General features: G+C 37.7%; 13 protein-coding genes and 1 long non-coding RNA gene across 18 annotated transcripts; 8 read left to right on the top strand and 6 right to left on the bottom strand.

Moving 5' to 3' along the window:
• Nucleotides 1-3,777: 3,777 nt before the first annotated feature.
• On the top strand, nt 3,778-10,432 carry LOC306845956 (suppressor of cytokine signaling 6-like). The gene is made up of 2 exons (XM_079378978.1): nt 3,778-4,106; nt 6,515-10,432. The coding sequence occupies exon 2, from the start codon at nt 6,632-6,634 to the stop codon at nt 8,228-8,230; it is 1,599 nt and encodes a 532-aa protein (XP_079235104.1). The 5' UTR covers nt 3,778-4,106; nt 6,515-6,631; the 3' UTR covers nt 8,231-10,432.
• A 9,177-nt stretch (nt 10,433-19,609) lies between these two features.
• On the bottom strand, nt 19,610-22,303 carry LOC306845972 (cerebellin-2-like). Its single transcript, XM_079379001.1, has 3 exons — nt 21,862-22,303; nt 21,618-21,737; nt 19,610-20,715 (listed from the first exon to the last, which is right to left on the bottom strand). The coding sequence occupies exons 1-3, from the start codon at nt 22,147-22,149 to the stop codon at nt 20,518-20,520; spliced, it is 606 nt and encodes a 201-aa protein (XP_079235127.1). The 5' UTR covers nt 22,150-22,303; the 3' UTR covers nt 19,610-20,517.
• A 2,092-nt stretch (nt 22,304-24,395) lies between these two features.
• LOC306845553 (neuropilin and tolloid-like protein 1) lies at nt 24,396-31,649 on the top strand. The gene is made up of 9 exons (XM_079378425.1): nt 24,396-24,677; nt 25,467-25,532; nt 25,620-25,754; nt 25,832-26,080; nt 28,704-28,745; nt 28,834-28,961; nt 29,112-29,340; nt 29,564-29,677; nt 30,438-31,649. Exons 1-9 carry the CDS (start codon nt 24,650-24,652, stop codon nt 31,010-31,012), a joined length of 1,566 nt encoding a protein of 521 aa, XP_079234551.1. The 5' UTR covers nt 24,396-24,649; the 3' UTR covers nt 31,013-31,649.
• A 295-nt stretch (nt 31,650-31,944) lies between these two features.
• On the top strand, nt 31,945-36,142 carry LOC306845551 (ATP synthase subunit C lysine N-methyltransferase-like). The gene is made up of 4 exons (XM_079378421.1): nt 31,945-32,661; nt 33,008-33,145; nt 33,286-33,336; nt 35,011-36,142. The coding sequence occupies exons 1-4, from the start codon at nt 32,377-32,379 to the stop codon at nt 35,212-35,214; spliced, it is 678 nt and encodes a 225-aa protein (XP_079234547.1). The 5' UTR covers nt 31,945-32,376; the 3' UTR covers nt 35,215-36,142.
• Nucleotides 36,143-36,446: 304 nt separating this feature from the next.
• Nucleotides 36,447-58,016, top strand: LOC306846681 (E3 ubiquitin-protein ligase MARCHF6). The gene is made up of 26 exons (XM_079380228.1): nt 36,447-36,750; nt 37,582-37,681; nt 39,042-39,115; nt 40,547-40,690; nt 40,797-40,869; nt 41,074-41,242; nt 42,260-42,452; nt 42,546-42,607; nt 42,695-42,727; nt 42,799-42,850; nt 43,601-43,659; nt 43,763-43,843; nt 44,137-44,205; nt 44,521-44,595; nt 44,863-44,997; nt 45,080-45,199; nt 45,622-45,722; nt 46,996-47,133; nt 48,029-48,236; nt 48,354-48,423; nt 49,229-49,410; nt 49,587-49,721; nt 51,687-51,776; nt 51,891-52,023; nt 53,826-53,961; nt 54,823-58,016. Exons 1-26 carry the CDS (start codon nt 36,732-36,734, stop codon nt 54,908-54,910), a joined length of 2,739 nt encoding a protein of 912 aa, XP_079236354.1. The 5' UTR covers nt 36,447-36,731; the 3' UTR covers nt 54,911-58,016.
• Nucleotides 58,017-59,347: 1,331 nt separating this feature from the next.
• On the top strand, nt 59,348-69,805 carry LOC306845535 (ankyrin repeat domain-containing protein 33B-like). Its single transcript, XM_079378405.1, has 4 exons — nt 59,348-60,187; nt 67,369-67,498; nt 68,373-68,513; nt 68,646-69,805. Exons 1-4 carry the CDS (start codon nt 59,744-59,746, stop codon nt 69,464-69,466), a joined length of 1,536 nt encoding a protein of 511 aa, XP_079234531.1. The 5' UTR covers nt 59,348-59,743; the 3' UTR covers nt 69,467-69,805.
• Nucleotides 69,806-71,169: 1,364 nt separating this feature from the next.
• LOC306845504 (catenin delta-2-like) lies at nt 71,170-151,023 on the bottom strand (the record flags this gene model as incomplete). Its single annotated transcript, XM_079378355.1, has 21 exons — nt 71,170-73,511; nt 74,605-74,681; nt 74,995-75,126; nt 76,918-77,044; nt 77,335-77,419; nt 79,484-79,706; nt 80,565-80,715; nt 81,259-81,432; nt 82,652-82,837; nt 87,835-87,952; nt 94,953-95,136; nt 98,042-98,255; nt 98,755-98,887; nt 116,623-116,872; nt 119,262-119,405; nt 119,598-120,138; nt 120,994-121,157; nt 124,187-124,303; nt 125,462-125,496; nt 138,755-138,867; nt 150,895-151,023. 21 exons carry the CDS (start codon nt 151,021-151,023, stop codon nt 73,266-73,268), a joined length of 3,543 nt encoding a protein of 1,180 aa, XP_079234481.1. The 3' UTR covers nt 71,170-73,265.
• Nucleotides 151,024-165,506: 14,483 nt separating this feature from the next.
• LOC306845813 (putative G-protein coupled receptor 141) lies at nt 165,507-181,520 on the bottom strand (the record flags this gene model as incomplete). The annotated part of the gene is made up of 2 exons (XM_079378792.1): nt 165,507-165,689; nt 180,750-181,520. The coding sequence occupies 2 exons, from the start codon at nt 181,518-181,520 to the stop codon at nt 165,507-165,509; spliced, it is 954 nt and encodes a 317-aa protein (XP_079234918.1).
• A 169-nt stretch (nt 181,521-181,689) lies between these two features.
• LOC306845548 lies at nt 181,690-182,324 on the bottom strand. The gene is made up of 3 exons (XR_013781994.1): nt 182,230-182,324; nt 182,041-182,076; nt 181,690-181,729 (listed from the first exon to the last, which is right to left on the bottom strand). It is a non-coding gene; the product is annotated as an uncharacterized lncRNA (long non-coding RNA).
• A 970-nt stretch (nt 182,325-183,294) lies between these two features.
• On the top strand, nt 183,295-188,375 carry LOC306845622 (retinol dehydrogenase 12-like). Its single transcript, XM_079378528.1, has 7 exons — nt 183,295-183,385; nt 184,733-184,848; nt 185,002-185,157; nt 185,300-185,404; nt 186,870-187,079; nt 187,183-187,375; nt 187,494-188,375. The coding sequence occupies exons 1-7, from the start codon at nt 183,363-183,365 to the stop codon at nt 187,594-187,596; spliced, it is 906 nt and encodes a 301-aa protein (XP_079234654.1). The 5' UTR covers nt 183,295-183,362; the 3' UTR covers nt 187,597-188,375.
• A 1,628-nt stretch (nt 188,376-190,003) lies between these two features.
• On the bottom strand, nt 190,004-198,476 carry LOC306846729 (uncharacterized protein; the record flags this gene model as incomplete). Its single annotated transcript, XM_079380312.1, has 4 exons — nt 198,081-198,476; nt 196,320-196,999; nt 195,639-195,795; nt 190,004-195,489 (listed from the first exon to the last, which is right to left on the bottom strand). Exons 2-4 carry the CDS (start codon nt 196,986-196,988, stop codon nt 190,004-190,006), a joined length of 6,312 nt encoding a protein of 2,103 aa, XP_079236438.1. The 5' UTR covers nt 196,989-196,999; nt 198,081-198,476.
• Nucleotides 198,477-201,709: 3,233 nt separating this feature from the next.
• Nucleotides 201,710-206,217, top strand: LOC306845841 (transcription elongation factor A protein 1-like). The gene is made up of 10 exons (XM_079378821.1): nt 201,710-202,188; nt 202,699-202,761; nt 202,861-202,966; nt 203,539-203,638; nt 203,773-203,918; nt 204,321-204,377; nt 204,496-204,650; nt 204,730-204,876; nt 204,958-205,029; nt 205,121-206,217. The coding sequence occupies exons 1-10, from the start codon at nt 202,114-202,116 to the stop codon at nt 205,127-205,129; spliced, it is 930 nt and encodes a 309-aa protein (XP_079234947.1). The 5' UTR covers nt 201,710-202,113; the 3' UTR covers nt 205,130-206,217.
• A 3,464-nt stretch (nt 206,218-209,681) lies between these two features.
• Nucleotides 209,682-218,817, bottom strand: LOC306845850 (regulator of G-protein signaling 20-like; the record flags this gene model as incomplete). 2 transcript variants are annotated; one of them, XM_079378835.1, is made up of 5 exons in its annotated part: nt 209,682-209,870; nt 209,966-210,200; nt 211,464-211,589; nt 211,962-212,125; nt 218,605-218,817. In XM_079378835.1, the coding sequence occupies 5 exons, from the start codon at nt 218,815-218,817 to the stop codon at nt 209,682-209,684; spliced, it is 927 nt and encodes a 308-aa protein (XP_079234961.1). The 2 variants fall into 2 exon arrangements, with proteins under 2 accessions (XP_079234961.1, XP_079234962.1); XM_079378836.1 differs by having other exon boundaries at nt 211,464-211,553.
• A 1,350-nt stretch (nt 218,818-220,167) lies between these two features.
• On the top strand, nt 220,168-256,761 carry LOC306845714 (V-type proton ATPase subunit H). Of its 4 annotated transcripts, none has more exons than XM_079378665.1 (14): nt 220,168-220,231; nt 220,792-220,925; nt 223,801-223,900; nt 224,151-224,240; nt 225,197-225,310; nt 226,909-227,013; nt 234,008-234,061; nt 235,117-235,214; nt 236,500-236,692; nt 241,830-242,008; nt 242,092-242,217; nt 247,747-247,848; nt 249,427-249,540; nt 256,321-256,761. In XM_079378665.1, the coding sequence occupies exons 2-14, from the start codon at nt 220,822-220,824 to the stop codon at nt 256,385-256,387; spliced, it is 1,446 nt and encodes a 481-aa protein (XP_079234791.1). In that variant the 5' UTR covers nt 220,168-220,231; nt 220,792-220,821; the 3' UTR covers nt 256,388-256,761. The 4 variants fall into 4 exon arrangements, with proteins under 4 accessions (XP_079234791.1, XP_079234793.1, XP_079234792.1 ...); XM_079378666.1 differs by having other exon boundaries at nt 220,189-220,231; nt 220,759-220,925; nt 256,321-256,686; XM_079378667.1 differs by lacking the exon at nt 234,008-234,061.
• The last annotated feature ends 3,045 nt before the right edge of the window (nt 256,762-259,806 follow it).

Raw genomic sequence — 259,806 nt, 5'->3', positions numbered from 1 at the left:
AAAAGGACAGATCACTCAAAAATTTAAATTCATGTACTCACCCTCAAGTTATTTCTTTATTCTGCTGAACACAAAAGAAGATATTAAGATTTGATTTCTTCTCTATAATATGGAAGTCAGTAGGAATCATCAACTGTTTGGTGACGCACAATCCAAACATTGCCCTAACATGTTCCCTAAATCAATGTGTGTACTCCATAAAATTAAACCTGATTTCCTTATTTAAAAATAAATTCAGTGACAGCTCAGGAAACATACTAGTCAGTTTGTCATTGTGACATTACAGTGGTTATATCTGAAAGGTACCGACTGTGCGAAAGGCCTACAGATGGTTGACTTTTTTTTTTACACAATTTTGTACATTCAGTTCAGTTTGCATTAGCACAAACGTTGCACATTCTTTGCATAAAACTGTGCAGTTTGCAAAAGCTTTTCGGTCTCGCAGCAGTGCATAACACCATATTCCTATACAGCTTAAATATTTAATTCCTCCACGGAGATGCTATCACACCTCTTGATGGCAGCATCCCCCTTTCCCTAGATATTTTAATATCATGAACAGACAGGCCCCAGGGTAACAGTGCCAGTCAGGAGGAAACAGATACACAAGGGAGGCAAAACAACAAACAAACCCTGGAACCGGTACAGGAAGCTATGAAAATGAAGCTTGTCCATTCCTGCTGATGTTAGTTAATTTCAACTGTAGCCTAAAGCGTTGTGTTGGTATGAATAAAATAAGCAGTAGGAGGCGATTGAGATACTATTGGCGTCTGGTGGAGATAATGAGAGGGACCAGTGAAATCTTAATTTAAGCGTTATTTCCACTTGCAGACGAAGTAGAAAGCAAGAAATCAATCAGAAAAGCCAACAATGGAGAGATTAAACAGTGATTTTGATTGTAAATTTAATGCTTCACCACATTTCTCACAAAAAATGTGTTGATATTTTACAATGTGACTTTATGTCTCAAGATTGTGACTTTATATTTCATACCTCACAATTATGATATATGTGAAATCTTAATTGCAGCATTATTTTCACTTGCAGGCCAAGTGGGAAACAAGGAATCAATCAAAGCTATAACACCAGAGAGACATATCAAAGAATGACTTGCATGCTGCTGCTAAAATAAACCAGCCGAGAGCACTTTCCATGTGCTTACAATTTATAATGCTTTGTTTGATAGAAAAGCCTTATTGTATTTTATTTTTTATTTATTTTTAGTCGATATGACAATAGTTGTGACACACATTAACAACTCTCAGTCCTATTATTTAAATTGTGCTTCAGCTCTTCAAAGTACTGTTACAGCAACAATGTTAAACCACTTGAAGAGAACCAATCGACCAAATAGGCTATTTGGGCACCAAAATATTATCTAAAGTAGGCAGTTTATTACATTAAGCAATTAGTTTGTTCTGACTTTTACAGGCACATCAGTTTATTGATTCCAGTGTATTTTTATGAGCACTAGTCTCATTTACGATTTATCATTAACATTTCCCTTTATCATTAATATTTTCATCAATCCACAGGCATTTTTATCTCCAAACGACGTAAAGGAATCTAATAATTTAGTGCCTCAAAGTGGAGACAAATCTCTTTTCCTCCGATGTTAACAGATTGAGCTGTAAAGGAGACTCAGGTCAGCTCTCTCCGTTGAAGGACGAAATAAAGCCTTATGTCGACAATCAGCCCTGATTTGTGATCCATCATTCACATCACTCCATCACACGGGAAGACTTCTGCAGTGAATGAGAACAGCCTGTTGGTTGAGTCATCACACGTACCCTCACACTGGGCTCCATCGCCCCCAATCAAACTCATTGTCCTGCTGCTCACCAGCCCTCTGTGTGCACCTGTTACACGTCTCCGCTAAAGGATGGCCCATCATGACTGCTTAATATGACCTCCGACCCTCGTGAGCATGTCAATCACTCTTGCTCATGTTTTCCATCTGGCCTCGCCGCCAATCGAGGCATGAAAACATGTCAGATGACATTGAGTCTCAAGGCAGTTTATGCTATCAAGGGAAAGTAATGTGAGCTGTCATGGCGGGTTTTGTCACGTCACTGTTCAAAACCACTGGAGAGATTTGTTTGACATACAGACAACATAATGTAGGTCTAATACTCATGCCCAAACTGTGTTTGTTTACAGATTACATCACTTTATTTAATTAGGGAAAATTAAACTTCACTGAGTAGATGTTAAAAATCCGGAAGTGTTTGTCATTTGTATTCAAACCTAATTTTGCATTTGAAAATTCTGGGGGTAAAAGAGTAGAAGGATTTATTAGATAAATAATAATATAAAATAAAATTTTACTGAAGCTAATAAAGCTTACTGTCCTAAGTATTTGCTGTAAAATGCATTACAGTGAAAGCAGAATATATTGTGTTGTCTGTGAAAGAGGTGCTTGCTTGGCTAACCCTTGTTGCTGAAGGTAATTATCCCTCTGCAGAGTATCTGTCTCCTTGTTGTAGCTTTCAGCACACCTGACCACAACAGCCCACAGCTCTGTCAGTTAAACGGGGCGGAAAAAACAACACAGAGAAAGAGTATGACATCAATTAGCCTGGCCTTGGCATGCATAGGCGCCCTCTTTAAAATATTACTGACACTAATTAGACCACACTTTAATCAACTAAAAGTCTGATGTGCAAAAGCACAACAAAAGTGCAGGAGGGTTTGCATTTTTCTTGTGAGCAGCCTGGTTTGCTTTTCCAAGGTCTCTTCAAAGAAGTATATTGAGGAGAATACATAAAAATCCTCAAAAACATTATCTTGGAAACAGAGTTTAACTTAAATGTACGTTAATAAAATAAAAGTAAACCTGAATATACATTTTGCACTGTTTAAAATTAGTGCAAATAATAAATATTTAACAAACAATTAAATACACACATACATTACAGCACTTGAACCTCTACAGCACCACACACCAAAAAGAAGACCAGAAACTGTAATTAACAATAGACAATTAAACAATTAACAATAGACAGCTCTCCAGTTATGATTATAATAGTACCACACAAGTAGCCTACAAGTAATGCATATTATTAAATCTATTTTTTATTAAATATGTAAAAGCAATAAACTTAAATATTTAAATTAATATGACTGTTGCTTTTACTTCATAGATTTGTTTTTATTATCATTATTATTTCAAAGCGCACAAACTAATACAAAGTCATTTGTTATATTAGGAAATATGAAGTAAAAAAAATATTCATCCCAACAATTAAAAATATTTACTAGTTGCCCTCTTCTATAATCACGACTGTTGTCCCATTATATGCCAGTGAATTTTTTTTTTTTTTTTATATACATATATGTATAGTCATTAAGTCTCATTTAAAGAAAAAAATATTACCACCATTATTGCCCAGGAAAAAAAGACACTTCAGTGACCTTTTGTGCATGTTACATGTAACAAAAGTGTCAGAGGAACTAGGCTAAAGGTTGGTATTTAAGTGCTATTTAAACTTTCTAGAGAGACTTAATCAGTATAACAGTACTAAACCACTAAAGTACAAGATGACATTACAAGAATATGATTGTGTTGGCCAACAGAAACTGGAATTATAGGAACCGGAAGTATATAAAATTACAAAAAAATGAAAAGACAAAATAGGCTATAAAACACGTGATAACGGACCTGACATGAATATAATATAAAGTAAATAAAAGCCTATTATGTCAATAATATGCGGTTTCTGGTGCTAAAGCAGACAGTCAGTGGTGCTCAATGATCTCCTCCCCTCCTTCACATTCACTCCCATGATGCAACAGCAAACAAAGAGGGCAGAGAAAAGAGACAGGACAGGGAAAAACGGCAGCTAGCTAGAGAAAAGTTTCAAACGCCGAAAATAGGCACAATTCAAAACGTCCACACCGTACGGTGTCACTTTATCGCAAAACGCGGCCATAAAGTGCCCATTATTCCTCGTCTCTGTAGAAATTGAGCTCGTTTCTGCGCTGTTTTTGTAAGTGCAGGTATCAGCTAGCTGTGAAGTAATAATGTCTGCTAATGTGATTTCATAGCTCTGCGGACACTGATATGAAAACTGCTGTTAGTTGACAGTGTATTCAAGCCACGGCAGGTAATGTATAGTTAATATTTGTATGTGAATATTGATGGTTAGCATTGTAGCATTAGACAGAAGTGATGTTTAATATACAAGGCCTTTGCAGGTTAGCATGAGTGCTAACTGCTCTTAAAGCGTTAGCACGCTCATTTTTATGAATTCTTTGAACTGTATAACTTGTTTATAGGATAGCAGATTCATATTGTATGTCTGTTATTATCTGATGAATTCATAATGCGCACTAGACATGACAGACAACAATCAGACATAAATATTTAACCTACTGCAATATAATAATATCATTATTTTGAAATGTAGCACATGTGAATGCCAGCCTTGATAACCCAATACATTTTCCTAGAAAAGTGGTATTTGGTACCATGTGTTTATGTTAAATATGCAATATGGTTTTTAAGTCTACTGTTTATTGAACAAATAGCTTTTAAAATCAACACATTCATATCTATTAAAACCCTGTTTACTTTATTGGTTCATGTTGCTGGTCCTATTGTGTGTGATTTATTTGTGCATGTTTTTTCCTACAACAAAAAAAGCTTAATGTTTGTCTTTATTGTTCAGAAGTTAAAGGTTGATAAGATTTTATAATATTTTTTTTGCGCTCTTCTGCACGCCAAGTCTGATTTATTTAAAAATCAGTAATGCAGCAATATGGTGAAATAATAAAAACAGATTTTTTTTTTTTTCACAGTGTAATATTCAGCAGTAATTACTTTAAGTCTTCATTGCCACATGGTCCTTGAAAAATCATTCTTATATGCAGATTTGGTGCTCATGAAACATTTATTCTTATTAGTGAAGTCAAGTCTGCTTTATTGTCAATTCTTCCACATGTACGGCACATACATACAGAGAATTGAAATTGCTTTACTCTCAGACCCTTGGTGCATACAGTTAACATTTAAGACACTGACAGTAGACATTCAAATACAGATAAATACAGTTTAAACATATGTACATACAACTATACAGATATACAATGAGGACATTGTAGAAAAATAAAAAGAGATAGATAAAGTGGCATAAGGCAGTTGGCAGATAGAGTGCAAACCAGTTAAATAAAACAAAACTGTGCAGATATACGTGTAGTGCAAGAAGAGCTTATCAGTCTGTTAAAGTGACAAAAGAATAGTCTTTTTATCAGACTATCCGAAGAGGTAGTTTGCAGTCAATGCTGGATGAGGTAGTGATCAGTCCAATGCTGCACAAGTGACAGGTGCTGGTCACAGTTTTTAAGTTGGGGGGGTGGTGTTGTAGTATCAAAGTTCAGTGTTGCATGGGGTAAAAGAGGGGAGGGGGGGCAGGGACGGGAGGGTGTTCAGCTTCCTGACAGCCTGATGTATGAAGCTATCCTTCAGTCTGCTGGTCCTCGCCTGGAGACTCCGCAGTCTCCTCCCTGATGGCAGCAGACTGAAGAAGCTGTGTGACGGGTGGGTGGGATCACCTGCAATGCGGAGGGCTTTGCGGGTGAGACGGGTGCTGTAGATGTCCTGGAGGGAGGGGAGAGAGACACCAACGATCTTCTCAGCTGCTCTCACTATGCGTTGAAGTGACTTGCGGCAGGATGCGTTGCAAGCGCCATACCACACAGTGATGCAGCTGGTTAGGATGCTCTCGATGGTGCCTCTGTAGAAAGTGCACATGATGGGGGCCGGGGCTCTGGCTCTTCTCAGTTTGCGGAGGAAGTAGAGACGCTGCTGTGCTTTCTTGGCCAGTGCTACAGTGTTGTTAGTCCAGGAGAGGTCCTCTGTGATGTGCACACCCAGGAACTTGGTGCTGCTCACTCTCTCCACAGTCCCACCGTTGATGGTCAGAGAGGCATGCTGAGTGTGCTGATTATTATTATCTGTTGAAAAATATTTTTTACAGTTTTTTTTTTTTTTTACCCAGGATTCTTTGAATAGAAAGTTCAAAACAATGCATGTATTTAAAATTAAACTATTTTGTAACATTAACATTTGTCTTCACTGTCCCTTTTGATTGAATTAATGCTTCCTTGCTATTCATTTCCTTAAAAAAAAAAACTTTTTGAATAGTAATGTAATAATCAGACATAACCCAAAACAAGGACTAATACATTGGACCATTTAGACCAATCATTGAATGCAGCCTAATAATCATTTAATTATTACCTTGTCAAGAATTGGTCTTAAAAGGGGGATATTTTCAGTCTCTAGCTTTTATGACAAATTGAGACACTTCCCAGAATATTTGTCACACCACTCATGATGAGATAGTCAAGGTGAAAAGGTGTATAAAATGGTGAAAACCTTAAAAATCTCACAGAATTTTCTTAAATTGTGAAAGTAACATGAGATGCGATTGTTGTTTTATCCTGAATGTAATGAAGTTATATATGTAATTACTTTTTTTTTAGTCTATTAATGTCTTTTTCTGTTTTGTAGGTATGGCAGTCGTGGGTCGTATGTGATCAGCTATGTGTAAGTGTTCACAATCATCTCCCTTATCCCAAGATCATCACGCATAATCCCCCTTCAAATCATTAAGGGGGATCTTTCAGAATGAAGAAGATCAGTCTGAAAACAATAAGAAAGTCATTTAACATAAAAGGCAAAGAAGAGAATGAATTTGCCATATCACAGCCGGACCTGTCAGCCAGTTTCTCCGCTGAAGACTCTCTGTTTGGAGGATGCTACAGCAAAGATCTCGTCAGTAGCGACCTGGATAACGAGGATGAAAAAAGACCCAAAGTCCGATCTAAGAGCGAGGGTCTCATGGGCACCTTGAAAAGGAGACTCTCAGCGAAACAGAAACCAAAGGTCAAGGGGGGTTCTCCATCTGTATGCTCTATAGATGATGACACTTTCTCTTCTTCTTCGGCACCCATTACTCTAAGTGACATAAAATCCCAGCATTCCTCCCGCTCCACATCCATCCATAGTCATCATTACAGTCCCACCCCGTGGCCTCTCAGACCAGTGAACTCGGAGGAGACGTGCATCAAAATGGACGTTAAGGCATTAATGAACTCCTCAGATCCAAGTCCGGCTCTCAACGGTGTGCGCCAAGACTTCCTAGACCTCCAGAGAGAGTTCAACGAATCTAGCGATTCGTTGAAACTCACCAGACGTGTGCCAGACCACCATTCTGGCGCTCAGAATGGCGATTTGCACCTTGAAATGGATGAACACATGCCTGTAGTCATTGGTCTTGCAGCTCAGGATTATATTCAATACACAATGCCTTTAGATGATGGACTCTTTCCTGACAACGAAGGTTTGCGCTCTTTTTGTTTAGATGGCACCACACCCATGGACGTCGTTCCGCAGTCAGAGGAATGCAGATCTCTTCATGCAGAGGAGGAACCTATTGACCAGGACCTCCTGTCACCAGACATCTTCATGGAGTCATCATCGGTGAACCAGCTCTTTTTAAATACTGCAAATGTCTTGCTGCAGGGCTCCAGACTGGAAGCCCCACTTTCCCCCTTGCTACCTCCGTTGCCTGATAGTTATCTCCAGAGAAGCTTCTCTGGGTTTGGTGGTACACATGCTCAGGTTGCAGAGAGAGTCATGCACCATCTCAACTTTGACCCCAACTCGGCTCCAGGGGTGCAGCGGATCTACGATGCTGTGCAGAACAGCGGACCCATGGTGGTTACTAGTCTCACGGCTGAACTGAAGAAACTAGCCAAGCAGGGTTGGTACTGGGGTCCCATTACAAGATGGGAGGCCGAAGAAAAGCTGACGAATCTTCCAGACGGTTCTTTTTTAGTCCGCGACAGCTCCGATGATCGATATCTTCTAAGCTTGAGCTTTCGCTCACAAGGTAAAACTCTGCACACACGAATCGAGCACTCGAACGGCAGTTTCAGCTTCTACGAGCAACCTGACATCGAAGGCCACGTGTCAATCGTGGATCTCATTGATAATTCGGTCAAGGATTCAGAGAACGGAGCGTTCTGCTATTCCAGATCTCGCTTGCCGGGCTCCGTCACTTACCCCGTTAGACTGACCAATCCCGTTTCGAGGTTTATGCAAGTGCGCTCACTGCAGTATTTGTGCCGCTTTGTTATCCGCCAGTACACGCGGATAGATCTGATCCAGAAATTGCCTTTACCGAACAAAATGAAAGATTACCTGCAGGAGAAGCACTACTGAATGCAGTAAATCCTGACTCGGTTGCTACTTGCACTTTTTAGAAAGACATATTGAAGCAGGTTTTGCAAACATTTCAACAGTTTTGTTACCATTCAATTACACATATTTCTGAAAGAAATAATGATGATGTTTGTCATTCTGGTAGAGTAGATAATTAAGTGGTTTGTGAAGAGATGCAGTGCCAGAATGTCGTTCGAGTGTTTGGATCTCAATGTTGGAGCATTTTACGCATGTTCTCGTAGTACTGTAGCATTTCGTTTTTGTTACAGTCAAAGACTGTCCAGTATTTTTCTTCATATCATCCCACACTATGAAATATCAGCACCCAATTCCAGCTTATTTTTGGGCATTTTGAGGTTCTTGGCAAAAATGCGCAGAGTATAGAAGCCTTGATAATGGCCGCACGTTTGTGAATGCGTAGATGCATTCCTCCTTGCCCCTTTTTTTGAACGCATAACTTTTGTCGTACCAGCCATTGTTATGTCATCATCTTATTCAAAGGGAAAATGTATTGTACAATATGCCAAATGATGTCCTCTCGCCATACACATGATCTTACCCTTCTGTGGAGATAATCTAATAAGCTATATTAGCTGCTCATATTTGTCAGATCATATTCTCACCCCTTTTATGTTTGCATTCTTTAGCACGTAATGCCAAGTTTAGGTGCCTCACTGAAACTCATCTTTGCTGTAGTTAATTGATTTTGGACTGTATGATTTGTTCTTTATAACTGTCATCTTTTAACAGGCATGCAGTTACATTATAAATACATCTGGTGTTTTCCCCCTTGCTTTGTTTAAGTGTTCATTAGTATTGTATATCATTGTTTAAAAACTGAAAGGTTTCCTGTTATGGACTATGTCAATGGTACAGTTTAAAATCATCTCTTTTTGGGAACAGAATTTGCCCACTGATATGTTGTAACTTGAACTTGTTCTCCAGTTCAAAATAAAAGTTTTATATGATTAATCTCTCTCAGTTCATTCTACTGTAAAACTCTTATTCGATCTGTAAAGTAAAATCCCATTTATGGTAGTAAAAACGTTTTAACAGATGCAGTGACATCATTTTTGTTTTATTTTTACATTCATTAATGGATTTTTTTTCTCCTTTGTCAGTGTTTTATTTATATGCTTATGTTGTATTTGATCTTTTACCTGGAGAATTGCACACTTTCATTAATGAATTGCAAAGTAGCAAACAAACATCAGGCAAATTAGTTTTCTCTTTCTTTTGTGCCATTGTTGAACTGAAGTTTCTTGGCTTAAATATAATTCTTAATATAACTAAAATACTGTATAAGTAACTACTGTATATAATGTTTTTAAGTAGTGGCTAAATTACCTTTTATAATGACTAAATGTATACGTATAGCTGTTTTCTACTATAGGTCCTAGTAATGAGTTTCTACAATGTACCTAGTAATGAGTTGCATAAAATATCATTACAGACTTTTTTTATGGTTTCAGTGCTCAATCCAGTGTGCCGTTAATATTTTTATGATTCACCTGAAGATCGTGATTTGGCTTATTTGGTGTAGAACGATCATCCCTCTTGCACATATGTGGTGGGTTTACATTGATGATCAATTGTGATGTTCCCTGTTTTTCAGCTGAGGACTGTCTTGATGGCACGCTCGGCACAGCAGTGCTGTTATTTTAATGTTTCTGCGCTTGAATTAATCGTTTTGGAAATAACAATACAAGTGGGCAGAGTGTAGGCTTTAATATTTGTTGCCAAAGAGACTTTGCACTGTTTTCTCCATTCAGCACACATGCATGTTTTTAAGACTTTTCAACCTTTTCCTTATTTTCTTTAAATCATTTTTATTACCAAGCAATTTGAGACAGGGTGATTTAAATTTTTATATTTTGAGTTTTTGTTTGTAACTGCTGAGTAAATGAAAGACAGCACAGGGCCAACAACTTTCTGGCTGAATTGAAACATGTTTTTTGCAAATGCATCGTCACATTCCATCAAAAACATACTGAACACAAATAAATTACTTAAGCAGTTCTGCAAGTCTCCAGTGACAAATACATTTTTAGTATGGTTTTTGTTGTTTTAAACCATTTTCAGACCAGCTCAGTGTTAATAAAGATTAATTTGATGTTGCTGTGGGAGAATCAAAGTGTTTTTACTAATGCCTGATTTTCTTGTCTGTTATTAAAACATTAAAATCTTTTAATTTTGTAATGCAGTGATTGTACGTAGACCATATGTTTTGTTACATCTCACTGCCATTTAAAGACATCAATAGACCAACAGCTGCTCTGGTGGAGGTGAGTGTTTTTCACTGGAAGTGACATTTACATGCTCTGGACTTGAGAAGGCATCTAAGATCTTCAGTAAACTGCCTCAATTATCTTCTGAACAAGACAGATATGAATCCTTCTTAACCAGTGTACATTTTGCTTGTATTGTGCTTTAACCCACCCAACGGACTCCAAAAGTAAGCATTCTCTTAGAAAGCTGCATTTTATTTCACTTCATCACATGTTGCCTATTACGTTGTCAATGCATGATTTGTCAATCCCCTACATCACTGTGACCCTTCCTGTAATCCATCCTGTTAAGGCTCTGGAGGACACTTTATATACAGGTGGTGAAGGATTTCTGGCTCTGTTTATTACTCCCTCCCTTCTTTTTTAATTGGTTTCTTTGGAATTTCATATCAGACTCCTTTGAGAGCTCTCTACACTCCACTTGAATGTGAATGCCTTCTATGTTTTAATCAAAATTACCTCTTTGCATCTGTTTGTCTATTGTATCTGAGGTAATTGAGAAGTTTTGACAGAACATAGATTTCATTAATCCACTTGTCGTTCAAGTAATCGGAGAATCAAATCTAACTACAACATTTAAATGTACAAATATATAAAATAATGGCGACATAGCTCAAAATTATCCTATTTGATGGCATTTTAATGCATTGTCATGCTATTGTTCCTCAGCCTCTTTTATTACTAACTTGCCTGACAATCAGTACTGCTGCTGGATGTTTTTTTTTCATAGTAGCCCACCACTCGCATTTCAACCTTTGACTCTGCTGTGCATGAAAAGCCCTGCAGGATTGTGGTTTCTGACATGCATCCACCAACGCTTATAACATTACCATTATGCATTTTCAAAGTCATTTAATTCTTTCATCTTGCTCAATCTTCCTTGAATTTCAAACAAGTAATTCTCAGTTATCTCATTTCCTGATGTAAATAATACGGCCTGTGTACACCTATCTGGTTACTGACAATTTCATCTATTCCACAGTCTGTTTTGTTCTTTCATCTAATGGCAACTACTCAGCACACGATGAAATGCTTCTGTAGACCATGTTGATTTGGTTAATATCGGGATACATTCTGTAAACTTAAATCTTACATCAGAGATTAAGCATTAAATTAGGTTTTATTCGGTCCTCTCTGGAAAACTCGTGTGAGTTTGACTGGCAAGGCCAAGTGCCTTTTGAAGCATATGAGAACATTTGAATATTTCACAGGAGCAAAATGTCACAGATGAAAAATCACATTCCTATAGCCTGAGGTACAGTTTCTGTCCTGGATAGCTGATGTTAAGAGATGTGTTTTAACGATAAAAACCTGACAAATGTCTTGAAATACATTGTGATAAATGCAGAATAATTCACTATTATTACTGAATAATAATGCTCTCCCGAGGTGTAACAGCCAACATTGCTGGACTGCATTATTTTTCAATAATTCAACGGTCCGTTGTCAATTCGTCCTTACTTATTAGGCCCTTTGGGCCTTTTAATGGTAGTTCAGCCTGCTGAGCATCATATCAGCATCATTTTGATGTATTAATACACTTCAACACCTCTGATTCAGTCTCATTAAGTGCATAAAGAGCAAGAATCGAGCCTGTAAGAATTCACAATAGCATATGCAGCCTTACAGTGGGTCTCTACTAGAGACCTGCAGAGTTGAGCTTTTTGTCACACTGACGCTGTCTTTATCTGTGAGCCATGCCATCTGTCAGAAACCCCAGAAGACCTCTTTCTGAGCACACCATGTGTCTCCACATAAAAGGGTGGCTTAAGCAAAGAGTACTGCGCAGCACCATACCTCACTCGCTTGAAGATTCATTATTCTATGAGATTACCCTAAAGGCATTTCCAGATGTGGCTTTATATATCCTAGACTTCACCTGTTGTTCTTGGTACTATACATGATAGCATAGTCGATATGACACTTTAAATCATTAGCATTAAGTTAAGCTTAAAAAAATGTGAGAAGATCAGAAGGGCTGTGAATTTTAAGATGTGGTTTTCCAGCTGTGTTCTGGTTTCAGGTGAGCTGTTTCGGTAGCATATTGGTGGGATAGCATCCAGTCGTGTCTCATGAGGATTCTTGCTCAGTTTGATTGCATTTACACAACACACTGCTTTGCTTGCTGCTAATTTACTTGAAATTTACAGCAAGGGATATTTCATGATCACATAAAAATGATGCCTGAGCCGATTAAACACATGCTGATTATCTATCTATCTATATCGTTCGTTATACCTATCTATCCATTGCTCTATCCTTCTATCTCTTACTCCCTTTCATTTTGTTGTAAAGAAACTAGTTTTAAAAGAACCGTTCCCAGATATATCATTCAAAATCTATAGCAACAATCAATATTTAGTTATATTATTTTCAAACTTCTGAAAGAGGTGATGGTCTTGATTTCTCTTATTTGAAAAGACTATCTGCTTATTTAACCAGCTAGAGAAAGTCCTTCGTTTAATTCTTTAATTTTCTGCAACCCTACTCTGAATTCTTTTGTTGCTTGTGATTTTGATGAAATAAGAATGTGCACCATCCATAATGCACTATATACAATAAAGAATGTCCTTTGTGGCTGGTGCAGCAGGTAGCCTTGCTTTTTGATTTCAAAAATTTATATTTTTTTCAAAAACTGAGATGTGATCTCTCAATAAATAACATATAAATGTGTAATCTCTCAGAAAACTTAATAATGAATCTCAATGACAAATATCAAGCTAATATATGTTTTTTTTTGTTTTTTTGTTATAGCACTCCTGTACTGTAGTATGACACAATGACAAGGTCATGGACTCTATTACCTCAAAATAAAACAAATGAATGAATGAATGCCCGGAATCCAGTGTAAGTCATTTTTAATAAAAGTGACTTCAAATGCATCCATTTAAATTTAATAAAATAGTATTTACAAGGGATAATAAAAATGGCTGTAGTCTAAGTGTGATTAAATGAGGTGGTCTGAAATTATCAATCATGACAAAGTTGTGAAGGCATCCTTCTTTATAAAAATCCACTTTTGAAGGTGTTTGAGATTCACACCTCTAGGCAAGAATAAATGTGTGGTCTCATTAATTTAATGTATCCCCTGCTGAGTTTCATCCATAGGAGATCTTTCCTTTGCCTTAAGTTTGACAGAATCAAGTAGACGGTATCCTAAGGGCATCTAAAACACGTAAAAACACTATCAAATACTTACCTGCAATTTTGCATTTATTTAACACAATAATATAGCACAACAAAACTTAGACTTAGACATGCATCATTGGTGCCTAAAACAATCCACAGGGTGATGGTGAGTTAACACAGTATTGTCAATCATTTCTTTATTTGAGCATTAGACTGAACTTATAATGAACAATTGAAATTGTTGTTCATTGAAAGTGTTTATTATTTCATAAATATCATGTTTGTTGTTAGTTCATTATGCATGTACATATACAACTTGTAAAATGTATAGATCTACGCTTTTAAAAAAATGATTTTTGTAAATAAAACCAAGATTATCGGAATATGTTTTACAAGAAAATATTTTAGTCTTTCTACTTCAAAAATTATTTGTTTTTTAAATGCTTTACTTGCCAATTCTTTGTATTTACACTAGGCTATTTGTCAAATTTATTAGCAATTTAGTAAAAATAGTTTAAAATATATAATAATAATAATAATAAATTATGTACAAATCAGCCTATTACTTATTTTTAGTGTTTGTATGAAATGGAGCACAAGTACGCGGTGTGATATGAGCTGTGAAAGTAGTGCCAGTTTCTGTTACCCGGGTGAGCGGACTGATATCATTTTGCAGTGGATGAAGGGGAATGCTAGGAAATGTCTGACCGCTGAATGACACGATTGACCAATTAGAGTATTCCAGAGATCTGTGTAATAATAATTTGACCGTATTAAACCTTAATATTTCCATTAATATGAAAACCAAGCTAAACTGAAAGAATGGGATTATTCAAGCATCGTCAGCGCACCATGTGCACCTCAGTGCGACAATAACTAGAAGTGAGGAGCGCGCTCTTCGCTCAGGCTTACTGACTTAATGAGAAGTAAGTAAAGGGTACATAACAGGAACCAGCAGATGCTCTTATTTATTATTTACATACAGCCACTGACATCCTTTAGAGACAGCTTCTCATAAGAGTTGGCATCAAGGTCTACAGCTTACAAGACAATTGGAAGCTCTAGGAACAGAGGACAAATGCTCAAACTGCTCTCTGGTGCAGTCAGTTGTGAGGTTATTAAAGATTCTCTGAACTGAAGCATTTGACAAAATAACTAAATTACTGCAATATTTACTTTATTTGAACACCTGACACTCTGTCCTAGACGTGATTTTGTTTGTATTGTACTACGTTCAAAACTGCTCCTCTGAGGACTATTTTTAAAAATCTAATATTACAACTGATTGTTGGACATTACTCTCCCAGAGTTGCTGTCTGACACATTTTAAACCGGGGCAAATTTATGACCAACTTTTTCAACAGATTGGACATAAATTTTATGATGGGCCATACTCTGTTACGCAGTCTGAAAATCACAGCAGATGGGCTACGAAAAACCACTTTAGATGCAGAAAAGTAAATGCTGTAATGTCAATATCCCCTGGCCAAGTTTGACAGAATAAACCACTGTCTGCGATGGAGCCAGCATCCAAAGTGAACTATTGCATTCAAACAACCTGTTCAGAGGCCATAAAATGAGAATCTGTTTGGGGACGGAGCAAAGGGACAAAGGATACACACTGATATATCCATACACTATACCTGAACAACATTTAATATTGAGGGGCTTGAGGATTTAAAGATAAAAATTATAGTTAGTATTGGCTCAGTTTGGTCTACAATATGCTTTCAACAAAACTATACTGAAAACATTATTGCCCGGTTTCACAGACATTGTTCACACTAAGCCAGGATTAGGCCATAGTTCAATTAGGACATTGAAGTGAATTTTATAAACATGCCTTAGAAAAACACATTACTGGTGTCTATCTTGAGACAATACAAAGGCACTGATATATTTTAAGATCAGTCAGTGCAAGTTTCTTTCAGTTGAAACAGCTCATACTTACATTTTAGTCTGGGACTAGGCTTAAGCCTTGTCTATGAAACCGGGGGATGGTGTTTTAAATATAAATACATTATCTTTTTTAATTATAAACAAATATCAGATATAATAAAATAAAAGAGTCAATCTTTTTATTTAAAAATCCTACATGTAATTCTTATTTATTACTATTATTAATAAATATAAATGTAAAACATTTAAATTATTCTTATTGAAAATCCCATTTGAAGATAATTAGTTATTTACATTTGTATTGTAAGGTTATTTACAAATGTTAATTCTCTCTTTCTCTGTGTTATTAATAAATTATATAAAATTAAAAATACATGTAAATATAATAATATACATATACACATAAAAATATAATAATGTATATGTGAAAAATACATTCTTTTTATTTAAAAAAATCCCATATGAAGATATTTAATTATTTACATTTTTATTGTACAATTATTAACAAATGCTAATTATGTATCTAACATTTCATTAAAAAATCACTTTAAATAAATGTATATTTAAAATTTTACATTATTTAAATCTATTTAAAAATGCATGAAAATGTAATTAAATGAATGATTATCCACGCTAGCATAAAAACAAATGTTGCATGAGAAACACTGTAAAATCAGTCCTGTGCTTATTCAGTCAGCTAATACAGTATTATGTTAGGCTGTAATGAAGATTGATGGTAGTGTTCCAGGTGTAATGGAGGCACAGAGGAGCCAAGCAACTAATTATGCTTTAATTACAATATCTGTAAGCATCGTGCCATCAGCAAAATATGTGCCTCTTACAAGCATTTTCATTTTGTCATCGTCTTTACAGTAAACCCATACTGATTGAAGACAATATCTAGTTTCTCATACTAATTTGTTCCCCTCCAGTTTTGTCTCATATCTCACTTAAACTGTGTGCCCCAGCACAGGAGGCAGCAGGCTGAGAGTTGAGGGCAGCCTGTAAAGGGCAGCTTGGCGTGAGTCTGCAGCGCTTGGGCTGATTACGGAGCCGTGTATGCCATGTGTCAGTGGATCACAGATTGGACTGGTGCTTTGCCACTCGGGCTCTCCCAGCATGCATCCCACAAGGGGTACGGACATCAAAAGGCCTTGTGTTGCACTCATGCTGGAGAGACGAGGAGGCTGAATGGGGACACACGTTACAGCCCAAAGATAGATGCAGTGACATGAAATCTGCTCCTGTTGATGGCAAAGGATGAGACAAAAGGAGAGCTGGAAAACTGATTTGCATTTGCTTAGGAGGTCGTTTAGGTTTTCTCACAGACAAGAGAAGTAACACGTTTAATTGAGATAACAAATGAGATTGTGTTTGTCAATGGGGTGTTAAGCGTAGAATCCGCTCCTTAAATCATTCCTGACCGTGCGAAAATACACAAAGAAACAACATTTTCTCCATAGGATGATTCGTCTTCAATGCATAATGCTTGCTGCCAAAGATCTGAAGCATTCCAGGATGAGCCCATGCATGAATTTTGTTATTAAAGCTATTTCGGTATTGGAGAAAATAAGTAAAAAAACATGTTCCAGACTATAGGAGCCCAGCAGCTCTCATTATCCCATCAGGCTTTTCCTCTAGTTGTGACCTTTCATGTCTAAACTTACGCAACTCAGTCTCATTTTCTTGCTCTGCTGGATTCTGTTATTCACTATGTGTTCGAGTCTATTTTAGTAGATCAACGTAGAGAAACCAGGAAACAAAATTAGTCAATTCATCCTGATTCATCATGCTTATGCTGTGCAAATGTACACCACTGAAAAATCTTTGGGGTTCATAATATATATTTTTAAAGAAATTCTAACTTTTATTCAATAAGGATGCATTAAATCGATCAAAAGTAACAGTGAAGACATTTATAATTTTAAAGATTTCTATTTCAGAAAAATACTGTTCTTTTGAACTTTCTATTCATCAAATAATCCTGAAAATAATGCATCACAGTTTCCACAAAAAAATATGAAACTGTTTTTAACATTGATAATAATTAAAAATGTTTCTTGAGCACCAAATCAGCATGTTTATTTCTGTATGATCATGTGACAAGACTTAATGATGCTGAAAATTCTGCTTTGTCATCACAGGTATAAATGGTATTTTAAAATATATTAAAACAGAAAACAATTCTTTTGAATTGTAATAGTATTTCACAATATTACTGTTTTAGTGTATTTAGTGTACAAATGCAGCCTTGGTGAGCATAAGAGGCTTCTTTCAAAAACACAATAAAAGTTATGTATTCAGAGAGCTTTACAGTCAAAAGTTTGGACACGCTTGGACTGGATTTCTATTTTATGATCTTAAACATTTTATTTCAAGGATTTATAATTGAATGCTTAGTAGATGAATTGCTTCAGAAGAAAAATTCAGCCCACATGCATTTTTTTTTTTTTTACAAAATTAAAAAAATAAAACTAAAATAATTCAAATGGAGTTGGACAGGATCGTGATGAAGCAACAGCCAACAAGTGTCTAGCTTACCAGGCCAAATGCTTAAAAAGCATCCCAGGATGCACCTTAGGGAAATGGATGATAGAAGGCCAGAGCTGTAATCTAGACAAAGGGTGGCTGCTTTGAATAAACTAAAATAGTTTTGATTTACTGAACATTTTAAAGTCACAGCATAATTCCCATTATTCCATTAGTTTAATTTCTCAGCTCTGGTTCACGTAATTGGGCATATGTGTAGTATGATAATGACAGCATAAACAATTTAATGATTAAGTAGACTGACCTTGCCTCACGTTTGCATATGAATGAGATATAAAAGACTGCCAGTGGGCAGATTCTTTATAAGCCAGTTTAATTCACCAGCACCCAATAGTACAAGCCACGAGTCAAGCAAGAACCAAGTCTATGAAATCATGACACTTCAGCACAGTAATTACAATAATTAAATCATGAGTGTTGGGGGTGAGACCTCATAGTATGACATGTTTATACACATGAGCAGGATAAATATTGCTAATGATGAAAGAATGTGTGTAGCACTCACCTTTATATTTATATTAAAAGTAAGAGTTTGACAAATGAAAGAATTATGCAAAGAAACATTTTCTGCATTTTGTTCCCCAAAACCAAAGTCATGTTTAGTGACCTAGCAGCGACATGTGCTATTGAGTCATGTTTTCATTCTTAATCATCTTTATGAAAAAGAAAGGTCAGATACAGGCAAGAGACAGCTTTTAGCCTTTGGGCGATGTTTACTTCTATGCCAACTCAAATGACAGGAAGATGATGCAGTGGCGAGACAAGAGATTTTTTTTAAAATACATTTTTAAAAATTTACTGTCTGAACATGTGGTCAAACATCAAATAAAATTGCACTATATTATCTAACATAATGACCCCCTGAAATAACTCACACTATGATATAACAATGTGACATGGTCCTGACGAGTGAAAATATGTGCTAGCGTCTTTTTAAGCTCTACTCTTGGAAGCAATATTTCACTGTTTAACACTTAACACCCACATAATATTCTCATGCCTCGTCACATTTGCATTTCACCTCCAAATAATGCTGTCTTCACAGTTTTTAATTGTGCCCATGGTAATAAATTACCTAATTTCCATCCCGTTTCCCAGCCATGCTTTGAAAAATATATAAAGCTATAAATGTTAAATCTGTAGAGTTCAGTGTTGTGTAAGACATCATCTTGAAACACACTGCCCTGCCCTAAATGGAGAGACAACAAATCTGCATGGTGTCTATATCTTTTCAGTTTTTGCACATATTGAACTCTGTAGGCAGGTGTTACTTTCATCCTTCCTAAAACTGCTCCCGCTGAGAGACTTAATCAGAGAAACTTAATATTTGAATATTATATAGGCTATGTTTACACTGTTGTTACACAATTACTCTCAAATACTCAACTTTTAAGATTATAAAATCCCCATGTGAATCTGTAGATGTAGTCCAACTGAGGTCTAGGCTGTACTCAATTGTGTGACATATGTATCCAAAACAAATGTGACTGATAAATGTTGCACTGCTTGTTTTGATGTAAGCATTTAATAATCATTCATATGTGTGCTCAAAAAGATTGCCATTTTTGATGGACAACTGTTGTTCAGCACCACGGACAGCGTTGAGTTCTTCTCTTCTTCCACTATTTTGGGACAGATCACCCAGAAATGAAATGGTTGCTGGTAGCCTTTGACTTCCATAGTATTTTTTCTCATACTTTGTACATCAGTGGCTACCAGCAACTGTTTGGTTGCCAACATTCTTCAAAATATTTTCTTTTGTGTTTAACAGAAGAAAGAAATTCATACAGGTTTGCAACAACACAAGGGTGAATAAATAATGAAATGTTCCTTTCCCCCATGCCTTTAAGACTTTATATACCCTTCTTACAAAATAAAACTTTTGAGTCCAAAAAGAGTTTTTAAATACATTCCTTGTGTTTATGACATAAGTATATTTACATTCAAGTAATATAAAAATGCAAGATATCATTGCTTGTCTATGCTTTAAGCCAAATGACAACGATTAAAGAGAAATTACTGTTTTTGTACTTACTACACTCATACTGAACATCAAATTTATAAGGGCTATACAAAACAAGAAAATGACAAGCACAGAACAAAACACATTTCGTGCAAAATACGCGGCTAAATGCAAAAATATCATTGACAATAACAAACCAATCTTTCCCAAAGCAATATGCAGACATCAATTAGTCCAAATTTTGTCACTGTCCTACTTTCTTTTGAATCTCACAAATACTTAAATGCATACATACACATACGCATACACACATACATACATACATTTCTTCAGACCCTAACAATAAATAAAATAAACTAACGCATTCCATGTTCTCGCTGCTACCTTTATTTTTGAAAGCAGATATGGAAATGTCCCTTGGTCTTCAGTCTGGGCCATTTAAAATAGGCAATATTCAATTAGAGAGGGAAAACAAGAAAGCCAGAGAATGTGGAGTACTTCCACCCGCCCATGAGGTTCCCTCTCTCCAGTTTGAGATAGAGTCTGTCTTCACGCTCCAGGTGAAGCAGAACACCGTTACTTGCTGCCTCTCGGGTCACATCTTGATCACCGGCAAATGCAGATATTATTGGGTATTCATTATGCATCAGATTGACCTAATGACATGGAAACACAAGATTTGATCACATGCATAACAACAAGCCAGATCTAAACTAAACTACACTAAATAGTATCTGTTTTTAACATATATTTTTAATTGCTATTAAGTAATAGTGACAAGTATCATTTCCATTTCACTTTTAAATGCTAACACTTATTAGATAGTCCTTATTCTGATATGGTGACTAGCATCAATTCAAATAGTAGCTAGTATTGTACATACTAGAGTATAATATTGCGGTACTACTCACTGTTCTAATAGTGAAAACTAACTATTCTGTTTTACTGGTAAGAAGGTAATCATTTTATACACGGGGATCTGTGGTTAACATATTCATATTCTCTTGTGACTAGCTAATTAATTCCAGTTGTTATTGATACCTATTCCAATTTGATTATTTCTTAGTTATCACAATTGCCATCTATTTCAGCTTTGAAAGTTGCCATTTAATGTATACAGTAAACATCTATCCTGAATGGTATGGGAAACATATATCATCTCAATTTCTTTTTTATTTGTCATATGAAATTACAAGCCAGAATTATACTATTCATTTTAATTAAAATCTTACTGATAATATTACAGTTGGAATAAAAAGAAATGTCTAATAGCCTAAATAAATATTAATATATATTCAGTTAGTACTAAGAAACCTGTAACATATTGTAACTATTAAGATAAAGAATGAGTGGTACTGTTAAATTAATTGTTAGCCTATTAGTAAAACTAAAGGTAGCAGCAGAAATTTCAATACATAGGCTAGACAGATATGAGTAGTTTTAATATATGCACTTATCAATTTTTTTATTGTTTTGTAGTTTAGTGGCAAACCGTTCAATTTAAGTTTCAGTTGTTTATAATTTGTTTAAAACCCTGAATGTTAACAAATAGACTCACCTGAATTGTCTGTCTGTTGTAGACCTTCACAACGTGAAAGCTGAAGCTGTAAATGCCTCGCCGAGGAGCTTGAAATACACTCGCCTTAAGATCGAAATGATTTCCAATGTTCACTAGTACCTGCAAAAAGGTGTTTGTTCACTTAAGTTAACGTATGATTTTGGAAACGTTTTCAAGGGAAAAAATGTTAAAGCCTACTTAACACACAGATACGCGTTGCCTAAATGTGAAAGCAGGGTCTGACCTGATCGAAGTAGATTGTCATGGACTTGTTACTCATTTCTGATGGTTCATGGTTAGTCCCTCTGACCGCAGAAAAAGCCACTTTAGCACCAGCAGCTCGGACAGATATCCCAAACGACGAGGTCACTCCTCCCTCGGCGGACGGGTTCGAGTCACACACAACTAAACATTTTCCTTCCAAAACTACCGGTTCTGTGTCATTCTGTCCGAGGGAAAACGCAACGCCGAATCCCAGAAGAAGGGTGGAGGCCAGTACGGCCAAAGATCCCGGTTCCCTGGCTCTCAACATGACTGTGGAAGACCTCTAAGCAAAAAATACTAACGAGCACTCATAGATCAGTGAATACGAAAGCACCTCTCCCTCTCTCTCCCCCTCTCCTTCTCTCACACACACCCTCTCTCTCATCCACACACACCGCGCGCACGCCTTATTTGAAAACGCCCTGAATTTTTACCATGTGCTTATTAAGTTCCCATTGCGCAATAGTCTACAATCAGTTTCAAAGGCAAAATTTCTGCATCACAGCTAAACAATAAATAAATAGACTAATAATTAGAATCAGTTTATCACTAATCGATGCTTTGACAACCACAATAGCCTTCTTACGAAATCTAAACTGAAGACTGATAAACTGTCACTTGAAGGGTTTATGCGTTCAATCCCCATTGAACAGTTAAAAGCACTGCTGTAAAGGTCTTATTATACTCTTATAAACTTCTGCATTTATTGATGGCAAATTGATTTGAATGTAAATTGATGTTCTGTAAGAGGTCAATGGTTGTCCACTGGTGGTGACATCCTATTGTTTGATGTTGACGTGTTTCAAAAACTAATATGATGTGCTATTGCACCATCCAGTGGTTGTGAAAATATATTAAAGCATAACTTTATATAAAATACTTAAAACTAGCGAAGTATTTAGCACTTTAAAATTTAATTCACACATGCAAAATTTGTTAATTTAATGCAATATGCACAAAACGTAAGCGAATGACAAAAATCATAACATAAATATGTCCAAAAGACTGGGACGTTGATATATAACAAGTCGTTTTGCTTTTTCTTTCAGCAACATCAAGATTTTAGGTTAAAAGTTATGAATGTATATAGAATGTGCACAGCTGGCACAAAATGTCAACATATTTCATGCCTTTATGTTTCAGAATTCAGATTTGTTCACACATAACCCTGTAAAACTAAAATACGTTTGAGCTGTAAGTAACTTTTTATGTGACAGATTTTTTTAACTTTAAGTCTGTTGTGGTAATATGCACCAGCTTTTGCATGCTGTTCAAGTGTGATTATAGCCCATTCTTTAATAGACATTTGCTGCAGATTTTTTAGATTAATGAAATGACACTCGAGTCGACAACCACAAATTTATAGTACCATACCTTTTCAATTAATAATTTTGTTCTTGTGACACAGTGTGCTAATTGGATCACTGTCTTGGCTGAAAGATGAGAGATTTACCCGACTGAAGCAGGTTCTCTTGCAGTATTTCCCTGTGTTATGCAGCATCCATTCTTTCTTCTGTTTTAACAAGATGCTGATGAAAAGCAGCGCCACAGAGAACGCCAGTTTAGAAGGAGGCATTTGGGACCATATTAGTGTCTTATTTTTCATTTTTTCCTCCACATTTCTGTGCTTCCAGTTTCTTGTTTAAACACAGTCTTGTTGTTAGGTGCATCTAATATGCAGCAATACAGTGGAAAGTGAAGCATAAAAGAAAAGGGGATATTTTTGAAGGTTACCTTTTGTTCAGATGCTACAGGACATAATGTCTCTTCATATCTGTCTCTTTTCTTAATAAACATAAACAATGATCAGGTAAAATACAGACAAAATCAGTCTAATTTGAATGATCTTAGCTTTGACTGGCTGAACAAGGTGGGTGAGAATGCACAAGCGGCAAGCCCACTGTTCATGTTAATATCAAACTTTTATAGGCCTACTTTTATTGATATTATTGTTATCAGACCATATACATCTACTGCCAAAACACTAGTAGTAAATAATAAGTAATGTTGGAGTTGGAAATTGTCACAAATTGTCACAAATCACAAATTTCGTAGTAAAGAAGGCCTTAGAAGCCACTTTATTACGAATGAAAACGAGGCTGTGTAGTCAGTCAGTAGGCTATACTGTTCCCAAGGTCACAAGAAAAAACTCTGGAAAAACTGTACAACTGACTGATATCCGTTACAGCCTTGTTTTAATAAAAAAGGCGTCTATCCTTACTGAGTGTAATCAATGTACTCATATTCTTTGACAAAGCAGCCTGCTACTAAAAAAATAAATAAATTGATCGTTATACTTGGAACTCAGCACACAACTCACATTTTGCACAATGTTTTCATTTATTCCCATAGCTATTTCCAAGTAGGCTAGTTTAATCACACTCAGTTAGCAAACCATGGGTTAACATCACCTTGACAAACTTCATCTGAGGCAGGGTATCGCATATACAATATTCTGGCCAAATATGAATGAAGGGATCATGTTAATCCACATCGCGTCCGCAGGTCTTCAATGCACTGAGGCGGATTACGCAGAAGTGTTCAACCTGTGCCATCAAACAGGTCTTCAACTACACCCTGAGTTCGGGGAATAGCGGCAACAATTTATGCGATGAATCTCACACAATTTGGATCGCGTTCTTTAAGCAGCTTCTTCTAAAGACGGACTGCTTTACATCTTAGTTATATTTTATCTCAGTTTCATCCTTCGCTTCGCCACTTCCATTAGCATTTCATGGAATTCAAAGTTGAAACCCTAGGGGAGAATCATGGTGCCGCGGGTGAAACTGCTTGTTGGTGAGTAAATATAACAATGCACGAGTTTATGGAAACGAACATAAATATAATGTTTCATTTTATTGTCATCGACCGAGTAACCTCTTGAGAACAATACATTCATGGTTTCCTTGAAGCCATATTCCGAGTTAACGTGTTATTCTGTTCGCATGTTCACACGAAAACAAGTAACCTATAGCACTATAATGTGGCATAGAATATGTAATAGTGGTGATAAAGTTGAAAAAAGCGTAGATAGATAGATAGATTATAAACGCAATATACAGAGTAGGCTGTAGGCTACATTGGAGTTATATTTGAACATTTGTGACCCTGGACCACAAACCAATCATAAGGGTCAATTTTACGACATACAGATTTATACATAATCAGGAAGCTGAATAAATAAGCTTTCCATTGATGTATGATTTGTTAGGACAATATTTGGCCCATGTACAACTATCTGAAAATCTGGAAAATGTAAAAAAAAATATATATAGCTATATTGAGAAAATCACCTTTAAAGTTGTCCAAATTAAGTCCTTAGCAATGCATATTACTAATCAAAAATTAAGTTTTGATATATTCACGGTAGGAAATTTATAAAATATCTTCATGGAACATGATCTTTTACTTAATATCCTAATCATTTTTGGCATAAAAACAAAATCAATAATTTTGACCCATACAATGTATAATTGTTGGCTAATGCTACAACCGTGCTACTTATGACTGGTTTTGTGGTTCAGGGGCACATTTAAGAACTGTATAAACACTATTCTTGTCTCAGATCATGATTCATTTTTTCAGTTGTTGCAAGTCTTGTCAATCTTGGATTTTCTGGAGCACCAACAGCACCACCAAAGAAAGCTATAGGTAATTATCTCTCATGAACGTATGGATTTGATTGTAGTAGATTGTTTTTTATATATCTTTTAAGAAATAAATGCTTTGTCTCTTCAGTTAAAAACAACTCAGGTGTGACGCCAGCAGGGTTGTGTGGTACTTGGGTCAAAGAACCTGATGGAGGGCTTTTCACATCTCCTAACTATCCTGAAAAATATCCTCCTGACAGAGAATGCATATACATAATTGAAGGTTAGCGAGCTACCATTTTGACCATTTTTAATCAGTAACATCTGCATAACTAACTAGAGGTTTTAATTATGTCATAGCTTCCCCAAGGCAATGCATTGACCTGTATTTCGATGAAAAGTATGCTATTGAGCCATCGTGGGAGTGTAAGTTTGACCACATTGAAGTCAGGGATGGCCCCTTCAGCTTTTCTCCTATTATTGGCCGCTACTGTGGACAAGAGAGCCCGACCTATGTTAGGTCCAGCGGACGATACCTTTGGATAAAATTTGTGGCAGATGGTGAACTAGAATCCACTGGATTTTCAGCTCGGTACAATTTCACCCAAGGTAAGAGTTGTGTTTTTGTCATCAGTATATGCATTTTTTTTTTTTGTATGCACCAAGTATTTATCAGTTTAAAGAAAAGTTTATGCATAAGTTTATGCAAAACCTGATGATCATGTCCAGCATGATTTGAGGGTCTTGTGCTTCAATGGAAGAGCATCTGATTGTCCAGATGATCAGTGTCACAAATTTTATTGAATAAGTGACCTGGATGCAGAATCTAAAATGTGTCTTATTCACCTTACATCTTGAAGTTTCTTGGCTTTAAAATGTTTAACATGTTACAGGTTTAAAAAGCAGATTTTGTGGTCTCAAACTTTTAGACTCCACTGTATTTATTTGGAAACAAAATGTATAGTTGTAATATTGGTTTAGTACAGTTGGTTTATTCTTAGCAAGATCCTCCGTGTTTTGGTAAATGCTGTGTTCTGTGCTCAGGTCAGATGGCCCTGCATTTGTAGTGCAGGCACACATGCAGCAGCTGAGTGGGGGAGGTTTGTGATGTCTCTGATCCCAGTTAATGAAAGCTTGTCTTCAGAGGAGCACACTCAGTCTGCTCCATGTCCTGAACTCTTTCCTCCTATACTTCAGCTTTGCTAAATCCTATTGCAAATCTATGGGATGGCCAAAATAATTTGCTTTATGCATTATTGGGTTGCAAAGTGTCATGTGTCTTTTGTCAAGTTATTTTTTAATCCATATTTCACATCACTCACTGAATAGCCAAAGTGTAAATGTAAATGAGTGTTTTTTTGACTAATCGACTGTGTTTTAAGACAGATGCAACGTGTGTCTTTTCTAAAGTTGGCTGGTGCTCCTGATTATGTGTTGTTACTTAAATTCTGATTACACCAGTGTTCATTACAGCTGCCTAATAAACACTGAACAGCAGTGCTAATCTCCTCTCAAAGCTAAATCCAGTCTTCAGATTTTGGTAATGAAGCAGGATCATAGGAGGGAAGGGCCAGCAATCACATATCTATCCTGTGAATTGACAACCCTGTAATGAAGGAAGCACACAAAATACATACATCACCGATATAATGTCTACACCCTATGAAAACCCAAACAAAATATTTATTTATTTTATTTTATTTAAACAAAAACTAAAAATGTTCACATCTTAAAAAAAATAATGAATGTAATAAATGATTGTATTACAAAAAATGATTTTATTTTAGGCTGCACGAGGCATTCCAATCAATGTTTTTTTTTTCTGTTATGTATATAAAATACTATAAAATATAATTCTGCACATCATAAATCAGAGATTTATTAGAGACCTACATCCACGCGTCCTGTTACATCAGCATAAAGAATAATCTTAGCCAAGCTGAACCAGAGGTAAGAAAACACGAGAGGATTACTGCGAATCCCTGAATGATTTTAGATTGAAACCCTAAAGAAATATTGTGGTGAATTTATTTTTTGGAAATGATCAATTAGAATCTAGATAGACATGATAAACTGGTCAGATCCTATTACCTGTTTAAGCCTGAAATACTGTGCATAAATAAAATAAATTCAAACAGGCTCCTGTAAACACACCTACATTTTATTACTTTGATTCCTGTCACACTGGGCAGCTTAATCTGTGTGAGGCTGGTGCAGGGATTATTAATCCACGTACAATCATGACTCAAGCCTCAGGACATCATTCTCATTCCTTAATCCTGTGTTTCAGTTATTATGGTTAAAGAAAATAAATGATTGTGCTGGGACAGAAGTTCCTCAAGGTCAGGGAGAAAAGTCAACCATGTGATTTATTTGTCTGTGTTTGTCTTTGACACCATCAGTCAAATACATATCCATCTGTTTTTATTTCCTATGTTCTTAGGAAGAAATAATGCATACACTACTGTTAAGAGGTTTGGGGTCAGTAATACTTTTAATGTTTTGAAAAAGTCTCTTTTTTATTTATAAATATTGAAATATTTCTATAATTTAAAATTGTTTTCTATTTCAATATGTTTTAAAATGTAATATATTCCTGTGATGGAAAAGCAGAATTTTTAGCATCATTACTCCAGTCTTCAGTGCCACACAATCCTTCAGAAATCATTCTAATATGCTGATTCGTTGCTCAAGAAACATTTCTAATTATTATCAATACTGAAATTATTTCTGCTGCTGAATATGAAACCATGATCCATTTTTTCAGGATTATTCGATGAATAGAAAGTTCAAAAGAATATATATATATATATATATATATATATATATATATATTTTAACATTACAAATATCTTTGCTGTCATGTTTGATCAGCTTAATGTGTCCTTCCTTAATAAAAGTCTCACTGACTCCAAACATTTGGACAGTAGTGTACTGTATATACACTTGTATGCTGGTGTCCTCACTGGCATGACTTACTTCTGCAGAAAGCTAATTTTGGATAACCAGTGCTTTTTGATGGTAAACAGCATGGCACATACCAGCCTTTAAATTCACACTGACTGTCTTTTCAACAGCAGGAAGCCACCCCTTATATTTAGTACAATATTTTATGTCGCTTATGTGAATATGAAATCATTAATGTGTTTGTGGGTTATATGACCTTGTAAACTAAACAGATTCAAGCCTTATAAAATCCTTAATAACTCACTCTCCACTGCCTGTTTTGCAGATCCTGATTTCAAAGACCTTGGAGTTCAACCACCTCTTCCTAGTGAGTGAAGTGTTTTTTTATGTAATTGATCTCCTCTGCAAAATAAAACCACTTCACAATGATACATTACTGTGCTTTCATGTTGTAGTTTGTGAATTTGAGATGAGTGGGCCAGAGGGGATTGTGGAGTCAGTAATGGTTACGAAAGAGGGCAAAGCGTTGCAGACAGAGGCTGTAGACTGCAGATGGTTCATAAGAGCTCCTCCTGGCTCGAAGGTAAAACTCCATTGACAACTGAAATTAAAGCCCAGCACGGTGGCCTAGGGCTGATCTTGTTACTTTCCACTATGTATGGACCTAAAAAATATGAATAAGTAAAAAAGATTTCCTAAGAACACTGATATAAACGTGTCTCTTCTTGTAAAGATCTATTTGCGCTTCCTGGATTATGAGATGCAGAACTCAAACGAGTGCAAGCGTAACTTTGTGGCATTGTATGATGGGAGCAGCTCAGTGGAACACCTGAAGAATAAATTCTGCAGCACGGTGGCCAATGACGTGATGCTGCTGACTTCACTAGGTGTGATTCGCATGTGGGCCGATGAGACCAGCCGCAGGAGCCGGTTTCGTATCCTCTTCACCACCTTCCACGAGCGTGAGTCATTCCATCGTTTTTTTTTATCTTAACACATTTCAGTAGCACATATAGATTTCTTTTCTAGCTGTAAAGTCGTGATTTACCTCTTATTTTAACTGCATATTTGGACTAACACATTATTAGTACTGTACTGAGTCATTTCAGCAGTTTTAGCTGCATGATATGGTAGTGTCTCATGTGGTTTCTTCTTTAATTATTGTCGTTTTGGTCTGCTTTTCAGCTCCATGTGAAGGAGACTCTTTCTTCTGCCATAGCAACATGTGTATTAACCACACACTGGTGTGCAATGGTATCCAAAACTGTGTCTATCCTTGGGATGAGAATGGTTGCAAAGGTAAATAGTCACATATTCAGATAAAATATATATTTTAAAAAAATAGTATTATTTATGCTGTCATCATTTACTCACCTCAAGTCATAACAAACCTGTCTGATTTTCTTTCTTATGTGGAACACTTTGAAGAACTTTGAAAAAAGTATCCGTGTTTTTGTCCATCCAGTTGACCCCATTTGGATTGAATTGCATGGACACAGACAGATACATTTTTCAAATTATCCTTTTTGTGCGTTCCACAGAAGAAAAGAAAGTTCTATAGGTAAATGATAAGAGAATTATCATTTTTGAATAAACACTTCATGTGCATGTAAACTACTGTTCTTATTACTACTCTTATTAAGTTTGTACTTTTGTATAATCGATTGTATCCTTATTTTTCAGCAAGGATACATTCATTTGATCAAGATAAAGATTTATAAGGATACAAAAGATTTCTATTTTGAACGTATCATATGTTACTTGATATATGTTTCTAGCATATCAGAATGATTTCTGAAGGATCATGTGACACTGAAGACTGGAATAATGGCTGCTGAAAATTCAGCTTTGCCATCACAGAAATGAATTACATTTTAAAATGCATTAAAATAGAAAACAGTTATTGTAAGTTCTAATAATATTTCATACTATTTACTGTATTTTTGATCAAATAAATGCAGTATTGGCAAGCATATTTCAAAACTTTTAAACAGTGTTTTTTTTTTTTCTTATTTTAAAACAATGTGCCACATACAATATTTATGCTCCTTTCACACAGAGAAAAGAAAAGCCACTATCCTGGACAGTCTCGACAACACTAATGTGACCATTATTGGCGTGACCTGCGGAGTGGTGATCATCCTGCTCACCGTGTCAATAATCATTCAAATAAAACAGCCACGGAAGAAGTACATAATCCGCAGAGATGAATTCGACCCCACATTGCTGCACGAGGCCTTTGAACCCCCACACTACGAGCTGTGCACGTTACGGCAAGCTGATGTTGATGTTTTACCTGAAGACTTCCCCAAACTGCAGCGCACCTCCTCTAAATGCATCCACGGCCACCACTGTGGCTCCCAGGTGTCCAGCACTCGAGGCAGCCGCACCGATCTCAGCCTGCGAGATGCTGCAGCTATTCTCTCAGAGATGGAGCCAACTATACAACCTCCATTTCCTCTGCAAGCCACCCCTACTGGCCGCAGGAATATCCTAGTGATGAAGCACAGCTACTCGCACGATGGGGCTGAAGAGTGCGACCTGGATGATGAACTTTACGATGGGCCCACCACCAGCTGTGGGCGAGCTGCAATGGACAGAACTGTGCATCGGTCAGTATCCAATGACTTTTGATGGTTTTCCATGCACGTCAGCTCAGCTTTTTGGATAGATTACTTTCTTTATTGTCCTTTTTCTCTCTGTTTTATTTGTAATAGTCATGCACTTGTTTATTATGTTTGTTGACAGACAAAATTTCCTTGTCTAGTCACTCCATTTTCACCGTTTTGTATCCATAAAGGATTATGGATCAAAAACATGGGTGCATTAAATGGAAATGTGAACCATAAAACTGTATTCCTGTCAGTTTTCTTTTCCTGTTTTGTATATGACTAGTCCTAGGATGTCTAGTCCATATAATTTGATGACTGTTGTGCACTTTTGTTTTAATCCTAATATTGAGAATTGATATTAGGACACTCAATCATTGCATATGTTTGATGTACATATTTAGATTCATGCTGTTTGGTGTGGGTATTATTTAAAACATTCAATTGCACCTTTGTGTTTTGTATTGTGGGACAGGCTTCTCTCTTTCCTTGAACTGTGTGGTTTAATTTAATTTTGTTTTACTTGTGACTTAATTTATTTGTATTTTCATTGCTTTTATGCCTATGTGAAAAAATTTGTGCTCCTTTTATATTTTTTTGTTACCCCTCATGTTCCACTTTTCATTCTCATATCACATTACTGATAAAATTACAAACAAGTTGTTATGTTGTCTCATTTTATTACATTTTTATTATAAAATGCCATGTAGGACAAAAACTATCTTTAAAAAAGTGCCTTTTTGCATTGCCTCCTCTTTCCTTGCTTATTGGTAGCATTTTAGAGTGGTTATAGGCATATGGACATTTCTAATATTGCCAACCTCGTCATAATAACATTTAAATACAATAAAAGTACTGAAAAACAGCAGCAGTCAGAGATGCGTAATGAGCGCACACATTGGGTTTGTGAGTACATCCGCAAAATAGTGCCTCCCTCTGGTACATTAAAGTAATTGCAGTGGATAAACTTTCACCACTGTTTAAAACGACAGTTAATTAACAGGCTATAAATCTCGAACCCACAATTCGTTAGGTTTCTTCGAGTCATTTTTATGATCTCATGAAATAGTAATATTTGAATGTCAGTCTCTAGGAAGTGAAAGAGAGCGGAACCAATAACGCTTCAGTCTGTCGTCGGACAAATAAGGAGATGCACCGATTCTCATGTCTCTCGTCTCGTGAAATAATGCAAACGTTCTGTGGTTGTTTTGTAATATATCTATAGAATATATAGAGAGTATATTTGTCTGTATGTTGACATGATTATGCCGTTGATTTATTTAAATGTCTGTCTGATTTCTTGCATACCTGATCTATTTTGCAAATCTGTCAAAACGTGCTGTCATTAGGCAGGAGGTCAGTTAATGAGTCCCTCTAAATTCATTTAGGATGTCTGACTTTGGCATAGAATCAAATCCCTCCACAGAGACTTATAAGCAGGAATCAGCTGGTGTCGGTGCTTTTAAAAAACGACTCGGTATTATTGCAACTTGTGTGGTCGGAGGGTCATTGGTCGCTCTGTATGCAGTGACCGGACCGTTTGTTGCACCAGCACTGAGGAAAGTTTGTCTCCCATTTGTACCTGCAACAAGGACTCAAATCGAAAACGTTCTTAAGGTTTTGAAAACTAGATCAGGGTCTCTGGTGGATATCGGCAGCGGAGATGGACGGATAGTGAGTTTCCTTATTTTGACCTATTTTTTTTATATCCATTTGTTTTGGAAAAGAAAATAAGAATGTGTGTTTGTTTATTTATTTATTTGCATTTTTATTATATGACGAAAAAAAGGCTTTTATTAATTTTCTCAGAGCTATAAGTGATCATATTTTCATAAGAATATTTTATGTAAAACTTCCTCTTTTGTGCTAACAAACAGTACCATGTAAATACCATAGTATATGAATAAAAATCAATCAACACTGTGGTATATATCAGCATTACAATACAACTGTATAACATTATTGATGTTAGATGAATCTGTTAATAGTCCTGTTCCTCTGTGTTTCTGGTTTTATCTAGGTTATCGCTGCAGCAAAAAGTGGTTTCAAGGCAGTTGGCTTTGAGCTGAACCCATGGTTGGTCTGGTACTCCCGTTACAAAGCCTGGAGGGAAGGTGTTCATCACAAAACATCTTTTTATATTTCTGACCTGTGGAAGGTGAGGACAGGTCAATCATCATCTAAATGCGGACCTTCCATTATATTTGTACCTAAATTATTAAGTATTTACAGATCAATACAATCTGTATGCAATCTTGCTACATGTGTTAGAAATATAATTTGTCCTTTCTTTCATAGGTCAGTTTTTCAGAGTACTCCAATGTGGTCATCTTTGGCGTTCCTCAAATGGTAAGATCTTCTGACTAATTTTATATATACAGTGCTGCTTGAAAGATTGTGAACCCTTTAGAATTTTCTATATTTCTGCATAAATATGACCCAAAACATCGTCAGATTTTCATATAAGTCCTGAAAGTAGACAAATAGAACCCAATCAAACAAGCGAGAGAAAATATTTTCTTTGTCATTTATTTATTGAGAAAAATTATCCGGTGTTACATATATGTGCGTTGTAAAAGTATGTGAATCTTTGCTTTCACTTTCTGGTGTCACCCCCCTATTGCTGCAGTAACTGAAGGTAAAGTTTCTTGTAAATGCTGATCAGTCCTGCACAATAACATCTAGGAGTTTTAGCCCATTCCTTAGTGCAGAACCACTTAAACTCTGTGATGTTGGTGGGTTTCCTCCTATGAACTGCTTGTCTAGGTCCTTCCACAACATTTTAATTGGATTAAGGTCTGGACTTTGACTTTTGCCATTCCAAAACATTTATTCTTCTTTAACCATTCTTTGGTAGAATGACTTGTGTGCTTGGGGTTGTTGTCTTGCTGCATGACCCACGTTCTCTCGAGACCCTGTTCCTAAACAGATGTCCTGACGTTTTCCTTTAGAATTTGTTGGTATAATTCAGAATTCATTGTTCCATCAATGATGGCAGGCTGTCCTAGCCAAGATGCAGCAAAACAGGCCCAAGCCATGATACTACCACCACCATGTTTCACAGATGGGATAAGATTCTTAAGCTGGAATGCAGTGTGTTCTTGTCTCCAAACATAATAGCTTCTCATTTAAACCAATGAGTTCTATTTTGGTTTCATCCATCCATTAAACCTTTCTCCAATAGTCCTCTGGCTTGTCCACATGATCATTAGAAAGCAATTTTCTCTTTGGAGAACAGTGGCTTCCTTCTTGCAACTCTGCCATGCACACCATGGTTGCTCAGTGATGTTCTGATGGTGGGCTCATGAACATTAACATTAGCCAATGTGAGAAAGGCCTTTAGTTGCTTAGACGTTACCCTGGGACCTTTGCAACCTCGCAGATTATTAAACGTTCTGCTTTGGAGTGATCTTTGTTGGTCAACCACTTTTTGGGAAGGTAACAGTGGTCTTGAATTTCCTCCATTTGTACACAATCTGTCTGACTGTGGATTTGTGGAGTCCAAACTCTTTAGAGATTGTTCTGTAACCTTTTTTTAAAACATCAACTCTTTTTCTGAGGTCCTCAGTAATCTCCTTTGTCCGTGACATGATTCACTTCCACAAACATGATCAGACTTTGATAGATCCCTCTTCTTTGAATAAAACCGGTCACGTTCTGACATTTGATAGTCATTGCACTGACTGAAAACACCTCTGCACAGATGGACTCTGATTTCACCTTTAAATGAACTGCTAACTCCAAGAGATTCACATACTTTTGCCACTCAGATAAATGCAATACTGGATAATTTTTGTGAATAAATAAATGACAAAGAAAATATTTTTGTCTCATTTGTTTGATTGGGTTCTCTTTGTCCACTTTTAGGACTTGTGTGAAAATCTGATGATGTTTTGGATCATATTTATCCAAAAATATAGAAAATTCTAAAGGGTTCACAAACTTTCAAGCAGCACTGTACATACATGTGTACATACAATATTTTTTACAATCTGACAGACATTATTGTTGTTTTCTCCACAGATGGAGCAGCTTGAAGTCAAGCTCCAAACAGAGCTCCAGAGATCAGCCAAAGTAGTAGCTTGTCGCTTTCCATTTCCCACTTGGACTCCCGATGATGTTGCTGGAGAGGGAATTGATACTGTTTGGGTTTATAATGCCAAGACATTCAAACCTCCCATCAGAAATGATAAAGACAGTGAAAGACAAGAACTAATTACAAACTAAGTTTCTTTAAAGAAACATTTCTTTCTTTATAATATTGACAAGCATTTTGTCTCTCATTTAAGCCTGAAAAACAGCCTAATTTGGCTGCCTTCTGCTCCTAATGAAATATCCCTGTGTTTTAGTAAAGAAAAAAAGAATGAGTTTTTTTTCTGCATTTCTATTATATGACAAAGAAAACGGTTTTATGTATATTTTCTCAGAGATGTGGAGTGATCATATCCTGATTAAAAATATTTTATGTTCTTGTTTAAAGACCTGTTCACACCAAGAACAATAACTAAAAAGATAACTAAATTAGCATCCATACCAGTGTACGATATTATCCTTTTATTCTAAGTGCACTCTCGTCTGCCACTTTAAAATATCGAGCTTGTTATAGCAGGATTGACTCTGATTGTGTGTCCATATTTTTTTATTGTTCATTAGCTGGAAAAAATCATTCTGAAAGTTATTCTAATGATATCGTTTCTCTGAGCCTTTATCGTTACAGATGATAAATATTTTTAGACCTATCGTTATCTTTATAGTTTTCATCCTTGGTGTGAACCTTAAAGCCTTAAAGATTCTTCAATACATTTATTTAAGTAAAGGTACATCTTTAGTACTCATAGGGAAGAATATATATGTTATGTAAATAATCCAACATTTTTCCTGGAATAAGTTGATTGACTAAGTATTAATATGTCACATTTTTTTATAAAAATTATATCTCATGCTGATAAAAGATGCATGCATATTTAAACCTTAAAACCACATTAAAACCTTAACGCATCTAATTTCCATTACAAAAAAATAAATAAAATTCCCATTCACCGCAAAGCCTTTCAGAGCCTTACACACCACCAAATCAACTTATTTGCATTGTGGGGACCATATCCTCATACAAAATGTTACCTACAAAACATGTGGCCAATAAAAAGTCAATTGGAAAAGGTGTGTATGTGTATATTTGCACATGCCATGATGCCCAGGTGTAACAAGATTCCCAATACATGCACACCACAAAAACTACCTCTAGTATTTAATGCTGGCATTGTGCCTTTCATAGTAAATTAAATTAATACCATGATGCATTGTTGTTATTCTATTCTTGATTTTAAAAAATAATGATTAGATCTTTAAAAACAAATTTGCTAACATGATGCATCGAGCTGTAGTCACGTAAATTCAACTACAATCCAGCGCAGTCACCGCCGGAAAACGCCAGAAAGTGTCGCGTCCTCTGCGCATGCGCGCTGTCCTGCCGTAAATCGAAACCGTAGCAGCACACTCGGATCCAGAGGCCACAAACATGATCAGCCGAGCAGGAATATAGTCGACTAACAACAACAAGCTTGATCAGCGCTATCTGTGAGCACTACACGGAAAAGGGGTCGGGTCTGGGGTTATGCGGCCTTCATGCTTGGATCGATTTTCCTCATGATATATTTTAGCGTAGTTGTGAGCTGATATTGTGTTTTGTTGCGCGGTGTGTGTTATGTGTTGACTGTAAAGAGGACAGTGCGTCACCGTACAAGATGGACACTGCCGAAGAAGGTAAGCTGTCTAGACACGGAGGCATTGCGGCTGCTGTCTGTTTTCATGTTGTTGCTTTTTATATGCGCTTTGACAAAAGTATGTTCAGCATTATATGATAATTTAGCCGGAGCGCGCAACTAAATATGCATCTGTTGCTGATGTGGCCTTTGCAAGCTAACTAGCTAAAGGTTTCCCTGCCAGCTTGGTCTTCAGTACAGCTGTCATCCTCCAAACACGTCCAAATAATATGAATTTGAACTTGATTTTGACTTTAAAGGACGTTATGGAAATTGTTAAAAGCACATTAACTTAGTCATGTTAAAGTAGTTTTATCCATTATCATAACGTGTAACTCACGTAGAATGGTTTAGTTGTGTATTTTGGCCAGGTGTAAACGCACCTGACATGTGATTAAATAAATGAAACGTAGTATATCAGTCATATCACGTATGCCATATTTCAAACACTGCCTGAAATGAGATCCGATTGATGTGTGCTGGAATGGTAGTTGTCTCTCATGTTATTCATCATTATCTAGTTAAGGTTTATACTGTTGTTATAGCAAGAGGGCAAAGATGACCAGGAAATTGACTGCCACGAACGATAGCAAGCAATAATCTTGCATGTATTTACCCTTTTATTTTTCATCAGTATAAATTGAAAAACATAAAACGTAATTTAATATAATAGTTATAATATAATAATATAATTTCATAACTCATATTCTTAAATTTTTTGGCAGGTACAGTATGCCTGTTGCAACACTCATATCCAGTTTATTCTCATGTAATTTAATGTGTTTTGCACATATCGGTTATAAATGTTTATTTTGCCCATCTTTTCTGGCAGCTGATATATGTAGGGTGTGTCGATCTGAGGGAACTCAGGATAAACCCCTCTACCATCCCTGCGTGTGTACTGGAAGTATTAAGTTCATCCACCAAGAATGGTAAGAGCTTTGTTCATTTGTTCAGCGACAAATTCCCTGTAAGATAAAGTTTTTGTACTGTTTTGTAAGATTTTTTTTTTTTGGTCATACAATGTTTATGTACATGTCAGATTTCTCAAGTGCATTGTTTTTAGACTTTGAAATGGGACATTAGAAGTAACATTCAATGATGACAGCTGGCTCATGTCTAAAGGCACTTTATTATTAGTTTATTGTGCCTGCTATAAAATTCAGAGGATGTAATTTAAGCAGGTAACTACACCGAGCCTGGTGTCCTGCAGTAATAATTCTAGGTGTCCTACTCAAGATGAGTCAGTAATGGCAAAACATGGGACAGCGTGAAATGGAAAACCACTTGCAATGTAAGAAGAAGTTCTAAGCTCTGACAAACAAGAATATGATCTGATCTGACAAAGGCCTTGCTGTTCATTAGTAAGCTCACAAGTTAACAAGTGCAGGCGTTAAGCATAGTTAAGATGATTTAGTGGAAGTCTGGTTGATGCAATACTGTTCAAAAGTTTGGGGTCGATAATATTCCTAAAAAGTTTTTGAAAGAAGTCTTTTATGATCACCAAGGCTGCATTTATTTGATCGGAAACAAAGTGAAAACTTTGTTATACTGTGAAATATTATTATTCTTTAAATAAACTGTTTAATATTTTAAAATGCTTAAAGTTGTAATGTAGTCCTAAGATTTGAATTTTCAGAAATTTCTTTTATTCCAGTCTTTAGAGTTGCATGATGCATGATATCAATGTTGAAAACGGTTGTGGATGCGGTTTTTTTCAGGGTGCTTTGATGAAAAGAAGGTTAATAAGAATAACATTTATTTGAAAAAGTTATATTATGTGTCTTTACTATTAGTTTTCAACCAGACAGTTGAATGCATCTTTGCTGAATAAAAATATAAATTTATTTAAACAAAGGTAACTGACCACAACTTTTTTTAATTGGTAGTGTGTATTGCTTTGGCAAAAGAAGATAGTAAATAAAAAAAGAAAATAGTGTTTTAGTTGTATTGCACATTTCTGTAATACCCTAAATTGGCTAATTTGTCATTTTCTAGAACTTAATGTCTGTCAGTAGATCTAGGTTAACTGTTCCTTTGGTCCAGTTATTTTTGTAAGGCTTTGTTCAGGTTTTTTTTTTGTTCTTTTCGGTTACTGAATGGAAAGCATCATTTGACTAACCGACTAGCTGTAACTTATGAGCTCAGTGGTCCTCCTCAGTGTAATAGTTCCAGCTGTTGATTTTCTTCCCTTCTGGAAATGGGAAACGAAACAGGATTTTCTGTGCTTTTTCACACAAGTCAGATCATCATCCTCACACCCGCTTCCTGCCCCCTCTTATGTTTTCACAGCTTGGTGCAGTGGCTTAAACACAGCAGAAAAGAGTACTGCGAATTATGCAAGCACAGATTTGCTTTCACGCCAAGTAAGTAACCCACTCTCATTACATTCTTCAGGGGAGGTAAAGCCACGAACGGCTCTATAGAGTCACAACAGCCTCGAATGGCCTGTTCAATAGCAGCGATTGTGTGCTTCAGAGCGATAGGGTTCTATGGGTTGATCATGTGACGTAAAAGTACTGCACTCATGTTGTGTGACGTAGCTGCTCTTTGCTGAAGTGGAAAAAGGTTTTTACACCCAGAGTAAGTTGTTGCTTGGCTTTACTACAATGAAAGTGTTTTTAGTTTTGGCTTTTGCTTTTCAAAAGCTTTGGGAGGAATGTAAACACAAGCCCTTTGGAAAGCATTACTTCCAGTTTTCTGTGGGAACTTAATGTATTACTTATCATAGAATGACACGTTTAAATAAAATGGCACCAAAATCGTAAAATGGCTTAGTGAGATTATTAAATCATGAAGCCTGTGATTTAATTAAATAACTATATGCGACACGTTTTTTGGAGTGAAGTGCGGCACTGTGCTCTTGTACACACGAGCAGCTCATGATCCTGTGTTTTCAGTGTGTCAAAACGGCTCGGTGCTCACTTCTCAGTTAATGCTACTCCAGACGAAATCCCCTCTGCATGTGCTTTGAGTCATTATAACATACATTTGGGTATGGAACACGCACCAACCATCTTCTCAAACTTATTAGAAGCACTTATATACCAGCTGTTGTCAACAAAAGAGAATATTAAAGGGCTCCCTGTGGTTTTCTACCAAAATAAAAACTTGGTAGTTTAATGAGAATGAAGGAATTATGACAGCCACAAATATTAATATTGTAATTTACTGCTGTAATATTTTACATTGGAATGCTACAGTAGTAATATTTCTTATTTTTTTGTAATATTTTTTATTTTGCTATAGTAATCTTAAAATAATAGTAAAAAAACTATTATATTTTTAAATAATTATTTTAAGATCACAATGTTTAAAAAAAATTAAAATCCCTAATATTCTTAAGTGATGCATTTAGACAATTAGATACATGTGATTAGATACAAGCACTGCATCCTTGTTAATATTTAGTTTGCTCTTAAATATTGCCATCTGTGTTTATGTGGACAATAATTATTGTTTTGATTCTCAAGTTTGGAAGAGATGCTTTAGAGACGCCTCTTCCATAATTCTGTTTGTAGAGTTATGCTTTTGAATGCTTTTCAGAGTCATGATCTTTATTGAAGAGTAAGATATTTATTGAAAATCTTTGAAAAAAAACCACACTAATCTTATTAATTTGTTTAAATGGTTTGCAAAGGATTATGAGCATCTTAAATTTGAACTAAATTAAATTTCTAATCTAAATTTCAAATTTTCAGTACTGAATGATACACTTCCAATTGGGAAGAGCACAAAATGTTTATCTACAATTGTAAAATAAAATGCATTAAAATCCTAATCTCTTTTTCTTTCAGTTTACTCTCCAGACATGCCTTCACGGCTCCCAGTGCAGGACATTTTTGCAGGACTGGTCACCAGTATAGGCACGGCTATCCGATACTGGTTTCATTACACACTTGTTGCATTCGCTTGGCTGGGGGTTGTACCTCTAACAGCATGTAAGTGATGCCCAGAGGTCACAGTCTGGTATGCTGTGGGTTTTTTTATCCCCATGTTGTGCATTTTATGCTATGTTACTCATAAATTGTTCTCCTTTTCCTGTAGGTCGCATCTATAAGTGTCTGTTTACTGGATCTGTAAGCTCTCTTCTGACTCTGCCATTAGACATGCTCTCCACGTACGTACCAGACAGGAAAGCTCTCAAGTTTTCTCCTTAAAATATTAATTTACATTGCAGATCGGCTCATTATGAACTCTGAGCATGATGGGTTTTTTCAATCCTCGCTGCGGTCTCGAGTTTAGCCGTGGACATGATTGTGTGTTGAATAGTAATGGATGGATATTTCAGAAGTGATAACCAGTGAATGTTCATCCTCTGCAGGGAGAACTTGCTGGCTGACTGCCTGCAGGGCTGCTTTGTGGTGACCTGCACCCTTTGTGCCTTCATCAGTCTGGTGTGGCTGCGGGAGCAGATTGTTCATGGTGGAGCCCCATTATGGTTGGAGCAGAATCAGCAGCAACCTGCTAATGCAGCAGGACCAGCTAATGAGGTATAATATTTATGTGACATGACATCACTTTTCATCTGATTGAATGCATATCATGCTCAAATTGAATGGATTTAGAATAAACAATAGTGATTCACTAATAAAATTGTATAACTAAAATTAAATGATTAGATTAATATTACAACACCCTTTCTTTTTAATTTAGTCATTACATTGGCAAGTACATGTTTGGGGTCGGTAGGAACTTTTAAAAATGTTTTTGAAAGAAGACTCTTCACCAAGGCTGCATTTCTCTGATCAAAAATATAGTAAAACAGTAATATTGTGAAATATTTTTACAATTTTCTTTTTGAATATATTTTAAAATGTAATTCATGTCTGTGATGGTAAAGCTGAACTTTCAACAACCATTATTCCAGTCTGTAGTGTCACATGATCCTTCAGAATTCATTCTAATATGCTGATTTGGTGCTCAGGAAATATTGTGTATTATCAGTGTTTTGTGGAATCTATGATGCATATGGAAACTGTGATGCATGTAGACTTTAAGCATTTCTATTCCAAATTCCATATTACCTTTTTTGACACTATTGTATTTGCAAATAAAAAAGTTTATCTAAATTTTTTTATTTTTTAAATATATGTTTAGCCAAAAAAAAAAGCATATTTTCAGCACAAAAACTTCTGTTTATTCCCAATAAACGTTCTATTTTCATTTTTATTTTTCCACAATTTTCCACACCAGCAACTTCTGTACAGCAAAAATGACATTCCTAATGCAGCTTAAGTCAGCGAAACTTTCTGAAAGCTTGACATTCTTCAGAGACCAATTAAACAGGTTGCGCCATGACCCTCTTTGTTTACTTTGCTTCCTGCTTACTGTAATTATCATTTTGATTTGAGCACAACACAGTAGCCTGCCTGACCTTCTGTCATTTTGAAATCCCTCATTATCCCCTGAACCAGATGCAGTTTACTACTTCCTCACAAACCCTCTTATGTACAGACTCCACCATAGTTGATTCCAATTTTCTTCATTATTAATATGCTATCCATTAGGCTGCTGGCCAGGGTAATGGAGGTGCTGAAAACCAGCCCATGCCCGCACCGGCTGAACCTCCAGCAGAAAACGCTGCAGCGGCTGAAGCTCCTGACCTCCCCGCTGACCCCGCAGAAGAAATGGAGCTGGATAATGAAGATGAGGAGGATGGAGGAGCCGAAGATGTGGCGGATGCCAACAATGGAGCACAGGGTATGACGGCTTTAATTTAAAAAATGAGAGTTTTTCAAATGCAAACTGGTGCAAAAAGCTGTTGGACTACAACATTATTTTTGTTCTGTGCAGATGATATGAACTGGAATGCTCTGGAATGGGATCGTGCAGCTGAAGAGCTCACTTGGGAAAGGGTGAGACTATGTGCTGTGTCATTGTATCGAACATCATACCAAAATCTTTCAGAGAAACATTAAACCTGTTTTTCCCTCTTTCTTCAGATGCTTGGGCTTGATGGGTCCCTGGTTTTTCTGGTAAGTCACACACATTCTTCACACACATCCCATTCAAAAGAACTAAAAATTAATACTTTTTTATGCTTTAGGAACATGTGTTCTGGGTGGTCTCACTCAACACACTCTTCATCCTGGTGTTTGGTAAGCATCGCTGTAGATTTATTTAAAACAAATTATTGCATGAATGCATTAATATTCAGTAACCCAAAATTAGCTATGTTTCCATCTAAAGTTTCTAATTAAACTTATGTGCAGAATTGGAATATCACATAAAATATTTGCGAATAAAGCATCGTTTCAATCTAGTGAGTTGAAGAGAACAAAATCGTCAACTTCCTGCAGTGAGAGAAGGCATTGTAGGCCTATATAATAATATTTGTATACAATAAATTACGAGCTTCAAAGCGCGCAGACGAAACAGTCATGTTATTTTATTTTCGGAGCTTGCTGTTTGGGAACACAAGTTCTGGGAGTTAATTATAATGGATCTCTAGACTTTGCTCAAGCATTTTAGAATGACAAAACTAGCATTTCAGATGCTGCGCAAAGAGATCGTCCATTGGTTGGTCCAGTTATGCTGTCCCATCGCAAAGTCCCATGTCTTTTTTGTTGCGCTTTAAGGAATTCATTCGGTAAACGTTTGTTTCCATCATAGTTTATGCGCATGTTTTCTTACCGTATAAGAAATTTATCCTACTTAGTTGAGTTTTTGTATGTGTTTTTAGAATTTATGCACATCTTGGCGTTTTTCCATCCAGTTTTTTTTTTGTTTGTTTTTGTTTTTTTAATGTGATTTTCCCAAAATGCGCATATAAATAAGTGGATGGAAACATAGCTATTCACTATGTTTTTCAATTACAAACTTCAACTCTTAAAATCATCCCTTGTCAGCTTTCTGTCCCTACCATATTGGGCACTTCTCAGTGGTTGGACTTGGTTTTGAAGAATATGTAAGTATCAAATTAGTTTTAGACCTTTTTATCCAGGTTTGATTAAAAAAAAATTATATAAATACAGTTTCTACATTGACAACTGTCTCTCATCTGTTTTCAGGTTCGTGCCTCACACTTTGAGGGACTCATCACTACTATAGTTGGATATGTCCTTTTAGCCATCACACTCATCGTGTGTCATGTATCCTTAAACATTCAATAACACCTGAAATAATCACAATCTTAGTAACTACTTTCTCTCGTTTACAAAGTCCTCCAGGAAATTACACACGATATATGATTATCATCTTTTTTTTTTTTTGTGAAATTGGCACACATCTACCTCCAAGTCATCCATTTTCAGTTTATGTTGTCATCTAAGGCAGTATTACAGAAATACTCCTGCTCCTATGTTAACTCATATATGTTATCTTAAAATGGGGGAAGTTTCTGTAATACGGCCCCTGATGTTCCTTTCCTTAATTCCGATCTCAGGGATTAGCAGCACTGGTGAGATTTCAAAGATCACGCCGCTTGTTAGGAGTTTGCTACATTGTCGTAAAGGTCAGTTACATCAGCATTTTATATGCAGTGTAAAGCCATGTTTGCTAAACTTGTCGAGTAATTAGAAAGGGCGAAAACAGTGACTTAATAACATTGGTTGCAACAACTGGTTTTGCCAAAGATCTTGGGGATTTACTGTAATTCTATGTTCTCAGTCACATTAATGCTGTATAATTAGGTTACGTTATCTAAGCTTAGGTTACAGGTCTGGGCCTAATACACTTATTTATGCTGCTATGTATGTTTTATATTTGCTATTCATTTAGTATCAGTCATGTACTTCTTTTATTGAGGCTCATGTTTTGTTTCTTCCAGGTGTCTCTTCTAGTAGTTGTAGAGATTGGCGTGTTCCCCCTCATCTGCGGCTGGTGGCTTGATATCTGCTCTCTGGTATTTAGTTTCATTTTATCAAACTAATTTAAGGTATGCATTTCTGTTCATGTTGACCTGAAAATGTCTAATAATTGGAGAAAGTTATTGGATAGCATTTCCATTCATCTCAATGACAGCTGCTCTACTTCGTTTTTTTTCAGTTTTTTTTAATGAGGAAAAAATTAATGAGTGCACCTTTTAAAGCCTTAGTTCAGGAACCTTAAACTTAGTATTTGTTATTTGTGTATTAGAAGAGGTTAACATTTGTTTATCTTTGTTTTATAGGAAATGTTTGATGCTTCTTTGAAAGACAGGGAGTTGAGTTTTGAGTCAGCTCCAGGGACCACCATGTTCCTTCACTGGCTGGTGGGGATGGTCTATGTCTTCTATTTTGCCTCTTTCATTCTTCTACTCAGAGAGGTGGGCATTTCTATATCAGTTTAATCATGCAGAAGATTTTTCAGATGTTGAGGGATATAAGCGCTGTCCTTGTATTTCTTAGGTTCTGAGGCCTGGAGTCTTGTGGTTTCTCAGAAATCTGAATGATCCAGATTTCAACCCAGTGCAGGAAATGATACATCTACCAATATATAGACACTTGAGACGATTCATATTATCAGTGGTGAGTAAATGTTCAACTATTTTTGAGACCCTATTCAACAGATCCCCTTAAATATCATGGTGATGGTAAAAAAAAAAAAATGGAAGAATTATTCAGTTGTTTTGCATTCTCTTGCAAAAGTATAGTTTTCCTCCGGGAAACATTTGCAAAACTTTTGTGATGAAAGTAATACAAGGTGGGAAGAAAACTGTTTCAATGTTCAGGTTTCTCTTAAGGTGCTTTTGTGAGAGAATGCAAATCTTTTGTGAGCAAATGGAGAGTTTCTCAGCAGAAAGCGATACTTTTGTGAGAGAGTGCAAAAGCATTGATTTTTGTTTTTTCTTCCATCTCTTATTTTTTCCCATCACCAGGTCCTCCCTTAAGTGTTCCGTACTTTTCTGTTTTCCATGTTCTTAAATCAAAAGGTTTTTCTCTCTTTTCAGGTTGTGTTTGGCTCAATCGTTCTTCTCATGTTGTGGCTTCCTATCCGGATAATCAAACACATCTTCCCTTCATTTCTTCCATACAATGTGATGCTTTACAGGTAAATAAAATGTATTCCCATCTCATTATCATAAAGTCTTAAAGCTTAATATTCCTTGTGATAACTGCCTAAACTTTGTGTAAAGATTTAGAGCTTGAGGACAAGGTGCTTTTGCTTGTAAATCCAGTCTGATATTACAACCACAGGAAACAAAGTTCTTTCTCTGTGTGACTTCATGGTTAAAAGGGCCATAAATGTGAAGTGCTAAGTACTGCTGTCATGGCAGACCTTTGCTTTGTTACCTAATGAGTGTCAGGACTCTCTGTATTGTCAGGTGGGCCTGTTGCATCATTTGGCAGGTGTGTTACACCTTATGTCATCATTCCCAGCAGAGTATTACTACAGTCTGATCTTGCAGAGAGCTGTTAATATAATGTCCACAACAATAATGCCATAGAAAGTCCTCCTCACTCTGTGTTTGTGTAGGGTATTTTTCCTTCTGTAACTCTGCTGTCCTCTCAGCAGTGTTGAGCTTTACAATCGTCACTAGGAGAGTACTTTGAACGGCTCTAGTGTTTGTTAGGGCACTGACTCTTAACTTCTGCGGAAAGAGGCCATATTTCACATGTTGGGGGGTTTAAATATTGTTTGAATGACTGAGAAACCAGTGTTTGAACTTCCAAACCCATATGAAGGTTGCAGCTATTTTGTCCAAACGATGAAAGCCATTGGCGTCCAACATCAGTGTGTGCTTAAAGTAAATAGAATATTCGTTAATTCTTCATTGATGTGGCGCTATTAGTTATTATGAACAGGCCGTAAAAGTCTGTGGTTAAGCATTATTTGAAGAAACTTCCACATTTGGTTCTAAAACATAGATGACATGGTTATTTTGAAATCGTTATGCTTGAAAAGCATATTGTTGACAAGTTGCTACAAAACAACTACAACGGTACTTAAAATAAATTACACAACAGCAAGCTCATGCACACACTGAAGGGGCAGTAGTGTTGGCTCTATTTAAAATGTTTCTAATAGTATTCAAGAGTTGAAAGGATGAAATAAAATGAGCTTGTCTGGGAGTCATGGTGTGAAATTGTTATTTAAAGAGGAGCAAAAGGGTGGTGTAACGCCTGGAAAAATGCTACAGATCTGGTAAGATGACTCCCAGGCTATTTTATTCTAAAAACCAATTAGATGTTCCATAGGGAACCCGTGGAGGTTTAACATTATGGGTGACCTACAAATTGATGTCATGCTCTATTGCTAAGTGAGAAGAGTGATACCAGTCGTTTATACACAAATGTAATGACTTCCTCTCCCTCTCTTTCAGTGACGCTCCAGTGAGTGAGCTGTCTCTGGAGTTGCTATTGTTGCAGGTTGTTCTTCCTGCTCTTTTGGAACAGGGACATACACGGCAGTGGCTCAAAGGTCTGGTGCGAGCGTGGACCGTGACCGCTGGCTACTTGCTGTGAGTCTCACTCACATTTGCCCTACTGCTCATTACGTCCGTTAACCTCATGGACTGAAATGACTTTTCCTGGTTTTCTCTGTGTTGTCCTAAATAAAATCTGTCATCGGAATTGTACTTTGTGTTAGGGTAGCACGATCATGACGAATCATAATTGTAGAATATTTCCGTTGATGTTATAATTGCAATTATTTATTTTGTTGGTCACACTTTATATTAGGTGGCCTTAACTACTATGTACTTACATCAAAAAATAAGTACAATGTACTTATTGTGGTCATACTGTATTGCAAAACACTATTTCTGCTATTGAGGTGGGATATGGGTAAGATTAGGGGCAGGTTTGGTGGTATGGGTAGGTTTAAGGGTGGGTTAAGGTGTAAGGGATGGGTCAACAGTGTAATTATAAAGGTAATTACAGAAATTAATTACAGATGTAATTACACATAATAAAAATAAAACATGTTTGTACACAATAAGTGCATTGTACCAAATGATTAATTTAAATGTAAGTACATAGTACTTAAGGCCACCTAATATAAAGTGGGACCATTTTGTTTAAATGGATCTTAGGTTGAAATTGATTTTATGTGGTATTTGTATGCTCTCACTCCATTATAATCAATGAATGCTGTCACTTCAGTTTATGCAACTGTTTGAGCTGTGCAGTTCAGCTTGAGTTCACGTGTGCAGAGTTCTGCACTTTCACAAATGGTCCTGTTAAAATCAGTAAAGCTGTCCACATTGTGAAATAAATCTCTAATTTACATTATGACTACACCTTGATTTTAATAACAGGGTTTAGTTAAACTTTTTTTAATCTTTCTTGAATTTCTTGAATCTTGAAGCTGTAATGATAATCTCAATCAACGCTACGTTGTGCCACACCTTTCAGAGACTTGCACTCTTACTTGCTGGGAGACCAGGAAGACAATGAGAACAATGCCAACCAGCAAGCCAACAACAACAACAACCAGCAGGCCCGAAACAATGCCATTCCTGTGGTGGGCGAAGGACTGCACGCTGCCCACCAGGCCATACTGCAGCAGGGGGGCCCAGTGGGCTTTCAGCCCTATCACCGGCCCATGAAATTCCCTCTAAGGGTACTCCAACGCTGTCCGATTGACTTTTATATTTCAGTAAATGTCTTGAGTTTGTGAATCTGATTTTCAGATTGATGGTCTTTAATGTTTATTTTTCTCTTTTGGCCTCCTTTGTAGATTGTGTTGCTGATACTGTTCATGTGTGTGACGCTGCTTTTGGCCAGTTTGGTGTGTCTCACATTACCAGGTGAGAGACCAACAAATTGGGATCTTATCATTTGCTCACCCTCAAATTGCTTTTTAGAACATAAATGAAATGAAGATTCAAAGAATTGTGCTGGTTGCTTTTTTTCATTTAATTACAATGATGAGCTTTCAATATTCAAAAAGGATTCAAAAGCAGTTTAAGTGATCAGTTAATTACATTTCAAAGCTTGTGTTAATCAAAGCTATCATGCAACTTTGCAAGACTTAAAGCACAAGTCTTATGGACCATTTTAATGGTGTTTTAAAGCTGTTTTTGAAGTTTGAATATTCAATCCCTGTTCCTTGTAATTGCATGTAAAACAGTGACCCACACAGTCTTGGAAATTTAGGTTACACTTTATTTTAAAGGGTCTTTGTTACAGTATAATTACATTTAAGTACTGAGTAATAAGAATTAACAACATATACTTGCTGTAGGGTTAGGATTATGTTTTGTGGCTAGTTGCATGTAATTATCCATAATTTTCTAGTATTACTATAGTAAATACATGTAGTATGTAACAAGGACACTGTAAAATAAAGTGTAACTGAAATTTCACCTTTTGTGCTCCATGAAATAGTAATTCATATTACTGTTTATTTTTGTTAAAAGAAAGTGCAGCCTTGATGAGCATAATAGACTATTAATTTAATGTTTAAAAATATTAAAATGCTGTTAAATAATATTTTCCTTAACCTTTATTTCCATACTGATATTTCTGCTTTCAAAGAGAGAGAGAGTATAGAAATGCTTATCTCTCAGATTTTCAGAAGTGCTCTGAATTCTCTGTCTGTGTTTGTCACAGTGTTCACTGGACGCTGGCTGATGTCCTTCTGGACAGGCAGTGCTAAGATCCATGAGCTGTACACTGCAGCGTGTGGGCTGTATGTGTGCTGGCTCTCCATCAGAGCCATCACAGTGCTGCTGGCCTGGATGCCTCAGGGGCGGAGAGTCATCCTGCTCAAGGTCCAGGAGTGGACCCTCATGGTACTGAATGCAGTGGTTTCATTGTGGCTTAAAAGGAATGGAAAAAGAGAAATAAATTAGGATTTGGGGGTTATTTTACTGCAACATGCATGACTTAAAAACTATTGATTACATACAAAGGAACCAAAGACATATGATTCCATAATGAGCTGTGTCACTGATTTGTGTGAACTCAGATTTTGAAGACACTGATTGTGGCTGTGCTGTTGGCTGGAGTGATCCCTCTGCTCTTGGGACTGCTGTTTGAGCTGGTGATTGTAGCTCCTCTCAGAGTCCCACTGGATCAGACGCCGCTGTTCTACCCCTGGCAGGTAAAGCACCAATAGGAGTCCTGCTCTTAAAGGCACAGTTCACCCAGAATAGAACAGATGTATGATTTACTCACCTTTATGTTGTTCTAGACCCATATGGCTTTCTTCCGTGGTACACAAAATAATGCTAATTATAAAGAAGATTCTTTTTTCCATGTAATGAAAGTAAATGAGGACTGGGGCTATCAAGTGATCTTGATCGTGATCTGCAGTTTATTTAAAAAAATTGTGATTCTCAATTTATCCAGAATCGTGCAGCTCTAGTTTACGTTGTTTATTACTGCATATAATTAATTAAAATAGAAGTTTAAAATCATAAAGTACAAGTTGATTTCAAAATGCACCTACATCTGCATTTTGTGTTTTTCAGTTGAATAAAAGACTATTTTCCCCAATATATTTAATTATTGAGGATTTAAAAAAATAAAATCTAAAAGTGTCGTTCTCGTGAACCCAGTCTCGTGTCTCGTCTCATGGGATAAGTCTCGTCACACCCCTAGTGTACTGTGTATATTTATTATGTATATATAAATACACACACATGCATGTATATATTTAAGAAAAATGTTATGTTTGTTAAATATATTTATATATAATATAAATATATGCATGTAAATATTTTCAAAATATATGCTGTATGTGTGTGTCTTTACATATACATAACAAATAGACACAGTACACACACACACACATACACATACACACATATAACAAAAACTTTTATGGTAACACTTTATTTTAAGGACCTATTCTAGCTATTAACTAGTTGTTTATTAGCATGCATATTACTAGCATATTGGCTGTTTATTAGTCATTATAAATCACATACACTACGTTGCCAAAAGTATTGGGTCACCCCCTTCTAATGAACATGTTTGACTACTTTAGTAATTTCTATGAGTACAAATCTTAATATTAAAGCATATAATGATATTCTAGGGAATTGTGTGCTTCTAATTTTATAGCAACAGTTTGGACAGGACCCTTTTCTATTCTAACATGACAGTGCCTCTGTGTATAAGACAAGGTTCAAAAAGAAATGATTGATTCAGTCAGTGTGGAAGAACTTGACTGGTCTGCAGAAAGCCAAGTCCTGATCCCAGCTGAACTCCTCTGGTGTGACTTTAAATGCAGACCTTGAGCCAAAACCTCATCCCCAAACACCAATGACTTGTGTTCAGCTGGGATCAGGACTTGGCTTTCTGCAGACCAGTCAAGTTCTTCCACACTGACTGAATCAATCATTTCTTTTTGAACCTTGTCTTATACACAGAGGCACTGTCATGTTAGAATAGAAAAGGGTCCTGTCCAAACTGTTGCTATAAAATTAGAAGCACACAATTCCCTAGAATATCATTATATGCTTTAATATTAAGATTTGTACTCATAGAAATTGCTAAAGTAGTCAAACATGTTCATTAGAAGGGGGTGACCCAATACTTTTGGCAATATAGTGTATTAATGCCTCATTTGGCATGACCATGTTTTAGATCCCTAAATCCTACCACATACGTGAACTTAACAACTGCCTTGCTAACTATTAATAAGCAGCAATCTGAAGAAATATACATCTGTGATGGCATGAGGGTGAGTACATGATGAGAGAATTTTCTTTTCTTTAGTGATGCAAGTTCTTTGTACACACGGTTTAAAAATAACATTGACTTAGCAACTGTATTCTCATCTGACATGTCCACTGTGTGTCAGTATTTATCTGACCCAGCTTTTGTTTTTGTGCCTTGCACTGTTCTCTGTTTGAGCTAATGAGCTGTGTCACTGATGTACCGGAAAACAGATTTTGGTTGGATTTACTCCAGTAGCAGGCAGTTTTTCAACAGACTCCTTTTGCCCTACTAATCTAATCCATCCTGTTTGGAGAACTTAATTTCTACAGGCACTAAGTGGGGCACAGAGGTATGGCCGTGTCAGTGGGGTTGACTCTTTATTTTTCTCTATATCGTTAAGGACTGGGCTTTAGGAGTGCTGCATGCCAAAATCATTGCTGCCATCACCCTCATGGGTCCCCAGTGGTGGTTGAAGACCGTTATTGAGCAGGTTGGTAGCTGCAGTGACTATAGCTCGTTCATGATCTCTGTGGTGCTGTTAAGGGTATAGATGCTTGACTATAGATGGATACACTCACTAACTCAATGATTTACTGCTTTTCAGGTGTATGCCAATGGAATCAGGAACATTGACCTTCATTTCATCATCAGGAAGCTGGCAGCCCCCGTCATTGCTGTACTGCTGCTTTCTCTCTGCATCCCTTATGTGATTGCTGTAGGCATCGTCCCCCTTCTAGGTGAGTAGAAACAATGCTGGTGTTTGAATTAGTCTTAGTTGTATTTGTATTATTTTGTATTTGTATTATTTGTATTATCTGTTATAGTTTTCAAAAGTTTGATGCTGTAATTGTTCAGTCAATCAAAAACCTTACTGTTTTTATGCCAGAAAAATGTGGCTCTGGTTTAATTCTAAAATATAAAATAAATTTTAATCCAGTCCAAAAAACTGAATTTACTGTATAACATGGAATGTCACAAAATTTGCAAAATTTTGGATGGATAAATCAAAAGTAGGTCGGTCAGTACACTTAAATCAATATGCAATATTGTCTAATGTCTATGAATATTAAGCTGAATACTAAAAAATATTATGCAAAAATGTCATTTAAATATGAAATTAAGACCGGTTTTGCCTGTCTCTGTGTAAATGAATAGCGCAGACAGTGTTTTCAGCCTTTGCTGTCTCAATATATGAGTACATGAACACAAACATAATCACCAGAAGTGCTCAGAGAGTCACTTCATGCGCATTTTTGAGAAAAACTATCGTCATATCATATACAAACAGAAACTTAAAGGTCTTCACAGCAACCGATCAAAATAAGAATTTGGTTTAACTTGAAGAAAATGTGACAGAAACATATTACTTAATGTAATGATAGTATTACTACTACTATTCAAATTTAAACGTTATTTTTAAGGAATATTTACAAGAAAAATTATTTACCAGAATTTATTTAGCAGAAAATGTAAATACACAACACCGTATTTCTGAAAAACACAGAATTTGGTGAAAAATAAAACATTAAAAAAGTAATTTTTGTTAAACTTGTAATAAATTGCTGTTATATTGGGTCAGTTTCATGATTACAATTATTTAGACATGATTTTTGATTAATACAATTTAATTTAACCATTAAAACAGAGTCCAGAGAAATGAAAATGTGAAAAAAAATCACTCCAGAACAATTTGTGAAATAAAATGGAATTTATGAAAAAATAAAACTGATTTCATAGGCCCTTATAGGAGAACTTACTAATATATATATATATATATATATATATATATATATATATATATATATATATATATATATACACACACACACATATATATGTGTATATATGTATATATGTTCTCCGTTTCATCACAGAATAAGCGACACTGTCATTGCAATTGGACTTTGTTTGATTCTCATCTTTTAAAAGAGGTTTTAGCACTCATTCGAGTGGCTTCGTGATGTGGGGCTTCGAGTAGTCTTCAATCAAAGAGGAAAAAGTCCAGTTGTAACAGCTGCATTGTAAATGACTACTTGAGCTTTTTAAGTGCAAAAATTCAAATGATATCTGAACAGTTGGGCGCCCTTCATACTGCATATGGGAGTTGTATAGTGACATTAGGATTCCAATAAATACCTATTTGTTCGTGTCGGGACACTTCCAACTCTCTTTGTGGCTCAATAAAAAGCAGATCACCATCGTTCTGCATATGTTCACATATATGGACTCATTTCGGTTACTGCACCACTGAAAGCGTTCTGGCTGTGTCAGTGGTTGTTGTGGGAGTAGTGTGGTAAAATTAGCTCATCACTGGATGTGCTACTGAACATTATGTATATCTTACAAGCCTTAAGAAGGCCAGGTGTGTTCTCAAGGACCTCAGTCACCCAAAATAGAACTCTCTTTCTGCCTGAAGTCGTAATTAAACAGCCAAAAACCATCATGTATCTTAAGACATGTTTTTCTTGCAGAGGTTTTCTCTTGTTACAATACTTTAAAACAGTTATCCATTCTAACCATCTCTTGTCTCTCCAAATAGGGGTCACTATGGAGATGCAGAATCTGGTGCAGAGGAGAATCTACCCCTTCCTTCTGATGGTAGTGGTGCTGATGGCTATCCTCTTTTTCCAAATCCGACAATTCAAGCGCCTTTATGAGCACATCAAGAATGACAAGTGAGTCTTGATCAGTGTCTGAAATTAACTACTTTCTTAAAAGCCAGTACTTGCCAATACAAATGCCTAGTGGATTTGATTTTCAGAGATGTTTTTGTACCTTGAGAGAATTTAATAATGTGCCACTACCACATTGCTCTACCATTCAAAGATTTGGGGACAGTTAGGTTTTTATAAAAATAAATTATTTTACTCTGCAAGGATGCAATAAATTTATCAAAATTGATAGCAAAGACATTTATAATGTTATAAAAGATTTATTTCAAAAAAACATTATTTAGAACTTTTTATTGATCAAAGAATCCTGGAAAAAACTTTAAGTAACAAATCAGCACTTTAAATTGGATTTCTGAAGGTTCATGTGACACTAAATACTAGAATAATGGCTGCTGAAAATTCAGCTTTGCATTGCAGTAATAAATTGCATTTTAAAGTATAATAAAGTAGAATATGGTTATAATATTTTACAATAAATGAATGCAGTTAGGACTGAGCATAAGGGACTACTTTAAAAAACATTAAAAAAAAATTACCAACCACAAACTTTTGAAACATGTCAAATATTTCAGTTAAATTATTTAAATGGCTATTATCAGAATCTGCTTTATTACCTAAAAATCATACCTAGTAAATATTATTAAATTTTAATATAATATAAATACTATAATATTTGCATGATACATAAAAAAAAATGCGTTTTAGATATTTGGGGCATTTGTGATCATTTTTTATGAATTTATCCCCCACTTTTGAATAAGAATAAAGTCTGTCACTTCACACCTTACTGACACATTTTACTGATAAGCTTGTTTATCTGGGCTTTGTGTTGATTTTTTTTATTTATTTTTTTCATCCATGCAGGTACCTTGTTGGACAAAGACTTGTGAACTATGAACGAAAAACTGGCAAGCCCAGCACTACCACACACAGCAGTTCAGTGCAGGAGTAAAGAGCTTGGGATTGCTTTGGAGTCGCTGTTTTTGTGAGCGAGCATGTGTGAGCATGCGTGAATGACTGAACAACCTTCCTCTCCTGCTCCCTCTCTGTGCGTCCATACATCCAGCACGTCCACTAAGACTCAAAAAACTGACCTCTGGCCTCTCTGACCCTGCCAGCAAAAAGGGGCGAAAGAGTCATGTACATAAAAGGGGCGAAAGAGTCATGTACTTAAAAGGGGCGAAAGAGTGAATCCCTACAGCCAGCCAACCGAGGATTTAAAAGAATGTCTCACTCCTAAAAAGAAAAAACTGAAAAAAAGATTAAGTATGTGTATTAATTTATTAAATCTAGTTGTTACCTTGTTTGTTCGTGGCAAGACTCGACCCACATGGTTTCTTTCATCCCCTCGTGGAGAGGCCAGTCAGACTCCAGGGATGAAAAGTCTCTCTCAACGTCTGGATCGTAATGGAGCTGGACTGTCACATTAGTACCTTTTTATTTATTAGGTTTGAATTTTCAATGAAATGTGATCTTGAAGTTTTTGAATGAGACGGTCTTGTTTGATTTGATGCTTTCGGTAGGGTGTCTTGCCTTCATTTCTCAATGCTTTAACCTCCCTAATTTTATGTGCAGAGCAGAAGCGGATGGAGGCGAATTTACCGGTTATGCCACACCCATCTGCTTCCTGTCATGTGGAAAAGAGGGAATTTCGTTTCACCAACAGTTCGCGTGCGATTGTTGTTGACCAATTCATAGAAGCACAGAGTCAGTATCTAGCAGCCGAAGCATAGTTTGACAGTAGAGTTTATGGCTCACAGTGAGCCGCGAAGCCAATCTCTGCCTGCTAGCTCTGCGTTCAACTCTGAAAAATCATTTTGAGTAGCTTAGAAGATCGTTTAGAGTGCTAATTGCATCAGTGGTTGAGCTAGCATATTTGTTTGCTGTTTAAGTTGATATCGACCGCCGTATGTCCGTCTCGTGCTCAGCATGGCCTAGCAACACTTTCTCTCAGATGTAACTCTGGCACGTACACAGGTTGTTGCACTTTTTTAATTTAAGAAAGCGTCTTTTAAGAGCAGCAATAGTTCGGAAACCCTTTAGACCAAATTTTAAGTCCTTGCGCGTATGGGAGCTCACTAAAATTCGTAAAACTGATCAAATTTTCAGCCAAAATGTGGTTTATGATTCTTGCATCGGTTCGGTAGAGTTTGTGTCTGTAGGTAAGGAGGAGATCCTCAACACGTTTGTAAATAATGTAACTTTTCGATTGTTCGTAGCAGAGTATGTTTTTCTCCATTTCAAATTTGCTGCGTCTGTTACAGGTTCACGATTCCTGAAGAATTTGTCTCAGACGGCTTTAGAGATAATGTTAATCAGCGCTGAGATTCTATAAGTGACCTTGTAGTATCTTATTACACTGAAACTGGATACTGTATGCTTCTTGATAGCTTGCGCTCCTCTGAAAGGCAAATGTTCTATTTTTATATGTGCAACTAGTGACACCGTTTTCATGTTTGATCAGCCATTGATTTGATTTCCTCTGAAGTTTTCTGAGGTCAGCTAGAATCCAGGTAAAGGTAGTGGTCCAGCACTAAACACCTTCGTGTGTCTGGTTTACTAAGCCTTTTCCTTTTCATCGCATGTTTCTGTGAGAAGTATTCAGTATTCTGAATGTTTTCGAACCTCCTCCTAGGAGGTTTACGCTGTAACAATTACATCCTCATAATGGAAGACAATTGTTTTTTTTTTTGAAAACTTTTATTACAAATATTAAATCACAAAGTGTAGTACTTACGGTGCTTTGTGTCTTTAATCAAACTTATCATTTGTGTTTATTGTCATGCAATTCACTGACCAAGTGAATTAGAAATGTAATAATACAAAATATTGCCGTCAGTAAAATAATAAGGATGTTTAGTATACAAATGACTTTTAAAACATGTTTGATGTATCACAATAATACGTTTTGGAACATCTGACTTTATAAGACTGATTATTCACACAAAGCCAATAAACCTGTTGGATGTTTGTGGTACAAAAACAACAAAATGCTGAAAAAGCTACTAATTCCACAATTCATTCAGAACGCATACATTTAGAACAGGACAATTCCTGAAATCATGTAGAATAATGGCATCAACCTTGCCAAGGTTTCCACCTCTTTTAGCAATATTTTCTAAGCCAAACTGCTTTCTATCTATATATGCTTTAATCCTGTTAAATGTTTAAAAGAATAGTTCACCCAAAAAATGAAAAATTGCTGATTTTGTTAGATAAGTTTTCATCAGAACAGATTTGGAGAAATTGTGAAGCATAACATCACTTGCTCACCAATGGATCCTCTGCAGTGAATGGGTGCCGTCAGAATGAGAGTCCAAACAGCTGATAAGCATCACAATTGTCCACAAGTAATGCGCATGTCTCCAGTCTTAAATTAACATCTTGAGAAACATAAAGCTATCGTATTTGAAAAGAAAACAAAACATTTAACTTTATACCATTGCTTCCAGCCAAAATAATCCATAACAATGCTTCCATTGCTTCCTCCAGTGAAAAAGTTGTCTACTGTCAGTTTTTGCTTGTACGCGGTGCTTCATCTGTGCATATTTCTCTCTTTATTTGGACAAAATTAATTTTTCACTTGGGAAAGCAATATTTTGGAGGTCTGTAGGCTTGTATTTTAGCTGTAAGCAATCGTTTAATATTAAAACTAATGATGGACAAACAGCTTTTCACTTCACAAGATGTTAATTGAGGACTGGAGACTGGATTAATTGTGGATTATTGTGATGTTGGCACTCATTCACAGCAGATAGTGAACAAGTGATGTAATGCTAAAGTTCTCAAAATCTGATCTGACAAAGAAACAAACATCTTGGATGGCCTGAGGATTCATGAAAAAACTACTTTAAGCTGAAAACCTACTGGGACTCTTCTTGCTTGCTTTTCTTTTTGCTTGCCATGGTTTCTCATTATTAGGCTATATCACACTAATTTGTTTTGCACATTTTGTTAGCTGAATTTCTTGTCATATATGTTGTTGACGAGATGTACAGTTCATTTGTATTCCTACCAAATTTCTTTTTACACCGTGAAATAAAAGTAAATGTTTTTGTAAACACAAGCATTTGAGTGACCAGTGTACAATCAGGATGCTCAAAGTTCATGACCTTTAGCCTTAATGTTTATTGTGTGGGTTAGTCACATAATCTCTCACAGTGTACAGTTGTGTAATAGATGTGTCATGTCTGAGCTACACCGTGACCTGCCTTTAGTAAGCCACAATGTTAAGTTGTACAAGTCTTATGAATCAGTGTTGCTAACTAAAACTATTAAAATGGTTTTTGTTAATTAAAATATAAATGTTGAAGAATGCAATTAGAAATTTTGCTTTGGCAACTAACAAAAATAACATGTTTAAGTACTAAAATTACTAAGACTAAAACTGAAATGAAAAAAAGCACAAAATTCCCAAAGCAAACTAAAATTAAAAACTAGAAATAAAAGTTAATATTAATTAATACTATAATAATATAATGTAGAAATAATCCTAACATAATGATTCAACTCACCTCTTGATGAGTCCATTTATCCCTAATGTAGAGCAAGTTGTCACCATGCTGCTTGTTTGGAGAAGTCACATTTGTTGATACTTTCAGCATAAATTTAGTTGATAGCAGATATCCTGAAATATAATTGGCTGTATTAATTGCCATATTACATTTATATCATTTCTCATATTTATTAGAAAATGTGAGATCTTGTGGCCTTTTGTGAAGATATTAAAGTGGCCATGGGCATAGTGAATCATAGTTTTTCTTGACTAATTTACCCAAAACGGCCTCTAGGATGTGCTGTTTCTGATGTTCTGTGTCCAGAAATATCAGTACAAAACATGCCTTTATGCATCATCCCAAAACCACATAATCCATGGATTGCAGTTAGAAAGCAGCAGTCTTAGTGCGGCCAAAAACATTGAAAGTGACGATCTGTGTAGGTATGTGTGTTATCATTTTTAGGAACACAAACGAGAGAACAGCTTATCCACAGCAGCATGTAATTTCTGCTGCATCCAATTAACCTTCCACTAATCCAGTGGCTTGTGGATCATGGTCAAATACAGGCTATCAAATTGTGGAAAGTCACTCTAGATGTGCATGTGAGTTTCAAAGTCGGCTAAAAATAGAAGCGATAAGAGTAATAGTGGTACACAACAGTATAACTCGGATACAAAAGTCCTCAGTGGACAAACAGGCATCAGTTGTGTTGAGTGTTGCTATGCTCATTCTTGGATGCAAATTTGTGTTGCATCAGTTGGGAAATATACTGCATTGATTCCTCGGACAGTAAGATTACTGTTTAGCACATGTAACTGTGAAAGGGGAGGGATGAGTAGAGAGAGAGAGACAGAAAGAGACTAAGGGGATTAGGAGCCTTCTCTCGAAACAGTGCCCATGCCAGTCACAGCATTTTCCGACTGAAGGCCTTCATCTTCACTTTGAACTATTGGTGAATTCTCTAACAAGAGACAGATTAGATCACAGAGCAAGTCAAGTGAATAAAAAATGGGATAGTTTATATTTAAAAAACGATGGTTCGGTATGTATATGATCATCAGAAACCAACGCTGGACTTAAGTACAACTGGTTCTTGAAGAGCAGAAGATATGATATCTAAAAGGTGCCTCTAAGAGATCTTTAACTTCTGGTTCCAGTGTTTTTCTTTGCTTCATACCATTACTTGCATCGAGAACTATTTTTTAGGATTACCATTCACTATGTGACAGTCTCATTCTGGATCCGACACGATTTTTGCTTTTGTGTTCCACCTGTTGGATAATTAAATGGTGCTAATAACTGAGAATGGTGTTGCAGGAGGTGTACCTCTGGTCAAAGATTACCAACACAGCCCCGACCACAACCGAGCGAGAGGCTGGAACAATGAGGAGTCCTCCATACAGAGCTCCACTTTTGTGGAGCCGACAGAGCACTCTTATTATGCAGATGATGAAGACCACCATTCTTATGATGATGAAGACGATGACATCTACCAAGAATTTGAGGAGTTGGACTTTTCAGAACTACCAGATACCAAGACCATTGCATCAGAAGATTCCTTCTACCCACCTGATGATTTGCTCAACTTTGAAAAATGTCAGGATCCTGAGAGCCCCGAGCCAATCAGCTTCTTTAAAGCGTGCTGCTCTAACAATGCCATCATTGTCAAAATCATGATAAGACAAGGTGTGACGGAGGAGGAGGTGCAACAGATGGACAAAAATAACAGAGTAAGTTTTGCTATGGTTGTGAAATGGTTATTTTCTGTGGCACCAAACTTAACTGTAAAATTTTTTACTTTCAAACAGGTTTCCCAACCCTGCCATAAGTCAGACAAACAGAAAGTCCCACCCCCAAACTCACACCATTGGTTGAATCAATGCTGTTAGGATTCTCAAAAACAGAGCAATGTTTTAAAAGCGCTTCAGTGTTGAAAGTCAAGCTCTACAGCTACAAATGGCTTACTTTAAGTTCTCTGCATATTAGGCTGAGATAAGAGTATTTTAACAAAATAAGCTTTAAATATTGTATTGATATTTAATTTTGTATTATCTTTTATTTCAAAGAGGATAGACAGGTTCCAACACCAGTTGTCACTGAATATCAAGGCTCACATTTGGCTCAAAGACAGCTCTGAATATATTTAAGTGGTCTTAAAAGATAAAAATATCTCGTGAGTTGGTTTGGTTTGGCACCACAGCTTGAAACATTATCAGTCATAAGAATTCAAATGCAGGAATGTACTCATGCAGTGTGGGAAAATCTCTGTCATTACCATTGCTTTGAGTTTTCTGAATATTGGAACAACGGACATATTAATTTCCAGAATCCATTCAATCAAATCTTGTGTTTAAAGAGTACATTCTTGACTGGCAAAAAGCCTTTCACTCCCCTTAGTTCTGAGAAGCTTACAATTATGACAATGTGGGTGATAACAGTGTCATGTTTATGCAAGGATATTATCATATCAAAGAGTCTTTAAGCATGCATGATCCACGCAGTGCTCCTTAGGGAATGAGCTCATGCGCTGAGGCTGTCTCCTTCCTCCATAAATATCGACATTGCGCTGAAGTGAGGCTTAGACTTTTATCCGTACATAAATATGACATTAAAAGCATAGTCTATAAGGAAAGAAATCTGGCTTGGATGGCAGCTCTAAGCAAAACATGTGCCTTCTTGACACATGGTGGAATTGTGTTGAGTCTATAAATATTAGATTGTAGTAACGTCGTTTTCATTGACATGACACCCACCACATAGTCAATATATGCAAATGGAATGGTCATTAAGGCCAGGAGTTTACAAACTGCTGTCCAGGGTCGTGTAAGGAAAAGTTCAATTCCAAATATTAATAGAAAATAAAGTGTGTTTTCTAAATAATGTAATCATGAGATTTAACACAATTCAATTTAAAAACTTCATAGAAAGTAAATTAGGCTATATGTTAATACACATATTTATATTTTATTTTTTACCCAGTATAAATGTGCCTTTATACATTAAAATGTAGAGTGGCCTTTATATTTTAGGAAGAGGGTCCCTAAGGGAATCATCACATTCTGTGGCATCAAAAAGTTTGAAACCCCTATAAAAATAAAGTAATATAAAATGAAAATATAACAATAAAAGCTAATTCAAGATATAAATAAATACTATAAAATAGAGCTAAAATAACACTGATCTAGGGCTAAATGGGATTATATATATATATATATTCACAAAAGATTCAATAGATTTCTAAGTCAAATCTTTGTCTTGACTTGATGTCCAGTTGTGTTGATCTCCAGCTGACATCTCTTGGGTCTGCACCCAGCTAGCTAAGCCCTGGAACAGATGGGAGTTTGGACTGCAGTCTGAGATGCAGCCCAAGCAGATCGTAATCATGCCTGAGCTTTTAAAAGGCTCCCGAAGATGTCAAAATACTGCCTAGACAGGGATTTTTTCTGCATATCATATGAGGAGAGAAACCCTAATTTGTCCATTAAGCGCAGAACTTATAATGTAAGCGTAATTCCACTCAAAGGAGTCTGGCTGTAGGCCATAAAAGCCTAAATTTGAATCCGCCACCCATTGTCATGCTAAATTATATGCGAGAATTGAGATGACTTCCTTCCTCAATGAATCATTTGAACTGAAATTGCATTGACTACTGCTAAACGGGTCTGTCTTGCTGAAAATAGAGCAATAATAAATGAAGCATCACCTATTGCCCCCCTCCTTTGTGCCTCCGCAGTCACTGAGACCATGTCGGTATTGAAAAAGATAGTTTGACGTGCTTTGCCGCCTGGTACAACCATTGAATTTGTTAATAAACATCTCATTTAACTATTCATCGTTGTTGAATGATGCTCTATCTAGGACTGTACGCTTGGTCTGTGACTCAATCTGAACTCAGACGGTGCAGTTTGAAAACTCAGTGTTCTGAACACAAACAGAAACAACACATGAACGGAAACAAACGGTTACTCACACAGGGACAGAAAAACACTTGTTTTCCCCAAAGCAGAAGACTGTGGCAGTAAAAGCCATAGTCATCCTTTAAGAGTCTACGACCCATTTGCATGTAAATGTCTCCTAACTAACACAAGCCCTGATCATTTGTTTAATACAAATCTTATTCTACAGGCATTAGCACAGGGGAAATTATATGTGCTGCACAGTTAAACAGCACCATTAAGCGCTAATATTTAATGATCCTGTTTATCAGTCTCGGGAATGATCAACCTGTTTGCAGCGCTGGTAATTAAAACAGAAAAACTGAAGGTTTTTGGTTGAGGAATCCTGCTGTCTGTGGGGATGCACATCCAGTAGCTTAAAGTTTTAGATTTCCCCTTGAAGTTTGTATTCAGCTTCACTGTTGAACTCCTGTTGATCTCGGGAGGGGGAGCTTTAGGAGGTTAGAGAGGCTTTCCTTTACAATCATCTTACGACAGCGTGACATTTCCCTTCCCTGTAAGACTGTGTTGTGTAATCTGATATGATCCCTATGAAGTGTCACTGGGATCCACCACTAGGTAGAAATTGCTACATCTCATATTTTACTGGCTATTGGCCTGCAATGACCTTTAAAACTGATCTATATATATAAAAAACAAAACAAAAAGAATGGGAGCCTTGGTGACTAATAGAGACAGACAATACGTCCTTTTTTAATTTTTTTTGCCTCACATCGATTGCATTATAGCTATAATCATATTCAGTTTCTTGATATTCTGGAGTTAAGAACCATAAATGCCAGCAGACAAGCGCTTTGAGCCCAGAGGGAACTCCATACTAAATCTTAGCTAATAGTCTTTATGGGGCTTACCATCTGCCTGTTGTGCTCTATAATCACTCACAATCTGGAGACACACAAGAAAACCGAACTGCTTTGTACTACGCAAGTAATGCCTTTGACCTCATACATTTGTTTTTATTTCCTCGTAACCCTCACTCATCTGTGCTTTTTAGATTTGCTGAATTGTTTTGTGATTTTTCATATGGTACTACACTCAGAGAGCAGGCCTCTCCGTGTTTGCACTTCATTTGTCTATGAGTCTTCAGCTGTACAGTTTGTTACGCTTGATTGTTAGACATTGCAAATAATATTTTTTATCTTTCATTTTACTGTATTTAGATATAGTAACTTGTTTAGAGTCTAAATACTAGAAGTAAAAATCCCCTTCATTTTCTCCAAAGGGGGATTGACTTAACAATAACATAAAAAAACTTTAAAGACGGACGTACTGGGAGCTACAAGGTTGTTTAATTGAAGTTATATGCTTTTGTTGAAGCCATCAGCCCACAATATTTGAACATATATATATATATATATATATATATATATATATATATATATATATATATATATATATTTAATTATTGTGTTCAACAGTGGAATTCAAGTTCAAGTTTATTTGTATAGCGCTTTTTACTATACAAATCGTTGCAAAGCAACTCTACGGGAAATTAAGTTTCCACAATATATTTATATATTGCAGAACCTTAATATATTTAACTTATGGCAAAATTTGGTAATTCTGTATGTTGTCTGAGCATTGGCATCCTCTGAGGTCTTCTGAGGGGTTGGCATTATCTTTCCTCAGGTGTTCGGTCATCTCAGATCTTTTAAGGGTTGGATCCAGACTGAAGCTTCTGTAATTCCTAGTTACCACGGGATGTTAATCAACAGAGAAACAAATAGAGACATAATTAGCGTAGCTGCTGTTCCATCTAAGCAAAAAAGATTTGTTCAACCCAAGCTAAAGAATAATAATAATGTATATTTGATCAGATATAACTGCAGTACAAGATTATAAGATGCATTATGTGTATGCTTGGCTAAAGAGATGTGTCTTTAATCTAGATTTAAACAGAGAGAGTGTGTCTGAACCCTGAACGTTATCAGGAAGGCTATTCCAGAGTTTGGGAGCCAAATGTGAAAAAGCTCTACCTCCTTTAGTGGACTTTGCTATCCTAGGTACTACCAAAAGACCAGAGCTTTGCAACCTTAGGGAGCGGGTTGGATTGTAGCGTGGGAGAAGACGAATTAGGTCCGCAGGAGCTAAACCATTTAGGGCCGTATAGGCAAGTAATAATATTTTGTAAATGATACGGAACTGAATAGGTAGCCAGTGCAGAGACCGTAAAATTGGGGTAATATGATCATATTTTCTTGACCTGGTAAGAACTCTAGCCGCTGCATTTTGGACTATCTGTAGCTTGTTTATTGAAGATGCAGGACAACCACCTAGCAGTGCATTACAATAGTCCAGTCTAGAGGTCATGAATGCATGAACTAGCTTTTCTGCATCAGAAACAGGTAGCATGTTTCAAAGCTTGGCAATGTTTCTAAGATGGAAGAATGCTGTTTTTGTAACATGGGAAATATGATTTTCAAAGGACAAGTTGCTGTCTAATGTAACACCCAGATTTTTGACTTTAGAGGACCTAACAGTACATCCGTCTAGTTGCAAATTGTAATCCAAGAGATTCTCTGTACTGTTTTTTTGGTCCAATAAGTAATATCTCTGTCTTATCTGAATTTAATAGGAGGAAATGATTGGTCATCCAATCTTTTAAATTTTTTACACAATCTATTAGCTTAGTTGAGAAGTTTCATCTGGCCTTGTTGAGATATATAGTTGAGTATCATCAGCATAACAATGAAAACTAATCCCGTATTTTCTAATCCCAGTGTGACGGGGCTCATGTTTATAACAGTAGCTTAGTGGAGTAGACTCATTTAGACCAAAATATTCATTTGGTTTAAACCAGGTTTCAGTCAGGCAGAGTACATCAAAATTATTATCTGTGATCATTTCATTTACAATAACTGCTTTGGGTGTGAGTGATCTAATGTTTAGGAGCCCAAGCTTTAAAAATGGTTTTTGTTCATTTATTTTGCGTTTTTCTGGTTTAATCACAATCAGATTTTTTCTAGATCCTGCATTAAATTTTGACCTTGCTATTCGGGGAACAGACACCGTCTGTATAGATTGGACAACGCAAGTACTTCTATCCTTTAAGTGGGTAGAACAAAAGTCATCATAGCAGTTATTTGAGAATTGGCTTACTAGTCAGATGGAGCGTAGCGTCCTGGAGATGTCTCCGCCTCTGCTGGAGTGCAGGTCATCAGCACGAAAAAGCCTAGGACGCTCCCAGAAAAGATTCCAATTATTAACAAAGAGCAGTTTCTGTTCTTTACACTATGACAATAACCATTCGTTTAAAGCAAACAGTCTACTGAACCTTTCGTGTCCTCGTCGATACGTGGGAAGCGGTCCTGACACGATGATCGTCGTCGCGGGCGATGTGCTGCGTACCGTCTCGGTTAGGCTCCTGAAGTCCCTCTTCAGTGTCTCCATCTGCCGCAGCTTGGTGTCGTTAACCCCCGCGTGCAGCACGACAGCACCGACGCTCTCGTCGCCCTTCAGGATCGCGAGTATCTGCGCAGAAACATTGAGAACACGAGCACCGGGGAAACAGTGAGTGTGCACTTTACCTTCAGCTAACGTAGCACGGACGTGCCGGACGATGGAGTCTCCGACGATCACAGCGTCGCGTTCCATCTCGCGGAGGGGAGCGAAGCGTTTCCGGGTGGAGATCTTGAAGACAGGAGGCGGCGGAGGGGGAGAGGTCGTCACCCGGGGCCTGGCTCGCGTCTTCCGCTGCTGGTGCACCCAGGGTCCGTGGCGTCCCGGCGCCGGAGTGAAGGACATCTGGGAAGATCGCGTCCTGGGTGCACAGGGTCTGTGCAGAGAAACACGGTGTAGAGATGGTGGGAGTGGTAGCAGCGTGCTGTATACTTACCCCAGACTTGTGAGCGTCAGCCCGGGATGTTTCCAGCGCGGCTCTCCGCTCTCTCAGCTGGGCCTGCTTCTCTACCAGGTCACTGATCTGCTTCTCCACGGCCTCCAGCTCTAGCTGCACCGAATGCAGCTCGAATGTGTCCTCACCTGCACTCAAAGGTAGACACAAATCCGCCATTTAAGCAAGTAACAGTGAAACAATGGTAATGTGTGTGAATAGAGTATTAGCAATCTAAGCAAGATTAGCGGCAGCCACGCTGCCGATGCTAACGGGCTATAAGCTAATAGCAGACTCGAGAAATCAAAATAAAACTAGTGATAAGGCGCTCTGATTGGTTTTGTTTTAGAATGCTACCTTTTAAAACCCCTATGGGAAAATGGAAACCAATTGTCACTATTAACTAACTATTAACTATGACTTTTGCCTCAAACCCCTTATTATTAATAGTTAGTAAGGTAGTTGTTAAATTTAGGTTTTGGGCAGGATTCAGAAATCTAAAATATGGTCATGCAGAAGGCAGCATTAATATGTGCTTTATAAGCACTAAAAAACAGCGAATATGCTAGTAACAGGCATGCTAATAAGCAACTAGTTAATAGTGAGAATTTGTCCCTGCAGTGTTACCAAAAATACTTTCAGAACCAAACACTACTGAAAACATGGGGAGGCACTGTTGCACACGATGCTTTTTGCATGCTAGCCTATAGAGTTTTATTTGAAAATGTATTTTTTTTTAATGGAAATGTTTTATTTAGAATTTCTCACTTCATCTGTAATACCCATAGAAATACAGTAGTGACTTTGCAGTAATGTTGACTTATCTAACTATAGGCTCCACTTACCAGTCTAAATATGCTTCTGCATTTACTCTGAAGATTATGAGCTCATCGACCTCATAAATAAGACCACTCAACCTCTCCTACCCTCAGAGTCCCTCCAGAGATGGATGTGGAAACTCATCCTCCAACAATCCCTGCCCTTAAATGAACTGCTATATAGTAGGGTTGAACCGCTCAGTGTCTGCAGTTTGCACGTTAAACACTTTCTTCAGTAGTAATGATGGACATTCAGGAAAATGACGGTTGAGATGACTCATATTTGTCCTCTCCACCACTTACAGACGGGTCTGATAGTGGCGTGTTACCAGGGCTACGTGGATGTGGTCATTGCACTCTCGCAGTGTCCATATGTGGACGTGAATTGGCAGGATAACGAAGGGAATACGGCTCTCATGACAGCTGCACAAGCAGGTAAGGGAAATGAAGGAATACAATTACAATCAGCAACTCCCAGTAGATCCCCCTGGGCCTTCATTTGGCTATTCTATGAAAGAAGAGCCAATATATTATCCTTTATCATACTTGGGGTTAAAGTCGCGATGAAACAAAAGTAGCAACAAAATTTCTCTTCGGTATTGGGGCATATATCCAAGTGAAAAGGATTATTGAAAAGGAAGAAAAATTAGGACGAGGTCTTGGTTCAGACGGGAGGCAGATATGAATGCAAGCTTGCAGTCATTTGTAAGAAAGGGACTAAATGATTGGAGAAGCCCAGCAGCGGAAGATCCAGTTATGACATTTTGATGAAAAATAATGAGGTATAAAAAGAAAAGAAACATATGCATAGATTAACCATTCCCAAAAAAAGAAAAAAGAAAAGCTTCATAAAAATGCCCTGACAACCCTTAGCATTGTGGCATTAACTTTTGCATGTTTGCACACTGTTTATATTGTGTCTGTATTTCGGAAAGAGTGGAGCATGGAGATCATGATTTGATTCGCAAGGAATGCTTGAACTCATAGGCCTCGTTTACAATGCAGGTTTTGATGCCCAATTCTGATTTGTTGCCTATATCAGATTTTTAGACCGTCTATTTACACATTCTTTAAATTGTAACCCATATCTGATTCATGTGTTTACACTTGCTATACCATCTGAAATATCACGCATGCTCAAAGAATAATATGAGATCATTAAACTTCAGAGAAGTACCAAATTATCGCATTAAAATTTTTTTAATTGGGTCACATTTAACTGACTGTGTAAACGTAGCCAAGATGTTGCTTTGTATAAGTGTCTGCCAAATGCATTATTGTAAATGTATTCTGTCTTTTTGAATTATAGGTCACAGTATGATTACCAACTACCTGCTGAACTACTTTCCCGGGCTTGACACTGAGCGCAGGAACTGCCATGGTTTCACTGCGATGATGAAAGCAGCCATGCAGGGTCGAGCCGAATGCGTACGGTCTTTCATGATGACAGGTACAGTATCTATCATCAGCTGAAAAATTTATATGGGTTCCTAATTTAGTTCATGCATACGTAATAATCCATTTTGTTCCTTCATGGGGGCATTCATTTTCCCCTCATTGTCTGATGTTTTTCACTATGCAGGAGGAGACATTGAAGCAAGGGACTTTGGCCGTAAGCTGACTCCACGGGAATGGGCCCTGTTCACGGGCCGCTATGAGACCGCAAGAGTGATGGCCCGACTGATGGAGCAGCCGTGTGCCGAACAGTTCTGTGACTCTTACCACATGGAGTGGCCTATGCTAAGCGAACTGGTAGCTCGTTCAAAGGAGCCCAAGTCCTGCTGGAAGAAGTTTTCCGAGTCCGTCTGTAACTTGTTTACCATCAGCACAAAGACCAACCCTGTGGACGAAGGTGCCATGGACTACATGGTGCGCATGACCACAGGGCTGGCCAGCCCGTTCATAGCCACCGCCTGCCACACTGTGTGTCCGGGAAGCCCTCCATGTGTGGGCAAACGTCGCCCTGCTGTCCAGGACATCCTCCGTAAACAGCGCTTGGCTGAGCTGAAGAACCTCGGGCCCGAGCGCCTCATCAACTACAAGCGGCTCTTCCAGAACTCCAGGTTGCTGCTGGTACCGAAGAAGCAGGAGCGGCGTGCCAGTCTGCAGCTGCAGTTACTGCAAAGCGTCGCGATGGCCTCCACCATGGCCCTGAGGAGAAGCAGCCTCCTGCCGCTTCACATGATGCGTAGGAGCAGCATGCGTCCTGGGATGGTGGTTCCTAAAGTCATGCTGTGTAAAGCACCAACTGCCACATACATCCCGGAGCGGCTGCCGCGCAGGACTTCAAAAGACGTATCGCACCTACAGATCCCTAAATGGAAGTACAAAGCTCTGAAGGAGGAGAAGAAGAAAGCTGAATGCATGGATAGGTTGAAACTGCCTGTTGGGAGGAAAACGTGATGTGGCTTTTGATGCCTTAGTGTTTTTAAGGTTCCACTGTGAAGGCGTGTGAGGGTCAGGAATACTCACCGTACACTACTATTTTAGACTGGTATGGACTAAATTTGATAATATTTGCTCTTACTGATCAATTAATGCCTAATGATTCTAATTTATAACATATTTCGCTAATGTGTAGCTTTTTTGGTTCATTATCTTGAAGTCATACTTGAAAGTTTGCATATACTAATTTCAATTTTTTTATATCTTGCTCTCAAAGACTTAATTTTTGAAAGGGAGTGTTATATAAAAAAGCTGCTAAAACATTAAACACAACAATGAAGGACTTTCACAACAATGAAATACAATTTGGCCTGGACATTTTCTCTTCTCTATTCATCTCTTTGAAGGTTATTAATCCAGGTCTGCATTACAAAACATCACTTTTTTGTTGACTTTCAAAGATATTCACAAAGAAGCTATTTCCTGTAAACTTGACTTCCGATTCATTGCTGCCATATGTAAATAACTAGAATAAAAATATGCGGTAATATTTGCGATTTAAACCGGTTATGAAAGCGATAAAGTAAAAACAATGCGAAAAAATCACCTGTTTGCCGTATCAAGTATCATAACAGACTGTTTTGTACAGCTTTAATAACTGGAATGCACAAGTCTTCCGTTGTCAGACGGTGGCAGTTCCCGCTCTTACGATTTTTTACGCGTTTCAAACAAATGTGGCGCGCATGTGCAAAAAGGCGCCCTGAGTCTGAACCAACCAGTTTACTCATGTTCAAAGTGGGTGATGAATTAGGTGACCTAATGAAACTAGTGTATTGCTAAAAAGTATACAGGCAACTAGACGTCTGAGATACATCGTCTAAAATAGTTGATTTGAAATCTACTGCTCGTTGGGTAATTAAGACAAATGTCAATCATAAAGATGTCAAATGATAGTGTTGAACTTGTTTGTAAGGGGTGCACCTGCACCAACAATGCAGTGAAATTGGTAAACTTCCAGTAGGGGTCAGTGTTACATCTAGTCACTTACGATAAGGCTCATGTTCTCAAAACACAATCCAGACATGTGGCCATTTCCGCTCTCAAAATACATCTTTCAGTATCCGTATCTAACGACACACTTACATTAGCAATACAAATCAACATTCACATCACACCATCACCACATGTATAGGGATTAATACTCTCTTATATTAGCATTGATGAGATTGAAATGAATGTATGCGAAGGGCCTGGTGTTTCAGAGGCATGGGTTGTCGTTTAGTGCATGCCTCACTTTTTTATTTTGCAGACTGGTTCTCAGGACCAAGAGAGAAGCACATAGCCTGTCAATGTCAAAATATCTCTCTGTGGGGAAAATGGTAATGAAACAGTTGTGATGAAATCCTAATAGGAGCTCGTAGCTTGCCTGCCTGGCCTCTATCTAGAATTCTATCAAAAATACAATGAATTGAAAACTCACATCAGTACAAGGTAACAAAAAATCTTTTAGTGTGTTTGTGCTGATGTCTGGAACACAATAAATGCAGTTGACTAAATAGAAAATACATCAGTGCTGTTAAAGTGTTTAAAAAAACTTTTTTTTAATCTATGTATATATAATGTGGATTGGCTATCCTATATCTGAAACCAAATCTGGCATTAAAATGTCTGATTCACCCAAAGAAAACCCCAATAAGGAAGAAATGACAAAGACACGGGACAAAATAAATCACAAAACAGTGATTCTCCATTAGTTTATATAGCAGTTGCAACCTGGCATTAAAAAGGTTCACAATTCTCTCAAACACTTTGTCTAGCAACAGAAAAAAAAGTTTTACTTACATCTTCAATACAGGTTTTCTGATATGTCTACTTTTTCACAGATATTTTGCTTGTTCTCAGACGTTCACTATCAATGGTGCTGAAGATATGTGAGTTTGGGATCATCCTGAATCCTTGCATCTGACAATTACCTCTAAGTGTAAAATGACATGAAGGGAAGACCAGGGCTTGCTTCATCTGACAATCTGACAGACTTGATGCTTAAGGTTTGAAAATTACAAAAATGATAGGGTATTGTCATTATGTGTTCTCTGTTCAATCAATAGAGGAATGTTCACCCATCTTCTACTGCAATAAGATGACCTGAGATAAGGTATAGACAATTACCTAAGAGAAAAAAAATGAAAATCAAGAGGTGCATCTATATGCACAGCTCTCCTTCTAGAGCATAGGTTGTGTAGGTATCAAAGCTATTCATTTTAGTGGCATCCATTTTACTAAGGACATAAAACGCATTCAAAAGGCATTAATAAAAGGTAGCAATATAGGCCAAAAGGTGTTCGAGGATCGTTTTAGCACCTTTTCAAGTCAATATTAGAAGCTTCATCACATCAGCCTTCATTGAGCCCTGGTCTCGCCTGTTTTACACAGCAAACAACATGACAATAGGAGGTCAACATCTGGATTAGAAATTAAGGTGAATAAAACCCTATGCTTTTTTTAACTAGCATTTTTTCCCTTGCAATGTTTTTGCGTTAGGTGACATCCACATCTGCACATAAAAAGTATATATTTTGTATTTATATAATATATATCCATACTCTATTGACAGATCTGTCTACGATGAGCTTAAGAACCACTGATTTTCTGGAAGAAAAAAGCAGATTTTGCAAATGTCTATTTTACAACACAGCGTCAACTAATTGTACATCTTTGGAGGGGAAGTAGCTGTCAAAGACCATGTCCCTCCTTTTCTCGTTACGGTGTGAATGCTGTCGAAACGCATTGTTTTAAAAAAAAGAGCATTTACAAACGGGCATTGACAGAACCAATGACTTGTCGTTAAACGTAACTTCAACTGCAGCTCTATAGCACTTCTTGGGTCAGGGATTACTACATTTGGCACATAACTAAGCACAGATCTCTCAATGACCAGTCTTCATGTCAGTACAGTTGGGAAAAAAAGAGAGAAAAAAAAACTGACAGATATGCCTGAAAATGTTCTTATTATTGGTGTTAAACTCTGTCCAGGCAGTGATGCTTTGTCGTCAGTTAAAAGTAGTTTCTTCCTCGCATAGAAACATGGGGGGGAGGGCACATTAGAGCAAACAACACTTCTGAATTATATGCTTTCTGCTGCATTTCTTACCCATCGAACAGGATGCTGGAGTTCAGTGAGTGTATTTTCCTCTTTTTTTTTAAATACAGGAAAATAAAATGATATATTGAGCCACATGGGAGGACACAGTAGTCTTTGCGTAATATACACAATGCACCTTGTATCTACATCTGTAATATACAACAAGTACTTTACACCAGACTTAAGAAGTTAAAAAGGAGGTACAAAAACAGGCAAATAATAAAAAGAAACCAAAAAAGATAGAAAGGCTAAGAGTGCAACGGAACACTCCATAAAAAGCACGGTTTAACATAAAGAAATGTCAAAAAATGTGTGAAAACTACTTCCTTAGCTTGTGTTGAATGTCGTTTTCTTGTGCTTCACGTAACTGTCCCATCTCTGCGCCACATATCTTCCGCTGTCCCGTTTACATATCGATTGCCTCCACCGCTTTGCAAAAACACCAAAGTTCAAGTGGTCCTTTCTATAAAACGCATGAGCTTCCTTCCTAAATCCTCTCTCTTCCAGCACTTTCCTAACCTCGCTCATCGGCCGAGTGGCAGCCCACTGTGGTGCGAGCAGTGAACCGAACTGAAGGTTTACGTGTGTGAGATGTCTACTAGTGTTCATGCACATGCTGGGCTGGTCTCTGTGTAATGGTGTCCGTAGGCCAGCCTCCAGCCTGCCTCTGTGCCTCTACACCCAGGAGTCCGGCGAGGCAGGGTAGTGGCTCGTCTCATAGTTGAGTTCACTGTACGGGCGGGATGCCGAGTAAAAGTCCACGTAGTTCCCCGTGGACTTCAGTCCCAGGTGCATGGTGCCGTCAGCGGCAGGTGGGGGGCGTTTATGCGCTTGGTCCTCGTAGTACGGCTCCTCAAAGTTGGCTCCTGGGGGAGTCTGGAAGGGAGGGTAGGCCTCTGGAGGGTTGCCTTGAACGGAGACCTGACGAAAACAATGAGAGCGTAAGGGCTGCTTTGGGAAGTGACAAAATGTGTTATGTGGTAGTTCAGAAACTAAGAATCTAATTTACAATTAAAATCAAGAGCTTTCCGTGTAATAAAGTTAAAAGGCAATGAATGTATGTTATATAAAAGGTACTTCATCTAAACCAGTGTTTCCCAACGTTTTTCGGCTTAGGTTCCCCTGCAGACAGAGCCATCAAAAAGACTCAAGTACTTCATCCACACCAAACCAGGAATCTGGTTTTAATTTGAACTCATAATATACTGGATTATTTCATACTATGATTAATATAATTCACTAATTTAATATAACATCTACTTGGTGTAAAAATGATACTTAATAAATAGCAAATATATATTTCTACAAGTATTATCCAGACAATTGTAGTTTTCTTTGTAAAAAGAAACTGAGATTAATTGGCTTAATTGTCATTTTTGTTATTTAACCCTCGATAACCTTGTATTTTAAACTTAAAATATCTGGGGGAAAAAAAAACAAAGCAAAACCAGAATATTTCCAAATACCCCAATAACCTGCTTAACTGTGCACAACCTTCATGTACAACAACTGGCAAAACAAAAACAGCTAATCTGAAATCTTTCTAAATACCCAGGAACCTGCTTAAATGTACGTATCCTTTATAACAACTGACAATCAAAATACAACAAGTTATAAATAATATTAAACAAATATATAACAATGATATACAGATATATTTGGTTACACTTTATTTCAAGGTGTCCTTGTTACAGTGTAAATATACATTTAGGTACTGAGTAATATTAATTAACTACATGTACTTATATATGGTTACGGTTAGGATTAGGGTTACTTGCATGTAATTATGCATAATTTATAGTTATTATAATTGTAAGTACATGTAACGTGTAACAACGACACCTTAAAATAAAGTGTTACCATATATTTTATATTAGTATTATTATATTAATATTTTAATTATAACAGTTGCCTTTAACATTTAATAAATGTTAAAGCATTTCCCCCTTTTTTGACACATGAAAATATCAAGATAAGATACACGTTACAACTCTGTGTGACATTGTGAACTCACCTGGTTATGCTTGATGTCATCACCAGGAGACATGTAAGCACCTCTGAAGAGTGTAGATGTTCCACTGGAGATTTGAGCTGCACAGACAGTAAATTATAAAGATTCTCAGAGGACTGGAAGGCACTTTGACTTTGTCTATAGCTACAGAAAATGTTGACATGAAACAGGTGTGCGCTGTGCGGGTATATGAATTGCAGTTCATGACTTTTGTTGAGGTAAAAGACTTCACACCAAGAAGCAAAGGTGAGATATCAGACACTTTTCCGTGGAATAAACCTGTTACACTGTTATTTTCACTAATTACAACTCTCTCGTGTAATTCACTGCCTTTATTTGATGGTTTGTCTGTCAGTCATATATGGAAGCTTTAACCTTCCGCTGCGGCCTTACCTGCCATGGCGTCTTTTCTGGAGGTGTGCTCGCCCTTGCTTCCATGGTAACCAGAGTTGGTTCCAGTTGACTCATAGTCTGTCTTCCTCTCCTTCAAGCTCATCATTTCTCGAGGGGAGGTGGGGGCACTTGCTAAAAAACACAGCAAGTCAACCAATAATGAGTGAGAGGGGAAAAACAGCCTGTTTGTTTAGGCGAAAGTATCTTGACACATTTGAAAGTACAATAAGATCTCATTCCATCAAGGGATCTTTTATTTTACATAAAAAACTCATTTACTGTAATGAAGCAATTCTCTGGTTGCCTTTTGAGGCAAACAAGTGTCAGTGCTCTCCTCCTAATTGCTAAATGGAATTGGTCAGGTAATTGATTGGTTTTGTCTGGGCTTCTTACTCATTCCTTTAGCAATAATTTATTTCACCTTTCTTGTCAGCTTTGTGTTTGGCAAAGCTTTCGTTAGTTTAAATAAAGCTGTTTATACACTTTCTGTCAGAAAGTGAGATCCAAGTATTTCTACAAGGTTACACTTAAAAAAACCTTTATAAAGGTGATTAACCAAATATTATATTAACAGATTACTGCGTAGTTCATGCACATTCAAATTGAAAACATTAAAGTTGAACAAAATATATTATGTTTTATATTATAAATATATACATTTGTTGGAGAAGAAGTTTGAAAACACAAAATATAACATAACTGTCGTAATTTGAGCAAGGGTAAAACAATAACATTTATAAACAGAAGGCTACTGAAAAGTGTCAAAACATAATAATAATCAAAAAGTTTACAGAGTTTTAATGTGACCTTCATATAACAAAAAGCAAAATGAAATCTGTTAATGAAACCCCTGGGACATACAAGTGAAGTACAGAGTTGAAGAAACACCCAATAACATCCTCAGTAAATCAAAAAAAGATTATTTTACAACAAAACATTTCATTATACCAGAAAGAGATACTTAACGTCTCATCATTGAATTATTTGGATGTTAATGAATCAGCTCTTGATGAAAGATTCTGGGTTTTTACTATTTTTAAGCCTGACTTTGTTGGCTGGTACACAGTCGACGCGAGATGGCCATCTTAATTGCAAATGCATTCATTTTTATTTCCCTGAGAAATTACAAATTGAACAATTTAAAAGGTGTGAGATTCTCATTTGGGATAGTTCCCTACCACATTCTCCCAAGCAGCAGGTAGAATAAATATTCTCTCTTTGTTAATCCCATGATATGTGAGGACATTATGAGCATTTAATATTCAGGTTGTCCCAAGCCTACATTCGAATAAACATAATGAGAATTCTGAATAAAGATTTATTACAGACTGGAGATAATGTAGCACTATTAATGCAAGCATAAAATGAGTTCAAAAGCAGAATCTACTAAAATAAACTTTGATATCTGAAACACAACTAGAGAACAGACAGTGCCTGCTAAACAAAGCGTGTTAATTAAGCAGAACAGACTCTTCTCCTGTAGCACTGTGTAATTAGGATATACGCATGGCGCCCTGACTGACAGTACTGTACTGTATTCTCCGACCCGCCATCAGTTGGAAATGGACAAATATCAGGATGTACCCTGATCTTGACAGCTGTGTTCCTTTTATGGTCACATATCGGCATAAGCCACACTTTTTTTTATCTCCTATTAATGTACTATTTTGGGATTAGTCATTATGAACGACAAGTTGACAAATTCTCCAAAAACCCACTAGCTGATAAATGAGGTCAACTTGTTTTAGATACGTTAATTTATGCACTCTCTGACAAATTTCTGACTACTCATTTCAAGTACTATTTCATTTATTCCTCTAATCTACTCCTGACAATGAGATAAAGATGTTGATGATAGAGTGCAAAGGAAATGTCAATGATATTGCTTGTTGTCAAAATGGAGGAAAGTGGAGCGACTCTCACCTGATCGATTATTGGGCGAGGTCCGCACAGGAGAGATAGATGGAGTGCGAGAGGAGGAATAAGGTCGTTGTCTGTCTCTCTCAATTGTAGATGAAGAGCCAACAAAGTGATACTGAGAATAGCCGTCCTGTCATCAAAATTAGAGGAGCATGATCATCTGTTCATCCAGAAACTTCACTCACTAAAACCTTTTGGTTACAAGGATATGACAGACATAGAAAGATTTTCATGCATTTAAAACTGAATTATTTTAAAACAAACTTGGATCAGATAAACCAAAGGGTCAGAATGGTCAGTTAGCACCTGCTGGTAGATGCTGTAGCTGCACCACTTGGCAGCAAAAAGCCTCTACCTCCATTTAAAAGTATGTGCAAATGTAACCGATATGAGAACAGCGAGGTCTTCTGAATTTATTACCTTTTTATAGAGGCTTCGCAAATCTCTGTACTGCCACATGCTGTTGAGGACTTGAGATGCTGCCTTCACTACCTTCGGTGAGTGTCTGTAGGGAAACATAGAAGAGGAAATGAATACAACACATAGGCCTATCTGCAATAATATAAGCAATATAAGTGAATTTTCAGTTTCTATTCCATTTCTGGGGCTTCTAATATAATGGATTGCTTCATAATTTTTTGCAAACAGTGCAAACTAAATAAAACCCTGTGTTATAATACAGAAACTGTATAGAACGTACTCTCTCAGCTATATAAACAAGCTGTTGGTAGAGGTGGACTATACATATCTCAGTAAAATTTATTTTAATTCAGCTCAATTTGTTCATGGATTTCTCTAATGTGATAAATTCTAACATACAAAATAAGCTCAAACTGGAACCATAAATATTATAACATCTATAGTAAATGCTGCGGCAATGAGTTTACTTACACTACCATTAAAAAGTTCCAAAATTCCACAAAACTGTAATATTGTGAAGTATTACTATAATTTTAAATAACTGTTTTCTAGTTTAATATATTTAGTCATTTGTTCCTGTGGTGGCAAAGCTGAATCTTCAGTAGCCATTACTCCAGTCTCCAATGTCACATGATCCTTCAGAAATCAGTCTAATATTTCTGTGGAAATCATATTACATGTTTTCAGTATTCTTGAAGAACAGACCGTTCAAAAGAACAGCATTCATTTGAAATCTTCTGTAACATAACAAAATACTTCACTTTCTCTTTTTGATCACTTTAATGCATCCTTGCTTTAAAAAAGTGTTAACACTTTAGAATACTGTTATAATATAATTGTTAACTGAATATAATTGTTCAATCATTAAGGAATAACTACACAAGAACACATGAGTAACGCAATATTAGAACTCTAGCAACTAACAAGAAACTCTGATTAATGAATTAGTAAGTAATAGTGCTTAGTCAAATGTGGTAGTTCATTATTAGCTAATCATTAATTATTATTTTTTCATACCTCCCTAAGAACTACTGAGAACTACTGTATACAGGTTCATAATTAATATGAATAATACATAATGTATAATTAATTCTAAAGTAAAGGTCATGGTATCCCACTAGTAATGACTCAAGTATTACCAAATTCTTCAGAAGGAATTGCTAATTATTTGGATCAGTATTCTAAAGTGAAGATCGTGATAACTCTCTAGTAATTACTGAAGTCATTGTAAACTTTTAAGGTTTTTGTAAGGTTTTGGTTAGTAATTCATTTTGCTAGATTTGGTAACACTTAAATCATTACTAGTGGGTTACAGTGATCTTCACTTTAGAATACTGATCCAAATAATTAGTAGTTTCTTCAGAAGGATGTAGTAACACTTGAGTCATTACTATCCAAAACCTTACATATAACTCAAAAGCTTAAAATGACGTCAGTCAATATTAGGGAGTTATGATACTTTTCACTTTAGAATACTGATGCAAGTAGTTAGTAGTTCCTTTAAAATAATTTTATCATTCTTGAGTCATTACTAGTGGGTTACCATGATCTTCATTTTAGAATTAATTATACACCATGCACTACCAGTTTCAACTGAGCGCTATTACTTACTAAATCAATAATCATAGTTTCTTGTTAGGTAATAGTAGTTACTACAATGTTAATAGTGCATTAATCACTTGTTCCTGTGTAGTTATTCATTAACAAAGGATCAGTATTCTAAGGTGTTACCAAAAAAGCTACATCTTACCCCAAACTACTCGAACAGTAGTGCGTCACCATTATCACCACCTAAAAATAACCATTATCTTGCAATGCACTTTCAGAGTTAACTAATCCAGTACAATAGCTCACAAATCCCAGTGGAGCTACTGGAGATTTGACTTTAAGGTAAATGCTGTTTTTCTTTCTAAAAACGGTCTTGCAATACAACTGCTAAAAGTGAATTGCTTAAGTAGTTTTTCATTTTTCATAATACAGAATAGGAGATGTAATGAATGGAGGAATCCAGCAGGTCCTCTTCCATTACAAACTAATTTCCTTTCCGTTTAAATGTGCCTAATTCTACGGGACATAACAGGGTAAAATGGGGTTTTGTCTACACACTCTAATTGGTTGTGATCATGTTACAGAATACTAAGATACTAACTTGTCTCCTTTGCTGCGGGCAATGCCGATGAGTTTTTCAATGCCGCCGGCATCACGAAGAGCCTTGGTGTTCTCCATGTTCTTGGTGATGACTTCATGCAGAGCGCAGCAGATCGCCGTGATGGTATCATCAGACATGCTCTTGCTCACGCCGCCGGTGCCAGTACTGTTGTTATTGTTGCCCCCCGGTAGACGATGGACCAGATCCCTCATGGCATACTTGCCTATGGGTTGTGTGAATGAGATGAACAGAAAAGAAAAGTCAGAGAGGATGTGTGACAACCTTTTCAGAGATGCAGATTTTGGATTCAGATTCTACCGTCGGCATGCATAGCTCTTTAAATGCGCTGAACCTCAAGGCCTCAACTGAAAATGCCAAAGCATCTGATACACACACATCTCTACCCAGCAGCTCAATTACACTTAATGTGACCGCAAAAGACCCATTCCCACTAGGGAGCTAATTCTCTCTGCAATGACCTGTGCTACAAAACTGCTTTCAACCGGTATGCATTGAAGTTACATGAAAGAAAGGTTCCCATGAGCACTTTGCAGCTTTGCCCGCTTCATCGCTGATTTCTTTAAAAAATAAAGGACATTTGAACAGCTCTAGCTGAAATGAGCCCGCAGGATCAGTATTCCAAGGGCGCTGCCGTCTCGACATTTGTACAGTTTTATGCCGTTCCTTTTGCCCTATATTCCAAAAGAAATTCACATGCCTTCGAACTCACGCAGGGCCAAGACCAGACTGAAAGAGTGCGAGCGGTTGCCAGGGAGACAAGTGGGCCCATCAGAATACACAAAATATTAAAAATATCAATAGTCTGTTAGCGTCGTGAGCAGCCTTTCAAACAATGGCACCTCGCCTCACTGCAATACCTGACTAGAAATGCTACACAGATGCCCTCGCTGATACACACATCACAAATACACACGCTCACACACAAAAGGAAATAGATCTTGAAAGGCCTCTACCTTGCAAGTAATTTAAGGGTACACGTACCTCTGCGGCATTCGGCTCTGCTGGAGTCAAAGAGAAAATGTTAGCTCGAGGCAAACACACTTCCGTGTCCCAAACCTACCTATGAGCTCCTTGTTCCTGACATCAAGGGCCATGTTTCGAAGAGCTGTGGCCACAGCGCAAACCACCCGGTCATTGTCTATTCTCAGCAACTCCACCAGAATGGGCAGTCCTTTCTCTTTCCGAACCGCAGCACGGATGTACACCGACCACTGCAGGCACAGGAAACGGACAAAAGGGTCCCGAAAAATGATTATCAATACATCAACTGAGCAGCAACAGAGGCGCTGGAATGAGATTTTGGTGTTGACATTGCATGAAAGGTGAATTTAGTTCATTGCACTGTTGTTTGTTTCAGTTTTCTGAGCAGAAAATGAGGACAACAGAAGATTCTGAAGTGTAAAATTGCCAAATTTGACAGAATATCTAAGTCACAGTTTACACTTTCAAGACTGAATGAAAATTCAACTCTACATTGTATCCATTTGAAGATGCGAGTTTGAAGCCATCAGCTATCTTACACTGGTTGCGTACACTCCAAAGAGACTTTGTTCTCAATGTAAAGTTCACTGTGTTCTCCAAGTTTGTGTTAGACATTTTTTGCTGTTTGTAGAACTCCATGACCTTGACAGACAAAACTGAGGTGTGAATGTGTATTTGTGTCAGTCATAATGGTGATGGGTGTCAGAGCCAGTTTGTTTGGTTCATGGCTATTTGGGTGCAGGGTTACTCACAGGTTTTAAGGTGGGGCCTACCTTCCAGCTACCTGCTGCCAGGTTCTGTAGAGCCCCAGCCGCTCCCTCCAGCGTGTCCGGGTTCGAGCACTCAGACAGTAGAGTGAGGTATGGTTTTACTATGGATGGGTGCCACAGCATCTGCAGTCCCTTCGGAGGGTCGCTAGAGTCTGGGAAAGGCCCAACACCATCCCACTGAAAGCAGAGAAAGAGTGAGTGTTATTACAGAGTGTTACTATTAAGAAAAATAATCTTACACAGATACATTCCACAAGGTTACAAAATAGGACCTGAAACTAAACAGAATAGACAAAGAAAGGAGGTGCGCAACCTTTATTAAATATAGATCATCAGCCTCGTTTTAGTTCAGTTTTTATTCATTTTCTATTCATTCACCCTGATTTCTGTGATTTTGTTTTGCCTAGAACAACTTTAATGAATAGTTCAAAAGAACAGCAGTTATTTGAAATGGAAATCTTTTGTGACATTATAAATGTCTTTGTCACTTTTGATCAATTTCATGCATCTTTGCCAAATAAATTTCTTTTGGAAAAAAAACAGAGAGATGGTCATGGTTTTTACAACAATGAACTAAATATTAGCAAAAATGATGACACTGTTGTATGGCTTAAATTCATAGATACAGGGGCATTGGGACAGGCCAAATATCACAATTTAACCAGGATGGAGGGGGTTTCACAACAAAAAACATGGGATTTGTGCCAATGTGTAATTGGACACCAAATTGTACCCTATTCATGGAAAGTGCCAGATGCTATTTTATTTTTGGCCATTTTATTAATAAGCACAGTACAGAGCCATCAGGAAATGATGGTGAGAAGAGGGGGAAACAGGACTGGGCCAGTCACGAGCCAGACTAGCTGAGCACAACAGCTCAATATGGCTTGTGCACTGATAATCATACCATAGTACAAAATCATTATTCATATACTACAGTATTTACTATGGCACTCTGAGCTAATTTGAAGAATCCCATAGTATTTATTGGAAATTAAATTTTTTTTTGCTGCGTATTGAAATATTTAAATATAAAGCTCACTGGTTGTTTAGGATACAGAGTAATTGAATAGACATGGAAAACTCAACCGTCGCACAACCAGATGTGCATTTGCATCGCTGTTAAAGAAACAGATGACTCACAATTTAGTTATTTAAAAGCCACAATGCAAAGTAATGCCACCTTTTACCTCGCTATTCATGCCATGCAAATTCTGAACAAACACTCCCGATGCCCTTATCTTCATTTGTTTTCAGAAACTAAATGAAATCAGCCTGGAAAATACGTAATTATCCACTGGAGGAGGACGAGTGTCGACGCAGGCGACCCGCACACGAATGCTGCTAAGTGATGCTAATTGCCAGCAGCTGCAGGGATAAAAAACCCCCGGCCCACCTGATCGTGGCTCTTCTTTTTCTTTTTCTTCTTGCCCCAGCAGCCGGAGCTCTCTGCATCCTTCCCGCTGGCATCGGTGCACAGAACCCCGTCCAGCTCCTCCGATCCCATCTGCTGCCCCTGAGACGTCTCTGCCGCCAACCTGTACGACAGGTTCCGCAGGATGCACACGCAGTTCTCAATGGTCTAGAAGGGTGCGCATTTGATGCACAGAGATTGGGGGAAAACAAGTTTTCAGATTACAAAAATTGCAAAACATGGAAACACCTGTAAATGGGAGACTTATCTGTAGGAATTCACCATAACACACCTCCAGAAGTTTGACTTTATTTGACAAAGTAAATATCAAAATGTCTTTTTGTATTTACGAGACAATCTGTCCTCTTTGGGAAGGCTGTGCATTATTGTGCTCTGAACTCTTAATAGTCTCTTGTTAGATTAGTCCTCTGGACGGACTCCAGTGGAGAGCTGGAGAACTAATCCTATTGTGATGAGCAGTGAGGCAGGAAAAACAAAGAGGACGACTTTGATCTTGTAAATGCTTTCAGAGGGATTAAAGTGTGACGCTCTTTTTCAAACTTGTTCTCACAATGTATTGTGCCAGTAACAGAGACCCCTCCAAAATCAAACAAAAACTATATAGAGAGATGTGTCACTGCATGACTTTATCAGCGTAATTATCATAAAGCTCTCTTAAAAGCAATCACAGTAATGAAGATCAGTTGTTTTTTACAACATTGTTGGTGGTAAAGCAATTAGAGGAGCCAAAACAAAACCTAAACTGTCTGTCTAATAGAACCCAAATTCCGATTATTGTTGGGACGTTTTTTTTTTTATTTGAATAAAATGAAAACTATAAGACTTTCAAATCACATGAGCCAATATTTTTGTTCACAGAGAAAATAAATGTTTAAACGGAGAAATGTTACACACTTATCCACTAAATGAGCTCATTTCAAATTTGATGCCTGCTACAGGTCTCAAAAAAGTTGGCACAAGTTGGCAAGTGGGCAACAAAGGGCTGAAAAAGCAAGAAATTTAGAAAAGATTCAGTTGGCAGAACATCTAGCAACTAATTAAGTTAATTGTCATCAGGTCTGTAACATAAAAGGGATGTCTTAGAGGGGCAGAGTCTCTCAGAAGTAAATATGGGCAGAGGGTCTCCGATCTGTTAAAAAGTGCGTGAAAAGATTGTGGAATACCTTAAAAACAACGTTCCTCAAAGTCAAATTGCTTTGTAAATCTCATCATCTACAGTGCATAACATCATCAAACGTTTCGGAGAAACTGGAGAAATCTCTGTGCGTAAGGGACAAGGCCGAAGACATTTGTTGGATGCCTGTGGTCTTCGGGCCCTCAGATGACACTGTATCACTCATCGGCATGATTCTGTCATTGACATTACTAAATGGGCCCAGGAATACTTCCAGAAACCACTGTCGTAAACGCCATTAACGATGCCATTAAAGCTCTATCATGCAAAAAGGAAGCCATATGTGAACATATGTGTCCTGTGGGCCAAGTCTCATTTAAAATGGACTGTTTAAAATTGGAAAAGTTTTCTATGGTCAGACGAGTCCAAATTTGACATTCTTATTTGAAATCATGGACGCCGTGTCCTCCGGGATAAAGAGAAGGGAGACCTTCCAGCATGTCATCGGCGTTCAGTTCAAAAGCCAGCATCTCTGATGGTATGGGGGTGCACGGGGGAAGTCATGGCCTAATGGTTAGAGAGTCGGATCTGTAACCCAAAGGTTGCGAGTTCCAGTCTCAGGTCCGGCAGGGATTGTAGGTGGGGGAAGTGAATGTACAGCACTCTCTTCCACCTTCAATACCATGACTGAGGTGCCCTTGAGCAAAGCACTGAACCCCCAACTGCTCCCTGGGTGCCGTAGCATAAATGGCTGCCCACTGCTCTGGGTGTGTGTTCACAGAGTGTATGTGTTCACTGCTGTGTGTGTGCACTTAGGATGGGTTAAATGCAGAGCACAAATTCCGAGTATGGGTAACCATTCTTGGCCACATGTCACGTCACTTTCACTTTCATAGGTATGGGCATATATGGGTATATAAAGGTTTTAGAGCAACATATGCTCCCCTCCAGATGACGTGTATTTCAGCAGGACAATGCAAAACCACATACTGCAGCTATTACAACAGCATCGTTTCGTAGTAGAAGAGTCCGCGTGCTGAATTGGCCTGCCTGCAGTCCAGATCTTTCACCTATAGAGAACATTTGATGCATCATTTAACGAAAAATACGTCAAAGACGACCACGAACTCTTCTGCAGCTGGAAACCTATATCAGGCAAGAATGGGACCAAATTCCAACACCAAAACTCCAGAAACTCATAAGCTCTATGCCCAGACGTCTTCAAACTGTTTTGAAAAGAAGAGGAGATACTACACCATGGTAAACATGCCCCCGTCCCAACTGTTTTGAGACCTGTAGAATGGCAAAACATTTGAAATGAGCATAAAAAAAAAAATGCAATTTTGTGCATAAAATTGTAAAATTTCTTAGTTTAAACATTTGTTATGTTATCTATGTATTGTGAATAAAATATTGGCTCATGTGATTTGAAATTCTTTTAGTTTTCATTTTATTCAAATTTAAAAAATATCCCAACATTTCAGGAATTCGGGTTGTACAACGCCTATTGTCCCTGCTGGAAAAATAAAATAAACTACTGGTTTGGACCAGTTTGAAAGCATGCAAGATGGTTTTATCAAGATTTAGATAAGAAATGCTAGGGACAACACAAATGAAGATAATTTGAAGAATGCTGGTAACCACACATTTGACTATGGAAGTCAATAGCTACCAACATTTTCAAAATATCTTCTTTTGTGTTCAGCTGAAAACAGTTATTTCTGCATGTAAACCTGCTTGACCAGTGAAACTCAAATTAGCATGAAATACACACTGATCAATGTGTACTGTTTAGAATGTAGTTTGTTTTAATTTATTTAGTTCAAACCATGTTGGTTTAACAATATAGAACTGTTGTTAAAGATGCTGGCGCACCGGTGCTGGAGTAATGATTTCTTGCTGTTTAATTGGTTTGATATTTAATTAATGTCAGATTATTACTGTAAATAGAGTGGGGGATCTATGACGTCACTTTGTATGCAGATCGGCTGTTAGCATCGCACTGGTTCCCTCGACAAAAAGCCAATGGGATTTTTCCATAGGCTTTTGGATTATAGCAAAAAATAAGATCTGTGTTTAATCATAGTTCATGAAATTTACACATTTTGTCCATCAAGATAATCTTCACAAAAATATACAAGTTTTATGAATTTTGAATCCTAAATAAAAGCACCAGAACTTAGGCTATAAACGAACTCCACCACCACGGTCACTTGCCTTCAGCGTCACCACCACCGCACTCCCGACAACTTTTTCAAACTTATTTTTAACTGTTCAGTGAAAAGGATTTACTCTGTATATGAATTTTAATCCACGCTACATGAAACTTTTCATATAAACTGGAATAAATACAAAACTAAAACTGAAATGAGACATTAGTAATAAATAGAATAGTGAATAAAAGAAATAATCATAACTGGACATATGGAAGCACGCATTTCTGTGCATTTTGAAATAAGGTGCATTAAAAGTCAATAAATCCTTGATTAATATGAATATTTTCATAAAACATTCTAGTGCATCTATTAAAAAACAGCAGAGTGAGCAAATTTTTGGATATGTTAAGAATAAATTTATTTTAGTGAATAAAGTGCCACATTTCAGCTATTGTTTCGTTAGGATTGGTACACAAAATGTTATTTTATCCTTGCTTCTAGAAAATCCTCAATCTAAATGCTTTCTAACAGCTTCTTGTGGCCGTAAACATTTCATTGTAATGTAGCTTTAAGCACTATGCATCATTAAAGTTTCACTTTCACCGTTACTAAGCCGGTAAATGTGGTGTTTACATGGAATAATCGTATGAGTTTACCTTATGGTACGAGAGTCTCTGTATCAGTAAGCGATAAAACGAGCATCTTCCATCCGAAGATTTGTGTTGCATTTCGGGGCAAAGCAAAACAAAACATTGTCGAACAACAACTTAAAATGCAGTAAACTATTAATTGGTTATTCTACAATTAACAGTACTATAAATTATACTACAATTGGAAAATACTGTAAATTGATAAACTGTTCACGTGATGATGTTGAATGTCTCCGACAATGCCTGTAGTCCCATTTAGCAACTTGTTAGCAACCATCTTTGTTAAGAAGCGTAATAGTTTAAAAAAATCATGAGTGGGGTGTAACTGGTGTGTTTTATGTCGTAGAATAAAACATGAAAGTATCTCGAGCTTGTGTGAACCTGAACCACGGACATTATTTTAGGGGATTTAACCAAACTCCCATTCAAAAAACCCATTGACTCTGGGACAATGGAACTGGAAGTGCTAAAATGCTAACTCGCTTCCGGGTTTTTGCCTACAAAGTGACATCATAGTTCAACCACTCTATAACAAACACGGTATCTGAAGAGAAGACTAGTTCACTACCTTCGCTCTCCATTGTTTCACTTTATTTACAGATGTATCACAAGTTCCCTCTTACGTCATACTCCTCCGGAGTACCAGAGCACATTCACATGTACACTCTTCAAAAACAGCGCAGTCGTTCTCAAACTAAAAGATGTATAATGAAATTCATTTATATATAAAATTAAAAATATAGATGGAACTGCCTGTTAGCTTGTTTAGAGCATGCCGTATTAATGCCATACTAACAAGAAACTAACCACAGGTAGTTCCAACCACACAACTATATGATGTTGTGTGCAAATGTTTATTGGAACTATGGTTCTGAGAAACACTGAATCACTTAACTATGTTGGTAACTTGTAGGCTAACAATACACACCAGATCACGAGTGATTTTTAGTGTTATGTGCAATATTCATCAGACTGTGAGCGAACGGACTGTGGGTGGTTGGGGGGCGTGCGGTCTGAGACTAAGCTGGTCTAGACTGGGTTTTTTGCCCATTTTGCATTGTGTCTTCAGTCTCATCTAACATATTGCAGTGGAAAAGTGCTCCAGTGCTGTACTGAAAATGGTTGGGGAGTAAAAACTGCACAACTAAACCTGCTAGAATTCTCAGAGGCGCTCCGCTGAATGCATATACTTTGGTAGAAAGGCAGAGGAGGGAAAGGTCAAACCTTGCTGTCGATCTCACTGGTGCCCAGGGCTGTCTGGATGACATAGAGCAGCGCATCAGTCAGTCCCTCACACTCTCTCATCCTGCGGCGGGCCTCTTCTCCGGCTGAGCTCACATTCCTGTAGAGAGCACATTCGCACACACATTCACACAATGTCACGCATGTTGTATTATTGACTTGATTGATTACGTTTTGGCAGTTCTGAGCTTCTAAATCAATACTCAACCAACCAAAGGGCAGATGGTCTTCAACATCAATAAGCTTTTCATGGAAATGAGTAGTAACTCACTTTTCCCCCCAAGTTCTTTTCAAACAGAGCAATGTTTGGACAGCAGTGTTTTTATACTTTTCAAGAAGTCAACTCTGCGACGCGAGAAAAGTTTTAACGTAGAAAAATTCCAAACATCAGCTTTATGAATCACCAGCAACATGCCTCAAAGCAACAAGCTTAGCATCCCAAGAGCTGGAGCCTTGGGAGATCTGAATTGGGAAGTCTGATCTGAGCAGGGCCTTATTCGAAGGTGCCTGTGAGAAATCAAAGACCACATCCTGTCGTCTCTCTCTCTCACGCTCTCCAAGAAGCTTCTAAGAGATCTGTGTGTCTCAGGCAGCTGCAGGTGGTGTGGCAACTGTGTCCAACCATTAAATATTCAATCAGACTTCTAGTTCCTCAGCCATCCATGAAGAGGATTAATTATCACGCTGGGCATAGGGAGCTTAGTCCAGCCATCCAAGAGTGACTCAGCACTTTCTACAATCCTGCTGCTTCAAACCTGAAAGCTGATGTGCAGGGAGAGAGAGGTTGGTATGTGCATATAGTATGTGCTATAAATGTAAAGTGCTGTTAATATCAAAATGAGTTTTAAAGCAAAAAGTTTCTGAGCTCTGAAAGTGCCTGCAGATTTTTTGATGTTTTGAGTGAGCTTGTAATAGCTCCAAAATACACCTTCCCATCTAGTCAGCAAAACCTAGAAACTGGAAAAGATTATATAAAAATTCACAATATCAAAGCATTATGATGAAAAGGATTGTATTGTGCAAATAATGTGATCATCACTTATGCATGATGCATCAACATTCATCACATAGATAAAAATGAAAAAAAAAAACACAACACACAGCAGTCAAATGTATCAAGTGAGGCTTTTAGACCGCAAATAGTGGACAACCCAGATATATAAACATTTTACACTATGCCAAAGCTTCTCCCATGCCTGTGTCGTGCCAAATCCAACCCCATTCAAACTTTGGACTCTACAGAGTAGCTGTTTTAATGCCTCATCAAAAAGTCGGTCACATCACAGCCATATTTTGTTGTGTAGAATATGTGCAAGTTAATCGTTTAGCATTAAGATTAGCTATCAAGCCATACACTTAGCTTGCTAACCAAAAGCAAATGGAAACGTTTAGATCTGTAATAAGTCATTATTTAACATTTTTATGTTTTAGACAAATTTTAGGACAACATATATTGAAATATATTAAAAATATTATAACATAAAAGTATGTTACACTCACTAAGACTGCATTTATTTGATAAAAAAATACAGTAAAAATGGTACTATTCTGAAATATTATTATTACAATTTAAAATAATTTTTCTATTTCAATATATTTTGAAATGTAATTTATTCATGTGATGGGAAAGCTGTATTTTTCAGCAGCCATTACTCCAGTCTTCAGTGTCACATGATCTTTTCAGAAAGCATCAGAAAACATGATTTTTTGGTTTTGTTTAGGATTCTGTTACAGAAGCAGACGTCACACTTGAGATATAAAAGAGGTAAGGTTTATTTGGCAGATGAGCAAAGGCAGGAGAATGTAGCAGTGAGTATCAGATGCAGAGACCTTGAATGATTAGATGAGAATATCACTGAACTGTGGTGTTTCCGACAGGAGCTCGTGGATGAACGGGAACTACACACCTCGACGCTTCGTCGCGAAGCTCCAGGGAGGACAAACAGGGATCCAGGACACGGATGGACACAACACTCGGAGAAAACACAAGAGGTAAGTTCACAGGCAGGTAAGTAACAGGTAGGTCGCTGAGATAACATTCAGGAGTCCACTTCTAAGAACGAGACCGGACGTTTGACTGTGGTGAGGTGTGTGGTTATATGGTGTGTCTTGATGAGGTGATGATGATGTGCAGGTGTGCTCATTAGAACTCGGGTGAGGGTGCTCGCTGTGATTGGCTGGAGTGAGAGCCTGGTCAATCTGTGACATTAGCCCCCTCTCCACGGTCTGCTCCAGAGGGCCGAAAGCCCCGACGTCGTGGTGGCCTACCCCTTCCTCTGGGAGCTGGACGGTCAGGATGGGTCGCATGGAATTCCTCCAGTAATGTTGGATCCGGTTGGTATTGCGGGGCTTCGGACCTGCGAAGGTCCACTGTCGTTTTGCACCTGCGTACTGCTCGCTGGAGCTGATGGTGAGCATCGTCCCAGACCCTCTCACTCTCCCGGAACCAGTAATCCACTGCAGGCACTTCCGAAGTTTCCTCTGACCAAGGGAATAAGGGTGGCTGGTAGCCGAGCACGCACTGGAAGGGAGTGAGTCCAGTAGCAGCTTGACGTAATGAATTCCAATGAACTGGTTCCAGGAGTCCTGGTGGCTATGGCAGAAGGTTCACAGGAAGCGGCCGATCTCCTGGATCTTCCTCTCCGCCTGCCCGTTAGTTTGGGGATGGTAACCTGATGACAGACTCACGGTCACATCTAGAAGTTTGAAAAAGCCCTTCCATACTCTGGAGACTAATTGTGGACCACGATGGACATGGCACACTCCGTGCATCCCTGAACGAACCTTCTCACATCCCTGGCAATGCTGGGCCACCAGTATCGATCTTTCAAAAGCGAGAGGGTACTGTTGGTCCCTGGGTGGCCAGTGCCCAGAGAATCGTGAGCAGAGCGGATGATGGAAGTGCGTTGTAGTCTGGGAATATATTGTTTACCAGGGGGGCAGCCCGGCGGAGTGGCTGTGGAGGCATTGGCAGGTGTAGCCGGTTCTGAGCTCCACTGAATGGGACAGGTGATGATTTTATCTGGGATGATTAACTCAGGGATTTTGTTGATTTCTTCAGTAGCATGGATACGGGACAGGGCATCTGCTTTGGTATTCCTGGATCCTGGACGGTGCGAGATAGAAAAATTGAACAGGGTGAAGAAGAGGGCAAAACGTGCCTGACGGGGATTGAGACGTTTGGTGTCTCTTAGGTATTGTAAATTCTTATGGTCTGTAAGGACGGTGAAGGGATGTTGTGCACCTTCTAGCCAATGCCTCCATTCCTCAAAGGTGAGCTTGATTGCCAAGAGTTCTTGGTTGCCGATGTCATAATTCTTCTCCACCGGGCTGAACTTTTTGGAGAAGAAGGCACATGGATGGAGTTTGGCCGGGTTCCCCTGCTGCTGAGAAAGCACGGCTCCTATTCCTGAAGTGGAGGCATCGACCTCCACAACGAAGGGTTTCTGGGGGTCAGGGTGCACGAGGATAGGAGCGTGGGTAAAGACTTCCTTCAGCTTCTCGAATCCTCCGTGGCAGTTGGAGTCCAGGACAGAGACTTGGACCTATTTCTTAGTAGGTTGGTGAGGGGACTGGTAATGCTGCTGTAATCCTGGATAAATCTTCTATAAAAGTTGGCAAAGCCTAAGAATCTCTGGAGTTCTTTGATAGTGGAGGGTACCAGACAGGTTCGGATTGCCTCCACCTTCCCCTCGTCCATTCGGATGCCACCACTATCAATGATGTAACCCAGGAAATGTACTGAGGGTTGATGGAATGAGCTTTGCTCGGCTTTGAGGAATAGATGAAATTTCCTGAGTTGTTGTAAGACCTCCGCAATGTGGTGGCGATGTTCAGCCAAACTCTGGGAGTAAATGAGGATATCATCGATGTAAACTAAGACGAACCCGTGTAGATACTCCCGGAGCACCTCGTGCATAAAATCCTGGAATACGGAGGGGGCATTGACAAGACCATACGTCATTACTGGGTACTCGTAGTGACCGGTGGGTGTAACGAAGGCTGTCTTCCACTCGTCAACCTCGCGTATCCAGATGAGGTTGTACGCGCTGCGGAGGTCTAGCTTCGTGAATATGGTGGCACCACGAAGATGTTTCAGGGCCGCTGGGACGAGAGGAAGGGGGTAAAGAAACTTCACAGTGATATTGTTAAGAGCCCGGTAGTCAATGCAAGGCCACAAGCCTCCGTCCTTCTTGGCCACGAAGAAAAAACTTGAAGCAGAAGGGGAGGTGGACGGACGGATGTAACCTTCCTTTAAAGCCTCGTCGATATACTCCTCCATGGCCTTCTGCTCTGGAAGTGACAGTGGGTAAATCCTACCCTTGGACACTGGCTCACCTGGCAAGAGATCGATCGCACAGTCCCATGGCCAATGAGGAGGTAGTTTCGAGGCCTTCTTCAGGCTGAACACGTCACTGAAGGGGGCATAACAGGCTGGGATGTCAACAGATTGTTTCTCGACTGGACTTTCAATGGTTGTGGAATTCACAGGGATCTTTGAAATAACTTGGTTGAGTGGTTGCGGGATTCTTGGGAAGCAGTCTGGAAAACATTGAGTGCCCAACTTCAGGACCTCCCCGGTGCGCCAGTAGATGTGGGGTTCATGCTGTACGAACCAGGGGCGCCCGAGGACGATGTCAGTGTGCGCTCCCTCCAGAACCAATAGGGTGATGTTTTCCTCATGCAGTTGACCAAACCTTATATGAACCGGACCAGCACTATATCGAACGGTGATTCGTCCAATGGGTTTCCTGGTTATCGAATGGATCTGGTAGATGGTTTGGTTGGCAACGGTCGGGAGATTGAGTTGGCGGCAGAGGCTCCCGGAGATGAAGTTACCGGCGGAACCGGAATCAAGAAGGGCTTGCACTGGAATGGAGACGTTAGAGGCAGTAAGCAAGACTTCAGCCATGAATGGCTTCATATTCTGAGAGATAGGTTGAATGGCACTCACCAAGAGCTGCGGTGGACGAACGGGGCATGTCGATCTGATATGCCCACCTTTTCCACACAGCCCTTCTTTCAGTTGCCTCTGCCGCTCGTGATCGGTAAGGTGAGTTTGATCAGTTTGCATAGGTTCTGGGTTGGGTTCTGGAGGGAGGCTTGCCTCTGGATGGCGAATGGGAGGAGAACGGGCTAGTGATGGTTGTTCGGCGAAACAGGATTGCATGCGTGTGGAAACGTGGATAGATTGCTGAATGAACTTCTCCAATCCACAGGAATCATCCAAATTAGCTAGGTGCAACCGCAATCGGGGCTCTAAATCTTGAAGGTAGGTGGTGAGTAGGGCTCTCTCGTTCCACCCACTGGCCGCCGCCAGGGTCCTAAACTACAGGGTATAATCATGGATGGAACTGGCACCCTGGCGGAGGTGATATAGCCAATCGCTAATGGATGGATCCCCATCTACTCGTCCGAACACTTCATGAAAGTGGGTGGTGAAACTCTGATAAGATTGAGTTACTGGACCTGACTGAGTGAAAATAGTTTCAACCCACTGTAGTGCCTTGCCGGAGAGAAGTGATACTATAAAGGCCATCTTAGATCTTTCTGAAGGGTACAGATGCGGTTGCATGTCGATATTTAATGAGCATTGCAGAAGGAACCCGTTGCACTCCTCCGCCACACCAGAGAAGGGGTGCTGGCCTGGCCATGGGACTGTGGATCATGGGCGAAGAAGAAGCCGTGGTTCCGGTGACTGGGGTGATCGGAGGTGCCGGTAGTGATGGGGCAAGAACTCGTCGGAGGTGATTCACGAGCTCCTGAAACGGATCCGGATTGCTCATCTGTACCTGCAGTGTTGATCCAGTCTTCTGTTACAGAAGCAGACTTCACACTCGAGATATAAAAGAGGTAAGGTTTATTTGGTAGATGAGCAAAGGCAAGAGAATGTAGTATCAGATGCAGAGACGTTGAATGATTAGATGAGAATATTACTGAACTGTGGTGTTTCCGACAGGAGCTCGTGGATGAACGGGAACCACACACCTCGACGCTTCGTCGCAAAGCTCCAGGGAGGACAAACAGGGATCCAGGACACGGATGGACACAACACTCGGAGAGAACACAAGAGGTAAGTTCACAGGCAGGTAAGTAACAGGTAGGCCGCTGAGATAACATTCAGGAGTCCACTTCATAAGAATGAGACCGGACATTTGACTGTTGTGAGGTGTGTGGTTATATGGTGTGTCTTGATGAGGTGATGATGATGTGCAGGTGTGCTCATTAGAACTCGGGTGAGGGTGCTTGCTGTGATTGGCTGGAGTGAGAGCCTGGTCGATCTGTGACAGATTATTTGATGAATATTAATTTCACAAGAACAGCATTTATTTGAAATGGAAATCTTTTGTAAGAATATAAATGCCTTTACTGTCACTTTCAGTAAAGACATCAGTTTAATGCATCCTTGCCTTAGTATTAATTTCTTTAATATATGATCATGAATGGAGCAGCTACAGGAACAGGCAACATAATTGCTTTGGGGTCCAAAGGAGATTTGGGCAAGGAGAAGGATTTGGCATGCCACCAGGTCCACAATCACAGTGCCTAACACTATTCCAGAGCTACAGAATCCTATTGTTGAATCCGACCATTACTGGGCAGAATATAATCCTACTAAATTGGCAGAGCGAGCTCCATCACAAAATGGTCTTAGACCAGCCAAATTCATCAAATGCAACGGAATCTATTTATTCAAATCAATTAACTTAAGTTATCAGAGAAGGGTTCCTGGAAAAGCCTCAAAGCTAATTCATAAATGTGTTTGGTTGACACATAGAAGCAGAGAGCCATTATACAGCGGTGTACTTTTGCCTGCTGAGACCCCAATATACGGTGACATTTCTGAAGGCACACAAATTCATCATATCATGTCGTTTTGAAAGACGGAACCTCTCAGGCATTAACATAATATTTGCATAATTCTTACTTGAATAATCACCTAATAAAACAATGAATTGCTTCTAGGTGAAAAATAAGCCTCTTCAGAGCAACAACAGGTCCTTCAAAGTGATGTTTTGCCTGTACATAAATATGAATGAACAATGAAAGACAATAGATGTTGAATAAAAAATAGGATTGACATTAATTAGAAACTGTACCTGAGGCACCCGGTAGCATTGCGGAGCACCTGTGAGGAATGCATGTGCAGCTTGCGGTCGTCCTGGTGGGGCGAGGTGTCCCAGCCCGAGTGAGGAATAATGACTGTGTTGGTTAGCACTGCCAGAGCATCCTGAATTATGGGCATCTTCAGAGCATCACATGAGGACAAGTTCCACAGCACACCTGTACACAAGAGCATCATCTATGAACCAAAAAATGTCTGATCCAGTGAAGAATACACACACTGTATTTATACAGACTTCAATTTCCCTTCTTCACCTTGAGTTTTTGTTGTGCAGAAAAATATATATTTAAAAACACTGATTGCAGCAAGCTACAAACATGCTTTTGAATATTGCATGAGGTCTTGGTCAAGAGCCCTCAAATGAAACACTTTCAAAAGTTTCACTAGTGTGTCCTCATCAGCTCTTAGTATGAACATTAGAGGGTGTGATCCAAGCCACATCACAATCAAGAATGAACTATGAACTGCTAGAAAGTTGCATGCCACTGAACTGAGGCTCATTTTGCATACTATTAAAAGTAGTACGTTATAAATATTTAATCTCTTTCATGAGACCCCTACAGCTCTGATTCAGTGAACAAGGGAGTGCTTTTGCATGTTCCTCCTCCCTGCTGCTAGCAGAGTATAAAGCTCTGTCCCAGCTAATTGCATCTTATCTTGTTTGTAAAATATCACAGACATACAGTCATAAACAGTATGGTGCACCCCATATTAAACAGTAGTATGTTTACAATAGTATTTCATTCAGCAATAATAGACTTTTATGATGTTACACAATTATAAAAATGTAACAACATTTTAAATAATTGCTGCTCTTTTGAACTTCTCCTGAAAAAAGAATATACACACACACCATATCATCCACAAAAATATTATGCAGAACAGCTGCTTTCAATATTGATTCTAATAAGAAATGTTCTTGGATGCTCAAATCACCAAATCAGCATATTAGAATGATTTCTGAAGCATCATGTGATATTATTTCATAATATTAAATTTCTTACTGTATTTTGATCAAACAAGAGCCTTTCAAAAACTGACCCTAAATTTCTGGTAGTGTATGTTTGTTGTAAAATGTTCACTCCTGTGTTATAACAAACAGCTTCCCAAAATAGTGCACAAAATTTAGACCAGTGAAACCAAAATCCTAAAAATAGTATCCTAAATGGCAGAGCACATCAATACTTGATTTTTTGTCCAAAAAAGGAGGAGTTTGTTTCATAACGGGTATTTTTCAGTTACAGAAAAATGTCAAGGAAAAAGCTGCCGCAGTACTAACAATTTTTTTAATATGTTTGCATTAACAGTGAAGTACATACTTTTTATTACACGGTAGAAGTATACAAACTGGAAAATAGTCTATGGATGCTTGCCTGTCATTTGTTTGGTACCCTCTACTGATGCGAGTTTGCCGTGTGGCAACACCTACAACGTTCATGAGGGACACTATAATCGCCTTTTTTTACGAGTCAGAAATGGCAAGAAACATCTTCCTTACAAGTGTTTCTCAATTCAGCTCCTGGGGGCTATTCCTTTGGATATCTCACTGCCATTTAGGTCATGGAGGACCTTATTAATGAGAAGATGTGCTAAATCCAAGGGCTCTAGGTTTGGCTGGTTAGCATTGCCCTGTTAGCCCCTACTGGTAGATGCTATAACTACACCGTCTGGTTCTAAAAATCATCTTTCGCCATTGACAGCCATTCAAAATTGGCAATGCATAGCCAAGCATCACATATATTGCAAACATTTTCATTACATTTAATTTCATGGACTCACTGCAGTGTACAAGGGAGCACTTTCGTAGGTCCTTCCTCTGTGCTGTTAGCAGGGTGTACAGCTCTGTGCTCCAGCCAATTTAATCGTATCTTATCTTATCCTATCCTATCCTATCCTATCCTATCCAATCTTGTTTGTGAAACATCAAAGACTTCCTGTTTTTATGCAACCACCTGCAGAACGAAGAGTTCTGAGCTCAAATTCAGGCCCCAGCAGGCAATACAGGCCCGTGTCTGGCTTCAGCAATCGGCCGGCAACTGGGGTCTACGGAAATTTTGCATGAGGAGGGTTTGTTATGGACTGACAAGAGGACTCTTTGTCTCCTAATTTAAACCACTCTCAAATTTACATGTTAATTGTCTTTGAAAAAGCATAAATGGCTTCTCGCCTCTTTCCAAATGTTGCAGCTAAAGTGAGTACAAGTACAGAGACATGAAGCTGTAATAAGCACATGCCACTCAGCTTCACTTCAATTTGAAACATTTTCGATGTTTCTCCGAGCTCTGGATTCAGGAGGATGGTGATTTTTCAATTGATGGACATTTAGATTGCTCACTAGGCTGAAACACAAGGGAGCTGCAGCATCCTATTGAAGCGTCTCCCAACAATTCAGCATCTGACATTTATGAAATGCCTCAAAAAGCAAATTGCCGCCCATTTTTTCCGACATCTCTCAGGAACCGTCTCAGTACCAGAAATATTTCTATAGGGGATTGAGAAGAGTCTTTGTCTGTTGTCAAACCGTCAAGACTCATTATACACAAGTCCCTAAAGAGGCTATGCCAAGCACTGGTATTATCCTTAATTATTATAGCCCTAACCAATTAGGAGATCATTAACAAATCATTTAATGGGTAGTGGGGTCTACAGTAACAAGCAGATGATTCTAGGAGAGCTGATTAACAAATTGGGCCCAATTATATAGAAGCCAGAGGTAGTGACAGAAAGGTCACATACAATGTATTTGTATGCTAAACTTGCAAAAAAGTGGTGAGAGAGGAAATAAATATACAGCACATTCAAAAATGGGGAGTAGATCAGTCGCGGCACGTTTGGTTCACATTTGGTTTTGTTCATTTGTACTGTGAAATCTCACTGGTCCAACATCCAAATATTTCCATATAACTACTTACTATAAGTGAAATATTGTGCCCTTCACGTGAAGTCGGAAATATCATAATTACAAGATAAATTACTTCTCACCAGTAACCCATCATGCCAGAGAACAAAGGGGAAGGACCGAAACTGAATTAGAAATAAATGTGCTTAATGTGTCCTGAGCACCTGTTAGCAGTTCTCTGATCTCCACATCTGTCGTCTTGCGCAGGAGCCGCACAAGTGCAGGGATCCCACCGCAGTTCTTCAGGGTGATCTTGTTGTCGTCGTTGGCCTTGCCATAAACCAGGTTCCTGAGTGCACCACAGGCACTCCTGTGCACATCTGTCATACGGTGATCCAGCAAGTCCACCAGCAGCTGGATCCCACCCTGCCTCCGTATCTGATATTTATAAGGAATAAATTACATTTTAAAATGTTAAACTAAAAAAAAAAAAAAAAGTTATTTAAATTTGTAATAATATTTCACAGTATTACAGTTCTTTTCTGCATTTCGGATTAAATAAATGTAGCCTTGGTAAGCATAAGAGATTCTTTCAAAAACATTTAAAAATCTTGCTGTTGGCTTCTGACTAGAAGGAAACTTGGCTCGTTTCCACAAAGTGACAGATAAAGTGTTAAAGCATTTCCTCCTTTTTATTAAAAGTTAATAAGCCTATATATTATGTTATCCTAATTATGTGTGATTATATGGTTAGCTCCACTTTATTTTATTTTATTCGAAAAAAACACAGAGCTAGAATAATGCCATACCAGCACTAACTAGCCTGTATCAGCAGGGAAATTCAACTTAGCCTGAAATAATGATCCTCACTGCAAGGCCTTATTAGTGCATAGTCTATATATGCAGAATGTATGTGATGTTGGCATGCAGGAGTTACCTCTGATTTGATCTTGTTGTCCCCAAAGCACAAGTGCTGGAGGTAGGCGGCAGCGTTGGACTGTACTGATGGAAACTGGTGCTGCAGCATTTGGATGACCTCCGGCAGTTCAGGATCCCTCCAGCCAAATTCCCTGAAGAGGGACATATACACACAAAAGTGAGCGTGGAGAAGCTTTGATCTAAAGAAACACTGTAGCAGTAAAAGAGCATGTTTGTGAAGGTGTCTATAATAACAGAATACACCAGTCAAAAGCTTTTGAACAGTAATATTTTAATGTTTTTTAAAGAAGTCTCTTTTGCTCACCAAGCCTGCATTTATTTGGTCCAAAGTACAGCAAAAACAGTAAAATTTTGAAATAATTTTACTATTTAAAATAACTGTTTTCTTTTTGAATATATTTTAAAATGTAATTTATTCCTGTGATTTCAAAGCTGAATTTTTAGCATCATTACTCCAGTCACACGATCCTTCAGAAATCATTCTAATATTCTGATTTTCTGCTCAAAAACATTTATTATTATTTTGTTGAAAACAGCTGTGGAATTGTTTCTTTGATGAATAGAAAGTTCAGAAGAACAGCATTTATCTGAAATAGAAATCTTTTGTAACATTATAAATGTCTTTATCATCTATTATCATTTATATAATTTCTTTCCCCAAAAAAATTTATAAACAATTATACTGACTTCAAGCTTTTGAATTGTATAGTGTATAATGTTACAAAAGCTTTTTATTGCAGATAAATGCTGATCTTTGGATCTCTCTATTCATCAAAGAATCCTGAAAAAAAAAATACTCAACTGTTTTAAATATTGATAATATTAATAAGAAATGTTTCTTGAACAGCAAATCAGCATATCAGAATGCCTTCTGAAGGATCATGCGACACTGAAGACTGGATTAATGATGCTGAAAATTTAGCTTTGATCACAGGAATAAATTACATTTGAAAATATATTCAAATAGAAAGCAGTTATTTTAAATAGTAAAAATATTTCACAAAATTACTGCTTTTGCTGTATTTTGGATCAAATAAATGCAGGCTTGGTGAGCAGAAGAGACTTCTTTAAAAAACATTACAAAATCTTACTTTTCAAAAACTTTTGACTGGTAGTGTATTTCTTTTATATGGTGTGTAAACGTTTTTAAAAACATTCTCCTCTCTGAAGCTTTGAATGTTTTTTCTTCGCAATTAATCAAACTGAATGCGACATACTCCAAATTTCTGCGAACATCTGTGATCTCCCACTGTTAAATGCACTACTGTTCTGCGTTGAAACTAGCTAAGTAATACGAATTAACACAGAAATGAATGCCACTAAACAATGAAAACAAATTAACCTCAAAAAATGATGCATGACAGTGTTGCTAAGAGAAAAAAAATGAAAAAAATTAATATAACGTATAAGAGACAAAGGTTTCACAGCTACCACATGTCAGCGATAATTTTTAAATTCAAATTTTGATGCTTTCTGCAGAGGTACGTCAGATCTCAGAAAATGTATACAGACAATAACATCCTCCCAAAATGTCGGCCTTATCACGGATATCAGTGACAGCTGTGTTATTGCCTAGAGCAGTCCTAAGGTGCCTGGAACCCCACAGGAGAAGATCTGCATTTCCTAAACCCTTGGGTCCTGCGACTCTATCGTTAGAATATCAGTACCAACACCGTGATTTAAAAAAGCAGCAGAAGCAAATTCAACATACTATCCTGAAGTGAAAACACTCGCACCCCATGTAGGCAAGAGAGGAGAACATTGTGTTTGACATATGTCTTTTTCTCCCTCTCTCATTCCCAGACCACCAAACACTGTCTCTACGCTACCACCATGTCAGAGGTTGTCAAACAAGAGGAATCGATTCAAATAAAAAGATCCAATATGAAAGAAATAGGGTGGTAATGATAGACAGAGAGCACAAGGAAGGAGGGAAAAGAAAAAATGAAAATTATGATGTGGAGGCAGAGAGAAAATGCGATGCTGGCAAAAAAAAACAACTTGATGGACAAACATCTCTGGGTAAGAGGCACTATGGGAAACATCTATTGTAGAACGTCCCATTTCTCTCTAGCACAACCAGTAAACCTGAGAGGGCAATTGCGGTCATGAAAAGAAGAATGGGATCCATTGGGAAAAGGTCAAAATGGAGATAATCCTGAAAGATGGGCACTTAGTTTTCACTTGCTGTATCTTTGTTGCTTTTTATCATTGTTTAACCTTGAGAAATGAATGCTTGTTTAAATCACATCTCACTAAGCTGCTATGTTGAGGGCTTTGTTCACAAAACAGGGAACCAAATCTATTACAGAGAGTAGGAAATACCCAGCAGCCCACAAAACGTCAAGGCAAACTCTCCAATGCATTGGATGCAATGACAGGAGACTGTCATAAATCACAAGAGCGGGCTAATTGATAATGTTTGCATTAATCAGTAATTAAAGCGTAACATAAAAATAGCTATAAAACAGATGAAGCTTATATGGTAATAAATGTAGCGCTGTCACATAAGTCAACTCTAGGTTAATTAGTGTAAATACATTTTTACAGAAGCTCTAAAATTACTCTGTTAAATAACTAGTGCACTAAAGTGAAATTATTCACTCAATGTTTACCTAGTGTAATTATATACGGCAGTTAATCAGAAGGCATTGTCCCAATGCTTTACCAGCTCCTGAGTTAATCAAGATGTGACGTTTGTGTTTAGCAAAGCAAAAACCTAAAGCTAGCTGCTTCGACAATAACATTTACAACCAATAACATAATACAACCATAAGGAACCAACTATCTTGTGAATGTGGTACAACAGTTCAATAAACAATACAGTAAGTTAATGCTGTGTAATATTAGGGACAGTTATATTTACTCTGTCAATCAAAAATAAAGGGAAGCGACTGCAGCATTTTTTTGTCTCTGAGTCTCTGAGCAATACATAGTTTGTTTTAGAATGAATCACTGTTTTGAATGAATTGTCTGAGAGAATATTTCAAGGATTCACTCATAAGGACAGTCTCAAACAAAAATGGTCATTCTTGATTCGATTGCGTAATTCACAATTTTTGAGCGGGCCATTTTTGACTTGAATGTCAGCTGTTCTCAGTTATTTTAAAGGGGTCATGAACCGAGAAACTAAAATTCCCATGATCTTTTGACATATAAGAGGTCTTTGTCCTATAAAATCATCCTGTAAGTTTCATAACTCGAAACTTTCTTGTTAGTCTAAAAACAGCTTATATTAAAGCCAGTCTGCCAAACGACAGCTTGTGGAATGTACCCCTCTATGATGTAACAGTGTGGCTAAACACCACATCTGCAGAAGATCAACACCTGCTTCTACGTCGCTGCCTGTTTAGCCCCGCCCACCGATTCACAGACATAGTGTATATTACATTTTACATTTACATTTAGTCATTTTGCGGACGCTTTTACCCAACGCGACTTACGATTGGGAAATACATAAAGTGATTCATCTTAAAGAGGCAAACAGACAGAGGAAATGCTCATAATACCAAGTTCAAAAAAGTACAAGCTAGCTAAGGAAGGAATAAATAAAGAGCTAGCAAGGGAAGGAATAAATAAAGAGAAAGATAACATTTTTTATTTTTTTTTTAAGTTTAGGAGTAAGTCAAGTAGTGTCGAAAGAGATGAGTATTCAGTTGTAGCTTGAAGATTGTCATGGATCCAGCATTCCGGATAGGGGTGGGAAGATCATTCCACCAGCCAGGAATGGGGAACGAGAATGTTCTGTAGATTGGTAATAGTGAGTGGAAGTAGGTGGGTGCTGAGCCTGTGGTTGTTCAATATGCAAGCATCAATGTCTTGAACTTGATGCGAGCTGCAACCAGTAGCCAGTGCAAGGGGATAAAGAAAGGTGTAACATGGGCTCTTTTGGGCCCATTGAAGACCAGTCGAGCCGTTGCATTCCGCTGCATTCAGTGTAAATAACAAGAAGCAGATGCAGGTCTACGCAGAAACAAAACGATAAAGATAGTGTCTTTGCATTACCTTCCTTCTGATCCCAACATTAGGAAAGAGTGGATGATCTTTATTTTTACTGCGGATTCGTTTACAAACAAGGCACAATTCGACACAGGATTTTCAGAAAGCAGTTCATGACCCCTTTAATGGTAAAAATCTGTTATGCTGCTTTATGTTGCAAATTGGTATTTGCTATGATACTGATTATCGTAAACATAAACAATGGTTTGTAGCGGAAATATTTTAATCATTCACTGCACTTTGTGAATCTTCTAGTTATTTACCTATTGAAAGTTTTACGCATTCACAGAAAATAGCTTACTTCAGAATTTAAAAACAAGTTGGATACACATTTTTGTACTTGTCTTTTTTCCAGTTTCCAACTTTGAGCAAGTTGGTTGTGTCATTGAAGATTCTTTACTAACGTAGAAAAGGAATGGGGAAAGTTCTTCAAGTATCAAGGCCGCCAAAGAAGAGGACAGTCAAAGTTGTGCTCTACATCCATACATAACGCAGCATCACAGCACAAACGAATGCATACATAAGTAATGAGGACTAAATGTGAAGTAATGATTTAAATGTGCATAGCAGGGCACTGAGATTTATTAGATATTTGCTGCTCTAGAAACCGACTGTATCATTTATGATTAAAGTCAGAATAGTAATGGCACCCATCTCGTCCTCGTTCGCATCATTAAACCTTAGCGCTGAATCATTCCCAGCAGGCCAGTCCTATAGGGACACACACATAGCAGAGTGCAAGCTGCTGCAGCCTGGTGATGCTCCCTCCTCTCTGTCAGGTCTGTCACTGGCAGCCAAATCCTTAACCTCCCCATTACCACAATTAATGCCCGGGTGAGGCCACTCCCCCCAGCACAGCTCCAGTCACTGTGACAGGCCGCTGAAGCAGGGATGAACCTACCATTAATCACCAAACATGAATAATCAAATGTCTGCTCAGAGCCCAGGCCTGCAAAAAATGTCATCCCTTGCCAAAGCCGGAGAAGGATTTGGCTGGGAAATGACTCATTCATGTTACAGAGAACAGAGAGCTCTTTCGTTATGTGCGCGCTCAGACTTGTGATTTCACCCCTCGTGGTCTGATAGGGAGAGATGCTGTGGGTGGGTGGCTGGTCTACTAATAAACCGTTTGTCCCTTAACCTTCACCTGCAGGATCCACCCCCTCATCAGCACAATTAAACTGAGGGTTGACCTTCATTCTAACAGTCAGAAATGAGACAGGCTCTGTTCCAAAACTTAGCATGCTGCCTACGTAGGCAGTATTTCAAGGCATTGCACATAGACGTTACAAAAAGACATTTGGAGGTGGGAGCGAGGGAAAGAAACTGAAGCCATTCTCCTCATTAGAAGTTAGTGCACCATTAGAATGATTTTGAAACTAATATTTTAAAGTAAAAACTTACATTGCTTTAAATTATACCTTGTTTTGACCAAATTGACCAAAGCAAAGGCTTGTTTTTTCAATCAGTGCATTGTTCAGTGAAAGAAAATAAATCCAAAATGGCAGATGAGAAATTAAATAAACATATTTCATTCAATACTGAAAAATGCATTTATTTTACTCAGTATTTGTGTACACTCTTAAAAATAAAGGTTCCAAAAGGGCGTTTTTGCAGTGATGCCATAGAAGAACCTTGAGTGAACAGTTCCTAAAAGAACCATTTTGAAGAACTTTTTAAAAATCTAAATTAAATGTTTTCACTACAAAGAACCTTTTCTGCATTTGAAAGGTTCCATGGATGTTCAAGGTTCTTCATTGACACCTAAAAGATAAAGAACCTTTATTTTTAAGAGTGTAAGTCTTAGGCTTACACTCTAAAAAGAAATGGTGCTATGTAGCACTAAAAGTGGTTCTTGGCTCGTAATAATAGGGGAACCACTTTTGGTGCTATATAGCACCATATCTTAAAAAGGTGTTATACAGCACCTTTGTCAAATGGTGCTATGTAGAAACATAAGAGGTGGTCTTCAATTTGTACATTTTAAATAAAGAGCTGCTAGTGGTGGTGACGTTGCAGTCATGTGACCGTGGTGCAGTTCATTTATAGCCTAACTTTAGATTTTACTTCTGACTGAATGTATTTAAGTTTTAAAATTTGTAAATGTTGTATTCATTATAAAGATTTTCTTGGTGAACAAAACGTGTAAGAATCATACACTTTTGTTGGTCACAGAGCTTATTTTCTGCAATACCACAGAAAATAACAAATCATATTGGCTTTTTGTTGAGGGAAGCAGTATGATACAAACTTCTGGTTTGGCCAACAAAATCACGTCATCCCTGCAGCAATCCACTAAACTCTAATAAAATTAATTCTTGAGTTGCTGCCTAAAGAGTGTTCCAAATGATGAGGTTCTATGACAACCAGGATGCTGCTTATACTATATATGCGGTGAAGCTGCTCACTAGGTTTTGGAACAAAGCTAGGGGAAGAAAGAATTGAGTCTTGTTGTCCATGGATTTATAAAAGGTTTGCTAGGCATGCAGTCTGAAAATCCTTCAGCAGAAGGTGATATAACATTTGAGCACTCACTGGATTGAGACAAACTCTCCTGTTTGTGACAGGTCTTTGTTTAGGCTTTTGTTCTGGTTCAGTCAGGTGAGCCTATCTTTCATTCCCATAGCAGAAACATTAACACCACAAAACCCAGCTTCATGTTTCAGCGCAACAGCCAAAATAACCCATGGGGCCAGAGGAAGAAGAGAAGCCCCTTGTGGACCACTGAATGTTGCGTGGCATAGAAAACAGCCAAATGAAAGCATCATAAATTATACATTCAGGATGCTTGACTGAGCATGGTTATTAGAAATAAAGCTAATGGACTGATATTTTGAACGGGATGCAGCAGAGGTAAATCTAATATAGTCTTTATGTGAGATACACACCGATCCTCCTCAAAAAGTAAATGTCAGTTTATTGGTCAGTTTATTGGTGTGCAGCTAAAGTGCAGCTAAATCGCCAAGATATTACAACTGGATTTATTCCACCAATTCTACATAAAACATTGTCACTGAATCATCACAATTTGCAGTGTTATATCGTATATATAAAATATTATATATTGCCAATATTGGATTTATTAAGGTTGCTATTAAAATATATATATGCAATGATATTTCATTTATATGCAATACTTTAATAATATAATAATTCACTAACTATATATATATATATATATATATATATATATATATATATATATATATATATATATATATATATATATATATATATATATATATATATATATATATGTATGTATGCATATATATATATATATATATATATATATATGTATGCATATTTTGAAATTCTGGCTGATCTGCTAAGATGGCAATTGTACATTAGTATGTAAAAAGAAATAGTGTGTATTCCTTATATGTATACAGTAAATATAAGCATCAAAACATTATAATGCACAGAATTAAAGAATAATCAGATATTAAAGAAATAATGAAGAATAAATATTCAATTTTGAAATAATTTCTACTCAATTTACTAAATTTAATAAACTAAACTCAATTTACTGTAAATGTACACAGCTCTTAGAAACAGCAACCTTAATAAATATCCAATATTGGCTGACACAATATTTTTAAATGTACTGACACAATGAGATATTGTGCATCCTTATGTTTTATTTAAAACTATTTAACAGTATTTTGTGCCTCATTTCCATAGTCATTGACAAAAAAAAAAAAAAAAAAATTAATCAGCATGTATCTACGGCAGTGATTTCATTGATAAGGTCAACGCTATGCAATTAGTCCGTTCTTTTTCATTTCTTACTCATAGACATTGCTAAGTGCCACATGTTCAAAGTATGTGCAGCGCCAACAAAACTGTCACACTACAGGCCTGTTTGTATGTCATACAACTAGCTTCTGACATTACGGGCAGATGAATAGAGAGCTTACACATGCTGAAAAGAGTAAATAAGACCAGTCACCAGCCCATGTAATCGCTGCAGCTCTAGCTTGTGGTTTAGTCGATGAAGCGTGCAGACTGTTAAAACAAACACTCTAATGAGCATAGAGCTCCTCTGTCCTCTCGGCTTGCTCCCTGGCTTTCCTATTCAAACACAAGCAAAGTGCTAAGCTTCACGCACATGAAACATGCACTCTATGCACTTCCATTCTGGTGTGTGCTTTTGTCTGAAAGAAAACGGGGAAAATGACTGCTGGAACAACAACATTTGACAGCTCAATCAAAGGCTGCGCACATACAAAATAGATTAGACAAGAATTTTGGATTCATGGATAAAGGCAATGCTAAAACGCCATTTTTCTATTCCACCTTGAAGAGATAGTCATAACAATTCTCCCATAGTTTACTCACAAAAATGTTGTTCCAAACCTGTATGACTTTCTTTCTTCTGTGGAACATAAAAACTGTTTTATTCATGCAATGAAATTCAGTAGGATCCAAAACGACTTTAGACACCGTTAAGCTTTATTTTATGAACACATACCATAAAATAAAATTTGCTCATGAAATAAAGTAAGTAATACAGGTTTGAGACGACATAAGGGTAGGGATGGGTATTAAACTCGGTATTAAATCGGTCTCGGGGCTAAATTATGAAAGACCGGAGTATCGATAAGCTCTGACGTTATCGGTACTTCTGTCGGTATTGGAGAAATTAAGAAAACACACATACATTTATTGTTGCTCTCTCTCTCTCTCTCTCTCTCTATATATATATATATATATATATGTCGCCAGCTGTTTTTATGTGCAATAATATTCAAACATTTGTCTATGATGCATTTTTGCTATGCGCAATTCAGAAGCCAGATCGCGCTCACGCGGAGGAGCTTCAGAACACGCAACATGAAAGTCCTGTTTAATTATGATAGAAGAGAGAACCAACTATTCAAACATCTGCTCACACTTTAGGCCTGTGGCTGTTATATTACGCTAAGTATTTTTTTTTTTTTTTCGATTTTGGCTTCCAAGGATTATAGCCGCATTTCTTCTAGCACAACTTCCTTCCCTTCATAGCGGTGCGGATTCGTTCCTCCGAACCAAAACTTAACATCTGAATCAGCTCAATCAGTGATTGTTATAAAATGCCGTCTTTACTGTTGCTACATTGCAGGACATATTTGATCGTAAAACGTTGAAAGTACAATCTGCTGTTCCCCAGGCTGAAATGTGTGTGTACACGTGTGCCTGCGCGGCGGCGTGCTCCAAAACGGACAAGCAAAGTACACTTTGAGCTTCGGGCGCGTCGAAATAAAACACAAAAATATGCCAAAAAATACACACACAATGTGTCAAAATGGCCGGTTATGAGAGTCTTCACTTTTGTTTTAAGTGGACGAGAACAGTTGGGAGAAAATCCGATGCGTGTCAGTATATTGTCTTAAAGTGTCAGACTGGAGCTTGAGCCATCAATGTTAGGCTAATCAAAGAACAAAATGCAAAGAGAAAAATCACCCACAGCTCTTAATCTGAACAACGTTATAGCTTTAATAAACATACATCTATCAGTACATACAGTGAAAACTATGCAGTGCTCATTTACATTTGATTACTTTTGTAACTATTACTTACCTGAACATTAATATTAGTAGACCTTCATGGAAAAATGAAAGCACTGTTTATTTCATTTCGTTTGTGTGTTTGTTTTATTGTATTTGTCAGTTTGTTTTACTTTGTTTCTTTGTTCATGTTGTTACTGTATCTTATCTTATTTATAAAACACTAAAAATACCTGCACACTGGTGCATTTACAAATTGATGAAGTGCAGGCATTTTTAGTGTTTTATATACATAAGATAAGATACTGTAAGAATATGAACAAAGAAACAAAGTAAAACAAAAAGTACCGATAAGAATACCGTTAAAGTACCGGATCGATAAGCAGCATCGATAAGAGTAGTAATACCGTTAAAACCTTAACGATACCCATCCCTACATAAGGGTGAGTAAATCCAGAGCTGCCTCATGCATATCAGACTGTATTCAAAAACAACTACAGCGAACCCCGGGCGCTCCAGTTCTTATCATGGGTGACTTTAACCAGTGTAAACTTGAGTCATTCTTACCAGGCTTCTTCCAGTTTGTTAAAAGTGTGACAAGGAACAACAATATTCTGGATAAATGTTATTGCAATATCAGGGAGGCTTACAAGGCCAAAATTAAACCCCCTTTATCAACATCGGACCACAATATAGTTCATTTGATACCAACAAATAAGACTGTTTTGAAAAGGAATAAGCCCTTGGTTAAGACTGTAGCCGTATGGAATGAAGGAAATGTGGGAGCATTAAGAGGGTGTTTTTTATGTACAGATTGGTCAGTATTTTATGATGCAGATTTGAACACAGTGACAGAGACGACCACTGATTATATTTTTTTCTGTGTGGATACAATACTTCCTAAAAAGGAAGTTAGGATGTTCCCAAACAACAAGCCTCATATAACAAAATAAGTGAAAGCCTGCATCAATAAGAAAAAAGCAGCTTTTATGAAGAAGGACTGGGTTGAGTTAAAGGTTATCCAAAAGGAACTAAATAAATTATTATTGGAAGCTAGGAAATACAAAAGGGACTATATTGAATTTTTTTTTTTATCTTTGAATAATAAGAGATTGTGGGAATCTTTGAGGACAATTTCTAATATGGATTCTAAAAAACAATGTTTTGTAACAACTGATGATTTTAAGAAAGCAAATGAGCTGAATGAGTTTTTTGTACGGTTCGATAATAATGATCCTGTCAGTGAATGTGAAGTGATTTTACGAACTGTTGAATGTGGTACGGAAGATTATTTGTGAACCCTCAAGAAGTACTTTTTCGTAAAGTTTGTACTAAGAAATCAACTGGGCCGGATGGTATTTCGCCACATCTTTTGCACCCCGGCATGGTGCCCGATTTTTCAGCAATCACTTGACAATCATATGGTCCATTGTAACCTGTTCCCAAAAAATCTGGTGCTTCCGATAATGATTTTAGACCAGTTGCTATAACATCCGTAGTTATGAAATGTTTGGAGAAATATGTTGTGTCCAGACTGAAAAGCAATATAAATTTATTGTTGGATCCTTTTCAGTTTGCTTATAAGGAGAGAAGAGGGACTTTTGATGCTGTCAATACTGTTGTAAACTTGACTTTACAACATTTAGAGAACGTTAATGCTTATGCACGGTTACTTTTTGTGGACTTTAGTTCAGCTTTTAACATGCTTCAGCCAGAGTTACTCTTGGACAAGCTTGTAAAAATTTACGTTAATCCTTTTATTATTAAGTGGCTTTTTTCCTTCTTAACGAATTGTACTCAATGTGTTAAAGTAAACGATACACTATCTGATGTTAAATCCATTAGTATAGGTGCCCCTCAAGGTTGCGTATGCTCTCCAATTCTGTTCACTTCATATATAAACGATTGTTTTAGAAGAAATAAGAACAACTATTTTATAAAATACTCTGATGACACTGTAATACTAAGTCTTTTAGGAAAGAATCAGGACATAACAGAATATCAGTCTGAAATTAGGAACTTTGTGCAGTGGTGTAATGTAAATCATCTTATTGTCAATGTTGGAAAAACTAAGGAAATGATAGTGGACCCAAAAAGTTTGGGTGATTACAGTTCAGTAATTATTCAAGGTAACACCATTGAACAGGTGGATACATTCAAGTATCTTGGGGTGGTCATTGACCGTTCATTGACTTGGAAAGCCCACATTGATTATCTCTGCTCAAGATTCCAGCAAAGACTATATTTTTTAAGAAGATTTAGGTTGGTCGAAGTAAGTAAAAAAATCATGTTGTTGTTGTTTTACCAAGCAGTTTTGGGAAGTTTAGTAAACTATGAAATGCCGGCTTGGTACGGAAATCTTTCAGTTCAATCAAAATCGCAGCTTGTACGTCTTGTCAAAGTTGCCATGAAAGTCAAAGGTGAAAGAGAGTACATCACTTCAGTCCATTTATGAGTTGCTGGTTTTTAAGAACGCGCAAGCAAAAGTAAGTGATTCAAGTCGTTTTATTTTCGACATATCAATTACTGCCATCAGGGAAGCCTTATAGAGTTCCATTATGTAGAAGTAATCGCTATAAGAATTCTTTTATACCGGTATCTATTAGGATTTTCAATAGTAAATTGTAGTAACTGATGTTTTTTTGTTGTTGTTTTTTTTTACTAACAAAGTGTTGTTTTTGTGTGGTTGTTGTGTATTGTTGCAGCTTTGAGTCCAAGACAAATTTCCTGCAAAGGACAATAAAGTATAACTCTAACTCTAAATGTTGACAGAATCTTTACAATTCCCATCCCTGACTTGCACAACACAGCAATACTGGACTGACCAATGGCGTGAGATCTGGGTGGGATTCTGCATGTCCGACCAATGGAAGATGGGGGATTGTACGGGAAACATATTTGTGACCCTGGACCACAAAACTATGAGTATATTTGTAGCAATAGCCAACAGTACATTGTATGGGTCAAAATGATCAATTTTTCTTTTATGCCACAAATCATTAGGATATTAAGTAAAGATCATGTTCCATGAAGATATTTTGTACATTTCCTAGCATAAATATATCAAAATTTAATTTCTGATTAGTAATATGTGTTGCTAAGGACTTCATTTCTTAACTTCAACTTTAAAGACGTTTTTCTCAATATTTAGATTTTTTTGCACCCTCAGATTCCAAATAGTTGTATCTCGGCCAAATATTGTCCTATCCTAACAAACCATACATCAATGGAAAGCTTACTTATTTAGCTTTCAGAACTTCAAAAATATTGACCCTTATTACTGGTTTTGTGGCACAGGGTCACATTTGACTACAATAATTGTCACTCACATGACAGTAATAAGCAAACAACGATCCAACCAATTCCTGATGGACAAAATCAAGTCCCGCCATAGACCCTTTTCTCGTTCAATAAGACATCACAATAGAGAAAAAAAGATGATCTGCAATTTCCTTTTTATACCAACTTTAACAGGATTCTCCCAAGGTATTCTTCATTGTAACATCCTTAACATCCTTATTTGATCATCCAGAACATTTCTGTAAACCAATCAGAGTTTAGGTATAAGCTCAGGGGGCTGAACAACATTTATATCAATATATCAAAGGTTATGTTATATTGCTTTAGGACCAACATGTTCTACTTCAGTAAATCAAGTTGTTTGGGGCAACTAACCACCAGTCAGTTTGAGATTACAGGAGGCTAATTCTGACAGCTCTCACCCTACAGTAAAACGAACCTCTAATACACTGTTTTGACAGCTGTAAGAGAAACTGGGGACTCAAAGAGCTGCTAGCGGCCACATAAATATGATTTGTGCAGCCAGGAGCGGTGAGCTCTAACAGGGTGTGAACGTGCGACCCACGGTTGACCCCCTCTTTAGGAAATAGTGGTCAGCAGTGTTGTGGATTCAGCACACACATACTTGAATGGTCCTGAGAGGCGGCTTGAACTGTCTGCAATGAGAGAGGTCAGAAATGGTCTCTGTCACGTTCAGTGACCACTTCATCTCCAGCCACCCACTCAGAGCACAGATCAGAGAATCTGCACCACACTTCTCAGCATTAGACTATATTAATGCTTCCACATGCCTGAGTGAGTGGGCAAATGCTTCCAATATTTTTCAGCAAAACAGTCACATAAATTTGATTTCCGCAAAATGGGCAAATAAATCCTCACATCTTACATTAATAGCATAATTCTGGAACCAAAGGAATTCTGTTAATTCACTGACAAGCATATGGCTTATAATGGTGGATATAAGTCTCGTCTGTAATATTTTGATGAATGCAGAGGATAATAAATCTTTGGTAAATGATGCTACACATATTATTAGTTATAAAACATATGTGCATCGTTTACAATGGTAACCACAGACTATCTATCTATCTATCTATCTATCTATCTATCTATCTATCTATCTATCTATCTATCTATCTATCTATCTATCTATCTATCTATCTTTGCTTACAACGGCTGCAATTATTTGATCAAAATACAGTAAAAACAGTAATAATATGAAATATTACAATTTAAAATAAAGTTTTAAAATATTTTCTAACTATATTTAAAAATTTAATTTATTCAGATGGCAACGCTGACTTTTTAGTGTCACATGACCCTTCAGAAATTATTCTAATATGCTTATAATCAACGATGAAAACAGTTGTGCTGATCATTATTTTTGTGGAAACTGATACTTTTTTTCAGGATTCTTTGATGAACAGAAAGCTCAAAAGAAAATAATACATTCGAAAAAGATTTAGTATTTACGTTAGTCACATCAATTGATTCCATCCTTGTTAAAAAAATATATTTTTTCAGGAATAAATTATATATTTTAGAAAAACATTATATATTTATATAAAAGTTTGTTGTGTCTTATCTTATTCCATTCATTCAGTTTTCAATGTTATGCCAATTCTATCTAAATGACACATTTAAAAGTTTTATTGTAGTAACAACAAAAGCAACTATTTTGACAGAAACCATGGTTACCATGGTAAAAGTGTAGTTTCACTTAATACACTTTAAAATAACAATCTGAACTAACCTCTGTGTTAAAATATATTTTGTTGCCAATACAGTTATTCTATTATGCAAAATGTGGTACACAACAACACAATCATGGTTGTTGCTCGCATTGAAAGGAAGACAATGGTGTTAAATAAAGTATAAAAAAAGAATAATAAGCATGCATTAACATAAAATGATAACAAAACAATGAATAACAACACAAGAGATACACAAATGCGCACACACACACAGACACACACACACACACACACACACACACACAATGTGATGCTTTGCAGGAATGAACAAACTCTGGTCTCCTATGAAGTATCACTCTTAGAAAAACCAACACAGATCTGAACACCTGCTCTTCATGTAACTGTGACTAATTTCTATCATTAATATGATCAATCAAAAATGACTTTGGACTTGACCACAAATGAATCTTTCTATTGATGAATCAAGGGCTAGTGCTCTTCTTGTAAATGAAATGCGTAAATCCATAAAAAAATAAAAAATAAACATTTTCTGACATATTCTGTAAAGCATAGCTTGTCTCAACACAGTCATGCTGCCCTAACATATGATGTTGAGTAGAGAGGAGAACAGTGCTTTTGTAGATGAGGAGTAGAAATGTAAATAAATGTTGGATTACTTTGTCATTCTTTGCTCGGCTTGATTTTGATTCCAGACAAGGAATTCAGGGTCGTACCTATCAGGAGACAGGCAGAGAGAAAGACAGGGTAGGTGTCTAGCACAAAGGGATTTGACATTAAAAAAGAATGTATTTATGTTTAGCTTTCTTCTTGCTGCTGCATGAACATATTACACACTTGCATTTGACTCTCATCATGCACTACAAAGTTTATTTGTTGCTTTGCTGGTTTTTATTAAAGAGGGGTCTCACATAATGGAAAATAACTCCCATCCATATCACTCCAGTGTGAACTAGATATTAAAAACTATAACAGTTGATTTGTGGGTGAGATCAACTTTCACATTTCCAGTCAGTGCAAGCACTGATATAAGGTAAGAAGTCTTCTGCATTCTACTTTTAGAAAAGCTGTACATTTCTCAAGACAATTAGCAGGGGTTTTCAAACTTAAGTTAACTTGGGATAGTAATTGAATGTTTCACAGAATAAATAACACAATTATGATATTGGACATTATTACTTTTAATTCAGCTTTCTAAAGACTGATTGGAAATTCAGATTAATCACAAAATTTATTGTAAAAAAGCACCAAACACAATCAGTAAAATTGAATTAAGATGAATTGCTGAAACGTTTTTCATCCGGTTTATACATCTTGCATTAAAAGTGAGTAGAAAAAATGCTGCCAACTCAACAATTGGATTGGCTTCACACTGACAATATAAAAACTAATTATTTAATTTTAGATATATTTCTTGTATAATAAAACTAATACTTCTATACAAATATTTCAAATAGAATAAATGGGTCCTTACATGAAAATATATAGCCACTTTATATTTTAAGATGGAGATAATCATATTTATGAGTCCTTGATAACATTCAAAAAGTTTGAAAACCCCTAATCTATACATTCCCTTTTCTTCAAAGGAGGTGCAAGGAGTTATAAATAATGCAGTGTTTTGTCTATATACATTACAATATTTTGCTACAAATGACCTTCACGTTTAAAAATGCTGTTTTATGTATCATTACAAGGATTTTGGTAATGAACTGTGGCCGGTATTGTTGCCAGACCCACCCTTTAATATACCAAACACTATTAGTTAACCAAAGATAAAAGACGACTTTGACATGTTCTGTAACAGCATGAAATTGTCTGTGCATATCTGTGCATTTGTTTGCAGCCAGTAAATGCAATGCATCACACGTCATACCATCTCCACCATAGCAACTAGCAGTGAAAAGACATGGGAGAGAAACAAAAGCATGAGGAGTCAACAGAAGGGATGACAAGAAAAAAAATGAAAACAAAAAAAAAAACAAGGTCAAATCAGCAGAAAAAGCAAGCAAACAACAAAAAAAGAAAGTCCTTTAATACGCTCACAAGAGATGATCGTCAATGGCCTCTCAGCACATCAAATTAATGTCACACGATAAAACCAAAAATATGCTTAATACCAATATAAAGACTGAGTGAGAAGGGTGGAACTGACTACCTATATAATCCATAAAATCATGCGCTATCATTCCTGAAGAATGTTTACAATTGTAACAAATGTGTAAAATCTTTTTGTGATTTTGTAAGTGTCCACAGGCAACCTAAGGTACTACAGGAAGTGACATCATGTGAAGTCTGATTCATGATGAAGGGGAGAGTGAAGTAAGACGTGCCGTTAATCAAGCAGACTGCACATTTGTGACCATCAATTTAGAAAGAGACCATCATGTACAGCTGCTTGTGACTGAGAGAGCATTTTCATTATCTACACTGATATCATAAAATATATCTCATATTGGTGAACTTAACTACATTTGTTTTTGGAAAATAAATGTATGTACACCACCGTTCAAAAGCTTGGGGTAAGATTTTTTTATTTTATATCAATGCTTTTATTCAGCAAGGATGCATTAAATTGATCAAAAGAGACGGAAAATAATTTTATAATGTAACAAAAGATGTCTACATCAAATAAATGCTGTTCTTTTGAGTTTTCTATTCATCAAAGAATCCTGAAAAAAAATGTTTTGCAGTTTCCACAAAAACTGTTTTAAACACTGATAATAAGAAACATTTCTGCTGAAAATAATAAAAAAGTTATTTTAAATTTAAACAATGTTTCAAAATATATGAGCATAACAGTTTTCCATAAAAAAAAAAAAATGTACTGACCCCCAAACTTCTGAATGGTACCGTATTCTGTGGGTTAAAGTGTGTCAGATGCTTCGAGGTAAATTGTGTCAGCTTAAAAATGCAAGAAATATTATTCTGATTATAAAAAGTTGAAAATGATTTAACTTCATTGAAATATGTAGTGACATCTGTCTTTGGTAGTTTACGAAAATGCAAATAATATGCCGAAAAATAAGACGTTGTAATTGGATTGTTTTTATTTTTTGAGAAGTCATATTTCTATGACCCTGCGTTATAGATGGCTTTCTTCTGTATTCAGTTGACATCAGACATCCTGAGATATAATTAGCCATATTAGTTCTAATTTCTCCTTGCCTAAGGACAAATAAAATTAAACAGTGGCACAGCTTACCCCACTCTCCCCTACAGTGTCTTAATTGACAACTTGTGCGTGTGAAGCTCTATTTGATTTGTTAATCACACAGCATGTCAGTTCGGCTCTAATCCTTACTAACGGGGTGAGATCTCCATATTCAGTTCTTTCAAGATGCATTAGACAGTGGAAGAACTCACCTGGGGTCCTTCTGGATGCTGTCCACAGAGGGTGACCTGACCAGCGTTGCCTCCGGGGGCAGAGCTGGTCCAGATTTGATGTAGGGAGAGTCTGTGGAGGGGCAGAACTGTAGTGTACGGTAGGGGTTGGCATAGTCAGCGGTGGAGGCACCAGGGCCAGTGGCGTAGCCGGCACGGGGGAACGTTCCTGTGGCATTCTGGCTTCCTGTGCGCTGCAAGGGTATGGAGTCAACACCAGGAGAGGAAGGGGCTACAACAGGAGAGTAGGGACAGAGCAGAAAGTTCAGGACCTGGTCACAAAAGTGGTTCTTTGGATCTTTGGGTGCAGCAAAGGGTGAAAAACATTACATGTTGACCAGGTATTTCAGTCGTAAGAGAGGAGAAGGAGGACAGGAGGAGCAAAACAGAACAGAAATCATGTTAAACCATCAAAATAACAAACTGACCCATAATGATAGCTCTTCAGTAGGTGCTTTATTAGCTTGTCTGAGTGTGAATGCAAAACAGTTTTTTTTCTCTCTGGCCTGCTTTTGTTCAGATTTGAATAGCTACCCAGAAACCACCACTGAGGGCTGTTCATCCTGACGGCAGAGTTTTCCAGCTGACTGGAGCTCAGTCGTGCTGGAAACATTCTCGCTTTAAAATCAACACGAACATTTACTTTTTATTGCACAAGCCTGGTGTGCACGCTTTTATTTTTTATTATTCCAAATACACTTCTTTTAAATCTTCATTTGTTTATTTTTTTATGCCATGTTAGAACATCATAGTTTAAAACACAATGCCAAGCAATAAATAAACTCTGACAGCATTCAAATTGGTAAAAAAATACTTTAATACAGTATGATAGAAATTATGAAACTTTTCCTGATGGGACCCTTTTAAAAATATTAAGTAAACTTTTTTTACATAACTAATTTTCAATGTTTCCCTTTCAAGCATCTGACTCCATTTTGGTATGTAACATCCAATTTTCACAATCCAATCGATTCTAATTCCATACACTATCCCATATCATAAGCATTATCTGGTTTGACCCAAAAATACATTAGGCCAGGGATCCTCAAATCTGGCTCGCGAGATACACTTTCCTACAGAGTTTAGCTCGAACCCTGTTAGGGTGTACTGGCGGGGAGGGTGTACAATCAGTGATGAGAGAAGGAAGAATTCAGTCCAGGCTGCTTATTTCAGTGCAACCTTGGTGGTTCCCCAAAAAAAGTACAAAAAAAAAAAATTAATTATATATATATATACAAAAACTGTTCAAAACAGTTTACAAGATGTTCACGGGTGTACTCTGACTACGCCAATATTCAGGCCCATAAATACAATAACCCACACACAGTTTCAACATACTCCAAAAACATCTTTTGAAAAGGCTGCCAGGAGCCCTTTTATAGAGTTAGGCTCCTCCCACTTTAGAACATACTATGTGGAGGTGCACAACAATTTAAAAACAAGGCAAAACTAGACCAATACATAAGACAAATTGTGCTAGCATGCAACAGATGTATCACACTATTGACCACACTATTAACTATTCATAACCATTGCAGAAAAAATTCATGAGAAATTTCAGATCCTTGATCTCACCCCTCAATGATGTTACTAACAATGGAAGTGCCTTTCCTACTGGGCAATTGGAAGCTTTAAATATGGCTGCTTCCCCTGCATACAGGTTTGGTGGGTGAAAGGTGATTCAAAATGTAAGTACTGCAGTGTACATGTGCTCCTGCAGTCCTTCCAAAATTAAAGTCATAAGTCACCGTCCATCTGTGACAAACCCTAATCAAACAGTAGGTCATGCATTAGATTATGGAAGCACAATGAGTTGTGAATAGCATTTGATGTTGACTTTTAATAAAAGCCAGGTGGAAAGTTTGGATGCAAAGGTTTAAGGGATAGTTCACCCAAAATGTCAAATCCTGTCATCATTTACTCATCCTCATATCGGTCTAAACCTGTATGACTTTCTTTTATCTTGTGGAACCTAAAAGAAGCTATGCTTGGGTCCAACATTGGACACCACTGACCTTTTGCATGAACAAAAAAAACCACTGCGACACTTTTCAAAATATTTCCACAAAAGAAATAGTCATACAGTTTTGGAACACCATGGGTTTGAGTAACTGCGTAACTGATTTTTCACTGAACTGTCCTTTTAACCTACGGAATATACATGCTTTTTATGGCTGTATAAGCAGAAACCCTGAAAAGCACATCCATTAGTCTGCAAACATGTAATGTAAGTGTAAAGAGGCCTGTGCTTTTATATAGATTACACAGTTTTTTAGGCAAGACATTTTTTAAAAGGCGTCTAGACATGCCATAAAGCACCATAAATTAGTTGTAATGATATATTATATTCAGCTCAAAACAAAATGTGAACGGAAGTAAATTGTCTTTAAAAACTTAAAAGCAAAAACTTGATACTATCTGATAAAGTTAAAGTGATTATGTCTAGCGGCTCACTGCTATTAATTGGGCACTTGGGAAAACATTTCTATTTTGAACAAAAAGAAAGCCAAAACAAGCCTTTTATTTCATAAATGCACCTGTACCAGAGCCACGGTGTTCTAGATGAGACAATTTTGTTGTTGACATTAAATTGTTAAAGAACCTGATGTCTTCTATCTTACCCTGGCCTTGGTTGAAGTTCCTCAGGGGGGCTTTCTGATAGACTCTATCCTCATAAATGGGGTCGATGTGGTGCTCAGGAGACTGCAGGGGTCTGAGCTCCGAGCCCAGGTGACTGTGCTGACTGCTGTACGAACCCCTGGAACCTACATCATGGACAAATGCAGATTCTCAAGCACTATTAACCAGAACAAAACTTCTATAAATACACTTGGAAACAACAGTGTCAAATTCTGATCCATTTGTCTGATGATGAAGTGTGAAAATGACCAGTGCTTATGTGTTTTTGACGTTGATGCTACCAAACGGAATGGCTGTATCCTGCAAATGGCACTGACCTGCCAGACTGCCGGGTCTCTGGAGGGTTGCATTGGCGTACAGATCGTGAGAGATCTTGTATTGATCGGAGGTGTGGAGCATACGCTTGGTGGGGGACAGAGTGGCGTAGCTTCCCACTGCAGCACTGAGCTGGTGTAGTGGAGATGAGCTGGAGGCATTGCCCGGTCCGGCCATGTGCAACGGTGAAGAGGACGACCCTCCTCCTGCCGCCATGTTGATGGGAGAGCTGGTGCTATAAGACTTGGCCAGCCGGCTCGGGGACTGCTTGGGCGATGACACCCGCGCCAGAGTGGCGTAGCTGGGCATGTCGGAGGCTGAGCCCAGCCTCTGCAGTTTGGATGGGGAGCCCAAAGCCTGCATGGAAAAGGGAGAGCTCACTCGCTGGGCTGGTAGAGTGGAGCAGGAATAGTTTACAGGGGCTGCTGGCTGATCGTCAGGCATGTGGAATGCACTGCCATGACTCTGGGCAAAGGAGTCTCGAGAATGGGCCCGGGCAGCTGTCTCTCTGGCAGCCAGCTGCGCAACACGATTAGACGTCACCTGGAGGTAAGTGACATGTAAAGAGCTAAAATTTCACTCTTCTAGAAGCTGTGAGCTAAGTGATGGTGACCGACATGATATTTTCAAGGGAAAACGGGGTGAATTCACTAAACTCTTGCGCCACTTTTTGTGACTGGTAATTCAGTGCAGCAACAGTTTATAGTCCAGTTTAAATGCAAATGAGGATTTAAGTCACTGTCATTATTTTCAGCACAAACAAGGATCCTTTCTATTTAATTTAGGCTCAGTTAAGATTGCGCAATTGTCGCACAACACCGTAGCCTCATTTGCATCACAAATTTTAATTCCGCAAGTGTTAATCATAATATAGATGAAAATTTGACAAGATGAAAATAACACAGCAATATTTTTATGACAATATTTTTTTCTTGTTTTAGTTAAAAGTTGATGTAAAAATATGCACAGCCTACACATTATATGTGGGGGAAAACAACTTATTAATTTGTTGCATTGTTTTAGTTCAATTGTGGTACTAATTTTTACTCTAATAGACATTTTGGCCACAATTTAACTAAATTACAAAAAAATTTGAGGGAAGGGCATCTTGCAGTGTTACGTTTATATATAAAATATTATTTAATATATTTGATTTGTCAAATCTCTTAACTAAAATGAGATGCATTTAGATTTATAGATGATTTTAATAAGGCAAAAGCCACGACTGAAAAAAGAACACTAAAAACATTAACGCAGTGCATGCACATAAACAGCGTTATTAACAGACGCACTACTTAGTGAATTCCCCCCAGAGGGTTTCCTCAAAAACAGGGTACAATTCACAGTTTAAGACAAGCGGGTCAAAATCAGAGTTTTTACAAAGAGATGAATCCCCACCTGATTATAGCTATGTAACGCTCCCACCTGACCACTGCGAGGAGGCTGGGAGGCCGACAGGTCGCCGAGGGCCAGAGTCTGGTTGCTATGGTAACTGACTGGATAGGGAAAGGTGCCCTCTTGATTATTGAGCTGCAAAGCACTCTGAGAGAGGATGCCTGGTCCTGTGAAGGGGACATTTGGAAAAAGAATATAAGACAAAACAGTTTAACTTGAAAAAATTTAAGATTAACTTTAACAATGATTTCCAACAGAGATACTGATTTGCAGTTGGTCTTTCATGCTACCTATTTGCATAGAGAATTGATATTAATCTTGTAATCTTTGCATATATTTAACCATGTATAACTTTCTTTGCAGTGACTGTTCATTCTTGTGTGCAGCCAAGTATGACGATTGTTATGACTCTGTCAAAAGCGGCATGATTGCATTTAGATCCAAGCCAAAAATCTAAACTTACATAAAACTTTATTTCTTTTGCTGCCTTGCTAACTCAGGTATTTCCTTCAGGAGATCCAAATCTTGTTACCCTCTCTTCTCTGTCCATATAACTCTCCTCACTTCATTTTACCTTCGGGAAATTGGTTAATTGCTTTACCATTTCATCTCATATTCTTTCACTGTCTTCCAGCCTCCATCCACAGTTCTCTGTTTTACTTTCTTTTATACTGCTCATTATTTCAAGCCTCACAGTGAGTAGATGGACAGAATAGGCATGCATAATTAATCACTGCTGGAAGACACTCAATGTGCACACATTCAAGAAAATGGGGTCAGCATGAACAGAAATCGCAGTCCCTTCTCTTCTCTCGGCCCTCCTATACTGACAGCCTGACACTGTGCCATACAGCAGTGATTCCCAATCCTTTAAAGCACATCCCCAACAATCACATAAATAAGGGACAAGTACTGCTAGAAATGTGTTCCTTTTAACATTCAGAATGACCATAATACATTATTAAATTGGACGCTATTAACATGATTCACTTTGAGACAAAAAAAAATTAAATGAATTTTTTTCATGAAAAAATTAAATACTGTTGGGGAAAAACAACTGAAGCAGTTGCTTAGAATAAACAGACAATATCGTTCACTGGTGTGGACACTAATATCGTTATCTTTATAGTTATCGTTCTTGGTGTGAACGGGGCTTTACAGGATTAACAAAGCAAAATCCAAATTTCTGTACCTCTGGAACGTGATGAAGTAATTCCTTTTTGGGAATCACTGCTATATAGCACCAGCTATCACCTGCATGCATGCATGAGACGAGTTTGCATGCTGTTTAATCTCTGACAGCCTGCAAAGTCGATCATGATGGTGTGTGGTTTTTATCATGTTAACCAAAGCTTATTGCCACACTGTCAGAGCATGGTTCTTCTCTTCTGAGGATGTTTGACAGCACCTAAAGATGGTGCATCTTTTAAAGAGGTGCCAGTTTGAAATGGCCTGACAGAGCAATAATGTTTATTTACAAAAGATCTGCATGCCACAACATGCTGCAAGATTAATTACAATTAGGAAACACCTTATTTTAGTGATATTCACTTGCTACATTTTCATCTCTGATTCTCTTTAAAACAAATATTGGCTGAAAATGTGAATATTAAAAGAAAACCAATAAAGGTTAACAGTCTATGAAAAGATTTCCCATAAACTGACACGCACATAGACATTGAGACTGTGTGACAGTGTGACTTCAAAACCACTGAAGATGATAACTGGGTCATTTCAGATGACCCAATAATATCAGAAACTGTCCGACTACGGTTATTGAAAATGGCTGGAGTTTATTACGATAACCACTTTAGGCACTATCAGATTCAAAAAGGGGCACATTTACAGTAAGAGCTGAAAGTTTCATAAATCCATAATTCTCCAGTCTCAACAAAAGCATTTTAGACATCTTAAGATGCCATTCGCTGCCATACAGAGTGGTTGTGCGGTGGACAATCTATGTCCAGGTGGCTGGTCACTTATCTGTTTGGGGAGAGGGGTTTTATCTCCACACTCTATGACCTGCATTTTAGATCAGAGCCGATAAATATTTCAGCTGAATTCTATTTATAACTCACAACTACAGAGAGTGGAAACCACTACAGCCGAGTAAATATATACAAAATATACTTTATCTGTCTTGTAAGATGGTTCATTAAAAAACATTAAGGGTCCATGTATCCATGTATGCTGATTTATTTAGAAGTTTGCTCAATATTTAATGTTCTAGACCATGAGTTAGTTTAAGTTTCCTGCAGTTAAGTTTGTTTAGTTACAGCTATGTCAAACTATATGTATAGTTTTGATAAGATTCATCAGTAATTGACACCAATGGCTAGTGTGAGTGAAAGTTATGTGTAGTGTATCTGTGATAATTAACACTAGGCATAGAGTCTAGATACTGAAGCCATGATCAGAAAATATATGTCAGTACAGTGCACTTTGAAAAGTATAAACTTCTTTCAAAAAGTAGTGCATTTCTAACTGACCTAACCCGTTCAGAAACGTTTTGTTTGTATAATCTTATGTTATCAGGCTGATTCTGTCATTTCAAGTAATATTTGATGTTAATATAATATAAAATATAATATATTTACAATAATATATAAAGTTAATTAAAATGTGTCCACATGAACCACATTTTTAGGTTATCTGGAAACCTTTTTTTACACTACTGTATATCTCAACCTCCTTTAAACGCTGAGAAACTGAGCCTTTGAAAATATATCAACTGTTCAGAATATTCATATTAAATCTGTTCAGATGAGGTAGGCCCGATACTCTCAGCAGGGTGGATATGCTTTTTGACATACTTTATTGGAACATTTGTTCCTTGAATTTGTTGCCCAAAAAACTCAGTTCAGAAATAACCTGTAATTCGCGCATTAAGCTACTATCATGCATAATAAGGGAGGCAGCGAGTCTCACTCATGAATTTCAGAAAGCTGGAGGATATACCAAGCTCATGTGGATACACTCTCCACAGCAACACCTGCAAGCTCATATTATGGGCTGTTACGCATGCATTTCTGTAAAAGAACACTCAGAGAATGTAAATTATAGTCCCCGACTATCAATCAGTTCAGCTGAAAATCACAACTCTGCAGGATCAGAACATTTCAAAGTCATTAGCATTGTTCGGTCTTGGTCATTTCTTAATTGTGTTAAACTTCCAGCATTTAAAAGTGCTCCTTACTTTCGCCTGCAGTGAATTCCTGTGAATCCAGAATACCAGATTCTTGAAGAGATCGGATGCAGGAATCTACAAGTTCCAGACCTGTGGTGAGCTCCTCCTCTATATCCTTCTGTCCGTCTGTGAAAAAAGACACGAAAGGTAACTTCATCTAGAGCAGGCTAATAAAAACACCTACGGCAGAAAATAAAACAGCTCCCTATGATGAGTGTTTCAATAAGCTGGTAGTTACTCAGCAAGGGCTTAATGTTTTACAATGTTACATTTTGATTGCTGTTAGGTTACGTTGCAATAAAATGCTTTAGAAACATTCTAGAAATTACACCTATAATTTAAAATTGAAAGATGTAACAATAATGTGCAGTATATATTTGAATCACATTTGTACTAGGCAAATAAAACCACACCAATTTAAAATAACATAATCTGTACTTCGGATTTAGATATTTCAAAAACACAGTGAGAATACTTTTATTTACAGAAAGTAGGTTTATGTCCAAAAAACAACCATATGCTGGTTAGAATATGTGATGCATATAAACTAGTCTGTGACATAATTAAATTTACTTTTTAAGGAAATATCAAAAAAGACATCACTAAAGTCTCAATTTTATCTCTAAATGTATCTGGAGCATTGTGACAATTTGTATTATGTAAAAAACAAACAAACAAACAAACAAAAACCCACACAGACACAACATCAGACTTAAGTATATGAATTAAAATGTTATCACAACCTTTTCACGACGTTTTTACAATGTAGTTTTGGTAGTTGGGTAGCTATGTATTTTGACTAAGGCCAAAATACTGTGAAGTACCAAACCCACCACTGAGGAGTCCAGTAAAAAAAATTAATTTGAACTTGCCAGGAATGAGAATGAGATGCTTAATCTGGTTTTGTTTTGATGCTTCATCAAGAGCCCAGTATTTTAAAGAGTGTGGCGTGACCGCAAGCTCATAAATCATTTATGGGCTGCACTGCTCTTGCTCTTCAATCTCAGCCTCTCCTCAGTGTTTTATGTTCTGGAAGGCAGAGGTTGTCATCTTTGGCTAACGTTTTGCTGTAGCACAATCAATAAAGTCAAAAGTCAACATGTTTCACTCTGACATGCACGGTTTACCACATGGGCTGCTAGATGACGACAACTGTCAAAATGCATTGGAAAAGGTGCTCTTCATTCAACATTCACCTTCTTGTAAGGATTCAGTTATGGATTTCAAAACAATGGGCTGAAGAGCAAGGAAATTGCCTTTTTAGCTAGAAAACAGTCCAGTTACCTTGGTTGTTCCAGCGAAACTTTTCATCTGCAGAACTGTAAGATAAAGAATAGAACAGATTTAGATGCCTCATCAACACAAACACTGAAGTGAACACAATCTTTTACATGATGTTACAATCCTATGTCTGCAACTGGCCATTTATAGCTTCACTACATGGTCACAAGTTTGTGGGCACCTATACTGAACTGTATATGCTTATTGAATATTTTATTCCAAAATCATGGGCATTAATAGGGAGCTGGCCTTCTGTAAAAGCTTCCAATTTTCTGGTAAAGCAGACAAGAGCATCAGTGAGGTCAGGCATGATGGAGTCTAGCTCGTGATTCATCCAAAATTTGTTCAATGGTTCAGACTCAGTGAACCATTTCTTCATGGACCTTGCTTTGTGCACAGGAGCATGTCACACTGACATAAAACCACCATATTTTACTGTAAATGTTTGTTTAAGGAAACTGTACAGCTGTATGCTTGATTTTATGCACCTGTTAGTAAAGGGTGTAAGTAAAACAGACAAATCTTCTAATTAAATGTGGGCGTCCAAATACAGTACACTGTTGTTATTTTATTATTTTTTTAAGAAATTAATATTTTTATTTAGCAAGGATGCATTAGATGTATCAAAAGTAACAATAAAGACCTTTATAATTTTCTATTTCAAATAAATGCTGTACTTTTAAACTTCATAGTCATCAAAGAATCCTGAAAAAATTGTATCACAGTTTTCACAAAAATATTAAGCATCACAACTGTTTTCAAAATGGATAATAATAAGAAATCATAAGGATATTAGAACGATTTCTGATGGATCATATGACATTGGAGTAATGGCTGGCAAAAATTCAGCTTTGCCATTACAAGAACAAATTACATTTTAAAACATATATACAAAAATATATATTTCACAATATTACTCTTTTTACTGTATTTTTTGATAACATAAATGCAGCCTTAGTGAGGATAAGTGACTTCTTTCTAAAAAAAATCTAACCAACAAACTTTTAAACAGTAGTGAACTTTTGACCATGTGGTGTTGCTAAATACTTTAACTGTAACTGTTTACCCATCAAGTTCATAAACCTATTTGCGCACTTTCTGAATCACATAACTCACTGATCAATGAAGTATCATCTCCGTTGTAGAACACACAAACAGTGCTATGATGGTTATGGATTGGGTGGAAATGACCGGCTTTGCCACCGCACGGTAAATAGCGGCCTGCCTTACCCATAATGCTATCAGGAGGCTAAATGCTCACCCATTGTCCTTGGAGCCTAACAGCAGCTGCTAAATCACTCTATTGATTTTCTTCCGGCGAGTGTGTAAGGATTCATTTTGTGGGGCTGTCTATGTTTGTGCGGGGGGTGACGTATCGCAGAAGAAAACAAAACGCCACATGTTAATAGGGCCACGGCGTTGTTCTCTTAAAACCCATTCATCACCGATTCTTCCACGAACAATGCCTAGACAGAGACAGGCTCCCAGAGAGTGAGCAACAGTGATGAGCCACAAGGCATTTTTACCCGAACCCCCGTTTTAATGAGTGAGTCGACCTGCCTTCAAACAAGCATTAACTGTTTTCATCCTAATAGCTCCCTATAAAAGACATTACTGGCTAAATATGTCAGGTAATTACTAGCAAATAAATAAATAAATCCTGTAAGGTAGATAAACAGATTCAGTTGTGAGATATCATTATGAGAGCCTACGACATGAAATAAATAAATTTAAAAAACCTAATTGTTCCCATTGGCTGGAAATTGTCGTTCAATTTCCAGTACGCTATAAGACTGACAATTGTGATATCGCTCTCGAAGACGTCTGGCTAGATAACATCACATTGATAGCACAGAATGAGTCTGTCTTCATGGGGAACATTAAAGCCTTTTAGGATGAAGATATTTTTCTCTCCCAAGATAATTAACTTGAAAATAATGACATGACAGATGAGGCAATCACAGCTGTGGGTCATTGTGTGGTCAGTAGTTAATCACTGTTCTTTATGTGCTCCATTTCCATATTGACTCAACATATTAGCTGAAACACTTGGAGCAATGTGATTTGGGCCATTACAATTAGCACACTGAGTTAGTCTTCTTTGCCTCCGTTCTGGCTCATTTTAATCGTCTACATATTGTTCTGCAATTATTCACATCTAGTCATGGTCATGGTAACATAAATAAAAAACAAAGGGGCGTGAACGTCAAACAAATGCAATGCTAACACTGGTAAATCAATGAATAATCTCACCCGGTACCTGTTGAATTGTTAAGAGCGCCTTTAACAGTGCTCAAAGGTGATACTTCCTACCTGTTTAGCTTAGGTGATAATTAAACACCATCTTAATTTAAGGGAATTATTTCTCTTTTGTTGTTTGCAGTATGACAAATTCTGGTATAGCTTACAAAAACAGTTTATTCAACACATCCATTCAATGCAGTTCAACCCAATCTCATGAAAGTGCGTATAAACAGTACGCCAAATAAAAATGAAAACTCATGGTATTGAATCAGAATCAGAATCAGAATTAGCTTTATTGCCAGGTATGTTTGCACATACGAGGAATTTGTTTTAGTGACAGTAGCTCCACAGTGCGACAGAATGACAGCGACAGGACAGGACACAGATAGTAAAAAAAAAAAAATTCATTAAAAAAATTAAAAATAAAAATAAAATAATGTACAAATAAACAAAAATGGACAATGTGCCAAATAGCACAAACACAATATACAAAATAGACTATTCAGTATGTACAGGTATGTTAGGTGCAAATTTGAAATGTAATAAGTATGTATGTAAAATAAACATAAAAAGTATGATAGTGTTGTGTGTTTCATGTTTATTGTTAAGAGTTCAAGTGTTCATGAGATGGATTGCCTGAAGAAAGAAACTGTTCCTATGTCTGGTCGTTCTGGTGCTCAGAGCTCTGTAGCATCGACCAGACGGCAACAGTTCAAAGAGGGAGTGTGCTGGGTGTGAGGGGTCCAGAGTGATTTTACCAGCCCTTTTGCTCACTCTGGGTGAGTACAGTTCTTGGAGAGTGGGAAGGGTTGTACCAATGATTCGCTCAGCAGTCCGGACTACCCTCTGTAATCTGGACTACGCAAAAATTTGGCATGTATATGCTACGGGATGGGTAGGATTAGGGTTGTGGAGTAGATGCTTATCATATGTACACGAAAACTGTGTTTTATATACACGCCAAACACGTTTGTATCATATATGTACCAAATGTACCAAAGTCCATTTTTGCGTATCAATACCACGATTTTCCTCAGTTTCCTCATTCCCCAATTCAAACAGGTCTTCTTGTTAAACGATAAAGCATCCCTTGTGGCCATTCTGGACCAGCTGAATGTGGCACTAAAATATAAATATCTAGGGACAGCACATCTGCAATGCTTAACCAGTCAGAATCAACTTTACGTTTATAAATCCATTCTAAACCAGTTGTATAAATGTCAAATAGGTAAATTATTAACTTCTTTAAATGTTTTAACAGTATTAAAATAAATATTTTTTGAAAAAAATATCTTCCTTGATGTCTGTCTGTCTACAGTATTTATCTATATATATACAAAATTATATTATTAAAAATATAGAGATATATAAACATGCAAAACATGTAAATAATTTATTATTGTAACGTTTCGTCTACTCAAGGAATTCAGGAAGCAGATATATAACAAAAGTACTTTTAATGATGCCGCACAACGACAGACCGATTCCAAATCAATGTTACAATGTAATAGACAGGACGATGAAACTCAAGAAACAGAAGGCTTTTAAAGACATACCAACTAATTAGCAAACGAGATGAACACAGGTGATAAGACTAAACGATGATTAACTAATAATGAACTAATGATGAGAACCGGAACAAAACCAAGTAAGGGAAAACAGGAACAGATTGATGAAACAGAAAAAAAACCAAACTGAAGTCCCAACAATTATAAATAGATGATATATAATTGAATTATTCTTTTACGTAATTCAATCAAATGCATGTGTATTGTAATGTCAAATGTCAAATACTGCATTAAAAACATTTATATATACACATTTAACAGCATTAAATTAAATACATTTTTTATATTAATACTGAAACACTTATATTTTTCTCTTTCTAGCTATCAAATATACCTTAAAAATCTAGACATATCTGTATGTTTTTAATTTTATTAATTCTCTTATGCATTAATGCATTAAATGTGCTGCGTGTGTGTGTGTGTGTGTGTGTGTGTACATATACATACATACATACACAAACACACAATAACAATCTTAAATCAAAATCTTACATTTTTTTAAATCCAACTTATGTTGTGAACTCTGCATTACAACACCTAGCTGCCTAAACTGCAGTAATACAAAAAGTTTTTTGTGTATGTTTGTTACAGCATGTTTGCCTTGGATTGTCATAGGAAAAAGAAAGCCGAGATTTTGGTGTGAAAGAGTGAAAGTGTGCTATGAAAAGCTGGAACAAAGCTGAGAGCGGCTTTTCTTCCCTGCTAACGTATGTGAAAAGAGTGAAAGAGGGAGGGAGAGAGGAGGAGGCCGGCCCCAAACCACTGGGGGTTAATGAGTGCCTCCCAATTGAGAGACAAAAAGACAGACACATGCCATCAAGAAAGAGAGGCTGCCTGCTATTTCAAGCTAAATATATATAATATATAAAGATGAAGAAATTTAAATGTAAACAACACCATAACTTAGAAAGCAGAATGTCACCTCAAACAGATTTGTGTTGAAATTCAGATTACACGCATAAATCTAACCAGTGATTTTCACATGTGTTTGATCGAGGGGGTCGGGCTAACTACTTTCCCATGTCAGTGTGTTGTATAAGCCATGCTGTCCGACAGAGCATGTGAAAGGGCTTCACGTGATTGTATTAATGAGTGTGGAGCAAAGGCACTCGTCCGTAAGAGCCAGGCCACCCATTATTAAACTCCATATGAGAGGGCCTAAAATAGCCCTTGTTAGTCCTGGTACTGTATGTGAGATATAACATACAGAGCAATTTATCATGTAACCTTTCAGATAGACAGACAGAATCAGTCTATTAAATCAATTAGGGTTCCCAGATTAAAGTGATGGTTCACCCCAAAAAAAACTAAAATAATCTGTAAATTGTAAATTCTGACTCACTTTCTTTAGTGAAATACAAACTGTATTTTTTTAAAGATTATCCTGCCCACGTCTTTCCCTATAATGCATGAGAATAAGAGCTGTCAAGCTCTTAAATGACTAAAAGTGCTATAAAAGTACCATATTCCAGGTCTTCTGAAAATATACGATATCCTTCTGTGAGGAATAGATAGAAATTTAAGTCATTTTGCCAACAGAAGCACTCCTACAGTCTATAAAAAGTCAGTTTAGCAAGGACAAGAGGAAAGCAGAAACAATCCTGTGTGGGCTTTTGTACTCTTCATGAGGTGATATACGATACACTACAAATCAAAAGAGATGCAACACAGTCCTCAGAGAGGAATATATTTCAATCCCAGTGCGAGAGAGCATCCCGTAATGAGAACCCCTCTTGAAGTGCTGAATCATGTCTGTCTTTCTCACAGCAGAATTGTGTCAGTGGATAAGAAGGCACTGGCTGGTGTGGCACGGCACAGATACTGTACAGCTGCTCTGTGATGGCAAACAGTCTTTTACAGTGTATTACTATGAATGGCATGAAGGTAAAATACAAATCACAGCAACATAAACATGAGTCCCCAGACACCTATGCAGCCCAGACTGGCTCAAAATGGCTCTTGTCTGGAAACTGCCTCATGAAAATTTATAGTAGTTTTAATATAGTAACACTAACTATGGTACAAAACTTGGTAACTGTAGTACATATATGGAACATCATGGTGTGTGTGTTTGTGTATGTATATGTATATATATATTAGTGCTGTCAATAGGTATCGTGTTCGATACTTTTTAGGCACCATCTCACTAAATGAGGACATAAACACATGAACGGCATCTTCAGAACTGCTCTGAGAGTCACTTCATGAGCATTTCACCGTTTGATTTGAGTAAAACTAGCATCATATCATATACACACAGAACTGTAAAGGTATTCCTGGAAACACGTCAAAATAAAAGTTTGGTTTAACTTGGAAGACACTGCGGCAGAAATATATTAATATTGTTCAGCAGAGTGTACATACTGCTACTACTAGGCTACTATTAAAATTATTAAAACTCTTATTTTTTAAGTAATGATCACACAACAAAATTTTGTTTGCCAAAATAAATAAATAAAGTTTGATTTTCAATAATTTAAATGATAAATGAAAGTAATGTTGTATGCCTTCATTTGAAAACCAGACCCCCCCCCCCCCCTGTTAAAACATAACTGTGGTTTATCACACCTGAGTTTAGTTTCTCTAGCAACACCCAGGCCTGATTACTGCCACACCTGTTCGCAATCAAGAAATCACTTAAATAGGACCTGCCTGACAAAGTGAAGTAGACCAAAAGATCCTCAAAAGCTACACATCATGTTGAGATCCGAAGAAATTCAGGAATAAATGAGAAAGAAAGTAACTGAGATCTATCAGTCTATCAGAAAAGGTTATAAAGCCATTTCTAAAGCTTTGGGACTCCAGCGAACCACAGTGAGAGCCATTATCCACAAATGGCGAAAACATGGAACAGTGGTGAACCTTCCCAGGGGTGGCCGGCCGACCAAAATTACCCCAAGAGCGCAGCGACGACTCATCCAAGAGGTCACAAAAGACCCCACAACAACATCTAAAGAACTACAGGCCTCACTTGCCTCAGTTAAGGTCATTGTTCATGACTCCACCATAAGAAAGAGACTGGGCAAAAATGGCCTGCATGGCAGAGTTCCAAGATGAAAACCGCTGCTGAGCAAAAAGAACATAGTCTCAGTTTTGCCAGAAAACATCTCGATGATCTCCAAGACTTTTGGGAAAATACTCTGTGGACTGACGAGACAAAATTTGAACTTTTTGGAAGGTGTGTGTCCCATAACATCTGGCGTAAAAGTAACACAGCATTTCAGAAAAGGAACATCATACCAGCAGTAAAATATGGTGGTGGTAGTGTGATGGTCTGGGGCTGTTTTGCTGCTTCAGGACCTGGAAGACTTGCTGTGATAAATGGAACCATGAATTCAGCTGTCTACCAAAAAATCCTGAAGGACAATGTCAGGCCATCTGTTCGTGACCTCAAGCTGAAGCGAACTTGGGTTCTGCAGCAGGACAATGATCCAAAACACACCAGCAAATCCACCTCTGAATGGCTGAAGAAAACCAAAATGAAGACTTTGGAGTGGCCTAGTCAAAGTCCTGACCTGAATCCAATTGAGATGCTGTGGCATGACCTTAAAAAGGCGGTTCATGCTCGAAAACCCTCCAATGTGGCTGAATTACAACAATTCTGCCAAGATGAGTGGGCCAAAATTCCTCCACAGCGCTGTAACACTCATTGCAAGTTATCACAAACGCTTGATTGCAGTTGTTTCTGCTAAGGGTGGCCCAAACAGTTATTAGGTTTAGGGGGCAAGCACTTTTTCACACAGGGCCATATGGGTTTGGATTTTGTTTTCCCTTCATAATAAACTTCATTCAAAAAAAAAATGATTTACTCCAAACACCACAGTTGCCCAATGGGTACTATTTAGGAAATTATATATGATACGCTAAAAATCAGTCCTTGGATACATACAGAATCCATTTCAATCCAAGTGCGAGATAGCAGCCCTATGGGTACTATTCAAGAACTATGGTAAATTTAGGTAAGGTCACTACATTTCCACTTGCAGTATTTCAAAAGGAGTTTCTCATTTAGATTCAAAAATAAATGAAACATTCTAAATGCTAAAAAAAGATAAACATTGATTTAACCCCAGTGTGCCGTCATGAGGCTAAGACAACAGCAGTTAGCCTGAGCAATTACAGGATCAATCACACATTTCCTATTGCAAGTGTACTTTCTAAAAGGACGAAGTGTTATTTTGAGTGCATCTGAGGATGTGGTGGGTCATTAGACTGACAGTGTGAGTGATGTCACATGTGGGGAAACTCAGTGGTTGAGAGCTACACTATGCTAGGCTGTCTTAGTTAAGCTAGGCGGCAGTGTGCTGCTTTGTCACAAGAGAGATCAAGTATGTGTCGCTGCCTAGACACTTCCGCTGCCACTGACAGGCATGTAATATAGTCGAAAGACAATTTCCTCTGTGTAAGAAATACACTAGAACCACATTAAAGCCCAAAACATTACCATTAAATGATAATACAAGATTTAGTTGATAGAAATACTATGAAAAATTACAAAGTATGACATTTCAATACCAATTCAGTTATATCTGAATCAAAATCTGTTATACAATATTATAAATCTCTTCCAAACAGTCATTTGCTTTCAGCATAAACTAGTTATCTATAAATATAATAATTGCAGGGTCACCCCAGTAATTGAGATGCAGACAATCACCAGACTGGGTTAAGTCTACACGGTTAGGCTAAAATCAAGCAGTCCAGGTTTATAACTGAACTTGGTAGCAGAAGAAGCTTTCATCAAGCCTGACAGATTGCTTGCTAAATCAATACACTCTGTATTCCTTGTACTGTATAGGGAGACACTTAGTGTGAGTCAGCCAGAGCAGCAGACACCCTTAATATGCTTAATATCCTGTAAGAATGGAGAGGGATTGTCTGAGCACAGACACCCTGGGTGCACAGGCAGATGGGAAGGTTTCTTACTGGTCTTCTTACTGCCAATGTCCTTAACCCTATCCCAGTTCTAGACAGGTTCAACAGGATGAAAGAGGACATTTTAAAACAACATTGGACCCCATTGACTTTGACTGTATGGATAAATAAAATTCAGTATTTTACTTTAAAGAATTAGTTCACTCCTGAATTAAAATTTTAACATCAAAATTATGTTTTCATTAATTTTATTTCAGTTTAATTTGAGTTATTTTAGCAAAGTGAAACACTACATCAAGTTGAACTAAATGAAAATGAGAAATGCCTGGACAACTAGCTACATTTATTTTATTTTATTTTTTTTATTTCAGTTAATGTCATCATTTACTCACCCTCAAGTTATTCCAAACCTGTATGGGTTTCTTTAAACTGCTGAAAACAAAAGAAGATTTTTGAGGAATTTTGATGATTTTTGATGATTTTTGAAGAATTTCGAAGAATGTTGGTAACTAAAGAGTTGACAGTAGCCATTGACTTCCACAGTAATTGTGCTCCGTAGTATGGAAGTCAATTTCCACCTTCGACTGTTTGATTATCAACATTCTTCAAAGTATCGTTTCTGTGCTCAACAGAAGAAAAAAAGTCATACAGGTTTGGAACAATATAAGAGTGAGTAAATGATGACACGATTTTCATTTTGGGGTAAACTAGCTATCCCTACACTATCACACCCAAAAATGAAAAGTGGGGCAGTCGTGGCCTAATGGATAGAAAGTCGGACTTGTATCCGAAGGTCTGGCAGGAATTGTCGGTGGGGGGAGTGAATAACCAGCGCTCTCTCCACCTTCAATACCACGACTGAGGTGAGACCCTTGAGCAAGGCACCGAACCCCCAACTGCTCCCCGGCGCTGCAGCATTGGCTGCCCACTGCTCCGGGTGTGTGTTCACTACTGTGTGTACACTTGGATGGGTTAAATGGAGAGCACAAATTCCGAGTATGGGTCACCATACTTGGCCACACGTCACTTCACTTCACTTTAAAAAATGTTGCAATTCATAATGCACAATTTCTGTTCTTGATGCTGGTTGGGTAGCCTATAAGTGAAAAGATTACAGAATACTACCACCCCCTGACATACTTTACCCAGACCGTGCTCCAGGCACCTTAATTTGCCTTTGCCATAATGCTTAAAGTGCACTTTCTACACTGTATGTTTGCCTTAATTTACATATACTCACAGCACGTTGCTATTTCAGCTCACTTAAAGCCTAGTTAAAGTAGATTGCTGGTGGTTAGTGAATACGAAGCAGACTTTTACGCTGAAATACAGAACACAAAACTGTTCAGTGAATTTGGCCCACCATCTTTCTTTCTATAAATGTATCCTCTTCAAGGGTAAAGAGAAATATAATGCATTTCCATACAGTCTCAATGGACAAGCCTTTCAATGTTTTCTTTCCTTTTCACGTGCAATTTCAAACAAAGTTGGTATCTGATACTAGATGTACATTCATGCATTTTCTTTTTACATTGAGGAAAATGCTTTTATTCAAAGCAGATTACATTGCAATCAAGGTAGACGCTTTGTAGCTAGCATCATAACTCTACCAACTGAACTGCAGAAACAGACAAAAAGCTTGTTGGTGCGTATAGCAAATGCTGAAATAATGTATACATTACAAACAGAATACTAATAATAGTATTTTCCCGTTGCCTACTGTATGGACAGAAGCTCTCGCTTGCCATTATACTACAGTGAGATTAGAGCATTAGAGCTGTCAAACACATTGTCTCCTCAATACAACTTATTTACACCACATGCCAACAAAGCATTATCTCTCCTCAAGGCACACATTGTAGACGCGTACACAGTGCCAGTGCAGTCCAAGCTCACAGGAGACTGGTGGACTAATCTGGCAGGAAAACAGTCAAACAGCTTTGGCTTAATACTCCCTCGCTGTGCTCGACAGACAGCGTTTAGTGAGACAACTCCACACTACAGGATAGGGCTCAACAGTGAACGTCTAGTATCGAGTCAAAGGCCTCACTCAGAGCAGCAGATGTTTGACGCTGTGCCGAGGTTCGGTCAGATGGACGTCCTGCTAGAGACAATGACACAACTTCACTTGGCATTTCCATTGTGACTGCAGAGGCATTTTGCACATCGACTAATCAGAGGTTTGTTTTTGTTGAGTATCAGACAGTTAGCTGAAGAACTAGGCCAGTATTATGTTTGTTCAAAATGGAGTGCTGTTTGAAAAGACCCATGTTTCATTAAACAAGTGGGTCACAGGCTGAAAGTGCTCTCTTTAGCCCACGGTGCTTCTCCTGATGCTGTGACTTTCAGCTTTCTGTTTAATAAAAAAGGAACAAATAATAGTCAGTGAAGTGTTTTGTGTCAGTATTGTTCTGAAATTGAAATCCAACACGATCACAAAGGGATACAAAGTGCACAAAGTAAAATAACCATGAATTGTGAGACCAATAAAGATCCATGCAAACCCTGATTAGATCCTTGAGCACCGTGTTATTTGACTTGCAGCTTCTATTATGGCCTTGAGCAGCTTGTTTGTCTGTAAGCTGTATTTGTATTGAGGAGAGATCTGACCTAACCTGACTCTTTAAGACTACACACAGCAACAGCCAGCAATAAATGCAAGAACATTCAAAGATCGAGCATGAGTAAAAATGAAAGACAGGTTCAGTCAACAATGTGGTCGGTGACATCATTCAAAATTTCTTACTTTGAAGGGATAGTACACCCAAAAATGAAATGCTGTCATTAATTATTCACCCTCATGTAATTGCAAATCTGTAAGACCTTAGTTCATCTTGAAAACATTTTTTTTTTAATGAAAAAAAAATTAAGCTTCATAAAATTAAGGTTGAACCACAGATCTCACATTGACTATTTTAACAATGTCCTCGCTACCGTTCTGGGCCTTGAATGTGGTTGTTGTATTGCTGTCTAGCAGGGTCAGAAAGCTCTCGGATTTCATCAAAAATATCGTAATTTGTGCTTTCCGAAGATGAATGAAGGTCTTACGGTTTTGGAACAACATGAGGGTAAGTAATTAATGATATAATTTAAATTTTTGGGTGAGCTATCCCTTTAACCAATAACAAAAAGCACTACAGTACTGTTCAAAAGTCTACGGTCAGTCTTTAAAGAATATATTGTCAGCGCTGATAGCCTCGTGGGCAGTGCGCTGACAATATATCACTGTTGCGCTTGGGGTGTCCTGAGTTTGTGTCCCGACTCGTGGACCTTTCCTAATCTTGCCCCCTCTCTCTCCCACTTTCCTGTCTACATACTATCCTATTGGAATAAAGACAATAAAATGCCAAAAATAAAAAAAAAGAATATATTACATATTCTTTTATTATTATTTAATTATTTTTATATTTATATTTTAAATAGTATTTTTTTTTAAATAATACAAACACAGCCTTTGAGCGACTTCTTTGTAAAGCCTGCTAAATCTTACCGACCCAAAACTTTTGAACAGTAGTGTACATTTATAAATCATCTCATGGGCTTAAGTGCAAATCTACTTGATGGCCTGACATTCAAATCCTCACTGATTGTGTTGTCTCCGCTCCATTTTACTCTAATTATATATTCTATGTGTCTAACTGTGTCCGTTGTCAGCTCTCATCTAATGTGGGAGAGAGGCCACTGAACTGCTGCACGAATGAAAACAGGGTTGGGGGGGACTTGCAAAAATTACTTGTGATAGACCAGGAAATACAAAATAGCAAGGGGAATATAAATATGTATAGACATTAAATATAGACATTTTCTGTTTTATAATAATCTTTCAAGGTCCCATACATGTGTGAAAGCAATATGAGGGGGTGTCCCCCTGGTTGAGGTTTACAGTGCCCCGCTCACACTGATGGTAGTGATACTAAAACCAATGATAAAATACATAACTTTAAACCTGACATCATCCTGTACAACAGAATCTCACTGACAAAGCAAGCAACGTGGGAGTCTTATTGACTGAACAGCTGAAGGACATTTGATTTATTGAGTTTTCAGGCTAGATAAATAACCACAAAAATATGCTTCACAGCAACAACAAGAGGACAATACAATGGGACCATTCAATTCAATTTGAATATTCAGTGTAAACAGTGATTAGAAGCACTTGTCAGCCTCTGAGAGGTCAAACTGATTGCATATATAATCCATAAAGTCTCTTTTATTATAGTATCTGTTCTCATTTACTACTTAAACATGATGAGATTTTAATTACAGGCTGAATTCAAAGCTTTTGACAACTTAACCCTTTGTTTACTTAGAAGTAGTGAAATAATTTAGTTTGAGAGGGAAAGTTTAGATCCGAGTCTCCTGCGAATGTGGTTACACTAAAATATTCATGATGGAATATGCCGGGAAGGGACATCAAATGATTTCACGGAGGAGACTAAAAAACATGTTTTTAATGATATTTGATGGTTTAATGACAAGTTGGATAGAGAAGATCAAGGAGAGATGGAAGGGTGTGAAAGATATCTATCATTAGCTTTAGCTGGTGTATGGGGTGATGGTGGGGTGAGATAGATTGAGTGGGTGAGAGGTGTCACCCCACCAGACTCACCTGATGCTGCTCATGCTTCCAGTCTCAGATCCCAGCTTGCATCGCTCCAGCTGGGTGGCAACAATCTGCCTCTCAGCCTCCAACTCTCTCGTCAGTCTCTCAAATTGCAGCTCCTGCAAACATAAAGCAGACAGAGCGTATGTGTAAAGCCCTAAAGGAATTATGGAATTGATTCTGTCTATAACATGTACCGAACATGCACTTACACATGCTCCAGTAACTACTACACAGAGTGTATGTGTGTGTGTGTGTGTGTGTGTGTGTGTGTGTGTGTGCGTGGGCTCTACAGCCACTCAGGGCTTTTCTTTACATACTGATAAAATGCACTTGCATTTTCTTTATTTAAAAATGCTGGCATATATATCTAGTCTATGGTTAATAACTTTATTAGGAACTGTAATTTTAAACATGGTCAAACTGTAAGAATAACTGTCTGACCCTTGCTCATGTAAGCTGGCACACAAACCATCTATTAAAGCAAACTTCTGTCACAACTTGTGTGTTTTATGGCATTTATCTTTTATTTTTCTTCTCCAGATATTTATATGACAAAATATATGTGGAAGGCTACTTGTAGTAAACCACCAAAACAAATATATTATGAACAAAATCTTGATATGTCATTGTTTGTGAGAGGTACTGTTTTACAGAGAGATGGAAACTAGCTTTTTTATGATGCTGCGATGAGAAAACAGGTAAATAAAAATTATTATATATTTTCATTATATTTGGCCAGGAAGCTGTATTTGCATCATATTTTGATAAATAAATAATAATAATAATATACACTACTGTTTAAAATGTTGGGGTTCCTATGATTTTTCAAAGTCTCTTTTGCTCACAAAGACTTAATTTACATTTCCCTTCCAGGAACTTCGAGCTGCGTCGAAACGCATATGGGAACGCCTTCAGCGTGACCAGGCTCTGAATATGATGTGTAATCAGTCAAACAAGGGCGAGGCGTCACGGGCGGGGTGACGTCACGACCAGGAAGCATATAAGCACGTGCGGCGGAGCCGGCTTCATCTTTTTGTCATTCAGCGAAGCGCTCTGTGTGTGTCAGTCTTATTTACTGTTGTTTGTCCTAGTTTTAAGTGGAAAGCATTCAGTATCATGCCAAAGCCAAGGGCAAGCTCATGGGTGAAGCTTTCAGACCACGTTTGGGTCGTGTGTGCATCCTTGCCCTCGCTATATCACGAGCGAGGACACACACGATTTTTGCGTGGTCTGCCTGGGTGCGGAGCACGCAAAATCGGTCTCCGCACCCGGAGGGCTCGCCTTCGCGAGCTCCCCACGCGGTGCCGGTCCCGCTGCTGCCGAGGCAGAGCGGCGGCTGCACTCGTGGGGCTCGCAGGCTGATCTGGCTGGCGAGTGTGAGACGGGCATGTCCTTATCTCCTCCCGTATCCGCCAGATCTGGCGCCCCGTCTCTCGGTGTGGAAGCTGTCTCTTCCCCCGAGACAGGGGCTCAATGCTTCGTCTCTTTTCCTCTGAGGAGGTTGATGTGACGAGCGTTCACGAGGTTTCGCCGCCTCTGTCACCCCAATATGATATAACTATGAGCTTTGTAAGCTGCAGTGTTTGCACAAGCATAAAATGAATAAAGCCGGTCCCGCTTCTGCCTTTAAATCAGAGAGAAAAAAGGCAGAGCGGCGGCTGCGCTCGCGGGGCTTGCAGAGAGAAAAAAAGAGAAAAAGGCTGATCTGGCTGGCGAGAGTCAGACGGGCATGTCCCTATCTCCTCCCGCGCCTGATCTGGCGCCCCGTCTCTCGGTTCGGAAGCGGTCTCTTCCCCCCGAGACGAGGGCTTGACGCTGCGTCCTCCGAGGAGGTTGATGTGACGAGCGTTGACGAGGTTTCGCCACCTCTCTCGCCCCAGAGAGCTACTTCTACACAGGAGCCTTCCGTTTTCCCCGATCTCCTCACCGAGGTGTCGAGATCGCGGGTGAAATCTTTTCGTCCCGGCCATTCGTTCCCGCGGGAACTGAATGAGCGCGGGTATGCGGCGATGCCGTGGGTTGAACAGACGCTTGCGAGCTATCTGTCTCCCTCTACGGCATCGCCTTTGAAGGCTCCTGCTCTGCTTACAACATCTTTGGTGGGCAGAGGGTATGCGCGCTCTCTAAACTCAGGTGGCTGCTGGGCGGGCGCAGCCTCCTCTGCATACCAGCTCCTCGCGCAAAAGGTCCTGACGGGTGAGCCCCAGGACCGCGGAGGGCGACCCCTACTGGGGTGGAGTGGCTTGCACCGCGGCACTCGGTGACCACTTCACCTCGGTGCCCTCCAGGGACTTGTCTGCTGACCCTGCCGCTGTTCCAGGGCACAGCCGGTCCCAGCGAGTATATTTCTCAGGTTTGTCTGCACGGCAGCGCGGAGCCGAGAAACTCGCCTCAGCCGCCAGATTACGCGTCTCATTCCGGTGCGTCGCATCGAGACAGCGGTCTGGCCGCTTCTCTGAACCCAGAGGTCAGTCTTGAGAGACTGATTCCCTTAGAAGATCATTGGGCAGCGAGCTGCCGAATGTGTCTCTTTGGGTCCTGCCTTGCAGGGTCTGGTTCGTTCAGAGGTCCTGACGGGTGAGCCCCAGGACTACGGAGGACGACCCCTACTGGGGTGGAGCGGCTTACACCGGGGCACACGGTGACCGTCTCCCCTCGGTGCCCTCCAGGGACTTGTCTGCTGACCCTGCCGCTGTTCCAGGGCACAGCCGGTCCCAGCGAGTATATTTCTCAGGTTTGTCCGCCCGGCAGCGCGGAGCCGAGAAACTCGCCCCAGCAGCCAGGCCACGCGCCTCCTTCCGGTGCGCCGCTTCGAGACAGCGGTCTGGCTGCACCAGAGGTCAGTCTCGAGAGACTGATTCCCTTAGTAGAGCATTTGACAGCCTGGCAGCGGCTGCCGAATGTGTCTCCTTGGGTCCTGGAGACCGTAGCGAGAGGCTATCGTATTCAGTTCGGCGGGCCACCCCCGCCGTTCTGCGGGGTTGTTATGACTGCGGTCCGCCCCGGGCAGGCTCTGGTTTTAGAACAGGAAGTTGGTACTCTGCTGAGGAAGGAAGCCATCGAGTTGGTTCCTCCTCACGAGACCCAGTCCGGTTTCTACAGCCGGTACTTCATTGTTCCGAAGAAGGATGGAGGGCTGAGGCCCATACTGGATCTGCGTCTACTGAACCGCTCAGTCAGAAAGCTGAAGTTCAGGATGCCTACTATCAAGCAGGTCGTGACTCAAATCAGGTCCGAGGACTGGTTTGTCACGATAGATCTCGAAGACGCATATTTCCATGTTTCCATCCTTCCTTCTCACAGGAAGTTCCTGAGGTTCGCCTTTGGGGGCAAAGCGTACGAATATCGGGTTCTTCCCTTCGGCCTAGCACTTTCACCCCGCACTTTCACCAAGTGTGTGGATGCGGCACTGGCCCCATTGCGGCTTCAGGGCATCCGCATACTCAATTATATCGACGATTGGTTGATCCTCGCTCAATCAGAGCAGATGGCGGTTCGGCATCGAGATGTCGTTCTCGCCCACATGAAAGAACTGGGGTTGAGACTGAACGCCAAGAAAAGTGTGCTTTCTCCGGTTCTGAGAATCACTTATCTAGGCGTGGTGTGGGATTCGACCACGATGCAGGCACGATTGTCCCCTGCTCGGATCGAGTCGATCCTTACTACAGTCAGGAGAGTGCGAGAAGGCCAGTCACTCACTGTCAAGCAGTTTCAGAGACTGCTGGGGCTCATGGCAGCTGCGTCCAGCGTGATACCTTCTGGCCTGCTGTACATGAGACCCCTACAGTGGTGGCTCAAGACCAAGGGGGTCTCCCTGAGGGGAAACTCACTCCACGCTGTCAAAGTTTCACGCCGTTGTGTCCGTGCCTTCGACATGTGGAGGAATCCTTGGTTCTTGTCCCAGGGCCCAGTGTTGGGAGCTCCTTGTCGCCGCGTCTCGCTAGCGACGGACGCTTCCCTCACCGGTTGGGGTGCGGTCATGAGTGGCCACCCTGCCCGCGGTCTGTGGAGAGATATCAATCGGCTAGAGATGTTAGCGGTGTTCCGTGCACTCAAGCACTTCCTCCCAGACCTGAGAGATCACCACGTGCTGGTGCGCACCGACAGCACGGCAGTGGTCTCTTACATCAACCACCAAGGAGGTCTGCGGTCGCGCCCCTTGTACAAGCTGGCACACCAGATCCTTGTGTGGTCCCAGGGCAAGCTCTTATCTCTGAGAGCTATGCACATACCTGGGCATCTCAATGTGGGAGCAGACATCCTGTCGAGGCAGGGGCTGAGGCCCGGGGAATGGAGGCTTCACCCCGAGGTGGTGAAGCAGATTTGGGGTATTTTCGGCCAGGCCCAGGTGGACCTCTTTGCGACTCAAGAGTCAGCACAATGTCCTCTCTGGTTCTCGCTGACCCCTCCAGCTCCTCTGGGACTGCACGCTATGGTACAGACGTGGCCGAGGCTCCGTCTGTACGCCTTCCCCCCGATCGCTCTGCTCCCTGGAGTTCTGGCGAGAGTGCGCCGGGACGAGGTCAGTCTACTGTTAGTAGCACCGTTCTGGCCGGGCCGAGTATGGTTCTCGGACCTGATATCTCTCCTCGACGGCACTCCGTGGGAAGTGCCCGTCAGGAGGGACCTCCTCTCACAGGCCGGGGGCACCGAGGTGCACCCTCGCCCGGAGTGATGGAAGCTGTTGGTGTGACCCCTGAGGGGGCACAGCTCATAGCTTCCGGTCTGTCAACCGAGGTTGTCGAGACCATCCTCCAATCCAGAGCTCCCTCTACGAGGAAACTGTACGCCTTGAAGTGGAGGCTCTTCACTTCTTGGTGCGGGGACCGCCAGCTCGACCCAGTCAACTGCCCCGTTGGTGCAGTACTGGAGTTCCTGCAGGCCCGTTTCTCCGCAGGGGTAACCCATTACACTGTTAAGGTCTACGTGGCAGCTATTTCGTCATACCACGCCCTTACCGGTGGCCAGTCAGTGGGTAGACACCCCCTGGTTACACGTTTCCTCCGCGGTGCGCTGAGGCTGAGGCCTCCGGTACGATCTCGTCCCTACGTGGGATCTGGCTGTGGTTCTGGAGGCTCTGTGCAATGCACCTTTCGAGCCCATTCAGGAGATAACTGAGAGACTCCTCACTATCAAGACCGTTTTCTTATTGGCTATCACCTCTCTGAGGAGGGTGAGTGACCTTCAGGCCCTGACTACGGCCTCTATTCACTTTGCGCCCGGTTCGGCGAAAGTATTCCTCTACCCCGCGTGGGGTATGTTCCGAAGGTCCCATCAGTCGTTCCACAGCCGGTCGTACTGCAGGCCTTCTGTCCTCCTCCCTTCGGGGAGCCAGACCAGGAGAAGCACAACCGTATGTGTCCAGTGCGAGCACTAGACGCATACATCCACAGGTCCTCCCTGTGGAGAAAGCGGACCAGCTGCCCGTGTGCTATGGTCCGCCTAAGAGGGGTCTTCCTGCTACGAAGCCCTCCTCTTAGTAGGTGGATTGTGGGTGCCATGGCTTTGGCATACGAGGCCTCTGAGCTCCCCCCGCCGGTGGGAGTCAGAGCGCACTCAACCCGAGGTGTGGCGGCCTCCAAGGCCTTCTGGGCAGGTGTTCCATGCAGGACATCTGCAACGCAGCTGGGTGGTCCACGCCCCTGACTTTCGTTAGGTTCTATGACCTCGACATCCGAGCCACTCCCGGCTCCTCTGTCCTTTCGTCCTGACACCAGGCAGGGACTTGTCAGTCTGGCGGCGTTGGTATCTCGTTCCCATATGCGTTTCGACGCAGCTCGAAGTTCCTGGAAGGGAACGTCTCAGGTTACGTATGTAACCATGGTTCCCTGAAGGGAACGAGACGCTGCGTCGCGTTGCCACACTTCCGGCATCCCTGCCAGCGCTTGCTTCATGACTTGAAGCTGAAGCCGGCTCCGCCGCACGTGCTTATATGCTTCCTGGTCGTGACGTCACCCCGCCCGTGACGCCTCGCCCTTGTTTGACTGATTACACATCATATTCAGAGCCTGGTCACGCTGAAGGCGTTCCCATATGCGTTTCGACGCAGCGTCTCGTTCCCTTCAGGGAACCATGGTTACATACGTAACCTGAGACGATTTCACCAAAAATACAAAAATAGTAAAACTGTGAAATATTATTACAATTTAATTTAAATTGGTTTTTTTTTTTCTATTTTAGTATATTTTAAAATGTAATGTATTCCTGTGATGGCAAAGATTAATTTTCAGCATCATTACTCCAGTCTTCAGTGTCACATGATCCTTCTAATGTGCTGATTTGGTGCTCAACAAACATTTCCTAATATTATCAATGTAGAACATGATAAACATGATACATCTTTCAGGATTCTTTGATGAATAAAAAAAAATCTAATTCATTTTTTAAAATAGAAATCTTTTGTAACATTATAAATGTCTTTACTGGCACCTTTTTCAATTTAAACCTTACTTGCGGGATAAAAGTTTTAGTTTCTTGCTGACCTCAAACTTTTAAACAGTGGTGATATACTTAATTATACTTTGGGCACTGGCCATAGTGAATCAGCTGTCTGCAAAGTACAATAATTAAAAAATAAAAGAGTACATTTTTTTTTACTTTTCTCCACAGTTTCTCTAGACATCCAAAGGCATTATTCTGAACTTTGATAGTCACTGAACCATTCCAGCACTCCACACCCCTCCCACCCCTCTCTTAATTAGATATGCGCCGCTTAACATTTAATGACAAACTTGTCGATGCTAAATCAGAGATAAGATCCCAGAGCTCCACTTTAAAGTAATCACTGTGAAAATCCAGTCAGAAACACTGCACTATGTGCCTGCGCCCGGGGCTACAACAGTCAATGCGACGTCCCCACTTCTTTTGTGACAAGGCTGAAATGAGTTCACTCAGCCACAAGGTCAAAGACTCTCTCCCCAGAGCGGTTAACGCTAAGAGGGCTCCAGAACGCATCACCTGCTATTTTGGGCACAAACCCAGATGAAGGTTACAAAAATGCCCATTCAGAGTGTTGAAGAGAGCTCTATGAACCATGATGACTAAAGAGGCGCTAACTGCAGCATTCAAACACTTTTTCACAATCATTATGCATGTCTAGGGTCTCAATTAATGAATTTACGGCAGATGCATTCCAGTGCATTCGCAACAAACAGGCAAGCTGCTGAGCTCTGCGACTGAAAAGCGCCTGCAATTACGATACCAACAAGCATCATCTCTGACCTTTCTTATTTCACATCAACAAGTTCAAGATAGAGCCGCAAACAGAGAACAACAACTGATTAGATTCTATCAATCTAACCGTCAACAACAACAAAACTACTCCTGAAACACCTGGTGCCTTCACAAATAAAATAACAGCGCTCTTACCGGCACATGTACCATACTCCAGAGGCCGTCTGTGCTGAGAAAGAGCCGTGTCTGGGCATCACTATCCCACTAGACTGCGTTCATCTCCGCTTATCAGGAGAGTAAAGTCATTAGAGAAAGTACAAGAGTGGTGGTGACTGCCTTCCAGCGGGAAAGCAAAAAGTGGAGTGCAGTCAGGCACAAAGGTCGTCATGGCAACAGTGAATTTAGAGCCCCTTTGGCATTATTTATGCAACATTGCATCACAAAGGGTCCCTCCCACCAGCCAGCCAGCCAAATACCACCGCCCTCCAGTCACTCTTCCGCCTCCTCCTAAACTCTTCCCCTCTTTCTGACGCCATCTGTGCTCTACTCTGAAGAGGAGAAGGGGGGAGACGTGGGGTCTTGTTGAAAGGATCGCAGAGCGGCAGAGAGAAAGAGATGTTCTTTGCCAGTCCAGGCAGCAAAAAAAGCACCGTTCCACTGTGCGATGCTAAGCTTTGTGCTTCCTCTAGGGATCCTAACAGGCTGTTCTGCCTCAGTAGCCTGCAATGGACAGGCTCCCTGAGTGGGGAGTAGCCTCCACTTGTCACAAAAGTTGGTTAAATATAGCAATCCGCACAGACAAAAAGCACTCGGCTAGGACAGCAGACATGTCACCTGGACCAAAAATGGTGCTTCTTTAACATTCAAAGCATTGTTTTTTCTGCCCCTACACTACACAGTAAAAATGATTTTTTGAAGATAAAACAGAGATTATTGGAGATTGTCTTACATGTAGGGCTCTCAAATCGATTAATCACGATTAATGCATCCAAAATAAAAGTCTGTTTGCATAATACTGTATATGTGAACGTATTGTATATATTTATATGTATATATAAATACACAAACATACACGCACATATTTAAGAAACATTTTGCACACACAAATATTATGTAAACAACATTTTATTTTGGTTGTGATTACTCGATTTCACAGCCCTACTTACAAGAAAATATTATTTCACTCTTTCTACTTGATCTAATTCAATGTGATACTTGCCATTTCTTTGTAATTCATTGTCCAGTTTCCTGAGTTTTTTCTTAGTCTGAGTTTCTGAGAATTTCTTTTAGTCTATATAATTTGATAAAAACTGTGTTTTATATGGCCAGGATTGTGACAAGAGTGCCAAACAGGAATGTATTCCCATTATCTCATATAATAACTCCAGAAAAGGCTGTTAAACCTATTTGTTTAGAAAATAAATAGCCAGGGGACTGAGAAATTGATTTGACTGCTTCAAGAGCTGAATGTGGTCTTCTGGCTTAAATGCCTAATTGCGCCCTGTGGACAAAGACTGACATTTAAGTTTCTTCATTGGTCCGTTTGATTGCAAAATATCACTTGGGGTTCGCCTCATGAGTTCTTTTAAGGATTTAACCCAATTTCTATAATTTCACGGAGTTAAATGAGTCCAAAGCCACTCCACGGCCTGACCACTCCGACTTAGAACCATACAAAACAGTGTTAAACAGACAGGAATGACTCAGATGAACTCATTTGCTCTGTAAAATGTAAAGGGAAAAGTACTCGTATTCCTGGTTGAGAATTACTGCAGAAATGAGGCCATCCAAAGGACCTCAGGATCAATTTCAAATAAACTTGAACAGCCTTTTTGTTGATAATTTGGTCAAAACAGCCTCAACTTTTATGGATGCTGTAAGTAATTAAAAGAACTGCTTCATTTGATTGATTGACACCTATTACATGATTAAGAAAAATCTAAATGACTTCACTTCTGGCTAAAGCAAATCACTCTTATCAGACAAAGATATAATGAGCTGATTAACAAGCTTTCTCTAAAATAAAAAAGCCTTCAAATGCAGAGTATGAATTAAAAGAAAATAAATATTTGATCTTAGCTGTACTACCCCTTACAAACACTGGCACTTTCCCCAAAGAATCCTTGCCATGCTCATAATAAAACTTTATATGCAAGTGGCTTTTTTATGAATAATTAATGTGTCATTTTAAAAACACTAAGATAAATTTATTTAATTAACACCAAATGACAGGGACAAAAAAGCTGAGCTTTAACAACAGCTCTTCAGAAAATTCTGATAAGAACACCTGTACTTTTAATACATTAATAAAACTGCAACAATCAGTGTGTCATTATAATCTAAGAAAGTGTCGCTCAAAGGCAAATAATAAAAGCGGGTTCATTATATAGAAGAATACAGTAACTGTGTATGTCCAGGTTGTTAAACATGCGATCATTGCATCTGATTCTGTTTAGAACAAGTGATACAGGATCATTTTAATGGGAGAGAGTCGTACACAGGAGAGACTGTGTTCTGCTTGCACGTGCAACCTTGAAAACTGCACACAAAGCACACACACAAGAGACCAGGACATGTTGCCAGACATTTTGGTACATTGCATTTATACATGGCAGAGGGGAGATGGTTTTTCAGTGCTGCAGAGAATCCTTCGTCATCAAAATCTACTGGTTTTAGATCTGAAGTTCAGTTTATTGTGAATTTTGTAAAAAGCATGACCTCTGACTACTAAATGCCTCCAAAACGGGAGATTGCCATCTAGTGGAGGAGAACAAAAAAATCTACGGTGATTTATCATAATATGTGTGAGTAGACAAGCAGTGGCAAAATGATAAACATTGATTTCCAGTGTATTTTGAAAAGGACACCAGGCCTGCTGCGCCTGATTACAGTCTTATGAATTAAAGATACTTAAATATGACTGTAATAAAAAAGCCTAGGAGGAAAGATTAAGACTAAGAAAATTCCTGAAAAAAACACACAGGGTCATACTGAAACACACTGAGATGTGGTTTATGCTTACAGACCCCATTAAATCATCACAATATGAGTTTCAGTTAATGATTTCAGTTCTGAGGTCTTATTTTTCCTGTTCCTAAAGGTTGGCAAAATTCACTCTTATCATGTGTAAAATATACAATGGTTATTTTTCAGAAATTGGACCAAAAACAATGATAACTCATCTTGTACTACACATTTTTGTCCACTAAAATGCACTCTATAGTGAGAATGCCCTGCCTGCTAACACAACCTGACTATCAAGCAAAATCAATAATATTTGGAGAAAGCATTTCCATTGAACTCATTGTCTAAATATATGTAAAATAAATGCATTTAGTTACTATACGCAACTAATTTTGAATGTCCATCGTTGAAGAATGAGGTTTTTTGTTACAGCATTTACCAGCAGGGGCTAAAATAGCATCCCTTGATAGCAAGTAGCAAATCATGGCTTTCAGTTTATCAAAAAAATCATAAAATTCATTGTATGCAGTTTCCATAAAATATTAAGCAGCACAACTGTTAAACAATGATAATAATAAATGTGCACTATAAATTAGCACCAAATTAACATATTAGTATGACTTCTGAAGGATCATGTGACACTGCAGACTGGAATAATGACTACTAAAAATTCAGCTTTGCCATAACAGGAATAAATTACATGATAAAATATATTAAAATAGAAATAAAGTTTATTTAAACTGAAAATAAAAAAATATATATTACAGTTTTTACTGTATATTTGATTTAAAAAAATGCAGCCCCGGTGAGATAGGAGACATTCAAAATCCAACCACAAACTTTTGAACGGTGGTGTAACTAAAGCTCTTCAATGTGCCCCACCCAATCATCCTGTTTCAATAGGAAGTATACCAACACAGGAAAGAAAATCACCCCATTTTACATGTTTTTGTCACCTCCTCTCAGAGAGAAACACTGTACGTGACATGGACTCTGTCCACCAGTACCCTCCAGTGAAAAGCATCAAAAAAAGATGGCAGACAGTTTTTCTCGCTCTGATAGGAGAGCTATTAGACTGGCCCACTGCAGCCTATGGCTGTGGCCTACTTTAACATTCACCGTGTAGATTTCCAAGCCTAAGAGCATGTCGCTTTTTTTCTGTCCCATGTTTAAAAGCAGGAGTGGGAGATAAACGCTAGCAGGAAGCAAAGGGCTTGTCACGATCCATTTTTATCTACTCATGGTCTTGAGATAGACCATGAGTATCAGCCGAGATAGACATAGATATATATATATATATGCATGTAAAATAGATAATAGATAACATTATCACCCACTAAATTCTGACATATGCAATAATCATAATTCATTTCATAAATGATTTTTTATGACAGGAGGTCATAACCAATTACAATCACCTGTCATTATTCCTGACAGATCAAGCTGGTTTATCATAAGGTTGCGCCAACGTCTGGGAAGCTTTCCGCCTGCTGACAAGCAGGTGACCAATCTTATTATAGATAGGATGCGGCGTAGTAACTAGCATAGCACGGAGACCTGATTGCAACATGGAGTGTCAAATATTTCACATTTCTTACACCACGCAGCCCCAAAACCTACATCCATTCCTCCCACTCATCCACAAAACCATGGGATACTGAAGTGTAACGGCACATGTGCAGTGTGTTGACCATCAAAAACCATTTGTATCTGTGAATTTAGACACCAGGCGCTAAATGAAACCAGGAGCACGAGATGATGGAAATGACTCATGCAGAAACCTACCAAACCTTACGGCTCCTTAACCCAGATGGTATGCAGTTCATCTGAAGACTGGTATGGTTCTGTGTAATTACTGTTTACAGTATATAAAGATTTAGAGAGTTTCTAATTAAACTGTTGGGAAATGAATGTTTCCGTATGAGTGTGGGGAAAATCATAACCTTCTATTAGAGACAGTCTGTAAGAATGAAGAACTTTACAGAAGTTTGACATGAAGCACCCACCTGTTCTTTAACAGAGGCCAAGATGGCAGAGGTGGTCTCTGTCTCGGATCCATCTCCGTTTGAGGCGTTCAGTACCGGGCTCAACATGCTGGAGTTCTCTGTGTCAGAGAGCTGGTCTGGTACTGGCATTACTTCTGTGAACCAAACAATAGAACCAAGAGTTATTCAAGATGAACTGTGCAAGGGTTTTGTCATGCTTCAGCGTACTGGAGCAATCAGTTGAAACAAATCCTTTACAATGACAGACTGTCGGGTAAAATGACATTAAAAATCATGGTTTGGCACATTTCAGATGGCATTATACTAATCAAAGTGCTTTATAAACATTTTCAATTGTTTGTCGTGATGTAACAATTGTTAGACATAATATTTAATTAACCGTCTCTTGTTTCTTTCAGTCTCTCTCTCGTCTTTGACCTACTTTTTTCTCCTCATCTCTCGAGGTTTGTGATTCCAAACACGATTCTCAGCTTGTCGCCGTCATGCTTTGATTTGTGTACATCAGCTTCAGAAAAGACTTTGAAAAACCCATGAAACAAAATTTTGGTTTTGTGGCTTTTAGTTAACGTGCGTGACCCACTATAAATAAACATTTACAAATTTCACTTTTAGCAAATACACATACGCTACCATTCAAAAGTTGGTAAGATTTTTTTGTTTGTTATTGAAAAAAGTCTCAAAAACATTTTAAAAAAGGATGCCTTTATTTGATTGAAAATGAAGTAAAAACAGTAATATTGTGAAATTTTGACAAATTAAATAAAATGTTTTCCTGTAATTTATTCTTGTGGTAGCAAAGAATTTTCAGAAGCGTCTCGCTGCAGCCCACAAGATCCAGGGGGCGTGGTTGGATCCAGATCCAACTCCTCCCACCTTACATATACCTAAACCTACCCATCTCCACGCCCTGATCCCTAAACCCACCCCATCTCCACCCCTAAACCTACCAATCTCCACCCCCTAGATGTGGATCCAACCACGCCCCCTGGATGTTGTGGACTGCAGCGAGCCCTACTTGGAATTTTCAGCAGCTTTACTCCAGTCTTCAGTGTCACATGATCTTTCAGAAATCATTCAAATATGCCGATTCAGTGCTCAAGAAATAGTTCTTATTATTATCAATGCTTAAAAGTGGAAACCATGACACAGGATTTTTCAAGATTCATTGATGAAATTTTTTGGAATTTTTTTTTTTAGTTTACTGTCACTTTTGATCAGTTTAAGGATTTAATGAGAAAAATATTACCCCAAATGTTATAACTGTAGCATAAATGCATTTGCAGCCTTTCTCTTGCAGGACATTTAAAACTACCCAATCAGATGTGCTCTAGAATGAGCAAGTCCCGCCCCAATGCCACCTACAACCAACTAGCAAGCAGTGATATAACTACAGCCTAATAGAATAATAAAAAACCTATCAATATGTTTGGCGCAAACTTTTTGTTTGAAATACATAAAGTGATTTTGTGGGTTTTTAAAACCTTGGATTTTGAGTAATGAAATCCCACAATAATGCTCTGGTCCCTTCTGGTCATTCTCTTCACCCTCAGCTTCCTCCTTGGCAATTGCTTCCCCTCTTCAAAGTCAACCACCCAAATTTAAAGCTTCCCCAGAGAACAGTGTGCACACAGCAGGAGCAGACAGAAAATGGCTGCTCATGTGTGAATGTGTACCTATGAGCACCAGCACACACAGCCTTTTTACACAACCACATCAGGCACAGCTGTGAACACATCTGAGAGAACGCTCAATCAGACAAACCTGAATAATACGATCTGTGAAAACAAATGGCAGTCATAGGTGAAATAGGAAAAGTATTGACAAATGCTCAATTTATTCATCAGATTTGGTGACCTGATACAAATGCTTTTTATCTCTAGTTCAAACTGATGACCTACTACCAATGAGATCATGCAAAACAGACCAGAACATCAACAAATGCCAGTCCCAGCTGCTGGTGCGTGTGGGTTCAAATGGATTACAATTTTTTTTTACAATAATCTTAGTCATCCATCTGCCTCTGATTAATAGTATCCTGATATCATAAATAAATCATGATTATAAAAAAATAAAACAAAAAAACACAAAATATCACTCCGTGGATGGCTGGAAGACCTGTGTTGCATGGCAGTGCTGTGTTGTAATACAATAGAAAAAATAATGTTTTCATGCCTTGCAATCACACAAACATTTGGCCTGTCACATTTTTACATTGTGTTGCAAATTATTAAGCATTACTTATAATGGGCTGAATGTTGCATATCAACATTGGTTTTGCACTGTCAAACATGGTCTGTGAATTTTTTATCTTTGCTAAAAGTTGGTTTATTATTTCATAACTCTCAAAGAGTTCAATTACAGCCAAATTCATCTATTATTGCAAATAAAAACCTAGTAATTCTTGTTTGTTTTTGGGATTATAAAAATGTAATAAAAAAGGATCATGTGACACTGAAGACTAGAATGGCTGGTTAAAAATTTAGCTTTGACATCAAAGGACTAAACTACATTTTAAAAAATATTAAAACAGAAAATAGTTATTTAAAATTGCAACGTCACAATTTTACTGTTTTACTGTATTTTTGATCCTTTACAAAACATTGCAAAGTCTTGCCGACCTCAAACTTTTTAATAGTAGTGTGTATAAAATGCACTGCAGTCCCAGCAAGCCTTTTCATGTTTTGCTATGGTAAATTATCTGCGTACAATAATCACTAAACAGAATCTGAATGTTCAATATTCCAAGTAAACACCACTTCACCACTGACTTGCCCTGCCAACATTTTCAAAGAAAAAAGTAAATATCTGCTTTTATGTCATACAGAATAATCATGTAATTTTCATGCAATTTTGATCATAATCAGCTTGCATACAATTCATATATCATTAAAATCAAGCACACTGTTGCCTTTCTCGAAGTGTTTTTTTCTTGGAATATTGAAAATTTACATTTTATTCAGTGCTGTTATTATACGTAGAGAACTTCTCATAACAAAACATACAAAGGCTTGCTGGAACTGGCACAATACATCAACTAGAGGAGTTATAGGATGCATTCATCCAAATTAACATTTAAAATATAATGAGTACTCTGATTTCTAACTCACAATTATATTACACATCAAAAAGAAATGACAAAACTCTTAACATACTGAATAGACCATACAGAAGCTAACTGGTATAACACGCTGTGTGTTTAGTGGAAAAGGGAAGAAAAAGAAAAGGCATTACTTAGCAATAAGTAAAAAAAAGCCTAATTGTATGGAGTCAGATGATTGCTACAATCACTCCAAGGCCGCGGTTACCTTAGAAACAAACTTGCGCTGCTCAGTGAATATTTACTGTAATTCTACTAAAACGCCTCGCACAATGGCCCCTGACTCTACCTGTCAGATCGGCTCAAGACGGTATACAGGAGAGTCCCGTAACACAACCTCAATTTCATTGTCAAACACTAAACAAATTGAACAGTGGAAGAGCCAGAGCCATTGTTGCCAACAAACGGTTATATCCCATTTCATTTCCTCAGTGGCGCTTTTTCATTTAAAGTGACAAAAGCTACATTTTTTGAATAACGTACTTGATTGTGCTTCCTCACTGACTAGCTGCAGATATCAAATAGCTGAAAAGGAGAAATTGACATAAATTGATGAAATTTGTGAAATGTTCATAATTTATTTCACTGAAAGCTCTGCAACAAAGCAGAAGCTCTCTATCTGGGCTCAGCCACACGTCTGAATGCCTAATTTGTGTATGACATCATGCTTGAGCCCGCTAACAGGCTCCCGTTTCCATAGAGATATCAATCCATTATGACAGTCTCTCACCAATAAGGCAACCGTGAGGCTTACAGTTGATCATATCGGTTATGTGGCACACGGCAACTAATTCTTCTCAAGATGCTCTGCGCTGATGATTCAAGGTGGTTTTGGGCAGCAAACCAATAGGCTGATATTTCTAATTGGATACACTTTTGATAAAAATCATACAAAAAAAACAAACAAAACTCATTGGTTATACAGATTTTTATTTCATTTTAAGTATGTGTTTGGTGAATGTGTAGGTTCATATACGATGATGTAAGAGTCTCGCTATTGCACCCAATGGAATTACTGCATCGTCGTAGTATATCCTTTGGGATTATATAGTTTTACAACAATATAGCAACAATCTCTACAAAAACAGACCCCAGAAATCAGGACTAGAGAACCTCAGTCCCAACATCGGATTTGAAGTAATCAAATTTGTTTTATGCTTTACACTGTGCAATCTCACAACCTGTTAATCTTGTTTTCTGCATTAAACATCTCATTCAAGACATCTGCCCTGCTTTTGCATTTTCATCCCCATTATATCCCATTAAGACAATGGCCATATGATTTTGACAACGGTTTACTCCCCTCGGACATTCCCCAGTTTGTTTTTTTCCGCAGGATTCAAAAGAGTTACTCCCAAGATCTGATCACCCAGTGAAACACCCGATGTTCCAGTAAAACGGATCTACCTACACCCAGAGGACATGAAGGTGTTCGACTGATGCTGCCATTGGCAGGAATCACGGCTGAAATCCCAGATTAGTCATGTGATCCCACAGGATACTAAAGTATCGAAATGCACAAACAAAAGGCACATATTGTGTTTACAGTCACACCCACATTCACACACTTTTACACACCCAACAGCATTTTCAGTGTAAAATCTTGATGGACTTGATTAGCTACTAGAATTAATGAGACAGAGAAATGAGGGTGGTGCATTAAAAACTAGCATTTGGAATATAAATATTTATCATGTGAAATCATTCAAACAAATTTCTTATTATTACAAAGTACATTAGTTATATAACTTACATGCCGGGGGGATGGGAGGATGAAGGAAAACAAATATTTTTACAGCTTCATTAATCACGCAGACATTAATCAGTCCTTTGTATTCTGACTGCGGACAGATTTGTTTATTTATTGTCTCGACACACGACTGACAACGTTGGGAATGAAACAGCAATAAAATTCAGAGCACACTGCACGACTAAAATGTTCAATAAGGTCTTAAAGGAAACTAATCTCTTTTTCTGTAAGGCTGGCACACTGGGAGATGACGTTATGCGCTCCTGCACAAAGCACCGAAATGGGACTGGAGATAATGTGTCTTTTATATTGCAATCGGTAGCTATATTAATTTAACCATGTCTTTGCTGTACCTGTAAACATTTCTAGAAATGCATGATGCACGTATTATATAAGTCATTTCGAAATACATAAACAAGAGTGACCAGTAAAAAAAGACTAAATTTGGTTATGCCCTCACTCACATGACATTCAAGAGCTAATTAACTATCAGCAAAAGTCTTGGTGAAGATTGTATAGTTTTTCTAGACATGTCTCCTTGCCCAAAATGTCAATGATACATTGAGAAGCAGCGCAAATGTGAGGCAATTAAAATGCTCCTCGGATCATGTTCTCAAAGGACAGCTGAGCGTGACATCGATGATAAAGAGTAATTATGTGAGGCTTGCTGTGATCAAACAGGCCCCACTGCTTATTAGGGCTTTTTCTTCTCTATAGTCTCTGGTGGTAATGTTTGAGTGCATTTTATTTTTTTAATGGCCACCTCTCCCCCTCTTTATTTTCGTTAAATAGAAGTACACAACAGCATATAAAAGGTAATGCCTATTCGTATTAAGAACTATAATTGAAACAGTTATCCCTTTTGCATCTGTGTCAGTCTCTGGTTGGAAAAGCGCAGAAAAAAGCTTTTGGTTTAGTTCTTTTCTAACTTGCTGATAAAAAAATGTTTGTTTACACGTCACTGCATGATTAACTTTTCACTGAAACTGTCTTGAAAGAAACTACTGATGATTTGTGGTGTGTCAGGAAAATGACAGAAAACATATATTTACAATTCTGCAGTACGTCTGGAAAATGCATCATGGGATATCAGTATAAGGCTTGGATTTTTCAAGCGTGGCGTGAGGACATTGCTGCCATGCCTGTGTAGCTCTGGGTAGAAACGGCTGGCTCAGTAAGAGCCCTGACCTAGTATGGGATTAATGACTTTGCTGCTGGAGAGAGTTGACATTGCTGAAAGCTGTGTTTACTAGTGTTATCTATATACAAGAGCAGCAGTGGAAATTTAATACACCCACTGAGTTCTCCAAGACAAAAGCTGTTACTCCTTAAGGATGAAGAAAGGGAATCTAACGGATATCTATATCCTTGCCAACGTTAATGTGTCATGTCAGCTCATTTGGTGTGTTTGTTTATGTAAAGCTAATGGCAACACTCACTTGTTTGTTTCAGATAATAAGTTCACCGACATGCTGGGACCCTCTATAATTGGTCACTGAGCGGTGCCAAAGAGAACCCCTACTGGTCAAAAAATGGCAAGAGCACTTATAACCTCTCAATAATACAAAATAGTTCAATTATCTTATTTGAGAGATGTGAAAAATAAGAGCGAAAAAACCTGAACAAAATATTTTGATTCTTACCAATGCTAATTTAACCTCTCATAACATCAATTTGGGGTTTCCATAAAATCAAATAAGTATTAATCTGGGGATAAGAAGTCATATTAATTCTAATTAAATTAATTAGTTTCCATAAGAAAAATAAATATTATTTGGGGGATAAGAAGTAATGTTACACACATTAAAGATTCATATTACATCACCAAATTATTTCAGTTATAGTGTGCTGCAGGACAGGTATGACATAACCCGAAAACAAGTTTGTTTGCACTTCGGGTTCCATCCTATAATGATAAAAATCCACCCAGTGCTTTTTTTAAACCCCTATTTTAAAATCCCCTTTCCCAAATCAGGCTGTTCTGAGAGCCCTGTCAGAATGATGTAGTTCTGTACAGACTACCCCCACGATAGTTGACTGACAAGGCCGTCTTATATTAGACCCTGAGCTGAGAGCTGTCCTCCATTGTGTCGACTCCGGCCAGGGGAAGACAAGATGTCTCCGATTAAGCAATTGAGGAGTTTTGTTGTTGGATGTAATAATGAATATAGCAGTCGTCATTTACTCCTGACATCTGAGCCCCTGAAGACGTAGAGGATTAACGTTACTTTCACTTTGAAGGGGAAAAGAAAAGGGAAGTGGTGTGTGTCCAAGTATGGTGGCCCATACTCAGAATTTGTTCTCTGCATTTAACCCATCCAAATGTACACACAGTAGTGAACATACACCTGGAGCAGTGGGCAGCCAATGCTGCGGCGCCCAGGGAGCAGTTAGGGGTTCGGTGCCTTGCTCAAGGGTCTCACCTCTGTCGTGGTATTGAGGGTGGAGAGAGTATTGGTTATTCACTCCCCCACCTACAATCCCTGCCGGACTTGAGACTCAAACCCACAACCTTCGGGTTACAAGTCCAACTCTCTATCCATTAGGCCACGACTGCCTATATTAGGTAAGTGAATGCGATGATCCCCAATCTGCCTAAATACGTCTATGGTCGCGCGAATCATTCATGATCCAGCCTCACCTACAGAAGTATAAGGGTTTTTTATGAATCTTTGCAAATTGCCTTTCCTAATAATGTACTAGTTAGCCAGTTTCGCTAAAGTAAACAGTACTGCTCATCACTCCACAGAGAGGGGCGGGGCGAGCAGAGCTCATTAGCATTTAAAGCAACATGGACTAGAATGGCTTGCTAAACACAGAGCTGTTTTTGACAGGTTTAAAAAGGTGTTTTTTACACTACCATTGAGAAACTTTAGCCAAAGTATGTCATAGACTTTTAATTAAGACCCTAAAGAATCATATCAACTTGTGGGCATCCGATGAGCCCTTTAAGTAACAATGACAAACAACTATAATTTTAGATAATAGCACTGTGTATGGAAAGTACACCTTCTTTCTCTCTCTAAAACATCTTGAGGTGAGGTAACCATGGTATAAGCAAAATAATTGACTCTGGTCTGCTGAATTATTGAAAAATAATGCACATCTGAGGTATAACTACACTTCGCCTCATGGCTGCTTATCCATTTATGCATTTATTTTATATGGAATAGTGATTTAAAGTAAATAATGTTATTATATAAGCAGAAAGAGACAACATTGTGCTGCAAAGGACATGAAACTAGAACAGTTACAGTATGTAGAAAATCAGTTGCCTGTGACAACAGTCCAGACAAATGCCCAGTTGAACGGCCACTATAAAAAGAAATTGTGGACTGAATGCCACAATTGATCAATCAGAATAAAGTATTCCATCTAATAATAATAAGATACAGTAGCATAGTGGCATAGAGTATGACAGTGTTCGCACAAGCAAGTTCATGGCCCAGTTTGTCATAATAGCACCATATTCACACAACAGCTATTTGACGTCAAGATAAACCTCTGAAAATACACTAAAAGGATCATTCAGATAAACCAATATTGCATAAATAATCTCACCATTCTCATCCAGCGTATTCAAGATATGATTCCAATTATTCAATTTGGAACTATTAGAGTAAAACTATTTAATACTAGAGTATTAAAGTAAACTATTGCTTTTTAGGTTGGGAACTTTAAACTATTCTTCACGCAAAAAAATACAATGGCATTTGCAAAAACAACACTAACCTTCCTTTTGAATTTATTTTTGTTGGCAAATTTAAAAATAGATAGCCAGGGCCCTGCTGTCTCTCATTTCATATTTCATGTGTCAGTGGATTCCTTAATCACAAGTGCAAATGCTCAGTGAGCACAGCTTGTCTCTCCTCACTCCAGGTCTGTATAATCCAGGCAGTCAGGTAGGAATGTATTTCTGCCCTCCTATCAAATCTTTTCTGGAGCACTGACAGCATGTGCATAAGCAAGGCAGCTCCCCGGTGCATTGCCCGTGCACATATATGAAGATGTTTCCATGGTACACTGGCTAAATGAAGTTGAGGAAAGATCGCGCACTCAAGCACTTGATCTGTGTACAAGGCAATGCTGGGAAAAGATGCTACAACAATAAGACAACTTAACACACATGGGAAATTAGCAGAAGGAGGCTATTTCAAGATCATATCTAAAGGATTCTGTTTGCTCGTAATTGCAAAATAAACACAGACACAACTACAAAATTAATAAATTAATTTGCTGACATTATAATCTTACCTCTATATTATTTTAAATCTTCCACTAGAGAAACAAAGTGGTTCACTACAACGTACAAAACAACTGGCCTAACCACAAGACAGACAATGGAACAACATTACATTATTATTAACTCAATACTAAAATCCTCTGAGGTCCATTTTCATGACAATCAATAACTGTGAAGCAAGATGGCGTGGTGTGATATAAGATGTGAATGTAGTACTGGTTGAAGAATCAAGAATTTCAGAAAGCCATGTTATAGCTAAATATTTTAAATCAACTACTGTAAATGCATGCAGTACAGTATTTAAAATACAGGTGCATCTCAAAAATTAGAATATTGTGAAAAAGTTTCAAAAAGTGAAACTGTATATTCTATATATATTCTATATTCCATATATTATTCGATTTATTCTAGAAAAGATTTAAAAAAATTTTTTTTAAATATTTCATTATTAGAGCTTACAGCTTATGAAAGTCAAAAATCTCCAGTATCTCAAAATATTAAAATATTTACATTTGAGTTTCATTAAATGACCATCCCTACAGTATAAATTCCGGGTATGTCTTGTTCTTTGAAACCACAATAATGGGGAAGACTGCTGACTTGGCAACGGTCCAGAAGACAATCATTGACACCCTCCACAAAGAGGGTAAGTTACAGAAGGTCATTATTGAAAGGGGTGGCTTTTCACAGAGTGCTGTATCAAAGCATATTAAATGCAAAGTTGATTGGAAGGAAGAAATTGGGTAGGAAAAGGTGCACAAGCAACAGGGATGACCGCAAGCTTGAGAATACTGTCAAGCAAAGCTGATTCAAACACTTGGGAGAGCTTCACAAGGCGTGAACTGAAGCTGGAGTCAGTGCATCAAGAGTCACCATGCTCAGACGTCTTCAGGAAAAGGGCTGCCAAGCCACTTCTGAAACAGAAACAACGTCAGAGGCATCTTACCTGGGCTAAGGAGAAAAAGAACTGGCCTGTTGCTCAGTGGTCCAAAGTCCTCTTTTCAGATAAAAGTAAATTTTGCATTTCATTTGGAAATCAAGGTCTGGAGTCTGGAGGAAGACTGGAGAGGCACAGAATCCAAGCTGCTTGAAGTCCAGTGTGACGTTTCTGAAGTCAGTGATGATTTGGGGTGCCGTGACATCTGCTAGGGTTGGTCCATTGTGTTTTAATAAAGTCCAAAGTCAATGCAGCCGTCTACCAGGAGATTTTGGAGCACTTTATGCTTCCATCTGCTGACAAGCTTTATGAAGATGGTGATTTCCTTTTCCAGCAGGACTTTAGCACCTGCCCACAGTGCTGGCCATGATATTACTGTGCTTGATAGGCCAGCCAACATGCCTGACCTGAACCCCATATGGAATCTATGGGATATTTTCAAGAGAAAGATGAGAAACAGTTGATCCAACAATACTGATTTATTATAGTGCCTCAGCAGTGCAACAGGCTGATCGCTTCCATGCCACACCTCACTGATGCTATAATTTGTGCTAAAGAAGCGCCAACCAAATATTGAGTGCATAAATGACCATACTTTAAAGAACTTGTACTTTTCTGTTTTGCAAATCCGTTTATTATTTATCTTAGGATATACTCTAATATTTTGAGATACTGGATTTTTGACTTTCATGAGCTGTAAGCTCTAATCATCAAAATTAAAGTTAAAAAACTTTTGAAATGTTTTACTTTACATGAATGATTATATGAATCTAGAATATATGAAAGTTTCACTTTTTGAAATGTTAAAAAAACTTTTTCACAATATTCTATTTTTTTTAGATGCACCTGTAGCTCTGTAAAATAAGGTCCCACTGGTTCCCATCAGCTAATACATTAACTAACAATGAGTGATCTATTTGTTGCAGTATTTATTCATCTTCATTAATCTTAGTTAATAAAAAATATATATATATATATTATTTCCTCTTGTTAGCTAAAATACATTATATTAACATAAAACTTTTGATTTTAATAATGTATTACTAAATGTTGAAATTAACATTAACTAATAATAATAAATGGTTTATAAGTAGTTTTCACTGTTAATTCATGTTTACTAATGAACTAATACTAACAAATAAAATCTGATCATAAAGTGTTACTAATATGCAATTTCCAGTGTTATGTTGGAAGATGTGCTAGTCTGCATTGATTTCACAGAGAAATTTTGAATATAATATTTTATTGTAAGACATTACCGTTATATCTATCTCATAAAATCCTGTAATATTGACTGCCATATTTTACAGTGCCTCTCTGAAGCCAATAATAGATATTGATCTTCAAATATGAGAGGACAAGTTAATAATAATCATGTACACATCATATGTACTAAGTAATCTTTTCTCTTTCACATCCTTTGAGGTTAATAGTGTTGGCACATCAAGCTACAAGTTAAATGTATATATGCATCAAGCCTCAAATTGAGCCATGAAAGATTTATCAAATTCCAGGTCACTATTTGGCAGATCTTCTTAAAAATATAAAAGACTCTGTCCTTTCATATCCGTATGACAGCTATAACTACATATCAGCTGTGAGTGTCATCTCAGATGACAACGATGGCAAGCGTCTGTGTCATCACCAGCTTTATCTCTGGGGTCATTATCAGAAAAGCTAGGAGACTGAGTCATTCCATACCAAGTGGCTGGAGACAAGTCTGATATTTATCAATAGGTCTATTACTTTCTCCTGAGCAGAATGCCGAACACTATATGATCATGATAAAATTCCTCTGTTACCTTATAACAAAATAGTTAAAACAAATTACAGGGAAAAAAATAAAAATAAAAGCGTCTGCTACATTTACATTTACATTTACATTTAGTCATTTGGCAGACGCTTTTATCCAAAGCGACTTACAATTGGGGAATACAAAAAGCGATTCATCTTGAAGAGGCAGTCAGACAGAGGAAGTGTTCGTAACACCAAGTCTCAGTCATTGTTCAAATAAGTACAAACTAGTAGGTGGAGAGAAAGATAGAGGGAAAGTTTTTTTTTTTTTTTTTTTTTTTTTTTTTTTTTAAGTTTAGGATGAAGTCAAGTACTGCCGAAAGAGATGAGTTTTCAATTGTTGCTTGAAGGTTGCCAGAGATCCGGCGTTCCGGATAGGGGTGGGAAGATTATTCCACCAGCCAGGAATGGTGAACGAGAATGTTCTGGAGAGTGATTTTGAGCCTCTCTGTGATGGTACCACAAGGCGTCGCTCACTAGCAGATCTCAAACTTCTGGAGGGGATGTAGGTTCGTAATAGTGAGTGGAAGTAGGAGGGTGCAGAGCCTGTGGTAGATCTGTACGCAAGCATCAGTGACTTGAACTGGATGCGAGCTGCCACTGGTAGCCAGTGCAAGGAGATGAAGAGTGGTGTAACATGCGCTCTTTTGGGCTCGTTGAAGATCAGTCGTGCCGCTGCATTCTGAATCATTTGTAGAGGTTTGATTGCGTTTGCGTTTTGATTGCTAGATGACTAAATGTAAATAAAACAAAACCTGCAAAAGTTACTTTTATAAAATAAGATAAATCTAAAAGAACCTGCGGTTTACTTGTCAGACCATATATGAATACGTTAATATTAAGCATATAAAGACCAAACAGAAGAAGGCTAAAAACCTAACAGGAATGGCTTTGGGATAATGACAAGAAAACAAATTGTAAAACGCCTATTATAAGTACTAATGCGCTCAATGTGCTGCACCATTTTAATAATTAATAATAATGCCAGCACTCTGCTTTTGCACATTTTAATGTCTTCACGCCAAGTTTAAGCTATTGATTACCTGTCCATTATTCTGAATTTGCAGTCCCATTGAGAAAGTCAGGTCAGGTCAACCGTTTTCTAGTATTATCTGTATTGAATATTTTAACATTTAACTAAATATGTTATGAAAGTTTTTGGATGTTTTAATTTAACTAATTTTGATTGTATATTACAAATACTAGTAATAGGAGAGCCGCTGATCCTATTATTCTGTGAGATACCTCTATGAGGTATTTAAGTGTGCATGACCTGTTACAAAATGCATACACAGCTCCTTCTAAATCATATGTAGCCATATACAGTAGCTAGCAGGTTAATACCAGTATGCATACAATATTTCACAGTCATGCACTGTTGCTCTCTGAGAGTGTGCTCTTAGTGTGGGTGCATCAGCACATTAAAATGTTGAATACCAGGGCCAGGTCTGCTGAAACCTTTCAGAACAAAAAAATAAAAAATAAATAAATTCCATATGTAATGTATAATTTATGATCAACCTGAGAATGTCAGATCCCCTGAACGATCAATACTCTCTCTCTCTCTCTCTCTCTCTCTCTCTCTCTCTCTCCATCTTTCTCTCTCTGTGTTGCATTATACCTCTTTTGATTTTTTTTTCTGTAGAAAAGTACTTATGTGCATTAATGTATCAGTAAATCAAACCTTTGCAGCTATAGTATATTATTATATTATAATATATTACTCTCTCTCCCTCTCTCTCTCTCTCTCTATGTGTGTATATATATATATATATATATATATATATATATATATATATATATATATATATATATATGTATGTAATGAATGTATATATATTTGTATAAATAAAAAAACTGAATTATTATTATGAGAAAAAAAAATTATATTGTAGCCTATTTAACAAAGTATTAAGTATACTTTTAATGTAAACTATTGTTAAAATTATGCTTTTTATATGTAAAATAAATCACCAGCCTTATAAATTTATGGGTAAAGGGGGATTCCCGGAATTCTGCAGAATTCCCTGCATAAAATACCACATTTTTAGATCACATTTTTAGACACAATTAGGAACTGTAAAATATAGGCTACAGTCACCAAAATGCCATCCTGTAAAGTTTGCAACCCTTAGGCTACCATACTTTCACAGAAAAATTCTTGCAACCACAGTGGCCAGTTTTTTTAACCAAACATTTATCAAAAAAATGTAAGAAAATAAAAAAGATAAATATCATAATTCTCTTGTTAATGAGCTGAGCTAATAACATATACATGAATGTGCCACGTGTGGGAAAAGATAGCATATTATTCAAATAGCCTAACTTAATAAACACATATGACATGAGGTCCTAATAGTTACTATATCAGCTGAATTATTGTTTATTCTTTTTCAAAACGGCCTCATCTAAGCAAGTGCAGAGAGAGGCGGCCAGTCTAGCCACATACAGTCCTCCCATTTCCACATCAACACACCTAAAACTATTAGGTTTTATTCATCTTTTTTACCCAACATCTATTTACACAATGTTTTATAAAGGATTTTTCTATGTTAGAAGGTCAAATATGCTCATTTTCAGTCGTAATGCTAGAGAAAATGAGGCTACACGTACCAGTAAATCAAGAATTCATTCAAAATGAATAGACACGAATGAAAACGGTGCTTTACAAGCAAAGCCGTTGACAGTTGGGATTTCACAAAGAAATGCGAGGAACATGCTGTCAAACTAGACAAAGAAGCAGCGGTCATGTCCGTGGACTAGTGTAATCTTATAAATACATCATTGAAATTTAGGTCAATAGGGAAGTAATAGGTTTTCTGCGCTCGCGCTCCCCCTCCCATCCGTCTTGGATGGAGAATGATGCTCTAATGGATTCCATTTTCAGTTCCCAGCCTGCGCTCTCAGCCCTCTGAATACGAGCATTACACGCGATATAAAAAACCCCAAACTCAAAACCAGCGACATCCACATGCTAACAAACACATAACATGCGCTGTTAATACGCGTACCGGGGGTTTCGCAACTGTTTCGAGCGTTTTCTTGGCAGATATCGTGGTTGTAGGTGGGGAATGTGACAGCTGGAAATGCAACTGGAATGACATTGCGCTTACCGAATAATGTCCAGAGGAACAACGCTCTTCTCGCTTCCCCTCCCCGATTAATGCCGACAATTCACAGCGAGCGACACACGGAAATCATTCCCAACGTCTGGCATTGAAAGCAGAAGAGATGCTGGTGTGTCGAGGAAAGGATAGCATCCGCTAGGTATCCAAGGAAAACCGTGAGAATAGAAGGAGACCGGAAAACTGCGGTGGGTAGCCACGGACACAGCAGCAGCGCCTGCTTTCTCCCTCTCTCTCCTCCTCTTCCCTGCTGGACCATCCCCATCCGAGCACCTTGCTGCAGTGATGACGATGCGTCCCACAGCGACATCTCGCGCTCACGTTTCAAATCGCACCTCTACACTTCCATTGGGGCTACAGGGTGTCAGACTCGAAGTAATTTTTGGTCCACAAGTTGCAGTTTAATTTTCCTTTGCGCGGTTTTATGAAGATTCGACTTCCTATTTCTGAAATATGGGTGTGCCACATTCAAGAGCTTTGTCGTCAAACAGAATCATGAGGATCCACTTGCACCAAAAATGAGTCGACTGCTTTGTGCTTTGTACTATACATTTGTCTTTGTCTACAGTCATTGCCTACTTGTTCAGGTAAATCAGTATATGTTGGCGTGTATGTTGTCTGTTGACGTCGTCTGCCTGCTTTTTCTCTGTTGTTTTTACTGTCGTCCTTATTGTCGTTTTGTTCTGTCGTCCAACTATCATCCTAACCGTCATCTTATTTTGTCGTCTTAACTGTCGTCCTGTCGTCTTGTTCTGTCGCACAAAGTTTTTTTTTTTCATGTTTCAAAGGTTGTAGTACATTTGCAGTTACCAAGACTGACTTATGATTTGTGAAATTTTGGTCATACGTGCACAAATATGTTCAGAAAAAAATACTGTAATTCACTAAAATGTTTTTTTTTAATGTTACAAAGGTTGTAGTATATTGCTAGTGACCATACTGACTTAGTACAGGTGAGATTTTGCCAATACCTTGTTTACTGTATGTATAGTACACATATATTCTTAGAAAAAAACTACTGTAATTTACCAAAAGGGTTTACAGTGTATAAATGCACAGTGCACAAATATTTTTAGAAAAAGGTTGTAGTGTTTTCTTATTTACTACAGGTGAGAGTTTGCCAATCTCAATTATCTCAATTAATGTATGTACAGTACACAGATAGTTTTAGAAAAAAAAAAACTAGTTATTCACGAAGAGGGTATTATCATGTTCCAAAGGTTGTACTATATTTAGTCAGTTTTGCCCACTAGAAATTTACCAATAGTTTTTTTTTTTTTTTTGTATTCTAAAGGTTGTACTACAGTAATTTTTATGAAAATAGTTGTGTACTGTACATATATGACAGGAGGTATTGGCAAAATCTCAAATGTAGTAAATCCGTCTTATATCTAGGAACATACTACAACCTTTGGAAAATGAAAAAAAAAAACCTATTGGTAAATTACTGTAATTTTTTACTGTAATGTGCACTGTACATACAGTAAGGGAGATATTGGCAAACTCTTACCTGTAGTAAGTTTTGTAATTAGGTACATACAACAACCTTTGAAACATGAAAAAGCCTTTTTAGTGAATTACAGTAGTTTTTTCTAAACATATTTGTGCACTGTACGTCCAGTAAAGCAGGTATTGGCAAAATGTCACCTGTAATAAGTCAGTCTTCTACAACCTACAACCTTTGTAACATCAAGGAAAAAAATACAGTAGCCTAATTTTTTCATGAAAATATTTGTGTACTGTACAGACAGTAAGGGAGATGTAGAAAGTATTGTCTAAGGCGAGATATTGGCAAAATATATTTAGTCAGTTTGCCAACTAGGTATTTACCATTGTCCTGTGAACATTAATTGGAATGAATTATTGGACTTCGTTTTGTACTGTGGGGTGAATTTGTAGACGGTCCCTAAAGTAGCCTAGTCGAATATGAAATTTTAAACTAACTTTACCACGCTGATGAAGGTTATGATGACAGAACAAGACGACATTAAGGACGATAGAATAAGATGACAGTTAGGACGACAGAGCAGGACGAGAGTTAGGACGACAGAACAGGACGACAGAATAAGATGACTGTTAGGACAACAGAACAGAACGAGAGAATAAGATGACTGTTAGGACGACAGAACAGAACGAGAGTTAGGACAACAGAACAGGACGAGAGTTAGGATGACAGAACAGGACGACAGAATAAGATGACTGTTAGGACGACAGAACAGGACGAGAGTTAGGACGACAGAACAGGACGAGAGTTAGGACGACTGAAAAGGACGAGCGTTAGGATGACAGAACAGGATGATAGTTAGGATGACAGAACAGGACGACAGAATAAGATGACTGTTAGGACGACAGAACAGAACGAGAGTTAGGACGACAGAACAGGACGAGAGTTAGGACGACTGAAAAGGACGAGCGTTAGGATGACAGAACAGGATGATAGTTAGGACGAGAGTTAGGACGACAGAATAAGATGACTGTTAGGACGACAGAACAGGACGAGAGTTAGGACGACAGAATAAGATGACTGTTAGGACGACAGAACAGGACGAGAGTTAGGACGACAGAACAGGACGAGAGTTAGGACGACAGAACAGGATGATAGTTAGGATGACAGAACAGGACGACAGAATAAGATGACTGTTAGGACAACAGAACAGGACGAGAGTTAGGACAACAGAACAGGACGAGAGTTAGGACGACAGAACAGGATGATAGTTAGGACGACAGAATAAGATGACTGTTAGGACGACAGAATAAGATGACTGTTAGGACGACAGAACAGGATGAGAGTTAGGACGACAGAACAGGACGAGAGTTAGGACGACAGAACAGGACGAGAGTTAGGACGACAGAACAGGATGATAGTTAGGACGACAGAATAAGATGACTGTTAGGACGACAGAACAGGATGAGAGTTAGGACGACAGAACAGGACGAGAGTTAATACGACAGAACAGGATGATAGTTAGGACGACAGAACAGGACGAGAGTTAGGACGACAGAACAGGACGACAGAATAAGATGACTGTTAGGACAACAGAACAGGACGAGAGTTAGGACGACAGAACAGGACGAGAGTTAATACGACAGAACAGGATGATAGTTAGGACGACAGAACAGGACGAGAGTTAGGACGACAGAACAGGACGAGAGAATAAGATGACTGTTAGGACGACAGAACAGGACGACAGAATAAGATGACTGTTAGGACGACAGAACAGGACGAGAGTTAGGACGACAGAACAGGACGAGAGTTAGGACGACAGAACAGGATGATAGTTAGGATGACAGAACAGGATGATAGTTAGGACGACAGAACAGGACGACAGAATAAGATGACTGTTAGGACGACAGAACAGGACGAGAGTTAGGACGACAGAACAGGACGAGAGTTAGGACGACAGAACAGGATGATAGTTAGGATGACAGAACAGGACGACAGAATAAGATGACTGTTAGGACAACAGAACAGGACGAGAGTTAGGACAACATAACAGGACGAGAGTTAGGATGACAGAACAGGATGATAGTTAGGAAGACGGAATAAGATGACTGTTAGGACGACAGAACAGGACGAGAGTTAGGACGACTGAAAAGGACGAGCGTTAGGATGACAGAACAGGATGATAGTTAGGATGACAGAACAGGACGACAGAATAAGATGACTGTTAGGACGACAGAACAGAACGAGAGTTAGGACGACAGAACAGGACGAGAGTTAGGACGACTGAAAAGGACGAGCGTTAGGATGACAGAACAGGATGATAGTTAGGACGAGAGTTAGGACGACAGAATAAGATGACTGTTAGGACGACAGAACAGGACGAGAGTTAGGACGACAGAATAAGATGACTGTTAGGACGACAGAACAGGACGAGAGTTAGGACGACAGAACAGGACGAGAGTTAGGACGACAGAACAGGATGATAGTTAGGATGACAGAACAGGACGACAGAATAAGATGACTGTTAGGACAACAGAACAGGACGAGAGTTAGGACAACAGAACAGGACGAGAGTTAGGACGACAGAACAGGATGATAGTTAGGACGACAGAATAAGATGACTGTTAGGACGACAGAACAGGATGAGAGTTAGGACGACAGAACAGGACGAGAGTTAGGACGACAGAACAGGACGAGAGTTAGGACGACAGAACAGGATGATAGTTAGGACGACAGAATAAGATGACTGTTAGGACGACAGAACAGGATGAGAGTTAGGACGACAGAACAGGACGAGAGTTAATACGACAGAACAGGATGATAGTTAGGACGACAGAACAGGACGAGAGTTAGGACGACAGAACAGGACGACAGAATAAGATGACTGTTAGGACAACAGAACAGGACGAGAGTTAGGACGACAGAACAGGACGAGAGTTAATACGACAGAACAGGATGATAGTTAGGACGACAGAACAGGACGAGAGTTAGGACGACAGAACAGGACGAGAGAATAAGATGACTGTTAGGACGACAGAACAGGACGACAGAATAAGATGACTGTTAGGACGACAGAACAGGACGAGAGTTAGGACGACAGAACAGGACGAGAGTTAGGACGACAGAACAGGATGATAGTTAGGATGACAGAACAGGATGATAGTTAGGACGACAGAACAGGACGACAGAATAAGATGACTGTTAGGACGACAGAACAGGACGAGAGTTAGGACGACAGAACAGGACGAGAGTTAGGACGACAGAACAGGATGATAGTTAGGATGACAGAACAGGACGACAGAATAAGATGACTGTTAGGACAACAGAACAGGACGAGAGTTAGGACAACATAACAGGACGAGAGTTAGGATGACAGAACAGGATGATAGTTAGGAAGACGGAATAAGATGACTGTTAGGACGACAGAACAGGACGAGAGTTAGGACGACAGAACAGGACGAGAGTTAGGACGACAGAACAGGATGATAGTTAGGATGACAGAACAGGACGAGAGTTAGGACGACAGAACAGGATGATAGTTAGGATGACAGAACATTTACATTTTACATTTACATTTATTCATTTAGCTGACGCTTTTATCCAAAGCGACTTACAATTGCTATATATGTCAGAGGTCGCACGCCTCTGGAGCAACTAGGGGTTAAGTGTCTTGCTCAGGGACACATTGGTGTCTCACAGTGGATTCGAACCCGGGTCTCTCACACCAAAGGCACGTGTCTTATCCACTGCGCCATCACCACCCCAGAACAGGACGAGAGTTAGGACGACAGAACAGGATGATAGTTAGCATGACAGAACAGGATGATAGTTAGGAAGACAGAATAAGATGACTGTTAGGACAACAGAACAGGACGAGAGTTAGTTAAAGTTAAAGTTAAAGTCGTGACGTATTGTCAAGTATGGTGACCCATACTCGAAATTGGTGCTCTGCGTTTAACCCATCCAAGTGCACACACACAGCAGTGAGTAGTGAACAAATGCACACACACACACACACACACACACCGTGAACACACACCCGGAGCAGTGGGCAGCCATGCTGCAGCGCCCGGGGAGCAGTTGGGGGTTCGGTGTCTTGCTCAAGGGCACCTCAGTCGTGGTATTGAGGGTGGAGAGAGCGCTGGACATTCACTCCCCCCACCTACAATCCCTGCCGGCCGGGGACTCGAACCCGCAACCTTTCGATTACGAGTCCGACTCTCTAACCATTAGGCCACGACTTCCCCAAAGGGACTGTTAGGATGACAGAACAGGACGAGAGTTAGGACGACAGAACAGGATGATAGTTAGGACGACAGAACAGGACGAGAGTTAGGACGAGAGAACAGGATGATAGTTAGGATGACAGAACAGGATGACAGAATAAGATGACAGTTAGGACGACAGAACAAAATGACAATAAGGACGACAGTAAAAACAATAGAGAAAAAGCAGGCAGGACGACAGATTAAAGCCGGGCTTACACTGTGCGATTTTTTAAAAGATTTTTTAAAGATTGTACTTGTCAGACTGTACGAACATGATGATCATGTCACACTATGGGATCTCAGTTGTCAGTAATGTCGTTAAAACCGGTTGCGCATAAGAAAACTTGTCCGGAGTTTTACATTATCAACCCATACACGTCCAGTGACTTCGAACTGCATTGCATGCCAGACCGAAATGTTGGACATCATGAAAAGTATATGAACGGCGGCAATACCGGCATATTTAAGAAGAATAGTGAATGCAGCTCTACATACCCACATGAAAACAACAGTGCAACCAGTGTTTATATAGAAAAGGCAACATATCAGATGAATTCCGTGAGCAGCGGACGGGAGCGCTGGAGTTTATGGCTGATAGAATAATTCTCTAGCATTAATTCTGCTCATAGCTTGTCTTGAAAAACGGAGACAGTTTGTCATTCATCGTAGGGGTAGTCACACTGCAGGACTCACCAAAGGTGAAATTTGATCGCAACAGCCATTAATCGGCTGTCGGTGAACATGTCAAACTAGCAATCAAAGACTACAGATTTTAGCCAAGGATTATAAGAATCTTGTAGGATTATCAAAATTAGTCTCAGGCGACCAAATCGTGGCCAAAATCACACAGTGTGAGCCGGGCTTAAAACGACATCAACAGACAGCATACATGCCAACATATACTGATTTACAGTGTTGGGAGTAACGCGTTACAAAAGTAATGCATTACAGTAATGTATTACTTTTTGATGTAACACAGTAGTGTAAGGCATTACTTATCAATTTTCAGTAATATTTTACTCGGTACATGTTCAGTAACACTTGCGTTACAACACACTTTTAGCCCCAATTATTTTTTTTTATTATTTCATTTAAAGTCGGATCCGACTTTATGTCCCTAAGACCGGGCTACGGGCCAATATTCACGTTATAGTTCAGACGCGGGCCGGTCCTCGAGCCTGTTTTAGACTTCACCATCTTCGCCAAGAATTCGCCATCTCCTCGTTAGACGCTCCTTTAGAGAGAAGTGCATCTTCACGGATAACGATTGTATTAAATAGTTTTTGTTTTCGTTTTTATTTATTTCGTTAAGTAGTAATAGATAAAAGCACGACTTCTGTTGACATTGTGAGTGCACACAAATAAAAGACCCTTTACAGTTATGAATTATGTATTACTCTTACCTTTATGATCCAAAATTATGACGTAAGTTGTTTCCATTTTAAAAAAATTGCAATTGATTGCGCTGGTGCCTCCATGTCCTGCGCTTTAGCTTCCACTCTCCGCACAAACTACTGATGCAGCGCACATTTATCTAGGTTTAACCTTTAAACATTGTTATATGCTTAAACTGTTTTAGTATATCTATAGATTTTATTTTAGGCAAGTCATGATGATTTGAGAAGGCTAATTTGATCAAACAAGCTATGATCAGCCTGCCGGCCAGCCGCTGGCCACTTGGTCATTACTTTAAGAAAGAAAAAACGTATTTAATGAACAAAAAATGCTCCAAACGTTTTTTCTAAATGAACTTAATAAAAAGCCAGAACGAAATATAAACACTTTGCCATTAGGGCAGGGCTCTAGTATATTTTATAATTTTAGAATGTTAAGTTCTACTTCTGTAGATATTTTGGTGAAAGTAACTCAAAAGTAATACAAGAGTCATGTAACGCATTACACTTCTGAGACAGTAATATTGTAAGGTAAGGAATTACTTTTAAATAACAGTAACAAGTAATCTGTAATGTATTACAGTTTGGAAGTAACTTGCACAACACTGCTGATTTACCTGAACAAGTAGGCAATGACTGTAGGCAAAGACAAATGTATAGTACAAAGCACAAAGCAGTCGACTCATTTTTGGCACAAATGAAACCTCATCCAGAATAGCTAGACAAAAAAATAAAAATTATTGTGCACATAAATGTACTTCTGTCATGACAACTCTCGGAGGGATCGGCATGGTAATATACATGACAATGTTAATGTATTTGGTCTTGGCAGAATAGATCTGCTATGCTGCTGCTGCGACAGAGCAAGTACCGAGACTTGCTACTGCCATACATCCACAACATGCTTCTGTGAGCATGTAGGAAATACTGCTGCTATAACATATATGAATAACCCCCATAGCATACATGTTCACACTGTAGCACATCTATACAGGTGGAGCTGGGGAAGGTGTAGGGTTTCTGAAGTGTGCTGCTACTGCTACAGCAAACACTGGCCAAGTATGTGAATGTTGAGCAGCAAGTTCATTGACTACTGATACAGGAGAAAACCAATCAGCTGTGACATGTGATAATGATGTCATTATGTCATATTGAGTTAGTATATCTGTTGGACTGTGCCATCTAGAGTTTCATGCCAGAACTTTGTATTTGACCAAAACTGCAATGTATTTTTATTACACCAACAATTCACTATCGAAACTGCCCTCTTCTCTGACGATTTTTGAAGAAGATAAGTCAACGAATTTAGGGGGTTAGGCAATTTCCAAGTTGGCTATCTATATTTTGGTAATTCAACATGTGAAAGCAGCAATACTTTGGCAATTTTTTGCAAACTGTACACGTACATTATTACAAATTGCTGTTACAGCATTCAAACTAAACAAATATGTACACACACACACACACACATTAGCATATAACTAGCTAGCATAAAAACTGAAAATGTCAGACTAAAAAAAATGTAAAATTAATTATTTTACATTTAAAAAAATAAATAAATATAACGTGCTATTAGTCTGGAAAACTGGCAAATCCAGTTATTAGTTCTTTCTCAAAAAAATATTGCTTATTGCATCTTGCAAACATTGCCTGATTTCCAGACAGACTGAAAAAAAAACCTGTTCTATTATTCCTGAAAGCTGCATAAAGCCAGCAAATCAGATTACAGCTGGCCAGACCGAGAAAGTACTTTTCAGCCAGTCATTTAACAGAATATGGGTGGTCAGTGGACACCCTGTCTGAGGCAAACATCCACAAATCTTTGAAGAGACATTTTTTAAGGAAGATTTGACACAACATTTGTGTATTAGTGTATTTGTAAAAACATGAATCGTGATGGGATGATGGTTTCTCTTTTCAGGCGTGGTGAGTTAAAGTAGGAAATGGATAATCAGATAAAGGACATTTTCTGTTTGAGCAGTTTAGATTGCTGCTGCCTTTGTCTGTAAAGGTATTCAGTGCTGACTAAAATGTCAGCATGATGTCATGTGAGAGGCACCATTGTATGAAAACACTGTTAATCCCATTTCTGCCAGCCATCAGCCAAAGCAACACACAGAGAGACAGTGTGTCTGGAGGGGGGACTTCCGCTGTGGAGCAGCAGACACAGGTGTTCATTCACTCCGGTGGCATTGAGTGGAAGATTAGAGGATGAAAAGGCACAGACTTATTTCCATATATTCACAATTAACTCCCATTTCATTACAATTCATCATCTAAAGATAAATCTTTCTTGGGATCAGATACACAGTCAGAATCAGACTTTATACTGTCATAGTAAATAAAAAAGGACCACCAGACGGGCACTGGTACCACTTCTGTTATAAGTAATTACAGTTAAATACTTTTAGCAATGATAGTCTGGAGTGTTAGTCCAATGTTATAAACCCATTATAATTTGAAGAAGATAACTACATTAAATCTAAACTTCAAAAGTATTTAGCTACACATGCAGCTACTAACAAAAGCAGCTACACTGAAGATATAATTTATTTTTATAGAGAAGTAAGGAAACAGTGCAGATCTCAATTGGAGTTAATACATAGGCCTACACAATAAACATACTTAACAACTAAAAAGCTAGAACTGAGTTGAAAATGTGAAAAACAGCAGCATTTACCTAATATGTCATATAGAATGAGTTTCCCACTGCTAGTCACAAGAAGATGTTTTGCAACACATTTTAAGATATTTCAGCTCAGTTGGGCGTTAAGCTGAGTACAGAATAAAATGTGACATGATTAGTCCTCCAAACATTATTGTACACATGCATATACTGCATCTTCCACTATATCATATTTTGACAGGAGAGATGAATGTTTGTTTGTTTTTTTAAATGAGGTTAGACTGTTTAATATCTGCAATGAAGTACATTAGCTCAGAAAACACTATATTGTCAGGTGCATTGCAGCTCAAGCCATGATTTTTAGAGAAAACTTTTCATGTTCAGTGCTTATTAAAGAGTTGCATACATGATTTACGCTGTATGCTGAACAATATAAAATATCAGGTTTTTGTGAAAATAGCAGCAATATTATATAATCTAATAAAATGAAAAGACAGGGTGCTGTTAAAACCACTTCCTCAAGACTTTGCTTAAATCGTCAAGCCTTCTCTTTCTACAACCCATTGCTTTGTCATATCCATGGTGACTTGGCAATTATATTATATTATTATATAGATATAGACATCTACGATATTACCTGTCAAGCAGAAAAGCAACAAAAATTTGGCATCTGTTATCAAGTCGACGTTTATTATAGCTAGTTTATAGCTTTCCAGGCTGTTGCAGCAAAATCACAAGACAGTTATTTCAGTGGCAAGTTATACTTAAGGGAGCACTAACATTTTCTGCATACTATTAAAAAATCTCTAAGGCAAAAGGCACATTGCAGTGATGCAGTTTCTTTTACATTAATTCAATGTTATGTTGCACTTATGTTGGGTTTTTATGAGCGCACAAAAATGTCTATTTGTTGACCACTTGGGTGTAGGCCTAAACAAAAACCCTATCAGCTGGGGTTACTGGTTTTACAGTTTATGGCGGGTGCTGATTGGTCCCACATGATGATGTTTTTATGGTATTACAGTATATAATTAGTCATAGTTTACTGGAAGTGGCTTCTGGGTTCGCCAAGTGTTCAACATACCAGTGAAGGGATGTAATTTTAGTCATCAACCAACTATGGGTTTCAGGACAGTGTGTGTTATTTATACATTTTTCAATAGCAGACAAAATGAACTTTGTGTTTAAGAAGGTCTTTCCATTCACTATAAAAGGAACAATACAAATGTAAGGGGAAGAATAAGTGCGTATATCCTAACAGAAATCAGGTTATTGTTGGCATGAAGCAGTTCTGAAGTAAAGTAATTACTTCACAAGTTTTTTAAAACCCGATTGAGGATGTATAATAACACTCATGCAAGCGTTTCAACGCCTCTAGAGGGTGCTAAAATACAAAAAGGAATTCTCCCTTTGCAGAAATGAGTATAAACAGAAGTTATTGAACTCTATAAACTGTTTTCAATGCTTTGAAATGGTACGGTGGCCGAGAGAGCTCAACGAGCTGCAACTTCAGAAAACACAACCAAACAAAGAAACGCACTGCAAATGGAAAAAAACAACTTTCGTCAATTTGACAACACACCCACTGCAAATGCTCACAACACAACCAAACAAAGAAACGCACTGCAAATAGAAAAAACGCCTGAAAATTAAGAAAACAACTTTCGTCAATTTGACTACACACGCGCTGCAAATGCTCACAACACAAACAAACAAAGAAACGCACTGCAAATGGAAAAAAACAACTTTCGTCTATTTGACAACACACCCGCTGCAAATGCTCACAACACAACCAAACAAAGAAATGCACTGCAAATAGAAAACAACGCCTGCAAATTAAGAAAACAACTTTCGTCAATTTGACAACACACCCGCTGCAAATGCTCACAACACAAATAAAGAAACACACTGCAAATGCTCACAACACAACCAAATTTATTTGCAGTGCGTTGTTTGGTTGTGTTGTGAGCATTTGCAGCGTGTGCGTTGTCAAATTGACCAAAGTTGTTTTCTTCATTTGCAGGCATTTTTTTCCCATTTGCAGTGCATTTGTTTAGTTGGTTGTGTTGTGAGCATTTGCAGCGGGTGTGTTGTCAAATTGACGAAAGTTGTTTTCTTAATTTGCAGGCGTTTTTTCTATTTGCAGTGTGTTTCTTTGTTTGTTTGTGTTGTGAGCATTTGCAGCGCGTGTGTTGTCAAATTGACGAAAGTTGTTTTTTTCCATTTGCAGTGCGTTTCTTTGTTTGTTTGTGTTGTGAGCATTTGCAGCGCGTGTGTTGTCAAATTGACGAAAGATGTTTTTTTCCATTTGCAGTGCGTTTCTTTGTTTGTTTGTGTTGTGAGCATTTGCAGCGCGTGTGTTGTCAAATTGACGAAAGTTGTTTTCTTAATTTGCAGGCATTTTTTTTCCATTTGCAGTGCGTTTGTTTAGTTGGTTATGTTGTGAGCATTTGCAGCGCGTGTGTTGTCAAATTGACGAAAGTTGTTTTCTTAATTTGCAGGCGTTTTTTTCTATTTGCAGTGTGTTTCTTTGTTTGTTTGTGTTGTGAGCATTTGCAGCGCGTGTGTTGTCAAATTGAAGAAAGTTGTTTTCTTAATTTTCAGGCGTTTTTTCTATTTGCAGTGCGTTTCTTTGTTTGGTTGTGTTGTGAGCATTTGCTGCGCGTGTGTTGTCAAATTGACGAAAGTTGTTTTTTTCCATTTGCAGTACGTTTCTTTGTTTGTTTGTGTTGTGAGCATTTGCAGCGCGTGTGTTGTCAAATTGACGAAAGTTGTTTTTTTCCATTTGCAGTGCGTTTCTTTGTTTGTTTGTGTTGTGAGCATTTGCAGCGGGTGTGTTGTCAAATTGACGAAAGTTGTTTTTTTCCATTTGCAGTGCGTTTCTTTGTTTGGTTGTGTTGTGAGCATTTGCAGTGTGTGCATTGTCAAAATTTCAGGCGTTTTTTCTATTTGCAGTGCGTTTCTTTGTTTGGTTGTGTTGTGAGCATTTGCTGCGCGTGTGTTGTCAAATTGACGAAAGTTGTTTTTTTCCATTTGCAGTGCGTTTCTTTGTTTGTTTGTGTTGTGAGCATTTGCAGCGCGTGTGTTGTCAAATTGTTTTCTTAATTTGCAGGCATTTTTTTCTATTTGCTGTACGTTTGTTTAGTTGGTTGTGTTGTGAGCATTTGCAGCACGTGTGTTGTCAAATTGACGAAAGTTGTTTTCTTAATTTGCAGGCATTTTTTTCTATTTGCGGTGCGTTTGTTTAGTTGGTTGCGTTGTGAGCATTTGCAGCGCGTGTGTTGTCAAATTGACGAAAGTTGTTTTCTTAATTTGCAGGCATTTTTTTCTATTTGCGGTGCGTTTGTTTAGTTGGTTGTGTTGTGAGCATTTGCAGCGGGTCTTGTCAAATTGACGAAAGTTGTTTTCTTAATTTGCAGTGCGTTTTTTTCTATTTGCAGTGCGTTTCTTTATTTGGTTTTGTTGTGAGCATTTGCAGCGCGTGTGTTGTCAAATTGACGAAAGTTGTTTTCTTAATTTGCAGTGCGTTTTTTTCAATTTGCAGTGCGTTTATTTTGTTTGGTTGTGTTGTGAGCATTTGCAGCGTGTGCGTTGTCAAATTGACGAAAGTTGTTTTCTTAATTTGCAGGCATTTTTTTCCATTTGCAGTGCGTTTGTTTAGTTGGTTGTGTTGTGAGCATTTGCAGCGCATGTGTTGTCAAATTGACTAAAGTTGTTTTCTTAATTTTCAGGCGTTTTTTCTATTTGCAGTGCGTTTCTTTGTTTGGTTGTGTTGTGAGCATTTGCAGCGGGTGTGTTGTCAAATTGACGAAAGTTGTTTTTTTCTATTTGCAGTGCGTTTCTTTGTTTGTTTGTGTTGTGAGCATTTGCAGCGCGTGTGTTGTCAAATTGACGAAAGTTGTTTTCTTAATTCGCAGGCGTTTTATTTCTATTTGCAGTGCATTTCTTTGTTTGGTTGTGTTGTGAGCATTTGCAGTGGGTGTGTTGTCAAATTGACGAAAGTAGTTTTTTTCCATTTGCAGTGCGTTTCTTTGTTTGGTTGGGTTGTGAGCATTTGCAGTGTGTGCATTGTCAAATTGACGAAAGTTGTTTTCTTAATTTGCAGGTGTTTTTTTCTATTTGCAGTGCGTTTATTTTGTTTGGTTGTGTTGTGAACATTTGCAGCGCGTGTGTTGTCAAATTGACGAAAGTTGTTTTCTTAATTTGCAGGCATTTTTTTCTATTTGCAGTGCGTTTGTTTAGTTGGTTGTGTTGTGAGCATTTGCAGCGGGTGTTGTCAAATTGACGAAAGTTGTTTTCTTAATTTGCAGGTGTTTTTTTCTATTTCCAATGCGTTTCTTTATTTGGTTTTGTTGTGAGCATTTGCAGTGTGTGCGTGGTGAAATTGAGGAAGTTGTTTTCTTTATTTGCAGGTGTTTTATCTATTTGCAGTGCGTTGAGCTCTCTCGGCCACCGTAGGAAATTACTTGTTTTGAATTGCTTTGAAATGACTGTCTTTGTGTGACACCTTAAAAAATCTTTCAATTAGCAGTGATGGGTCTGTTGTAAACTTTGTAATTAGCACTTCTGATGTACTGTCATGAGGAACTCACACTCACACCTTATCAGTCATTGTTTTTTTGGGGTTTTTTTGTTTGGTTTTGTTCAAAAAAAATAAAAAATTACAGATAATATCATTATAGAAATAAGCATGCGTTTTGAAATAATGTTTCTTGAAAAATATATATATTAAAACATATATTTGTACTATCTGCACGTGCACGTTATGTCTTTACACTTAAAAAGAAATGTGGAAAGATTTTCTCTGAACACATAAAAAGGAATAAAGACCATATAAATAATGTAAATCCATCCAATGTAAATACTGTAAATTATTTAATGCACATTTCATTATAGACCATAAAACACCAGTTTATTTCCAAACATTCTGTCATACAGAACAATTGTTTTAAGCTTATAAGGCACAAAAGCATTTAAAAAAAAAATGGAAACCAATTCACTATATCAAAAACAATATACAACAGATGCTATAAACAGTGAAACCATCCCCTTGAATTTATAAGTTTGCATACATCTCTACCAGCAAAAAAAATCATATCAAAGCAGCTAAAAGCAGTGACAGCAAGAAATACTTCATTTATGTGATGCATTTCTTCAGTCTTGCCATATTCTCTCACATAATATACTCTGAATCCTTGATAGGGCACAAAACAAAAAAACATGACCGACAGGAAAACAACGTTTTTCAGTTGAGCCCAGAACTCTTGACGTTGACATGTGGCCTTTCCAAATGTCTTACTCACGTAGAGTAGAAAATAAACTTGGAAAAATGCTAGCACACTCCAAACCAGTATTAGTACTATACAAATAACATAGTTTAATGTCTTCACACTAGGCTGCATGAGAGCCTGGCCGAAATGAAAGCACTGAGTTGAATCATTTTGTGTCATTCCGTATTTAGCAATAGTTACTGGGAACATAGACCCAAATATGATCAACCAAACAGTTGTGCTTGCAATCGTGGCGTGAAGGATGCGATGAAACTCTAGCTTGTGCCGCTGATTAGAGTGCTCCACATAACGCACAATTAGAAGGAAGACATAGAAGATGAATGCAAGATACATGTGGGCATGTATCATAAGACTGACTATTTTGCAGAAATACATGCCCAGAATCCAGTTTTTATTAGAAGCATAATAGTAAATGCGAAAAGGCAGCGTGAGAAGGAAAAAGGAGTGCACTGCTATCAGGTTGATCACAGACACTTTGGTGAAAGAGAGACGTCTTTGGGACTGTAGCATACAGGACATTAGTACGACATTCAGAGTCCCAGCGAGAAAGATGAATATGTATAAGACCAGAAGAGCAATTCTGAAGTCCTCCGGCAGGCCCGTTTGGTTTGCAGTGTTGTTTATGATCATGCCTGACACTGCTTTGGAGAAAGACATTTTTGTTTTTACTTGCTCTCAAAAATAAATAAATATATAGAGAGCGAGCGAGAGAGAGAGAGAGAGAGAGAGAGTTATACAGTATGTACATTCAATACTATTACAAAACAGTGTCTAAGAAATTACTTTTAGATTTAAGATAAAACATAAATATGAAACATAAACTCACATTTTCCCCCAAACTCTTTTCCTGGTAAAATGTTTTGGCCCTGAAAAATCCAAGATAGATTTATATGACATTTCTTCCTTTGAATGTTTATCTTACTTAATTCAGTAAGTAAATAAGCAAATAAATGTAAAAGAAAAAAAAAAGATGCTTCAACTTAAAAAAGTAAATGTTCATGGTAAAAAAAAGAGCTTGAAGTTTTATGCTGAACTTGACATTTCTTTTAACTGATGTAATATTAGCAGAAGCAGAAGTTTCAAAACACTTCCCTAATGCTTCTATACACCTTTCAATATTAAAGGGAGATGTATACGGAATAAATGCATACAAACATACATGCATATACATACATACCAAATCTATGCAACTGGTTGTTTTAGTCAGGACAACCTGCAAATGTATTTGTAAAGTTATTGTTTTTTGTTTTGTTTTTTAACATAAGATGATAGCATTAGGTTTATTCTGAAAAAACTGAAACAACTATATTAAGCTATTTTCACCCTATACAGAGTTTGGTATGAGGAAATGATTGCAGATACTTACCAATTTACCAGCAGTATCAATCATATAGTGAATGTCAATATTCGTTCAGTAATATCATGCAGACAGTTCATCCATTTACTGTTGGTGCCAAGAGAGTTGAAGATGAATGTGATGTCAGCTTGTCAGTTCATGTGTAAATCTTCTGTCAGTGTCAAACTGCCAGCCTCCAGAGGCTTCAGGAAACACCTCCTGACTGTTATTTGTCACAGTAGAGATTAAAGATTTACAAATCTCACGCACAAGGAAGTTACTGAATTTTACAACATGTCAATGTTTTCTTTCTCAATCTGGCCTTCCTGATCTCTTTCTCTCACTATCTTTCTATTACATAATCCTTTGTGTTTTAAATAGTCTTATTCTTGTTTTATGCTTACTGATCATGAAAGGTCACAGTATATTCTCATAAGACTAGGTTATTTTCACAATATCCTAGTAAAACTAGGCAGTATAATAATGGTGGTACGCCCAATGGCAGTACACTCCAGTGAATGTTTTGCAATAAGATTAATGTAGCGTATTGGCTATTAAATATTTCACTTTTCAAGGAAACAAATTAATTTATTGTACTGTTAAAAACAAGGTAAGAGGAAATAACCTTTTTTCTGGGTAAGGTTTTTTTTACAGTGTCTGTTGAGGCATAACAATTGGAAAATCCCAAATCTCTCTCTCTCTCTCTCTCTCTCTCTATCTATAGTATTACAATACTTGTGGTCACCTTTATATTTCATGTTTTTTAGAGGAGGAAATCTCACTCAAATTTCATATTTCTAAATTATTATTTTGTGTGTGTGTGTACTCTATTCTACTGCTCATTTACACACAGCTGATTTGTCAGCTATCAATTGTTTTAAATGGTTATGTATATTTTTAGGTTATTCATATATTTCGTTTATTTAGGTAAAAAAAAAAACCTGCAGCAAGTTTCCAGAATGCACGAGGAATGCATTTACACTGAGTTAACAGTAGATCAGTGCTTTAAACCGATTAGCTGTGGATTAGTCTGTTCGATTTCTAATCCACACCGATGCACTGTGGCTCACGCTAAACAATGCACTGCTTTTCAGTGCAGTATCTACAAACTACTCCAGAGGGAAGTCATGTGTTGTCTTTAGAGCATCTTTGCATTGAGCAAGATGTCCAACATATACACTCTGAGGTAGGTTTGTAATTTATGTCTTTTGATGTAAACTTACAATTGACATAAGTAAAATTTCTTACAATGTTTATTTATTGCTGCTACAGTAATTCATATTTTAGTTTTAGTTTAGTTCAGACATATTTTATATCATGAGTATTGTACAAATAAGCCCTGCAGTAGATTCAAGTTTAAATCTGCCACTGTTTATAAACTTTTTTTTTTTTTTTCCATTGATTTATTTACTCATTCTCTTTATTCTTGTTAACCATGGACTTCATTATGGAATAATACAGTCGTTATGCTTCAGTGTTTACCTTGTAAAAGACCATCTCTTTTGTTAAAGCGGCAGTCCGTAAGTTTTGCCCTTTGTCGCCATCTCTGTTTGAAAACGTGGAATTGCAGCTGCTTGCAGAATTATCTTGCTTGCTTGGGCTGTGCTCTGGCAAGGCTGCAGCTGGATGAATCTAATGTTTTGAATATATGACCCAAATAAGAATTTTCATCATATATTGCCATCTGAACAAGTAAAACAAGTCTGTCACGTTTGTTCTGACCAACTGAGGAAAAAAACATTACAATAAAATGCGATACCAATGGGGATTTAATCTAGATTGGTTAGCTCTTATCACATCAAACCGTGCAAATTATTATTATTGTTATACTTTTTTTCTCAAATTATTAATGTCAACAACATCAGCATTGCGTGACTATGACTATATGTCTAGTGTGTATTAGCGTGTAGATTTCAATTTCTGTAAAGTCTAATCTAATTGTCATGCCATTTGAATTTCATATTAATACATTCTTTTAACCCAAATTGCAAATTATGCTCCCTTCGAACTGGTTTTCTTTAAAATACAAATCTTGTGTAATAAGGCGATCTGTAATCAGAAGTACAGTTAAAACTGGAATATAATTTACTGTCATTCACATGTTTCATAAACACATAATCCTTTCTGGTTTACAATCTGCCATCAAAATGATACATTTAATTATTCTAACTGTTGTGAGAAAAGGCTAAACGATTGTCCACCTGCAGGATCCTCACATGCCATAGTCTTCTAGCCGGGACAACTTCATATTTTCAGATGCAGTGCCATGCTCGAATTTCCCGCGAAAACCTACCCATACCACTCAAATTAGAAAACATTATTATAAGCTAACCGTTGTGAATCGGGCTAAAGTAAGGCGATAGTTTTGAACACTGGCTGGTTATGTACTTAAATATACTCAAATATTGATTTCGGATAATGTTTAACCAAAAAAATTAATTATGGACTGCAGCTTTAAGAAATACTAGGTGCAAATTCTGTAATTTGTGCATTCCTTTAATTTACGTTTATGATGCATGATGCATTTGCACAGAGAAATGTTCGGTGGCCAGTGGTCATCTAGCGCACGTCTCGATGGCAAAACAGTCATTATAACTGGAGCAAATACTGGCATTGGAAAAGAAACCGCAAGAGACCTTGCAAAACGCGGTATCCCATTTATCTTATTCTTGTGTGCAGTTACCAGCCTTTGTAATATAAATCAGATTCTAAAAACTAACTAAAACTAAAAAAATATGAAATGCATGTTACACAAATTTATTTAGGATATCATTTATAAAAGTCTTTGGAGTTGTTCCACAGGGGCCAGGATAATAATGGCTTGCAGAGACCTTGAGAAAGCAGAAGGAGCACAGAAAGAGATCATGGAGGACTCAGGGAACCAAAACATAGTGATCAGGAAACTAGACTTATCTGACACCAAGTCAATCAGAGAATTTGCTGAGGTAATCAACAACGGTAAGTGATTAATATAAGAGTTTTTCACCAAAATCTGACTGTGTATTTGATCTAACAAAACTTGATAAAGTAATTCAATCAGAAATACCAATGTGTCTCCTACAGTAGACCAAACTAATTATTAAAACCCTCTTGTTTTCAGAGGAAAGAGCTCTTCACATACTCATTAACAACGCTGGGATCATGATGTGTCCCTACTCTAAGACAGCAGATGGTTTTGAGATGCAGTTTGGTGTCAACCACTTAGGTAAAGTGTTTTTGTTCAGTGAAACGCAGTGTGTCAGAGACCTCTTCTTTAATGCAAAAATGCATATTTTACCAATAATATTCCTTTGCATATTTTTACCTTTGACTTGCTGCATGTTTAATGGTGCAGACTTACTGTACAGTACATGATTTAATTTGAATACTTTATTGTCATTGCACGGTTTGCACAATGAGATTCAATTGCAACTCCTTGTTGTAACATACAAAAGAAAGATTTATAAATACATCAAACAGTGCACCACAGAATGTGTACATTTGTACGTATTGCACATATGTAAAAAAAAAGTGTTTTAAAAAAAAGTCCTTGTGTAATTTCGTTCTCTAATTGCACTTGGATAGAAACTGTTCTTAAGCCTGGAGATGCGGGCCTGAATAACCCTGTATCGCCTCCTAGAAGGCAGCAAAGTGAACAGGATGTTTCCTGGATGAGAACAATCTTGAATTATGCGTGCCACGCGACACAAGCATCTGGCTTTATAGATGTCGTTCAGTGAGGGAAGCTGTGTACTTATAATGTTCTGCGCTGACTTCCTCACTCGCTCCAGGGCATTCTTATCAGTCATAATGCAGATTTTAAACCACACCAGGATGTTGTAAGTGATAATACTCTCCACGGAGCATTTGTAGAAGGACAGCAGCAATTCTTGTGACAAGTTGACTCTCCTCAGTGACCTCAAGAAGTACAGTCTCTGTTGTGCTTTTTTTTACAAAGGCATTGGTGTTGGCAGACCATACGAGATCCTGAGAGATGTATGTTCCTGAGAGATGTATGTGTAAATGTAAGAATTTAAAATCACTGACCTTCTCCACAATTTCCCCTTTGATATAAATAGGGGTATGCTCTTCCATTTTCCTTCTGAAATCTCTTACCAATTCCTTTGTTTTTGAGGAGTTAAGTATCAAGTTGTTATCTGAGCACCAGACACTGAGTTTTTGGATCTCATCTCTGTAAGCAGACTCGTTGTTGTTATGTATCAATCCCACCACAGTAGTATCATCCGCAAACTTAATAATAATATTGCTGTCATGGTGTTACATGTTGATCTGATTTAGTTGTGTTTAGCCATGTCTTCCGTTGACCTAGTTTCCCTTAGTTGCCCTGATTCGTTAATTAGCTCCTCACCTGTTTCTGTTTCCCCATGATTTACGTTTAGTATTTAAAGCCTGTGTTCTCCCATGTTCCTTTGTCTGCTACTATATTGGATTTACGTTTGGTTGTGCCCTTCTCAGTCAGTGGATAATTAAAGAACTCTTTTTGTACTCCTTCGTCATGCTCTTTGTTTTTTACATTTTGTACAGCAGGGGGCTTAAAACGCAGCCCTGGGGAACCCCAGTGCTAAGTGTCAGTTCTGAGGAATAATGGAACCCCATCCTGACTGACTGGGGGCGCTCTGTTAAGAAGTGTGATGATGTTGAACAATTACTTAAACTTTTATATCAATTAGGTCACTTCCTGTTAACCTTCCTGCTGATTGATCTGCTGAAGAGATCTTCCACCTCAAGAATCATCAACCTTTCCTCCATGGCTCATAGTTGGGGCACAATAGCACTTGATGACATCAATAGTGAGAGGAATTATCATAGTAGGAGGGCATATGGTCAGAGTAAATTGGCCAATATCCTTTTCACTCGCTCCTTGGCCAAAAAACTCAAGGGTAATTATTCTGTAAAAATTCTGGAATATTAAATAAATAGGAAAATTAATGGGTACTTGTGCCAGGGGAGTACTTTTTGATCTATCATGAATTGTATCTTCAGACACAGGTGTTACAGCATATGCAGTTCATCCAGGAATTGTGCGGACAGAACTTAAAAGACATATGAATCTCGGACTTCTAATCATGTGGAAGGTTGTCAGACCTTTCACAAAGACCGCAGTGCAGGGAGCACAAACTACCATCTACTGCGCAGTGCAACCAGAATTAGACAAAGAGAGTGGTGGTTACTACAGGTATTGAATTGTGTCATAATGCATTAAATACAGTTGCAGAGGCAACACATATAAACTGACTGGATCCAATAATGAATTTGTTTTGTTTGTTTTTTCTGTCTTTCCCATTTTTCTAAAGCAACTGCAGACCTTCAAGATGCACTAGAGCTGCTAGAGATGATGAAATGGCTGAGAAACTTTGGGAGCTCAGCTGCAAAATGCTAGGAATAGGTTGGGACTGAATGCAGTGGTTTCCATAAACAATTCAGTATATCCATTGTTATTTACTATTATTATTGTTACTTAGAATTAATTCCAACATGAACACCCAAGTAAAAATGCCATGACACAAACTCTTATATCAACAAATATTTATTTCTCAGTAGGTTGCTTTTATTTTAAAGTTTAGAGATCAAACAATATTTCCAGTTAGAATAATTAGTTTTTTTCCCCATTCATAGACCTCCATTTTCATTATCAAAATCCATTAGCATTATCAAATGGTCTAGACTCTGATATAATTACATTATATGGCAAGCATGTAACAATTATACACTGGAATTAAAGTCAATTTTAGCTGTTTGACCTTCCACAGGTAATATTTCCTTAAACCCCACACTGTTTAACAACAGAGTTTTTGAGAATTAAGCTAATGTGTCCAGATCCAGGAGCCTCTTAGAACAAGCCCTGTCTCTATCCATTTATTTATTGATTCTGTCAATATATTTGACATAATCAATACTATACTTAGTGTTTGTTCAATATCTTTTCAATGTTTTGGTGATTTCTCAGACTTTTTTGTAAAATGTAATCTGTTTTAATTATGTAAATCAGTTGAGGATAATGTCTGCATGTATTTTACCAATATATTATCTTTTGTGCTGAAGGAAATAAGTATATAACACCTTCATAAATTTATACAATTAATCTATACAGTTTAATAAAATTTATCCTTTATAGAGGTGATGCAATTTTATTTGATATAAGCACAATAAAAAGAATCACATTTAATTTGATGATGACAGCTGCCTTCGATACACTTATTCATTGTTATGCATCAATTTTTATTTTGTGCTATGATATTAATACTGCATTAAAAACTGCATTTTTTAATGTAAAAGAGACACACACAAAAAAACTCAAAATAATCATCCAAATATTAAATATTTTCAGTTTAACACGTAACGCACTGCTAAATGGGTTTACCCATTGATGTTCTGTTTGTCAGTGTTTCATGTGACCTAAGAAAAACATGCATCTACAGGACCAACAATGGCACAAAAATATCAGACAACAGAGCATTGTTCACTTCTCTCCTATTCTAACCTAATTACATTGAAGTAACAGTATAAATTACTTCTCGATATGTATTTGAGAACTTCCATACAAAGACATTTTGAAATGTGGGGTAACACTTTAAAATAATGGTCCGTTGTTAACAAATAACTATGCAGTAAGTAACAGGTAGTACCACATTAACACCGACCGAACTTAATACTATTAACTAATATGGAAGCAATATTATCTGCAGTAATGGCAAATTTAAGACTAAAATAATTACTTATTTGGTATTCAGAAGTTACTGAATAAAAATATCCGCACTGAGTAGTACTTGCTAACTATGACCAATTAATAAAGAAACCAATTAATTACTAACCACAACAGTCTAAAAGTAAACAATTTTCTTGTTTTAGACAATTATTATTTAGACATTATTTGCGGAAACTTGTTCATGAATATTATTACCCCCCCCCCCCCCCCCCCCCCCAAATAAGTTGGCTACAGGTTGAGATTGTGACTAATATATTAATATATTTAATATGAAATAACTTATTAATTACTTGTGATATCAATGTCAACCCCTCACTAATTACTCAAGCATTACCTTGTCAGGCCACATGGAACCAATAGTGGTCTGGACCATTATTTTAAAGTGAAAAACACGTTAACCTCTCACAAACTACTCAAGTGTTACCTTGTCAGCCCACTTGAATATTAGTGACGGTTTAAGTTGATTAACTTTTTAACGTGTTTTTCACTTTCAAATAATGGTGCAGATCACTAGAAGTTCATGCGGGCTGACAAGGTAACGCTTGAGTAATTAGCGAGGGGTTGACATCAATTTTACAAGTAATTTAATACGTTTTTAGAAATGTTACTGTTGTAATTAGTAACAAATTGGTTATACTTTATTAATTGGTCATAGTTAGTAAGTAGGATATTTTTATTTAGTAATTACTGAATATCTAATAAGGAACTACCTTTGCATCAAGCATATTTTAGGGCTGACAGGTCCACATTAGGAAACAAATGCAACCATTAAGTTAATTTATTTTTGCTCTATGAGAAATACCACTTAGGAAGTTTAATAAATTCAAGTAAATCAGATGATTTGTGCGATATAGCCCCAGTGAAATGAAAATACATGTCTAAAACAACCCAAAACTGTTTACAACTGAAAACTTAAATACCAGCAGGCACCGAAGTGAGGAAATTAAAGTCTTTTCACTTAAGTCTTTTCAGTTAAAGACTGTATGCCTTTACATTTTGCTATTCAAACAGTTCAAGTAAATAAGCTACTACAAATAAATTAAATCTGACAATACCTTAAATAGAAGTGCTTGTAGCTGGTTTATTTTCCCTTTTGAACTATAGAATTGGGCAGTGTTGCCCACATCTGAGATTTAGACCCTCCCTCGACTCCTCTTCTTGTACTCTCCGACTGTCTTGACTCTGAGATCTGTTAGTACCAGACCCCGACCCCTCCTGAGGATGAACTTTCCCATCAGGCAGTTTGAACTCAACAGATGCGAATGAAGACATACTTCCATTTTTCTTTGCCCACGTTTTAGAGGACTCACCCATTGGAGATACCTTAAGTTCCTTGTTTCTCCTAGCCTTTCCTCCACCGCTGCCATTATTGACACTTTGGGCATCCAAGAGAGGATCAGAGTCACTGCTATGTGCCATATTGAAGTACGTACACTTTGGTGTATGGGGTTTAGCCATGTCCTCCAGCTCAGAAGAGGATATTACAGCCAGAGGTGAGGCTTGGTTCTCACAATATGGATAGGCTGAATCCTCACTTCTGTTGTCCTGAGCTGTATCAGCTGATGTGGTGTCTCCATTTCCATACATTCCCATAGCTGCAGGAGGAGAGTTACGGATGAGGTGGTTTTCTTTGAGAAGCCACCTGCCTTTATCAATCAGCACTCCCTGTCCAGAGTCCACGTTGTCTTTTAAAGGCATGCACTGTACCGACTCAGAATCTCCATCAAGTGAACTTTTATCACTTGGGGATCTACTGTGGGATACTGTCTCCTGGATTCTGCTTTTGGTATCCTGAAAAGAAGCAAGACTGCTGCTTTTTAAACTTGGACTAGGAGTGGGTTTTGTTGTCATCCATGTGGACGATTTCATCAAGCCGTTCTCTTTTACATGGTTTATTCTTTTTGGCTTCCCTGAACTTCGTTTTATGATTTCTCGAAAGATGCGTAACCTCTCCGCCTCCTCTTCTCCACTCTCTGTAAAAAGCTCCTGCGACTGGTACCCCCCATTGTCGGATGTCTCAGGCCTATAATCAGACAAATCTGATGTATTTGGGCTCGGGAGACATTTTTGACCATACTGATTATCTATCTTTTGGCAAGCCATAAACATCTCCTTCATTTTGTGTGTGTCTGGCTCTATTCTGAGGTTGCCATTTGAATCACATGTGACCGTCAGGGTAGAGGACAACAAAGCTGAATTGATTAGGTCTAGCAGATCTTGTGAGATCTCAGCTGGATGTAGTAGATAATGATAACCATGCTCCATACCTAAACTCTCAGCTTTCTCAAACTGGTGCTCACTTGTACTCATACTGCTGCATGACTCCCCTTCCACAGAATCTTTAGTATCAGTACAAGAGTGTCTAACACCATTGAAGTTATTATGAGAATCAAGCGAACCTACATAGTCTTCTTCTTCTACATCACACTCTTCAGCAGAACTGTCCTTTTTAGAGAGACTACCTCCCTCTAATGTCTGGACTTTGCAGGGTTCGGAATCACTTGTGTTTTGTTTTGTTTCTGTCACATCCTCATCCGCAACTTCAGGATCAGAGATTGTACAAGAGTCTGGTTCAGCATCTGGATCTACTCGTTCACAAACTTCAGAGTTCTCATGGTCCACTTCATGAATGTCATGTTCTTCCACAAGCCCATTTTCAATTTGTTGTGTTTTTTCGTATTCAGCTTCAGGAGTCATACTATTTTCATCATTACTACCATATTGAGGGCTACTATTGCAGTGTGGATCAGGATCCTCACCTTCTGAGATCTCTGGCGCATCTTCTTGATTATCTGCATCTTTGACATCAGGAGACATCACCTGATCATCATCTTGGCTGGATGATTCTAATGTTTGCTCTCTACATTCACCCTCTATATCACGATGAGGTGATGATGTCTCTGAGTGAATGGAATTACATTCTGATGAGATGGACTTGTTTTCTTGTTCATGTCCTCCATCACTAATTGTTTCCTCAAAATCAGAATGTTCAGCTTCCTCTCTGACGCAGTCCTCAACTGTATTGGACTGATTGTCCTCATTTAGCTCAGCTGCCTCTCTGTCTTTAAATGGCACACACTCAGTTTCTGATGCTGAACATGAGCGTTTGGCATTTGTGTCTTCGGGTTCTGAAGCATCTGATTGTTCGCTAGTTACCCTGATGTTCTGAATGGTGTCCTCCTCCCCTACATCAGTGTCTCGTTCTTCTACAATCTCTGGCGTTATGCTGTCCTCTCTTTCACAAATATTGTCTTGGTGATCAGAGAGGTCAGAAACTTCTTCTACAGCTACATCTGTTATATTTTGTTCTGATGTTGGAGAACGATTTCCTTCACTATTTTTGTTTTCAGATTCAGAGTCTTCATGCATTACCCTTTCTTGCATGTTCTCTGCATTCATCTGGTTGTTATCAGATGTTTCTAAAACTTCTGCTTTACTTGAATCACTACCATTACCCTCAGGTGATTGAATGGGCACTGCTATACCAGAATCTTCATTACCCATGTCCTCTTCTATAGTTTCTGAGTCCGGGGAATGAGCTTGAATTAAACAGAATTCCTGAGATCCTGGTTCCATTTGATCATTGGTTATGTCATCATTGGTTTTGCCATTGTCTTGGTCAATATTTTCTGTTTCCTCTTCCATATCAGCAGCTTTCTCTAAACTACCACTTAAGGAGCCATCTTCATTTTCCTTTTCTTTACCTGAAATTTCACTGATGGTATCATCGTGTCTGATTACGTCTTCTTGATTAAAATACTGTGGTTCTCCTTCAACAAGAGAGGAAATCTCTCTGTGAAGATCTTCAGGCATGTTCAGTTCATCCAGTAACTGTTCCATACTAAAACTGCAGTGTTTGTCCTGATCTTCTGTTTCTCCTTCTAAGTCCACTTCTACAGAAAACTCCTGCTCTGAGAATCTTGGTGACAGTGGCGGACTATCTTCAAAGACATTTTTCTCTTGGAAATCTCTCCAGCTTTGTTTTAGTTTGGATGAAGTTGAACTTTGAAGACTGGTCAAGCTGGCCTTTAGCTCATCTTCATCTTTAATATTGGATATTTTTTCCAAGGACTGCATTACCTGCAGGGCCTCTGGACAGACATTAGAGTTGCTGACATGTGATTCATCTTTGTAGAGGACTGAAAGTCCATCTCTCAAAGTCATCAGTGACAAGAAAGACAGAAGAGCTCTCGAGGGAGACCCAAAGGCAGAGGCCACCTGAGAGGAAAAATCCGGGAGGCTACTGGACTTTTCCTTTTCCAAAGGTGTTAAGCTGGTCGGACTCAACGCCTGCTTGATGGACTGAACAGACAAACACAACTGTTGCAAAACTGGTTTCATGCCTGACCTAACTCTGACCTCTATACTTTGTGATGTCCCAGAAGTGTCAGGAGGAACCAAGTTCTCAGATGACTTGTGCATTCTTACAAGACCCTCCTGTTCAGAATGTACCCTCAAAATTGGCATCGATTTACAAAATCCTCTTGGCCTTTGTGGCTCAGTCGGCACTCCCTCACACATTATTTGTACAGGTGGGTGAGAAGTTGGCCTCTCATCAGCATTATCTTCTAGAGAAGGGCTTTCATCATCTACACTATCTTTTTCAGGGTCACTTTTAATCTCAGAGCCATCAGTGGAGTCACTCCCTATCTGGAATACTGTTCTTGGTACAATCTCTGGATGGTTTGTTGGTTCATCATCGTAGGGCACAGATTCTGGTTCAATTTTATTTAGCCAGCTTTCAACATATTGATTTACACTGGAGGAGGATAATTGTAGCACAGGCAATGATACACTTTCGCTCAAATCCTGTTTTTGTTTGGAAGATTTTTTTGATCTGACACCATTCATTGATTTTTGTTTCAGTAGCCTCTTTATTGGGGCTGGTGACTGAATGTCCAAACTATTCTTCTTTAGTTTAGGCCCCTGAGGGTCATAGTCATTTGTGTTCACTTTGTGGGAAATGTCTTTGATGGTTTTATCTTTTAACTTGAGATCTTCATCTGACCAACTTTGATTCCCAGTATTGAGATTCAAGTGTTTAATCTTCAGAGGACTTTCAAATGTCTTTGTCTTCTTATTTTTGTCTCTTACAGCTTTGTGTTCACGTCTGTCACTTTCTGCTGAGCTAGTCTTTTTCTCTGATCCTGTGTGACTTAGTGTGTCTGATGTCATTTGGAGGTCTTTTGAAGACCCCGGAGCACTGCCCCCTTTTTTTTTCCCAACTCCAGATGATTCAGAAGAAGTACATTTCTTAGATTTTTTGGACTTTGGTGTATTATTTTTATTACTAGCAATGTTTTTATCATCAGAGACTTGTTCCATCACTGCTGCTGGATGCACCATTTCCTTTTCCGTCATTTCACACATACCCTCGACCAATGTTTGTTTTTCATCATCAGTGAGGATGGATGGATTGTTGTTTATCTTTTTTGGAGGTGTTGAACAGGCAGATGATAATGATAGCATATTGGTTTTTCCACCATCCTGGGAGCTGGAACTTGTGGACTGCCTAGTGAGATCTACATCGCTATCATTACTTGACGAACGGGGTCCTGAGTCTGTTGAGCCTGGCTTACTTTGAGGCAAAGCTTTTGTGAGATATCCAGGCTTGTTGTCCACATACACCTGTGTATTTGCATTGTAATTGTCACATGTTCCCTGTGATTCATATATGTGCATCACAGTCTCTGTTATTCCCATCGTCCCATTGTTTTGTAGCTGAAGAATCTGTGCAACACCTGATGATATAAAGGAAGTGTCAGACTTTTTCTGCTTAACCTCTCCTAATTCACTTTTCCCAGGTTTTGAGACAGTTCTTGTGCTGCTGTTACTGCTGCGACTGACCACACAGTAACCCTCCGTCAGCTCTCCCTGTGCAGTTCTCTCCATGTATGAGTACGCGCCTAAAGTACTTTCCTGAACTTCAGTCTCTGAAACGGTGTTTATGTTTTCGACTGAGGCCTGTTTTCTTTGTTGTCTGGGACCTGGAGTGGGTAGCCTTCTATAGATGGACTTGGGCTTTTCAGATGATGTATCACTGCCATAATGTTCCCTTTCTTCTTTGATGAATCCTACAGATTTGTTAGCGAGTGTATTGATTTCTTTAGAATCTAGGCTGTGAGGTCCATTGGACTCTTTGCCTGAGTCATTGGTTACATCTAATGAGTTTGCACCTGATTGTGGCTTGGAATTGCACACTGCCCTCTGCTGGTTATTAACGGAAATGCGGCTCAGTGTAGTTGTCCAGTGGATCATTTCCTCTTGTTTTATAGTAAGATGCACCTTCATCTCCACTGTCATGCTGCCATCTTCATTGACCCGAAATGATTTTTCAATGTCGTCGTCTTTAGGCATAATGGGGTAATTCCTCTGCTCCATGCCATCCGTACAGTCACAGGTCTCCATCTCATCTGATCCCACTGGCTGACTGCCTTCAGTTTCCATTGATTCATTATTTGTCCTATTGTGCTCAGTCAGATTTCCATTTAGTGACTTATTGATCTGCTCTACAAAGAACCTCTCAGAAGATAAAGAGAAATTCCTTGATCTTGAAATAGTCCCAGCTGGAATCTTTTTTTCTTCTTATGGACGAATGATCCAATATTATTAGAAGACAGACAATGGAAGATGGCAAGGGGAAAAAAGAGAAAAAAAACATCAACAATTAAATTAGAAAAGTAAAGCAAAGTGTTAAAAATTAATAATAAAAAATATAATAATTTTGGCTTACGTAGTAGTGTCTCAGTTTGTGTTGGATACAAAGATTCAGATATCCTTGACTGGACTTTAGTGGGAGCTTGGAGATTGTAGATTCCTGCTCTGAAGGGTTCGTTACCAGCTGCCACAACAATCCCAGAGCACAAGATGAGGGCAGGAAGTCCTTCAACCTATAAATAGAACAGAAACTTATGTGCATCTAGTAAATAACATTATTCATTTTTTTCAGAAACTTTATGACATAAGTTTGACAGCTAACTTGAACTTTAGTCAGTCACGTGTGTGACATTCCTCAAGACACCATAGGGACAAGAGTGATTATAGTGTACTCTCACAGCTTGGGGTAAGAATTAAAACAACATGGCTTAGTACATCAAGGATTGACGGAATGACTGTAACGAACAAAGACATAGTATACGTTGAAGCTTAAAAGCTAAAACGATCAAAATCTCATATCAAAGTCTCAAAAATATTTCAAGACAGGTATTGCAAAAGAGCTGTTAAACAGAGCTAAAAAAAAAAATTCAAAACATTACAGTGTAATATCACAGCATTTTAGGTTTTTTTCTATCAGTCAAAGACATATAAGTATAATTGACTGTTTACATAAAATACATCAAATTTAATGTACTTTTTTTTAGAAAATATTTATGATTTTTTTAAAATAACTTATTTATATTTATGATATACTCACTCTTCTGCCATCTTCTGTGTAAAGCTTCACAACTGGGAACTGCATCACTTGAGAAAGATAATCCAAAAGAGCTTCAAAATTTGGGGCTGTTCTCCTATGAAGAACAACTACTCGCTTCATGCTCGGATCCCTGTTTTTGTACACCGTCAGTCTTTTTGGTGTTCGTACCACCGCTGTGTTTTCTGCCATTTTTCCTGCCCTTGTGGTCACTTCATTTCTCTTTACTAGCTGCCGGACCAGTTCTCTGCGTGCTCTACGTCCTGCACTGACAGGTCTGGTAGTGTTCCAAGGGACCTGTCTCTTATGGACTTCATCCAAGTTAAAAGACTTGACTTTCTTCTGATCTGAGCACAGATAAGAGCCCCCATCCTGCACATCATCAAGGGTGCGGACAACATGTGTTCCCCTGGGTGTCGTGATGGTCCTTACCCCAAATGGCAGAGGCACTTTCTTGGAGAGGGCATCTAGAAGGGCATCAAAGGTTTTAAAAGTGCGGCTGTTGATGACCATCCGGTGCCCTGTGAACTGAGGGTCCCCGCTCTTGTAGAAACATACTCTCTTAGTGGTAATGAGGTCTGGTTGGGGACGTAGTGATCTGGAGACCAATGTCTGAATGCTCCCCACGGATACGTCGGGATGGGGTGCATCATTAAGGTGTGTTGTGCTCATATTAAGAGATACTGAAAAAAGAACCAAAAGTTAAATAACAAAGACATTTTTTTCCAGTTTAATATGACTTTTCTCAACATCACCGGGTTTTTCTTTTTCATTGTGCATAATAACAATATAAATTATGCATTGCATGCCATAAAATTGTTCTGTTCTTACAATCAGCGTCCCATTAGGTTTAATTCTACCGTACTGAAATTGCTTCCAAATTCACTTTGTGTCACCCATAAAGCAAGTGTTTTTGTAAATGAATGTACTCTGGGGGACTTTCAGCTGATGGCAACAAAACAAAACCTTTAAATTATGTGATATGCTCTTTGTAATGAAGTCTTTATAGTTTGCAATTCTTACAACTACAAATGCATTAGAAAAATCAATCTGTAGTTCATTAGAAGCAACAGCAACATTCGTCTTTCAGGTATTGTTTTCAATTTTTCATCATAGTCATTAAAGAAATGGCTTCTCGCAATCAACAGTGAAATGGCCTCTCTTAAGGACTAGAAGAGTTTACTCAGGAACGTACGCTTAACATGGTCAGGTATAAGAATGGAAGTCAACGAACAAATTCTAATGCTAATATTTACCGAACTAAACTTAAACTAAGTATAGAATAAGACAAAAAAATATATATTTTTATGTTGACCATAAAAAGAACTCTAGAAAACTAAAGAAACAGTCCTAAAATGTACTGAATGCTATCTGAAAACATCATCTTTATACAGATTGCTTTGCCGTGTGGCAAGGACAGCCTCATTCAATTGAAAAATCATGTTCTACAATAATTTTTCCGTGCAGTAAAATACTGCATAACAGCCACAAGAAATATTCTGGATATATTCTATACAAGACAGATTCAAAAGCACGTGTATATAAAGCTCAAACAAAGTAATCGCTTTCTAATCTGCTGCAAATTCAATCCATACAATGTCCCTTAAAACAAACACCATACTGAATAATATCTTACGATTAGCACACACTTTCTACAGCAGGTTAATGTATCAATACAAACATTAAACATATAAAAAAACATGCTACTAGTTTTTATGCTACTATTTAGATAAAAACTCCAACATTTGAAGCCACTCATCCTACCTTATTTCACATTTTCAGGAAGGTTGAGTTGGTGAGTTGAGTTGTTGTCCATCAACTGAAGAGATTATGAACAACGCTCAAGGCTATTTTGGGACGGCAGGCATCAGAGTCGATTTGTGTAATCTTTGGTCATGATTAAACAGCATTTTAGAGAAAGAGCACCAAGAATACTATCATTGTAAGCCTTCATATATTAAAACAAATATAAAAAGAGAACATTTTTAAACTGGTTGTTTGTATAATCTAAGCATTTGCACTAACATATAATTAACCTGTGTATTTAGCCTATGATGTTTCTAACAGTACAGCACTGTTAACCATAATAACAGTAAGTGTAATACTGAATGATATACTAACATAAAACATCATGATTAAGTTGAGCAGCAACCTCCATGCAAAACTTTCTGCTGATCTCAGCTGTTTATATAGCATAATACCTGCATCTTTGTCTCATCTGACTGTATAATCAGCTAAACAAATTACATTTGTACAAGCTGTTTTAGTGGTTTTCACTTAAACATAATGACACATGAAGTATTTGTTATGCTGTGTGTGATATCCAGCAGATGGCTAAAGGTGTTTCTAATTTCTTGCAGAGATATAAGCAGATTTGAGGCCTCTGTTAATAGGGATTAGAGTGGGGCAAAGTGGAGAGGTTTTATGCTGTAGCTGACTGTAAGGGAAAGGGAAGTCTCAGCTGGTAAAGCATGTGTCTCTCAGTGGGAGCGTAACTGTGACTATGGAAGCACAGCAGGAATATTGTGATTGTGATTGGTTTACAGCAGAGCAACACCAGTTCTTAATGCATTACATCTGGGGAGATGGTAATCTTGTATCAAATGAATCAATCAGGGGTGCGTTTCCCAAAAGCAACTAGCTGCAAGTTCTGTCGTTACCAATGGAGTTCAATGGGAATAACGACCATAGTTAGCTAACAATGGTTTTGAGAAACGCACCCCAGCATGAGATATGGATATGTACAGCATAAAAGAGTGGACTTTACTTGCTGAATCTGTTCATTCTTTAACTTCTATTAATTTTTCTTCATAATGAGACATTGTGCAATGTTTGTTCATTGATATTCACCCGTTTCTAGTAATCTCAAGGCTCCCCGTCATGTCTCAGATAGTTTTATAGGATTTCCTTATCAGCATGGGGTGGAGATTAGCCCTGCAGTGTTTCTAGGGAAATTTCAAGCAGTTTGGTTTCAGCGAACAGCTTTGCTCACTGATCAAGCTCTTACTCTATTCTAGCTAGTTGACTTTCAGAGCAGTATAAGGTACATTCTTGCTGTCATTATCAAAATGTGCCATAATAATTATTGATTTTGTTGGTCATGTAGGTGTTAGGGCAAAACAAATTAACTGGATGTGGAATCACGTTGTCTTGATCTCTAAGGATTAGAGGCTTGCACACATGCAAGGCTCTGAGTAAGACAGACATGGGATTTTATTTAATAACAAGCAAGCACTGGGAAAGAGTGACAAAGCACATTTTTATTACATCAATAACATTAAAAGCAAAGAGCATTTAGTAACTGACTAAAAATATATTTTTCTATTTAGGACACTCCGAACGTGACCTTCTTTCACAGGAATTCGGAGGATGCATCAGGTGCATCCTTCGCTGCTACAGATAACCCACAATTCTTTGCGTCGCCATAAACCGTCGTTAATTTGAAAAATGCCGACGCCGGCAGATGTAAAACAAAAACAAACGCAGATGTGGTGTTTTCAACTTAACTTAAAGTGCCTCCAGTAAAAACGTATAAACTTTGTTCATAATATCCTCCTCCTTTTTTTCCTCTAACAGATGTCTGTTGTATGTACGCTGCAGCTCCTCAAACATTGAGCAAAATAAAAACTTTTTTTTTCTCAAATTACTTTCCAAATTTAGAAATCCTTTTCCATCATTTAAGTAGTGTTAAAGCGCAACTATGCTCTAAATGTGTTGGCAAATCAACGTGATATTTCCTGTTTCCTTTTCCACCCGTCCTATGAAGGGCATCTCCTTTAATTGTAGTTTGAGGACACTTTGTATACCTTAGGCATCCTACAGAGGATTTGACCTACGGAGGACGCAGTCTTCTAAATGAGACACAGCTAATGTATTTCTGTGCCAAATACACACCTCCGGGTTTCTTACAAGTTGGAACTTGGAAAGTTTTTTTCGGTTATGGCTCTTAATGACGTAATGAAGGGTGGAACTCCTTATATGGGCATTTCTCCCGGAAGAGCGCGCCCGCGCACACATAGACCAGCGCGAGAGCAAGAGCTTCATTCCGCAGCCCTGCAGGGACTCGCTCGGGAAGAATGTCTAAAGAAGTGTTTTGGGTTGTAAGGGAAAGAAAACCTTGTTCAGCTTCGCGAAGATCCAAGTGTTACATAAACAATGGATGCATTTTGTTTTTTCCGGTGCAGCAACGGAATTTTGCAAGTGTGTTTGTTGATGAACGTTTTATAAACAAGGCCCAGTTCAGCTCTGGATTTGCACATCGTTTGATACTGAAAGATGGAGCAGTCCCAGCTATAAAAGATCCCGGTCATGAATGAATCAGAAATGCAGTCGGTAAGTGAAACGGCATCAAATGTCTGTGCTCGACACTCTTTAGCTCCGACCACGGCGCGCCTCCAGGAGCTCGGCTGTTTTCTGAAAGAATCGTAAAGCTGCATCTTTCTTTGATAAATATGATCAAACTAAAGACGTTTTGGAGATGTGAAGGATGCAGTTCTACTCTGTACCCAAGATTAACATGAGATTGGGTGAAACTGTGTGTGTTATGCCCCCTTTCAAGTATATAAGGCCTGAGTAGCTATATATAGGTCTGAGTATGGCTATATAGTATACTTTGTTTTTAGATTTTTAGATGTGTAAATTAAACATTTCAGAACATTGTTAATTATACATAAACCAGTGTTACAAACGCCTGGACCAATATACTATTGATAGCAAAAGACATATTTAGATAAAGTTTTGTTTCTTTCACCTTGTCATATACCAAGAATGTTGATATAAGGCCACACCTACTTATTTATTGAAATCTCTGATTAAATTTTAGAACAACTAAAAGTTTAATCTATTAAATTGATTAACTTCTTTCTCCATGCTATTTCTCTGTCTATTATAATTAATGATGTTACTATGATAAACCTTCCAGTATGAAAGTCTGAAATTTTCAAGCAAAGTGTTGAGCTTGAGCGTTGAAATCCTGCTGATTAGTCAGGAAGACAATTTAGGCCAATATGAAAAGATGATTATGTAAAACGATCTGCATGTTCAGCTACCCCAGGAAAAGGATACAGTCTCCCACAGTCCACAGCATCATTACACTTGAGCATTATATTCTGCCATCATGTCTTCAAAAAAAAGAACAAAGACTGAAATTAATGTCTTACAGTATAGCTTTCCACAATATTTTAGGTCCTGTCCAAACTGTTGCTAAAAAATTAGAAGCACACAATTCCCTAGAATATCATTACATGCTTAAACATTAAACACTGTACTCATGGAAATTACTAAAGTAGTCAAACCTGTTCATTAGAAGGGGATGACCCAATACTTTTGGCAATATAGTGTATATTGTGTCAACCGTTGTAGTAGTAAAAGGAGCACGAGCGCACTCTAGTGTTGCAAACAGAGGTTGCCAGAATCTCACCACACAGTACTTTCGCCACAAATCACTGCTAAATCGCTCCATACCATACGGCTCAAGATATTTTACATCTTGTGCATAACATTTGAATCACTTATGTCTGTAATTTCAAGTGGTTGTAAGGATAAACTAGATTAAATACATTGATTCAGAACACTTCTAGTGTGACGCGCGTTAGTTTAATCGATTAGTCTTGCCTGCGCTTTACGTCGATTGATTCATGGCAATGATTTGATTAGTAATGTCTGAGCTTTTCATAGAAACGCCTTCCTGCCAGAGCTGTTGTGTTCGCCGCCGGTTGAGTGGTGTGTTCGCGTGTGCTTCTGCGTTTTTTACATTTAAACTCCGTTTAAGTTTAACATTTACCACTATACATCAATAATGGGTAAGAAAGAAGAGGAAGATATCATCCGGATCGCAAAAAAGATGGATAAAATGGCACAGAAGAAGAACGGGGTGAGGTGTTTTGTCTTGAATGAATTCCCAGTCTCGGACCAGACGAGGCTAGCAAGCTAACAGCTACATACATGAAGAAGAACTGATTTCATCATCTATAGCGAAACTGGGGATCTGTGAATTTGAATAGATTTAGTGGTTAATTATTAAGTGAGAGAAATATACAGTGGTTTAGTTTATTGTTTAAGAAACTCAACGCTTAGCGGGGAAATTAGCAACATTAGCTGTTGTTAGCGGGGATAAATGCACAGGGTCAGTCAGCGGGAGGCAGTAATGCAACTGATTTCTTCTAGAAATCAAACTGACTCTTTTGTGCAGTTCGCTTATAAATATATAATAAAGCAAGGTTTTACACAGATCGTGTCGGTAAAAGTGATGTTATGCTACATAGTTACTTCTGTTGACGTTTCTGTTAACATTCATAATTGAAGTTTCCATAAAGTTTACTGTGTCTATCAGTGTATCATAATGTAATGTATTTTAGTAAGGTGTGTGTGTGTGTTTTATTAGGCTGGTGCACTGGACTTACTAAAGGAACTAAAGAATATACCCATGACCCTGGAGCTTCTGCAGGTATGTTTACTCTGTTGTTTACTGCTCATCATTAATGCTTCAGTAACGTTACTCAAATACAGTTTAACGAGAAATTTCTTCTCCTTTACTTATGCACAGTCTACGAGGATCGGGATGTCGGTCAATGCCATCCGCAAACAGAGCACAGACGATGAAGTGACCTCACTGGCCAAGTCCTTGATCAAGTCCTGGAAGAAATTGCTTGGTAAGTGTAATCAAGAAATGACAATGGCATTCTCATTTAAATCTATGTGTAAGCAAAAAGTGTATTTTAAGCATTTCTCAGAGGTTTTCCCTCCAATTTTACAGTTTGGTTGAATTGCCCATATTCTTGGTTATTAAGAGGTCGTAAAATGCTTGAATCTGCATGGTTATATCAAATTTATACACTTTAATTGCAGATAAAGTGTATAAATTAGATATCAATTCTGTTATTTTTAGAAATCAAATATTAAACCAGTCATTGCACTGCACACATTTTTTAAAGTGGGTCTTATTTGTCAAAATACTTCTCGGGGCTTTGTGTATAATATAATGTATAAAACTGTAGGCCTATAATTGATTTCAAACTTTTCTTTTAGTTTCTTATCTAACGTTAATGTAAGTCACTATGAGTTTGTGTTGTTGTAATACCATTAATTGCCTGTGTGTGGTAGCAACTGCAGGTTTCCTTTAGTACAAGTCACCATACAGAAATAGGCTATATAGGCCAATTTCTGATCATTTTTAGTATTACGCTGACTGATGAAATGTTTAACGAGTGGGTTTGACATCCAGATGAACCTGCTGCGGAAAAGAACTCTGAAGAGAAAAAGAAAGAACGCACAACACCAGTGGTTTCACCATCTCAAGCCAGTCCGGAGCCCAGAGAGGAGAGGTACCAAGACCATGTTAATGGTCATGAAATTAAATAATCACATCGTTCTTGATCTTAGGCCCTAAATACGGCTTTATCGAGTTTTCTCACCCTCTGTTTCTTTTTCCTCTGTCTTGTTATTTCTTCTCTCTCAGCTCGAGCAGTAATTCTAGCAGTAAGAGTGAGTCTGTCGATGTTACACCCAACACATTGATAGCCACTTTCCCACGAGCACCAGGCACATCTGACTCAGTCCGTATCAAGTGCAGGGAGATGCTGTCAAGTGCTTTGCAAACAGGAGGCAAGTCATGGCAGGCAATGCTTCCGCACACATTTTTTTCCCTTGCTAAGTAACCATAGTGTCTTGCCAAGTGTATTTAGACTTGTTACTAATTTTGTTATAAATCATTCAAAACGTTCAAACTTCAGTGACGGTGCAAAATACATGAAATACTTTAATTAATGCTAATTTAACGGGTATTAATCATTAAGAAATTATTGATTAATTGGTCTATAATATATCCGTTTAATTTATTTTTGTGAGTGTCATTTTTAGAATTCAACTGTCAAGTTTAATAGAAGAAAATTTATTTAAATTAAATTTTATATATATATATATATATATATATATACACACACACATAAAAATTGTTTTGCATTTGCTTGTTTTTAAATGGCTTGTGTCGTCTTATTTTTCTTTTAGATGATTACATTGCGATTGGTGCTGACTGCGATGAACTTGGAGCTCAGATTGAAGAATATATCCTTTTCATATTCATCTCAAAAAGTAGCAATTGTTATTGAAATGTGAGTGAAGTCTAAAAATACTAGTTGTCAGCATACTAAATTTCACACGTATTTCCTTGACCAGCTTACACGTATTTTTTTGGAGTTCAAAAATACTGATATGAAATACAAGAATCGTGTACGAAGCCGAATCTCCAATCTTAAGGATGCAAAGAACCCCAACCTGAGAAGGAATGTGCTGTGTGGGAATGTGAGTCCAGACCGCATAGCCAAAATGACAGCAGAGGTGAGTGACAACCAGCTTGTGGTAATTATAGGAGCATGTTCTCTCTCATACTGACAGTATAGAAATTTAAATCCAACAGGAAATGGCAAGCGATGAGTTGAAGGAGATGCGGAAGAATCTGACCAAAGAAGCCATCAGGGACCACCAGGTGGCCACCTCTGGGGGCACCCAGACAGACCTGTTCACTTGTGGGAAGTGCAAAAAGAAGAGGTGTACCTACACCCAGGTAATCGTACACAGTGTTTTATGAATATTGGTGTAGGTTTTTATATACATGTACATTTTATAAACGCACAAATTTCTTTAGGTTCAAACTCGAAGTGCTGATGAACCGATGACAACATTCGTCTTCTGCACTGAATGTGGAAATAGGTGGAAGGTATGTTATTCCTTTTGCTATTTTATTTTGTTGTACCCATTAAGGAATTTCATTGATGAATATTTAATTAACGTTCAATCTGTTTCCGCAGTTCTGCTGAAGTTGGGGGTTGTTCTCTGTGTTTGGAGATGTAGCTAAATTCCAGGACCACGTTTCTGTATCATGGACAACAATTTAATGGCACACCTGATGTACAAAGGCCACAATAGATCCCATCAACCGTTTGTTTTATTATAATGGTCCACAAACTCATGTCCTGTGTTTTAACTTGACGTTTAGCTAGGCCATAGGCCTTTGGACTATGATCAGTGTTGTTGAATTTCTGTTTTCTTTTACCATCACTTTTTATACATAGTTAAAATTTTTGACAACAGTCATATTTAGATAGTTTTGCTTTGCTCTAAAGAAAGCTAGTCAAAACTATTTAATTTTGCTAGACAAACTTGCCCATTTTAAAATAAAATGCTTTTAGCTTATGTTTGCTTTTGGTAACGGCTGAAGATTTTTTTTTTTTACCTTGTTCATTTGGAAGCTACTTTGAGTCTCTTTAGCCCCTTTCGCACCGCTTTAGTTCCAGAACTAAAAGTACAGTACTAAAGTACTGGGACGATTTTGCGCAAACCATTTTGCCAGTACCATTTAAAGGGTTGCATTCGCACCGACAGTGGGTACTAAGAAGTGATGTAAGCCGGTCGACAGCGATGTCATTTGTGCGTGGCATTCAACAACGAAAACAAAGAACAACGATGTTAACTACAGGAGGATGGAGGACGCTGTGATTGGAGCTGTGTTTTTGTTGTGTCTCGCGGGTTTCACAATAATGGACATGGAATGTTTACACAGTATGTGTTTACATGGCGTTTTAAATCATGGCGGGTGAGGGCGTTTTTGTACGCGTTTAGCCAATCAGCGTACACTTAAGTCATAAGTTTCAGACCCTACTCTGAAGTAGGAGCTAATTTAGTTCCTTCAAACGGAGTTCCAGGAACTAAAACAGTTCCTAGTTCCCGCGGTGCGAGCACGTCAAAAAGTGGGTAGTTCCATTATTAGTTCGGGTACTATGAAAAGGTTCCTGCGGTGTGAAAGGGCCTTTTGTCACTCTAAATTATACATATTTATATGCATGATCTACAAATTTTTACTGTGTACATGGCTTTTACTTTCGGGAGTAAAATGTTTTAAAGATTGATTGTTATTGTGATTTTATACGTCATCTTAAGATGGTACTTTATACATCTGAGATGGTTGATTTTTCTTATCAATTCTTATTTTTTTGCTGTTCGGAAGTTATTTACAAGTAAATTATTAGTCTTATAGATCAAGGTATCTGTAGGTTCTTCACGGGGGTTATTTAAAACTATTTAATGCTTATATTAGGTCCAAGTATGGTCCAGAACAGCTTTTTGTAATAACCTTTGTTTTTTTTTTTTGTGCATGGTGGGGACCTGAATGAATGAACAAAAAAGGCAGATCATTTAATAACCAACAAACCGCATTCCCCATAAAACAGATTTATGAGATAATGTTTTGTAAAGATAATGTTTTGTAAAGAACACAAATATATCAGCATATCAGATCAGTCATGGCAATGTTACTTTTAACATCTGCAATCAATACAAAGTGAATAGTACTTACCATTTGTGGCCAGATGACATCTTACTCAGTGAATTTCTATCACTTTATTCTCAAATGATTTTGCTGTAGTAGCCAATACTGCCTTGGTGTCCTAACAAGCCCCTTGCATTAGCAATATCTCATCTGAATAACAAACAACCCTTTGGTGGTTGTTCTTGATGTCCTTTTGTGCATATGGAAAACAGGAGGTTTATATCATCCAAAAACCACTACATCTTTGCTCATCATTTACAGTAGAGGAGAAGCAAGTAAGGAGAGCAAGTGATCCATTTTTAATAGGAAAATATGTTTACACTATGAATGCTCTTTATATATGCACTAACTTTAGTCCTTAGGAGCTGTTAAATGGGGAGGACACTTGCTTCAAGGTTCTTTTGTGAGGTTCCCAGGTGCATCCTCTCCAGGAGAGTGAGTGGGCAGCACTGTTACCCTCTACTGTAAATGAAACAAAACCCTGTGGTTATTCTGAACATTTGGATTCATTATTTATATGCCAAATGGCAAATATAGATCAAATAATGCCATTTTTGGAACAGGTAATTTTCTGAAAAATAATAAAATTAAAAAATATTTTAGATTATGCATATTTAAATGCATGTCCTGCAAATCATATTTTTGATTAACTGGCCATTTTAGGCATCATATATATATATATAATAATTTATTTAATAAAAGAGGGCAATGCATTTTTATATTATTTTGTCATTTCCTGACTTATAGAACTGAATGAGTAAAGTAGACAGCAAAGTAGGGGTGAGAAAATACACATCATGGATTCGAACCCGATTCGATCCCATGATCCCACAAACTCATGTCAATCCACATTCTGCAACTTTGACAACAATCACACATTTTAAAATTGTTGTGCTTTATTGTATCTTAAAGATTCCAAATGCCCACAGATCATTATTTTTCTCAATTCATTAAAACAGAAAAAACTAATCTGATTACTGTAAACATTCACATATTAACAAAAAAAATATTCAATTTTTTTTTTAATGTAAACTGATTGGAAAATAACACTTTTTTTGTATACTTTACAGAACAACAACAAAAAAGAAAGAAAAAAAGATTTATAGGCAGTATAACTCCAAACCATTGGCTTAGATTGTGTTTGAGGTTGATCTATGTGGTGAATCCATCAGCTCAAATTGCACATATCAATTGCACATTTCATATTAAGTTAGTCTAAGACAAGTAGAAGCACCACCATGAAACACATGTTGGTAAGATGTACATCTGGACTTGGATCAACAATCTTAATGAATTGTACCTGACTAAACAGACCCACTTCAGCACTTGACAAAACCAATGGTGTTTTTCGCTCCAAAACTAGAGGCAACCGAAGTGCAATAGCTCAATTCAGAAGTCACCACCATGCAGGACAAGTCATCTCATGAATGATCAAAAGCCCAGAGTCTATACTGTATGTGGCAAGAGTTTAAATCAACTATTGCCAAAAAAAGAGATGTCACAAAATTGAATGTCAAGGCACTTCCCCGAGTGAGGATCTTGTCTTTGAGCGACATGAAAGTCAGGCAACAAAGTAATTCACAGAACTAAAAAATATAATAAGAACTTGGCAGCTCCAATTCTAGTCAGTTGTATTGGAGAGAAAGCTAATCGCACAGTTTTACTGGACTTGGCTACTTTGGTGTCATCTACTTATGAGGGTCCTAGCAATAAAACCTGCACCTTTCTATTCAGGGCTCATGTTTAGGTCTAAAACACTGTACTGTAATACTGTAATATAATACCTGCATGTTAAATCTCTTCTATCCGAGGTCATTTGTATAAATATTACTACCTCTACATAGTGTATACTAATGAGGCTTTCGGTCTTCATAGCATCTTTGGGTTGAGTACATACAAGGAATAGTTGCCATGTCCAACCAACTCTTAGCTGAATAAATGAATGCTCAGATACAGAAAAACACTTATGGATAGATGATACTTATGTAAATAAGTGTTTGATATTTTCTAGCAGTACAAAATGCAGATAAAAATAACTGTTCTAAGCTGTCTGAGATATGCTGTTTGATTTTAAATACATGTTTCCCCCTTACAATATTTTTTCTCTTTAATTATTTTGTTTTAGTTTTTCTGTTTATTTCTGGTAGTGCTGTCAAACGATTAATTGCATCCAAAATGTTGTATATGTATATATTTATATATATATAAATTATATCACATATAAATATATTAAATATATAAACGTAACACATTTTTCTTAAATATATACATGCATGTGTATGTATTTATATTTACATAATGAATATACACAGTACACATGCATATATTATGTAAACAAAAACTTTTATTTTGGATGCGATTAATCGTTTGACAGTAATTTCTGATAAATATGATTTCTCATTGGAGATGCCAAGTCATTATAATAGGGGTTATTTAATAAAGTAGCTGAAACAATACTGTTTAAAACAGGGCGTCCCGTGAGTAGAGCTGAAGTGTTGCCTTGACTTGAGCTTTGATTCTCATACGCATTTTTCATAAACGGGTAATACTTGTTACCCATAATTCCCTTTTCTTTAAATATTGTAACACAAGAAAAAAAAGCTTGAAGAAATGTAATACAAATTCATAAATATATCTACTGTATATACAGTATATAGCCCACGATTGGCATCACATCTTCCTTTGAACATTAATACAAAAAATGAATTAAAAACAATAAAAAAAAAAAAAAAAAAACCTTCAGCACAAATAAAATAGATTATTTTCTTAAAAACATCGAAACGCACTGATAATCCTTTGGAGCATCTTTTGCTAAGCTGAACTGTAGCAGTACTTGTGTTGGTGTTGAGCCCTCAGGAAATTTCTGACATTTTTTTTTTTAATCCAGTAACCTGGAGACCTGAGCGTCGTTTTTCAGGTACAGATCGTTATAGCGGTAAAATCCCTGGAAGGACCCACGCTGAGGTCCTTTTAAACATATTCTACACAAGAAAAGGTAACGAACAAAAGATAGGGAAGGGGCATTCGACCGGGATCACAGAGATCTAAGATTCCACCGACTGCTCAGAGACTGTCTTAAGCAGGTTTTTGTATACCGACGAGTTCATGAACCGCGGATACGAGTCTCTTTGCATTAGCGTGTATATCTGGAGCTGGGCATCATCAAAAGTGTGGGATGTCGGCTCCAGCATGTTCCTGTTTATAACCTCTCGAACTCTAGAGTCGAGGCTCACCTGAAAAAAGCACAAAAAACAAGAATATTATAAAACCCTGATTATACAGGAAATGTGATTAGGTTGTTCCTAGACGTGCTGATGCGTTCTCTCACCTCTTTGGGTGAGAGGATAGAGATATAGTCTTCATATATTATCCGTGCCTTCTCCTCGATGACGCTCTTATTGGATTCCTTACTGAATTCCTCGCAGGCCAACCAGAAGAGCATGTTTTCCTCACTGAATTCGGTGCGCAGAAACTGCCGGAAGGCACTTCTTCCAGCGGGGCAGTGCATCAGTTTGTCGAATGATTGCCCCCACAAGTGGACCTCCTCCGCAGTCGGTTTCGGACTGCCAAAAAACAGAGAAGTCTTAGTCAATTTTGGCAACAAACAGATCAGTAACCATTGTCCTCTGTTCTTCATGTGTTTTTCAAGAAATACTCTTAGAGCAAATATGTTTTAGGTGTAATTTGTCAGAAAGTTGAATGTTGCAGAACTATAATAATTCATTGAAATAAAAACAAAGAATATTTTAGGTTAATTAATAAGTTGCATCCTAGAGAAAAATAGTAATTCGTCTGAATAAAAATAAAGAATATTTTGGGGCAATTTGTCAGAAAGTTGCATCCTACAGAAAAATAGTAATTCATTGAAATAAAAACAAAGAATATTTCAAGTTAATTTGTCAGAAAGTTGCATCCTACAGAAAAATAGTAATTCATTGAAATAAAAACAAAGAATATTTCAAGTTAATTTGTCAGAAAGTTGCATCCTACAGAAAAATAGTAATTCATTGAAATAAAAACAAAGAATATTTCAAGTTAATTTGTCAGAAAGTTGCATCCTACAGAAAAATAGTAATTCATTGAAATAAAAATAAAGAATATTTAATGTGTAATTTCTTAGAACGTTGCATCTCACAAAACTACAGCAATTAATTTAAATTAAAAAACAGAATATGTTGGGATACTTTTTCAGAAATTTGCATCCTACAGAATAATAGTAATTTATTTAAATAAAAATAAAGATTATTTTATGTGAAATTTCTCAGAACGTTGCATCTCATAAAACTACAGCAATTAATTTAAATAAAAATAAAGAATATTTTAGGTACAATTTGTCAGAAAATTGCATCTTCCGGAACTAGAGTAATCATTAAAATAAAAACTAAGAATATTTTATGTGTAATTTCTCAGAAAGTTGCATCTTGCACGACTATAGTAATTATTTTTAAAATAAAACAAAACTAAAACAACTTAACTATTTAGATTATGAAGCCTTTTTGGTTTCAATATTTTACAGAAAATGCTTGTATTTTTTATTTATTTTTACATATGAATATCAAATTACACCTAATTAAGGGAAAGGGGAAGGGGAAAGGGAAGTGGTGTGTGGCCAAGTATGGTGACCCATACTCGGAATTTGTTCTCTGCATTTAACCCATCCAAGTGTACACACAGTGAACATACACCTGGAGCAGTGGGCACGTCTGCTTCCATTAACATAACATTATAGCTAGCCGATATATCAGTTTTAAAAAAAAAAGACTTGTAAGTTAATTTTTTTTGTACTTTTGCTAAACCTCTTTCAATAAAAGGCAGGAACAACTGACCTTTCCTCGAAGTCTGCATTCCCCTCTGCTTTAAACTCATACGAGGCCCTCCGGTTCCTCTCATCTCTGTCTTCATTCCTAACAGTGAGACTGCAAGGTAGTAAACACATCATGATCCCAAGACACCTAACAGTAGACATTAGGAAGCCTTGGAGGATCTTTCACCTGCTCAATGTTCAGTTTAAAACTGTAACTGGTGCTCATTATAAGCTCACAGCCAAAATATCAAGAGTTCTGGTGTTTTTCAAAGCAGATGTCTTGGGATCTCAGACATTTCAGTAAAAATGACTTCATACTTGCGGAATGAGCAAAAACAGTACTTAAATCACATCTAAACAATATTCCAGGTATATTTACTGTAGAGAAGATAAGTAATAGTCTTGTCAAATGCAATTATTTTCTTATAATACAGTGATTTCCTGGCCATTAGTTTAGCCCGAAACGAACCTTGTTAGATAAGATCTCACATTAGCAGCGTAGCGAAAGAAAAACCCCTACCAGGAGCAGCTGCAGCAACAGCACCAACAGAAGCAGCAGGCGTTGGAGCCACGGTTCCCCTGGCCGGGCTGCTCGTTCTGCACTGGTGCTGTGGTGCCCGCCACGGACTCCTGCTGCACCGACATCTGCCTCTTTCGCATCTCCATCCGCTCTGATCCCATGGGCTGCAGGAAACAGGGCGCAACTGAGACGGAGCCAATACAACTGCAGCCACAGAGATCAACGGGATGAATTAATGGATCAACAAACAATTGTAGGGTTTAGATATCATCGGAAGTTATTTTCCTCAAGCCCAAACATTTTGTGGTTTCCAATTGAGAAAATAATGCTTTTAACAAAATAACAAATATGCACGAAAGTGGCTTCCATGCTAGAAAATAAAATAATCCCCCCCCCCGAGATGCTGAATTTGCATAGAAATTGGGTGAGGAAGACATGTTTTAACTTGACCAGACACCAAAATGTCCTAGCATGTCACAAACACTAACATGTCACGTCATACTTATTTCAAGCTGATTTGAATAATTGCATACAACTACATGAACACTTGTCTTTTTTTGTAAAGGCTTTCTAGATTTTTTGTGGAAAAAGTCAACCTGTACAACTAATAATAACTGATGGATTACAGTTTCTGACATATCTGAATCATAAGCATGTTGATGAAATAGCTTATTATCATAAGATAATTATCACATTCAGTGTTACAGTGCTTCTCATTCTGCAAACACGCTTAGGCCTACAGCACAATAAATTTAGACTTGTTGCCATGTGGGTGGGTTTTCTCTATTTCTTCAAACTTTGGTGTCTGCACTGATTTAAATAACCTGGCTTTGGGGTTCAAACAAACCATACATTGGATAAAAACCGAAGGTTATTTGAAGCAAATGAGTAAGTTCCTGTACTGAGCTGTCTTTATAAATGCATACAAGTACGAGTTATAATTATTAAATGACTCTTGATCAATAGATCTTGCTGTGTTAATTCCAAAGAATCGTGGAATCAAATTCCTCGCTTGAGCTGGAAGATGTTGGAATATTTGGGGGTAGGAGGGGGCGCAGCACGCATCTAGTGATCACAGCCGCGGTGCATAAGAAATGCTCGCGCCGTGATTGATGGTAATAAACACGATTTAAAATAATAATAATAATTTGCGAATTTGCGAATTATTTTTGTCTGCATGATTTCACGACTAGCAAACGATGATGATTACACTGGCTCACAGAAAAGCCTGATATGGTCTGCTAGATTTTACCGAAGCAGAACAGACGAAAAAAGGAATATTACAGCTTTAAATGTGAATCGAATCCTTAAAGATGGGGCGCACTGGGAAAAATCAAAAGACAGAGCATTCTACTCAAAAAAAAAAAAAAACGTAGGCTAATGTACTAACAGCATCTCCATCGCATATCCTCGCATTGCAAAGTGCCACCATGAAGCCCAGCTACAATATCTCTTTATCGCCCAGGACAACCATCGAAAAGACATTTCTGTCAAACATGACATGCCATCTTCAACAATCAAAATCAAAGGTCGTTTTCTCCACGGATACCCTGTATATTTAAAAACAACTTAGGATCCCCATACTTACAATTTCACCATGTATGCCCAGAGATAAGAGATATTCTTTGCCTTGATTACATCCGTTGGCATAAGGATTTTTTTAAAGACCGGCTGTTTTTTGACAATGCGCATGCGTGTCTCTCGCTAGCTGTGGCGGTGGTAGCGTAAATCCTCTGGATGTCACTGATTCATGATGCACTTACATCTAACGGTGAAATACGACATATTTAAATGTTTTGCTGCACTCCTGCGGTTCTTGCTTTCAAATTATTTACACACCCAACGCCCCGCATGCGGTTTGTCAAGAAAACAAGTCACAAACGCCAGCTTAGTAGCCTAATAAATAAGACGCTTGTATTGTTTTAGTGTTTAATGGAGGAGGATGGCTAGGTTTAACACTGCCACCAATTAAATGAGTGGTCATGCAGACCGATTGTTCCTGTGCGCCTCACATGAGGTGTCAATAATGTGTCATAGAATGTGACTGACAGGCTTATGGTGGATCGTGGACTTAAAATGTGAGGAAGACCCCCGCCCTAAGCACAGTAACATCATAAGGAGGTTACCTTTCTCGTCAGGAACCAGGGCTTTCTTAGAGTCACTGGTGACAGTAGATTATGTTGCACTCTTGGATTAAATTTGTACATTTTACAAGAATGTAATAAACATTTACCAAATTATTAAAATGAATAAATAATAATAATATAGTGAAAACAGCATAGACAGGAGCAAGACTCTTTCCTCATAAAAACAGTATTTCGAATATCAGTGTGTTAATGTTGTGCCTGTGGAGCCTGGAAAACAATCAATTGGTTATTTCAGTGTGAATAACTCAGGAATTTCATCACTGACATTAGTAATGTTATTTATGTAGCAGCATGCAGCTGATATCGTTGGAATATTTTTAATTTCTACATGGAATATTCAAATTCAAAGTTCTCAAATTACCAGCATCTTCCCACTTTTTTACCTAAAACATTCTCACTTATTAATTATACAATATGGTTTATAGATTGAGATGCTGTTTGGATCAAATCTTGGTGATAGCACAACTGACTCTGTCCATGGTCCTGAATTCGTATCAATAGTTTCTAGCAACCAAAAGCATACAAATAAACGTCGTGCAATGAAATACCAAATATAATGTTAACTCATTATATTGTAAGCATGAGAACGGTTATAGGCTGATGTGAAAACGCTTATGACTTTAACCCAACCACATGACGTGTTCATTTACTGACATAATTAGCAGTCGCACACAGTCGTGATTACCATCTTTGCTGGTCTACGGCCTTTCATTGGTATATTTAAGGGCATTACTGACATCTGCTGGAGCTGTGAGCGGAATTATGGGAAAACCCAAATGTGAGTAAGGCATCAAAGACGAGTCTGCTGTGCATATCAGAAACGCCGTATTTAAAGGTAGTAATGTGCGATGAAAATAATTCATATCCATCGGGAATGAATTAGAAACGTGAAACTACAGATCTAGATGTAGTAGCCTATATGTAAAGATAGAGTCATGACATCCGACCACTGTGTGGGAAAAGAAAGTGGGAGAGGCACAGCTCATTGCAAACACTAGGTGGTACTGTTTGACCGCCTGTATAGGTCTGCCTTTTCCCAAATAACTACAGGGCTAGGGCTAGGGCTGTATATTTTCAATTCATTTGTATCACTATATATCAATTCTGATATTTTTTTATGCTTTAAAGTCTATTGATTTTAGGTTGTGGCCTGTTTTGAAAGAATGTTGTTAAACAAGTAGTGATAGTCAATGTTCAAAACAGTCTTAGACTAAATATAAAATATCACCTGGTGGCACATTCAGAAACAGAGAATGATAGCTCAAACAAGCAACAAGAACATTTGCTTACTGTGTGTTCCAGCACCTTCTAAAAATGCAAACACTGGCTTAAGCTGCTGTATCCATGACAAGTTTTAATGCTTTAACAAACATTAGATTTCTGAAATTTTTCTTGGTGTGCTTATTTTTTATGCAAACAGTAGTCTTCTAGATGGAAATCAAAATATACACTCTAAAATAAATGGTGCTATATAGGACTAAAAGTGGTTCTTGGCTCGTAATCATAGGGGAACCACTTTTGGTGCTATATAGCACTATATCTTTAAAGGTGCTATACAGTGCCTTTGTCAAATGGTGCTATGTGGAACCATAAGAGGTGCCATATTGCATTGTATTTCTTCAGCAAAAATGGTGCTAAACAGCACCAACAGTGGATGGTTTGGCTCGTAAAGAACCTTTAAAGGGGCTTAACAGGTTCTTTGTACGGCAGTGGTGCTACATAGCACCTTAATCACCCCAAAAAAACACTGAAGAACCGCTGAAGAGCCATACAGGAGCTTAAAAGGTTCTGTATATGGTAGCGGTGCTATATAGCCCCTCAGTCATGCCAAAGAACTGGCGAAGAACCACTGAAGCACCAAGATTTGGTGCTATACAGCACCAAAAGTGGTTCCCCTATGATTACAAACCAAAGAACCACTTTTAGTGCTATATAGCACCATTTATTTTTAGAGTGTATAGTCAAGAGGACATGTAGTTGTTCATTAAGAATGGCATCAGTAAAGCAATAAGTTTATACTCTTTACAGTTGGCATATAGCCACTGGGTTTCTTCAGAGTTATGAATTAAATATGACTATCATGTAATTCTTTTATTTCTTCAGGAGTGTTTATGTATTTTGTTATATGACTGTTTATTGGACCAGCATTCTGTGACAAAGTGCAGGATTTCTGTAACTCTGATACATATTCTTATAAAAAGTGAAAGGTCTGTTCTGGAATGATTTCACATCAAAACCAATACCTTAATGCCAATAGCGGCGCAGAACTGTTCTTTCTGACCTTTGAAAAAGAAAGGTCAGGAAAAACACAAACCGAGCGCTCTCTAGGAGAGCAGAAGCTGGTCTTAAGGTTCATGCCATTTTCGAATTGATCTCCATGAAGGTCATTAGAGTTTCTCTTATGTGAATTTAAGACATTCATTAAAAAATACACCAGATGTCCACTGCTGTAAGTTTCAAGGCCAGTCAGGTGTTCTATATTAAACTGTCTATGACATCATCTAACAAAGAGCTTTTTAATCTTGAAATTAAAAGTGAATAGAAAGTGTTCCATTCAGTGAGAACAAGCTCTGAATCTGAAACTGTCATTTTTCCTCTGACATCATTTAATAACTAAATGAGACTGTCTAATTTCCATCCAAAACGCTGAAGATGTCAGAGGGCAACTATGTAGGGCTCAGTCTAGAAAAACCTGTCACATTTACTCAGATGTTTCACAATGATGTCATGCTATAATCAGTACAGCCAATTCAGAAAAATAAGTATCTCCTGACCTTTTTTCAGATATCCTGTGTATCTATTTACATGTTAAAAAGAAAATACCGGCATTTTGCATATCGGCAGTGTACCTGTTGTCTGAATGATTTTTATTGCAACCACTTATAAGATCTAATTAAGGGATAGTTCATCTCAAACGGAAATGACACTCTTGTGTTTTTTTGTCTGCAATAAACTTCCAGTGTTGTTTTGGACATCATTAACTTTATGGAAACTTTATTTTAACTTTAACTTTATTGGTACCTTATAAAAGATTCTCTGTTTGTGTTCCTCGGAAGAATGTAAGTTACATAGTTTTAGAATGAAATGAGGGTGAGTAAATCATATACATTTTTGGGTGAACAATCACTTTAAGAGAAAAAGCATGACTTCAGTGCAATATTTCAGCATAATAAAGACATAGTTAGATTTCAGAGCCATGTTCCTATAATCAACAAAGCTACTGAAATTACATTTTAACTGTATAGCCGAGGAGGAATGGCCCCCTGGTGCACCCTGGTGTCTCTCAAGTTTTTTTTCTTCATTATCCAGCATCAAATAAAGTTTTCTGTTCCTTGCCACAGTGGCCTTTGGCTTGCACACTAGGGGACTAAAGTATTATGCCATGACTTTCAATTACCTTCTTGGTTGAACTGCTTAGTAGTGGGTGATATTCTCAAAAACTTAAACCATGATATGCGGCATTTTAAATATGGCACGACACACAATACATAATATTAACAAGGTTTGTGACTACACCAAAATTGTATTTAAACCCAAACCAAATAATTATTAATCCTCAATATCACCTCAAAACAGATTGTTAACTTCAGTTGACAAATATTATACATCCAACTTAAATGTTATAATTACATTAATGTGCAGCCTATCATTTTATGTACATTGCCATTCATTTCTGTAAAGCTGTTAAATAAAATTGTGTATTTTTAACATAAGAGCTGGTGCCCCCATTTAACCTGAATGTGTGAGACTTCCGGTATCATCCACTTCCAGTTATTTTTAGCTGTACAAAACAGCTTGTTATGCTGCTTGATGCTGCATACTGGCATGTCTTATCATAATATTTGAACTTATTGTCTGAATAATAAACACACTGGATCATAGCTCAAATATTTTTACTGTTTACTGCACTTAGTTATTCTAGTTGTTTACCTATAGCGGCTAACGAATTGGAAGTCTTGCATGTCCACAGAAATAGCTATAGCTTACTTCCGTGTTGCACAATATTAGATAATCACTCTTCTAATTCTGAAGATAAACTGCCAAAGTATTTTTGATGTTTGTCGTGATATATAAGTGTTTATAAATAAGATTTCATCAAAAACCTACAGTGTAGACCTTATGTCATGTTGGTGTGAAGCTATTTCTATTAAACAAACCGTGTTGCATAAATTGTGCTGCACCTACTTGATTATGCAATCATTTAGTCAAATACTCTTAATCCGTTTTCAGACAGGAAGGCTTCTAGAAATAACCTGATCACATCAAAGAGAGCTGCCTCCACGGACAATAAATAGCACCCAGAAACCACTGATATAAGTCTATGGATGTGGAAAGCATTTGTTACTGTGAAAATCTGTACTTTCTCATCATAGTCAATCTAGCTGTCAAGAATAACAAAATGCTCTTTTGTAAAGCTCTTGTGGCTCTCATGCATGGCTATCTTTAAATAATTAATAGTGCTGACATGATTCGGGTTGGTGCATACTCTGACTTACCTGAAAGGATATGGGATCCTTTGATCTGTCCTCCGTATTATCATTCTCGTCTTCATTTTCATAACTTCCTGTCGCAAAGTAACCCTCGTCGTGCCGACAGGCCAAGAGAAGATGCCGTAGCTGCCCCCACATCAAGTAGGGAGAAAGCCGAACGCTCTGTACCACAGAAGAGGGCCAGACCTCCCACTTTAAGACAATTCTGTTACATGGCATAGCTCATCTAAAGCCTTTCCGTGTTGTTAAAGAACTAACATGTTCCCAAAGACCCAAAGCCATGAGGTTTCTCATGATCCACGCCAGTTTCACATCTCTGGACAGCAGGTACCTTAAGAAAAGGAACATAAACAGAAGACAACAAATGAGAGCAGCACTTGGTGAACAGGGCAGAAAAGGGATTACACTTGTGCATGTCCCATCGAGTCTGATCCCCCAGTGGTTTAGTGCACTTCAAAGGCTTAGGACAGATTAAACACAGGATGTGTGCGCCTGTCGTTCACAGCCATGAGTGTGTGGTGTGAGCGACATTTTGAATAAAGTGGATGCATTTATAGAGTACAATATATAAGAACTTCACCAGTCAAATGTGGTTAACTTGACTACTCTTTACTCTTTCATTAACTTCCATGTGCTAAAAGTATGATTTCTATACCTAGAAAAGCCATGAATTAATGTTTTTGTTGTTATAAATAAAAATAAAAAAAACATACATTTTATACTATTGCCAAGCTATTTTATCAGGTAGAAATTGTGAGTCAAAAATATTTAAATAAATCATTATTTATCCAGTAAACTATGAATGTATGGAAAAGTCATGTAAATTCACTGGTTAAAAAGACTGGGATCCTCGAAAAACATTCAAGCTTTTAAAACTTCTGCAATTCTGAAACTTAATCATTTTAATTCAATAATTCATCTATTAAAATTATTTAATTACAATAATTTTATTATTATTTTTAATTCAGTTATTCACTTTTAATTGCATGTTATTTAATTACAATTATTTAAACTGTAATTATTGTAGTTAATTATTTTAATCTCGTTTGACTGGTTGCTGCAGGCTTCGAATATTTCTTGTGTAACTACAATAGGGGTGCTTGGAGTCAAAACGTTGAAGAACCACTGTATAAATAAATATGGCTGTATTATATACAGATGTGTATTAGATGAAAGTATGGACATTTATTTACAGAAGTAAGACTATATTATGGCTTCATACCTCAAATTTCTCTATAAAGCACGACTCAAATTGCCTCTTTTGTTTGTAAGGCCATCCTTATTATTGGCGTCCAGTGTTCATTTCACCACTAATGAATCAGTAACGGGTTCAAATGAGTCACTGAACTGAATCAAAATCCTCGCCACTGAAAATATTTTTTTTTAACATATGCTTTATTATCAACAGGTAGCATGTACAGTGCCATATCTCAATATATAACAGCAAAAAACATTTCACATGTCTCAACAAATAGGAACAAGGGAGAAAGAGAAAAGAAAAAAAAAGATAAATAAAAAGCGACTGAAAAGATTGTGCTCTTTAAAGGGTTAATTCGCTGGTCCTCTCACATGACAGCATCACGTGACATTGATCCCGTGACGTCTTGTAGCAACTTGACAGCAGAGGCAGCAGGTAAGCGAGAAATCAAATATATGTATAATATTTCTACTAGACATATTGCTTATCGGGTTCACATATAATTACCAGATAACTGTATAGCAACGTCTGACTAAACACAAAGTCTAGGTGCTACCTTTCCAACCGCTGTTTTCTGTATTAGCAGTTTGTCAGTGGCTCTATCCATTCAGTATTTGTGTTTGTTTGTTTGTTTTGAAGACGTATAACAAATATTATCCAATTATTTTGAAAAGATGTGTCCAGACCCACCGAAACGTTTAGTTAATCTCATCTATATTTTAAGTGAAGTTGTAATTCGCATTTTTACCCGTTCACCCTTAGCTAGCTGATACACGACCTATGCTAACGTTACGCTAAATCATTTTATAGTGTTTATTAGTAACTTAACACACCGTAGTTTTTGCACAGTAATCGCGAGTAATAATCTTTGTTGAACGTTTTTTTCCATGTTTCTAACCTCTTTTCGAGCTGAATGAGTACAGATACTGCAGAATTTGTAATTGTGGCCTTTCTGTGGACAGCTGCAGCACATCACCATTTGATGTTGTGTTCAGTTTTAAGGTCCTAATATACAATAACTCAAGATGGATATCCGAGGGGCAGTGGACGCTGCCGTCCCTACCAACATCATCGCAGCTAAGGCCGCAGAGGTCCGAGCAAACAAGGTCAACTGGCAGTCCTACCTCCAGTGAGTACATCTCAACACCACTTCTGCTCCAATATTCCTCTCCTAGATCCAATGGAACAACCATATCTGAAATCTGAAAGCATTTTTGAGGTCTTGTAACATACTTTAACAAGAGACCGAATTTTTGGATGCCTAAAATGCTGTCTATGTAGGCAGCTCACTAGTTTGAAGAGGTCACTGACTATGAAACAAGAATAAGACCAGTTGTGTATCTTGGTCTTATTCTAATTTGGATCATGGTTTCTTTCTTTGATACAGAATAACTCCGCAGATTAACTAACTTAAATTAATTTAGCATATTTGCTAATTTCCCTGGTGTAATGCTTCGGTCATTAAGTGGCCTTAACGACTATGTACTTACATTTAAATGAATCATTTAGTACAATGCACTTATTGTGTACATACATGTCTTTACATTGTACTTATATTTTAAAAATACCTGCATGTAATTACATCTGTAATTAATTTCTGTAATTACATTTATAATTACACTGTTGACCCATCCCTTACACCTTAACCTACCCATACCACCAAACCTGTCCCTAACCTTACCCATATCCCACCTCAATAGTAGCAAAAGTGTTTTGCAATACAACATGAACACAATAAGTACATAGTCATTAAGATCACTTAATATAAAGTGGGACCAATGCTTCTCTAAAACAGGAACAAGGTCTAGATCTTTTAAGGAAACTAAAAGTTTGTGTCATTGTCTTGTGACATTTATGATGGAGGTTGTGTGCGTTTGTGTGTGTGTGTATTTCTGTCTTTTTTCTGGTTCTGACAGTGAGTGTTTTAAGGTTTGTCATTTCTTGTATGCATAGTCCTCCTCCTTTAATGTTATTTAACAACTAAGCCAACACTAGAAGGTAATTATAGTTATATGTTCTAACCCATATGTTATATTTACTGTTTACATAGTAATATAGTCAGTAACTGTCCCCTGTCATAAAACCCAGAAAGCTTTTCAGTGATGTCAGGGTCTTTATATGATTGACACCAAAGTGCATGTGTAAAAGTTGACTTTTACATGTTGTCCAATGAAAAGACATTGAGCTTGTCATTTCCTTTTTGTATTACAAAATCCCTGCCTGCTGTTTTTTTCTGCCAAATGTGGGTTAATCACTTCTACTGTTCAAAAGTTTAGGGTCAGGTTTAGAAAGAAATTAGGAAATTGATACTTTTATTCACCTGGAGCAATAAATGGGTTTAAAAATGCTTAAATTGTTGCAAAAATTCTGTTTCAGATAAATGCGGTTTCTTTGAACTTTCTATTCATCACATAATCCTTAAAAAATGCTTCATGGTTTCCACAAAATTATTAAGTAGCACAACTGTTTTGGACATGGATAATGATAAGAAATGTTTCTTAAGCACCAAATTTCTGAAGGATTGTGTGACGCTGAAGACTGGAGTAGTAGCTGCTAAAAAAAATCACCTTAGACATCACAGCAATAAATTGTATTTTAATATGGACTACAGTTATTTGAAGTTGTAATAGTTTGTTTTTGCTATATTTTTGATCAAACAAATGCAGCCTTGGTGAACATAAGAGACTTCTTTCAAAACATTAAAAAATCCTACTGAAGGCAATCAAAATTCAGTTAGGAAAAATTGATAAATGAAGTATAATAAAGACTGCATAATGAAGTATGATAATCAGTCTATACTTGTAGTTTAAATCAGATGCATATTAATGCAGAGGGCATGTGGCAGGTGAAATCAGATTGATGCAACGAAGGCGGTAGCACAAATGCACTTGGTTGTTTATCTTACGTTAGTCCTTGACACCCTCTTAAAAATCAGAGTAAAAGTGCAAAATTACAGTTCAGAAAGTTTCATTGTTCTCTCATATTTCTTTTGAAAGAACAAGGCAGAGCTCAACAAAATTTATTTTTGCAACATACAGTAAAGCAATATTAGATCATGCCTCCACAACCAGTCAGCAAAGCAAAAACAGTACCCAAAACTGTATTAACAGTCTTCTGTCAGCCAAGAAGTTGACTGGGCAAAGCCAGTGAAGAGCAGAAGCAAGAGACGAAGCAATGATGATTAAAAAAAAGGAGCAGAGTTTTTTGAATAGCTTAGTTGTGTATGTTTCAATGCTCGCCCAGACTTCGTCTGACCAGTACAAATACAAGAAGTGTTATACCAAAATGCTTCACAACCACATCCCATAAACCTTGAATTTCCATAAATATGCCCTCTTATCTCTTATTCATGAAGACTAACATCCCTTGAAACCACACAATCATAAGGATAAACAACAATGGGAAAATAATATAAAAAAACAGCAATATATTAAAATTATTATTTTGAATGGCGTTATAAAATGATTAAATAATAAATTATTATAAAGAAATGAAAATGAATGAATTAATAAATGGAGAATAAATGAATTTAAAAGAAAGTAATTAATGTATGGTTTCTCTCTTGAAGCAAAACACAGTTTGCATTTGATGATCCTTCAGCAAATACAATTATTATATTAGATCTAATTAGATCATTGGATTTTTCATTTGTAGTAATAGTCAGAAATTATACTGAAAAAAAATATTGAGTGCACCTTTAATTTTTAAGGCGTAGACACTCATTTGTGATCAATAGGACCTAGTGGGACAAGTAACAGTTTTATCAATGGGCCCGACCCATCAGCCCATCCTTATTATTGAGTCCTGCAAGCTCTCCGCAGATGGGCGTTTGAGAATGGATTTATTGGATCTTTGACAGATTAAAACAGAAAAAAGCAAGTGAGAGCAAATATGTTTAATAAAAAAATGTGATCAATTGATGCACTTCAACTGATGCTGGATCGCCTTTTGTTGTGCCTGCTGTCTAACTTCCTTTAGTCATTGGTGAGTTTCATGCTTTTCAGGGGCCAAATGATCTCAGCCGAGGACTGCGAGTTCATTAAGAAGTTTGAGATTGCCAGGTCTGAGGACAAGCAAGCAATTCTGACAAAAGAAGGACATCAGGTGGATATGACATTCTTTTAATATTAGTTTTGCCCCTACCAATCTTTAAAAGAAGAAATGTACCACATTAATTTAACATAACAAAGCTAGATCATTACCTGTGTTTTTATTTTTGGTTGGATTTCATAACCACAAATATTAGGGATCCTTTTATTTAAATGAATGCTTTGTGAAATGACTAGGCTTACATGTTGTATTTCTATTGAAGACTGTACATTTTTACTAATTCTTCTAACATATTTTGTTGTAGTGTGCAAAGACCTTCCTCAACCTTATGGCTCACATATCTAAAGAGCAAACAGTTCAGTACATCCTGACCCTGATTGATGACACGCTGCAGGTAAAAACACACACCATTTTGGAGACGTAAAAATTCCAGCTCTAATGTCTGTTTTCTCATAACCTGTCACACTTAAAAGCTTCAGAGTGTTCATTTATAAGGCATAAACTGACCCTGTATTATCTCTGTTGAAAGGTGTATAGTGTATTGAGATGAAAAATGCAGACAGTCACATGAATATTACTATGACAATTGCTTTTTGTCTCTTCACAGTCTTGGTTTTGCCAATGATCAAAAAGGAAAAATGTCACGTCCTCAAACTGATTCTGATTCATAATGCCACTCTGTCAATCCTCGAGTAAATAGAGTGTTATGGCCTAGATGCAGATTGATGTTCTAGCTTGGCTATTTCGCTGTATATTTTGTCAATATTATCTTTTAAATTTGTGCTGATAGATGGCCTTCATAAAACCCACTTTCAATTGCTTTTATGGAATCTGCGATTCTGTGTACAGAGTCTATACTGAGTATTTCTGTATTCATACAGTGACTTGTCCCCTCACAGCTCATTTAGCCTATGCCTCTATGATGACATCTTCTATTCATATGCAAAGTGGTTATAATTTTACAACAAAGATAAACAGGCTCATCTTTCCATTTTAAAAAATCAATTCATTTTTATAAATGTGTCTCTGGGGAAATTGAAGAAATTAACTGTCTTGTCAAGAATCATGTGCATGATGTAGGCCAGGGTATATTAAGTATTTTTCAAGGACACAACAATGCTACCAAGTATAGCTTATGTTGTGGTGATGAAATGGAAGTATTTCACCCTTGCAGATGTAGTCACTGATTTTTTTTTTATGTCCATTTGTGAAAAGCTTTTTACTATATATTATACTATATAGTATATTATACTTATACTATTGCTATACTATAATATTTCTATAATCACCCAGCTTTTCTTATCAGCTTATTTTATGATGCAATAATGGGTCTTCTGCTCTACTATTCAGGAAAATCACCAGAGAGTGAATATCTTCTTTGATTATGCCAAGAAGACTAAGAATACAGCCTGGTCGTATTTCCTCCCAATGCTGAACCGTCAAGATCTCTTTACTGTTCACATGGTAAGTTGCTATCAGGCAAAAAATAGATGATAAATATCTATAATATAGACTACTGTTCCAAAGCTTCTAAGACTCTTTTTTTTTTTTTTTTTTAAGAAATGTATACTTTTATTCAGGAATAATGCATTTGTGAAAGACATTTGCAATGTTACAGAAGATTTATATTTTTAAAAAATGCTTTTCGACTTTGTTCACCAAACAATTCACAAAGATAAAACAGTTGTTTTAAATTGTAATAATATAATATTACATATTTTCATATTAAACTTACAACAGACATACTAGTCAGAAAGTGCTTTATTACAATTATGAGCTAAAAATAATCACAATATTCCCTAAATTATATGTCATAGCAGTGAAATGAATTTAATGTATTTTAAGAAGCTGATTTGACCTATTCCTATTTTGTTCTGTAAAAGAAAAGTAATTTCAACTACATGCATAAAATCTTAAATTTAGCAATTAAATTTCAGGAGTGTGCAGGTGGTGTTTACTGATGGTTCAGCTGCATTTACGTAACAAATTCACCGTGAAATATGGACCAGTATCTCACACCCCTTTTCTCCTGGAAGAAAAATGTTTCCAAGTAATTACTGAACAAAGTTAGCTTATCCTCCCTTCTCTCTATAATTACTTTGGAATGATGTCAATTCCTAAACAGAAATATAGCAAGTTTCTGGAGTTGTCCACATTCTTCCACACAGTTTTCTGCTTACTATTATTTTGTATTCAACAGCTCCAAATTATTGAGCTTACACAGGGCTAGTTCTTCTAAACCTTTTGTTTGAGAGCCCATAGTTAATATGGGGTTTATCAATAATTCATCAAAGAGATTTCCATGCTTAGTTTTGAACATTCACTCAAAAGCAAAACGTTTTCCCAGGATACTCTTATTTTAGGGATACATACTTCACACGCAGAACACCGTGAAGGCAGTCGTCACAGTTTAATTACCCTTCAGGCAGACAGCGGACGCAGGGTGCTGAACCGCATGAGGATGGTATTGATTCCCCTTGCCATCCTCACCTCAGCTCTTAATGAAACACTCTGAAGTTCCCCTTTTGCATGTCAAGCAGAGTAAATGTCATGTCTTCTGGAAACATCAGAATGGCTCTGAATGCATTCATTACCATAGCGCACACACAGATGTTTGGAGTGATAGAGCTCTCAGTGAATCACTTCATCTGACCAATAATTCAAGCATATTCTGCAGTGGTTGCATATTCATTTGGCTGAAATGCTAATTTAGGATGTTTCATTTCAGGTTGAATGTTTCAGATGGACGCGGAGCAGCAGTTGCCATTACTTATCGCAATTAAGGCTGTTTATTGTCCTTTGGCTTTTTGCCACTTTTATTCAGAGGAAAAAACAGAGTGTGAACAGAAAATGATGTGGAGAGAGACTGAGAGCAGGATTGGGAAATGCTATGAGCTCTATACAAACTCGATTCCAGCTTATTGAGCCCAAACAAGGCACACTAGGCCACAGCCCGACAAGGCATTTTATATATTCCTATTTTCAAGCATCCGTATGAAAGCCACGTCTAACAGAAATGCATTTTTCAAGCACTGATGCGACATTTCTCTTCTTTCCCTCAGGCTGCACGGATCATAGCCAAGCTGGCTGCCTGGGGACGTGACCTGATGGAGGGCAGTGACCTGAACTACTACTTCAACTGGATTAAGACCCAGCTCAGCTCTCAGGTAGAAAACAAAGAGATTCTATCCTAAAATCAGCAGACCTTCTCTCTAACCAATTAAAAAGAACAATTCGCCCAAAAATGACAATTCAGTCATTTACTCACTGTCATCTCATTCCAGACTTGAATGACTGATTTTTTTATTTTGAAACTCAAAAGGAGATGTTATTTAGAATGTTAGTGGTGGCCAACATTATTAGAACACTAGTATTTTAACGAGCTAAAATGATTTTAAGTCAGTTATTTCTATCTTTTGCTGTAGCGTGTCAGTAGGAAATATCAGTTTACATTTAAAGCTACCTGAAAAATTATGCGCAAGTGCACCGAGGGCAAAAGCTGCTTTAATGGCAAAATGAAAGGCTGCTTTAAACGCAAAAGATGGTCACACCAAATGTTGATTTAATTTAGTTAATAGAAGTGAATTGATAAAGAAAATCTATTAATGACATTTTTGACAGCATCCTCATTTTACAGCATTTTTACACAAGTGCCTAAAACGTTTAACAGTGCTGTAGCTTTGCAGGTAGGTTTCTTGAAGCGTCTTGGAGACGCTGCCACAGTTCTTCTGGATTTAGTCCGTCTCAGTTTGTTTTGTTTCTTCATGTGATTCCAGACAGACTGGATGATGTTAAAATCAGATCTCTGTGTGGAGCACTGGCTGTTGTCAGACTCTTTGTGCAAACAAAAATCTCACTGAATTATAATAATTAATGGCAAAATGAATGTTTTGAAATGTAAGCTGATATTTCCTACTGACACACTACAGCAAAAGATAGAAATAACTGGCTTAAAACCATTTATTAGTTGGTGAAAATTAGGGGTGTGCTCAAAATATCGATTCTTAGATACATACCGATATAATAAAAAAAGATACAGTATCGATATTCTAGCCCTTAGTATCGATACTCCGCCCAACCATTAGGGGGCGCAGCGGCGCCCGCGAGTTTAAAAAAACTCATGGAAAATGTTAAAGCAAGATGTAGCATTTAAGTGATTTCATAGTGAAATATGTTATGGCAGTACATGGTGTCACAAAAAAGAATTATAAGAAGATTTAATAAGAAGTTAAGAATAATAAGAAGAAGATTTTGTGCTTGTGTGAGCTCAGACTGTACCCTTGGAAAGTTTAATGTTGACTTGTGGTAATTTCCAGATTAATACAATTTGTGTACAATTAATCAGAGCACTTAAAGTTGCAAATATTTAAGCAAAATGCACTTTGTTATAATGCACTTTTGTCTTCAATAAATTGAAGAAAAATGCAGAGTTCTGTTTGTTGAGTAAATGTGTTCAACATTAACTAATTGGCTCTGGCCCATGTATTTTTATTGAATCGTATCGAATCGTGTCACATTGTATCAAATCGTATCGCGACAGCTCTGTATCGTATCGCCAGGTTCTCCAAGGTATACAGCCCTAGTGAAAATACTAGTGTTCTAATAATTTTGACCACCACTGTAGGTTTGGAACAACATAGGAGTGAGTAAATGATGATGATTTTGATGATGATATTTGAAGATTACTATGAAAAAATAGCTCATGCTGCACAGAAACTCCATTTCACAGCAGGCTTTTATTTTTTGAAAAGCTCTTCACCTTATCTAAAACACATCTGCTTCTTGCTTTAGTCACAAAACATAACCTACTGTATCTGGATCACTGATGCCTCTGTGCCTTATGATGTAAATTTTCCTATACAATGAAACTTCAAAAGATGCCATCACTTTCTTCTTGTTTTCAGTCCTCCTCCTTTCACTGGAGTGTGAAAGGCAAGCTCAGACATAAAAGAATTTGTGATGTGCCAAAGCACTGGCCGGGCACTTTACTTTAAAAAAAAAAAAATTCTTGCCTTTAAGTTTTTGGGGGTTTAAATAGGGAGCCTTCGTATTGAAGTAGGTTTTTTGTGTCAGTTTTTTACTTTAGTTGCTATCAATCGCAGTTAAATTAATGTTTGTTATATTGGTGAAGTCCAAAATCCACATTGAAAATTTAAGACTTAAATTCTAATTTATATCTAAAACAGAATTTTTTTATTTTTTTTTGGCAAATGCAAAGCAAATAAACTAACATCAAATAAATGAAGAAATATTTGGTTGAACACTATTTGTAGTTAATTTTTTTAAATGGGTCGAATGTGAAATCTGTAAATATCAAAGGCTTGATGAATATTTCTATAATTTATATACTTTGTTTTACAATAAAATATCTAATCACCCAATTATTAGATTTGTGTAAAGTAAATTTCCTTGAAAGCCATAGTAATGTAATCATTTTAATTGGTTCACAAATTTCTCGGAAGGATTCATAACCAAACTGATTTGAATGATTGTTTTATATTATATATGAAACATAATTGGAAAGGCCATTGAAATGTCATGGAAAATTGCTAACAAAACAGGAAGACAGCCCAGATTGTGTGTCAAATACTTTGCAGCATCTGCACAGGAATGAGTGAATTTGTATGTACTGTGCCACTCCTCATATCCTACATGTACACAGTAGGGGGTCAAGATCTGCAGAGGCAGCCGTGTCAGGCCACTACTGCAGCAGAGTGCTTTATATAAAGGGCACAACAAGAAGAATAAACCGAGAAGTGCTTAGAGCACGATTTGATCCTGGATCCTCCTGACTCAGAATGAGCTGTGAGCTCTGCTGCAGCAGGCCAGCCACAGATACAGATTAAGAGATTCACTCAGGGTGCAGTGGTGCTAAGTGCACTGGGTTGAGTCATTTACCACCAGCACATGGGAACCAGGAGTCGACCTTACTTGTGGTGGTACCAACTTATTTGCTTAAAAAAAATTAATTAAAAAACCTCTGATGTGCCGGTTTAGCATGGTTTTCTAGAGGTTTTGTTTGTGTTACCTGCTTGGGAGAACTGGCGAAACGGCATCTTGAATTGTGTTTTTGTCTCTGTTTCTTTTGTTTCATGCACCACAATACCTTTTATGCGTAAATATGCACGATATATTTATGTCAAGCTAAGCCTGTCAGTTTACCAGCCAGGTCATTATAAAGTAGCAAGAGATAAAAGCTGTTTTCCATGTATATCTGAGTTTTGTCCTAATCAGTCACAGCGAAGGGCAGGATGTTTTGTCATTCGCTAAGTTCCTGTATTTACAATATTGCATCCTACAGTGAAATCTAACTGGTCTAAAATTCTGCTCATAACAGCTGTACATTAAACATCAGATATCTTCTAACTAGGGATGCATCGATCCGATACTCAGGATCGGTATCGGCTCCGATACTGGAATTTCTGCCGGATCGTGTATCGGTCAGAGGAGACCGATCCAAATCCGATATTGTGCGTATACTATTGTGTTATTGTTAAGCCCCACGAAAGCACAAAAACATTAGAAAGCACCATAAAGTCAAAGTCCAAGTGTTCGGAAGCCCTCCCATAGTTTAATGTGAGGTACAGATGAATATTTAAGTCGTTAAATTCAAGTTTGAGTAAATTCTTCTCTCCGCTGCTTCTGTCTGTCATCCTCCGTTCATCATTCAAACTGTGTCACGTTCGGTTAAGACAGTCAAGACAGTCAAACTCTCTCCAAGAGCGAGTTTTAAAAACTGGGATTTAAAACTGTTAAATGAAAATGATCAATAAACTATGCACAGATTTAATAAGCTACGCACCAGTATCTCTTTCTTTGTGCTTTGAACTTCTCTATGCGGAGCTGCGCGCTGTGACTCCGTGCTGATTCAAGCGCATCATTCTGCGCACGGGAAGCCATAAGCGCTTTGTGCCGCTCTCTATTGGAGCTTTTCGTATTATAATGCTTTTGCGCAATGAAAGATTATTTATAGCGTTTCTTGTTCTGTCCTATCAAGGCTTCTAATAATCTAATGTCTAGCACAGTAATGGAGGCAGCAACATTTATGATATATATGATAGATAGGACTGCTCTATCATATGTCGCTTCCTTCATTGTGCTATACTTTTAAAAGAAATGTCTTTTAATTTTGTAGTTTATATTTATAAATAAATACATTTACTTGTTTTCATTAATGTATTATCATCAATACAAAGAGCAATGTATCATTTTACCAGATATAGTCCTTCGCATATTCACTTTTATTTGTTCCCCACTAAATAATGTTATCACTAAATGTTTAGATTTTATAAAATCGTACACTCATGATTTTTCTAGAATAAATTTAGCTGCTGAATTATCTACTAACCTAATTTATAATAATATTTTTGTCATAGATTATGAATAGGCCTGTTTACACCTGGTCATTTCATGTGTTTTCGCTGACCGGATATCTATCTGATTTGTTAAAACGTTTCAATTTACACATGGCCACAAAGTCGCAAAACGGATATAAATCCGATCTTCAATTCCTGCGCTATATTTAAATGTAACGAAATTCATGTCAACGAAATCAAAAGATAAGCGCTGCATTTTATTAATTATCAGCTCATTTCAAGATCAAAGACCGCAATAGGAGAGCACGTGGCATCAGCACTGGAAAGATAAGTTTGTCTTATACTTTTAATGAAGAGTATTTTCTGAGTAATCAGTTTCATTCGCGGCAGTTTGAGTGTCTGCTTGCTGATACTCAGCTACTCGTCCGCGGCGATGTGTGTTTCATTAGCGCAGTCATATCTGACTATAATGTCATATAGCCTATAACACAGTTTCACACGTTTATTTTTATTTTTTACATTTTGGGACAAGTAAAATTTACATATGTGGTTTACACATGTCCAGTTTCGTTTGGAATGCGGCCCAGACCACCTCCTGAAGTAGTTTGAGTGATCAGATTTATATTACAAAATGCATGAAGTGACCAGGTGTAAACAGCCCCTATATATTTTTCATGTTATTTTTTCATGTTTAACACGCAAAAGAGTGACACAGAAGTATAGAAATTATACATTGATTAAAAAAAAAAAAAAAAACTGCGCTCGGATCGGAATTGGTCAGTACTCAGAATTTTCTGGATTGGATCGGATCGGATCTGAAAAAATGGTATCATTGCATCCCTACTTCTAACTGGCTGTGATTGTGTCGCATAACAGTTTAGTGTGTTTAGAGAGCATACTGTGTGGACAGAAATATTATTGCTCATCATTTCATGTCACACCTGGTTAGAACACAGTATGCATGTGTGTGTGTGTGTGTGTGTGTGTATGCATGTTGTTGGATTTGAATGTATTCTTAATCGTAACCATTTTAGATAACCTTCAAACATATTTTGTGTCGTTTCACAAGCCTGAACCAGAATCCATTTACATCAGAGTGCAAAAATGTGTTTTGTAAGGACATGTTTGAAGATTGAAGTTGTAATGAACTTCCATTTACATGCAGTACCAATAACAGAACAAGTGTTTTGATTATATCAGAGATTTGAAGGCTGTGTCAACATTACAAAATCTTGTTTTCACTCATAGACATCATTTACGGTGGAAACGGTGGGACATGTCCCTGCCGCTTTTTTATTTTTAGATTATTTTTAGACACTTTGTCACTTTTAATTTTTTTTTTTTAGATTTTACTCCACCATCATAGCTCCAGTTGATCGCATTTCAATGCAAACAAATGTGTCCCCATTCAGTTCAGCAAGAGTTTTGAATCATAAGCTTTCTTTTAATTAATTAAAAAAAGCATCTTATGCTTACCAATGTGCTTTTATGTTATTAATGATTATTAATAGTTGTTCACTATTTGAATATGTTTTTAAGTGTAACTCATTCCTGTGTTGACAAATCTGAATTTTAAGCAGCCATTACGCCAGTCTTCAGTGTCACATGATCAATTTCTGGGGGGTTCATAGTTGTAAGAAATCAAAGCCATATTTGTGATTTAATTACTGAAAACATCCCTCTTTTGTGTACTAACACATTCAATATGTTTCCAATTGCTTTCATTTGAAAATGGCTTTAGAGTGCATTCTTGAGCTTAATGGAAAGACAGTGATACACTTTAGGAGAGCATATAACCTTGAGATAGAGTACCGCATTCGATTGGTTTATTTAATGCCGACATGAAAGGAGTGAATAAAAACATGACTGCTGCAACTTTTATGGATATTTTTTATATTAAAAATACTGTATAAATAGTCTGTTATTCTTCAATAGATACGATGAATAAGATTGTTTACATTTATTTTCGATTAGATGAAACATACTAGAATGATATTCTGCTTTTATGAGCTAATGAAATAAATTAATTATGAATGAATGACATTAATGAAATACCTTCAAAATGAATGAAAGAATTCTTGATATATTACAAAAACTATTCAGTTTATTATTTATAAAGTGACTATTTCATACTAGTTGTTTTATTATGACTATGAGAGATAAGCAGTGCTTTGGTCCTCTGCTGAACTACGTGTGTATGTGTTTATTCATACACTGGTTTCTAGCTTTTAGTGAATGCATATACTTAGAGATCAAGTGATAAAGTCCAGCTTTCATTTTCACTTCCCCTACAAATCACCTCACTGTAATAGGATGTTGCATTTTGCATGCCATTTCATATTTTAGCCCTAGGGACCTCCGAATTAATGAACGTTGAAAATCATAAAAAGAAGACGTCTCAAAGCAGTTCATGTTTATTAGACCACTCAGAGTGCACTCCATAAATTTTTTTTTGGCTGTGAATAAATGTTTTCAATGAATCTGGAAAAAAATGCTGTCTATTATTCTATGCTTATTAATACCAGCTTTATTATGTTGGGTTTTCATTTTAAATGCCGTTGCAAAAGTGTTGACTTTTGTGTCTTTACATCCAAATTGTGATTTAGCTCTTATACCAAGTTTAAGCATTTCATTTTGCAGTGCAGCTGAGACTGAAATAAATTCAGGGCCATTCTCCCACAGAATTTTAGACGATTGCCTGTCATGAACAAGCTGTCTCACTCACACAGGAGTCATATGCCTCCCATCATTGTCCAAGAATACCGCTCTAGTTCGCTGCAACAAGAGGCTCAAAATTACAGATTTTTTTTTTCTTTCTATCTTTTTTTTTTTTTTTTTTTGTTAGAAACTACATGGTACAGGTGCTGAACCTGGAACAGGGACCATCTCCCCCAGTGAAGTGAGTATGTCACAGATAAAGGAGGCGGGTGTGCAACTGTGTGAACGAGCCTCCATCACCTTTCAGAGGCCGAGATCTTCACCCCTCTCTTTTCCGGGATGCGGCACACGCTGTTTCTTGTCCACTGCTTTTCTTTTCTTTTTTTTTAAATTTATATCCACTGTGAATCTTTTCACTTTTTCCTACAGCTGCACTTCTCTAATACACTTTTTTTTTTGTCTGTGTCCATCTATAAGCATTTTTATAAAGATTCTGTCCTCTCTTTCCAGTGGCTGTGGTCATAATCCAATATTTCTGCTGTTTTTTTTAAAGATACTAGACTTGATAGATTGAAAGGACCACCAGAAAGCTTTTGACTTGCACTGTAGCAATCGTCCTCTTTCATTTCTTTTTGCGCTTTTTAGAGTTCATTTGAAAAGAAATGTTTTTTTGTTTTTTTTCATCATATGTCGCGAGTCAAATTCTGCTGGCGCAATGCAAGCGGCCACAGATTTTAATTCAATTTCCTCTCATGGCTTTTAAGACGTCTGCACTTTGCTATTCTTCATGACCTGTCTCCCTGTCTCCTATTCTCTGGACCACTCTGCTTTTATGCATATGGTGCTGATCTACAGCATTATCTTCCCCAGTTAATGACTGAGTCTGTTCTGTCCTCTCAGCCACATCTCCTCTAACATCTCTCTATGATTTACTCACTCTGTCCAGGTTTCAAGGCTGCTACTTTCTCTCTGCTGCATTGTGGGATTGTCTCTTTGATCCAGCATGTTACCCAAAAGGCGTTTTTTAAAAGTCAGAGCCATACTGCACGTGCATAAGTGAATGCAGAATTACAGAATTAAGAGTGTAAATGCTGCTTGAGCAGCCTAGTTTCATTGTGTTCCTTTGCTAGTACCTGAAAAGGATGGGCTTGTTATATCTGCATCCATTTCCCTGCTTATCTGAACTGTTCTGTTCTTCGTGTTCTGATCGTGTTGTCCTTTTGTGTTTGTGTGCATGCTAATTTGTGTATGCGTGTGTGTGTCGTGTATGTGTATTTTTCCTTCTGACCCTCACAGAGCTCCCAGTACGTTCAGTGCGTCGCTGGTTGCCTGCAGCTCATGCTGAGAGTGAATGAATACAGATTTGCCTGGGTGGAGGCCGACGGAGTGAACTGGTAATACTTTCGTACTAATATATATATATATAGGTCATGTTTTGGGTAGTATTGCACATTGTAAACAATTCCTAAGCTCTCTTTGTGTTATGGTTGTCTAGAAGTATTTGTGGATTTTATAATTGTTATTTCCAGACCTGGAATTAATAATATTTGTAACAATATTGTATTAAATAATATTTAATAATAAATGTAACATTTTTAGATTATAGAATACACTTTAGTTTTTTTTGTTTTTGTTTTTGAAAGAAGTCTCTTGTGTTCACCAAGGCTGCATTTGTTTGATCAAAACACAGAAAAACTCTATATTGTGAAATATTTTTAGCAATTTCAAAAAAACTAATATATTTTAAAGTGTAATTTATTCCTGTGCTGGCAAAACTGAATTTCTTCTGTCACATAATCCCTCAGAAATCATTTAAATATGCTGATTTGTTCCTCTAGAATGCTTTTATTATCAATGTTAAAAACATGAAAAAGAACACCATTTAAGTGAAATAGAAATCTTTTAAAATATTCTAAATGTCTTTACAGCCACTTTTGATGAACGCATCCCTGCTATAAAAATTATCACTATCTTAAAAAAATCTTATTGAGGTATATATTATTAATAAAGTATAATTTATTTGTAGTTGTATACATTATAGTTATTTATAGTTAAGTATAAATTATTTGTTTATTATGTTTTATCATTTAGTTTTTATTTAACATTTAAATATTTAATTAAATATTAATTAAATTATTTCATTGGCTAGGAAACACTTGCTGTGTTTGAGTGAAATCTCTTTGAAATTATTTTTAAAATCTGTAACCAGTAGTCTGGAAAAGGCATGATAATTGAGTGGTCAAATGGTGTAGAAACCCTGTAACACATTATTTTTTTTAAGGTTGCCGCACACAATTAACAGTGTGCTCTACTCACGCCCCTTTTATGCTCTACATTCCCTGCATATTGAAGAACAAATCGTGTAGAACAAGAAAGCATCTCTCATTGTCCTAGCAGGTTTTAGCCCTGTGATCATAAAAGTTATTTTGTTTGCTGGTGTACAGACAGGATAATGAGACTTCTCTGAAGATAATTTTCTTTTTCTTGCCTCTCAAGTAAAATTTCTTTCATGTAATGGTCTCATTATACATCAAAAAAATGTGGGCTCTCATTTTCCCCTCATATCACCCATCAAACCATCAGGGATAACTTTATGAAGAGCATCCTCTCAGCACACCATTAGGGGCGAGATGCCCTACTGTTTACTAACTTCGACTGTTTTGTCTGTCCATCTTTCAGCATCACAGCAGTGTTGAGCAATAAGTGTGGCTTCCAGCTGCAGTATCAGATGATCTTCAGTGTGTGGCTCCTGGCATTCAGCCCGCAACTCTGCGAACAGCTGCGGCGCTATAACGTGGTACCGGCGCTCTCCGACATCCTCCAAGAGTCTGTCAAAGAGAAGGTCACTCGCATAATCCTGGCTGCTTTCAGGGTATGTGTCGTGAAACGCGTCTGCTTCAAACTGCACTCGTTAGCAACCCAGTCTCCTTTCCTGACTTTGTGAATGCAGTAGTGTTAAATTTTCTTTTTAAAATCAGCCTCATGCCTTTATAAAAAAGAAATAAAAGCCCCCCTAAAAATCTGTGATTGACTCAGATGCAGTAAACTAATAGGTTATTTCACACTGAAGCCACCCCTGAATCCTCTCAGATACACACTCCTACTCATCACTCAGCCGCCTGCTTTCTATTACAGTGAAATCACAGAATAATTTGCAATCAAATATGCCACTGTTACTCGTACCAAAAATCTGAGAATGCTAGCTAAAATGCTTCTATTATGCATTTTTCTAAATTAATACACTTTTATTATTTATTTAATACATTTTTAAAGGAATAGTTCACCCAGTGGATCCACTGCGAGTGAATGGGTGCCGTCAGAATGAGAATTTAAACAGCTAATAAAACATCACAAAAGTCCACAAGTAATGTAAGTGACCCACAAGCTGCCTTGTTGTAATAAATAAATACATCAAGACTTTTTAAACCGTCTCTCCATAATATTGCTTCTCTGTAAAAGTCATCTCTCCTAAATCAGGACAATAGTATGCAGAGATCAAGATTTGTTTTTTGTTTAAGAAACACGCAGCTTTTCACTTCACAAGACATATTTTTGGGTGAACTATTCCTTTAATATTTTGTTTTGTTTTCTTATCATTTTGTCGTTTTAATTTCTTCGTATTTCATTAAACTTTCCCCACATTTGCTTATTTAATTAGTGACCTAGAATGTCCTTTTATAAAATTAAACTTTCAACATTTGTTTTATTCTAAATGTTTTCCAATTCTTTATTTATTTACAGGTTGAAATTAGATTTTGAATTACAATTTTTTTAGTGTGTTCTCAGACTTGTCAACCCCACTGTACATCTAGTGACTAGCAATGCCGTTTTAATTGGTTTATTTAAAAAATGGTCATTAGAGCATAATTTGAACTGTTGTGACCTCTCACGCTTAAAACGTGAAACATTTTTCAGAGACACAACATATTAAGACACTTGAGAGAAAGACACTTAACCCCAATCATGTACAAGGCACCATTGCTGCAATTAGAGTGATTTAAGGAAATGGATTGCAAAGCATCTGTTAAATGAAGATAAGTAAAGGAACCATATAAACATATCTCTAAAAGTACTTAATGAGTGATCATTAAGTCTGATGCCAGACTATTTAACTGATTGTTGTTTTTTTTGGTGTACAAATAATGAATGAAACAGTGCATGTGCTGAATCCATTACAGATGGATGGGTGTGATTGTTTTCTCACTTTTTTTTAGATCAGGGCATCGCTAAGCAGAAGGTGTCGTCTACAAAGTCCATTAGCGGATCACTCACTCTTTTATTCTGAAAGGATTTAATTTATCCAGAGCTTTCATGATGAATATACTAAGAACCCCATTATTACCTTATTAAGGTTGCAGATTGACAAAAGTGCTCATTTTAATCTCTTGCACACTCTAGCGTCATCGGCCATTCAGTGCTTGGTTTTTAGAGACTAGAAATGAAAAAAAAAAAAAAAACCGTCACCCCCAAATTGCCCTTCCTGCTAGTGTTGATCATTTGAATTAGAATATAGTGCTAGACCAAATGTAGTCCTAAGGCATTTTAGCTTCCGTCGAGCTTATTACTTTTCCACTGTCGGCGCATATTTGTTTAATACATAGCCGAGGCACAAAAACAGGCTGCTTGTTACTCTTATTCGTTCATAGTGCAGGCAACATTTAATGTTCAAATTAGCCCTGAAAGCTGGGCTCTGTTGTTGGTATTAGAGTTGTGTAATGAATTCATTGCCCATGTCGCTGACAGTATTGAATTAGTGCAGCGCTTCATTCATCTCACCTGCTGAAGAGCTTAAGTTGTCCTGACCAGGTATTCTCTCTCTGTGCCTATCCATGATTACATGGCTTCCATTTTGCAGCTATCAATGGATCTGCCTCTGCACATTTGCCATTATTTATGTTCCACATTTGTACGCTCTTCCTCACTGTTATATATATATATAGTATTGCCTAAAGCAATACTTTAAACACTCAGGATTGAGGATATTGGTGTGTAGTTTAGCCTAGTTGTGATTCTTTATCCATGTTAATCAGCTGATTATTGTAGCTGATCATAGGTTTGTTTTTATACTTGCAAAGCAAATATTCTTTATTCTTACTACTTATTATTATATAGATGTGATTATAAGGAATGATGCCACTTGGTCTGTGTCAGTTCTCCAAAGAACAGATGAAATTAAATGAATTAGACTACAAATATTACGGATGAATACAATATAAATATACATAATATAGTCATTTTCTAGTCTATTTATAGTGCCTATATATAGTATATACTGTATATATCTGTCTGTCTGTTGCTTAGGCAGACATCAGCTATCATCCATCCATCACTCTCTCATTCTGTCTGATATTCTATCTAGCTATCAATCATTCTATCATTCTGCAGTATGTAAGACTGTCATCTTTCGTTTTTTAATTCTGAGTCTGTCTGTCTCTGTCTGTCTGTCTTTCTTTGTCGTTCAATCTGACATTCTATCTAGCTATCTAACATTCTATTTAGCTGTCTATCGTTCTATCATTCTACAGCATCTAACACTCTTATCATTTTTCCAATTCTCAAACCGAGTGTCTTTTTTTAAGAAGTTCATTTACTCTCATGCCAATGAACCACACTTACTGCTCATTCATCAATGTCTTATTTCCACGGAATGGGAAAGCAGCGTGCCAGTGTGCATAGATGCAGAATGTCACAGAGGAAGGTGTGGGACAGCACTGTGCTAACAATCCATCATCTTGTTAACTGCAGCTGTACATTGGGCTAATCAGAGTTCTGGCCTGTTCACCATGATTTATTATGTGTTGCAAAACAAGCATTATAAGGTCAGAAATTGTGTTACAAATATATGAAGAGAACTTCCTCTCTTGTGTCAGAGAATAGTCACATTGTATTGGGTGCATCTGGAATAGGATCTGATAAGGGATGTGACTCGCTGTATATGGCAATGAGAATGAGAATAGCTGTGAAGCTTTTGTTTAAAATGGAGAAATGTGTCCAGACTGCATAAAAAATGTATGTTTGTAGCAGGACTGCCAATATCAAGACCTGTCAAACTACCTTACAGCAGTCCGCAATGAAACAAAACATTAGGCTGCTGCAAATTAAAATGCCAGCACTGTTCATCGCCTCTTCAAAATGCATTACTATTGTAATTCAACACTGCAGCTATCGCTCTATTAGGAGTCTGTCACTGCCTCTTAATATGACCTCTTCCTTTGCAAGCTTACTTACTCCTCTTTTATATCTTTGCTGTCCTTCATACATTCAACAGCATGATATCCTTCCTGTTGGACAGCTGAGCGTTCACTGACTCTTAATTGTTCAATTTCGTCAGGGGTTTTACTGTATAATAATGTCACAATTCTGGTGATTAAAAGCTGCTGGGAAGCAATGAGATGCCTAATTATTACTCGGTTTCTCCTTCACTAGCTTCAAATTGAAGTTCTCAGTAACAGCGATTCAGGCCCATATGAAATTAAATCTGGTTCTGTTTCATCAGTATTCAATACTTAACCTGTTTGAGAGCTCCTCGTCTTATACTCAAGGTGGCACATACATTTCCTTCCACTCAAGCAGCATAAAACCTACAGCTAAACTTTATTAAACCAGCAGACATGAAAGGAAAATATGTTTCATTTATTAATTTCCTTTCTTTTTTAAACATCTGAGCAATCTCCTATCCATTAACTGATGATATTTTTTAGAGTAGAAGCTTGAGTTGATTTGATATTTCACCCAATTTGATCTAAGCAATTTAACTTGATGACTACCGGTATCATCTGGAAGAACAACTTAAGAGGAATTTTCCAGTAATGCCAGAAAGGGCATGTTTTCAAGGCTTGTAGGAGAGTTTTCAAAGAGCAACACCTAATTTTAGTACAGCTAAGAGCAAAGGGTTTTAAAAAGGAAGTCAAAGCTTATGTTAGCATTTCCTGCCAAATGAGGCATGTCCATTAAGACTGCAATGAATTCGGAGAAATAAAAGCACTCTTATTCCATTATGGCATGTTAATTTCCTCTTCAAGTCACATTGCTCAGTGCAGGGGTTCATTTTTTGGTTGTCGAAAGGGGTGCAAGTAAAACATCTTTGTTGTTGCACAAAGCTTTCCTGCCCTTTTTTAAAAGTAGAAACTGAAAAAAAAAATGTTAAATGCATATTTAAAATTTAAAGCACTGACTTTCTCTTTACAACAGTCTCAACCATTCAAATAGTAATTTATTCCAAAGCTCTGCAGTGTCTCTCTTGCTGGAAAATAGTCTTGAATTTACTGAATCATTTGACTGCAAAAGGCAAGGACAGATCTTAAAGGTTCAAGTTAGTTTTTCAACCACTGTTGATCTAAAATGTAAAACTTCTTCAAGGTCATCTTTTGTTTTGATTTTGAATATATATCATCTTTATTACTAAACACCATGGTAACATGCTATCCACCTTCAAATTTAATCTGATAAAAGAACATGATTGTTATAATTTAAATATTGTGACCAATATCTATTTCTGATTCATCACAGTATGTTTTCATTCATTTCTCCATAGGGAGAAATTTGTAAGTTAATCTGCTCTCTTGACTACTCAAGACAAAGTTATAAAACACACACACACACACACGGATCAGTTCATACTTCTTATGGAGAATATGGCTTGGATCACCAATAATTTGTAAGGCTCTGCTTCTTTACAGACCTCTCAAAAATGTCCTGAAGAGAAGTTAGGGGCACCATACCGATTATTAACACATTACCACATTTTGAAGTTGTGACCTAAATTTAACAGACAAATTACCAAGCCATATTGTAAAAGCATAACACATAATGGATTCAGTAGCAGATCTTTAGAACAGTAACATGATACTTGATATTTGATGACATGATAACATATTTGATGGATTTTATTCTAGAAATCCAAATAAATTGTGCTTAGATTATTTTCAGAACTCCTAGTGCTTGCTATCCACTTGAATATTTTCTACAATAACACAATTAACAGGTTTCATATTTGTTTATTGCTGAAGAACCTGCTGGAGAAGTCTGCTGAGAGAGAAACCCGTCAGGAGTACGCTCTTGCCATGATCCAGTGCAAAGTGCTCAAACAACTGGAGAACCTGGACCAGCAGAAATATGATGATGAGGACATCACTGATGACATCAAGTACCTCCTGGAAAGACTGGGAGAGAGCATGCAGGATCTCAGGTAAAGCCCACATACTCTCTCAACATCTTTTCAACAGGTTTCTTTATCCTCACATTTATACTGTTTCCTCCTTCCTCTTGTAGTTCTTTTGATGAGTACAGCTCTGAGCTGAAGTCTGGCCGTCTGGAGTGGAGTCCAGTGCACAAATCAGAGAAGTTCTGGAGGGAAAATGCAGTTCGCCTGAACGAGAAGAACTACGAGCTGCTGAAGTAAGAAGCATCTGGTGTTAGGATTAGGGCTGTCCAGTGGGTTGTTGTATAACTTGCTGCAGTGTCAACCAGTGGATAATAGGGCTGGGCGATATGACGACATTATCGTATATCGACGATGTCTCGTAAGTATCGCATAATGTCGATTATCGACATTATCGGGAAAAAAATAAATAGACCTAGTAAATTGCAAAAAATATTTTATATAGCCCCATAGTCACCATACAGGTCTTTTTGCATGCAATAATGAAATAATTTAGTAGGAGGGTTGGGAATCGAAAAGCTATTCCAATTTTGGAAATCAGATCAGACGCATAAGGTCAGGAATCTAATTACTTGTTATAAAATTAAATTTAGATTCTGCTTCTCAATTTCTGTATGTGCATTTATTGTCATTTTAAAAAAATCAACTGCAAGAAGATGAAATAGAACTCACTTCTGCACTCACTAGCTGTTTTCTGTGCTGCACGCGAACACTGGACTGAGCTCGATTTTTCGTATTCTTACATATTCAAATCGACATATGCAATCAAGAATTCACTTAAATAGGACCTGCCTGACAAAGTGAAGTAGACCAAAAGATCCTCAAAAGCTACACATCATGTTGAGATCCAAAGAAATTCAGGAACAAATGAGAAAGTAATTGAGATCTATCAGTCTGGAAAAGGTTATAAAGCCATTTCTAAAGCTTTGGGACTCCAGCGAACCACAGTGAGTGCCTTTATCCACAAATGGCGAAAACATGGAACAGTGGTGAACCTTCCCAGGGGTGGCCGGCCGACCAAAATTACCCCAAGAGTGCAGCGACGACTCATCCAAGAGGTCACAAAAGACCCCACAACAACATCTAAAGAACTGCAGGCCTCACTTGCCTCAGTTAAGGTCAGTGTTCATGACTCCACCATAAGAAAGAGACTGGGCAAAAATGGCCTGCATGGCAGAGTTCCAAGACGAAAACCGCTGCTGAGCAAAAAGAACATAAAGGCTCGTCTCAGTTTTGCCAGAAAACATCTTGATGATCCCCAAGACTTTTGGGAAAATACTCTGTGGACTGACCAGATAAAAGTTGAACATTTTGGAAGGTGTGTGTCCCATTACATCTGGCGTAAAAGTAACACAGCATTTCAGAAAAGGAACATCATACCAGCAGTAAAATATGGTGGTGGTAGTGTGATGGTCTGGGGCTGTTTTGCTGCTTCAGGACCTGGAAGACTTGCCGTGATAAATAGAACCATGAATTCAGCTGTCTACCAAAACATCCTGAAGGACAATGTCCGGCCAACTGTTCGTGACCTCAAGCTGAAGCGAACTTGGGTTCTGCAGCAGGACAATGATCCAAAACACACCAGCAAATCCACATCTGAATGGCTGAAGAAAAACTAAATGAAGACTTTGGAGTGGCGTAGTCAAAGTCCTGACCTGAATCCTATTCAGATGCTGTGGCATGACCTTAAAAAGGCGGTTCATGCTCTCAAACCCTCCAATGTGGCTGAATTACAACAATTCTACCAAGATGAGTGGGCCAAAATTCCTCCACAGCGCTGTAACAGACTCATTGCAAGTTATCACAAACGCTTGATTGCAGTTGTTGCTGCTAAGGGTGGCCCAACCAGTTATTAGGTTTAGGGGCAAGCACTTTTTCACACAGGGCCATGTAGGTTTGGATTTTGTTTTCCCTTCATAATAAAAAACTTCATTCAAAAACTGCATGTTGTGTTTACTTGTTATCTTTGATTAATATTTAAATGTGTTTGATCTGAAACATTAAAGTGTGACAAACATGCAAAAAAATAAAAAATCAGGAAGGGGGCCAACACTTTTTCACACCACTGTAATTTATCCTTAATTAGGGTATAGCCTTATTCTATTTTGATCTGCAGTTTAATTAAAGTTAAGCAGAAAAAGACTAATAGTAACACTGCATTTATTTCTGAATATTTATTTAAATAGACTCTATAATGATGAAATACCACAAACGTGAGTTATAATTAAAATACACAAATTCCTTCACAGCCTATTCATACAGCGCACATAGCGCCCTATTTTTACAGATTTTTTTAAACAGTGTACACAGTATAATAATGTTTAATTAAGCTGAGATATAGCACTATAAATTCTTAATTAATTTGCAAATGGATGAAGACATTATAGTACTATATTTCAGCTCGCCCCTCAACATGCACGCGTTTGGTGATTCGGCAGCCCAACACTGAATATTATATTGTGGGTGTTGTATTTTGATTAATAAAATACAAATTATAAAAATTTAAATACAAAAATTTTATTTTAATTACTCCTGCTTCTAAATAAATAAAGCAGTTATTTTTATTTAGTTAAAAATGGGCCAAATGAGACCTCCGAACAAGGCTACCAGAAAGGAAAAAAAAAACTTTAACGTTTTTGCTCAGAATTCATTTTTAATCCCTACATGATTTTTGTCATACAATACGTTATAGCTTGACTACAAGTTTAAAAACAACGCTACAATTGTTATAATCAAGGAAATTAAACTTACCATCATGAAATTTGTCTAGGCGATAATGCAAAAAAGAAAGAGAAACATTGGAAAATAGGCATATTTATTCAAGACATTACTAGGCTGACATCAAAACACATTTATCATTCTTACAATTCACTGCTAGAATGTCCAACTTAAGCGCATGATGAACTTAAAATTGGGTCTATTATTTTTCCTCAACATTTCTCACAAAACAAAATTAATTTCAAGAACAAATTTGATAAGAACAGAGTGGAAATTATTAGCAACACCAACATAACAGAATATTTTCTGTTAGTTTAAGAACAAGCTAAGGAAAGTAAAACCAAACTTTAATGTGGCAATAATTAAGACCAAACTGAACATGGTGTGTGTTTATGGTGTATGTCGGCAATGTTGTCTCGGCAGGGGCGGGGCGGGGCATGGTGGAGGTGAGGCCTGGGTAGACGATATTATCGGATATCATAATGTATATTAAGGCGATTATCGATAAGATATTTTTGACATATCCCCCAGCCCTAGTGGATAGTGACACTGGCATTTAAAATGCAACATTATTCTCAAATGTGCTATAACTAGTAATAAAGAGGGAAAGATAACTTGCTTTTTGGCATCTACAGTGTTCTGTCACACCAAAGCATAGAATGTCATAGAAAATCTCATTTATTGTCTGAATTTTTAAATAAAATCAACAGAATTTGAGATTGAAGCTGAAATTTGTTCAAAAATAACAAAACAGCCAAAAATATATTTGAAGTATTTTTTTGTCTTTCTCCACAAATGCTTAATTGTGACTTCCACTTAAGCTGAAAGATTTATATATAATTTACTGGTTTAATTACCAGTAATTACTTTAAATGTGAAAATTGTTATCAAGTGGCCAGTCATAATTTACAGTTGTAGTGATCCATTTTATAATATTTTCTTAACTGATTGTTTTTTGTTTTTTTACAGACAAATACACAGGTCTTGTCCTGTTAAAATAAAGAAGCACGTTTACTTGAAGCACAAACTTGCTATAGATATTAAGACAACTAAGTGTTGTCAATTTATTGTTGACAGAAAAATCTGTTTGCCAGTTTACCCCAAGAAGACTTAATTCAAGATACAGTGGCTGCAACAAAAAAATTGAATGCTTGTGATTTCTCAATTTCCCTCACTGTTTCCCCCATTACTTTTAGCACTCTCTCCACTCTCCTCTTCATAAAATAGTAACAAAGGCCATAAATACAAAAGAAGACAAAATGATGATTAAGAATATATTAATGTGAATGTGGCTGCTTTAAAACATACATGCTGTGTGAATTGATATCATTCACATGTGTGAACAGTCATAATTATTGTTTTCAGTTCTCCCTGCTTTTAGAATAAAAAGATGTTAGCAGGGGTCAAGTGTTCAGAGAGGGACTGAAATGATTTTTTCAATATTGGGCAAATGGTTAAATTACTGTTTTGAACCTACTGTACTGTTTTTACACAAGTTGTTTTTACTGTCTGCATCGCATTGTGCGTGTTCCTCTCCTCCCTGGTGAACGTCGCACAATTTGAAACCAAAGCCGAGTATCAGCGGTTGAAACTCTCATTTTCATTGTCTCTCAGTAGTTTAATCATGCGTCAGCTCGACCCTTTTGACAGCTCCGTTTAAATCCTAATCTACTCAACTCATTCCTCTCATCACCACCCTCTCCACAATCAGCACAAGGCTCCATTTCAGCCCTCTGCAATTTGTGTTTTACTTCAGTTCATATCCCTTTTTTCCCCTCCATCTCTTGCTCTCAGTGTGCAGGTGATTTGTAGCGCTTGAACCCTCTCTCTCCTTTCTGCACGAATGTTATAATTTCACGCTTTCATGCAATAGAGACTCGTCTCATACTTGAGATTGTTTTTGAGCAGAAATAGATTGAAATTATGTTCCCCAGATCAACAAGCTTATTGCTCACTACAAAATAATTTTCTTAAGCAGTATTTTTGTTGAAAATATCTCAACATCCATAAAAAAAAATATTTCAATAATTTATGATGAATTACAAATCGTAAATCTCACAGAATGTATATTTCTATTCAACAAGGATGCATTAGAATGCATTAAAATCAGCAAATGTGACCCTGGACCACAAAACCAGTCATAAGGGTCAATTATTTGAAATTCAGATATATACATCATCTGAAAGCTGAATAAATAAGCTTTCCTTTGATGGTTGGTTTGTATGGTTTAAATTTGTCCAAATTAAGTCCTTAGCAATGCATATTACTAATCAAAAATTACGTTTTGAAGGTAGGAAATATACAAAATATCTCCATGGAATATGATCTTTACATAATATCCTAATGATTTTTGGCATAAAATCATATTGTTGGCTATTGCTACAAATATACCCGTGCTATTTATGATTTATTTATTTATTGTGGCCAGGATAACACATAAGAATGATTTCTGTTGGATCATGTGACACTGGAGACTAAAAAAACGTCTGTTGAAAATTCAGCTTTGCATCACAGGAATAAATTACATTTTAGAATATATATATATATATATATATATATATATATATATATATATATATATATATATATATATATATATATATATATATATATATATATATAAAAGTTATTTTAAATTGTAATATTTCACAATGTTGTTTTTACTGATCAAATAAATGCAGCCTTGGCAAGCATATACATAAGAGTTATTTCAAAAACAATTTAAAAAATCTAACGTTTTTTGGGCCCACTGTATATTTTCTGAAAACAAGCCATTATTCTTTTCTATTAGATGTATCTGGTTGATGTTTAAATCTTTTTACTGGAAAACAAGGCATAAATACTGTTTAAGGAAACCTTGTTTTGCAGTTTTCCCATACTGAACTAACAGAACCTTTAATGTTTTCCTGGACTGTGGTAGACACCACATCTCCAGCTGTACAGTACCCTGGGATATATTTCCTCAGCATGGGTTTAGTGTTGCCCTGGAGATGTTACTGATTGCTTTTGGGGGCCTGAAATGATTGTGTGTTTGTGCTTCCTGCCAGGATACTGACCAGGTTGTTGGAAGTGTCTGATGACCCTCAGGTTATTGCCGTTGCAGCTCACGACGTGGGGGAATACGTGAGACATTACCCTCGTGGCAAGAGGTGAGCGAGTTTCCTTCATCCATAAATGACCATCTCTCCTACTCTGCGGCTCTACAATTTTAAGACTGTTTCTTAGTACCCAAATATCCTGTAGCTCTGTGCGATTATAGTTCTGAAAAGAGTTATTACCATCTGTGGCAACTGCTTGCATGCGATGATATCAGTGTCAATTTACACTTACATCACTTCAAAGAGAGCAGCATACTAACTCATCCAAGGCTGACCTATTGCAAGATATTGCCCAAGCTTGCCATTTATATTGTCGGTACGTAGCATTCATGATCGGCCAATCAATTTTAGACTTAAGAACGCTATATATAGTTTTCTTCTATAAGTAGAGTGATCCGCCACTCGTGTCCAACTCCGCTGTGAGTGGCTAACCTTCTCCAATCCAGACCATCCTCCACCTGAGGTCATCCTCTCATAACGCACACTCTCACTTTCCTCTTCAAAACGCCCCCATCGTTCAAAGAAACCGCGCTGAATCTATAGGGACTCGTTGGTTTCATCAGCTCTGGTTCTAACCCTGTAATTAGACCACTCCAGAACAAATTAGCTTCTGCAGGTGAGCAGTTGTCCAAAAGAATTGCATTAATTTTGCGACAAGTGCCGAGATATTTTTCCCTTTTGTGTTCTTCAAGCAGTGACTATGGCTACTATCCATCTATCTATCTGTCCTTTTGTCATTCTATCCTTCTGTCTGTCTGTCTGTCTGTCTGTCTATCTGTATCTATAGTACAGACAGCCCTCAAGTGGGAGCATATTGGTTTTGTCAATAATATTTCTTACATAAGGCAACATTTTTCTACCGTGAACATTTCAGATCAAGTTCAAAATGACTTTAAATGGAAAATTGTAAGTGCCATTTAGCAGTTCTTAGAAAGCGCTGTTAGATAAGCTTGAGCTCTTGTGGAATCTTTCACAAAGCATCAACGAGAGTCTGATTTTGGAACCTGATAAAAATGCAGCTCAGGCTTTGAGGGTGCTTGAATAACAGCTCTAATAATTTTGTTTTATTTTGAAAGGATTCATTTGTTGACACTTCCCCTCTGAATATTTCTAGCTGCATCAACGAATCAAATTAAAATTGACTGTGTAAAATTGAACATTTTGTGGTGTTACTGATATGATTTTAAAGAATGAAAAAATTATGAAAAATTATTACATTTTTATAAAATGTTCATTTCAGAATTGTCAATTCTTATTTATTTATTTACTTTACATGCAACATTCTTAAAAGGGCACATTATCATCCTAGCATGGTTGCAAGTTTTGCAAGAATGACTAATGTTTTCCTTCATTTTTTTTTATAAAATGTTACATTCACATTTTTGTCACATTTTCTTTGGAAAATTTTTTTTTTTTATTTAAAAATAAGGACTATTTGAGCTGATGATGAAGGCTTTTTGAGCACTGAAATGCCTTTTCATTTTAATGATTGGAATTTCCAGAAATAATGCAGCTGTTGTTCTGTTATTCCCAGAGTTAAATTTGAAAGGCATAGAGGCCCTGTGTTATTACCCATCTTGCAGAACATAATAATCTGGAACTGCATCTCTCGGCTTCTCTGTCCTTTAGGGTGATCGAACAGCTGGGTGGTAAACAACTAGTGATGAACCACATGCATCATGAAGACCAGCTTGTCCGCTATAATGCCCTGCTGGCTGTTCAGAAGCTCATGGTGCATAACTGGTATGTTCAACTTCATATGCATTAATGAATCCAAAATTTATGTTCAGCACTTATTTATTACATGTTGCTATTATATATTTATTTACAGGATATTCACACAAAAATTTAATCTCTTTAACCTAATATCTTCACAGCAGTTCTGATTGTTGTATTTATTCCTTAGGCAAAACAGCCCCAGTGTTTGTGCCTGACACAACATTGCCCTCAATAGTGACCTAGAATAGAGCTTTCTCCTAATCTCTCTTTGCCATGCAGTAGTAATTTTCTCACTTCAGCATTGCATAATATAATGAATTATTCAGTGGCCATTGTGTCTTTTCAGCGTTAGTTGATCTTTGATTAAGACCCAGGGCACAGAATAAGTAGAAAATACCATGATTAACTTCTCCATGCATGTTCGATGTGTTTGTCAGAGCGGCGAACTGTTGAATCAAGGCAGACGAGGCACTTGCTCAGATTCAGATAGAACAAACACAGCCTAACACTAGTAGCTCATTATTGTGTCTGCATTCATCCTTAGGAGCTTCAGATTACTCTTTAAACAGGGATGATAAACCTCAAAGGCCACGGCGCACAGCATGCGTGTTTAGAGCACAATAGACGTCTGCTGGTGTACATTCAGAGGTGTCATGAAGAGTAATTTTTTGCTGTCAGCGTTTCATTACAGTGGCTTTAAATCAGCCTTTAAATTTAAAGTTTAGCGCCAAATTGAGCAGAATACAAGTCACTTTAAATGCTGCCTGAATGGTATAGATCTCCTGCATAGGGAGAATGTGGTAACACGCTCCATAAAGTATCTCCGAATAATTCATCTTTATCATCGGCCACACTGCAGGAGAAATAAATTTATGGAGGCCGATGCTCAGGGAAGAATTTGTTTCTTAGTATTTATACTGTGAACCCAGACAGAGGGTTTTATATAGGTGTATATGTGTATATATATGTATATATATATGTGTATATGTATATGTATGATGATTTCAATAGCGTTTTCATTTCCTTGCTTAGGAACAGTTCCATCTGCTATTTCTGACTCAGTGGATCGTGGCAATTACTAACCATTAGCTAAATGGCTCAAATGTAATTTTCTGAATTAATTGTGCATAATTTTGAAGCGGTTTGACGTAAAGCTTAGTATGTCACCACCAAAAAGGAGGATAAAAAGCAAGCAGAGCAGTAAGTTTTAATTGTTCTCTGGAATAATGTAATGGTTGCATCTTGATTCAAGTCTCTCAGATATGGACCCAGAGTTAAAAGCGAACTATTAAAAATGGCAATTGGGCTGAAGAGGCAGAGAGTGCATGTATTATATGAAAATCTGAAGGGAGGTGAAGGCCAACTCTTATTTGTATTCTTAATTGGAGGAGGAAATTACAGGGGATGTAATAGCCGGATGATTGAGTTAAGATTTGGTGAACTTGGTTTCCAAGGTGCTCTTCAGAAGAGCCATACAATAATGGCCTTTCACTGCTTCTTCTCAAATGCCATCTTTGCAATCCAGTTGCATCCACGAGTGCCATTTCCTTTTGCTGTACTCTTCTCGAGAGATTTTTATATTGGTTTTGAGATGATGTTTCAATGACGAACATCTGGTTTCCATGGCATTTTTTTTCATAACACGTTGTCTTCATGTTTTTTTGTGTAAAGATACTAAAAGGTTCTTTTTCTTTGTTGTTGTTGGGTTTTTTGGGGGGTGTAGAGCTTTTTTTTTACTCTGAGTTGGATACAGAAAATAACAAAAAAAAAAAGTGTGTGTGCGTAGAGTTTATTTTCCCCTTGAGAGATGTGGTGCTGCCACCACACTATGGCTGTCGCTTTTTCCCATTCTCACTCCATAGAGACTGTTTGGTGTCATGGCAACAGCCGGAGGAGAAGATGTTTTAGTTGGCACAGTTCTAGATGGCCGACTTTGCACGCTGTTAGCTTATTGTATCTGTACCGTCTGGGTTAACCCCTGGAGGTGTGCCGCTGTGCGTGTGTAGAAATTCAGCCAGCAGCTCCGCAGTCTTGAGATGTTGGATGGCACAGTGTTTAATCAATTTTTTTTTTCATGTTTGTTTTGCACAAGCCTTTATGCACTTAAGGACTTCATCTGCGGTCTGCATGATGCAGCTTAGCGTGATATCTCTCAGATATGCTTCGCTGTTATGAAACTTAATTTTATTCGGAAATGAAATCCTGATCGGAATAACAGAAAAAATTAATCAAGAGTTCACTGCAAAACAAGACCAAAGATGATTACACCTTTTCTATGTTATGTGCGTCATATCTTTATCATTTAGAAATAATTTATACTGTGAATGTGGAAAAATGTGAAGAGAAATTGCATAGACATCCAGGTTTAAGACATTATATTATTTTATAACAGACCGTCTAGATAGATAGATAGATAGATAGATAGATGTGGAAAAATGGCATAGACATTCAAATTCAAGACATTCTATTTAATATATTTTATTATGTTATTTAATTTCTTTGATGACAATATTTACAGCAGCCATTACTCCAGTCTTCAGTGTCACATGATCCTTCAGAAATCAGTCTAATATGCTGATTTGGTGCACAAAATTTTTTTTTTTATTATTATTTCATATAATAATTGTGGTTGACCCTGCACCACAAAACCAGTCGTAGCACGAATGGCAATAGCCAACAATACATTGTTTGGGACAAAATTATAGATTTTTCTTTTGTCAAAAATCAGGATATTAAGTAAAGATCATGTTCCATGAAGATATTTTATATATTTCCTATTGTAAATATATCAAAAGTTAATTTCTGATTAGTAATATGCATTGCTAAGGACTTTAAAAGCGATCTTCTCAATATTAAAATTTTTTTGTACCCTCATATTCCAGATTTTCAAATGGTTGTATCTCGTCCAAATATTGTCCTAACAAACCATACATCAATGGAAAGCTTACTTAGTCAGATGATGTATAAATCTCAATTTCAGAAAATTGACCCTTATGACTGCTTTTGTGGTCCAGGGTCACATTTTTGTGGAGACCATGATACCTTTCCCAAGATTCTATGATGAACACAAAACATTTATTTGAAATGTAAATCTTTTGTAACATTATACATGTCTTTACTGTCACTTTTTATCAAGGTAATCCATACTTGCTGAAAATTTTTTTTTTAATTTCTTTAAAAAAAAAGTTAGAATGGTAGTAAATATGAATATAGAATAGTTAATTATGAAGTGAAGTGAAGTGACATACTGCCAAGTATGGTGACCCATACTCGGAATTCGTGCTCTGCATTTAACCCATCCAACGTGCACACACACAGCAGTGAACACACACACACCGTGAACACACACCCGGAGCAGTGGGCAGCCATTTATGCTGCGGCGCCCGGGGAGCAGTTGGGGGTTTGGTGCCTTGCTCAAGGGCACCTCAGTCGTGGTATTGAGGGTGGAGAGAGCGCTGGACATTCACTCCCCCAACCTACAAACCCTGCTGGCCCGAGACTCGAACCCGCAACCTTTGGATTACGAGTCCGACTCTCTAACCATTAGGCCACGATTACCCTAAGTCTGATTATCTTATACCTAATTGATTTCTAATGTATGTTATTATTTGGACATCTTGTCCATTCAGTATACCAACATGCTTTAAAAGTGCATGAGAGAAAAATTTAAAATGTAAAACCTGTCACTCATTTAGTGTAAATCATGATCTAAAAAATTCTGTTAAAATCTGAAAATTTAAAAGAGATTACATTAGCAAATTAGCTGTAATAACTAAACTGGCACATTTACAGAAATTTTAATCATGTGCACTGGCCCTTTAATTCCAAACAGAATAAAGTATACTTTCTATACTTTCGAAGTACCATTTCTAAAGACTTTATAATATTCCTTAACTTTCATCATGAGACAGTGGTGCCATGCCTTGAGAATTCAGTATTACCTTTTCTTGAACTCAGGAACTCTTAAAATGGATAATTCTAGAAGCTCCAGTCCACAGAGTAATAGAGCATTCATTTGAATCCTTTTAGTCATTAAAGTCTCAGACACCTGAGGACGCAGGTAGATTGTTAATCAGCTCTTCAGTTATGAATTTTACAGCAGAGTTGTCTCTTTCTTTTCAGCTTTCAAAATCAGCCACAGCTCTTCAAACACAAGGTCGCCATGGGTCATAGTCGTATTTACCACAGGTTGAATGAATAAGGCCACAGACATAGTCAAGCGTATGGATGAGTCTACCGGCTCTCGCTGTATATTCGGGATGAATGAGGATGAAAACTTGCCTTTGGCAGGTCAGCTAAAATTTCTTGCTGTTTGTTATAAGACCTTGACATTGAACAAAATGAAGGAATCAGTATAAGGTGTCAGTGAAGAAAAAGTTAAGAGTCTCTTGAAGTCATCATGCTGACACCGTGACCCTCACATACATCTTGTGGTTTGGGTCGATTGCAGGTTTGGCAGAAAATTGAATGCAAAGTGCAGCTGATTGAACCCAGTGGAGACTTTGCTTCAGTCTGATTGTTGTCTGTGTCCTGTTTGTTCTGGAGGACTGTGTTTGTGTTTTTTTGGGGGGGTTTTTCCCGATGGCATTCAGTCTAAAATTCTGAGACCACACTGAAAATGTAAGATACAAAGTCTATTTTAAACCTGGGAGAACTTGCTAAATTATGACTCATAGTGCTTTTTGGTAGGAAATGAAAGTAGATTTCAGTATAATGATTCATTTGTGAGTTAATGTTTTTCTGCATACCCATTTTAGACTGCACTAATATTTCTACATTTTTCTTTTTTTATTCATAAGATGAGGGGCCATTTTACCCTTTAAAATGAAGACCTTTATGAAAGTTTTTATAGGGCATTTTAATATATGAATGTCATCTACTGCTGATCTTTATATTAGCTTGAAGCTTTACTTCAATTAGCACAAAGCAGTGCAACTAATCTGACATTAATATTCAATTATCCATGTGTAAACTATTAGCTCAGCTTCTGTCCATAGAAAAGCTCTATCATTTGATGAACTTATGGTGCCTGAATTCAACATTAAGTACATTCGATTTCAGGCACTTTTCTCTACAACTGGGATTTCTAAACTTTTTATCAGCCAAAATGTTCTTGAAGTAACCCTGAGATTATTAATTCTAATTTTGACAATTTAACAATGCATTCATGATTAATGTTTCTTTTATGCCAGTTAATGTCACATGGCATTCAGGTAAACATTTAGCCTCAAACTCCCTAATTTGCTGCTTATTTATAGTTAGTAAGGTAGTTGCTAAGTTTAGGTATTGGGTAGGATAAGGGATGTTGAATATGATCGTGCAGAATATGTGCTTTTTAAGTACTAATAATCAGCCAATATGATAATAATAAGCATGCAACTAGTTAATATTGAGAATTCTTGTTACCCATCTGGTGTAATGCTGAAAACTTATATCCACAAAAATGTTTGGAAATATGTGAAATGTGAAAATAAAGTGATCCATGGTGTGTCTCCAAATGTATTTGTTTATATTAAGCAGCATTTACTCTGAACCAAAAAGTTGAATACATGAGCTGCTTGTGTGTAAATGAACACAGTGCCGTGCTTCAGTCATGCAGGGCATCAGATTTTGAGATTTCAGTTTTATTTGAATTAATTATTATTTAAATTTTTACATTTTATGGCTTAATAATTTTTTTTAGCTTTTCATTAACTCACAAACCCCCTGCAGTTCCACTTTGGAAACCCTGCTCTGCAGTTACTTAATACTGCATATCTCCATAACAAACCCTTGTTTTGCGAGCTAGCTGTGAACATATTAGCTCAATTAATATACAAATTGGCGGTCAAGCTGTTATTATTCCTCATATTTTATGCTGTTTTATCTCTTTTGCTGAGTCCCCAATGAATCAGCCCTCTGATTCTCTCCTTCCATCTCGCCACTGATGTACAATAGCGCGCTGCTTATCTGCTTTGTTTCCATGCAAATATCAGCTGATATGCTGAAGTCAAACCCAGTAGCTGTTTGACAAGCTGCCAGAAATGACAATTAATGAATGACAGGTGTGTGCTAATGTAGCCAATTTGCCCATAAAGAAAAAGAAGACCTGAACTCACATAGTTGTCTCTGAACTCGGAAGAATTGGTAAAGACTTGGTGGTAATTGCTTTCTTGGATACTGTTTATTCTGACATGAATGGTGTGAGATATGAGGCATCTATTGTGTATCGTTTCTGAATTGTATGCTCCTTGATAAGCTGTGCAATCCTCTCTGAAGCACCTGAGGCCTGAAGTAAAGCACAACGCTTAAAAAAGGTCACAGTTAAGGAGAAACTGTTACGAGGTTTGACATAAAGACAGGAAACGCTGACGGCTTTGGCTTGACATCAAGATGGAGGACACTTTGAAAGGATTTAATGACAGATAGCATTTCCCAAGAGTTGAGAAACCACAGGTGCCATTCAGAATGAACTCCATTCTGGTGAAATGGCATTTTCAGTAATCAAAGAGGAAGAAATCGAATCTTGTGAAGCTTATGCAAGAAGGCAGGGTGAATTGAATATAGTTAGATTGGAGAAACAGCTGTGGTGGAAAACGCTGTGATCAAACTTGCATGTCTTTTGTAATCACCTCTTTCCACACGCATGACATTTTCTTTTTCTTTTTTCTCTCACCGAGCTTAAAGTGGCAGCTCAAAAACCTGCTATTTTGCTTCCATAAAGGCTTGAGGAATATCCGTAAATACAAAGAGGTGCATATCAGAGGTGTTCAAAAGATAAACAGGCATAATCATTCTGTGGTCTTTATTTATTTATTTTTTCAGGGAGTACCTGGGGAAGCAGTTGCAGTCCACCGAGCAGTCGACTCCAGCCGTGGCTGCCCGAAGCTGAAGTGCTCCTGTGCTTGTGTGTGAGACAGTGTGTCTGATCCTGTGTTCTTGGTGTGAATGTAAATCTGTGCTATATAGAATGAACATGGTAAACAAAAGCTGAGTTGATGTACTGAACCCTAAATTTATGATTTATTCTTTGTTGTGCTCTACGTCATTGTGTAAAGTTATGCGTCCTTATAATAAAACCACATTAAGTGATCAAAACAGTTCACAGAGTAATATTAAATGTTATTTATGTCTTCGATGTAAAACAGTGAGTATGTATTCCAATAAAGACTCTACCACAACTGTTTCTGTTGAAGAGGGTTTATTTAGTTTTCCATTCATCCATTTTCTTATGTTTTATATAAATAAAATTGTCATTCAGAATTGAAATCTCAGTCTTTGTGGTTAAGTCTATCTATCTGTCTGTAGATACATAGTTCGAAACAATATATGTGGTTATTTCTGATAGATAAATTGACTGGCTGACAGAATCGTATGTCTGATTATCTGAAATTAGTTTTTCTCAGAATAGATGGAAAAATCATCTGAAGTTATTTGCACTTCATCCCAGGATCTTATAGAAACACAGATTGGTTTTCTGCGATGTAGTCTTGCTCAAATATCAGATTCATATGATAATCCTTCAGTATCAGAAGTCCCTGGACCATATCATTCCTTTCAGTGTAATAAGCAATGCAACCACCTTCAGGTCATAATTTTATTTTCTGTGTTTCACAACATTTTCCTTGTGAAAGTGCACAAAAACTGTTACTATACAGCTATTGCAAGCTCTTTTTTAAGATCATAAACTTTGCTCTAAGGTAATATTTTATTAACCTTTAGGAGAGCTTTGCTCTTTTGAAATAATGAATGTTTTCATAAACAAGAAACTGAAGTGTCTTGCAACAACACTATGAACCTCAGATTGTGAAATATGATTTCATAAGTTCATGTTATAGGCCTTATCATTTTTCATATTTCCCATCTTCTTTCTGGTGATGTATGCCAGACTTCTTATGACTGCTTATATTGATCTGCCTCCATTTTTGAGTGTAATGCCCACAACTAAGATCCAGTCAACAACCATTGCACAGAACTTGTACAGAAGTCTCCACCCTATATATTTTCTTTATGGACAGTTGAAACATTCTTCAAATAGTGAAAAATGCCCTCTAGTGTTGGTGAAAATGATCAGAGTTGAATTCTGCATTGTTAACTTTACTCTGTTAAGCTCCGCCCTCAAGACAACTCCGAAGACCAGAGCAAAAGTTGTCTCGTTGCCGTTTTGGGGAAGTCGTGGCCTAATGGTTAGAGTGTCGGACTTGTAATCCTAAGGTTGCGGGTTCGAGTCTCAGGCCGGCAGGGATTGTAGGTTGGGGTAGTGAATGTCCAGCGCTCTCTCCACCCTCAATACCACGACTGAGGTGCCCTTGAGCAAGGCACTGAACCCCCAACTGCTCCCCGGGCGCTGCAGCATAAATGGCTGCCCACTGCTCCGGGTGTGTGTTCACGGTGTGTGTGTGTGTTCACTGCTGTGTGTGTGTGCACGTTGGATGGGTTAAATGCAGAGCACGAATTCCGAGTATGGGTCACCATACTTGGCTGTATGTGTCACTAGTTAACATTCTTCAAAATTTCTCCTTTTGTGTTTTGCGGGGTCTCCCACGTTACACACAGTTCTAAAAATGTGTTGTTCAAGTTAAATCTTCAAGTTAATGTTTTTTTTCCCATTCCATTGCCCTGCTTCTTGCATTTTAAAGGCAAAAACATGCTTGCATGAACGGCCCAGAACATCACAGAAATTAAAATTCCTCATGATGTCAGCTTCTCAAATATTTCCAATCAGATTCATGTATTTAATTTCATGTCACAGCGGGCCTTTTTACACCTTTTATGATAAGGTGTCACACCTGTGTCATTCGTAAACACAAACCCATTTGCCAATTTGCTGCATTCCTTGTTCATCCCAATTTTTAAATAACCTCCCAGAACCTTTTCCATACACGACTAGGCAGACAAGAGCAGATGCAGCCACTGGGTAATTTGTGTTCAGTCGCCCTCTCTTCTCTCTCTCTCTGTCTAAATGGAAAACGAGCTGTAGCTGTAGCACTATCGGTTAGCAAATAGCCCAGTACTCGGTGTGCTTTGTGGATGTCCAGATAGAGATAACCTTCAAAGCCTATTACCACCACACTATCTGACAGATCCACAGCATATGTGGTTATCAACTCATTCGGGATGTGTAAAGGGTCATTTGAATTCTAATAGGGTCATCTTAGGCCTCGTGAAACAAGGTTGTTAGTGGCATTATCTGATGTCTGATTCAACCTTGTTGGGAAACTTGTTTTTTTCTTTCACACCTCTGTCCTATTCAGATGTTGCTTTTGTGTCAAGAATGAATTGACTCACATCTACGATCCCACATCTCAGCAGCGCTGTATGGCATGCCAGTGCTTGTGTGACATTTCCCACACTGAGTGGCTGCTTTAAGTAATGTGCGACGCAGACATCCTTTTGCCATAATCAATGATGAATTTGTGTAAGGGCTCTCGGAGGCATGTCGCTTTGAGAACTCTTCGCTGATGGCTTTTGATGCTGCATGTAGCATTCTTGAGGGCTGTTTTAATAAACGGCCTCTTTTAGTGACATTAAATGCACTGAACTAGGACAAAACGTCTAATTGACCCTTCGCAGGGAGTTTGATTGATTTGCAGTTGAAGCAAGATACCTTCCGATGTTCATTCATGTTTATTTCATGTTATAACCTGTAAGGAAGAGACGATCGGTTCACGTGCTGCTTGCCAGCTGTCAGTTTAATGCATTAACTAATTAGTTATGAAAAATAACGTTATTTTAAATATTTTAACGCTGTTAAAGGGTTAGTTCACCCCCCAAATGAAAATTCTGTCATTAATTACTCACCCTCATGTCGTTCCAGACCCATCAGACCTTCGTTCATCTTCGGAACACAAATTTAAATCGGACAGCAACGCAACTGCAATGTTCCCAGGTCCAGAAACGTAGTAAGGATATCGGTAAAACAGTCCATGTGACATCAGTGGCTCAACTTCAGTTTTGCGACGCTACGAGAATACTTTATTTTGCACAAAGAAAACAAAAATAACATAATTTACTCAACCATTCTTCTACCCCGAGTTACATCTTCCGCCATTTTAGAGAGTATCACAATGCATACGCACGCTTTCCCCTAAGCATAAACAATGCTTAATACGTCAAATACATTCTTAGGTACTCTCCAAAAGGCGGAAGACGTGACTCAGGGGAGAAGAATGGTTGAGTAAATTGTTATTTTTGTTTTCTTTGCGCAAAAAAAAAGTATTCTCGTTGCGTCGCAAAACTGAAGTTGAGCCACTGATGTCACATGGACTGTTTTACCGATGTCCTTACTACGTTTCTGGACCTGGGAATATT

Source organism: Barbus barbus, assembly GCF_936440315.1.
Source record: "Barbus barbus genome assembly, chromosome: 26".
NCBI classification, from domain to species: Eukaryota; Metazoa; Chordata; class Actinopteri; order Cypriniformes; family Cyprinidae; genus Barbus; species Barbus barbus.
This window is presented reverse-complemented; position numbering and strand designations above follow the sequence as displayed.

What these genes read in the sequence shown, in the direction of transcription:
- LOC306845956 (XM_079378978.1), top strand. Translation starts at nt 6,632, where the DNA reads ATGAAGAAGATCAGTCTGAAAACAATAAGAAAGTCATTTAACATAAAA.
- LOC306845972 (XM_079379001.1), bottom strand. Translation starts at nt 22,149, where the DNA reads ATGTTGAGAGCCAGGGAACCGGGATCTTTGGCCGTACTGGCCTCCACC. An exon ending in TGACAATCTACTTCGATCAG is followed by an intron (nt 21,738 to 21,861) that starts GTCAGACCCTGC and finishes ACCTTTTTGCAG; the next exon opens with GTACTAGTGAACATTGGAAA. An exon ending in ACAACAGACAGACAATTCAG is followed by an intron (nt 20,716 to 21,617) that starts GTGAGTCTATTT and finishes CCATGTCATTAG; the next exon opens with GTCAATCTGATGCATAATGA.
- LOC306845553 (XM_079378425.1), top strand. Translation starts at nt 24,650, where the DNA reads ATGGTGCCGCGGGTGAAACTGCTTGTTG. An exon ending in GCGGGTGAAACTGCTTGTTG is followed by an intron (nt 24,678 to 25,466) that starts GTGAGTAAATAT and finishes TCATTTTTTCAG; the next exon opens with TTGTTGCAAGTCTTGTCAAT. An exon ending in ATGCATATACATAATTGAAG is followed by an intron (nt 25,755 to 25,831) that starts GTTAGCGAGCTA and finishes ATTATGTCATAG; the next exon opens with CTTCCCCAAGGCAATGCATT.
- LOC306845551 (XM_079378421.1), top strand. Translation starts at nt 32,377, where the DNA reads ATGTCTGACTTTGGCATAGAATCAAATCCCTCCACAGAGACTTATAAG. An exon ending in ATATTTCTGACCTGTGGAAG is followed by an intron (nt 33,146 to 33,285) that starts GTGAGGACAGGT and finishes TTTCTTTCATAG; the next exon opens with GTCAGTTTTTCAGAGTACTC. An exon ending in TCTTTGGCGTTCCTCAAATG is followed by an intron (nt 33,337 to 35,010) that starts GTAAGATCTTCT and finishes TTTTCTCCACAG; the next exon opens with ATGGAGCAGCTTGAAGTCAA.
- LOC306846681 (XM_079380228.1), top strand. An exon ending in TGCCAACAATGGAGCACAGG is followed by an intron (nt 42,453 to 42,545) that starts GTATGACGGCTT and finishes TGTTCTGTGCAG; the next exon opens with ATGATATGAACTGGAATGCT. An exon ending in GGCTTGATATCTGCTCTCTG is followed by an intron (nt 44,596 to 44,862) that starts GTATTTAGTTTC and finishes TTTGTTTTATAG; the next exon opens with GAAATGTTTGATGCTTCTTT.
- LOC306845535 (XM_079378405.1), top strand. Translation starts at nt 59,744, where the DNA reads ATGGTGCTAATAACTGAGAATGGTGTTGCAGGAGGTGTACCTCTGGTC. An exon ending in AGATGGACAAAAATAACAGA is followed by an intron (nt 60,188 to 67,368) that starts GTAAGTTTTGCT and finishes CACCACTTACAG; the next exon opens with ACGGGTCTGATAGTGGCGTG. An exon ending in ACGGTCTTTCATGATGACAG is followed by an intron (nt 68,514 to 68,645) that starts GTACAGTATCTA and finishes TTCACTATGCAG; the next exon opens with GAGGAGACATTGAAGCAAGG.
- LOC306845622 (XM_079378528.1), top strand. Translation starts at nt 183,363, where the DNA reads ATGTCCAACATATACACTCTGAG. An exon ending in AAGAGACCTTGCAAAACGCG is followed by an intron (nt 184,849 to 185,001) that starts GTATCCCATTTA and finishes GTTGTTCCACAG; the next exon opens with GGGCCAGGATAATAATGGCT. An exon ending in GAGAGTGGTGGTTACTACAG is followed by an intron (nt 187,376 to 187,493) that starts GTATTGAATTGT and finishes ATTTTTCTAAAG; the next exon opens with CAACTGCAGACCTTCAAGAT.
- LOC306845841 (XM_079378821.1), top strand. Translation starts at nt 202,114, where the DNA reads ATGGGTAAGAAAGAAGAGGAAGATATCATCCGGATCGCAAAAAAGATG. An exon ending in TGGAGCTCAGATTGAAGAAT is followed by an intron (nt 204,378 to 204,495) that starts ATATCCTTTTCA and finishes ACCAGCTTACAC; the next exon opens with GTATTTTTTTGGAGTTCAAA. An exon ending in AGAGGTGTACCTACACCCAG is followed by an intron (nt 204,877 to 204,957) that starts GTAATCGTACAC and finishes AAATTTCTTTAG; the next exon opens with GTTCAAACTCGAAGTGCTGA.
- LOC306845714 (XM_079378665.1), top strand. Translation starts at nt 220,822, where the DNA reads ATGGATATCCGAGGGGCAGTGGACGCTGCCGTCCCTACCAACATCATC. An exon ending in TGACAAAAGAAGGACATCAG is followed by an intron (nt 223,901 to 224,150) that starts GTGGATATGACA and finishes ATTTTGTTGTAG; the next exon opens with TGTGCAAAGACCTTCCTCAA. An exon ending in CATTACCCTCGTGGCAAGAG is followed by an intron (nt 247,849 to 249,426) that starts GTGAGCGAGTTT and finishes TCTGTCCTTTAG; the next exon opens with GGTGATCGAACAGCTGGGTG.